Source organism: Mesocricetus auratus, unplaced genomic scaffold, assembly GCF_017639785.1.
Source record: "Mesocricetus auratus isolate SY011 unplaced genomic scaffold, BCM_Maur_2.0 Super-Scaffold_100676, whole genome shotgun sequence".
Classification (NCBI taxonomy): Eukaryota; Metazoa; Chordata; class Mammalia; order Rodentia; family Cricetidae; genus Mesocricetus; species Mesocricetus auratus.
In genome coordinates, this window is record NW_024429266.1 from 99,958,892 (window position 1) to 100,228,810 (window position 269,919).

At 41.8% G+C, this 269,919-nt stretch overlaps 5 protein-coding genes, 1 long non-coding RNA gene, 1 other non-coding gene and 3 pseudogenes across 13 annotated transcripts in view; 2 read left to right on the plus strand and 8 right to left on the minus strand.

Moving 5' to 3' along the window:
- Window positions 1-8,780, minus strand: part of LOC121136716 (zinc finger protein OZF-like) — a 14,049-nt gene extending 5,269 nt beyond the window's left edge. Inside the window, exon 1 of the mRNA XM_040737623.1 lies at window positions 8,676-8,780. Within this exon, the coding sequence (XP_040593557.1) occupies window positions 8,676-8,678 (3 nt within the window). The 5' untranslated portion in view covers window positions 8,679-8,780. The remainder of the gene's footprint in view (window positions 1-8,675) is intronic.
- A 9,967-nt stretch (window positions 8,781-18,747) lies between these two features.
- Window positions 18,748-19,806, minus strand: LOC121136513 (zinc finger protein 664-like). The gene has a single exon (XM_040737063.1). The coding sequence runs from the start codon at window positions 19,804-19,806 to the stop codon at window positions 18,748-18,750; it is 1,059 nt and encodes a 352-aa protein (XP_040592997.1).
- Window positions 19,807-66,684: 46,878 nt separating this feature from the next.
- LOC101827620 (zinc finger protein 664) lies at window positions 66,685-149,581 on the minus strand. 7 transcript variants are annotated; one of them, XR_005874496.1, is made up of 8 exons: window positions 149,267-149,576; window positions 93,190-93,316; window positions 92,931-92,988; window positions 91,367-91,646; window positions 69,965-70,091; window positions 69,711-69,768; window positions 69,026-69,150; window positions 68,210-68,340 (listed from the first exon to the last, which is right to left on the minus strand). XR_005874496.1 is itself a non-coding variant. In XM_040739325.1 (7 exons), the coding sequence occupies exons 1-7, from the start codon at window positions 149,267-149,269 to the stop codon at window positions 68,169-68,171; spliced, it is 825 nt and encodes a 274-aa protein (XP_040595259.1). In that variant the 5' UTR covers window positions 149,270-149,574; the 3' UTR covers window positions 66,685-68,168. The 7 variants fall into 7 exon arrangements, 5 of the variants coding, with proteins under 5 accessions (XP_040595259.1, XP_040595260.1, XP_040595256.1 ...); XM_040739325.1 differs by lacking the exon at window positions 69,026-69,150 and having other exon boundaries at window positions 66,685-68,340; window positions 149,267-149,574; XM_040739326.1 differs by lacking the exons at window positions 69,026-69,150; window positions 69,711-69,768 and having other exon boundaries at window positions 66,685-68,340; window positions 149,267-149,575.
- Window positions 142,481-142,924, minus strand: LOC106022254 (annotated as a pseudogene).
- Window positions 148,764-150,570, plus strand: LOC121137252. Its single transcript, XR_005874497.1, has 2 exons — window positions 148,764-149,183; window positions 150,424-150,570. It is a non-coding gene; the product is annotated as an uncharacterized LOC121137252 (long non-coding RNA).
- LOC121137369 lies at window positions 149,963-150,098 on the minus strand. The gene has a single exon (XR_005874621.1). It is a non-coding gene; the product is annotated as a small nucleolar RNA SNORA84 (small nucleolar RNA).
- Window positions 150,571-157,038: 6,468 nt separating the features above from the next.
- On the minus strand, window positions 157,039-157,456 carry LOC101827361 (annotated as a pseudogene).
- A 5,645-nt stretch (window positions 157,457-163,101) lies between these two features.
- LOC101827088 lies at window positions 163,102-179,944 on the plus strand (annotated as a pseudogene).
- Window positions 179,945-196,505: 16,561 nt separating this feature from the next.
- On the minus strand, window positions 196,506-204,065 carry LOC101826830 (zinc finger protein 14). The gene is made up of 4 exons (XM_040739320.1): window positions 203,928-204,065; window positions 199,885-200,011; window positions 199,622-199,682; window positions 196,506-198,084 (listed from the first exon to the last, which is right to left on the minus strand). Exons 1-4 carry the CDS (start codon window positions 203,946-203,948, stop codon window positions 196,773-196,775), a joined length of 1,521 nt encoding a protein of 506 aa, XP_040595254.1. The 5' UTR covers window positions 203,949-204,065; the 3' UTR covers window positions 196,506-196,772.
- A 25,579-nt stretch (window positions 204,066-229,644) lies between these two features.
- On the minus strand, window positions 229,645-252,508 carry LOC101826564 (zinc finger protein 14-like). Its single transcript, XM_013122994.3, has 4 exons — window positions 252,371-252,508; window positions 232,104-232,230; window positions 231,855-231,912; window positions 229,645-231,461 (listed from the first exon to the last, which is right to left on the minus strand). The coding sequence occupies exons 1-4, from the start codon at window positions 252,371-252,373 to the stop codon at window positions 230,069-230,071; spliced, it is 1,581 nt and encodes a 526-aa protein (XP_012978448.1). The 5' UTR covers window positions 252,374-252,508; the 3' UTR covers window positions 229,645-230,068.
- Between the last annotated feature and the right edge of the window lie 17,411 nt (window positions 252,509-269,919).

Genomic DNA, 269,919 nt, shown 5'->3' on the forward strand with positions numbered 1-269,919 from the left:
ACTATGGACACCCCCATGGAGGGCCTCACCCTCCCTGGGGGAATGAGGGGATAACGGGAGGGGGGGTTGGGGGGAGGGCACGAGAAGAGGGGAGGGAATGGGAGAGGGACCTGGAACTGACTTGTGAAGCAACCTTGTTTCTTATCTAAATTTAAACTGGAAAATAAAATATAAAAAAAAAATCAAAAAAAAAAAGACCCTGCAGTACCACTGTTGGTCATATACCCAAAGGAGGAACAGTCACACTATATGGACATTTGACCAACTATGTTCATAGCAGCATTATTCATAATAGCCATATCATGGAAACAGCTTAGATGTCCCTCATCTGAAGAATGGATAAAGACAATGTGGTCTTTACAAGATGGAGTACTACTCAGTGATAAGAAACAATGACATCTTAAAATTCACAGACAAATGGACAAAACTGGAAAAAAACATTCTAAGTGAGGTAGACCAAAACCAGAAAGACAAATGTAGTATGAACTCACTCATAAATGGATAGCAGACATAAAGCAAAAGACACCTAGCCCAAGCTGGACGGTGGTGGCGCACGCCTTTAATCCCAGCACTCGAGAGGCAGAGTTTGAGACCAGCCTGGTCTACAGAGCGAGTTCTAGGACTGCCTCCAAAACAATACTGAGAAATCCTGCCTCGGAAAAAAAAAAAAAAAAGACACCTAGCCCACAATCCATTACCCCAGAGAAGTTTGAACACTCTTCCAGAAACAGATGGAAGCAGAGGCAGAAGTCCACAATGAATAGCTGACCCGAGCTTGTGAGAGATCACTGAGTCGGGTCTGATCAAGGGGGAACCTGTATAAGGAACTAGACTCCCTTAATATAGGCGATAATTGTGGGCCTGGGACAATATATGAGGTCACTGGCAGTGGGTCCAAGATCTGACACTAATGTACAAACTGACTTAGTGGAGTCCATTCTTTATGGAGAAATACTTTGCCCAGCCTAGACACAGGAGGGTGGGAGTCGGGAAGTGCCTTCATCCTGCCTCCAGGAGATGATGGGACAGACTTAGTAGACTTCCTGGGGAAGGTGTTACCCTCCCCGTGGAGCAGATGGGAAGAAGGAAGGAGTGAGGGAAAGAAGAAGGAGAGGAGGGAGGGTGAACTGGGATTGGTACGTAAAAAATAAAATAATAAAGAGAAAGAAAATTAACAGGTGAATATTAAAAAAACCTTTTGGAAAACATGCATAAAATAAATTCTAAAATTCTCAAAACATGAGATCATGTCAGTCAAAAGTCTGGGCAGAATGAAATTGGTCCTTAAGAAGGCCACCCCAAGTTAAGAAGGTATTGGCAACTGAAGGCTTTGGGAGTATACACACTTATTACCTTCAGGAATGTGGTCACTAACATATTGTCCTTACTCTAAGGATGACCACGCACATTTGTACAGCACTAACTGAACTCAGTGGTTAAGAAACACAAAAAGCACAGGGCTGTAGAAATGGCTCAGCAGGTAAGAGCATGAACTACTCTTCCAGAAGACCGGTGGCAATCCCCAGCACCCACATGGCAACTCAAAACTGCCTGCAACTCCAGATGTGTGGGGCCGAGTAACCTCACACAGACACACTGTAGGTAAAACACAAATGTACATACACAAAAATAAGTAATTTTTAAAAGACACATAAAATTAAGAATGGGTGTGCTGGGGATGTAAGGATTAAATATTAAAATATATCACTTACATATAGAAAATTCCCAAGTAAACATATGTAAAAGGTTTTGTGGCTTTTTATTAATAAAGCAATAAGACAGAAGTCCATAGGGCTAGAGCACAGGTAAGCTGGTGAAAAGCTTGCCATGCAAGCCTGAAGACCTCAAACCCTTACAATGGTGAGTGGAAAAGTAAATGCCGATGGATTAAACTGCTGAAATTAGCAAGCAAACCAGTGTGAGGTTGAGTCAAACGCAAAAACATGATATACATAATAAAAATAGTCCATATACTGCCGCAGTACATGAACACCCATGTACATTGCTGCTCTAGCTCCAATAGCTACAAAGAGAATCAGCAGGGAGGCCCATCAGCTGATGTCCACGTAATGGAAATGTGGCACATAAACCCACTGGAACTGTCTCTAAAAGGAACGATACTGAAGGGAAATTTGCTAGCAACTTGACACACCTGGGAATGCAATTCTGTTGAGCCAGGTGTCTGTAGCACATGGCATCAAAGGCTGCCTGGTTTTCTTCATAAGTATTCCCCCGTTAACCTTTCCCTGTATGATCCACAGCTGGACTGAGTGTCGTGGAGGGCATGAGAAAGGTTCCGTGAGCTCTCTGGGTAGGTGGGGTGCGACAGCCATAGCAGCTGCCTGTGGTGTGCGAGGACAGCGGTGGCCACAGCAGGACTGAGAAGGTGAACACAGTGTGGGGAGGAAGACAGGCGTTTGGAGAATCAAGTTTCAGGACTGTGCTTAGCTGTAAATGACATGCGGACTGCAGGAGCACAATGGACAAGGGTCACTGTGTAAAACACCACCACCACCACCACTACTACCAACAACAACAAAAACAAAAACAGGGTTGGTGATGCAGGCCTTGAATCACAGAATTAACTCTTTAGAACAGTATTCTCTGAGTCTAAAGCTAGGCTGATGAACATGGCGAGTTCTAGGGCAATAAATATATTATGGGTGTGCAGCACACTCAAGCCAGCATGCAAATAAGACACTTTTTCTCCAGCAGGTGGAAAGCACACTTTTCACTCCCGATACCTTGTGTCTCAAACCTCTTCCTACAAGCAAACCAGTAGCAGAAGCAAATGCAATTCCAAGTCTACGAAGCTCAGCACAAGACCCTGGCACTTTTGACATTCAGCAAAAGTCAGAACAACTTTCAAAATTCCAATTTTCAACATAAATCTTATCACTTCAATCAAGAAAATATGAAGCAAACTGAAATTTTCCTATTTCTTCACACTGGTAATTTTGACCATTGAAGTCAGGAACACCAGAAAAACATTCTTGCACATCTTCATTTTTAAAAAGGAAAAAACGCAAAATGTACTAGATGAGGTGATAAAGGGTCATTACTAAGCTTTCTGTGAAAATCTCCAACAGCAGGAGGCACAGGGCTGGATTCTGAGGGACACTAGATGGGCGAAGAAGGGGAAGAAGAAAATCAAAGGTAACTCCCTAAGAGCCTGACTCAGCACACACAGACGCCCAAGAGAAGAGAGGAAACTGCACCGTCCACCCAGATGCTGTCTGGACTCAGCATCACCAACCTGCCAGTGCAGCAGAGTCCACATAGGCACAGGTCATGGCAAGCACTCGCCAACAGTGCCAGGGATTGCAGGGAAGCGGCTCCACCAAGACAGAAGGGTGGGGGGTCTCAGGGCTTAAGGCTGCCTGTGGGATGCAAACTTCAAGTGCATATGGGCATAGGCATTGCTGGCCAGATTCCACCTTTCACCGGACTGCACAGCACCAGGGAAAACTTCACAAGGTGGCCCCACACAGCCCTAAAGCAGCTAGTCTCAGACACAAGTCACAGAGGGTTCCAGGAGGACAAGACACAGTCATCCTTTTTACAACTAATATGTCCAAATGTCCTCTTGCATTTACTCAGCAGAACACACAGTTGTCCACAACAGTTTTCAAATGATCCCTAAGCCAAGCAAAGCTTTAAAAAGGTTTCTGGGTAAGCAAATTCTGACAGTGCATACTGCTTATTAGACAGTTCATTTCTTTTTGCAGTATTTTCCCTGGCTGGTTATCTATATTCACCCACCCTAAGGCTGTAATACCAAAACATTTTAGAAAACTTCAGATGCAAGCCCGTGCCACCACTCTTGAGGAGGTAGGAGAACTGTGAATTTAAAGCAATGTGATCAGTTCTGTAGGGTAAGTCGCTGACTCAAAACCAACCAAACAAGCTGGACATGATGGCAAGCACTTTTAATCCATGCAGTCCTGAGACAGAGAAGGAAGACCTTGATTTGGAGGCTACCATGGTTCAGAAAACTAGTTCATGGACAGACAATTCTAAAGAAATCGTGTCTCAAAACAAAACAAAACAAAACAAGCTGGTAAACAAAGAAATCTCTTTAGTGAAAAAGAAAAAGCAAAACCTTAATACATTATTATGCCATTCTGGAATGAGCCTATTACATTTTGGGATTTCACTGCATTGTAAAAAACAATTTTCTATAGATAATCCCTATCCTATGTGCTTTAAAGAATAGAAGCAACCTTGACAGAATGCTGCCTCAGTTTCTTGTTGGGACACTGAGAGGAATTGCTTGACTTATGTCCTTCAGCAAGAATCTTATCAGCAGTTGGCTTGTTCACAGGATGTGTTGCCTAGAATGTCGTATTCTACGACAACAACAGCAAATAAGTTAAGACAGTGCTCTTCTTTGGGTTGTAAAAGCAAGCATTTTCTTGAATAAGACACATAACAGGAAGCAGTTGTCCACTTTTACTCCCAGCACTTGGAGCCTGAAGCTGGCTGATCCCTGACTAAAAACCACCCAGGAAACAGAGTTAACTATAGGACAGCCATGACCACACAGGGAACACTGTTTCAAAATCCAAAAGGAGAAGAAGGTCAGCCTAGCTAAATAAGTAAAGGCAACTGATGGCTGCCAGGCCATAGAGAGTCATTTTTCTTCAGCAGCATAGCCACTAGTAGGTTTCCCAAGGTGGCAAAGATGGCCACAGGCATGTGAAGGTCACTGAGCTCAGTGGGTTAGGAATAAGTGAAAGACATAGAAACACACACGAGAATGAGTTAGGTTTTGGGTTGTAAGGGGTAGATACAATTTATATATATCATGTAGGAAATCACCAATAACATGTTTAAAGTTTTTTGCTTTTTAAATAAGAAAACATTAAAAATGTATATTTGCAGGTCTAAAATAGTGGAAAGTATGTCTAATGCTGGCCATGAAAAACTGGAGGGTATGTGCAAAAGTAAATACTTATCAGTGGTGGTAGCATAAAAAGCTAAGCTTAAAAGCTAATCAGTGTGAGCCCGCCTGAGAAAGAAATAACTGGAAATACCATCTTATTAAGATACCCACCCCTCTCTGGACTTATACTGATAAAACTCCAAAGACTACAACAAATATATGCACCCATGTTCATTGCGGCTGTAGTTCCAAAAGCTAGAAAAAGACTCAAAGCCTGGATCTACATCAGCTGATGTCCACATGATGGAGATACAGCACATGAAAGCGATTTGCTCTCAGCAACAAAGAAAACTGAAATGGAACTTGCATCATTGGATGTAACTGGGAAATGTAATCATATTGAGTCGTGTAACCTAAGGTCACAAAGTCAAACACTGTTAAATCTCTGATACCGGGATGCCATCTTTCACCTTTTGCCCTTTTGTTTCAAAACCAGAGTGAGCAGATAAACAAAACAGGGAGAAGAAATGACCCAAGGGACCTGTAGGTGTTAAGGAATGGATGTACAGGGACAGTAGAACACATGTGCCATCTAAGTAGAGAGGTGAATGTACTTAGAGGTGGAATGTATACAATAAGAATGGGAAAGAGAATACAGGGGATGGTTGGATTATCATGGTTCAGGGTTTCCTCAACACCACTGTGATTTCCATGTCCCTATATCAAAAACAAAGCATAAACAAAAATCTGGCCATGGTCATGGGAACCTTCAATCTTAGAATTCATGAGGCAAGGAGGGTGATGTCCGAGTCCTAGGCTAGCTAACTAAATACAACAAGTTCTAAGGTTACATGAGAAAACTTGTCATCAAAACAATAAAAATGTAATAGATATGAAATGTATATTAAAATCAAAATAACTATACACACAAGCAATAAATTCATTATGAATGTATTGTATACTCATGTCCATTTTCAAATAAAAACTATTATCACCACATCTTTCCTAGGTTTTTTAAATAGTCAGAAGGCCTGCAGTCAGCAAAAACACACAGTCGCCAAAACACATCCTCAGAAGGATTCCCTCAGGTAAGCCAAAGTTTACCAAGGTTTTCTGGAAAGGGCACTGTGACTCTCTGTACTACTCATTGGAGAGTTCATTCCTTTTAGTAATATTGTCCCTGATTGGTCAGCACTACTCACTCCGCCCTCTTAGTCTAAGGCTTCTAAAACTTTAAAGGAAGTACCAGGTTCAAGCCTTTGATGGAAGGCAGACCTCTGTGAAATTAAAGTCATTCAGGGATGGACGGTGAGACCCTGACTCAAAACCAAACGAACATTCCAGACACGGTGCAAGGAAGTCAGTAATTTTAGGGTCGCCAGAGCACTAGGTCCAGGACAGCCAATAGAGCACAGGCTAAAGGAAAGAGAGGTAATGTTGGCATTTTTCCAATGAAATTATGGCCTACAGAATTGACAGTTCCAATCCCTTCTGCTTAAAGCAGCCTACAACCAACCAAGCAGCAGAAAGAAATATATTACCTTTCCATGAAGCTATGTGACAGTCTCGAAGGCCTTTTCAATTCTATCACTTATATCTAGGAAATTCCCTATATGAAACATATTTAAAAGGATGCCTTGGGCTTTAATGACTAAAGAATAAAAGAGAGGTCTGAAGGTCTAGACAGCTAAGCAGTTGGGAATGTGCCATGGACACCTGAGAATCTCACATCATGATCAGGAAGAGTGAAAAAGGGAACAATGACCGCTGACTGGAGTTTGAATCGCTGCAATTAGGAAACAAATCCATGTGAACTTGTCTCAAAGTGGAAAACAGACACGCTGTTCCTCCAGTTATAAAAAAAGTCCACACGCCGGGCGTTGGTGGCGCACGCCTTTAATCCCAGCACTCGGGAGGCAGAGGCAGGCGGATCTCTGTGAGTTCGAGGCCAGCCTGGTCTACAGAGCGAGTTCCAGGACAGCCTCCAAAGCCACAGAGAAACCCTGTCTCGAAAAACCAAAAAAAAAAAAAAAAGTCCACACACTACACTCATGGTCACTGCTGCTCTAGTCCAATAGTTAAAATAATCAGCCTGGATGCTCCTCGGCTGATGTCCGGATGATATAGATGTGGCAAATATGCACATGAGAATCCACGCAGCAATGAAGAAAACTGAAGGGAAGATTTCAGTCAGATGGATGGACTGGAAATTAATCATACAGAGACAGTAGATTCAAGGCCAGTAAGCAGGGATTGTGTTGCAAGGATTTAACCCAAGAATGCATGAGGCAGGAGAGGGTCATCTCTGAGTCCAGGTCTAGCCTGGTCAAAGGCTTTCCAGGCATGCACAGAGAAAAACTGTCACTAAATATTAAAAAAACCAGCAAACAAACTATCAAAGGAAGAAACAATGCTATATTAACAAATTAAAATGAAAATTTAACTACCAACAAGAGTAGTAAACATAAATATTTCTTCAATCAAGTCAAAAATTACACTGTCTATCAAAATCCATCTATCTGGAGGTAAAAGGAGACAGATGAAATATTAATATTTTCCTCAAATGCTAAAATACTATAAAGTGCTTTTTACAGAATTTGCATTCCCAATCCTTCTGTCTGAAGCAGCCTACAGCCAAACAAGCAGCAACAACAAAAACACTGCCAATTCCATGAAGCTCTTTGCCCGTCGCGCCGGCCTTTCACATTCTGCAACTTTTCAAAATTCTAACTGGGGGCTCAAAAGAAAAAACAAATAACAATGCAAACAAAGGGTGAAGCAAATTTAAATTTCTCTCTTTTCTAGACTTGTAGTTTTGAACAACTGCTGTCAGTAGACCTAGAAAAAAATTCTTCCACAATTATACTAACAAAAAATAATAATAATAAAGGAGGAAAAACAAAGATGTGGTTATAAGGCTTACAGACACAGCTCTGAGTAAACTCCACTAACACCAGGAAGCTTGGGGATCAAATCTGAGGGAGACCAGATTGGGGGGGGGGGGGATGCAGCACAGAGGAAAGAGCTCCAAGGAGACGATGAAAAAGCTGAATCAGCCCAAACTGAGGCACAAAGGGGGAAGGGAAACTAAGGAAAATGCAGGAACACACAGAGGACAGTATGGACTCAGCATCGCCAGCCGCCATTGCTGGGAAATCTGAGTAGGCAAAGATTCAAGGGAAGGACTAAACCAATGTGACTGGGAATTCCCTGGAAGCAGTGTCATCAGGACAGAAAAGTGAGGACAAGGGCTCAAGGCTGCCGCCTGTGGGGTGCTCACTTCAACAGAACGTGGGCTCAGGCAAGCCTGGGCCAGACCCCACCTTCCCCTGGAATGCACAGCTCCAGGGGAAAATGCAGCTGCTGGTGCTGCAAAGGAGCTCATGTCCCAAACCCACTGTTGTTAAAATGTTTAGGTTTATCCAGTAAGGAGACACAGACCGTTACTCAACGATCCCATGTGGAGTTTATTGGTGGACGGGGAGGGAAAAGGGGGGTAAGAGGTAACCAACCCGTGCAGAGCAGAGAGAGAGAGAAATAAGATATGAGAGAGAGAGAGACAGAGAGAGAGAGGGTAAGAGTGTAAGAGGGAAAGAGAGTAAGAGCAAGAGAGCGTAAGGGCAGGGGTCAATCCTTTAAAGGGGTCCTTTGCACCTGCGTGGTTCTCACGGAACTCTGGGCTGGCCAAAGTGTTGCTTGAGTGCATCCTGCCAGGTAACAGGGCAGGCCAGCGCAATGCCTGAACCTTTCACCCACCTCTCAGGATTCCAGCAGCCCAAGGCACACTCACCATTTCCTGCTTCTGATGTGTCTAGGAGTCTCCCAATGAGGCCTGCCGTCAGCAAAAACACAGCTAAACAGGTCTTCACTTTACAAAGCTTTTCTAGGAAGAACACTGAGCCTATCTGTGCGTCTCATTGGACAGTTCACTCCTTTTAGTAATGTTGTCCCTGATTGGCCAGCACTACTCACACCGCCCCCTCAGTCTAGAACTTCTAAAACTTTTAGGAAGTACCAGGTTGAAGCCTTTCATGGAAGGCAGACCTCTGTGAAAGTAGTCATTCAGGTATGGATGGTGAGACCCTGACTCAAAACCCATGGAACTTTCCAGACACGGTGGCAGGATTTTTTTTTTTTTGGTGTTTTTTTTTTTTTTTTTTTTTTGGTTTTTCGAGACAGGGTTTCTCTGTGGCTTTGGAGCTGTCCTGGAACTCGCTCTGTATACCAGGCTGGTCTCAAACTAGCAGAGATCCACCCGCCTCTGCCTCCCGAGTGCTGGGATTAAAGGCATGTGTCACCAACCCAGCAATAGCAGGAATTTTTAACTGCAGAGATCCTGATGCATGAGCAAGGAAGTCAGTAATTTTGAGGGTTACCAAAGCCAGAGTACCAGGTTCAGGACAGCCAATAGAACACAAAGAATCCTTGTCTCGAAATCAAAATGAGGAAGCAATCAAACAAAAATAAGAAAAACAAAAACCGAAAGAAACAAGGAATAAATTAAAAGAAAACCCACCTTAACATATTGTGCTATGGGATGAACTTATGCCATTTTGGAATTTAATTGCTTGGGAAGAACGGGCTCTGGGATTACTCGCTCACTTCCTCCCACAGGCAGTATTATTCCCCACCTGCCTTTTCCTTAAGTTATCCCTGAAATTTGTTCCATGCATTTCAATATCTTTCCCAGAGAGAGACCCAGGCCTCTGCATAACTGCCAGGATAGCACGAAGACCAGACTGAATGCAGCCCACCACCCCACCACCCTTAGTGGCATGGGACAGCCCCTGACCTTAGCACTAGTTACAGGAAAAACTGAACACTTCACCTACAGAGATTAGTCAATCACAAATGGGCAAACAACTCCAGGTGTCCTTCATTTGAGACTAAAATGTCACAACTTCCCTGGTTTCAAAACAAAGAATCAGATCAGTCTAGATACCCATAATCTGTGTTTGAGCCAATCCCAATCTGTATCTTTGAGTTGTGGAATTCTCCAAGCTCCTCCTTGTCTACCTCCTATAAAAGCCCCCACCTGAAGCTGCTCAGTGTCTTTTTTTTTTTTTTTTTTTTTTTTTTTTTTGGTTTTTTTCGAGACAGGGTTTCTCTGTGGCTTTGGAGGCTGTCCTGGAACTCGCTTGGTAGTCCAGGCTGGTTTCGAACTCACAGAGATCCGCCTGCCTCTGCCTCCCGAGTGCAGCCCGGCCCAGCTGCTCAGTGTCTTACCTGCCCTGCTGCTGCCACTTCAGACTGACAGAGGCCCAAGTTAACTCAAATAAAGACTCTGCTTTTGCATTAGATTTGGTCTATTGGTGTGGACATTGGACACAATATTTGGGGACTTGCCCAGCATCCCCAAGGCCACCTTGACACCATCCACTGTGTCTTGAGATGGCAACTGACAGGTGACTTTCTGAATCCCAACTCTTGGGTGGCAGAGGCAGGTGGATCTCTGTGAGTTCGAGACCAGCCTGGTCTACAGAGTGAGTTCCAGCACAGCCTCCAAAAATATACAAGGAAATCCTGTCTCTAAAAAACCAAAAAAACAAAAACCACAAGTAACATGCTGTAAAGGTGGCTCAGTGGTTAAGAGAAGTCTCTGCTTCTTCCAGAGGTTCTGAATTCAATTCATACATAATGAAATCTGAAGCCTTCTTTTGGCATGCATGCATACATGCAAGCAGAGAAAGGTTATACATAGTAAGTAAATCTGTTTTTAAAAAAAGAAACAATTTTTTTCATAGGTTTGTAATGAAAATTTCTTTGGACTGGCTTTAGTTCCTCTGAAAGCCTTAAGGTGTTTATGAGTTTCTTTTCTGCAGCTGCAACCAAACACAATGAGCAAAGCTACTTTGGAATGGAAGTGTTACATTGGTCTTACGTTCACAGGGTTTCTCCTGAGGAGAACTTTCAAGTACCTGATGTAATTCAGAATGATGGACATCTTTCCAATGCTCCTGATGTGTAAAAGCTTTTGCCACAGCTTTCCTACACACAAATGATATCCCTGTAGTTTGTTCTCTGAGATACCCAAGTGAGGATGAATGACCAATGATGTTTCCTACACGTAATGGGCTTTCACATACTCTTTCTCCAGGATGCATGTCTTTTTTGTTGTTGTTGTTGTTTTGTTTTACCAGACAGGGTTTCTCTGTATTGTTTTGGAGGTTGTCGGTCCAGCCTGGCCTCGAACTCACAGAGATCCTCCTGCTTCTGCCTCCCGAGTGCTGGGATTAAAGGCGTGCGTCACCACCGCCCAGCAAGGATGCATGTCTTTATTGATGATATTCTCTGTAATAGGTTCCTGGTTTGTATACTAATGGTCACATGTATATCCATAGTCTTTCTCAATGGCTTGAGTTCTGCAAAAAATGAGAAAAGAATTACTGTAGCCAAGGGAAATGGTGGAGGCTGGCTTGTATACTATCCCAGAGGGAACAGAAGAACACAGTCACTGTGAAGGACAATGTGGACCACATGTAAAGACCCTGTCAAATGTAGAGAAGTAGACGGTTGACTTTACTACTATTAGAAATATTTAGGAGCCGGGCGTTGGTGGTGCACGCCTTTAATCCCAGCACTCGGGAGGCAGAGGCTGGCGGATCTCTGTGAGTTCGAGGCCAGCCTGGTCTACAGAGTGAGTTCCAGGACAGCCTCCAAAACAATACAGAGAAACCCTGTCTCGAAAAACCAAAAAAAAAAAAAAAAAAAAAAGAAATATTTAGGAGTTGTGTCACAGATTTTGGGATTAAAAAAATTTTGTTCTTTGGTGGTGCAGATTTTGATGACCAGCACTCATGTGGAAGGCACGCCAGTTCCCGTTACTCATGGTCTGAAGGATATTTTCCCTTCTTCTGCCTTTTAGAAAAGTTTTTAGCCTAAGAGTTGTATGCAAACACAGATACATATGTATAGGTACAAAACAATATTAAAAAGGATAGAACATGAAGACAAAATTTCTGGGGTTAGCAGACAATCATTAAAATCAAATAAAGTAGTAAACACTGTAGCAAGAGTTTTGACATTCAGAATTCTAAGGCAATGTTGATTCCTAAGTTACCAACTCCATATATCTAGGGCCATCAGAGGATGGGCTCCCTCAAAGGAGAAAATGACTCAGATTGGCTTGTCAATAAATCCAGGGAGCATTCTTTTACGTTCCTGATTGATGAAGGATGCTCAAAATATGATGTGCATTGTGGCCATGGGCAAGAGGACACAAGCTGTGTAGGAAAGGTACCTGCGAATTACTTTATTCAAAGTAACACAAACAGGGACACACATCTGAGAAAAGGGACCCAGAAAGGAGTGAATGGCGTTGTCAGATGGACTTTTAGGTTTGCCTGCGAGGGCATTTTCTTGATCAGCCCACTCTGGGTGGCATTCCCATAGACAGGTGGAAAAGGGTTGTATAAGGCAGGGAGCTGAGTAACGGATGAGGAACACTCTGATAAACAGCATTTCCCCAACACCTCTGCTTCCTGGTTCTGCCTACAGGTTCTTACCTGCCCTGACTTCCCTTTATGATGGGAATGAAACTAGAATGTTAAAGGAAAAATTAGCTCTACCCCAAAGTTGTTTTGTTTTATTGTCATAGCAAATGAAAGAAAAAAGTCTCAAAATGATGTATAGAAAGACGGCAAATACTTTTGAAGTTTGTGTGTAATAAACCACTGGTAAAGCTTTCAGAGGTTAATGCTACATGACACATGTGTGATCTTCATATGTTACAAACTTGAGATACTCAAATACTAAGTGGCAGAATTCAGTGCTCTATTAGAGAACTTTGGGTAGAGATCATTATTCTATTAGTTGTGTTTAGATAGTTTGGTAGGCTCTCAGTTGTACAAATATTTGCAAATATGTGAGATCACTTCATTTCTTTTGAATCTGAACTACCGTATGTATCTGCTGAGGTCTTTGTAGTCCTCTCCTATATTTTATTCTACTGTTTTTTCAAGAAGAAAATCCAGAGCCGGGCGTTGGTGGCGCATGCCTTTAATCCCAGCACTCGGGAGGCAGAGGCAGGCGGATCTCTGTGAGTTCGAGACCAGCCTGGACTACCAAGCGAGTTCCAGGACAGCCTCCAAAGCCACAGAGAAACCCTGTCTCGAAAAACCAAAAAAAAAAAAAAAAAAAAAAGAAAAAAAGAAAAGAAAAGAAAATCCAGAGAATATAGTATGACATATTCATATTCAACATAAAGAGTATTATAACATAGTACTTTTGACAAGGGTTTGCACACTATATTTACTACATATTCCCTTCAAGAATTCAAATACCAACAGTACACACATATGTAAGACATGGATGTTCTCTAACTAAATGAACAATGGGAACATGCTGGGATTTTACCTATGGAGAGCAGGTTCAAATACGTCTCCTTCATCACATCTCTGTAGAGCTTCTTGTGACTGCAATTCAACAAAGCTCACTCTCCTGAGGTGAGGTTCACAGCCACATCCTCAGGAGTACATATTTTAGGATAGTTACATTTAACTGAAGACTGACAGGACACAGAATCATCTAGCTTATAATTTCCTGAAAACACCACTAAATTATCATGTAAATAGAAGTGACTGAAGAGTATCTGTGGGGTGCTATCTTGATTACTTGATGGAATAAAGGAGACACTTTTTCACAATTACTACTCAACTATCCTTAGGAACCATCATGACCAAGAAACTATTATAAAGTAAAAATCTTAGGGGACATTGCTTACTCTTTTAGAGGATTAGTCAATGATTTTCATGGTGGGAAGCAGACAGGCATAGACTTGGAACATATTCAAAGCAATACATACTCCAACTTCAGAGGCAACATTTTGTGAACCCTGTAGGAGTTACTCTAGTTGAAGATAAGACCTAAGACAGACACAACTACTCATTACTCTCTTCCCAATTGTGTGTACTGTGACAAGCAGCTTCACAATTCTGCATTGTGAATGGTACACACCCTTCAGTTGTGATATGAAATAAACTCCTTCTGCCTACAGTCACTTTTCCGGGTCATTCATGACAGTCAGAATGAAGGGACAATGACAAGGACCTAAATGTAAAAATGAACTCCACTGCAGGATTTTATAACATAAAAGAAAGCAAACAAAGCACAGCATTTATGTTCAAAGCCTCAAAAGGATGGACAGAAAGACAGGAAATATGTTTTTGGCTATGAAGAGAACTTTTGGTGTAATATCCTCTAGAAAATCTCTATCAGAGATAAATGTGGCATTGGTGATAGTCACAGAGTGTACAGATAAGACTCAAAAGGATCCATATGCAGACAGACATATTCGGATCAGTTGGCAAGTTCTCAGTCATTCTACCACTCCCATTTGCTTGAAGAAAATTGCTTTCCATTTCCTTAAGTTACCCAGATTTTTCTGAGATATTTATAGTACTCTTCAAAATTTTCTTTTGTTTCTCTACAAACAATCCCAAAGAATTCTTTTGCCATGTTTAACATCTCAAAAAATATTGTAACCCAGCTATGACATGGGTATGTATACTAAATTCACATTTTCATTCCAGATTCTAAATCACTCTGGTACACACAGAAGCAGGAAAGACTTGATATTTATGACTTGATAATTATCTCTGGAAGGGCAAGAGCCACTAAGAAAGTCATGCTCATGTTTGTTCCATAAATATAGCTTTCTAATTGTACTCAGGTGTCAGTAAGAATGGTGGGGGATGATGTGTTGGATTATGAAAAACAAAAAGAATCATCTGGAGACAATAGAAAAGAACGTGTTGAACACTGAAGAATATGGAGAAAGTATCTAATGCTGGACCGGATGAAAAGGGAATCTTAGGTCTTAACCATTGAGAATCAGCAGCACCAAAAGAAAACTCAGTAAACCAGAGCATGAGAAGTGATGTAACTCCTGACAGATTTAGGAGAATCCATCTAAAAAGATCAATATAGAGCATATCTTGGCTTTATACTTGGAGTGACTGATTATCCTACATGCTCTGTTAATACAATGTACAGTGTTACATTGATTGGAAAGATTGGTTGAGGCCTCAATTATACCTCATTCAAAGTCTAGATAGCCTTGTTGTCTGATACGTATAATTTCCATTTTTGGTTATACTTTCCTGCTGTGGATGGTCAAACTATCACCATCACTGTGTGTTTTGTTTTTGTTAAACTTACTGTGGAAAATGTTATTTGTTGTATTTAGCAAATGACATTCAGGCCAATTTTGACTCCAAGTCCTTGAGTTTGGGTATTCGGGAGGAGTCCATAGCTCCTTTAACCTTAACAGTGGTTGGCCGGGCATTGGTGGCCCACACCTTTAATCCCAGCAATCAGGAGGCAGAAGCAGGTGGACCTCTGTGAACTCGAGGCAAGCCTGGTCTACAGAGCGAGTTCCAGGACAGCCTCCAAAGAATACAGAGAAGCCCTGTCTCGAAAAAGGAAAAAACCCTTAACAGTGGTTTTGCCTACTGAGAAGAGTCAGCGTACTTGAGGATCACATAACTTCTCTAGAGGAACACGGATGACATTTTCTGTTTATAGTACAGTGTGTACTCTGCTTAGAACCAATCTCTGGTCCTTCCTTCTCACAGGCTGACTGAACCAAGGGTCAGAGTTGGAGGAAAATTGAAGATGTCCTAAAATCCCATCAGACTTAGGAGAACAGAAGATAGGGTCCAGAACATTAACCATCTGACGCTTGTCCGTAGTAGTGGTTTCCAAGAAATGGGTACTGAACACCAACAAGGAGTGTTGACCAAATAGAAAAGAAGCCCTGTTTGAAAGTTGAGGTGTTGCTGCTACAGTCATGGTGCAGGATTAAGAGAATTTACTGGAGCCGGGCGTTGGTGGCGCACGCCTTTAATCCCAGCACTTGGGAGGCAGAGGCAGGCGGATCTCTGTGAGTTCAAGGCCAGCCTGGACTACCAAGCGAGTTCCAGGACAGCCTCCAAAGACACAGAGAAACCCTGTCTCGAAAAACCAAAAAAAAAAAAAAAAAGAGAATTTACTGTTCTTACCAAGGAAAGTTTCAATTTCCAGCAACCACTTGGTGGCTCACAAGCATCCTTAAGTTCAGTTTAAAGGGGTCTGGCACCTTCTGAATTCCACAGGAATAAAGCACAGTGAGCATGTATACAGTAGGAAAACATTTTATATAGAAAATAAAATATATACATCTGAAGTTTATATTAAGCAAAATGCTATTTGCCTGACATAAAAAACTTGGATCAAACTTGACAGGGAAATTCTTTACATAAACTCGACATAAGACTCAATTTTTTTATTAGCGTCCAAACCATTTAGTTGAAATAAGCAATTATTTGGAAGAAAACATTTGGGGGTATATTATAACCATATTAATGACTTTTTTTTCAGTCATTACATTTTGAAAGAGGCAGAGTCTAAATTATCATCTGCAAGATGAGGGCATTGTTCAAGAAAATGAATTTGTACCCTGGTATAAATAATTCATCTGTGAGGAAAAAGTGATTTTAGACTTCTTATACAACCAGAGCTGACAAAGTAAACATTGACCTATGGCTTAAACAATTTGTATGAAAAGGACCTCTAGTTACAATATGTAATAAAAGAAATTTAGGCCAAATTGGAAGGTTTTAAATAAAACACAAATATAGGTCAAATTTTACAAAGGGTAAAATAACACAACAAGTAAATAATGTACATATGCATAGGTATCATGAATATCATTTTAAATAAAGATTTATTTCTTTTTTTAGTTTTATTGAGACAGGGTTTCTCTGTGGGTTAGCAGTCTATCCTGGAACAATTTTCATTTTTGGAATAGTCTCTGGACTACATTGCAGATCTTACTTTACTAGAATTAGGAAAGCATGATAGAAACCTTTTTTAAATTAAGGAAATGACTACAATCTAAGAGGAAAACCTTGGATGTCAAAGACATAGATTCTAAGGTGAATATTGGTAAGACTTAAAGCAGGCTGAAGAGACCACCAGCTTGGTTCTTAAATTTTTCCCTTAGTTTAATTGGACAAGAGCAAAGCCTCAAAAAATGTCTTTAAGGAGGAGAGAACAGGTAGACAGGACACCAGTCCTAAATTTTAATGGGATCAGTAAAATTAATCTGAGAAATTAGAGGCATTAACTCCTCTTTTTCAATAGCTAGCAGTATAGACAATATTTGCATAGGATAAGCATACTTTTTTTTTTTTTTTTTTTGGTTTTTCGAGACAAGGTTTCTCTGTGGCTTTGGAGGCTGTCCTGGAACTCGCTCTGTAGACCAGGCTGGCCTCGAACTCAGAGATCCGCCTGCCTCTGCCTCCTGAGTGCTGGGATTAAAGGCGTGCGCCACCAATGCCCGGCTGCATACTTAGATTTTGAATGTGACTCTTGTAGCTCATACCATAATCTACAATCAGGAAAAATATACTATGATTAGTATTTTGCAAATCTCAAATTTATATAGAACGACAGATAATCACCAAAATCCCAAACCTCTGACGAATCCTCAGTCTGTCACCAATGGGACCAAGTTTCAAAAAGTCTATTGGACCATTTTCAAATGACACACTACAATTGTTTTCCAATCTAATACCTTAGACAAAGTAAAAACCAAAGAAAAAAACTATATAAACAAAAAACAAAACAAAACAGGCATTATTGCACATATTGTAATGATTTCATCCTTAATACAGTAAAATACTGGGACTTATAATTAAACTTCTGCAGTATAACAACGTGTCTTGCCTCATTAAAATACTGCATTTATTAGTTAAGTCTCCCCTATGGCAAACATAATATCATTTACTCATTTGTATTTCTGTGTGTGTATTCGTTTGGAAGTGTGGATGTGACTATCAGGAGACCTCTTTCAGAAAATGGTTCTTTGCTGCCACCATGTAAGATCCAGGAAGGTAACTGAAATAATCACATTTCTGGCAATAAAATATCACTAGCTGATGCATCTCATGCTCCACTCACATTCACCTCTCATACCTCACAATTGAAGCAATTTGACCAATCAGTGTCACACAGTTAACGGTGGGGCAAGTTCTACACGCCACGCTTTTCACTGTGAGATCATTATCCATAGTGGGGCACACAAAATCGGAAAGACTCTACTGAAAATGACAATCACTTAAAACTTCATTTATTAGAAACACTTTTAACAATTTCCCACTTTCATTTCAAACATAAAGACTTGCACCAGTGAAATAAATGTTTGGGCATAAGAGGAACTATTGCTGCTAAAACATTTTCCCCTGTAAGGCCGGTCTGTAGGATGGATTCTTGAGAACATGCTGGCAGCAGGAACTGGTGAAGGCTTTGGCACATTACTTAGATGCACTCTTGCATTAAACTTCTTTCCAAGGTCAATTCTTGCATGTGGGTCACAGAAACATTGATTGGTCAAGACTTTTCCACAATGCTGACATTGAAAAGGTTCCTCACACGTGTGAAATCTTTTATCCTTGAGGAATCACAAGAACAAAGAAATACTTTTCCAGATACTTACAAAGAAAGGCTTTCTCTCCAGTGTGTATGTTTTACTGATCTTGTGCCATTTGGAACTATGGAAGGCTTGTCCACAATGCTAACAAGCATTAGGCTGTTGACTAGAGTGAAGCATTTCATGTCTGCTATTATCACCAGAGTGCCTGAAAGCTTTTCTACACTGCTGAAAAGTTTAAGGTTTCTCTCAGGGAGACACCTTCCATGTCCATGGGGACTACTGGAGTCACTGAAGGCTTTTCAAAATGCTTACATGAATAATGCATGTCTTTTGAATGAACTTTCCCAAATGTTTTACACAAAAATTATTTCTTTCCAGTGATTTTTCACTCACGTTTAGATGTAAAAGGGGTAAAAGATTTTTCATAGTATTTACATACATAATGTTCCTATCTAGTATGATTCCTTTCATGTTTCTTATGATAATAGGACATGCTGAAGGCTTTCCCACAATGCCTGCATGAATAAGGCTTCTCTCCAGTGTGAACCCTTTCATGTAGCTTAAGACTATTGGGCAGGATGAAGGCTTTTCCACAATGCTTACAAACATGAGGCTTCTCTACAGTGTGCCTTCTTTCATGACCCTTATGACTACTGAGGTCACCGAAGGCTTTTCCACAATGCCTACAAGTATAAGGCTTCTCTCCAGTGTGAGTCCTTTCATGAGTCTTATGATTATTGGACTGGCTGAAGGCTTTTCCGCAATGTTTACAAGCATAAGGCTTCACTCCAGTGTGAATCCTTTCATGAACAGTCATATTACTGGAGGTGGTAAATGCTTTTCCACAATGCTTACAAACATAAGGCTTCTCTCCAGTGTGAATCCTTATATGTTTCTTCAGAACAGTGGAGGATGTAAAAGTTTTTTGACAATTCTTACAAGTATAAATCCTCCCTTTTGTACGTTTTGCATTTTTAAATGTTTTGCCACACTGCCTACCACTGTACCTTTCCTGTCCAATATGACTTTTTTCATGGTTGTTTAGGTCACTGGAATCAATGAAGGATTCATCACAGAGCTTACATACAAACTGTTTCACTTCTTTATGGATTCCTTCATCGTTCTGAACATGTGTGTGTCCCCTTAAGTCATTGTCATTGAGTGTAACTCCAGTGTGAGTTCCCTCCTGAGGCTGATCCAAACTGAGACTCCCACAGGGTTCATTATATTCTTGACTCTCACAGGGTTTCTCCTGAGAAGTTTCAAGTACTCCAGAATGATGGGTATTTTTCCAATGTTCCTGACGTATAAAAGCTTTTGCCATAGCTTTCTTCCATACAGACGGTGTCCCTGTGGTTTGGTCTCTGAGATAGCCATGTGAGGATGAATGACCAATGATGTTTCTTACATGCAGTGGGCTTTCACATCCTCTTTCTCCAGGATCCATGTCTTTATTGATGATATTCTCTGTAATCGGTTCCTGGTTTATATCACACTCATGATGCATGTCCACAATTTTTCTCAATGGCTTGAGTTCTGCAAAAAATGAGAAGACAATGGTGTAGTCAAGGGAAATGGTGGAGGCTGGCTTGTATACTATCCCAGGGGGAGCAGAAGAACAAAGTCACCGTGAATGACAATGTGGACCACATGTATTGACCCTGTTAAGTAGATTGTTAATGTCACTTCTATTAGCATTCTGAAGGAGTTGTGTCACAGATTTGGAGGTTAAAGAAACTTTTCCTTTTCAGTAGTGCAGATTTTGATAACCAGCACGCTTGTGGAGGGCACACCAATTCCTGTTACTTATGGTCTGAAGGTATCTTGCCTCTTTCTGCCTTCTAGAGCTGTTTTTAGCACAAGAGTTGTATACATGGATACACATATACAGGTACAAAATGATTTATATGCATGAAAGGATCACACATGAAGGCGAAAGTTGGGGTGTTAGTAGACAATCATTACAGTCACATAAAGTGGGGAAACACTGTGACATTTTGACATTCAGAATTCTATGCCAGTGTCAGTTGTCAGTTATCAACTGCATGCATCTAGGACCATCAGAGAATGGGTTCCCTCAAAGGAGAAAATGACTCAGACTGGCTTGTAAATGAGACTGAGGGAGCATTTTTACATTCCTCATTGGTGAAGGATGCTCACACTATGATGTACATTCTGGCCATGGGCAAGAGGGCATGAGCTGTATAGGTAATGTACCTGCAGTTACTTAGGCCAAGGTGACACAAACAGGGACATACATCTGAGAAGAGGGAACCCGAAAGGAGTCAGTGGGTTTGACAGGTTGACATTTAGGCTCAACTGTGAGGGCATCTTCTTGGTCAGTGACTGAGAAGACATAGTTCAGGCCCCTGTGTGTGGTATCCCCATAGACAGGCAGGCAAGAGTTATATGAGGCAGGGAGCACCCTGGTAAACAGCATTTCACCTCTGCATCAGTTCCTGCCTACAGGTTCCTGCCTGCCTTGAGTCCCTGTCCCGACTTCCCTTCATGAAGGGACTATGACAAGGATGTGTAAGTAAACATGAGCTCCACCCCAGAGTTTTTTTTTATAGTCATAGCAAATGAAAGCAAAACACAGCCCTTATTTCAGAGCCTCAAAATAATGTATAGAAAGACAGCAAATACTTTTGAAATTTGTGTGTAGTAAACCACTGATAAAGCTCTTTCAGGTTAATGTTACATGACACATTTGTAATCTTAATGTTACAGGAGATACTGAGCAGCAGAATTCAATGTTCTATTACAGAAATTTATGTAGAGATTATTATATTATGCAATAAAATATACAATAAAAATGTATTTTTGCAGGTCTAAGATAGTGGAAAGCAGGTCAAATGCTTGTCATGAAAAACTGGACAGTGTGTGCAAAAGTGAATACCTAATAATGGTGGGAGCATAAAAAGCTAAGATTGCCAGTTGTGGTGGCGCACACCGGTAGGATTTGCTGAAAAGCTAAGATTACCAGGCTAATCAGGTGAGCTTGCCACAGAAAAAGAAAACTGGAAATACCACCTCGTCAAGATACACCTCTCTGGACTTATACTAAAAACACTCCAAAGACTACAACAGATACATGCACTCATGGTCATTGGGCTGTAGTCCCAATAGCTGGAAAAAGACTCATCAGGTGATGTTCCACATGATGGAGATACAGAACATAAAAGCAGTGATTTGCACTAAGCAATGAAGAAAATTAAAATGAAATTTGCAGCAATGGATATAACTGGAAATGTAATGATACTGAATAGAGTAACTAAGCCCACAAAGTCAAACACTGTCTTTTTCTCTTATACCTGGATTCTATCCTTCTTGCCCATTTGTTTCAAAAGCACAGTGAGTACGTAAACAGACCGCAGTGAAGAAAGGACCCATGAGAGCTATATGTATTGAGGAGTGGATGTGCAGGGACAGTAGAATACATGTGGCATCCAAGCAGACAGGTAAGTGTACTTAGAGGTGGAATGTATAAAATGGGAGTGGGAAAGAGAATACAGGGGGTGGTTGGATTATCAAGGTTCGGGGTTTCCTCAACTCTACCATGATTTCCGGGTCAGCCTGAAACAAAAGCGTCCCTATATCAAAAACAAAAAACAAAAATCTGGGCAAGGTCATGGGAACCTTCAATCCTAGAATTCATGAGGGAAGGAGGATGACATCTGAGTCCAGGGCTGGCCTACTAAATACTGCAAGCTCCAAGGCTACATGAGAAAACTTGTCACCAAACAATAGAAGATGTAATAATAATTTAAATATTAAATGTGTATTAAAATCAAAATTATACACACAATTAATAAATCCATGACTCTATTGTATACACATGTCCATTTTCAAATTAAAAGAAAAATTTTACCCACAAGTAGAAGCCATACTTTACTTCCAAATTTTTTGGAATAATCAGAAATTACACTACAAACAAGCTACCAGGGGAGAGGGACCTGGACTGAAAAATCAGAAGGCTAAGGGAAAGAGGTAATGTTGGCATTTTTTCAAAGAAATTATGGTTGACAGAATTGACAGTCCCAATCCTTTATGGTTAAAGCAGCCCACAACCAACCAAGCAGCAGAAAGAAATATTACAATTCTATGAAGCTATTTGATAGTCTCGAAAGCCTTAAGATACAGTTTCCATTTTCAATTTCTCCACCTCCCTCTACACAAGAAATCACTGCAAAAAAATGTGAAGAACATTAAGTCTCTCTTTCTCCAGACTGGTAATTTTTAGCTACTGCAGTCAGGAGAAGCAGAAGAAGAAAGGTTGCACATATCCCTTCAACAAAATGAAAAGAATGGGAGGGAAGGAGGAAAGAAGGGAGAGAGGGAGCAAGGGACGGAAGGATGATGGACACCTTGATACATACAAAGCAGGAAGATGGGCTGGAGAGGTGGCTCAGAGGTTAAGAGCACTGACTGCTCTTCCAGAGGTCCGGAGTTCAATTCCCAGCAACCACAGGATGGCTCACAACCATCTATAGTGAGATCTGGTGCCCTCTGCTGGCCTGCAGGCATACATTCAAACACAACAGTGTACACATAATAAATTGCGTAACAAATAAACCTTTAAAAAAAAAGCAGGAGCCGGGCGTTGGTGGTGCACGCCTTTAATCCCAGCACTCGGGAGGCAGAGGCAGGCGGATCTTTGTGAGTTCGAGATCAGCCTGGTCTATAAGAGCTAGTTCCAGGACAGCCTCCAAAGCCACAGAGAAACCCTGTCTCGAAAAACCAAAAAAAAAAGAAAAAAAAAAAAGGAAAAAAAAAAAAGCAGGAAAGACCAGTGTTCCTTGACTCCTGTGCCCATGGGTTGTGTGTCAGTGACAATGGTGACACTACATCAGTGTGGTCTTGATGTCATATGCAGTGTGCCCTGGTGTCCTGCACTGGCATCATTCTTCCCAGAGCACCGGAAGGAATGGTGGGCAAGGCAGTCAGCTGTGCACAAGGCCTCGGGCTCTGTTCTGTGCCAGGGAAACTACTTTGTCTTGGGGGGAAAAGGCACCAGGAACTGGCACCTGTGCTGAACTTGGCAGTACTGCCGGGTGGGCAACACTGAGTCCAGACTGTGGTGTGAAGGCACCTGGGTGGTGTGCTGTCTCGATGGTCACCTTACAGGTAGGTCTGTGCTGCTTTAGATTTTTTCCTCCCATTACCTTACTTTTCTAACTATAATAAACGTACCCTAAGCCAGGCCTGGCAAAAGTAAACAAAGGCTTTTTCATTAAGATACACCCCAATTCCCGACTCCTCATCATGTATGCATGTGTATGTATGTGTGTATACTGGGTTTTCCCCCTTTTTTATATCATGATGGGAGAGGACCTGATTGGTGCTTCTGTAAGAGGGGATTAAAATTCTCAGTCAAAGAAACCACTTGGATGTTTTTTGCACAGACCATTTCTGATGTAAAAGTTGGGGTTTTTGAAAAGTTGTACCAGACTCGTCCTTGGTGATCCCTGTGAAGGGCATCATGTTCCTGGGATTAGATTGTTGCTTGTTCTGTTGATTTATTCTAGGCTGCTTCTTTAAGGAGAAGAAATTGCATAAGGGAGTGCTCATGCAGCACTTAATGTTTTCTTCTAATGAACTATGGATGAAAAAAGTCAGTATTTTCAGTAGTGTTAGAAGCCATGGATTCACTGTACCTAAGAGTACCAGTTTAGTCAGGGTTTATGTGGAAAATGGGAGGCAAATAGTCCATAAGATGGTGATTACTCCACCATTAGAGAGAACAGGCTATGGAGGCATATTTGACATAAAGGACAGGGTCCCTGAGCCATCAACTGTAAATACCTTATTAGTCTAGAAAGCTGAGATATCAGAAATTGTCACAAGAAAGTCGCTCATATCAGACAGACATTAACTTGAAAGTTTGTCTTACTCCAGGAATGGTCTGATTTCTAAGGGCAGTGATGCAGTTATCCTAACATGGACTGACACCTACTGACTCTTAACGGTTTGATGATTTGAGACAGATGAAATCTTAAAGAGAAAAGAAATCATCATTTCCTGAGGTGTAAACGTCTGCAATCGGGGGCTTACATTGTGGACTTGGAGTGGAGCTGGTAGACAGTAGTTGAGACTGGGAAGGGTGGCTTGGTGTCCTTCAGGCTGCAGGTCCAGGAACTGCAAATCAAAAACAACTCTGAGATACCATCTTGCTCCTGTCAGAATGGCTAAAATCAAAAACACCAATGACAATATATACTGGAGAGGATGTGGAGAAAGTGGAACACTCCTCCAGTGCTGGTAGGAGTGAACTTGTACAGCCACTTTGGAAATCAGTATGGCAGATCCTCAGGAAAATGGGAATTAATCTTCCAAGATTCAGCAATTCCTCTCTTAGGCAAATATCCAAAAGCTGCACATTCATACAGCAAGAACACCTATTCAACTATGTTCATAGCAGCATTATTTGCAATCGCCAGATCCTGAAAACATCCTAGATGCCCCTCAACTGGAGAATGCATAAAGAACATGTGTACACTTATGTAATGGATTACTATTCACCAGAAAACAATTGAGTCTTGAAATTCGCAGGTAAATGGATGAAGCAAGAAGAAACCACCCTGAGTGAGGTAACCCAGTCACAAAAAGACAAACATGGTATGTACTCACTCATATATGGATATTAGCCAGAGAGCAAAGGACTACCAGCCTACAATACACACCAAAGAAGCTATGAAACAAGGAGGATCCTAAGAGAGACATACATGATCCCTTAGAGAAAAAGAAAGGGACAAGATAACCTAGGCAAATGGGCAGCATGAGGATCAGGGAGGGGAAGTTAGAAGTAAGAAGGAGAGGAGGGGACAGGAAGAATGAGGGACCAAGAAGATTGAGTCAGGAGAAGAATAGGCGAGAGCAAGACAAGAGATACCATAATAGACTGAGCCATTATAGGTTTAAGGAGAAATCTGGCACTAGAGAAATGTCCAGAGATCCACAAGGATGATCCCAATTAAGAATCTAAGCAATAGTGGAGAGACTACCTTAAATGCGCTCCCCCTACAATCAGATTGATGACTACCGTACATGCCATCCTAGAACCTTCATCCAGTAGCTGATGGAAGCAGAAGCGACACCCACAACAAAACACTGAGCTGAACTGGAATCCAGTTGCAGAGGAGTGATGAGCACAGGGGTCAAGATCAGATTGGAGAAACCCACAGAAATAGCTGACCTGATCAAGGGGCAGCTCATGGACCCCAGAAAGATAGCTGGGAAAACAGCATAGGACTCACCCAGATCCCCTGAGCATGGGAGTCAGTAAGGAGGCCTGGGCAGTCTATGGGGGCTCTGGTAGTGGGTCAGTATTTATCCCCAGTGTACAAATAGACTTTGGGGAGTCCATTCCACATAGAGGGATGTTCTTTCAGCGTAAGACACATGGGGGTTGGTCTAGGCCCTGCTCCAAAGGATGCTACAAACTTTAAAGATGACTCACCCTCCCTGGGGAGTAGAAAGGGGATGGGACAGAGTCAAATGGGGGCAGGGGTGGAGGGGAGTGAGAGGGAACTGGGATTGGCATGTAAAGCAATTGTTTCTCTTTTTAAAAAAGTTAAAAATAAGGAATGAAGAATTGAAGAATGGACAGAAGGAAAACAAAGGAAAGACCCCTGAAATTAAGATTGGGGTTTTCTGAGTGGCCAATTTCCTGGATAGATAATCACTTGCCAAAACTAAATCAAGAACAGATAAACAATCTAAGCAGACCTATAACCCTTAATGAAATAGAAGCAGTCATCAAAAGTCTCCCAACCAAAAAAAGCCCAGGCCCAGATGGCTTTAGTGTAGAATTCTACCAGAAATTCAAAGAAGAGCTAATTCCAATACTCCTCAAAGTATTCCACACAATAGAAGCAGGAGGCTCACTGCCAGACTCTTTTTACGAGGCTACAATTACCTTGATACCCAAGCCACACAAAGACACAACTAAGAAAGAGAACTATAGCCGGGCGCTGGTGGCGCAGGCCTTTAATCCCAGCACTCAGGAGGCAGAGGGAGGTGGATCTCTGTGAGTTCGAGACCAAGCCTGGTCTACCAAGGGAGTTCCAGGACAGGCTCCAGAACAGTACAAAGAAAAAAAAAAAAAGAACTATAGACCAATTTCCCTTATGAACATCAATGCAAATAATAAAATACTAGCAAACCAGATTCAAGAACACATCAGAAAAATCATCCACCATGATCAAGTAGGCTTCATCTTAGGAATGCAGGGATGGTTCAACATTAGAAAATCTATCAATGTAATCCACCATGTAAACAAACTGCGAAAGAAAAACCACATGATCATCTCACTAGATGCTGAAAAAGCCTTTGACAAAATCCAGCACCCCTTCATGATAAAGGTCCTAGAGAGATCAGGGATAACAGGAACATACCTGAACATAATAAAAGCAATATACAGTAAACCAACAGCTAACATCAAAATAAATGGAGAGAAACTTAAGGCAATTCCTCTAAAATCAGGACAAGACAAGGCTGTCCACTCTCTCCATATCTCTTCAATATTGTACTTGAAGTTCTAGCTACAGCAATATCAACTTGAGTCTGTAAAGAAAGAAATCAAAAAGGATACCAGAAAATGGAAAGATCTCCCATGATCTTGGATTGGTAGGATCAACATAATAAAAATGGCAATCTTGCTAAAAGCAGTCTACAGATTCAATGCTATCCCTATCAAAATGTTGGCACAATTCTTCACAGACCTTGAAAGAACAATAATCAACTTTATATGGAAAAACAAAAGGCCCAGGATAGCCAAAACAACCCTATACAATAAAGGAACTTCAGGAAGCATCACCATACCCGACTTCAAGCTCTATTATAGAGCTATAGTCCTGAAAACAGCTTGGTATTGGCACAAAAATAGACAGGTAGACCTATGGAACTGAATTAAAAACCCTGATTTTAACCCACACACCTATGAAACTAAAAAGCTTCTGTATGGCAAAGGCCACAGAGTCAAAGACAAAAAGGCAGCCCACAGAATGGGAAAAGATATTCACTAACCCCACATCTGACAGAGGGCTGATCTCCAAAATTTACAAAGAACTCAAGAAGTCTCCAAAACACCAAAGGATCCAATTAAAACTTAGGGTACAGAACTAAATAGAGAATTCTCAATAGAGGAGGCTAAAATGGCTGGGAGACACTTAAGAAAGTGCTCAACATCCTTAGCCATCAGGGAAATGCAAATCAAAACAACTTTGAGATACCATCTTACTCCTGTCAGAATGGCTAAAATCAAAAACACTGAAGACAATTTATGCTGGAGAGGACGTGAAGTTGGTGGGAGTGCCAACTCATACAGCCACTTTGGAAAGCAGTGGATTCCTCAGGAAAATGGGAATCAATCTACCACAAGACCCAGCAATTCCACTCTTAGGCATATATCCAAAAGAGGCAAATTCATACAACAAGGGCATCTGCTCCTCTATGTTCATAGCAGCATTATTTGTAATAGCCAGAACCTGGAAGCAACCTAGATGCCCCTCAACTGTGGATAGAGAAAATGTGGTACATTTACACGATGGAGCTTTACTCAGCAGATAAAAGCAATGAAATCATGAAATTGGCAGGTAAATGGATGGCACTAGAAGAAACCATCCTGAGTGAGGTAACCCAGACACAAAAAGACAAACATGATATGTACTCACTCATATATGGATTTTAGACATGGATCAGGATAGTGCCAGTCTGCACTTCCACTGACAGAGAGTCTGGGAAACATTAAAGAACCTAAGAGATATGCATGGTACCTCAGAGAAGAGGAATGAGGCATGATCCTCTGAACAGATGGGGACATGGGGAGGGGTTGGGGGAGTGGGAGCTGGGAAGAAGAGAGGGGGAGAAGAGGAAGAAAGAGTAGTTCATGGGGGAACAGGAAGGTTGAGTGGGGGGGGGTAGAATAGGGGGAAGAGGGAATCATAGGTTAGAAGACAAATCAGGCACCATTGTGACTTCTAGTGATCTAAAGGGATGACACCAACTGGCAAGCTAAGCAATAGTGGAGAGACCACCTCGAATGCCCATTCCTGATAATGAACTTGATGTCTATAAGTATCCTGGAGCCTTCATCCAGTGACTGATGGAAGGAGAGGCATACACACACAATTAAGCACTGAACTGAACCCAAGGAACCCAGTGACAGAGAGAAAGAGAGAGCAGCGATGAGCAAATTGGCAAAGAATGGGCTGGCAAAACCAGCAGAGACAGCTGATCTGAACAGGGGAGAGCTCTTGGACACCAGACCGACAGCTGGGACGCCAGCATGGGCATGATCCAGACCCCCTGAATGTGAGAGTCAGTGAAGAGGCCTGGGCAACCTATGGGGCCCTGGGCAGTGGATCAGTGTTTATCCCTGGAATACAAACAGACATCGTGTGTCCATAACACAAAGAGGGATGCTCTCTCTGCCTGGACTCTTAGGGGAGTGTCTGGACCCTGCCCTGAGAGAAATGGCAGACTCTAGATATCCCTTATGTGGAAGGAAAAGGCGATAAGGTGGGAGGCTGGGGGGGGATGGTGGGGGAGTGCGGGAGGAGAGGGAGAGGGAACTGGGATTGACATGTAAAACAAGCTATTTAAAATTAAAATTAAAAAAAAGAATCAGCCTGGAAGCTGGAGACAGTTGAAGTATTAATATTTTCCCCAAATGCTGCAATATCATGAAGTGCTTTTTACAGAATTTGCATTCCCAATCCCTTCTGTCTAAAGCCGCCTACAGCCAAACTAGCAGCAACAACAAAAAACACACAGCCGGGCTGGAGAGATGGCTCAGCGGTTAAGAGCACTGACTGTTCTTCCAGAGGTCCTGAGTTCAATTCCCAGCAACCACATGGTGGCTCACAACCACCTTGAACGAGATCTGGTGCCCTCTACTGGCATGCTGAAGATTGTATACATAATAAATAAATAAAATATTTTTTAAAAAAACACACAGCCAATTCCATGAAGCTCTTCACATTCTGCAATTTTTCAAAAATAATCGGGGCCTCAAAAACAAAACTCACTGCAAACAAAGGATGAGGCAAATTTAAACTTCTCTCTTTTTTAAACTTGTGGTTTTGAACAACTGCTATCAGCAAAACTAGAAAAATTCTTCCGCGATAATACTAACAAAAGCCGGGCATTGGTGGTGCACACCTTTAATACCAGCACTCGGGAGGCAGAGTTCGAGGCCAGCCTGGTCTACAAAGCGAGTTCCAGGGCAGGCTCCAAAACAATACAGAGAAACCCCGTCTCGAAAAACCAAAAGAAAAAAGAGCTCAAGGGCTCACGCTTGCTTCCTGGGCCAGACCCCACCTTCCCCTGGAATGCACAGCTCCAGGGGAAAATGCAGCTGCTGGTGCTGCAAAGGAGCTCATGTCCCAAACCCACCTCTCAGGATTCCAGCAGCCAAAGGCACACTCACCATTTCCTGCTTCTGATGTGTCTAGGAGTCTCCCGAAGAGGCCTGCGGTCAGCAGAAGCACACAGTCGCCAAGACAGGTCCTCAGAAGGATTCCCTCAGATAAGCCAAGCTTCACCAAGGTTTTCTGGAAAGCGCACTGTGACTCTCTGTGCTACTCATTGGACAGTTCATTCCTTTTATTGGCCAGCACTACTCACTCCGCCCCCTTAGTCTAAGGCTTCTAAAACGTTTAGGAAGTACCAGGTTCAAGCCTTTGATGGAATGCAGATCTCTGTGAAAGTAAAGTCATTCAGGGATGGACGGTGAGACCCTGACTCAAAACCAAACAAACATTCCAGACACGGTGGCAGGAATTTTTAATCGCAGAGATCCTGATGCATACGCAAGGAATTCAGTAATTTTGAGTCGCCAGAGCCAGAGCACTAGGTCCAGGACAGCCAATAGAGCACAGAGAAACCTTGTCTCAAAACCAAAACGAGGAAGCATTCAAACAAAAATCAGAAAACAAAAAAACAAGGAATAAATGTAAAAGAAAAACTCAACTGTGGGATAGACCTAAGCCGTTTTGGAATTTAATTGCTTGGGAAGAACGTGCTCTGGGATTACTCGCTCACTTCCTCCCACAGGAAGTATTATTCCCCACATGCCTTTTCCTTAAGTTATCCCTGAAATTTGTTCCGTGCATTTCAATATCTTTCCCAGAGAGAGACCTTTGCATAACCGCAGGGATAGCACGGAAGACCAGCCCGGGATGCAGACCCCCTTCCCCCCTTAGTCAGTGTATGGGACTGCCCCTGACCCTTGCACTAGTTACAGGAAAACACCTCACCCACAGGATGAGAAGCCAGTCAGAAATGGGCAAACACCTCCAGGGGTCCTTCTGCTGAGACTAAAATAACCTATCAGGTCAGTCCAAAGGCCTTAATCTGTGCTTGAGCCAATCCCAATCTGTAAGTATGTGTTGTGGGATCCCCCACCCGCTACCCCCCACCTCATGCTGCTCAGTGTCTCTCCTGCTCTGCTGCTTCAGACTGATAGAGAGGCCCGAATTAACTCAAATAAAGACTTTGCCTTTGCATCAGATTTGCTCTCTTGGTGGTAAATTGGTGTGGACTTTGGGCACATTTGGGGACTTCCCCAGGATCCCTAAGCCCACCATGACCATACCATCTTCCACTGAGTCTTGAGATGCCAACTGACAGGTGACTTTCTGAATCCCCCAGGGAAACTCTCTGCTCCTTTTTCTGTTTCTGACTGTTGGAGCTCCCTCATATGAAGCCTGTTTAGATCTAGGCAGATGTGCTCAAGGATCACAGGCTGGCAGACCAGGGGATGCCCCAGATTCCTGCTGGTGGGGGGTCAGGGGGCATTTCAGAGGGAGATTAGATCCCCTAGTTCTGACAAGGGTCTTGCTTCAGACTCTGGAAACTTTGGAGTATCAGGTTTCAGTGAAAAGGCACATAACTAGTTTACCACAACCAAAATAAATGAAGACCAGATAACCAATTTAATTAGAGGCAAATTAGCTTTAAAAATTAGTCAGCATGCTGGGTGTTGGTGGTTTAGGCATTTAATCCCAGCACTCAGGAGGCAGAGGCGGGTGGGTGTCTGTGAGTTCCAGGACAGCCAGGGCTACACAGAGAAACCCTGTCTTGGAAAAAAAAAAATAAGCACATTGTGTTCCGTAAGCATAGAGGAAGCATTGAGTGCCTTCAGCCTGCAAACAACCATGTGCCACCCTGAATGTGCCTGTAACATAATCTGAATTCTCAGCGAAAACAGTAAGCACCTTAGAAGACCTTTTTAAATCTAATTAAATAACAGCCACACTTCTGCGGCCATTTCCTCCCTGTAATTCTTTCTGTTTCCTTCCTTATAATACCTCCTAAAAATGATAGCACGGTTTTACTTTTGTTACACATATGACCCCATATGTAAGATAAAAACCATGTGACACCATTTTGTTGTTTGGGTGTATGATTTTCGATTTGACCATTCTGTATTAGATAACCAATTAAAGGACTCATACCCTATGGATAGTTCTTTCTCTCCTAATAGAAGTTCACATTTCTTTTTCCGGGGTGGTACCCCATGAGATCTAATAATTACCAATGTTAGTACTGCCACTGTACTCATCTCTGCAGACATATTGTTCACATGTTACATTCATTCCTTCTTTATTATACCAGACATCCTGGTATTCTGGTTCTTATAATCATGGCACTCTTTGAGGCTGTCCCCTCAGACTCAGGTGCAGGTGTTGTCTTGTGGCTGTAGTAAGTGGGCCTGGGATCCACCATGAGTTAATCTCTACATCATAAACAAATGTGGCTTACTGGAGTTGTGTGTTTGCTCCAAGGAGATTATTAAAATAAAGGTGTGGGCTATATTTCTGGGAGTATAAATTGCTTAAAAACTCAGGAATTAAGCTGGGCATTGGTAGCACACGTCTTTAATCCCCAAACTGGAAGAGGCAGAGACAGGCGGTTCTCTGAGAGTTTGAGACCAGCCTGGTCTATGGAGTTATTTCAGGACAGCCTCCAAAGCAATACAGAGAAACCCTGTCTTGAAAAACAAAAACAAACAAGACAACAACAAAAAACCTCAGGAATTATGCTGGCCTAGTGAAGTGGCAGTGGTGACTTTTCTAAAATCAGTGTCACAATCCAGATTCATTGGTTATATTTTTAGTACCAGGCATGATTTCCCTCCTGTTGGGCAGGCCATAAATCCGATTATACAGTTGCTGGCTAAGCAGGACTTAGATGACATTAAAGAACCTATACTGGTGTCTGGTCAGGTTGATCATTATTTAGGTTCATGGTGTTATTTACTTTCCATTGGGTGTAATGAGACTTCCTAAGCAACTCAACCTTTTAGGGGGCAATGGTTCTGGGGTCCGGCCGGTATCAGTCCTAACCACAGGGGTCATCTATCCTGGACTGATGTCTTTGGGGTTGTGTTCAGAACAAGCGGAACTGCCCTGAGTGGGGGAGTGTGGATCAGGAAATCCTAGCTACCCAACAGCGTTAAGGACAAGACAGGGACAGCTTGTCATTTCAAGAGGGCTCTCAGTCCATACTGGATACACCGGTTTATTCAAGTATCCACATAAACAGCTTTTTTAAACTGGGGGTACTGGCAGAAGACATCTATTGTCATGTGTATAGGGCTGATTAGGAAACACTTCCTTTACCCCTGGAGATGGGTCCTAGAATGCACGTACACAAGTCCACAGACTTTCTGTAATGGCATATCTCACCCGCATTCAGGCTCACCTTACTGATCCCCAGGCATATCCGACTAGCTTTCAGGATGGGTGTGAGACCTAGGTCTATTGTTATACAAACTAGAAGGCATTCTCAACTTTGGCCAGGCCATCCAGAGGTAACCAGCAGACATCTAAAAGACAATAGGAGATTTGGAGCTCCTGGAAGTGAGCGCCAACCTATTCATATCATGTTTGGGTCCCAATGGGGGAAGGGGTGAAGAGATGGGGGGGTTCAGTGTTAGGGTTAGGGTTTCTCTGTGGCTTTGGAGGCTTTTCTGGAACTAGCTCTTTTAGACCTGGCTAGTGCCCAACGCACTGACATGCCCCTGCCTCTGCCTCCCAAGTGCTGGGATTAGAGGTGTGTGCCACCATCGCCCACTGCAGCACCACTTTTGAAAGATACATTTCTAGATACCCAGGACTCCAGAGGTTATAGCCCATGATTATCATGACATGTAATATGGCCACAGGCTGGAAAGCAAGCACAGTCATGGGAAAGAGGAAAGTCCTTACATAATGATCTGAAAGTTGGAGATGAGGAGACAGAGATAACTGGTAACACTGTCAACACTCAAACTTCAAAGCCACCCCAGTGAGTAACGCTTTCCAACTCAGCCATCCTATTCCTCCCCAACTTTTCCACCAACCGGTAACCAAGCACTCAAATACAGAAGCATATGGGGCCGCTCTCATGCAAACCACTACAGACGTCACAGCTTGGGAAGTCTATGGACTGATTCTCGCTCGCATTTGACAACTTGCACTGAATCCATTATTACAGCAGTTAGACTTAGTGAAGGTGGTTCCCATGTTAGATCCAGCTCAACTTTTCCAAGTGTTGCTTCCAAACCGTGCAAGGCTTGCAGCAAATACAACTTACCTTCAACCTCTCAGAGATGACCAAAGGAAAGAATAGGACCTAAATTATTTGGAGAATCACATAGACTATCACAACTCATCAGACTTCTCATGCCTTACACTGCTATTTCTATTGATGTATGGTTCTTGATGGTAGGGGCTACCAAGCTAAGAAATATACATACATCTATTTACACACTCATACATATATTGAATTTATGTATCTGTGAGTGTGTACATAATCCTGCATTCACACCTACAATAGATATTATATAAGTATATATATATAATTTAAATGAATTATATATTATAAAATGTATTATATATAATACACTGTGCATGATTTAAGTTTTGGTATTTGTACAATCAACATTTTTTATTTTTATTTTTTTTTGGTTTTTCAAGACAGGGTTTCTCTGTGGCTTTGGAGGCTGTCCTGGAACTAGCTCTTGTAGACCAGGCTGGCCTCGAACTCACAGAGATCCGCCTGCCTCTGCCTCCCAAGTGCTGGGATTAAAGGTGGGAGCCACCATTGCCCGGCTATACCTATCTCTTTTGACAAGGGTTCTCACAGTATATTTACCACATATTCCCTTCAAGAAGCCAAATCCAATCATATACACATATGTAAGACATGGATGTTCTCTGACTAAATGAGCAATTGGAACATGTTGGGATTTTACCTATGGAGATCAGATTCAAATATATCTCCTTCATCACATCTCTGTAGTTTCTTGTGACTGGAATCCAACAAAGCCCACTCTCCTGAGGTGAGGTTGACAGCCACATCCTCAAAGGTCACTTTCTCCTAAGGGTGCACATATCCAGGATGGTTACTTTTAACTGATAGGCTGACAGGATAGAGAATCATCTATCATATAATTTCCTGAACACCTCTAAATTATCATGTAAATATCAGTAGCTGAAGAGTATCTGTGAGGTGCTATCTTGATTACCTGATGTAATAAAGAAGACCCATTGTCTCAACTGCCCTTAGGAACCATCACGACCAAGCCACTATTATATAAGAAAGCATCTTGGGGACATTGCTTATACTTCTAGAGGATTAATCAATGATTTTCATGGTGGGAAGCAGACAGGCATAGATCTGGAACATATTCTAAGCAAAACACACTCCAACTTGAGAGGCAACATTTTGTGAACCCTATAGGAGTTATGCTAGTGGAAGAGGAGGCCTAAGACACACATAACTAGCACCTTCACAGTACTACAGTACTGCATTTGTGAACGGTACATACCCTTCAAATGTGTTATGAAATAAACTCGTTCTGCCTGCAGTCAGTTTTCTGGTTTATTTATGACAGTTACATGAAAAGCCTAATAGAAGCAATACATATAAAGGTTCAAGAGACAGCTCAGTGTTTAATAGCATTCATCTTTCAAAAGTCCTCAGTTCAATTCCCAACAACCACATGGAGGCTGAAAACCATAGAGGCACACATTTACTTCCATGCAGGCATAGATGTAAAGAGAGTCCTTGTGGTGATAGCTTATTCATCTTCCTTTTAAAATAATTTATTTTATTTCAGCCAGGCATTGGTGGCGCACGCCTTTAATCCCAGCACTCGGGAGGCAGAGGCAGGCGGATCTCTGTGAGTTCGAGGCTGGGCTGGACCGACAGCCTCCAAAACAATACAGAGAAACCCTGTCTCGTAAAACCAAAAATAAATAATAATAACTTATCTTATTTCATGTGCATGTATGTCTGTGTGACCATGTCAGGTCCCTTGGAACTAGAATTACAGACAACTGTGAGCTGCCATCTGGGTGTTGGGAATTGAACGCAAGTCCTGTGCAGGAGCAGTCAGTGCTCTTAACTGCTGAGTCCTCTCTCCAGCACCAACTCTGGTTTCTCTTCTGATGGTATAAATCTTTCGCCTTTTACTTATTCATATTCTAACACGTAAAGATTTCCTTAGATCAGAGAGTGGAGCTAGCTACTAGTTAAACACAGAGCCTCTGATGGACTAATAGACTGAACCTCAAGCAGCTCTACAAAGGCGAATTGTTTGAGTGTTACACAAAGTTGGATTTTGGGTAAACTAGCGCCTCATACTGAAGAGCCTGATCTAATCTATGTTTCTCAAGGAAGGCATCAGCTCTGCTATCTTCATCTTTTGTTGGGTGTGGTGTGCAGTACTGAAGAGCTTCAGGTGTGCCAGAAGTGTCCTGTGACCAAATCATGCAAAGGCTGTCAAGATGCTGCAAACAAACAGCTCTGTAAATCACAGAAAGCAATCACTGCGCTCCACCAAGACTTCCTCAAAGTTAAATTCGTTCTAGAGAATTAAGTGTTAAGTACTCACTAAGTACTCCCTCGTACAATTTCTTCTACTTGGACAAGCAGCCTAGAGTAAACCAACCAAACAACAATCCAGTCTCAAGCCCTGGATCCCCTTCACAGGGATTAAAAACGCATGTGACACAGCTTTCCTAAATTCCCAACTTTTACAATGGATATGGTCAGTACAAAAGAAACTCTAACTGAAAGTTCTCTTCCTCCGAGACTGAAAATTTTTTTTTGTTTTTTTGTTTTTTTGGTTTTTCAAGACAGGGTTTCTCTGTATTGTTTTGGAGGCTGGCCTCGAACTCACAGCGATCCGCCTGCCTCTGCCTCCCGAGTGCTGGGATTAAAGGCGTGCGCCACCAACGCCCGGCGAGACTGAAAATTTTGACACACTCTTATGGAAGACAATCCAGTGCTCTCCCATCCTAATGTAAATAAACCAACCAACCAAACAAACAAAAAGCAGAACACACACACACACACACACATTGGAAAATGGGGCATGTGGCCTAAGGACAAAGGCTTGGTCTTTTGCCAGGAATGCCTTGGGGTTTATTTGCAGTAGTAAGAGAAGTATAAAATCACAAGGATGACGACAGAAGAAAAACTAACGTGCCACAGGCACACCTGTAAGAGCCACCAAGACAAAACTCCACTCAAGTCCCTTCACACCACGAAGTGGCATCAATGCCACCAAACTGGCAGTCCTGCACTTCTGGGGACATGCAGGTCCCAGGTGTCTTTTCACCCAAGAATGAAGCCCAAGAAAACCTGCTTCCCTGGTATAGAACAGGGTCTAAGGCCTTGGGCACAGCCCCTGCTTTTCACGCCATCCCAGTGGTACGTGAAGGCCAGAGGCAGTGCAGGGCACGGGCACACTCTGCGGCTCAGCTGGGGAAGGAACATCAAGGTCGCAACACTGTTATAACCTACAATTATGGGACTCCAGGGCACCATCACCCTTCCTGATGGATCTAGTGGTCTGTCTTCCTTACTGGGGTAGAATCAGCAGAAGGGAGCATTATATAGGAAAACACCACAATGGACATTTGGAGAAGGGAAGTAACAGCATCCCTGATTGATGAAAGACACATAAGGCCTAGCCATTCCTGATTCAAGATCCCAAAGCCAAAACCGATATCGTGGATAGAAGGAATCCATGAAGTCCAGACATGGGAATGGTGTGGAGAGTCTGCTATGCAAACTAACGCTAGAGGCTTTTTTCACACCTTATGCTTCAACCTATCCATCTTCTAAAGCTTCTTAACTAAAATACCATCTAGCAGTTATATGACACTTGGCTAACGCTTAACATTGAAGGTGTTTTGAATAAGTTGACTAGAATTCACTTTGTCAATTAGTAATCTGGCATATTTTGTGGTAACTAGGAACAATTATTTTGATGAAACACTGTTTTTGTGTGTATTCTAAGTATATTAATTAGTTAAGAAAGTCTGAAATGACAGGACTAAGTTATTTTCTCAGTCTCTACATTTTAAGAGTTGTAGAGACAAAAACATCTTCTCCAAGATGAGGGCCTTGTTGACAATAATGAATTTTACTCTTGTGTAGAAGTTACTAACCAGCAGGATGGTGTGCCTTTAATCCCAATACTCAGGAGGCAGAGGCAGGCAGATCTCTATGAATTCAAGACTAGCTTGGTCTACAAGACCTAGTTCCAGGACAGGCTCCAAAGCCACAGAGAAACCCTGTCTCAAAAAACAAAAACAAAAACAAACAAACACAAAAAGAAGTTATTAACCCTTAGAGAAGCAAGCACAGTTCAGCCTTCTAGTAGAATCAGAGCTGAGATGGTGATTAACCACATGGCATACTGACTAACCCTTTATCTAACACTTATAAAAAGAAGTCTTAACTATACCATGTGAAAAAGAAATTTAGGTCAACCTGGATGTTTATATTAATACAACCATGTAATTATAAGCCAAAAAGTACAATGGAGTCACTAAGAGAGCAGGAACACATGTAAACAATACTAATTGCATAGGTAAAATGCAGATCCTTTGATTAGCTTTTAGATCATATTTACTCCCATTAGGAATCATGAATCTAATGCCTGTCCTTTTGACCATATGAGAGTAATCTAAGTAGAAAACCACGGATGGAGAAGACACAGAACTTAACCTGATCTTTGGGAAGTCTTTCAGCAGGCTGAACAGACACCACAAGCTTGGATATGATCGAAACTTGGAAAAAACCTGCCACTAAAGAGGAGAGTGCGGACAGACAGGCAATCAGTCTTACTTGTTTAATGTGATAAGGTGGAAAGCTATCTTAGGAATGTTAATTCTTGTTATTTTAATAGAAATCATCACAGCTAATTATAGTGAGTTGGAAAGAGCAAATTTCTTGACTAAGCACATCAGTTACACAAATCATAATTTTGTATGCAAAATATGAGCTTTGACGTTTTGTAGAAGCCGGACAAAGATACAAAGGAAAGCAGAGCACTCTCATAAAAGAGGAGACGGATTTCACAAAACATTCAACAATCTATACATCAAATTTGAAACGCCATCAAATTATTTAGATTGAGTCAGTCAAAAATTTGGGCAAAATGGGATTGGACCTCAAAAGGCAACCCCTTGCTGAGAAGGTATTTGCAACTGGTGACCTTGTGGGGGAGGGGTAAGGAACACACAGGAGGTAAGGAAATTCCATTTCCCTGAAGAATGTGGCCACTAGTACTTTGCCCATCCTGTGAATGGTCCCGCATATTTGGACAGGAGCAGGAGGAGGAGGAGGAGGAGGAGGAGGAGGAGGAGGAGGAGGAGAAGGAAGAGGAAGAAGAAGAAGAAGAAGAAGAAGAAGAAGAAGAAGAAGAAGAAGAAGAAGAAGAAGAAGAAGAAGAAGAAGAAGAGAGATAAAGGGAGGGAGGGAAATAACCAAAGAAAAGGACACCAGAAATGAAGAGTCAGGTGTGCTGGGAGTGTAAGGACTAGACATTAGTATCTAGAAAATTCCCTATAATAAACATTTTAAAGCTTCCTTGAGGTTTTTAGTAGCAAAACAATAAAGCAGCAGTTTACAAGGCTAGGTACACAGCTACAAATTCGCCATGCCACCCTGAAGACCTCACACTCCATGGAGAAGAGTGGAAAGTGAATACTGACTCAGCATTGGTGGGGGCTTAGATTGCTGCATTTAGGAAGTAAATCCGTGTGAACCTGCCTCACAAGTAGGAAACAGACATCCCGTTTATGCAAGGGACACATCTCTCCACAAACAATGAAAAGAGTCCACACACGACACCTTAAACACGCACGCATGGTCACTGCTGCTCTAGCCCGATAGTTAAAAGAATCAGCCTGATGCTCCTCGGCTGATGTCCGGATGATGGAGATGCGGCAAATGTGCGCATGAGAGTCCACGCAGCAATGAGGAAAACTGGAGTGAAATTGTTGGGTAAATGGAAGTAAGTGGAAATGTAATTATACAGAGCTGGTTATTTCAAGGGCATGATGTCAGGCATGTTGGTGCAAGGACTTAGTCCCAGAATGCATGAGGCACAGGAGGGTGCTCTCTGAATTCAAGACTAGACTGGTCACCACAAGATTTCCAGGGCTACAGACAAAACCCTGTCACAAGACAAAAAACAAACAAACAAAACCAAGGAAAACAATAATACTATCGTAGATATAAATGAAAACATATAATAAATATACTCCACAACTTCCAAATAAAAAACAGCTTTCTATCAGATAGGAAGCACACTTGTCTTTCTCCCAGATAAACGTTCTGAAGTTTGAGAATGGTCAGAATTTACAGTCTCTACAAAACCCAACTCTCTGAGGCTAAAGAAGGAGATGGAATGTTAATGTTTTCCCAGATATGCAACACTGTAAATTACTTGGTATAACCCCGTCTGTCTGCGGCAGCCTATTGTCAAACAAGCAGCACAACAAAACTACACAGGCAATCCCCTGAAGCTCTCTGCCAGTCTCCCGTCTTTCCACAGGTCTGCAACTTAACAAAATTCCAATTTGGGCCTCAAAATGGATCACTGCAAACAACTGTGAAGCAATTTAAATTTCTGTCTTTCCTCAGACAGCTAATTGTGAACTAGAGTCAGCAGAAAAAGAAAAATTCTCCCACCATATCATTATCTTAAAGAAAAATTAAGCCGGGCGCTGGTGGCACACGCCTTTAATCCCAGCACTCAGGAGGCAGAGGCAGGCGGATCTCTGTGAGTTCGAGGCCAGCCTGGTCTACAAGAGCTAGTTCCAGGACAGCCTCTGAAGCCACAGAAAAACCCTGTCTCAAAAAACCAAAAAGAAAAAAAAAAAAAAAGAAAAAAAGAAAAAAATTAAACTAAGCCAAGCCAGGCCAAAAAAAAAGAAAGTGCACCATGACTATCCGTGATACTTATTGGAAAGTTCATTCCTCTTGCTAATGTTGTCACTGATTGGCCAACTGGACTCACTCTGCCCCCTCATCCTAAAGTATCTAAAACTTTCAGGAAAGATCAGGTTCATGGTTTTTGTTTGTTTGGGTTTTTTTTGGTTTTTCGAGACAGGGTTCCTCTGTATTGTTTTGGAGGCTCTCCTGGAACTCCCTCGGTAGACCAGGCTGGCCTCGAACTCACAGAAATCTGTCCGCCTCTGCCTCCCAAGTGCTGGGACAGGTTCATGGGTTTTTTTTGTTTTGTTTTGTTTTGTTTTTGTTTTTCGAGACAGGGTTTCTCTGTGGCTTTGGAGGCTGTCCTGGAACTCACTCTGTAGACCAGGCTGGCCTCGAACTCACAGAGATCCGCCTGCCTCTGCCTCCCGAGTGCTGGGATTAAAGGCGTGCGCCACCAACGCCCGGCTCCAGGTTCATGGTTTTAATGGCAGCACTGATGGCAGACTTCTGTGAACTCAAAGCCATTCAGAGATACATGGTGAGACCTGAGACAAAACCAAACCTTCCACAAATGGTGGCAGGCATTTTATGAGGCATATTACTGAGCAAGAATGTCAGTAAATTGGAGGCTTAGGCAACGCTACACAATAAATAAATAAATACAACAACAAACCTGTCACAAAATTGAAGCAAACATTCAAGCAAAAGAAGAAAAAGCAAGGAATGAATTAAGGAAAAAAAAAAAGGCTGGGCAGCAGTGGCGCATACCTTTAACCCCAGCACTCGTGAGGCAGAGGCAGGCAGATCTCTGTGAGTTCAACACCAGCCTGGTCTACAAAAGCTAGTTCTGGGGACAGACTCCAAAACTACACAGGGAAACCCTGTCCCGATTGATCAAAGAAAAAGACAAAAGAAAGAAAGGAAAGAATGTAAGAAAGAGAGAGAGGGAGGGAGGGAGGGGAGGAGAGAGAGAGAAAGAGAAAGAATGAAAGAAGGAAAGGAAGGAAGGAAGGAAATAAGGAAAAGGAAAGAAATACCTTTACACTCAGTGCTCTGGGGTCCATTTTGGGATTTTATTGCATTGTAAGAGCATGCTTGGGAATTTGTGACTCATACTGCTGTCCCCACCTTAAAGTTAGAGCTGATAATTAGTTCTCTATATTCCAATCTCTTGCACTAGCATTCAAGTCAGAGCCGTACAGAGAACAATTGTACGACAATTCCAAGTCAAACCCCTTTGCCCTGGCTGGCAGTGAAATCCTGGGGTGAGGGTGGGGGTGCCTACCAAAGGGTGTCCTCTCCCTGTTGCGGTGCAACCTGCTTTCGGACAATACATCCTAAATTCCACTCCTGTCCCAGCGCCTCAGAGAAAGGAGGTGGGGGAGAGCACCAAGGAGCAGGAAGATGCTCCCAGTTCAGTCCTGGGCAGAGTGAAAATATTTGAGACGATGGACCACAAGGCAGAATTACAGAGGATGCAGGAGATCCAAGAAGCACAGAGTTCGAGGATTGAAATTGCTCCCCGACATCTAGGCGATGCCTATCAAAGTCCCCAAGCCAGATGCTGGCCTGCTCCCGAACGTGAGTTCTAGATCTCCAGACGAGCCCCAGAAAGCTCCGTCCAGACACTAGCAGGACACCAGCTACGGCAGTGACCCAGAGGTGGAGGAATATCGCCAACAGTTGGAGGTGCACTCCAACTACACTCCACTCCACTACAGCCAGCCTCCCTGGAACAGAGAACACGGAATTGTAGGCTGTGTGTGGACTCCTGGGAGGCCAGCCTGGAGATCTTCTCCACTTAAAGGGCACTGCAGAGATGTGGCGGTGACCCAGGGGAGAGAAAGCATGAATTACCAACTGACATCTCTGAGCATGGGGTGTAACCCACATATGACTTTTGTTTTTGCTCAGAATGAAGCGAAACACTGCAGTCTGACACTGCTAGTTGCTTTGGTGTGGACCAAACTCTGTATTGATCTCTCAGTATTCTTAATATATATATATATATATATATATATATATACATATATATATTAAGAGCAATAACTGCCGGGCGGTGGTGGCGCACGCCTTTAATCCCAGCACTCGGGAGGCAGAGGCAGGCGGATCTCTGTGAGTTCGAGGCCAGCCTGGTCTACAGAGTGAGTTCCAGGACAGCCTCCAAAGCTACAGAGAAACCCTGTCTCAAAAAACCAAAAAAAAAAAAAAAAAAAAAAAAAAAGAAATTGTTAAAATAAAGGTATGAGCATTATTTCTGTGAGTATGAATATGTTTAAGAACTCAGCAGTTGTGCTGGCCTAGTATCGTGGCATGGTAGTTTCACTAAAATCAATGATCTGACCATCCTGATTCATTGGTCATATTTTTAGAACCAGAAATGATTTCCCTCCTGTTGAGCAGGCCTTACATCCAGTTACACACTTGCTGGCTACCAAAAGACATGGATGGCATTGAAGAACTCTACTGGTATCTTTCCAGGTTGATCACTATTTAGGTTCATAATGTTATTTACTTTCCTTTGGGTGTAATGAGACTTCCTAAGCAAGTCAACTCTTGAAAGATGCATTTCTAGACACCCATGGCTCCAGAGGTTACAGCCCATGATTATTGTTACATGCAATATGGCCACAAGGGTGAAAGCAAGCACAGTCATGGGAAAGAGGAAAGTCCTTACATAATGATCTGAAAGTTGGAGATGAGGAGACAGAGAGAACTGGTAACACTGTCAACACTCAAACCTCAGAGCAGGCCCAGTAACGTAACCCTCTCCAACCAGGCCACATCTAATCCTCCCCAATTTGTCCACCAATTATGGGGTCACTCTCATTTAAACCACTACATATGTCACAGCTAGGGAAGTCTATGGACTGATTCTCTCACTCAGCAATTAGACTAAATGATGTTGATTTCAGTGTTAGTTACAGCTCAGCTTTTCCAAGTGTTGCATCCAAATTGTTCATGGGCTCCAGAAAACATAACTTAACTCAACCTTTCAGAGATGGACAAAGGAAAGAATAAGACTCTAAATTATTTTGAGAATTACATAGACTATCACAACTTGAATATACACGTCTCATGCCTTATACTGGTATTTTTATTAATGTACGGTTTTGGGGATAGGGGTTGCCAAGCTAAATGATATAGATATACAAATGTACACTTATACATATATAAAGAGTGTATATATCTGTATGCACATATTCCTGTATTCAGACTTACATTAGATATTATGTGAGTATATATATCATTAAAATGAATTACATATTATAATATTGAATGTAATACACTTTACATGTTTTAAAATTTTTGTTTTTTACACAATAAACACTTCTTTTTTTTTTTTTTTTTTTTTGGTTTTTCGAGACAGGGTTTCTCTGTGGCTTTAGAGGCTATCCTGGAACTAGCTCTTGTAGACCAGGCTGGACTCGAACTCACAAAGATCCACCTGCTTCTGCCTCCCGAGTGCTGGGATTAAAGGCGTGCGCCACCGACGCCCGGCTAATAAACACTTCTTAACCATTACCAAACATACATATTTCTTCTTTCTCTCTCTCCTGTATTGACTATCATCATTTCAGTCTAAATTAGAAATCTTCTCCACAATATTCATATATTTCCCTCTCTCAAGGCACTTACAGCTAGTCCTCTCTCTAGCCTATTCCCCAATTACCAATGGAATACTATTCTGAAACACAGGAATCTTATATTGGAAATGGTAGATGGATCAACCAATAAACAAGTACATTAACCAGACTCAAAAAGATAAATCTCTCCCTCTCATTTGCAGTCCTGCCCTCCAAAGCTTCAGAAGTGAGAAGATAACCTGAAGTAACCACAGAAACCATATCTTGCCTTTCTAACAAATACATAGTGCAAAGTAGATCTCCTATGTAAGATGGGTCTATAACAAATATATTGAAAGGTTGAATGACTTCTTTCAATCTGTTTCTGTATTTTTGGAATTCATTCCAGAAAGTATTTAATTTATTGCTGACATAGATTCAAGTAAATGAAAAAGTTTCACAAACTTTATCTCATTAAAAATGGCAACCAGCTGGGAGCCGGAGAGATGGCTAAGAGGTTAAGAGCACTGACTGTTCTTCCAGAGGTCCTGAGTTCAATTCCTGGCAACCACATGGTGGCTCACAACCACCTTGAATGAGATCTGGTGCCCTCTGCTGGCATGCAGAAGCTTGTATACATAATAAAATAAAATATTAAAAAAAAATGACAACCAGCCTGCTGGAGAGATGCCTCAGAGGTTAAGAGCACTGGCTGTTTCTTTCAGAGATTCTGAGTTAAAATCCCAGCAATCACATGGTGGTTTACAACCACCTATAAAGAGATCTGGTGCCCTCTTATGGCATGAAGGCATACATGCAGCAGAACATGTAAATAAACCTTTTTTAATGACATGGCCACCAGCTTTTTTCAGTTTTGTAATGAAAATTTCTTTGGACTGGCTTTGGTTCCTCTGAAAGTCCCAAGGTGTTTATGAGTTTCTTTTCTATAGCTGCAACCAAATACAATGAGCAAAGCAACTTTGGAATGGAAGTGTTATATTGATCTTGTAGTGACAGAGGGTTGGAGCCTGTAATGGTAGAGCAAAGGCAGGCTGCCTGAAACAACTAGAAGCTCATATGTAATCTACAGTCAGGAAGCGGGGATAATATGCTATGAATATTGGTATTTTTCCAAATCTCAAACTTGTCTAGAGGAAGACATATTGACCCAAAGGCCATACTAGTTATTAATCCTTAACCTATCCACCAATGGGACCAGTTTCAAAAATCATTTTGGGCCATTCTCAAGTGGAACAGTACTACAATTGTTTTCAAAGCAACTCCCCAAACAAAATAAGAACCAAAAAATAAACAAAACCAGCCAAGCAAACATATACACAAATAGGAAATTATAGCATATATTATAATGATATCACCTTATAGAGTATATAAGTAAAATATTGGGTCTAACAATGTTTCCACATTAAAATGTTGTAATTGTTAATTAGGTATCTACTCTCACAAACATATTATTATTTACTCATTTTTATATCTGCGTGTGTATTCATTTGTAAGTTTGTATGTGACTGGAAGAACACCACTTTCAGAATTGGCTCTCCATTGCCAACATGTAAGATCCAGGGAGGTAACTGAAATAAACACATTTTCTGGCAATAAACCATTACTGGCTGATGCAACACCATTCATCTCTCATACCTCACAATAGATGCAATTCGCCCAATGCAGTGTCACACAGTTAATGGTGGTAAAAGTTCTACACTCTATACTTTTCACTATGAGATCATCATCAGGGATGGGGGACACACAAAATCAGGAAGTCTCTGCTGAAAATGTCAAAAACTTGAAAATTAATTTATTCTAAAACGTTGAATATTTTCCCACATTTACTCCAAACACATGGGCTATGACCAGTGAAATAAATTTTTGAGTATAATAGGAACTGTTGCTGCTAAAGCATTTTCCAATGGATACCCATGTGAGGCCCGTCTGTAGGATGGATTCTCGAGAACATCCTGACAACAGGGACTGGTGAAGACTTTGGCACAATACTTAGAAGTACACTTGCATTAAACTTCTTTCCAATATAAATTCTTGCGTGAAGGTTATAGAAACTCGAAGTGGCCAAGGGTTTTCCACAGTGCTGACATTGAAAAGGTTCCTCACAAGTTTAAGGTCTTTTATCCTTCATAAAATCACAAGATCAAAGAAATGGCTTCCCAAATATTTATAAAGAAAGGCTTTCTCTCCAGTGTGTATGTTTTACTGATCTTGTGCCAATTGGAACTATGGAAGGCTTTCCCACAATGCTACCAAGCATTAGGCTACTGACTAGAGTGAAGCACTTCGTGTCTGCTGTTATCACCAGAGTGCATGAAAGCTTTTCTACAATGCTTAAAAGCATAAGACTTCTCTCCAGTCTAGTAACTTGCATGTCTGTGGTAACTACTGGTAACTTTGGATACTTGCTCAAGTGTGTTCATAGAAGCATTATTTGTAATAATCAGAGTCTCGAAACAACCTAGATGCCCTTCAACCTAAGAATGGATAAAGAGAATGCAGTACATTTACATAATGGAGTATTGTTCAGCTATGAAAAAATAATGCCATGAAATTTTCAGGAAAATGCATGGCACTTGAAAAAAAAATCATTGTGAGTAAGGTAACACAGTCCCAGAAAGACAATCATGTTATGTACTTACTCATAAGTAGACATTACATGTAAAGCAAAGGATAACCAGCCTACAATCTACAGTATCAAAGAGGCTAGGTAACATGGAAGTCCTGAAGGGGGATGCATGGATTGCCATGGGAAGGGGAAAGAGATGACACCCTCGGGGTAAACTGAGGGTGGAAGGTGTAGAAGGGAGGGGATGGGGAGTGGGAGGTGTCCAGACAGCTGAGTCGGGGGAGGGATGGAGAGGGAGAGAAATAAGAGAGAGCATGATAGAGGGGCCATTGTGGGGTTAGAGAGAAAACTGGTGTCAGAGAAACTCTTAGGAATCCAGAAAAATGAGCCCAGGTAAGATGGAGAGGGTGCCTAAACTTGCCTCCTTCAGTGTCAGATTGGTAACTGCTTTAACTGTCATCACAGAACCTTCATCCAGGAATTTAAGGAAGCAGATGCAGAGATCCACAGCCAAGAATTAGTGTTGTATCATGACTTTGTAGGGCTTCATTATAATCCAGCCGACTGGCCAGGTTCACAGCCAAGGAAGGGATGTTGACTGAGAAATGGCAGACTGGTGGACCAATGGAATCAAACGAAGACCCTGACATTAACCCACACAGCTAGGATAACCTGATTTCTGACAAAGAAGCTACAATCGCACAATGGATGAAGGAAAGCATCTTCGACAAATGGTGCTGGCATGTAGAAGACTGCAGATAAGTCCATGTCTATTGCCATGCACAAAACTTCAGTCCAAATGGATCAAACACCTCAACATAAATTCAGCCACACTGAGCCTGTTAGAAGACAAAGTGGGAAGTGCCCTTGAGTGCATTGGCATATGAGATCACTTCCTGAACATAAGACCAGTAGCACAGACACTCAGATCGACAATTAATAAATGGGACCTCCTGAAACTGAGAAGCTTCTATAAGGGAAAGGACATAGTCAACAAGATAAAATGGCAGCCCATAGAATGGAAAAAGATCTTCACCATCCCCACATCTGACAGAGGGCTGATCTCCAAAATACACAAAGAACTCAAGAAGCTAGTCACCAAAACACCAAATAATCCAATTGAAAAATGGGGTATGGATGTAAATAGAGAATTCTCAATGGAGAAATCTCAAATGGCCAAATGGCACTTAAGAAAGTGCTCAGCATCCTTATCCATTAAGGAAATGCAAATCAAAACAATTCTGTGATACCATCCTATACCTGTCAGAATGGCTAAAACAAACAAACAAAAACCACCAATGGCAGTTTATGCTGGAGAGGATGAAAAGAAAGGGGAACACTCCCCCATTGCTGGTGGAAGGGCAAACTTGTACAGCAGCTTTGGAAATCAGTATGCCAGTTTATCAGGAAAATGGGAATCAGTCTACTTTATGATCCAGCAATTCCACTCTTAGCCATATACCCAAAGGATGCACATTCATACTACAATGCCTCCCAACTGAAGAATGGTTAAAGAAAATGTGGTACATTTTCACAATCGAGTACTACTCAGTAGTAAAAACAATGACATCTTGAATTTGTGAGGAAATAGACGGAACTAGAAGAAACCACCCTGAGTGACGTAACCCAGACAAGGAAAGACAAAAATGGTATGTACTCATTCATAAACGGATATTAGACATAGAACAAAGGATAACCAGACTACAATTCACAGCCCCAGAGAAGGTAGGAAATCAGGAAGTTCCTAAGAAAGACATACATGGACCCTCAGAGAAGGGGAAATGAACCAAATCTCCTGAGTCAATTGGGAGCACAGGAGGAGGGTTGGTAGGAGGGAGGTAGGAGAAAGAGGAAGGAAGAAGGGGAGGGAAAGGAGAACATGAGGGACCAGGAAGATTGAGTCGGGGTAAGAATAGAGGAGAGCTAGAAAAGAGCTACCTTAATAGAAGAAGCCATTATAGGTTTAAAGAGAAATCTGGCACTAGGGAAATGTCCAGAGATCTACAAGAATGACCCCCACTAAAAATCTAAGCAATAGTGGAGAGGCTACAGTAAAAGCCCTTCTCTGATGAGATTGATGGCTACTTTAAATGCCATCATAGAGCCTTCATCCAGTAGACATTGGAAGCAGAAGTACAGATTCACAGCTAAGCACTGAGCTGAACTCCTGGAATCCACTTGGAGAGAGGGAGGAGTGATGAACAAGTGGGAGCTCATATACCCAAGATGGACAGCTGGGAAACCAGAAAAGACCATGTCAAAGTCCCCTGAATGTGGGTGTCAGTTAGAAGGTCTGGGTAGTCTGTGGCCTCTGGTAGTGGAACCAGTATTAATCCCTAGTGCATGAATGGTCTTTGGGAGCCCATTCCCTATGAAGGGATACTATCTCAGCCTAGATACATGGAGGAGGGCCTAGGTCCTGCCCCAAATGATATGACAGACTTTGATGATTCCCCATGGAAGGCTACCCTCCCTGTGGAGTGGATGGGGATAAAATTGGGGATTGGCGGGAGAGTGGGAAGGTGGGAGGGAACTGGGGATTGGAATGTAAAATAAGATTGTTTGGAAGTTAAATAAATTAATTTTAAAAATTTATTTAATTAGGGGCTGGAGAGATGGCTCAGAGGTTAAGAGTACTGATGGTCTTCCAGAGATCTTCAGTTCAATTCCCAGCAACCACATGGTGGCTCACAACCATCTGTGATGAGATCAGGCGCCCCCTTCTGGCCTGCAGGGATACATGCAACCAGAATACTGTATATATAATGAATAAATAAATCTTTAAAATTTTTTATTTAATTAATTTCAGGAGAATGGGTAATTTTCTTGTACATACATAAATGTTTCCCATGCATGCTTGTTATGGTGGGAGGCCAGAAGAAGATTTTGTGTCCCCTGCAATTGGACTCACAGACTGTTTGTAGCTCACACCAATGCTGGGAATCAACCTTGGTCCTCTGAAACAGAATTCTGTTTTATTATCTGGTGAGCCATCTCTCCACTACTTATTCACATTAAGATTTTAACAGAAATATAAGGGAAAATTCACCAGTATTTTATTCAGGAGACTACCATTTTCTGTCTCTGAGAATGACCATCACAGATGTTCTTCAGATTACAGTGATTGTTTTGTCTATTCTTACTCATGATGTGAGTGACTATCCTTTCAGCTAAGTAACCTCTACCTTGGGGACTTCAAAAATGCACCCTTGAAAAAGATTATCACACATGGGTTCATTGACCATCCATACCCCTCATGGAAAGATAAAGGAAGGCAAATTGTTGTCAACTATCATGTGTCATCAAATAGAGGAATATCTGCTGAGAAAGCCTGTTTCCCTGGAAAGCCTGCCTCTCTTGGGAAAATAATTTCAAAACAGACAATTGCTTACCAGGGCTTGTATAAAGACATGAGAAGGAGAAATGGAGGAGATATGGCTTGAATCTTTGCCAGATCTCAAATCTGGCTTGATAGGTAGGTGGTAAAATCAGGGTGTGTGGAGCGAGACAAGGGTAGAGTGTTATGGGTCATTGCTATAGTATTCATCTTTATTATAGGATTTCCTAAGAGGTCTCACTCGGATGAAAGAAGTACAGGTGAATTAAAAGCCCAAGTCTCTCAGCTGCCACTTCCTTCTATGTGTTCATTCCTAGAAACTCCTGAAGGTTCTCATTTTTTTCCTTCAATTTCTCTGAGAGTGCTGTGGTCCTCACAAGTGTATGGGGCTGAAAATAGTATGATCAATCATCTTTTAGAACAATTTTCTTAGTGAGGATGGGCAAAGTCACCACCTAAGAGGGAGCACAAGATTCTTTCTTTTACCACTTTCAACAGGCAAATTTGATTTTGGATTTTCAGTCTTAGCAGTTGGCTTGAATCCCTGCATTATGGGGAAATTAATTGCATGTTTCCTTGCCTCCATGATTGGTATTACTTTCATGTAATCCCTTCCCTCAATAAAAGACTAGGTATTTTAAGGTCATGTCAACCAAAAAGAGAAAATACAGAGTGAGAAGTAATGAGAGAGCATTGAGACCGAGGGAGAAGACACAACCTTTATTCATTGATTGTATCTCTGTAAAGATAGAAAGTGTCCATCACTGCATCCTCCTCTCCTCAAAATGCAGGAGGAAAGGAGAACAAAAGAAGGCTGTGCAAATTTGTCTTCTTACACCAAAGCCGCCATAAAGGTTTGCATGAGCTTCAAATAATTGGAATTTGATCACTTATAAAATAGTCCCATGATATCTTCGAAGATTCTGCCCTGTGGTAGAGTTTTCTGAATTTACTATGTAACTGAGTTTACTTCTGATTGCTGTGATAAATGCCATGCCCAACAGCACTCGGGAGGCAGAGGCAGGCAGATCTCTGTGAGTTCGAGACCAGCCTGGTCTACAGAGTGAGTTCCAGGACAGCCTCCAAAGCCACAGAGAAACCCTGTCTCGAAAAACCAAAAAAAAAAAAAAAAAAAAAAAAAAAAAACCCAAAAAAATGCCATGCCCAAAAGCAAATTAGTCTAACAAAGAGTTAATTTGACTGACAACCCCACTTCACCGTCCAACAATGAGAAAAGCCATGACAGGGAGATAAGCAGAAACTATGGAAGAACTTGATTAGTGATCCCCTGTTGACTGGGTCATAATCAAATAACTGTTTTGTTTTGTTTTTCAAGAAAGGGTTTCTCTGTGTAGCTTTGAAGCTTGTCCTGGAACTAGCTCTTGTAGGCAAAGCTGGTCTCAAACTCACAGAGATCCCCCTGCCTCTGCCTTCCAAGTGTTGTGATTAAAGGCATGCTCCTCCACTGCCCGGCTTCAAATATCTTTTTTATACAGTCCAGGGCAACCTGTAAACAGATGATGTTGCTCATTCTGTAGTACCACTTCACATTCCCATCAATTAGAAGGACCCTCACAGATGAATCTAGCCGCCATCCGATCAATACAATTCCTAAGCTGAAGTTCCTCCTTCCAGGGTAATACTAGATGGTGGCAAGTTGCAATAAAAATTCATCAGTACACTATGACACCAGAACCATTCATTTCCTGAAGTCCTTCCCGATACAAACTGCACTTACAACAATTTTCTTTTGACCCCATAAAGACAGCATTGCTAAATAGTTCACTGCTCGTTTCCACCACACTTTCATTATCAGAGACTGAACTAAAGTCCATGTCTCTTCTGTGTGACAGCTAGGTTGTCCTGCGACCTCCATGTTTATGCTATGAGACAAATGCACCTAAATTTATGTTTACGCTCATTCTCTTCCTCACCCTCTCGTTCTCCCATTCTCTTTACCTCCCACAATGTTAAAGCAAAGGAACGAATTGTCCCTACAGTTGTCTCAGCGAGAGAGCCAGCGTCCCTCAATGTTTCCTCTCACACACGTTCACATGCCTTTCCACCAGGGTCACACAGCACCAAGGATAGTGATAGAATTAGAACAACTAGACTTTCTAACACAAAGAAGCCATAGGAATTAGACTGTCATTGTTTTAAATATTTACTATCACTAATATTATTACTATTATTGCTATTATTATTATTATCAAGTTGTGATTCTCTGGAGTTTACAGTGTTGAGTTACACAGACTGTAAGATACCATGAGTTTGTGTGTGTGTCATATGTTTTTGAATAGCTCCAATAACTAGAAAAGAGTTATGAGTGTCCTGGAAAAGTCATTAGATTACAGTGTCAGTCACCAAGTAAGGGTGGTTGGAAATCACCGTAGGTATTTTGGAAGACATACAAGTGCTCTCAGCTGCATAGTCATCTCTTTAGTCCTTATTCCAGTTCTTTTTAACCTGGTCCAGAGGATGTGGCTGGCAAGGTCATTGCCCATAAGGCAAAACATCATACCAGTGCCTTAGAGAATGTTTGTGTCAAGCTGCCTTGTAAATGTACCTGTCCACATCCATAGATTGATGTTGCACACAGCTTCTTACTGTAGGCCTATGTAGAAGACAGAGAAACCTGTAGCATCCAAGTGCCATAGAGATGGAGTGTTTGGTTTGAAATGGGTCAGTCATGTTATCCACTCCTGCTTTCAGGGAACATGTAAGAAGAAAGGTAGAGAATATAAGGACAAGAGAATGAGGAAAACAGCACCCCAGGTCTATTCAGCATGATCTAACTATTGCTCAGAAGAACTCACTGCACTTGTGCTATATGGGATTGAGCTTGTGAAATTTTCACCGTGGGTGAAGAAGCGACAATCAAAGTGGCCTCCATCCCTCAGGGAGTGTTTGCCGTGCATGGCTTCTGAGGAGAGTGGAGTCATTTTCTTCAGTGATGTAGCTACAGATTCTAGCCATTCTTCCTGTTACTAAATTTCTAGGCAACCACCAGAAGAAAATGCAAATTGTACTAGCGATGTCACAAACAAATAAACACAAATGGAGGGGACAAATATGCAGAGACACAGATGTGGAAAAGTAGAAGAAAGGGACCCAAACAGATGAATGAAAATTTTGAAGACTAAAATTTATTTTACAAATACATGAAATTGTTTGAAGACTCAAAAATCAATAAAAATAGAAACATTACTGCAAATGTTTACTTGAACAACACTGAGAATTACAAAACACAGAATTTACATTAATGCAGGGGTAGAGCTGGTACAAAGATTAAAAACTCTTACTGCTCTACCAGAGTACTGGAGCTTGGATCCTAGTATCATGCACACAAGTTCACATCTGCTTCTAGCTAGGGCATCTTACACTGTAGGAGAAAATGCAGGGATGACCCTGCAGCCAGCCTACCTGGCATACTGCCCTTCTAAATGAACATCACAGGACACCATGCTCCTGAGTACTCTCAGAAACCAGAACACTGAATTCTAAAGTAGCATGAGTGGTTGGTCGCTGGCGTGCACATGATTCTTCATTCCCATGTCCTTTTAATGTGCCTCTTCTGCATGGAAACCCTGGTGTTACGGGTGCTTACAGTCCAATCTGAGGTAATATGGTAACCAATCACAGATGAGGAGCTTCCACGATATAAGCAGTTTTTATGTCTATAGTAAAGCAGATGCCCTTTTCTGAAACCATCTCCTGAGTGGTTGCTGTGCTCTCTAAAGACCCGTAGTCATTGCGGTATTTTCCAGGGGTGACCACTTGATACTACACCCTCTTCTGACCTCAGCTAGTTGCATGCATGAGCAAACACACACACACACACACACACACACACACACACTATATCACTGAAACAAATAGTCTATGTAAATGTTACTCAGCAAATCCTTATTTTTGTGAATGTAACTATCAAGAAGCTAATAGTAGCAAGCAAAAAATAAGGTGGTATGTTATGACAGTCTAAAGATACTTCTATAAGAAACACTACACATTACATTTCAAGTAAACCACAAATATTAATAAACTCACCTTCTTTGACAGGAGTCAGTCTTCTTATGCTGTGAAGCACCACCCTGAACTATAGGTCTTTTTCAAAATTAAAGGGTATATGTATGTACACAATTGTGTGCCTGCCCATAGAGGACTGTGTGGTCAGAGTCTCTGGAACAGAGTGACAGGTGGTTGTACGTCTCCTGACTTGCAGGATGGGAAACGAAGTGAAGCCCTTTGGAAGTGTAGCCAATGCTTTTCATGGTTAACCCATTTCCCCAGACTGCAAACCACTTCCTTCTTCGCTGTGGAGAGTTTGTTTGACTCGGGTTCATAAGCAATGGAATGTCAGAGAAGCAAATCAAGTCACTGTCAATCCATTTTTTTTGTAATTTTAATTATGTATGTATTTCATCTGTGTTTTCCTGTCTATGTATGTACACCATGCGCTTGTAAGAACCTCTGCAGGAGAGGTGGCATTGAATGCCTTGGATGTGGAATGACACACATTTATGTACCACCATGTGTGTGCTGTAAGTGAACCTGAGTCCTCGGCACCAATAATAGTGAGCACTCCCAGCTGTTGAGCAAGCCTTCCGACCCCTTTTTGAAACTCTAACTAAATAATGACCACACATCCCCTTCCCCTTTCTCCCTCCAGCCTTCCCATGTGCCTACGTTACCTTCTGGAATTGAAGGAGTGTTTGTCTTTATTAATGTTACATATATTTAAAAACTGTATATATGATTAAAATCTGCTGACACCATTGTGGTTGTATATGAATTATTTTAGGGAGGGCAAACTGTGCTGAATGACCAATGAGAGCGTTCTTAACTGGGAGATATGACTTCACTCTCTGTCATTAGATGCCTCTAGTTCTATGGCTAGGAGTGGTACCCAATGAGTTCTCCCCGTTCCCTGTTTGTTAGTATCGTCATTGTTCTTGTTTTGGTAGCCACATTTTTGAGGTCTTATAGGTGAATCTTCTGGGCTTTTCCCCACCTGCATTCTTGTCATACACATTATATCCTGACTGCAGTTTTCCATCCCTCCTCTTCTGACAGTCCCTCCCTCACCTCCCAGTCCCCTAGATCAATCCGTTCTCTGTTTCCCTTCAAACAAAAGGAAAAGGAAAAGCAGCAACAATAGCAGGACTCCAAGGAGCATCCACAGAGTGTGGCCTAATAAGAGTAGTCTGGGCACAAAACCCCATAGCAAAGCTTGATGTGGCAACCTAGTGTGAGGGAAAGGGTCACAGGACAAGAGTCAAAGACACACCCCACTGCCATTGTTGGAAGTCTACGGAAAATAGCAAGCTAAACAACGATAGTATATATACAGACAACCTGGATCAGACCCATGCAGGGTGTTCCTGTCTGTCACTTCAATATCCCTGAGCCCCTATGTTCCCTGTTTGTTGATTTTGTGGGCTGTATTCTTGTGGTGTCACAACTCTGCTCCTACAATCCCTTCTCTCTCTCTCTCTCTCTCTCTCTCTCTCTCTCTCTCTCCCTTCCTCCCTCCCTCCCTCCCTCCCTCCCCCCCCTCTCTCTCCCTCGCCTGCAGAGTTCCATTGGAGCTGCTAGGGTTTGACTGTGGGTCTCTGCATTTTGTTCCTTTGGTTGTTGGATGCTAGATGACAATTGGGGTAGGCACCTTTTTTTGTTTGTTTGCCGTGGTATTTTGTTTTAGCCTGGGTCTCTGGTCTGTCCTTCCTTGTATCAGGCTTTCCTTTTGGGCCACAAGCCAGCTCCCAAATCATGACATGGTGTGGGGACACCAGACCTTGAGCAGAGACCCACTTCCCCTTCGGCCTGGGAGTAGGCAGCTGTAAGACAATGTTTTACTAAAAACATGTTTACTAAAAACAATACAATGCCCGGGGGCAATAAGTTCCTGGAAAAGGCCTGCCCACGGAAACCGCCCTGACCTCGACCTTGTCCAAAGACTAACCGCCTCTTCTGACACACCCAGATCAGTTTTTGGTGTCAGAGCAGAACCAGCCAGGGTAGAGGAGAGAGCAGAAGCTTCTCTGGAGGGAGCCTTTCTTAGGAAGTTTTCTTTTTGGGGCCTGCTTAAAGTTATCTTTACATCGTTGAACGAGTCTCTGTGTTGTCAATCCCCAACACCCTCTGCACATTCTGGGACACAGGCCGCAAAGCTGACGCGACAACATGGAGACTTATGATTAGTTATCAGAACTGAAACTTATCCTTGGCTCATTTCTTGTTATAACTTAATGTAACCCGTTTCTCTTTATCTATGCTTTTCCTCAGGGCCGGTTAACTTTCTTTCATTCTGTATATCCTGCTCCATATCTTGCTGGCTGCCTGGCTGGCTACAGGAGTCTCCCTCTCTTTCTCTGTCTTTTTTCTTGTTCTCTCAAGTCTCAATTCCTCCTCATCTTTGTTCTCTCTGCCTGACATCAATGCCTATCTCTCTACTGCCTAGCTATTAGATGCTCAGCTTTGGATTTGACCAAATAAGTGTCTTAGGCAGGCAAAAAAATACACCTTTATACCGTTAAAATAATGCAGCAGGGGCTGGAGAGATGGCTCAGCCGTTAAAGGCTAGGGTCACAACCAAAATAATGCAGCAGATACAAATGTGATGCTTCCTTACATAGTTAAACAAATGCAGCATAAATGAACGTAACACATCTTTACATGACTAATAACTGCAACACAAACATAACACATCTTTGCCTAGTTATATTGCACAATACATCTTCTCATTTCTGTTCATCCAGGCAGTATCAGGTGTGGGGTCCCTCTGGTGGTGTGGGCCACCATTTGGACCACTCATGGGTTTGCCACTCTCAAAAGTTCTGTGCCCCATTGCCCCAGCATGTCTTGCAGATAAGCCACATTGTAGGTAGAAGATTTGGTGACTGAGTTGATGTTCCAGTCCCACTGCTATAAGCTTTCCTGGTGATAGAAGACTGGAGTTTGGGCTCCATATTCCCAATTACTAGGAGAATTCACTATACTCACTCTCACAGAATCCATATAATTTCCACTTTACTAGGCTTCTTCATTGGCACCCAAATGCCCCCCAATTTTAGTCACTTCCCCCACACCTGACACCTTTTGTTCCCTTCCCCAGCCTACCACAATTTATCCCAATCAACAAAATCTATCCCATTTCCCCTTCCCAGGAGGATCCATGTATCCTACCTAGAGCTCTCCCTGTTGCTTAGTCTATCTAGGTGTTTGGATTGAGGCATGATTTTTTTTTTTACTGAACAGCTAATATCAACTTATAAGAGAGTATATATCTTCTTAGTCTTCCTTGACCTGTGTTTCCTCACCCAGGATTACTTATCTAGTTCCCTCTATTTGCCTGAAATCTCATGATGTCATTTTTTGTTTGTTTTTGTTTTTTGAGACAGGGTTTCTCTGTGGTTTTGAAGGCTGTTCTGGAACTAGCTCCTATAGTCCAGGCTGGTTTGGAACTCAAAGAGATCCTCCTGCCTTGGCCTCCTGAGTGCTGGGATTAAAGGTGTGCCCCACTACTGTCTGGCCGTGATGTCATTTTTAAACTGCTGAGCAATACTCTACTGGATAAATGTTTCACATTTTCTTTATCCATTCTATATTTGAGGAATGTCTAGGTTGTTTCTGGTTTCTGGCTATTATGCACAAAGGGGCTGGCTATTCATATAGTTGAACAAGTGTCCCAGATGTAGGACAGAAACAGGCTTAGAATGTATGTTCAACAGTGGTATAGATGGATCTTGAGTTAGATCATTTCCCTATTCTCTGAGGAGTTACCATGCTGATTTGTATGGTTACGTACTAGTTTACACTCCCACCAGCAGTGGACGAATGTTTCCCTCGCTCCATATCCTCACCAGCATAAGCTGTCCCTTGTGCTTTTTTCTTAACCATTCCCACAGGTGTTAGATGAAATCTCACAGTTACTCTGTTTGCATTTCCTTGATGACGAAGGATGTTGAACATTTCCTTAACTGTTTCTCAGTCATTTGAGATCCCTCTTGAGGGTTTCTGTTTAGATGTGGAGGTGCGCTTCATGTTAAATTGTATTATTTGGTTCATTCATGTCTTGCTTCTTGAGATCTTTATACAGTTTGGACATTAGGGCTCTGTCATATGTGGAATTGGTGAAAATATTTTCCCATTCTGTATGGTGTCATTTTGTCCAGTTGATGTCCTTTGCCTTACAGAAGGTTTTGAGTTTCATGAGATCACATTTATTTATTGTCCTAAGCCGGGCGTTGGTGGCGCACGCCTTTAATCCCAGCACTCGGGAGGCAGAGGCAGGCGGATCTCTGTGAGTTCGAGGCCAGCCTGGTCTACAGAGTGAGTTCTAGGATAGCCTCCAAAACAATACAGAGAAACCCTGTCTCGAAAAACAAAAAATAAACAAACAAACATTTATTTATTGTCCTTAGTGACTGTGTTATTAGTGTTCTGTTCAGTACATTGTCTCATGTTCCAAGGAGATCAAGGCCATTCCCCACTTTCTCTTCCATCAGTTTCACTATCTGGTTTTATGTTGAGATTCTTGATCCACATGGACATGCGCTGTACAGGGTGATAGATATGGATCAATTTGCCCTCTTTTTTTTTTTTTTTTTTGGTTTTTCGAGACAGGGTTTCTCTGTGGCTTTGGAGGCTGTCCTGGAACTCACTCGGTAGACCAGGCTGGTCTCGAACTCACAGTGATCCGCCTGTCTCTGCCTCCCGAGTGCTGGGATTAAAGGTGTGCGCCACCACCACCCGGCTCAATTTGCCCTCTTCTGTATGCACACATACAGTTAGACAAAAGACTATTTGTTGAAGTAGATTTTTTCCCACTGTGTATTTCTGGCATCTTTTTTTTTTGTTGTTTTGTTTTTTTGTTTTTTACGAGACAGGGTTTCTCTGTATTGTTTTGGAGGCTGTCGGTGCAGCCTGGCCTCGAACTCACAGAGATCCGCCTGCCTCTGCCTCCCGAGTGCTGGGATTAAAGGCGTGCGCCACCACCGCCCGGCTATTTCTGGCATCTTTAAAAGTATTAGATGTCCATTGGTGTTTCCATAAAGTTTGATATATTGTGCATTTATTTCCTGTCAATTCTAGGAAGTTTTTAATTTCTTTCTTTCTACCTTGACCCAGCAGTTATTCAACAGAGTTGTTCAGTTTCCAAGAGTTAGTAGTATTACTCTTGTTCCTGATGTTGAAATCCAGTTTTAAAATATGACCATGTGCAAGGATGCATGGGATTATTTCAATTTTACTGTATCCATTGAGACTTGCTTTATGATTGAGTGTGGTTTTGGAGAATGTTCCACGAGGTGCTAAGAAGAGGTGTATTTTTTTTTTTATGTGTGTTAGTGAAATATTCTTTAGATATCTGTTAGGCCCATTTGGTTAATAAAATCTGGCAGCTCCAGAATTTCTCTGTTTGTATTTTGTCTTGATGACCTGTTCACTGCTGAGATTGGGGAGTTGGGGCCTCCCACTATCATTGTGTAAAGATCAATGTGAGATATAAGGTTTAGTAGTCTTTCCTTTGCAAATATAGGTGTCCTTGCATTTTAGGGATAGATGACAAGAATTGAAGATCATGCTATGGATCTATCCTTTGATGAGTATGAAGTGTCTCTCCCTGTCTCTTTTGATTAATTTTGCTTCTAAGTCTATTTTGTTAGATATTTGAGAGACTATGCCAGATTGTTTCTTAGGTTCTTTTGCTTGCAAAGTCTTTATCCAATCCTTTATTTTGAGTTAATATATAATTTATATTGATGTGTGTTTCTCATGTGTACTAGAAGGCTAGATCCTGTGTTTGAATTCACTCTTAGTCTGTGTGTTTTTATTGGGAAATTGAGTCCATTGATACTGAGATATACCAATGTCCAATGATTGATAATACCTTTTATTTTCTTGTTGGTGGTGTTAGTAGTGTGTGTGTATCCCCATCCGTCCCGTTTTCTGTTTGTTTTGCTGGTGTGAGATTTCTGATTATATGTGTTTTTTTAGGCATAGTTAACCCTCCTGGGTTGGAATTTTCCTTCTTTTACCTTCTTTCTGTAGACTGTATTTGTGGATATATATATAGTTTAAATTTGACTTTATCATGGTGTTCTTATTTTCTTTATCTATGATGATTCAAAGTTTTGCTAAGTATAGTTGTCTAGCCTGACATTTATGATTCCTAGATTGTGCAGGACATCTGTCTGGGCTATTGTGGCTTTTAGATTATCTTTTGAGATGTCAGGTGTAACTCTAATCGGCCCGACTTTATATGTTATTTGCTGCTTTTTCCTGTGAAGCTTTTGATATTCTTTCTTTGTTCTGTATGTTTTGTGTTTTAGTTTCCATGTGGTGAGAGGACTTTGTTTTCTTGATTAATCTTTTTGGTGTTCTATAAGCTTCTTGTAACTTTATAGATACCTCCTTCTTTGGCTTCAAGAAGTTTTAGTCTATGATTTTCTTAAAAATATTTTTCTTTGGCCTTTGATATGGAATTCTACTCCTATTATTCTATTATTTCATAGTTTCCAGATTTCCTAGAATTTTTGTGTCAGGAATTTAAATTTAACATTTTCTTTGATCAATGTATCCATATCTTCTATTTTACTGAAATGTCTGACATTCTCTTCTATTTCTTATATTCTTTTGCTGATGCTGTGTCTGTAGTTTTTGTTCACTTACTAGATTTTACATCTCCAGGATCCCCTGAGTTCATGTTTTCATTATTGCTTCTATTTCCATTTTTGGGACTTGAACACTTTTATTCATTTACTTAACTTGTTTGTTTTTTTTCTCTGTTTGCTGTCAAGGATTTATTCATATACTTCAATTGTTTATTTGTTTTTTTCTGGCCTTACTGGAGGAATTTATTTGTTTCCTTTTTAAGAAACTATCATCTTCAGAAATTTAGTCTTAAATTTTGTATATGTTAGTATAATCAGGGCTTTTTGTAGTGGGAGAGCTGGACACTGCTGGTGATATTTTTCCCTGGCTGTTGTTTAGTGTGTTTTTATTCAAACCTTAGGCAGCTGTGATTGGACTAATCATAGGTTTAGGTGCTGATCCCTGAGTTTGACTTTTTTTGGATGTGTGGGGTGTTTTTCTTTCTTTCTTTCTTTTCCTGTTTTCTCTTTGGTCATCTGGCCTGAGTGGCCTTTGGTTCTGGTGGCTTGATGCTGCAACAATAAACAGCACACTTGCTGAGGGTATAGGTAACTGTTTATTGTAGAAATTACTCACAAGAGATAAACGAGCAACCCAGATGAGTCGAATAGTTTTCCACCACCAAACTGGAAGACAAAAGAGAGCAAGCGCTCTGCCGTTCAGTCTTTTATTCCTTCCTCCGTACACGCCCTAGCCACACCCAAAAGTGGGCCTGACTAGTGGCGTAGTTCCACCACCCTGTCTCTAGTCTTGCCCAAAGTGGGTGTGGTTAGCGCAGTTCTGCCCTTTTGCTACCACATCCGTGATGCTGCAACAATAAACGGCACACTTGCTAAAAGTAAAACTAAGTATTTATTGTAGAAATTACTCACAAGAGACCAAACAAGTAACCCAGATGAGCCGAGTAGTTTGCCGCAGCCGAACTGGAAGCCAAAAGCCGGAAAAAGAGACTAAGACTTCCGTTGTTCAGTCTTTTATACCTTTCCCCATAACGCCCCTAGCCATGCCCAAAAGTGGGCCTGGCTAGTGATGCAGTTCACCGCCTACATCCGTATAGGTCTTTACGTCCGTCCGTATACATCTTTAGTCATGCCTAAAGTGGGTGTGGTTAGCGGTGTGGTAAACTGCTCTTTTATTACTTCATCTGTATGCGCCTCTAGTAAGTCACATGGTTAATGGCGGCATTGTTTTCCTACTACACATCCGTATGGGTCTTTAGAGAGCCGCGTGACTAATAGCGGAGTCCTAAGTTTGCCCCTACAGTGGCTGACCAGTTTTCAGTTATGGTAGGGTATTTCTATAGGAGTTCTGTCTGCTTGTCTGATGTCTGGAGTTCTGTGAGCCAGCATGGCCCCTGGGCTCCTGGGTCCTGGTGTTGCATCCCAGGTAGTGGGGACTGGTAAGGCATCTCTAGAGCAGGGGGCACCTGAAGGATATGTGGTCCAGGATATTGTGATCAGAAGGGGAGGTTTATGGGGGAAGGCTGGGCAAGCTCTGAGGAAGTGCTGGCAGTCAGTGGGCAGGACTCACGTGACATTCTGGGAAGTCACCTGACCTCTGGTGAGGCAGGGCCCTTTGAGGCATTTGTGTCAAGGGCTATGATAAAAAGGTGAGGGGAAGTTTGGGCAGACTCTGAGGAAATGTAGACAGAGTGCCTGTGTGACCTCTGGGAAACCAGAGACTTCTGCCAGCACTGTGACACAGGATGTGGTGACAAGGGGGGAGGGGCTGTTGGGGGGGAGGCTGGGAGGGTCTGAGAACGTGTTGGCCATAAGCACATAGGAGAATGACCTGGGGTTCTTGGTAATATCGTGGCCTGTGGTAAAGCAGGGTTATTCTACCAGAGTTGTCATCTCTGCTATTTTCAAGAGGGATAATCTCACCAAATACATCCTGGTACTCTGGTTCTTATAATCCTCCCATGCTTTTCCACACATTCCCTGCTCCTCAGTTCAGGAGTTGTATTGTAGATGCATTAAGTGGGCCTGGGATCTTGGCAGTCAACTGATATCTACAATATGGGCAGTTGCACTTGTCTGGAATTGTCTGTTAGATAAAGAAAGGTGTGAGCTATACTTCTCTGTGTCTATAAGGCTAACTCAGTTAGAAATATTGCTACCGGGCATCCCGTGCGGAGATGGCCAGGCAGCGCAGCTCCATGACCAGGAGTCGGCATCCCACGCCCCTCCCACCCAGAGCCGCCAGGATGCCCAAGAGGAAGGTTAGCATGGACCGAGCGGCGAAGGCAGAGCCCAAGCGCTGCTCCGCGAGGCTGTCAGCCAAGCCAAGGTGGACTTGGGAAAGGATAAACCATCAGACAAGAAGGTGCAGACAAAAGGGAAGAGGGGAGCCACGGCAAACACCTGAAGCGGCTGACCAGCAAACTGCAGATCTGCCTGCGGATAACGGAGGGGCGGAAAGAAACCAAGTCCAACTAACCATCCATTGCGTCTGTCAGTGGTCCCTGCCTCCCTTCTTGTACAATCCAGAGGAATATTTTTTCCGGCTATTTTGTAAATGCGAGTTTTTTAGTAGCTGTAGAAAGGTGGGAGGAAATCTCACCTCATCCCATTTTTTTTAAAGTGTAAATGATTTTTTTAAGAGGTTAAATCATTTGCTGGTTGTTTATTTTTTGGTACAGCCAGAAAATAGAATGCTGACTCAGGAGAGGCTGTGACTGTCCGGGGTCACCGTAACATTCCGTAGAGGGGGCTGGTTTTATATCCTACAGCACAAAGCATACTAGGCGCATTTGTGTCTGTAATATTTTAAGTTGTAGATGGTCTCGTGTTTCTAGTAGAACTGTTTCCTTAAAAAACCACTCCTCAGTCCTTGCCTTGCCAGAACTGTCTCTGATGGCCTTGGCCATTCATTTTCCTAATAATTGTGATAACACGATGTGAAGGATGGACATTTTGAGTGTGTGGCAGAAGACTGTGTGTCAGTGGGATGGAGGAGTGTGCGCAGTTGAGTGTCCTGTGAGGTCTTAGGGAGGCTGGGACATCACTGAGTTCAAAGAGAAGCAGCGGGTGGCTCTTTGGGGCGCGTGAGCACAGTGTATGACTTCGGGGACTGGGTGCATGTGCTAAGAGTTGAAATGTCTGTGCGCTCTGCTCCTCACGCAACCAACAAATGGCAGTTTTGAAAGTTTGAAGAAAAAAAAAAAAGAAATGTTGCTACCCTAGTAATATGGTGGCTGTATGTTGTCTAAAACCTGTGACCTTGATCTACTGGTAGGTGTATTAGGTTGTGTGGTGCCAAAATAAGGCTGAGCCCCATAACAGGTCAAGCCAGGCCAAGAGAGAGCCTGTCACCACAGAGAGGAAGTTGGTTGGATACACAATCTGAGGCCTTCACCCGGTTTCTGGGGTGACCTTACCTGGCATTGCACCAGGCCACCCTCATTGATGTGGCAGCACCATTGTCTCCCTAGAAACACGCAGGTGACTACTGTAAAACAGCTGGAACAGATTTACACCTCTATGTTGTAGCAAAGGCTATGGCTTTTGGTTAAAAAGCATGAACATTTTGAGGAAAAATACAGCCCAGAAGACAAAACAAAGAAAAAACGAGGAAGACGAAAGACCAGATATGCTTGATGATACTGACAACTCATGGGCACTCTCTGGAAAACAAGAGGGTAGAGGGTTCCGGTTGTTGCGCATAATATTCATTCTGGATGGGTTCCCTCTTGTGCCTGGAGAAGGGGTACCAGTGCTAATGCCCCAGGATCTTAGCAGATGAACTGGTGATGAGGATTTAAGTGTAGGGTCCTTTCCACTGGGGCTGAAGAGACTTATTAGATAACTGCTTGAAAAGTACATGGTCCCCCAGGAAGATTGGGGTGGGCTTGGGAGCAGTTGGCTCTGGTGTCCTGTGTCCAGGGAGACAGCTGTGGGCAAATGAAAGAAGAGTGGGCCACAGTTGCAAGAGGCAGGACAGCTATTCAGCCAGTGGAGGGGTACTGACTGGGATGTGTTGGTTGGGAAGCTCTTCAGTGTAGGAGACTGAAAATGTATATGCCTCAATCAAAACAACTCTGAGATACCATCTTATTCATGTCAGAATGGCTAAAATCAAAGATACCAATGACAGTTTATGCTGGAGAGGATGTGGAGAAAGGGGAACACTCCTCCACTGCTGGTGGGAGTGCCAACTTATACAGCCACTTTGGAAATCAGTATGGAGATTCCTCAGGGAAACGGAAATCAGTCTACAAGACCCAGCAATCCCACTCTTAGGCATATACCCAAAAGATGCCCATTCATACAACAAGGACATCTGTTCAACTATGTTCATAGCAGCATTATTTGTAATAGCCAGAACCATGAAGCAACCTAGATGCCCCACAACTGAAGAATGGATAGAGAAAATGTGGTACATTTACACAATGGAGTACTACTCAGTGGAAAACAGCAACAACAATGGAATCTCGAAATTTGCAGGCAAATGGGTGGCACTAGAAGAAACCACCCTGAGTAAGGTAACCTAATACAAAAACCCAGAAATGGTATGTACTCACTCATATATGGATTGTAGACCTAGAGTAAAGGAGTAGCAGTCTACAACTCACATTGCCAGAGAAGCTATGAAACAAGGGGACCCTAAGAGAGACATACATGGTCCCCCGGAGAAGGAGAAAGGGACAAGATCTCCTGAGTTAATTGGGGGGATTTAGAAGAAATGGAAGGGGAGACGAGCAGGGGAGAGGAGGACAGGAGAGAACAGGAAGGTTAAGTCAGGAAAAGAATAGAGGAGAGCAAGAAAAGAGATACAATATTAGAGGTAGCTATTTATAGGTTTAAAGAGAAATCTGGCAGTAGGGAAATGTCCAGAGATCTACCTGGTTGACCCCAACTAACAATCTAAGCAATAGTCTGAAAGGCTACCTTAAAAGCCCTTCTCTGATAATGAGATTGATGACTACCTTATATGCCATCCTAGAGACTTCATCCAGTACCTGGTGGAAGCAGAAGCAGACACCCACAGCTAAACACTGAGCTGAACTCCTGGAATCCAGTTTCAGAGAGGGAGGAGTGATGAGCAAAGGGGTCAAGACCATGCTGGAGAAACCCATAGAAACAGCTGACCTGAACAAGGGGGAGCTCATGGACCTGACTTATACCTGGGAAACCAGCAAAGGATTGTTCCAGACCCTCTGAATGAGGATGTCAGTTTGGAGGTCTGGATAATTTATGGGGCCTCTAATAGTGGATCAGTATTTATCCCTAGTACACAAATGGACTTTGGGAGTCCAATCTACAAAGAGGGATACTCTCTTAGTCTAGACACACAGGGGAGGGTCTAGGTCCCGCTCCAAATGGTATGACAGACTTTGAGGATCCCCCATGGTAGGTCTCACCATCCCTGGGGAGCAGAAAAGGAATGGGATAGGGGGTTGGTGGGGAACAGGCAAGGAGGGGAGGGAGAGGGAACCGGAACTGGGATTGGCATGTAAAAGTTTGTTTCAAATTTAAATAAAAAAATGGAAAAAAAGTTGTTTTGCCTACTGAGATGAGTCAGGGTACTCGTGGATCCTAAAACTTCTGTAGGGGAACATGGATGACATTTTCTTTTCATAGTTCAGTGTGTACTCTACTTAGAACCAATATCTGGTTCTTCCTTCTCACAGGCTGAACCAAGGGTCAGAAAATTTAACAGAGTTGGAGGAAAATTTAAGGTGTCCTGAAATCCCATCAGACTTAGCAGACCTGGAGATGGGGTAGAGAACATTAATCTTCTGATGCTTATCCATATTGGTGGTACAGGTTTCCATGAATGGGTATTGAACACCAAGAAGGAGTGTTGATCAAGTATTGAAGAAGCCCAGTTGGAAAGTTGAACTGTTGCTGTTACAGTGATAGTGCAGGATTAAGAGAACTTACTGTTCTTACCAAGGAAAAAGGGCCAATTTCCAGCAACCACTTGGTGGCTCATAACAGTCCATAAGCTCAGCTTCAAGGGATCTGGCACCTTCTGAATTCCACAGGAATAAAGCACAGTGAGCATGCATACATGTAGGAAAACATTTTATATAGAAAATAAAATATATACATCTGAACTTTATATTAAGCAAAATGCTGTTTGTCAATCATAAAACACTTGGATCAAACTTGACAGGGAAATTCTTTACATAAACTCGACATAAGCCTTATTTTGTTACTTAGCATCCTAACCATTTAGTTGAAAGAATAAGCAATTATTTTGTGGAAAGAAAACACCTGGGGGTATATTATAACCATATTAATAACTTGAGGAATCAGATGTCTCAGGACTGTTACTGTTTCATTCATTACATTTTGAAAGAGGCAGAGCCTAAATTATTATATGCAAGATGAGGGCATTGTTCAAGAAAGTGAATTTGTACCCTGGTATAGAAGCTACTGTGTTTTGTGAGTAAAAAGTGATTTCAGACATTTAAAATTGTTTCTTTCCAGTGATTTTTTTCATTCAAGTTTGGATGTAAACCGGGTAAAGGTTTTTTAATAACATTTACATAACAAAATGCTACTCTCCGGTGTGAGTCCTCTCATGTCTCTTATAACTACCGCACTGGCTGAAGGCTTTTCCACAATGCTTACATGCATAAGGCTTCTCTCCAGTGTGCCTTCTTTCATGACTCTTTTTTTTTTTTTTTTTTTGGTTTTTCGAGACAGGGTTTCTCTGTATTGTTTTGGAGGCTGTCCTGGAACTCGCTTTGTAGACCAGGCTGGCCTTGAACTCACAGAGAGTCCTTTCATGACTCTTATAATTATTGGAGTGACTGAAGGCTTTTCCACAATGCTTACATGCATAATGCTTCATTCCAGTGTGAATCCTTTCATGAACATTCAGATTACTGAGGTAAATGCTTTCCCACAATGCCTACAAGCATAAGGCTTCTCTCCAGTGTGAAGTCGTACATGACTCTTACGATTACTGCAGTGGCTGAAGACTTTTCCACAATGCCTACAAGGATAAGGCTTCTCTCCAGTGTGAATTCTTACATGTTCCTTCAGATGACTGGAGGTTGTAAAAGTTTTTTGACAATTCTTACAAGCATAAGGCGTCTCTTTTGTATGAGTTTCTTTATCATTCTCAAAATGTTTTGCATTTTTAAATGTTTTGCCACACTGCCTACCATTGTACCTTTTCTGTTCAACATGACTTTTATCATGGTTGTAAAGGTCACTGGAATCAATGAAGGACTCTTCACAGAGCTTACATACAAACTGTTTCACTTCTTTATGGATTCCTTCATCGTTCTGAACATATGTGTGTCCCGTTAAGTGATTGTCATTGAGTGTAACTCCAGTGTGAGTTCCCTCCTGAGGCTGATCCAAACTGAGACTTCTACAGGCTTCATTATATTCTTGACTCTCACAGGGTTTCTCCTTGGGAGAAGTTTCAAGTACTTGAAGTGATTCAGAATGATGGACACCTGTCCAATGTTCCTGATGTGTAAAAGCTTGTGCCGTAGCTTTCTTACGTACAGATGGTGTCCATGTACTTTGTTCTCACCCATGTGAGGATGAATGACCAATGATGTTTCTTACATGCAGTGGGCTTTCACATACTCTTTCTCCAGGATGCAAGTCTTTATTGATTATATTCTTAGTAATAGGTTCCTGGTTTTTATCACACTCATGGTCACATGCATATCCACAGTCTTTATCAATCGCTTGAGTCCTGCAAAAATGAGGAGAGAATTACTGTAGCCAAGGGAAATGGTGGAGGCTGGCTTATGCACTGCCAAAATAATATTATCCTAGAGACACCACAAGAACACAGTCACTGTGAAGGACAATGGGGACCACATGTAAAGACCCTATCATATGTAAAGAAGTAGACGGTTGACTTCACTTCTATTAGACTTATGAAAGAGTTGTGTCATAGAGTTGAGGGCTAAAAATTTTTTTGTTTTTCAGGAGTGCAGATTTTGATAAACAGCACCCATGTGGAGGGCACACCAGTTCCTGTTACTCATGGTCTAGAGGATCTTTTGCCTTCCTCTGCCTTTTAAAAAGGTTTTTAGCAAAAGAGTTGTATACATAGATATACACATACAGGTACAAAACAATTTATATGCTTAAAAGGATGGAACATGAAGGCAAAAGTTGTGTTAGTAGACAATCATTACAGTCACATAAAGTGGGGAAACGCTGTGACATTTTGACATTCAGAATTCTAAACCAATGTTGGTTCGTTAGTTATCAACTGCATGGATCTGAATGTTTTCCCTCAATGGAGAAAATGACTCATTGTAAATGAGACTGAGGGAGCATTTTTACATTCCTGATTGGTGGAGGATGCTCACACTATGATATGCATTGTGGCCATGGGCAAGAGGACATGAGCTGTGTAGGAAATGTACCTGCGGGTTACTTTGGTTCAAGGTGACACAAACAGGGACATACATCTGAGAAGAGGGAACCAGAAAGGAGTCAATGGCTTTATTAGGCTGACATTTAGGCTCATCTGTGAGGGCATCTTCTTGATCTGTGATTGAGAAGACAAAGTTCAGGTCCCTGTGTGTGGTATCTCCATAGACAGGCAGGCAAGGGTTGTATGAGGCAGGGATGAGGAGCACCCTGGTAAACAACATTTCTCCATCGCCTCTGCGTCAGTTCCTGCCTATAGGTTCTTGCCTGTCCTGAGTTCCTGCCCTGACTTCCCTTCATGATGGGACTCTGACAAGGATGTGTAAGTAAAAATGAGGTCCATCCCAGAGCTGCTTTTTTGTAGTCATAGCAATTGAAAGCAAAAAAAAAAAAAAATCAGAGCATTTTTATAATAATATATTGAAAGATGGCAAACACTTTTGTAGTAAACCACTGATAAAGATCTTGCAGAGGTTAATGTTACATGACACATGGTGATCTTAATATGTTACAGAGAGGAGATACTCAAACACTGAATGGCAGAATTCAATGCTCTATTACAGAAATTTGTGTAGAGATCATTATTCATTTAACTTTATTTAGATATTTTGGTAGGCTCTCGGTTGTCCCATGATTTGCAAATATGTGAGCAATTGCTTTCTTTTGAATATGAATTACCCTATGTCTCTGCTGAGGTCTTTGCAGTCCTCTCCAATATTTTCTTCTACTGCTTTTTCTAGAAGAAAATCCAGAGAATACAGTATATTTATATTCAACATAAAAGGCATTATACCCTCACTGTTTTGACATGGGTTATCACACTATATTTACCACATATTCCCTTCAAGAATTCAAATACCAACAGTACACACATATGCAAGACATGGATGTTCCCTGACTAAATGAACAATGGGAACATGCTGGGGTTTTACCTATGGAGATCAGGTTCAAAAATATTCCCTTCATCACATCTCTGTAGAGCTTCTTTTCTCTTGAATGCAACAAAGCCCACTCTTCTGAGGTGACGCTCACAGTCACATCCTCAAAGGCCACTTTCTCCTAAGGGTGCACATATCAGGATGGTTACATTTAACTGACAGACTGACAGGATACAGAATCAACGAGCATATAATCCTGAAAATACCTATAAATTATCATGTGAATAGCAGTAACTTTAGAATATCTGTGGGATGCTATCTTGATTACTTGATGGAATAAAGGAGACACACTGTCTCAATTACTACTCCACTGCCCTTAGAAACCATCATGACCAAGCAACTAGTATACAAGAAAGCATCTTGGGGACATTGCTTACACTTCTAGAGGATCAGTCAATGATTCTCACGGTGGGAAGCAGACAGGCATAGATTTGGAACATATTCAAAGCAAAACACAACATTTTGTGAACTCTGTAGGAGTTACTCTAGTGGAAGAGGAGACCTAAGACACACATAACTACACCACATAACTACACACTACTCTCTTCCTGATTGTGTGCACGGTCACTAGCATCTTCATAGTTCTGCATTTATGAATGGTACACACCCTTCAGTTGCAATATGAAATAAACTCCTTCTGCCTACAGTCAGTTTTCCAGGTCATTTATGACAGCCAGATGAAAAGCCTAATTGAGGCATTACATAGAAGGGGTGAAGAGACAGCCCATGGATAACAGCACTTTCTCTGCTTCCAACTGTACTCAGCTTAACTCCCAACAGCCCATTGGATGCTGGAACCTTCTACAGTAGAGGCATACCTTTTTTTTTTCACGCAGGCATACATACAAAGAGAGTCCTTGGGTGATATCTGATTCCTACTCTAACAAAGATTTCCTCAAGATCAGAGGGTGGAGCTAGCTACTAGTTAACCATAGTTGTTGGGAGGTCTCTACAGTCAGACAGGAAGTGATATGACTGGGCAGAGAGAGGAATAAAAGCTGGGAGGAGAGAGGAGCTCACTCTCTTTTCAGCCTGAGAATTTCATTCAGGAAAGAGCTCTAGTGGCTGTCTGATTCTCTGATTTTTTTTTTCAGCTTTCATGTTCTAATATCTGACTCTGGGCTTTTATGATTAAGACCGATTAGAATTCAGGTTGCACACTGATGACCAACATAAAAGGCACAAATTCATGAGTGCATGAGGCTGCACTCGGGGCTCCCACCCGAGTGACACCCTGCCTGGCTAGGTGTTATTTTCTGTTTTCCCAAAGCCTCTGAGTAAGTTTGGGGTTTTCATGCTGTAGCTTCTTTGAAACAGTCTCCAGCTGCCACCCAACTCTGGAAGCACCTGGACCCCGAATGCCACAGGACACACATGCCTTAGACCAGCTAGTTCTGCCTGAGGCAACTCCTGCCACACAAGCTTGTTCTACACAATCCCATGTGCAGTTTTCAGACAGCCAGTTCCCCTTCCCCTGTGGGTTGCGGGCTCCTCCTGAGCCCCCTCCTCGAGCTGCTGCCATACTGTGCAGCTGCCCTGACAACTGCTCAGGCTCCTCCTGCGTTTGCAGCTGCCACACACTCGCAGCTCATGGCTACATGCCAGCAGCTGCAGCTGCCTTCCGCCAGGCTGTGCCCTGCCTGTGTTCTCCACTCAGATGTGCTGCACAGTGGCAGCCGCGTGCTCCATCACCAGCAGATATGGAGAGACAAATAGAAGTAAAAATAAAGATTTTCCCTCATTTAAAAATGGGAAACACCGCCGGGTGGTGGTGGCGCACGCCTTTAATCCCAGCACTTGGGAGGCAGAGGCAGGCGGATCTCTGTGAGTTCGAGGCTGGACTGGACCGACAGCCTCCAAAATAATACAGAGAAACCCTGTCTTGTAAACACCAAACAAACAAACAAACAAACAAAAAAACAAAAATGGGAAACACCATTGCAATGTAGAGATTTAGGTCTCTGTATGATAATATGTTGGACAGTTTGAAAATGGAATAATTTCGAAAAACCAAAAAAAAAAAAGAAAATGGAATAATTAAATGGGAAAATAACTAGTTTAGATGAGACTTATGAAAAGTGAACTGTAAACATTAACAGGTTTATTATTGTTTACATAAAAATTGTTAACATGCGTGCTAAGATACAAGTTTTAGAAAAATTTAATAAAACAGGTCATAGAGATATTCAGACCCAGAAAGAGGACTTTAACAGAGAACCAATTTCAGCATAGCATTATAAGATTAGAGAGGAACAGCCTATGGTTTTCAAACAACAAATTTTCATTTATCCAGTCACCTTACAGGAACTCTCTAATGACAGATATCCTCACAGCCGTGTAAGAATTAAATCTACATTACCTGTGGAAAAGTTAGATTTAAGGAGATTAAAGGAAACAATAGTCTCATGTGGCATGCATTCGCCCTTTGTGAAACAGACGTTATACTCATGGTCAAGGTGTAACGGAGTTATCCCTAGAGACTAGAGAGACTTGGTTAAAGCAGTCTTGAAGCTAAGACCATTGGACAACAAAGTAGGGCTAAACTAACTTCTTGGAGAGGGAGATTATGCTGATGTAAAAAGGCAATCTGTACATGATGACCATGCATGTCGTGGATTTATGCCACACAGAAGCTTTGAATGTCTGCGTTAGAATTTGAGAAGTAGGAAAGGAAACTGAGTCATTTACTAAAGTTATATAGGGACCAATGGAAGATTTTAAGATCTCTTAAAAAAAACTGACTTTAGCAGCAAATAGAATGGTTCAAGATCCTGAAGGTAAACACATAATAATTGAATGTCTGACTTTTGAAAATACTAATGCACAATGAAAAAGGGTAATTAGGAAAAAAAGGGTAATTAGGCCATTAAAGGCAAGATTAGCACCCTTGAAGGAATTGGTCTGAGATGCAATAAATATTCAATCTCACGACCTTAATGCTTCATGGATAGGAGAGGTGACTACCAGTTTGAAGAAAAATCACAATGTCAAGTGTTTCAATTGTGGCGATCAGGGTCACTTAAAAAGGGATTGTAACCAGGTCATTCTAGAAACAATGTTGTTTTCTACTCATAGTTCAAAATCTCCTTTTGGATTATGCAGGTGTGGCAAAGGCAGGCATTCGACAAATAAATGTAGGTCAAGAAATGACAGTCAAGCCAAATTATGCCATTTGTTTATGGCTTCAGGGGCCTCTTGCAAGCCCTCATGCAAATTTGGTTCAGTAATTTCCCTTATGAGTGGAGGAAACTCCTTCCCAAAGAAATTATAGAACCTAAAGCCTATTACGAGAAACCACAGTGCTCTGGATGACAGAAGAGCTACAGAAGAGAGAGCAACAACAAAGAAAAAAAAAAGACTCAGGAGAAACCATAAAACAAATATTTGTAAAACTTCTATAAATTAAAAATTCAAATAAATGGCATTGTCATAGAAGGCCTTGTAGACATAGAAGAAGATGTCACTATAATTTCACAAGAGTCTTGGCATCAAAATTCTTCTTTTCAGAAGATGATCATCGTTTAGTGACTGGAACTTCATCTCAAGTAAAACAGAGTGCGAGACAGATTGTTTACAGCCAGAAGGACAGAGAAAAATCAAAGCCATTCATATATGTCTAATGAACTAAGGGGGACATGATCTGTTACATCAATGAAGTACTCAAATTAACTTTCCTCCAATCTCAGATATAAACATATGTTAATATATGTTTCTGGGGAAAATATTAGAAGGTGTTATAAAGAACAGTCATTGAACATTCAGGTTGTACAAGAACAGGGCACAACAGCTGCTGACCCTTCAACGGCACCAACAGCTCTACCATTATTTGATGACACTTACTTTGGGTCCTAGTACATGGTCAGTTTTCAGGAAAGATGAACTGCCCTTCTCAGATGAATGGGTATTCCTTATTGTTCCTGTAAACTCTCTGTAGATTCCCAGAAGGCCCATTTATGATATTATTAACTCCAATGTTAGTTATGTTTATGTCCAAGTGACACATCATTTAGTGACACTTGGGGTATTGGATGCTCCTACAGTTTTGAGCTGTATCCGTAAATGCTGACACTTTGGTCATGTCAGTCAAAAATCTGGGAAGAAAGTGTTTGGTCCTTATGGACACCCGTAGCAGGGAGCAGCTGCCCACTTTTACTCCCAGCACTTGGAGCCAGAAGCTAGCTGATCCCTGACTGAAAACCACCCAGGAAACAGAGTTAACTATAGGACAGCCATGACCACAGGGAACACTGTTTCAAAATCCAAAAGGAGAAGGTCAGCCTAGCTAATTAGGTAAAGGCAACTGATGGCTGCCAGACCATGGAGAGTCATTTTTCTTCAACAGTGCACCCACTAGTAGGTTTCCTCAGGAGGCGAAGATGGCCACAGGATCAATGGGTCAGTAAAAAGAGAAATACATAGAAAAACACACATGAGATTATGAGTCAGGTGTTGGGTTGAAAGGGGTAGATACGATTAATATATTTTATTTATATGTAGGAAATCCCCAATAACAAAGATATATTTAAAGTTTTCTGTAAATAACAAAACAATAAAAATATATACTTGCCGGTCTAAGATAGAGGAAAGCAGGTCAAATGCTTGTCATGAAAAACTGGAGGGTGTGTGCAAAGGCGAACACTTATCAATGGTGGGAGAACCTTACCAAGCTAACCAGTGTGAGCCTGCCTCAAAAAGAGAAAACTAGAAATACCATCTCATCAAGATACCCATCCCTGGACTTATACTGAAAACACTCCAAAGAGTATAACAGATACATGCTCATGGCCATTGCTGCTGTAGTCCCAATATCTAGAAAAAGATTCAGCCTGGATCTCCATCAGTTGATGTCTATGTGAATAGAGACACATCACATAAACTCAGTGATTTCCACCCAGCAATGAAGAAAACTGAAATGAAATTTGCTGCAATGGATGTAACTGGGAATGTAATTATATTGAGTTGGGTAACCTAAGCCCACAAAGTCAAACACTGTCTTTTTCTCTTATATGGGGATTCCATCTTTCACCTCATATCCATTTGTTTCAAAACCAGAGTGAGCAGATAAGCAGACTAAGGAGAAGAAAGGAGCCATGAGAGCAGTGGGTATTGAGGAGAGGATGGCAGGGACAGTAGAACACATGTCTATGCGGGTAGAGAGGTGAATGTACTTAGGGACGCACGTATAAACTAGGAATGAGAAAGAGAACACAGGGGGTGGTGGGATTAGCAAGGTTCAGGGTTTCCTCAACTCTACTGTGATTTCAGGGTCAGCCTGAAACACAAGTGTCCCTATAACAAATACAAAACCAAAACAAAAATATGGTCATGGGAACCTTGAATCCTAGAATTCATGAGGCAAGGTGGGTTATGTCTGAGTCCAAGGATAGCCTACTAAATACAGTTAATTCTAAGGTTACACAAGAAAATTTATTACCAAAACAATAAAAATGTAATAATTTAAATATTAAATGTGTACCAAGATCAAAATAACTATATAGACAAGTAATAAACTCATTATGAATGTATTGTATACTCATATCCATTTTCAAAGAAAAAAAACATTTTTTCCTCAAGCAGAAGCCACACTGAACTTTCCCAAGTTCTTGAAATAGTCAGAAATTACACTACACACAAACAAGCTATCAGAAGGCTCAAGGAAAGAGAGGTAATGTTAGCATTTTTCCAAAGAAATTATGGTCTACAGAATTGATAGTCCCAATCTCTTCTGCTTAAAGCAGCCGACAACCAACCAAGCAGCAGAAAGAAATATTACAATTCCATGAAGCTATTTGACAATCTCGAAGGCTTTTTCGCTTTCAGCAAAGTTACAAATAGTTTCCAAATTTTCAACTTCTGCTCCCACCCCCCACATACACAAGAAATCACTGAAAACAAAATGTCAAAAAAATTAAATTTCTCTCTTTCTCCAGACTGGCAACTTTTAGCAGTTACATATCCCTTAAACAAAACCAAAAGGGAGGGAGGGAAGGATGAAGGACACCTTCATATATAAGAAGGAGAAAAAGGGGCTGAGGAGATGGCTCAGAGGTTAAGAGCACTGACTGCTCTTCCAGAGGTCCTGAGTTCAATTCCCAGCAACCACATGGTGGCTCCCAACCATCTGTAATGAGATCCGGTGCCCTCTTCTGGTGTGCAGGGACACATTTAAACACAACAGTGTATACATAATAAATTACATAATAAATAAACCTTTAAAAAAAAGACTCAGGAAAAGATGAGTGTTCCTTGACTCCTGGAACTGTGGTTGTGTTTCTGTGACAATGGTGACACTACATCATTGTGTCCTTGATGTTGCCATGGTGATATGCAGTGTGCCCTGGTGTCCTGCACTGGCATCACTTTCCAAAGCACTGGAATAGTGTAGAAGGCTGGCAGCTGAGCATAACGATTCTGGCCCTGTTCTGTCCCCAAGGAAACTGTGTCCTGGGTGAAGAGGCGCCAGGAACCGGCACCTGTGCTGAACTTGCAGTACTGTCGGGTGGGCGACACTGAGTCCAGACTGTGGTGTGAAGGGACCTGGGTGGTGTGCTATCTCGATGGTCACCTTACAGGTAGGTCTGTGCTGCTTTAGATTTTTTCCTCTCATTACCTTACTTTTCTAACTATAGTAAACGTACCCTAAGCCAGGCCTGGCAAAAGTAAACAAAGGCTTTTTCATTAGGCTACATACCAATTCCCAACTCCTCATCGTGTGTGTGTGTGTGTGTGTGTGTGTGTGTGTAGAGAGAGAGAGAGAGAGAGAGAGAGAGAGAGAGAGAGAGAGAGAGAGAGAGAGAGAGAGAGAGAGAGGAGGACTGGATTGGTCCTTCTGTAAGAGGGGGTTAAAATTCTCAGTCACAGACAAAGAGACCAGTTGGATGCTTTTTGCACTGACAAGTTCTGATGTAAAAGTTGGAGTTTTTGAAAAGTTGTACCAGACTTGCCCTTGAAGATCCCTGTGAAGGGGATCATGACCCTGGGATTGGTAGTTGCTTGTTCTGTTGATTTACTCTAGGCCGCTTCTTTAAGGAGAAGCAGTTGCATAAGGGAGTGCTCATGCAGCACTTAATACGTTTTCTTTTTTCTGATGAACTGCGTTGGAGGAAAAGAGCCAGTATTTTCAGTAGTGTTAGAAGCCATGGATTCGCTGTACCTGAGAGTGCCTATTTCGCAGGGGTTTCTGTGGGAAATGGGAGGTAAATAGTCTATAAGATGGTGATTGCTCCACCATTAGAGAGAACAAGGGAGGGTAGCGTATGTGACAAAAAGGATAGGGTCCCTGATCCATCAACTATACACATAGTATTTGCCTTGAAAACTGAGATATCAGAAATAGTCACAAGATGTAAAGACACAGAAAGGAGAATGAAAGTTGCCCATATCAGACAGACAGACATTGACTTGATGGTTTGTCTTACTCCAGGAATGGTTTGATTTTCCAGGGCACTGACCCAATTATCCTAACATGGGCTGACACCTACTGACTCTTAAGTTTTCAGTGTTTTGGGAGACAGAAGAATCTTAACGGGAAAAGGAATCATCATTCAAAAGCTGAGGTGTGAACGTCTGCAACCAGGGGTTCACACAGTGGAGCAGGGAGTGGAGCTGACAGAGAGCAGTTGAGATGGGAAGGGTGGCATGGTGTACTGCAGGCTGCAGGTCCAGGAACGGAGCCGTTTTCCACCTCACTTCCCACAGACTTCATGTGGCAATGGACAGTGCATCTTTCAAATGTTACTTGTAATTTTTTCCCCGCAAAAAGCAGTTTTTCCTTTTCTCTTTTTACTCATCTGCTTCCATCTATAAACTCATACAGAAAGGTGAGAATACAAGAAGTCACAGAAATGGCAAGAGGGAAAAGAACTGGGATACTATGAAGATATGTATTTTTTAAAAATTTGACTGTTTGTAGCCTAGAGTGCTGTCTCCAATGGAGACCAAAACAAGGTGTCAGATCCCCTACACTTGGAGTTACATGCACTTGGGACTCAGTTGGGTATAAAAACTAAGGAGGCCATTTTTGACAAAGAACCTAAAGTTATACAATGGAAAAAAGAAAGTATCTTCAACAAATAGTGCTGACATAACTGGATGCTGGCTTGTAGAACAGTGTAGATAGATCTATATCTAACACCATGCACAAAACTTAAGTCCAAATGGATCAAAGACTTCAAAATAAATCCAGACACACTGAAATACTGAATCTTTTAGAACAGAAAGTGGGAGCTACCCTTGAATGAATTGGTACAGGAGACCGCTTCTAGAACATAACACCAGTAGCACAGACACTGAGATCAACAATTAATAAATGGGACCTCCTGCTGGTGGGAGTGCCAACTCATACAGTCACTTTGGAAATCAGTATGGAAGTTACTAAGGAAAATGAGGATCAGTCTACCTTAAGATGCAGCAATTCCATTCTTAGGCATATACCCAAAAGATGCACATAGATATAACAAGGACTTCTGTTCAACTGTGGAACCTCCAATTGTGGCGCCTGCACCACAAGCTAGGTCCGAGGTATCAGGAAAAGAAAGACCAGACATCCACTTGTTTGTACTAAGAGAATGCATGTGTTGCCTTTATTGCCAGGAGAGTGTGTGTGTGTGTCTTCATTGCAAGTGCTAAGAGGTCTCCCTCTTGTAAGAGGGAGGAGCTTTATATACAGGTTTACAGCACAGTGGAAAAACCCCAGGTAGAAGACAGCATGTTTTCCTCCTGCTAGATGTTGATGTCAGAGGGTCAAGGCCAGGGCAGTAAGCCAGGACTAGAAAACAGAAAGCACTTGGACTGGAAAACAAGTTGCACTTGCAGGCTGACCAGCAACTCACAGAGACCCCATGGGGCTGGGACCCACCATTCAACTATGTTCGTAGAAGCATTATTTGTAATAGCCAGATCCTGGAAGCAATGTAGAAGCCCCTGAACTGAAGAATGGATATAGAAAATGTGGTACATTTACACAATGGAGTGTTACTCAATGGAAAAAAACAATGGAATCTTGAACCTCCCAGGCAAAAGAATGGAACTAGAAGAAACCATCCTGGGTTAGGTAATCCTGTCACAAAAAGACAAACATGGTATGTACTCATTCATATATGGATATTAGACATGGAGTAAAAGATTACCAGCCTACAATCCACACTTTCAGAGAAGCTGGGAAACAAGGAGGACCCTCAGAGAGACATACATGGTACCCTGGAGAAGGGGAAAGGAACAAGATCTCCTGAGCGAATTTGGAGCATGGGGGAAGGGGGGAGAGAAAGAGAGTTAGGAGTAGGAGAAGAGAAGGAAGATTGTGTCGGGGAAAGAACAGCTGAGAGCAAGAAAAGAGATAGCATAAAAGAGGGAGCCATTATAAATTAAAGAGAGATCTGGCACTAGAGAAATGTCCAGAGATCTACAAGGACGATCCCAACTAAGAATCTAAGCAATAGTGGAGAGACTACCTTAAATGCCCTTTCCCTTATAATGAGATTGATTACTACCGTACATGCCATCCTAGAGCCTTCATCCAATAGCTGATAGAAGCAGACACCCACAGCTAAACACTGAGCTGAGCTCTGGAATCCAGTTGCAGGGAGGAAGGAGTGATGAGCAAAAGGGTCAAGACGAGGCTGGAGAAACCCACAGAAACAGCTGACCTGGACAAGGGAGAGCACATGGACCCCAGACTGATAGCTGGGAAACCAGCATAGGACCGACCTAGATCCCCTGAACATGGGAGTTAGGAGGCCTGCGCAATCTATAGGGCCTCTGGTAGTGGATCAGTATTTATACCCAGTGTACAAATGGACTTTGGGAGCTCATTCCACATAGAGGGATACTCTTTCAGCCTAGACACATGGGGGAGGACCTAGGCCCTGCTCCAATGATGTAACAGCCTTTGAAGATTCCCCACTGAAGGCCTCACACTCCCTGGGGAGCAGAAAGGAGATAGGATAGGGGGTCAGTAAGGGACAGGGGAGGGAAGAGGGAAAGGAAACTGGGATTGACACGTAAACGATATTGTTTCTGATAAAATAAGAGTTAAAAATAATTAAGAACGAAGAATGGAAGGGAGGCAGACAGCAAGGAAAGAAGAAAGAAAAGGAAGAAAGAAGGAAAATAACAAAAGAAAAAGACCCCTGAAATTAAGATTCAGGTTTTCTTTTTTGTTTTGTTTTGTTTTGTTTTTCGAGACAGGGTTTCTCTGCATTGTTTTGGAGGCTGTCCTAGAACTTGCTCTGTAGACCAGGCTGGCCTCGAACTCACAGAGATCCACCTGCCTCTGCCTCCCGAGTGCTGGGATTAAAGGCGTGTGCCACCAACGGCAGGCAAGATTCAGGTTTTCTGAGTGGAAAGACCAGATGCAATTGAATTCCATCACCTACATCTAGGAAATTCCCTGTATTAAACATATATTTACTTGAGGAGAGATCTGGCACCAGTGAGATCTCCAGAGATCTACAAGGATGGCACCAACTGGCAAACTAAGCAATAGTGGAGAGACGACCTTAAATGCCCCTCCCTGATAATGAGTTTGACAGCTATCTTACATACCATCCTAGAGCCTTCATCCAGTGGCAGATGGAAGCAGAGGCAGACACCCACAGCTAAACACTGAAATGATAGATTCTGAATATCCCCTATGGGGAAGGGAATGGAGATAGGGTGGGAGGCTGGGAGGGCTGGTAGTGGGGTGCGGGAGGAGGAGAGGAGGGAGTTGGGATTGACATGTGAAGCAAGCTTGTTTCTAATTTAAAAAAATATAATAAATAATTAAAGAACATATATTTAAAAGGATGCATTGGGCTTTAATAACTAAAGAACAAAAGAGAGGTCTGAAGGTCTAGACAGCTAAGCAGTTGGGAATTTGTCATGGACACCTGAGACTCTCACACCATGAGCAGGAAGAGTGGAAAAGTGAACACTGACCGCTGACTGGAGTTTGAATCGCTGCAATTAGGAAGCAAATCCGTGTGAACTTGTCTCAGAGTGGAAAACAGACACGCTGTTCCTCCAGTTATACATCTCTCTACACATAATGAAGAAAGTCCACACACTACAGCATAAACGTGTACGCATGGTCACTGCTGCTCTAGTCCAATAGTTAAAAGAATCCGCAGCCTGGATGCTCCTCGGCTGATGTCTGGATGATGGAGATGTGGCAAATGTGTGCATGAGGATCCACACACAATGAAGAAAACTGAAGGAGAGATTTCAGGCAGATGGATGGACTGGAAATTGATTATACACAGTCGGTTAATTCAAGGCCACTAAGTAAGGATTGTGTTGCAAGGATTTAATCCCAGAATGTATTCGGCAAGAGAGGGTCATCTGAGTTCAGGGCTAACCTGGTCAAAGGCTTTCCAGGAATACACAGAGAAAATCTGTGACTAAATACGAACAAACAACAAACAAACAAAAATCAAAGAAAGAAATATGCTATATTAACTATGAATTAAAATTAAAATGAAAATTTAACTATACACAAAAGTAATAAATATAAATATTTCTTCACTCAAGTCAGAAATTACACTACCTATCTGGAGGCAAAAAGAGATGAAATATTAATATTTTCCCAAAAGACAGCAATATTATAAATGACTTTTTACAGAATTTGCATTCCCAATCCCTTCCATCTAAAGCAGCCTACAGCCAAACAAGCAGCAACAACAAAAACACACAGCCAATTCCATGAAGCTCCTGGTCGTCTCGACGGCCTCTTCACATTCTACAACTTTTCAAAATTCTAATTGGGGCTTCGAAAAAATATAACAAAATCACTGCAAACAAAGGGTGAGGCAAATTTAAACTCTCTTTTTTAGAATTGCGGTTTTGAACAACTGCTGTCAGCAGAACTAGACAAAACATTCTTCCGCAATAATATTAACACACAAAAAAGGGAAAAAAGTGGAAAAACAAAGATGTGGTGATAAGGGTAAAGACACAACTCTGTGGCAAACTCTCTAACACCAGGAGGCAAGGGGATCAACTCTGAGGCAGTCCAGATGGGGGAGGGGGGTGCAGCCCACAGGAAAGAGGCCTAAGGTGATAATGAAAAAACCTAAATCAGCCCGAACAGAAGCACAAAAGGACAAGGGAAACTAAGGAAAATGCTTGAACACACAGAATCACTAACCTTATGTGCTGGGAAATCTGTGTAGCTGAAGAGTCACAGCAAGGACTAAACAGAGGAGTCTGGGGATTGCCTGGAAACACTTTCATCAGGACAGAAAAGTGAGGGACAGGGGGTTTAAGGCTGCCGCCTGTGGGGGTGCTCACTTCAAGAACACGCGAGCACAGACATGCCTGGGCCAGACCCCACCTTCCCCTGGAATGCACAGCTCCAAGGGAAAATGCAGCTGCTGGTGCTACAAAGGAGCTCATGTCCCAAACCCACCTCTCAGGATTCCAGCAGCCCAAGGCACACTCACCATTTCCTGCTTCTGATGTGTCTCCCGAAGAGGCCTGCGGTCAGCAGAAACACACAGTCGCCAAACAGGTCCTCAGGATTGGTAAACCAAACTTTACCAAGGTTTTCTGGAAAGACCGTTATGACTATCTGTGCTACTCATTGGACAGATCATTCCTTTTAGTAATGCTGTCCCTGATTGGCCAACTCTTCTCACTCCGCCCCTCAGTCTAAACCTTCTAAAACTTTGAGGAAGTACCAGGCTCAAGTCTTTGATGGAAGGCAAACCTCTGTGAAAGTACAGTCATTCAGGTATGGACCGTGATACCCTGACTCAAAACCAAAGGAACATTCCAGACATGGTGGCAGGAATTTTTAATCGCAGAGATCCTGATGCATACGCAAGGAAGTCAGTAATTTGAGGGTCGCCAGAGCACTAGGTCCAGACAGCCAATAGAGCACAAAGAAACCTTGTCTCAAAACCAAAAACGAGGAAGCATTCAAACATAAATAAGAAAACAAAAACAAGGAATAAATGTAAAAGGAAAACACCTTAACATACTGTGCTGTGGGATAAACCTAAACCATTTTGGAATTTAATTGCTTGGGAAGAACGTGCTCTGGGATTTGCAGAGTTCTCGCTCATTTCCTCCCACAGGCAGTATTATTCCCCACCTGCCTTTTCCTTAAGTTATCCCTGAAATTTGTTCCGTGCATTTCAATATCTTTCCCAGAGAGAGACCCAGGCCTTTGCATAACTGCAGGGATAGCACGAAGACCAGACCAGGATGCAGACCCCCTCCCCCCTTAGTTGGATGGCACTGTCCCTGACCTTAGCCCTAGTTACAGGAAAAACTCTGAACATCTCACCCACAGGGAGAAGCCAATCAGAAATGGACAAACAACTCCAGGGCTCCCTTTGCTAAGACTAAAATGTCACAACTTCCACGGACTCTAAATAACCGATCAGATCAGTCTAGATATCCATTATCCGTGCTTGAGCCAATCCCAATCTGTAACTTTGAGTTGTGGAATCCCCCAAGCGCCTCCTTGTCTACCCCTATGAAAGCCCCTACTTCATGCACCTCAGTGTGTCACCTGCTCTGCTGCTGCCGCTTCAGACTGACAGAGAGGCCTGAATTAACGCACAATAAAGACACTGCTTTTGCATCAGATTTGGGGTGGACTTTGGGCACAACATTGGTGGGCTATCCCAGGATCCCTAAGCCCACCATGACCATCTTCCACTGTGTCTTGAGATGGCAACTGACAGGTGACTTTCTGAATCCCCCAGGGAAACTCTCTGCTCCTTTTTCTGTTTCTGACTGTTGGAGCTCCCTCTATGAAGCCTGTTTAGATCTAGGCAGATGTGCTCAAGGATCACAGGCTGGGAGACCAAGGGATGCCCCAGATTCCTGCTGGTGGGGGGTCAGGGGACCTTTCAGAGGGAGATTAGATCCCCTTGCTTCTGACTCTGGAAACTTTGGGGTATCAAGGCACAGATCTTCATGTAAAAAGTCACATGACTAGGTTACCACATACCAAAAATAAAGGAAGACCAGAGATAATCAAATTAAACATACCTACAGCCCCTAAGGAAACAGAAGCAGTCATTAAAAGTCCCCTGCCCCAGAAGTCCAAGAGAGATTGAACATAATCTTAAGGTCTAATACTTAATAATGATTGCTGTTTAGTTGTGAGGGAAAATCTTTTTAAACACTTATATCACTAACCGGTTGCTGTTCAATGAGGATTTTAAAATCAGTGTCCAAAGGAGAGATACTGTGGCCTGTGTTCCACCTAAGAACACCCTCCTAGACCTTACTTCTATCTTCCTAAGAATTTTCCTAAGTCACATGGACACATTTTTGTCACAGTTTATGTAAGAGTGAGCCACTGCCAATCATTGGCGTTACAGCAGAGGGATTGATGTGTACGGTGTCCTTCTCATTGTCTGGTATTACACTCATCCATTTCTTCAATAAAGAAGACTGAAAATTTTAAGAACATATCAACAAATCTAGAGAAAGGATGTGATGACTAGTAACTTGAAGGGAGCTAAGACTGAGGAAAAGCATAAACCACTTGTATTCATTGATTATAGCACTGTAAAAACAGCATCCAACCTAAACACTTCTCACAATTCAAGAGGACAGGACAAGAAAAAAATACTTTTTAATTCAAAAGCTACCAATTTAGTATGTATCAACATCAAACATACCATGCAGTAGATTTCTGTGACTGTCTATGAATTTACGAAGCTTTTTGCTGCAGTGATGAGTACCATGATCAAAAGCAAACGAGGCAAAGAAAGGGTGAATTTGACTTGTACTTCCTGGTCAGTCAGAAAGCATCATTGAAAGAAACCATGTAAGAATTTTAGAAGAATCTGAATACTGGCTCTGGATTAATTATCATTCTTATAAAATCCCCCCCCCCAATATAGTGATGGTGCTACCCATTCTGGATGAGGCCCTCCAAAGTCCATTAAAAAAGTATCCCTCACAGACATGGTCACAGGACCATCTGAACAAGAGATCATAAACTAGAGTTCCCTCTTCCAAAGTGAGGTTAGTCTGAGGCAAGCTGACTTTAAAAATTAGTCAGCACATTATGACAGCAAACAGGTTGTGTTTCCTAGGTATAGAGAAGCACTGAGTGCCTTCAGCCTGCAACAGTCACGTGCCACCCGGAATGTGCCGTAACTTAATCTGAATTCTCAGAAAAAACTGTAAGCACCCACACCTGCTCAATTACCTCCCAAGACGTTTCTAAAACTCTAATTAAATAACAACCACACTTCTGCTTCCAGTTCCTCCCTAGAACTCTGTCCACTTCCTTATACCTTCTAAAAATGATGACAGGTTTTACTTTTGTTACACATATGACCTCATATGTAAGATAAAAACCATGTGACACCATTTTGTTGTTTGGGTGTATGATTTTAGATTTGACCGCTCTGTATTAGATAACCAATTAAAGGACTCATACCCTATGGATAGTACTTTCTCTCTTGACAGTAGTTCACATTTCTTTTTCCGGGGTGATACCCCATGAGATCTAATAATTACCAATGTTAGTACTGCCATTGTACTCATCTCTGCAGACATATTGTTCACATGTTACATTCATTCCTTCTTTATTATACCGGACATCCTGGTATTCTGGTTCTTATAATCATGGCACTCTTTGAGGATGTCCCCTCAGACTCAGGTGCAGGTGTTGTCTTGTGGCTGTAGTAAGTGGGCCTGGGATCCACTATGAGTTAATCTCTACATCATAAACAAATGTGGCTTACTGGAGTTGTGTGTTCGCTCCAAGGAGATTATTAAAATAAAGGTGTGGGCTATATTTCTGGGAGTATAAATTGCTTAAAAACTCAGGAATTAAGCTGGGCATTGGTAGCACACGTCTTTAATCCCCAAACTGGAAGAGGCAGAGACAGGCGGTTCTCTGAGAGTTTGAGACCAGCCTGGTCTATGGAGTTATTTCAGGACAGCCTCCAAAGCAATACAGAGAAACCCTGTGTTGAAAAACAAAAACAAACAAACAAACAAAAACTTCAGGAATTATGCTGGCCTAGTGAAGTGGCAGTGGTATGTTTTCTACAATCAATGTCACAATCCAGATTCACTGGTTATATTTTTAGTACCAGGAATGATTTCCCTCCTGCTGGTCACCCCTTGCTTACATCCAACTACTTACATCCAACTAAACAGTTGGTGGCTACTAGAAGACTTAGATGGCATTAAAGAACCTATACTGGTATCTTGCCAGCTCGATCACTATTTAGGTTCATAGTGTTATTTACTTTCCATTGGGTGCAATGAGACTTCCTAGGCAACTCAACTCTTTGAGGGTGGGGGTGGGGATTCGAGACAGGGTTTTTCTGTGGCTTTGGAGGCTATGCTGGACCTAGCTCTTGTACACCAGGCTGGTCTCGAACTCACAGAGATCTGCCTGCCTAAGCCTCCTGAGAGCTGTGATTAAAGGCATGCACCACCACCGAACAGTACAACACAACTTTTTTTTTTTTTAAGATTTATTTATTTTGTATAGTGTTCTGCCTGTATGCATGCCTTCAGGCCAGAAGAGGGCACCAGATCTCACTACAGATGGTTGTGAGCCATCATGTGGTTGCTGGCAATTGAACTCAGGATCTTTGGAAGAGCAGTCAGTGCTCTTAACCACTGAGCCATCTCTCCAGCCCCAACACAACTTTTGAAAGATACATTTCTAGACACCCATGGTTCCAGAGGTTACAGCCCATGACTATAATTACATGTAATATGGCCACAGGCTGGAAAGCAAGCAGTCATGGGAAAGAGGAAAGTCCTTACATAATGATCTGAAAGTTGGAGATGAGGAGAAAGAGATAACTGGTAACACTGTCAACACTCAAACCTCAGAGCAGCCCCAGTAACGTAACCCTCTCCAACTAGGTCACATCTAATCCTCCCCAACTTTTCCACCAAAAGGTAGCTAAGCACTCAAATATAGAAGCATATGGGGCCGCTCTCATTCAAACCATAACAGACGTCACAGCTTGGGAAGTCTATGGACTGATTCTCGCTCGCATTTGACAACTTGCACTGAATCCATTATTACAGCAGTTAGACTTAGTGAAGGTGGTTCCCATGTTAGATCCAGCTCAACTTTTCCAAGTGTTGCTTCCAAACCGTGCAAGGCTTGCAGCAAATACAACTTACCTTCAACCTCTCAGAGATGACCAAAGGAAAGAATAGGACCTAAATTATTTGGAGAATCACATAGACTATCACAACTCAAACTCAGACTTCTCATGCCTTACACTGCTATTTCTATTGATGTATGGTTCTTGATGGTAGGGGTTGCCAAGCTAATATAGTTATACAATTACACACTCATACCTATATATATCTATGAGTGTGTACATAATCCTCCATTCAAACCTACATTAGATATTATGTAAGTATATATGCATATATATATCATGAAAATGAATTATATATAATATGTATTATACATAATACACTTTGCATGATTTAAAATTTTTGTATTTACACAATCAACACTTCTTAATCATTACCAAACATAGGTGTTTCGTCCTTCTCTCTCTCCTATATGGGCTGTCATCATTTCATCCCTAATTAGAAATCTCCTTCTCCACAATTTTCACTTTCCCCTCTCTCAAGGCACTTACAGCTAGTCCCCTCTCTAGTCTCTTCCCATATTACCAATGGAATACTGTTCTGGAACATAGGAATCTTAAAATTTAAATTGGAAATGGTAGATGGGTCAACCGGAAAACAAGTACATTAACCCAGACTCAGAAAGAAAAAATCTCTTCTCTTTCATTGGTAGTTCACCCTCCAAAATATCAGACATGAGAAGATAACCGGAAGAAACCATTTGTTGCCTTCCTAACAAATATGTAGTGCAAAGTAAATCTCCTGTGTAGGAAGGGGCCTATAAAAAATATGCTCAAAGGTTGAATGTACTTCTTTCAAACTCTAAAACTTTTGGAATATATTGCAGAAAGTATTTAATTTAATGCTGACATAAGATCCAAGTAAATGAAAAAGCTTCACAAATTTTATTTCATTAAAAAGACAACCAGCCTTCTCACAGATTAAGAGCACTGACTGCTTCACTGGGAGATCCTGAGTTCAATTCCACTAAATCAAATGGTGACTCCCAACCATCTATAATGAGACCTGGTGCCCTCTTCTGGCATGCAGTCATACATGCAGGCAGAGTACTGTATACGCAATAAATAAATCTCTTTAACAAATGACCACCAGCTTTTCAGTTTTGTAATGAAAATTTCTTTGGACTGGTTTTGGTTCCTCTGAAAGTCCCAAGGTGTTTATGATTCTTTTCTATAGCTGCAACCAAACGCAATGAGCAAAGCAACTTTGGAATGGAAGTGTTATATTGATCTTGTAGTGACAGAGAATTGGAGCCTGTAATGGTAGAGCAAAGGCAGGCTGCCTGAAACAACTAGAAGCTCATATGTAATCTACAGTCAGGAAGCGGGGAGAATATATTATGAATACTACTGCTCTCCCAAATCTCAAACTTGTCTAGAGGAACATATATTCGCCAGAAAACTATACCTCTTACTAATCCTCAGCCTGTCCACCAATGGGAACAAGTTTCAAAAAGCCTACTGGGCCATTCTCAAGTGGAACAGTTGTTTTCAATGCTACTATCCTAGACAAACTAAAAACCAAATCTAAACTTTTGCAGAGGTTTCTTTCCAGCCTGGTCCCACAGCTGATTAGCCACACCTCTCCCCCCAAAATCACACAGATTTTTACTAAATTATAAAATGTTGGCCGATGTCTAGGGCCTCTCACTGGCTAGCCCTCTATTAGTTATTAACCCACAACTACAAATCTGTGTATTTCTACATAGGCTTATATTATCAGAGAATGCCTGGTACATCCTATCCTCCCCATCTCTACATGACGTCTCTTCCTTGTCTCCTGTCTCTGCCTCTCTCCCCAGCAGTCTCCTTGTCTGCTAGCCCCACCCATGCTCATGACTCCACTAGCCAATCCGTGCTTTATTCATCAACCAATAAGAGAAACAGTGTATACAAAACATCCCCATCACTAAACAAGCCCAGTCTAACAACAAATCAAATGAGGATTTACTGCACAGAGTGTAAGGATTTTCATTCTTCACATCCTAAAATATTGGGTCTAACAATGTTTCTTTCCACATTAAAATATTGTATTTGTTAGTTAAGTCTCCACTCTCACAAACATGCCTCATTCGTATTCCTGTGTGTGTATTCATTTGAAAGTGTGTATGTGACTGCCAGAAGACCTCTTTCAGGGATTGATTCTTTGCTTCCACCATGTAAGATCCAGAAAGATAACTGAGATAATCACATGTTCTTGCAATAAACCATTACTAGCTGATGTATCTCACTGTCCAATCCCATTCATCTTTCATACCTCACAATAGAATTTGATCAGTGCAGTGTGACACAATTAATTGTGATGCAAGTTCTACACACTACACTTTTCACTGTGAGATCATTACCTGCAGATGTGGGACACACATGAACTCTGCTAAAAATGTTAATCACGTTATTAAACTTCTTTTATTCTAAACAATTGGAGTATTTTCCCACATTTATTCTGAACATAAAGGCTTTCACCAGTGAAATAAATGTTTGGGTATAATATGAACTATTGCTGCTAAAACATTTTCCAATGCATACCCATGTAAGGCCTTTCTATAGGATGGATTCTTGAGAATATGCTGGCAGCAGGAACTGGTGAAGGCTTTGGCACATTACTTAGATGCACACTTTCATTAAACTTCTTTCCAAGGTCAATTCTTGCATGTGGGTCACAGAAACTTGAAGAGGCCAAGGCTTTTCCACAATGCTGACATTGAAAAAGTTCCCCACAAGTGTGAGGTCTTTTATCCTTGAGGAAATCACAAGAAGAAATAGTTTCCCAAATACTTACAAAGAAAGGCTTTCTCTCCAGTGTGAATGTCTTTACTGCCCTTGTGCCAATTGGAACTATAGAAGGCTTTTCCACAATGTTAACAAGCATTAGGCTACTGACTAGAGTGAAGCATTTCATGTCTGCTGTTATCACCAGAGTGCTTGAAAGCTTTTCTACACTGCTGAAAAGCATAAGACTTCTCTCCGGTGTGACACCTCCCATGTCTGTGGGGACTACTGGAGTCATGAAGGCTTTTCCAAAATACTTACATGAATAATGCCTATCTTTTGAGTGAAGTTTTTTCACAGTTGTAAAGATCACTAGACTGAATGAATAGTTTCCCACATGCTTTACACAAAAAATGTTTCTCTCCAGTGATGTTTTTCATTCAAGTTAGGATATAAAGGGATAAAGGTTTTTACGTAATATTTACATACATTAATACTTCTACCTAGTGTGTTTCCCTTCATGTCTCTTATGACTATTGGACTGGCCGAAGGTTTTTCCACAATTCTTACATGCATAAGGCTTCTCTCCACTGTGAATGTTTTCATGAACTTTCAGACTACTGGAAGTGGTAAATGCTTTACAACAAATTCTACAAGCATAGGGCTTCTCTCCAGTGTGAATCCTTTCATGTCTGTTCAGATTACTGGAGGAGATAAATGCTTTCCCACAATGCCTACAAGCATAAGGCTTCTCTCCAGTGTGCTTTCTTTCATGTTTCTTATGACTACTAGAGTCAACGAAGGCTTTTCCACAATGCTTACAAGCATAAGGCTTCTCTCCCGTGTGCTTTCTTTCATGATTCTTATGACTACTGAAGTCAGTGAAGGCTTTTCCACAATACTTACACACATAAGGTTTCTCTCCACTGTGAATCCTTTCATGAACATTCAGATTACTGGAGGTAGTAAATGCTTTTCCACAATGCCTACAAGCATAAGGCTTCTCTCCAGTGTGAATGTTTTCATGACTCTGCAGTTGACTGGAGCGGTTAAATGCTTTCCCACAATGCCTACAAGCATAAGGCTTCTCTCCAGTATGAATTTTTTCATGTCTGTTCAGATGACTGGACCTTGCAAAAGTTTTTTGACAATTTTTACAAGCATAAGGCTTCTCTCCAGTGTGAATCCTTACATGTTTCTTCACATGACTGGAGCATGTAAAGGTTTTTTCACAATACTTACAAGCATAAGGATTCTCTTTTGTATGAGTTACTTTATGATTCTCAAGACATTTTGCATATTTAAATGTTTTGCTACATTGCATACAATTGTACCTTTTCTGCCCAATATGACTATTTTCATGGTTGTAAAGGTCACTGGAATCAATGAAGGATTCTTCAAAAAGCTTACATACAAATTTTTTCGCATCTATGTGGATTACTTCATCGTTCTGAACATATGTGTATCCCCTTACATCATTGTCATTGAGTGTAACTCCAGTGTAAGTTCTCTCCTGAGGCTGATGCAAACTGAGACTCCTATGGGCTTCATTATATTCTTGACTCTCACAGGGTTTCTCCTTGGGAGAAGTTTCAAGTACCTGAAGTGATTCAGAATGATGGACATCTTTCCAATGTGCCTGATGTGTAAAAGCTTTTGCCATAGCTTTCTTCCATACATACGGTGTCCCTGTAGTTTGGTCTCTGTGATAGCCATGTGAGGATGAATGACCAATGACGTTTTCTACACGAAATAGATTTTCACATACTCTTTCTCCAGAATGCAAGTCTTTATTGATGATATTCTCTGTAATCGGTTCCTGGTTTTTATCACACTCACGATCACATGTATATCCACAGTCTTTATCAATCACTTGAGTCCTGCAAAAAATGAGAAGAGAATTACTGTAGCCAAGGGAAATGGTGGAGGCTGGCTTGTATACTATCCCAGGGGGAACAGAAGAACACAGTCACTGTGAAGGACAATGGGGACCACATGTAAAGACCCTGTCAAATGTAGAGAAGTAGATGGTTGACTTTACTTCTATTAGAATTATGAAGGAATTGTATCACAGATTTGGGGTTAAAAAAATTTTGCTCTTCAGTAGTGCAGATTTTCAGGACCAGCATACTAGTTCCTGTTACTCATGGTCTGAAGGGTATTTTCCCTTCCTTTGCCTTTTAGAAAAGGTTTTGGCCTAAGAATTGTATGCAAACACATGTACAGGTACAAAACAATAGCAAAAAGGAAAGAACACGAAGGCAAAATGTCTAGTGTTGGTAGACAACCACTACAATCACATAAAGTAGTAAACACTGTAGCGTTTTGACATTCAGAATTCTAAGCCAGTGTTGGTTCAGTTAGTTATCAACTGCACGCATCTAAGGCCATCAGAGGAGAAAATGACTCAGACTGGCTTGTAAATGAGTCTGAGGGAGCTTTTTACATTCCTGATTGGTGGAGGATGCTCACACTATGATGTACATTGTGGCCATGGGCAAGAGGACACGAGCTGTGTAGGAAAGGTACCTGCAGGTTACTTTGGTCAAGGTGACACAAACAGGGACACACATCGGAGAAGAGGGAACCAGAAAGGAGTGAATGACTTTATCAGGTGAACATTTAGGCTTGTCTGTGAGGGCGTTTTGTTAGTCAGCCCGCTGTGGTGGCATCCCCACAGACAGGTGGGCAAGGCTTGTAGGAGGCAGGGAGCGGAGTCAGGGATGAGGAACACAGCAGTAAATGGCATTTCCCCATCACCTCTGCATCAGTCCTGCCCTGAATTCCCTTTATGTTGGGAATGAAACAAGGATGTGTAAGGAAAAGGGAGCTCCACCCCAGAGTTGTTTCTTTCTTTTTAATTGTCATTGCAAAGGAAAGCAAAAAAAAAAAAAAAAAAAAAAAAAAGACCCAAAATAATGTAAAGAAAGATGGCAAATACTTTTGTATGTAATAAACCACTGATAAAGCTCTTTCAGAGGTTTATGTTACATGACACATATTTAATCTTAATATGTTACAAAGATGAGATACTAAAATACCAAACAGCAGATTTCAATGCTCTATTATTAAGTCAATTTTGTTTAGACATCTTGGTAACCTCTCAGTTGTACAAAGATTTGCAAATATGTGAAATCAATTCATTTCTTTTGAATATAACTTACCCCATGTTTCTGCTGAGGTCTTTGCAGTCCTCTCCAATATTTTCTTCTACTGATTTTTCTATAAGAAAATCCAGAGAATACAGTATGGCATATTTATATTCAATATAAAAAGTATTATACCCTCACTGTTTTGACATGGGTTTACACATTATATTTACCACATATTCCCTTCAAGAATTCAAATACCAACAGTACACACATATGCGAGAGATGGATATTCTCTGACTAAATGAACAATGGGAACATGCTGAGGTTTTACCTATGGAGATCAGGTTCAAATATGTCTCCTTCATCACATCTCTGAAGAGCTTCTTCTGACTGGAATCCAACAAAGCCCACTCTCCTGAGGTGAAGTTCACAGCCACATCCTCAAAGGCCACTTTCTCCTAAAGGTACACATATCAGGACGGTTAATTTTAACTGACAGACTGACAGGATACAGAATCATCTAGCATATAATTTCCTGAATTATATGCTAGATTATCATGGAAATAGCAATAACTAAAGAATATCTATGGGATGCTATCTTGATTACCTAATGGAATAAAGAGACACACTGTCTCATTTACTACTCAACTGCCCTTAGAAACCATCATGACCAAGCAACTATTATAAAGAAAGCATCTTGGGGACATTGCTTACACTTCTAGAGGATTAGTCAATGATTTTCACGGTGGGAAGCAGACAGGCATAGACCTGGAACATATTCAAAGCAAAACACAATCCAACTTGAGAGGCAACATTTTGTGAACCCTGTAGGAGTTACTCTAGTTGAAGATAAGACCTAAGACACACATAACTACACACTACTCTTCCTGATCGCGTGCACTGTGACTAGCAGCTTCCCAGTTCTGCATTTGTGAATGATACACACACTTCAATTGTGATATGAAATAAACTCCTGGTTATTTATGACAGCCAGATGAAAAGCCTTATAGAAGCAATATATGTAAAGGTTGAAGAGACAGCTCAGTGTTTAATAGCATTCATATCTTCCAGAATTCCTCAGTTCAATTTCCAACAACCATAAGGAGGCCGAAAACCTTCTACAATAGAGGCATAATTTCCTTTCATGCAGGCATACATGCAAAGAGAGTCCTTGCAGTGATACATTATTCATCTTCCTTTTTAATAACCTATCTTATTTCATGTGCATGTATTTCTGGGTGACCATGCCAGGTCCCTTGGAAATGGAGTTACAGACAACTGTCAGCTGCCACCTGGGTGTTGGGAATTGAACCCAGGTCCTGTGGAGGAGCAGTCAGTGCTCTTAACTGCTGAGTCATCTCTCCAGCACCAACTCTTGCTTTTCTTCCAATGGTATAAATCTTTTGCCTTTTACGTATTCATATTCTAACTCATGAAGATTTCCTCAAGATCAGAGGGTGGAGCTAGCTACTAGTTAACCATAGAGGTTTGGAGGTCTCTGCAGCAGTCAGATGTGATGTGGCTGGGCAGAGAGAGGAATATAAGGCGGGAGGAGAGAGGCACTCACTGTCTTTTCAGTCTGAGAATTATTCAGGAAAGAGCTCTAGTGTCTGTCTGCTTCTCTGATCTTTCAGCTTCCACCTCCTAATATCTGACTCTGGGCTTTTATGACTAAGACCTCTTAGAACTCATGTTCCACACCGGGCGTTGGTGGCGCACACCTTTAATCCCAGCACTCGGGAGGCAGAGGCAGGCGGATCTCTGTGAGTTCCAGGCTGGGCTGGACCGATAGCCTCCAAAACAATACAGAGAAACCCTGTCTCGTAAAACCAAAAACCAAAAACCAAAAAACAAAAAAACAAAACAAAACAAAAAAACGAACAAAAAAAAAAAAAACCCTCATGTTCCATATTGGTGCCGGACTGAAAGGCACAAATTCATGATAAAGCCACTCGCCCTTGGCTTTGCAGCCAACAACACAGCATGAGGCTGCAGGCAATGCTCTCCCACCAGAGTGACACCCTGCCTGGCTAGGTGTTATTTTCTTTTTGCCCAAAGCCTCTGAGTAAGTTTGGGGTTTTCATGCTGTAGCCTCTTTAAAACAGTCTCTAGCTGCCACCCAATTCTAGATGCATCTGGGCTCCAAATGCCACAGGACACACCCACCCTAGACCAGCTAGTTCTGCCTGAGGCAACTCCTGCCACACAAGCTTGTTCTACACAATCCCATGTGCAGTTTTCAGACAGCCAGTTCCCCCTCCCCTGTGGGTTGCGGGCTCCTCCTGAGCCCCCTCCTCGAGCTGCTGCCATACTGTGCAGCTGTCCTGACAACTGCTCAGGCTCCTCCTGCATTTGCAGCTGCCACACACTCGCAGCTCATGGCTACATGCCAGCAGCTGCAGCTGCCTTCTGCCAGGCTGTGCCCTGCCTGTGTTCTCCACTCAGATGTGCTGCACAGTGGCAGCCGCGTGCTCCATCACCAGCAGATATGGAGAGACAAATGAAAGTAAAAATAAAGTTTTTTTTCACACATTAAAAAATGGGAAACACCATTGCAATGCAGAGATTTAGGTCTCTGTATGGTAATATGCTGGATGGTTTGAAAATGGAATAATTAAACGAGAAAATAACTAGTTTAGATGGGAGGTATGTAATGTGAATTATAAGCATTATCAATTTTTTTCATTTTTTATCACTTGAAATTGTTTAAAGTGAGTGCTAAGATACAAGGATTACAAAAACTTAATAAAACAGATCATGGAGATATTCAGACCCAGACAGAGGACTTTAATGGAGAACCAATTTCAGCATCACATTATAAGAGGCAAAGAAAAATTTGCCTTGTTGTAGATTACAAATTGCTCCTGAAAAAATACAAGGAGGAGATTCTATAACTATTAAGGATGTAAAATAGTTCTACAGAAAACTACACCTGCAAAGGTACAAATTCAGAGATCAATTGCTGCCTCTTAATGACTTTCAAAGATTGCTGGGAAATGCTTCCCATCTATGGCACATTATTGGGACAAAACCTGATCAAATGATTAAACAAAACCAGAGATGGTGACAAGGAATTAAACAGTCATGAGAATCATCAGCTGAAGCCAACAGAGAATTACCCGTGGGGGAAAAGAAAATACAATATGGCCATGTGGATCCTTTGGATCCAAATCTTGATTGCATTTTGGTTATTTTACCCTCTAGGCATTCTCCTACAGGAATATTAATGTAGAGGGAGGACATTATCTTAGAATGGATGTTTTATCACATAAACAAAGACTTAAAAACTTATGTGGAAAATATCTCTAAGTTGGTCCTAAAAGACAAATTGAGAGTTCAGCAGTTAGCAGGAAGAAACCCTGCAGAAATTGCAGTGTATTTTACTGATAATAAAATTGACAAATTGTGTGTAGAAAATGAACCTTGGCAAAGAGCTTGCAGTATCTTTTGGGAGAGATTAAGAACCCATATCCCAAAAGCAAGAGAATTCAGTTTATAAAAAGAAGTAACTGGATCCTTTCCCATCATATGTGGGAATGCCAATATCTGGAATCCCTATATTCTCGACTGATGCAAATAAGTCAGAAGGTAGGGTACAAATCAGAAAATTTAGGTCAAGTGCCTCAAAGCCCTAATGATTATGTCTCATAGTCAGAATTATATGCTATTCTCATGGTATTAATGGATCTGACAGAATCCTTCAACATAGCTACTGATTCACATTATGCAGAAAGTTGTTTTGCATAATTGAATCTGCTGACTGTATGTCACATGATAGAAAATTGACTTTATTATTTATTCAGTTACAAGAATTAAACAGGAATAGGAATCATAATATATATATGGCTCTGCCAAGACCTCTAGCACAAAGAAGTCAGGAAATTGATCCAATATTGACAGGAAATGTGCCGGAGGCCTAAGAAAGGTAAAGTGTATACATTTGAGAGACATAAAAAGAAGTCAATTTTGTTAATGCAAGTAAGATTAGAAGTGAATTAGGTACAAACTTTTGGACTCACCAAGACAGGATAGATATGGAGTATTTTCTGTGAATTTCTCAATTGTTAAAGGACTAGACATAGTTGATGTATTCATTGTCTGTATATATTGTATATAATTATTGTGCTTGTTGTATATACTTTTTCTTATATTAGTTATAACCTTTTATTCTTTAGACAAGAAAAGGAAAATGTGGTGCTATCTTGTTTACACTATGAGAAATAAAGCTTGCCTGAAGATCAGAGGGTGGAGCTAGACTAGTTAACCATAGAAGTCTGGAAGTCTGTACAGACAGACAGGAAGTGACATGGCCAGGTAGAGGGAGGAATACAAGGCAGGAGGAGACAGGAGCTTGCTCTCTTTTCAATCTGAGGAATTCATAGATGGAAGAGGTCTATGGTTTACTGCTTCTCTGATCTTTCAGCCTTCACCCCTAATATCTGACTCTGGGCTTTTATAATTAAGACCTATTGGAAGTAGTGCTACATGTCTCCATATACAAAAACAAATACATCTTTAAAAAGTGAAATGCATTTAAACAATGGGACCTGGAGGGACAGAAAACTTCCAACAACATGGAGGCATGTTTAATCCCTTCATCCTGAGACAGAGGAGGAAGATCACCAAATTGGAGACTAGTCTGATTCAGAGAACTTGTTCCAAAACAGCCAATCCTACTCAAAGAAACTCTGTCTCAAAAAAACTGAAACTAGCAAAGCAAGAAACAAACAGAAATGCAACCAAAACCTTAATGGTGTAAACAGCACATAACTTAACGTATGGTACTCTGGAATAAACCTATTTGATTTGGGGGGCTTTGCACTGCATTGTACAAGAGCATGCTCTGGGTTTTGGGAGCACTCACTTCCTGGCACACACAGTATCACTCACATGCCTTTTCCACAAAGTAGTGTCTAAGGTTTGCACTGTACATTATTGTGATGATGTTTTATTCATGCTATAACAAAGCTTGCCTGAAGATCAGATTGCAGTGCTAAGCTACTGGTTAGTCAGAGGCCAGACAGTTGTGGCAAACTCCTTTAATTCCAGCACTTGGGAGACAGAATCCGAGGGAGCTCGGTTAATTCAGGGTCACCATCAAGTATACAGGACTGAATCTGTCTTCAAGAGAAACAAGAGCTCACACAAAGGTGATCCCAGCACTTGGGAGACAGGAGAGATAGGGCTGTGTGAAGAGAGAAACATAGTGAGGGTGGAGACAGGAGCTCAGAGCAGTCTGAGGATTCAGTCTGAGATGCAGTCTGAGGATTCAGTCTGAGATGCTGTCTGAGGATTCAGTCTGAGATGCAGTCTGAGGGCTCATAGGTCAGGATGGCCTCTTTCCTGTCTGAGCATTGGTAGACAGAAGAACTCTAGTGACTGGCTGCTCTGCTTCTCTGATCCTTCAGCTTTCACCCCCATTACCCACTCCCAGTTTTTATTATTAAGACCAATTAGAATTTGTGCTACACTGGGCTGGACCGACAGCCTCCAAAACAATACAGAGAAACCCTGCCTCGTAAAAACCAAAAAAAAAAAAAAAAAAAGAATTTGTGCTACACATCCTAAACTCATACCCTAAAGAACAAATTTAGGACTTTAAAGTAGGAGCAGACTCAGGAAGACTCAAGCACAGGAACCGCACACAAGGCTTGACAGGAAACAGCAATGACAGGGGATGAGGCACAAGTCCATGTCTCCCCCACACTTCATCTTTCAATGTGTCTACACTGCCAGGAGAAATTAGACATAGGCTCTCTCCAGATTGCACCCAACCTCAGGTGAGCTTGGGTCCTCCTGGGGACCCAAACCCGCCCATCACCCCCTCACTCCATCTCCCTGGTCCCCCCCCCCCGCATCTAGTGGACCTGCCCAGCCAGGAAAGACCTGAGTCCTGCAGGAACCCACCCTTGGTTCTCCCCAGACTCGAGCCTGGCCCCAGACCCCCCGTGCCCAACCTCAGACCTGTGTGCACCGCCTAAGACCGGCACCTAGGGCCTCAGCTTCAGGGAGATCAGTGGAAAAAGAGAGCTCACCTGCACCCACTCAAAGAAGAGATGTAAGAGAAGGGATGAGAAGACGACAGTATAAGAACACACTCAACAACAGAAAGACCAATATGACTCCACCACAATCTGAGACTCCACACCAGCAAGACCTGAAAAGCACAACACAGATGAAGCAGAAGAAACACACCTTAAAAATTACCTTATGAAGATGATAAAGATCCTCAAAGAGGAAATGAGAAAATCCCTTAAAGAAATAGAAGAAAAAACAAACCAAAAAATTCAAGAAATAAACAAATCTCTTAAAGAATCTAAAGAGAGCCAAGAAAAGACAAACAAACAAGTGAAGGAAACAACTCAAACAGTCCAAGCCTTGAAAACTAAAATGGAAACAATAAGGAAAACACAAACTGAGAGAATGTTGGAAATAGAAAAGCTGGGTAAACGATCAGGAACTACAGATGTAAGCATAACCAATAGATTACAAGAGATGGAAGAGAGAATCTCAAGTGTTGAAGAATCATTAGAGGGTACATAGTCATCGACCAAAGAAAACCTCAAGTTAAACAAATCCTTAATACAAAATATCCAGGAAATAAGGGACACCATGAAAAGGCCAAACCTGAGAATACTAGGTTTAGAAGAAGGTAAAGAAATATGGCTCAAAGGTACAGAAAACATATTCAACAAAATCGGAGAAAAATTTCCCTAACCTAAAGAAGGATATGCCCATGAAACTGCAATAATCATACAGAACACCAAATAGACTGGATCAGAGAAAGAAGTCCCCTAGCCACATAATAATCAAAACATCAAACATACAGAATAAAGAGAAAATATTAAGAGCAGCTAAGGAAAAAGGCCAAGTAGCATATAAAGGCAGACTTATTTGAATTACACCCGACTACTCAATGGAAACTGTGAAAACCAGAAGGTACTGGATAGATGTCCTACAAACGCTAAGGGAACAAGGATGTCAGGCCAGACTACTGTACCCAGCAAAGGTTTCAATTACCATAGATGAAAAAACAAGATATTCCATGACAAAACCAGATTTAAACAATACATATCCATAAACCCTACAGAAAGTACTAGCAGGAAAACTTCAAACCAACGAAGATAACTACACTCACAAAAACATAGGCAATAGATAAATCCATTTTACCAAACACCAAAAGAAAAAGGGAGAGGAATCCACACACAATAACACCATGACAAATAAATCCAAAACAAACAAGAATCAACAATCAATGGTCATTAATATCCTTCAATGACAATGGTCTCAACTTGTCTATAAAAAGACACAGGCTAACAGAATGGATACGAAGACAGAACTCATCCTACTGCTGCATACAAGAAACACATCTCAAAGTCAAAGACAGATGTTACCTCAGAGTAAAGAGCGGGGAAAAGATTTTCCAATCAAACGGACCCAAGAAACAAGCTGGTGTAGCAATCTAACAAATTAAACTTCAAACTAAAATCAATCAGAAGAGATGAAGAAGAACATTTCATATTCATCACAGGGAAAGCCCACCAAGATGAAGTCTCAATTCTGAACATCTATGCCCCAAATACAAAGGCAGCCAAATTCCTAAAAGAAACATTACTAAAGCTCAAATCACACATAAAATCTCACACACTAGTAGTAGGAGACTTCAACACTCTTCTCTCACCACTAGACAGGACCTCCAGACAGAAACTAAACAAAGAAACAAAAGAACTAACAGATGTTATGACCCAACTGGGATTAACAGACATCTATAGAACATTCCATCCAAACACACAAAAAAATATCCTCTTCTCAGCACCACACAGAACCTTCTCTAAAATCGACCACATAATTAGAAATATAGCAAAGCTCCACAGATATAAAAAAATCGGAATAACCCCTGTATTTTACCAGATTATCATGCTTTAAAGTTAGAATTCAACAATACAAATTGCAGAAACCCTACAATCTCCTGGAAATTGAACAATGCACAATCACACCATCCCTGGGCCAAGGAAGAAATAAAAAAAGAAATGAAAGACTTCCTAGAATTCAATGAGAATGAAGACATAACATACCCAAACTTATGGGACACTTTGAAAGCGGTGCTACGAGGGAAGTTCATAGAACTAAATGCCCACATGAAGAAACTGGAGAATTGCCACACTAGAGAAATAACAGCACAACAGAAAGCTTTAGAACAAAAAGAAGCAAACTCACCCCAGAGGAGCAGAAGACAAGAAATAATTAAATTGAGGGCTGAAATCAACAAAGTAGAAACCAGGAAAACATTGCAAAGAATCAATAAAACAAACAGTTGGTTCTTTGAGAAAATCAACAAGATAGAAAAACCTTTATCTAAAATAACCAAAAGGCAGAGAAAAAGCATGCTAATTAACAAAATCAGAAATGAAAAGAGGAACATTTGTTATGGACACTGAGGAAATCCAGAGAATCATCAGGTCATACTTTGAAAGCCTGTACTCCACAAAATTAGAAAAGTTAAAGGAAATGGACAATGTTCTGGATACATATCACTTGTCAAAACTAAATCAAGAACAGATAAGCAAGCTAAACAGACCTATAACCCCTAATGAAATAGAAGAAGTCATCAAAAGTCTCCCAACCAAAAATGCCTAGGCACAGATGGCTTCAGTGCAGAATCCTACCAGAAATTCAAAGAGCTAATTCCAATACTCCTAAAAGTGTTCCACAGAATAGGAGCAGGAAGTTCGTTGCAAAACTCTTTTTATGAGGCTATTACCTTGGTAACCAAGTCACACAAAGACACAACTAAGAACGAGAACTACAGACCAACTTCTCTCATGAACATTGATGCAAAAATACTCAATAAAATTCTAGCAAATCGAGCCGGGCGTTGGTGGCGCACGCCTTTAATCCCAGCACTCAGGAGGCAGAGGCAGGTGGATCTCTGTGAGTTCGAGGCCAGCCTGGTCTACAGAGCCGATTCCAGGACAGCCTCCAAAACAATACAGAGAAACCCTGTCTCAAAAAACAACAACAACAAAAAACAAAACAAAACAAAATTCTAGCAAATTGAATCCAAGAACACATCAGAAAAATCATACACCATGATCAAGTAGGCTTCATCCCAGGGATGCAGGGATGGTTCAACATTAGAAAATCTATCAATGTAATCCACCATATAAACAAACTGCAAAGGAAAAACCACATGATCATCTCACTCGATGCTGAAAAAGCCTTTGACAAAATTCAACACCCCTTCATGATGAAGGCCTTGGAGAGATCAGGGATAACAGGAACATACCTGAACAAAATAAAAGCAATATACAGTAAACCAACAGCTAACATCAAACTAAATGGAGAGAAACTCAAAGCAATTCCTCTAAAATCAGGAACAAGACAAGGCTGTCCACTTTTTCCATATCTCTTCAACATTGTACTTGAAGTTCTAGCTAGAGCAATAAGACAACAAAAGGAGATCCAGGGGATACAAATTGGAAATGAAGAAGTCAAACTTTCACTATTTGCATATGATATGATAGTTTACATAAGTGACCCGAAAAACTCTACACGGGAACTCCTAGAGCTGATAAACACCTTCAGCAAAGTGGCAGGATACAAGGTTAACTAAAAAAAAAATCAGTAGCCCTATTATATACAGGTAATAAATGGGCTGAGAAAGAAATCAGAGAAACATCACCCTTTACGATAGCCCAAACAACATTAAATATCTGTGGATAACACTAACCAAACAAGTGAAAGACCAGTATAGCAAGAACTTTGAGTCCTTAAAGAAAGAAATTAAAGAAGATACCAGAAAATGGAAAGCTCTCCCATCTTCTTGGATAGGTAGGATCAATATACTAAAAATGGCAATCTTGCCATTCAACGCAATCCCCATGAAAATACCAGCACAATTCTTCACAAACCTTGAAAGAACAATAATAAACTTTATATGGAAAAACAAAAGACCCAGGATAGCCAAAACAACCCTGTACAATAAAGGAAGTTCCAGGGGCATCAACATCCCTGACTTCAAGCTCTATTATAGAGCTATAATCCTGAAAACAACTTCGTATTAGCACAAAAGCAGACAGGTAGAACAATGGAATCAAATTGAAAACCCTGATATTAACCCACACACCTAAAAACACTTGATTTTTGACAAAGAAGCTAAAATTACACAATGGAAAAAGGAAAATATCTTCAACAAATGGTGCTGGCATAAATGGATATTGGCATGTAGAAAACTGCAGATAGATCCATGTCTATTGCCATGCATAAAACTTAAGTCCAAATGGAACAAAGACCTCAACATAAATCCAGACACACTGAACCTCTCAGAAGAGAAAGTGGGAGATACTCTTGAACAAATTGGTACACGAGACCACTTCCTGAACCTAACACCAGTAGCACAGACACTGAGATGACAATTAACAAATGGGACCTCCTGAAACTGAGAAGCTTCTGTAAGGCAAAGGACACAGTCAACAAGACAAAAAGGCAGCCCATGGAATGGGAAAAGATATTTACCAACCCCACATCTGACAGAGGACTGATCTCCAAAATTTACAAGAACTCAAGAAGCAAGTCTCCAAAACACCAAAGGATCCAATTAAAAAGTGGCCTACAGAACTAAATAGAGAATTCTCAATAGAGGAGTCTAAAATGACTGAGAGACACTTAAAGTGCTCAACATCCTTAGCCATCAGGGAAATGAAAATCTATCTTACTCCTGACAGAATAGCTAAAATCAAAAACACCAATGACAATTTATGCTGGAGAGGATGTTGAGAAAGGGGAACACTCCTCCACTGCTGATGGGAGTGCAAACTCACTTGTACAGCCAGTCTGGAGATCGTATGGAGATTCTTCAGGAAAATGGGAATCAGTTTACCACAAGACCCAGCAATCCCACTCTTAGGCATATGCCCATTCATACAAGGATATCTGTTCCACTGTGTTCATAGCAGCATTATTTATAATAGCCAGAACCTGGAAACAACCTAGATGCCTCTCAGCTGAAGAATGGAGAGAGAACATCTGGTATATTTACACAATGGAGTACTACTCTGGGAAAAAAAAAATGGAATCTTGAAATTTGCTGGCAAATGAATGAATGGCACAAGAAACCATCCTGAATGAGGTAACCCAGTCACAAAAAGACAAACATGATATGTACTTACTCATATATGGATTTTAGACATGGCTCAGGGGAGTACCAGCCTTCATTCAGTGACAGATGGAAGCATAGGCAGATACCCACATCTAAACAATAAACTGAATTTCTGGTACCCAGTAACAGAGAGGGAGGAATGATGAGCAAAGAGGTCAAGACCGGGCTGGTGAAATCCACAGAAACAGCTGACCTGAACAAAGGGGAGCTTTTGGACCCCTGCTGCTGGATGGCTGGGAGAACATAATGGGACTGATCCAGACCCCCTGAATGTGGGTTTCAGCGAGGAGACCTAGACAATCTGTGGAGCCTTGAGCACTCGATTGGTGTTTGTCCCAGGCACAAGATAGACTTTGGGTGCCCCTCACACAGTGAGGAATGCTCTCTCAGCCTGATCTCTTGGAGAAGGACTTGGGCCCTGCCATGGACTAAATGGCAGACTCTGGGAATCTGCCATGGAGGGTCTCAGCCTCCCTGGTGAATGCAGTGGGGATTGGTTGGGGGTCCGGGGGAAGCTGGTGGGGGGAGAGCGAAGGAGGAGAAGGAGAGGGAGTTAGGATTGACATCTGAAGCAAGTTTGAAATTAAAAAAAATTATACACACCACCAACGAATACACTTCCTCAATGGATGGATAAAATAGTCATACATGTCAGGGGTACTCCTCTGAGGATTCAGTTATAAAAATCAACCCTTGACTTTGATATGGTTTTCCTTGCCCAAGGTCATGAAGAAAGCCTCTATTTAATCCCAAACCTCAGGTATCACACAGACTGCCAACAAAGAGGTCACTGTGGTCATTCTCTAGGATGAAGCAGAGATATTAAATGATAAAAATTGGGACCCCATCATGCCTGGTATTCCTTTTAGGGTTATGAATTAATTCCTTCAACACCATAATTTCTGGGAAAGTAGTAATGTTGTTTACATGCATATTGAGGTTTATTTATTTCATTTCTTGAATATGCCTTTTCTCTGCATGTAGAGTCATGCCCTGGAAGGTCAGAGCATGGTATTGCCTTCCCTGGAGCTGGGGTCACAGACTATTGTGAGCCACCAGCAGGTGCTACATGTGAGGTCAAAATGGGAAGAAATACTTGACAAGTTAATGGGAGACCAAAACAGGAGAACGTATACTTTGTGGATTAAGAGTTCTGTTTTCAGGGCTGGAGAGATGGCTCAGAGGTTAAGAGCACTGCCTGCTCTTCCAGAAGACCTGAATTCAATTCCCAGCAACCACATGGTGGCTCACAACCCTCTGTAATGAGATCTGGTGCCCTCTTCTGGTGTCCAAGCATAGACGTAAATCCAAGTGAACCTGCCTCACAAGTAGGAAACAGACATCCCGTTTATGCAAGTGACACATCTCTCCACAAGTAATGAAAAGAGTCCACACACTACAGCATAAACACGCATGGTCACTGCTGCTCTAGCCCAATAGTTAAAAGAATCAGCCTGATGCTCCTCGGCTGATGTCCGGATGATGGAGATGCGGCAAATGTGCGCATGAGAGTCCACGCAGCAATGAGGAAAACTGGAGTGAAATTGTTGGGTAAATGGAAGTAAGTGGAAATGTAATTATACAGAGCTGGTTATTTCAAGGGCATGATGTCAGGCATGTTGGTGCAAGGACTTAGTCCCAGAATGCATGAGGCACAGGAGGGTGCTCTCTGAGTTCAAGACTAGACTGGTCACCACAAGATTTCCAGGGCTACAGACAAAACCCTGTCACAAATAAATAAATAAATAAATAAATAAATAAATAAATAAATAAATAAATAAGGAAAGCAATAACACTATTTTAGATATAATGAAAAATAAAATGAAAATTAAAGTAACCACATACAAGAGTAATAAATATATAATAAATATACTCCACACTCAAAGTCAACTTTCAAATAAAACAGTTTTCCATCAGGAAGGAAGCACACTTGTCTTTCTCCCAGATAAACGTTCTGAAGTTTGAGAATGGTCAGAATTTACAGTCTCTACAAAACCCAACTCTCTGAGGCTAAAGAAGGAGATGGAATGTTAATGTTTTCCCAGATATGCAACACTGTAAATTACTTGGTATAACCCGGTCTGTCTGCGGCAGCCTACTGTCAAACAAGCAGCACAACAAAACTACACAGGCAATCCCCTGAAGCTCTCTGCCAGTCTCCCCGTCTTTCCACAGGTCTGCAACTTAACAAAATTCCAATTTGGGCCTCAAAATGGATCACTGCAAACAACTGTGAAGCAATTTAAATTTCTGTCTTTCCTCAGACAGCTAATTGTGAACAACTAGAGTCAGCAGAAAAAGAAAAATTCTCCCACGATACCATTTTTTAAAAGAAAAATTAAAACCTAACACAGGTGTGGTGATAAGGAGTGGGACACAGCTTTGTGGGGAATTTCTCTAACACCAGCAGGCTACAGGGTCGGCTGTGAAGTAGACCAGATGAGGGAGGGCAGTGAAGGAGAGAGAAAAGGACTCTAAAGTCATTCAGCGAACTCTAAGTCGGTCCAAACAGAAGAGCAAGAGTAGAGGGGAAACTGCGAGGACCAGATATTTCCCTCCACAGCACAGCCTGGTTCGGATCACCTACCCGCCAGCGCAGCAAAATGAGTGCAGACACAGATTCAAGAAGGACTAACCCAAGAAGGCTGGGGATTGCAGCGAAGCAGCTTCACCGGGGCAGAAAAGTGGGGGACTCCGGACTCAATGCTGCCTGGGGGTGCGCGCGCGCGCACACACACACACACACACACACACACACACACACACACACACACACACACACACACACACACACACACACACACACACACACACACACACACACACACACGGGAATAAGCATTGCTGGACCAAACTCTGCGTTCCGTTGGCCTGCGCAACGGAAGGAGAAACTCCACGAGTTGGTGCTGCAGAGGAGCTACTGTCGCAAACCCGCCACCCAAGATTCCAGACTCCCAAGGCACACTCACCATTTCCTACTTCTGTGGACGCTAAGTGTCTTCCCAAAGTGGCCAGCAATCCGAAGAACACACATTCTCTAAATCCAGTTCCTCTCAAAGACTCGCTCTGCTAAGTCAACTGAGCCAAGCCAAGCCAAGCCAAGCCAAGCCAAGCCAAGCCAAAAAAAAGAAAAAAGAAAAAAGAAAAAAAAAGTGCACTATGACTATCCGAGATACTCATTGGATAGTTCATTCCTCTTAGTAATGTTGTCCCTGATTGGCCAACTCGACTCGCTCCGCCCCCTCATCCTAAAGTACCCAAAACGTTCAGGAAAGATCAGCTTCAGGGTTTTAATGGCAGCCCTGAAGGCAGACTTTTGTGAACTCAAAGCCACTCAGAGATACATGGTGAGATCTGAGACAAAGCCAAACCTTCCGCAAATGGTGGCAGGCATTTTTATGCCTGAAATCCTGAAACCTGAGCAAGAACATTAGCAAATTGGAGGCTCACCTCATCCAGAGAACTAGTTCAAGGACAGCCAATACTACAAACAAATAAATAAAATAAAATAATAAAAAACAAACCAACAACAACCACAGCAAAACACTGTCACAAAACCGAAACAAACATTCAAGCAAAAGAAGAAAAAAAAACCAATAAATTAAATTAAGAAAAAAAAAAGAAACACCTTAACACTCGGTGCTCTGGGATAAACCTATTCTATTTTGGGATTTTATTGCATGGTAAGAACATGCTCTGGAATTTGCGATGTGCTTTCTTATTTCCTCACATACCCAGCAGTCCCCGCCCACCTTTTCTTTAAAGTTAGAGCTGAAATTAGTTCTTATATTCCAAACTCTTGGCCTAAAGGAAAAAGCAGGACGTCAGAGTAGGAGTAGATTCAAGCACGGAAATAGCATGTGAGGCTGACAGTAACCCCACAGATTAGGAATAGGGCAAAAGCCCGTGACTGCTTCACACCCTGTGTTTCAATGTGTCCACGGAAACCATATAATTAAAACTCACCAACAAGGGAACACACTGCTCAATGGATAGATATAATTGACACGCATGCCATGAGTACCTCTCTAAAGATAGTTACAAAAAGAAACCCTTGAATTTCAGAAGAGATTCTCTTTGTCCATGATTCATGAAGAAAGCCTCCATTCACTAGAGTAAACACTCCCTATTACCAGGATCACCCTGACTGCTAAGATAGAACCCACAATGGTCACTCACAAATGATAGCACAGAGACAGTAATTGATTAACTTTGGGACCTCATCGTGCTTGCTATTGCTTCCGAGATCGTGAAATAATCCTTCAACACCATGGTATTCCTTAGAGCAATAATGTCACTCAAATGAACATTAAGATTTATTTATCTCATTTCATGAGAAGCTGGAAGCTAACACAAAGGGACTTCCCAGATTTTTCTGCCCATCTGTGTTGAAACAAGACACAGATCCAAGGTACCTCTAAGGTACAGCTCTAATCTCAAGGTTAAGTAAATTATCCTTTGTCTGTTGTATAACACTTGGTTAAAAAGTGACAGTGAAAGATTTTTAAATAAACATGATGCAAGAGTCAATTCTTTATTAGAAATCTGTCATATTTAGTGGAAACTACAAGAAGTCATTTTTATGAAACAATATCTTGGGGGTATTTTTCAGCATATTAATTACTTAAGAAGCTCTGAAATCATTGGGTTATTTTCTCAGTATTTACACTTTAGGAATGGCAGAGCCTAAAGGATCATCTCTGAGACAAGGGTCTTGTTCTTGATAATAAAATTGTTCCCTAAAATAGAAAATATTGTGTTCTGAGGGTAGCAAGCACATTGGAGCCTTCTTATACATTGAGGATTAACCCCCCAAAAATGACTAATGGTTTATCCTAACTACAAAAATTTTAATTACACTATGAACTGAAAATTTTAGGTCAACGTGGAAGTTTTAATTAATATGACCTATGTTTGCATGGTTCCTTGTCTTTTTTCCTCCTTTCCCATTTTAAAGAGGTGTTTCTCTGAGTACATGCTCTTTTGACCAGGCAGGCATTCCACTCACACAGATCCACATACCTCTGCCTCCCAACTGCTGTGCTACCACTGCCTAGCTTAAGGAGACTTCCTTTTCTTTTTTTTTTTTTTTGGTTTTTTCGAGACAGGGTTTCTCTATGTGGCTTTGGAGGCTGTCCTGGCACTCGCTCTGTAGACCAGGCTGGCCTCGAACTCACAGAGATCGGCCTGCCTCTGCCTCCCGAGTGCTAGGATTAAAGGCGTGGGCCACCAACGCCCGGCGAGACTTCCTTTTCATCACTCATTTGTTAATTATGTCTACAGTATTCTGCCTGCCTGTGTGCCCATGCTCCAGAAGAGGGCAGCAGATCTCATTAGAGATGGTTGTGAGCCTCCATGTGATTGCTATGAATCGAACTCAGGACCTCTGGAAAAGCATCCAGTGCTATTAACCTGTGTGTCCTCTCCACAGCACCAAGACTTCTTAAGTATAAGTCAAATTGCACCATGTATCAGTATAAAATCATAAAAAACAAGCATATATGAAAAATACATTTACACAAGGGATTTGTAATGATAATTTTAAAGCTAAGGATATTTTATCATTTTTTAGTTTTAACTTAATCCATTGATTATATCATCTTTTACTAGCATTATCAATCTTTAATCTAAATCTTGTTCTTTTAGAAATCTAAGTGTAATCTAGGTAGAAAATTTTGGATGTGAAAGACACAGAGCCTAACCTGACTATTGGTAAAAGGTAAAGCAGGCTGAACTGGCTTAGCACACAAATTAATTACTCATTTCCTTCTTTTAATTTGGTCATGGTGAAAACTTGGAAAAACCTGTCAATTAAAGAACAGAGCATGATAGACAGGGGAGCAGTCTTACATTTTAATGTTTAAGTTAAAATTTATCTTAGAAATATGAGATATTAATTATTATTATTTTGCTACTTACCAGAAGAGCCAATTTTATATATGGAATAAGTATTCTTGGAATTTGACTGTGTCTCTTGGTTGGTATTGTGTAACTTGTCATCCTCACTATCAATATGAAATTATACAAAGAAATTGCCAAGTTGGCTTCCAGGGGCACTATCCAAGCATATGACACACACAGAAATGTAGACCAAATGCCAAGACTTATGAAAAATAAAAATTTAAAATTTTAGAAAATTATTTCTGAAAGTATTCCATAGTTATCTTTCCAAGAAAAACTTACAATGATATTATCCAGAGGAATCCAAAAATCTCATATAACAAATTCAAGACATTATTTTTGTTACTCCTTAGAATGACCACAAATGAAATCAAATTAAAATTTCTGGAAATTAATTATTATTGGAATCTATGTACAAGTGTTAATTCTTACTCCTGATTGAAAATTATTTTCTAGGGTCAAAATGGATATTGTTTTATTGAAGTAAACAACAATTTAAGATATTATCAAACTTTTAATACAGACCTAAATATCTTATTTAGAGGTTTTAAGAGCTATTGGGGAAAGGACCTAATATGTACTATTTGTTTGAGATCAAGTAAACCAAAGCTTATCTGAGGCAGCCTGAATATTTGAAATGTACTTTTCTAATACCGTATTTATTAGACTGCTTGATTCCAGCTAATTTGGCTACAATCTATGCCTAACATGATTTCTTCTGAAATACATATTTATGTTTGTCACCGAGTCCTAAAGTTGCCAAACTCTCTTTACAAGGTTACAGTTACCATGTTACCCAAACCACGCATAGGTGCAACTACAAAAGAGAATTACACAACAATCTTCCTCATGAACATCGGTGCAAAATACTAAATAAAATACTGGCAAACAGAATGCAAGAACATGCCAGAAAAGTTAACTACCATGACCAAGTAGGCTTCATCCCAGAGATGCAGGAATGGTTTAACATACAAAAATCCATCCATATTGTTGTGCCCAAGTTTTGAGCATCCCCCAAAGACCACCAGGGAGACAGACCCACTAAACTGTACAAGCAAGTTTTAATTGCAGATTGTTCATTCAACTATAACAGGAATCCTGTCTAGCAAGCTTTCACAGCAGCATCCAGAGGGAGTGAACTTCCCTGTCTACTGTTAGGTTTTAAAGACAAAAGTTACAGGATTACATCAGTAGGTACAGGTTGGTTTCTGATTGGTTGACATTTGGAAACAATTAGGGGAATTTCTCAAAGTCATATTTTGGCATGAACTATCTGTCTATCAATTATTCTCATTGGTCAGTGCTGAGAGGCAACATTCTATGACTTTTATGGCTTTGTCTTGTTACTTGCAGGTGGCCTGTTGTTCATAGATACCAATAGTTTTCAGAACTGCATCCTGGAGACTACAGGGTTTTTTTGGTTTCCCCTGGAGTTTCTTTTGTGACCAAACAGTTCCCAGGAACCAAGCATCTAGGAGGCTGGGGGGTGGTCCTGGAGTTTCTTTGTGTTTAGTTTTGGCTCTAGACTCCAGGAGGCCAGGGGGATCTGGAGTTTCTTTGTGTAATGTGCTGAGTCAGAGGCCTATGTGTCCTTTCTGTAGCCTGTCATGGCTACTAAAGCAGGGGCTGAGTGAGGGTCTGGTCCCTTCACATATAAGCAAACTGAAAGAAAAAAACCCACATGATTATATCTTTAGATGCTGAAAAACCCTCCAATAATATCCATCACTCCTTCCTGATAAAAGTCTTAGAGAAAGCAGGGATAAAAAGAACATACTTAAACATAATAAAGGCAATTCACAGCAAGCCAACTGACTGTCCATGATCTCTGCTGGACAGTTATTCCTTTTCATAATAAGGTCTCTGAATGGTGAACTGTTTCTTCTCCTTCTGCCTCCTCTGCCTTAATGAAACACTTTAGGGAAGTGCTGGTGTAAACCGGTACAGCCAGCACACTTGTGGAAGCTGCTTTTCTAAGAATCCAAAGCCATTCGGGGCTACTCAGTATTCCCTACCTACCTTATCCACAAAGGTAGTCTTCGGTTTGCTCTGTACATTCTAATCCCATGGCCAATGCAGCCAAGGAAGCAGGTTGACTAATTGCTGAGCAACACCTCTCCATCCACCCTTCCATGCCAAACCCCCAATTCTCAGGCCCAGACTAGCAGCAGACCACCTGCTGGGGCCTCGCTTTCCTCTTCTCCGGTGGACCACTCGGGTATACCTCATCAAACTTCCTTTGGCCCACTCATTATTTTATCCCAGGCCCCACACAAAGAGACATTCCCTGCAGACTATTTTGTCCAGCAAAGCAGGTAGGCTAAGTGCAGATCTTCACCTCTGCCCTCACCCCCCCCCCCAAGTCCAAACCCCAGTTCTCATCTCCAGCTCTGTAGCAGAATTTCTGCTGTGCCCTGTCATCATGTGCACAATTTCTGAAGACACTGAGCAGATCCTAGAGGAACATGCTGCTTTCCTCCCTCCTGTGGACCCCTTCCTTCTTTCATAATGAAGCATGTCTCCATTCTTAAGTTTCAATTCTCAATACTTAGTGTGATTATAAAGCTACAGGAAAAGGTACCTTTGTTGGGCCGGACAAGATGCGCCATTAAGAAATCATATTCAAAACAGCCCCAAAGCAAGATGTTTGTTGAGGGAGGGGATGGAGAAAAGGGCTGGGGTTTTCTCGGCATTGGAGACATCAGACAGACAGACAGACAGACAGACAGACAGACAGACAGACAGAAGGAGCAAGATGGAGAGAATGATCTGCAGTGGTGAGGGGATTTAAGGGGCGTGCTCCGCAGTGCAACTCTACACAGCCTGAAGCAACACGAGAGTAGAAAGGCGTGACACCTGGCAGCAGAGGATGACTCCTTAAGCTGCGGCCACCTCAGCTGCTGCAGCCAGCACGGGTTGACAGGAGTGCCAAATTCACAACACGTAGAAACAGTTTTTACCTGGAAACCCCAAACGGTTATACTTATCAAGATTCCAGAAGCATTTTATACCAGGGAAAACATAGCCACCACACTCTACTAAGAATCAGAGAAGGCAACAGAAACCAAGGAACAACACACCCACACAACAAATACACTATCAGCCACCAGCTAGAATTATAATCTTCCCAAGCCATGGTGCCTAGACTCCAGAGTAAAAACATTGCCAGTAACAGCCAGGGAAATATATCCAAACCACAGCAGAGCTATCCCCCCCGACAGCAGGCCCTGAGTAGGGCAACATAGTTGAAAGACAAAAAAAACAAAAACAAAAACAAAAACAAAAAAAAAAAAACTTAAAATACCCTTATGATGGCCGGGAGTTGGTGGCGCACACCTTTAATCCCAGCACTCGGGAGGCAGAGGCAGGTGGATCTCTGTGAGTTCGAGGCCAGCCTGGTTTACAGAGTGAGTTCCAGGACAGCCTCCAAAACAATACAGAGAAACCCTGTCTCGAAAAACCAAAAAAAAAAAAAAAACCCTTATTAATATGATAACGGTTCTTAAATGGGAAACGAATAAAGGCCTTAAAGAAATCTACAAAATCAAGAATAAGCAATGAAAGAAAATGAATAAAACAATTCAAGACAGGAAAGAGGGAATAGGATGAGTTTTTAAAAAAAACAAAACTGGAACAAGCCAGGCAGTGGTGGCGCACGCCTTTAATCCCAGCACTGGGAGGCAGAGGCAGGTGGATCTCTGAGAGTTCAAGGCTAGCCTGGTCTACAAAGAAATTCCAGCAGAGTCAGGGTTACACAGAGAAACCCTGTCTAGAAACAACAACAACAAAACTGGAACAAAATAAAACCTGGGAATGAAAACTTTAGGAGAAGCAAACCTCACCAGGAGAATACAAGATCCGAAAGAGAGTCTCAGGCATTGAACACATAGAAGACATGGATGCCTAGGTCAAAGAAATGTTGAATCTAAAGCACTCTTGGTACAAAATATCATCGAAATCTTGAACAGTTTGAAAAGACCAATCGAAAGCTATCAGGAATAGAGGAGAAAATGAAAACCAGGTCAAAAGAACAGAAACATTTTCAAGAAACTCAATAAAGAAAGTTTCCCTCTCTTAAAGAATGCCAATCAAGCCGGGCGTTGGTGGCGCACGCCTTTAATCCCAGCACTCGGGAGGCAGAGGCAGGCGGATCTCTGTGAGTTCGAGGCCAGCCTGGTCTACAGAGCGAGTGCCAGGACAGCCTCCAAAACTACACAGAGAAACCCTGTCTCGAAAAAAAAAACCCAAAAAAACAAAAAAAAAACAACAAAAAAAAAGAATGCCAATCAAGTTAAAAAATAAATTAAAAAAAAGCACACAGAACACCAAATAGATGGAACCAAAAGAAAATCCCCTCATCATATAACAGTGAAAACATAAAAGTACAGAACAAAGTAAGAATTTTAATAGTTCCAAAGGAAAAATGACCAAATAACATAAATAAGGGCAAACCTATTAAAATAACACGTGACTTCTCAATGGAGACTCCAACAGCCAGAGGAAACTAGACAGAGAGCTTCTACAGATTCCAGGAAACTGAAAATGCCATCCTGGGCTAGTGTGCCCAGCAAAATTTTGAATCACATTAGATACAGAAAATAAGACATTCCATGATAAAATCAAATTTATGTAATATTGATCTAAAAATCCTGCCCCACAATAGTGCTCAAATTAGAACTGTAACCTGAACAAGTTAACCAAACCCAAGAAAAAACAAGTAATAAATAATCCCAAACCACCAAATCAAAGGAGGGGAACAAACACACACACACACACACACACACACACACACACACACACACACACACACACCAAAACAACAAAAACAAATTTAAAAGAGTCAATAAACACTGCTAGCTGATAACACCCAATATGAATGGTTCCAATTCCCCAATGAAAACACAGAGAGTAATAGAATGTTTGTGAAAACAGGGCCTACCTGTCTGAAGCTTCCAAGAAACATCAAAGAGAGATACCATTTCTGGGTAAAATTGTAGAACATCTTATGCCAAGCAAATGGACCCAAGAAATATACTGCTGTAGTCAATTTAATATCTGACAAAATATACATCAAACTAAAACTAATCAAAAGGGATAGGGAAGGACATTATATACTCATCAAAGAATAAATTCACCAAGATGACATTTCAATTCCTAGTATCTACATGCCAATAGAAGAGCAATACTCATCAAAGAATAGATTCACCAAAATGACATTTTGATTCCTAATATCTACATGCCAAAAAAAGGCCATTAAAGTTTGTAAAAGAAACAGTATCACAACTTAAATAACATATTTACCCTCACACAATAATAGTGGGAGACGGCACTACTCCACTCTCATGAATACACAGGTCATCCCAATAAAGCTAAACAGAAATGCTGGGGATAACTAACGGCATAAAATAAATGAACCTTTGATCTGCTTTTCTTCTTGCCACTCTTCCCCCATCTAGTGTCCCTCAGAATCCAGCCCTGTGCCTCCTGCTGTTGGAGATTTTCACAGAAAGCTTAGTAATGACCCTTTAACACCTCATCTAGTACATTTTACAGTTTTTCCTTTTTAAAAAAGAAAATGTACAAGATTTTTTTTCTGCTGTTCCTGTCTTCAATGGTCAAAATTACCAATGTGAAGAAATAGGAAAAGTTCAGTTTGCTTCACATTTTCTTGTTTGCAGTGCTAACATTTGAGATTAAAACTGGAATTTGAACATTTTTCTGAGCTTTGCTGGATGTGAAGAGGCCAGGGAGTCTTGGGCTGAGCTTCATGGATTTGGAATTCTATTTTTTTCTGCTACTGGTTTGCCTGTAGTGTTGGGGAAGTCCTGTGTATTTGTCAATAAAGCACTGTTGGCCAATAGCGAACCAAGATAGGTGGGACTAGGAGTCCAGAAGGACTCTGGGAAGGAGAAACACAGAGAGTCAAGATATAACGCCATGGAGTAGGAAGCCCAGAAAGTTCTCCGGTAAGAGAAATACTTAGATTAACAATTATGGGATAAATACTTAAGTCAGAGTTAGCCAGTAAGAAACAAGCAAGGCCAACAGCTTCATAATTAATATAGCCTCCTATGTGTTTATTTGGGACTGATGCGGCTCTGGAACCAGGCTGGCGGGACAGCTTCCTTTTACACTATAGGATGCTTATGACAGAGGCACTAGACTTGGGAATTCTATAACAATACATTTCTTGGATTTTGATCCATGGAAAAGATATTAATACTTTATCCCTCTACTTTAGAATTCAAATAGTCTTTTTTTTTTTCACTAATGGGGTTCCTGCTCATGGTGGAAGATTCACAAAATTCATATGAGAAAAATAAGTGTGCTTTCCACCTGCTGGAGAAAATTGTGTGATTTGAGTGTGCTGCACACTCATAATATGTTTATTACCCTGGACATGCTTGTTGGCCAGCTGAGCCTTGACCTCAGAGGATACCCTGATCTACACCACTCATCCTAGGATTCAAGGCTTGTATCACCATTGCTGTTTTTTGTTGTTGTTGTTGGTGGTGTTTTACACAGTGACCCTTGTTCATTGTGCTCCTGCAGTCCGCATGTCATTTACGGCTGAGCACAGTCCTGAAACTTGATTCTCCAAACGCCTGTCTTCCTCCCCACACTTGTGTTCACCTTCTCAGTCCTGCTGTGTCCACCGCTGTCCTCGCACACCACAGGCCCCTGCTGTGGCTGTAGCACCCCACCTACCCAGAGAGCTCACGGAACCTTTCTCATGCTCTCCACGACACTCAGTCCAGCTGTGGATCATACAGGGAAAGGTTAACGGGGAAATACTTATGAAGAAAACCAGGCAGCCTTTGATGTCATGTGCTACAGACACCTGCTCAACAGAATTGCATTTCCAGGTGTGTCAAGTTGCTTGCAAATTTCCCTTCAGTATCGTTCATTTTAGGGAAAGTTCCAGTGGGTTTATGTGCCACATTTCCATTATGTGGACATCAGCTGATGGGCCTCCCTGCTGATTCGTTTTATAGCATTGAGATTAGAGCAGCAATATACATGGGTGTTCATGTACTGCGGTAGTATATGGACTATTTTTGTGTTATATGGCATGATGTTTTTGCTTTTGACTCAACTTCACACCAAAAAAAAATATAATGAAGCCTGTAGGAGTCTCAGTTTGGATCAGACTCAGGAGAGAACTCACACTGGAGTTACACTCAATGACAATGACTTAACGGGATACACATGTGTTCAGAACGATGAAGGAATCCATAAAGAAGTGAAACAGTTTGTATGTAAGCTCTGTGATGAGTCCTTCATTGCTTCCAGTGACCTTTACAACCATGAGAAAAGTCATATTGGACAGAAAATTTTGGGGTAATATGGCAAAACATTTAAAACTGCAAAATGTTTTGAGAAGCATAATGTAACTCATACAAAAGAGACACCTTGTAAGAACTGTCAAAAAAAACCTCTACACTCTTCAGTCATCTGAAGAAACATGTAAGGATTCACACTGAAGAGAAGTCCTATGCTTGTAAAAATTGTCAAAACTTTTACATGAACCACTAATCTCAAAGTTCATGAAAGGACTCAGAGTAGAGAGAAGTCTTATGCCTGTAGGCATTGTGGAAAAGCCTACAGGGACAACAGTAGTCATAAGAAACATGAGAGAACTCACACTGGAGTGAAGCCTTATGCTTATAAAAATTGTGGAAAAGCCTTAAGTGACTCCAGCAGTCAAAAGAGACATAAGAGAACTTACACTGGAGTAAAGTCTTATGCTTGTAAGCATTGTGGGAAAAACTTGAGGGACTCCAGGAGTCATAAGAGAGAAGAGAGAACTCACACTGGAGTAAAGTCTTACGCATGTAAACACTGTGGGAAAAACCTTCAGGGACTCCAGTAGTCATAAGAAACATGAAAGTACTCACACTGGAATGAAGCCTTATGCATGTAAGCATTGTGGGAAATCCTTCAGTGACTCCAGTGAGCATAAGAGACATGAAAGGACTCATAGTGAAAGAACCATATTCATGCAAGCATTGTGGGAAAGCCTTTAGCCAGTCCAGCAGTCGTAAGAGACATGAAAGGAATCACACCAGATAGAAGTATTATGTATGTAAACACTATGTAAAAACTTTTACCTCTTTTACATCCTAACTTGAATGAAAAAAATCTCTGGAGAGAAACAATTTTTTGTGTAAAACATGTGACAAACTATTCATTCCATCTAGTGATCTTTACAACTGTGAAAAAGTTCACTCAAAAGGCAGGTGTTATTCATGTAAGTATTTTGGAAAAGCCTTCATGACTCCACTAGTCCCCACAGACATGGAAGGTGTCACACCGGAGAGAAGCCTTATGCTTTTAAGCATTGTAGAAAAGCTTTCAGGCACTCTGGTGATAACAGCAGACACGAAATGCTTCACTCTAGTCAGTAGCCTAATGTTTGGTAGCTTTGTGGAAAAGCCTTCGATAAGTCCAATTGGCATAATGGCAGTAAAAGCATTCACACTGGAGAAAAGGCCTTTCTTTTTAAGAATTTGGAAAACTATTTCTTTGTTATTGAGATTTTATGAAGGATAAAAGACCTTACACTTGTAAGGAACCTTTTCAATGTCAGCATTTTGGAAAATCCTTGGCCACTTCAACTTTCTGTAATTAGCATGCAAGAATTTACATCAGAAAGAAGTTTAACACAAGTGTGCATCTAAGTATTGTGCCAAAGCCTCACCACTTCCTGTTGCCAGGATATTCTTAAGAATCTATCCTACAGATAGGCCTTACATGTGTATCCATTTGGAAAATACTTTAGCAACAATAGTTCCTATCATACTCAAAATTTATTTCACTGGTGAAAGTCTTTATGATTGAAATAAATGTGGAAAATTGTTCAAAGTGTTTCTAGCTAATGAAGTTTAAAGTGATAGTCTTTTTCAGAATAGTCTTCCCGATTTTGTGTGTCCCACATCCCTGGATAATGATCTCACAGTGAAAAGTGTAGTTTATAGAACTTGCACAACAGTTAACTGTGTGACAGTGATTGGGCAAATTGCTTCTATTGTGAGGTATGAAAGGTGAATGTGAGTGGAGCATGATATGCATCCTCTAGTGATACTTTATTGCCAGAAACATAATTTATATTTCAGTTACTTTCCTGGGTCTTATATGGTGACAACAGACAACTGATTCCTGAATGAGGTCTTCTGACAATCACACACAAACACTTTCAAATGAGCACACACAAAAATACAAATGAGTAAATGATTATATGTTTGTCATAGGGGGGACTTAACTAACAAATACAGTATTTTAATGTGGAAAGACACATTGTTAGGCCAGGTGTTAGTGGCTCATGCCTTTAATGCCAGCACTTGAGAGGCAGAGGCAGATAGACTTCTGTGAGTTTGAGGTCAGCCTGGTCTACAGAGTGAGTACAGGACAGCCTCCAAAGCAATACAGAGAAACTGTGTCTCGAAAAACCAAAAAAGAAAAAAGGAAAAAAAAGACCTGCAGAGGTTTAATTTTAACTCCCAATATGTTACTATAGTAAGGATTAAAGTCAATGAAATGTGTGCAACAATGCATGTTTTGGTTTTTTATTTATTTGGCTGGTTTAGTTTAATTTTTGGTTTTTACTTTGTCTAAGGCAATAGCAGGGAAAACAATTGTAGTGGTGTTTCATTTGAGAATGACCCAGTAGACTTTTTGAAACTTTGTCCAATTGGTGGACAGATTAAGGATCTGTAAGAGGTATGGCATTTTGGTGAATATCTGTCCTTCTAGTCAAATCTAGTTTGAAATGTGCAAAACACTAATATCCACAGTATATTCTCCCTGCTTCCTGATTGTAGATTATGGTATGAGCTTCTAGGTTGATACGACATACAATACTAAAGAACAGTAATATTCAAAATCTAACTATGCTTATTCTATACAAATGTTGTCTATGCTGGTAAGTATTGAAAAAACAGGAGTTAATGCCTCTTAGTTCTCAGATAAATTTTACTGATAACATTAAAATTTAAGACTGGTGGCCTGTCTACCTATTCTCTCCTCTTTAAAGACATATTTTTGATGCTTTGTTCTTTTCCAATTAAACTAAAGGAAAAATTTAAAAACAGTCTTGTGGTCTCTGTTCACCCTGCTTTAAGTGTTTTAATGCTCACCTTATGCTTTATGTCTTTGTCATCCAAGGTCTTCCTCTTAGATTCTAGTAATTTGCTTAATTTAAGAAAAGTTTTGAATATGGTTTCTTAACTCTAGTAAAATAAGATCTACAATCTAGTCCAGACCCTATTCCAAAAATGAAAATTTGTCTTTGTCTTTGTCTTTAAGATGATCTTTATAATACCTATGCATGTATGCTTTTTACATGTTATTGTGTTATTATATTTTATCCATTGTAAAATATGATCTATATTTGTCTTTTATTTAAAATTCAAAGTTGGCCTAAATTTCTTTTATTACATATTGTAATTAGGGGTTCTTTTCATTCAAGTTGTTTAAGCCGTAAGTCAATGCTTACTTTGTCATCATCTCAGCTCTGATTGTATGAGACGTCTAAAAAACAAAAATCCCTTTTTGCTCACAGAACACAGTACCTTCTATACCAGGGTACAAATTCTTTTTCTTGAACAATGCCCTCATCTTGCAGATGATAATTTAGGCTCTGCATGTTACCTGCTTAATGTTAACAACAAATAACATTTTTTTCACAGTAAAAATAACAAAAAGAAAACACAGTGACGATGATAGTTGAATTTGGCCATCCACAGCAGGAAAACATAACCAAAAATGTGAATGATATGTATTAGACACAACAATGCTATCTCAACTTTGAAAGGGGTCAAATTATAAACGAGGCCTTGGACAATCTTTCCAATTAATGAAGTCCTGTATAAGGTGTATTAGCATAGGCACCCCAAGTATAATGCCAAGATATGCTCTATATTGATCATTTTTGATTAATCCATCTAAATCTATCAGGAGTTACATCACTTGTCATGCTCTGATTTACTGAGTTTTCTTTCGGTGTTGTTGGTACTCAATGATTAAGACCTAAAACTCCCATTTCATCTAGTCCAGAATTAGATACTTTCTCCATATTTTTCTTCATTGTTCAACACATTCCTTTCACTGTCTCCAGCTGGTTCTTTTTGTTTTCTTTTCATAATCAAACACATCATTCCCCATCCTTCTTATTGACACCTGAATAGAACTACACAGCTATGTCTATGGAACAAATATGAGCATGACTTTCTTATGGCTCTTGCCCTTCCGGAGATCATATGTTGTCATAATTATCAATTCTTTCCTGCTTCTGTGTGTAGCAGAGTGATTTGAATTCTGGAAGGAAAATGTGAATTTAGTGTGCATACCCATGTCGTAGGAACTGGGTTATACTATTTTTTCAAATGTTAACTATGGCAAAAGAATTCTTTGGAATTGTTTCTAGAGAAACATTAGAAGAAAATATTGAAGAGGACTACAAATATCTCAGCAAAATCTGGGTAACTTATGGAATTGGAAAGCAATTTTCTGCAAGCAAATGGGAGTGGTAGAATGACTGAGAACTTGTCAACTGATCCAAGTATATCTAGCTGCACATTGATCCTATTTCCTGGATATTGTGTGTTAGGAATCTGTTGGACTTAAGATTTTATTTGGTGGATGAATCTATTTCTCCTAGTGTATTTTCAATGCCTGAGATTCTCTCTTCCGTCTCTTCTATTCTGTTGGTTATATTTGCATCTGTAGTTCCTGATTATTTACCCAGATTCTCTATTTTCAGTATTACCTCAGTTTGTGATTTCTTTATTATCTCCTTTTCAGTTTTCAGGTCTTGTCCTTCTTCTCATACTGGTCTTAACCTGTGAACATTGTGTCCTTGTCTCTGAGACAGTGTAGTTGTAGTGGGACACATGAGCCATCCTCCAATATTTCCCTTGGCTACAGTAATGCTTTTCACATGTTGGCAGAACCCAGGAGTCTGAGAAAGATTATGCATTTAAATATCATAGTATAATGAAAATCATCAACTGATTAGAGAGAATACTGCCAATAAAGACACACCTTGTGTAGTAAGAGTATATGAAAGCAAATTGTGTGTAAGAAACATCATTAATCATTAATCATTAATCCTCATTGTGGGTCTCAGAGTCCAGACTAGAGGGGAAAGATCTCAGCTTAAGGGAAGCTGTGCTTAATCATCAGAAACACTGGAAATATATCTGTCATTCTAAATCACTTCAGTACTTGAAACTTCTACAGAGAAACAACGTAAAAATCAACAATGTAATGAAACCTGTAAGACTCTCCCCATTGATCAGTTTCAGGAGAAAAATCAAAGTGGGGATAGAGACAATAGGAAAGAAGAAACACACATGACCAGAAAGATGATGGAATTCATACATTAAGTAAAGACATTTGTGTGTAAGGACTGTGTAAAAGCTCTCACTGATTTTAGTGATCCTTTCAAACATGAAAAAAAATCATGCTGGAGTGGAAAGTTACATTTGTAAGTAATGTGGGAAAGCATTATATATATTTCACGTTTGGAGAAACATAAAGTAGAACTCACAGAAGTGAAATGTCTTATGTATGTAAGAATTATTCTGGGAACCTAGCAGAGCCAGTGTATCTAGAGTAAAGAGCAGAATGAAATAGTTTCTTTTTGTGGCATACAGGGTACAGAACAGTGACTAGTTGTTTGCTAGAAGATCTTAGACCTTGAATAAATCATTGTGGAAAACAGTGATTGTTGTTTTGTTATTTATAGAGTTGTTTATCTGAAGATCTTTACAACATTTTCATGACTTTGGCGACAAGACCATCCTGGATATCTTGAATTATTGGGTACCAAAAATACTACAAATAGGGTTAAACTGGCAGGGGCATGTTGCTTTTTTATAGAAAAACATAAAGAATATATCAGGGACTTTGATATGCTGATCATTTTTTACCCCCTCCAAAAATCCCTTTTTTTGAACAATAAATAAGCCTTTACATGGGTGTTCAAGGTTTACTTTATAGAAAGTGATTCTCCATACTGTCTAGGAGAGCCAAAAATTCATCTTGGAGTAGACATCTTTATTTCACCATCCACATACAACACAAAGTAACCTTACAAAGGACTTTGGGAAAATCTTCACAACAATCTTTTGGTGTAACTTCCTTGAAAGAAGTCATGATGGGAGTTGATGGTGGAGGATGTTCTGTATGCTGTGAACATGTTTCTCTTATTGGTTGATGAATTAAGATGTTTTGGGCAATGAACAGGCAGGAAGTATAGGCAGGGCTACCAGACTAGGAGAAAGCTGGGAAGAGGATGACAGAGGGAGTGATTCTTCAGGAAGATGCCATGTAGCTGCTGAGGAAGCAAAGGTCCGGGCGTTCTCGGTAAGGCAAGAGCATGTGGAGATACACAGATGAATAGAAATGGGTTACTTATTAAGAGAGAGCTAACCAGTAAGAAGCCTGAGCCATCACCCTAACAGTATATAATCAATATAAGCCTCTGTGTGTTTATTTTGGACTGAGGGGGCAGTGGAACAGGCTGGAGAGAAGAGCCCATCAACAGGGAGCCTTTATCACTTATTACTGAAGTAGCAATCAATATTATGGGTATCACCTCTAGAATATTTGTTACTGCGTATTTGACTGTATATATGATATACACTGGGTGCTTTGTATACTCAGATAGGCCCCAGAGAAAGAAATTCCTTCACACTGGGCTGTCAGCATTAAGAGCTGCAGCCTCCGGACTAAACACTACATAGTCATAGTTTTTCCCTTGACAGAGTGATGAGAATCCCCTTCAAGTGTTACAAGTCACTTCTCACCCCTGACACTTGAGGCACCCACATGCCTCAAAACCTTATTGGCCCTCATGGCTCTGAGAAATATGCATGTCTTATTGTCAAAGTTGTTAAATGTGCCTGTGGATAAAACAACTAGAAGCTTTGTGGGGTGTGGAGGAACTTTTGGAGATTTTTTTTTAGAAGGAACTTTAGAGAATTTTTAGAAAGAACTCTAGGAGAATATTTAAGAAGAACTTATGAAAGGATCTTTAAGAGAGAGCTTTTAGAGAAAGAACTTTTTAGGTGAGAACTTTTAAGGAGAAATCTTAAAGAGAGCTTTCGAGAGAGCACTTATGGGGAGAACATTTCTTGAAGAATATAGAGCCATGAGAGGAACACATGTGTGAGCCGGTTTATTTCCTTTTAACCCTCAAATCAGAATATTTTAGCAAACCCCTAATCACCTTCTGTAAGCCTCTTGCCTGAACCTATGATAAATTCACACTGGAGAGAAGCCATATTAATGTAAAGCTTGTGGAAAAGCCTATACCCACTGCAGTCATAATAACATTCATGAAAGAATTTACATTGGAGAGAAACTTATGCAGGTATGCGCTGTGGAAAAACCTTTACCATTTCAGGTTCTCTTAACACTCATGCAAGAATTCATACTGGAATGAAATCCCTTGTAAAACAGGTGGAAAGCTGTTCCTTCACTCGCATTATTTTAAAGACCATGAAATAAGACACAGTGGAGAGAAGCTTTAAGCACGTAAACATCGTGCAAAAGCCTTTACCTACTACAGGTGCCAAAATGGACATGAAAGAACTCCCCCTGGAGGGAAGTCTTTCATATGTAACCCTGTAGAAAAGTCTATAACAGTCACTGTCCCTAACATACTCATATAAGAATTTTTTACTGGCACAAAAATTTTTGTTGGGGATAAATGTGAGGAGTAATTCATAGCAGCTAGAGACTTGTCAATTTAAGGAATCTGGGCCCAAATTTCTGTGCTTCACCTCTCTACACAAACCCAGACAGTCAAAGACGTGAAGTGGGTAGAGCCAGTAATAAGGATTAGACACGGGATTTGGTCAACTCGCCTCTATCGAGAGGCTGAAAGGAGAATGCTGTTGGGCCACGAGGCAAATCAGTTAGGAAGGGTCTTTGTTCAAAACTTGATTGTCTCAGTTACCTCCCTGGGTCCTAGATGTTGAAAATAGAGACCCATTTCCTGAAAGTTGTCTTCGGACAGTCACATGCACTCTTCCAAATGAACGCACACACACAGACATACAAACGAGTATGCAAAGGAGTGGAGACCTAAGCTAACAAATACAAAATTTTAATGTAGAAAGAAACAGACTGTCCTACTTACAAAAATGTAATTTACCTCCCAATGTATTACTATATATATGACGAAAAACACCTGCAGTGTGTGCAATAATGTCTGTCTTTCTTTGAAAATTATGGCTAAGCCAGTAGGTTCGAATACAACTTTAGTAATGGTCTGAGTGAGAATAGCCCAATAGGCTCATGAGTTTGAGTACTTTGTTCCCAATAGTGAAACACTGTAAGGCTGATCGCAAGGTATGGTCTATTGGAGGTCTTTCACTTTGGGCAACTTTTGAGATTTCAGTATAGAGTGACAGTCCCAGTCTGTTCTCCATGCCTCCTGTTCAGGATAAAGTGTGAGCTCCCAGCTGCCCCTGCTCCCATGCCTTTGCTACACCATTGAGAACACTAGCCCTCAGTAACTACAAGTCAAATGGAACATTTCTCTTTAAACATTGCATTAGTATTGGTGATTTGTCTCAGCTACAAAGACAATCAACTTGGGACATTAACATAAACCAAGAAAAGTCAAATAAATTTTTATTGCAAAACTATGGAAAACTTGGGTGTCATTTTGAATGAGATAATACTTATAAAACTTTTTAATGTAGTTAAACCTTATATCAGAAATTACTAGAATAGTTTGGGGGAGTTAGTCCAGAATGATACACAATAAACAGCTTGTAAAAACACATCCAATTTTTGAGCACAGTTATCATTGCCTCATTCCAATAAAAGAGGTTTCACTTCGTATTCTATCTTTATTAGGAAGGCAAGATATAATTTCTCTGCTTACTCCAGGTCTCTTCATATCTGAAGATTTGGAACTATAAACCACAAATCAGACAGGGTTTCTCTGTGGCTTTGGAGGCTGTCCTGGAACTCGCTTGGTAGTCCAGGCTGGTCTCGAACTCACAGAGATCCGCCTGCCTCTGCCTCCCGAGTGCTGGGATTAAAGGCGTGCGCCACCAACGCCCAGCTGTTATTCTAATAGGCCTGCCATTATATGTTAGTCATTTTCCTTTGAAGTTGTTAAAATTCTTACTTTGTTCCATCCATTTATTGTTTTGACTATTATGGGTCAAGTGGACTTTCTTTTGTGGTCCAGTGTATTTGGTGTTCTGAATGCTTGTTTTACCTTGATAGACATCTCTTCCTTGGAGGAAGTAAAACTCTCTTCTCTGAGTTTCTTGAAAATATTTCTGGGGGGCTAGAGAGATGTCTCAGTGGTTAAGAGCACCAGGTGATCTTCCAGAGGGCCCGAGTTCAATTCCTAGCAACCACATTGTAGCTCACAACTGTCTATGATCTGACACCCTTGCACAGACATAGATGCAGGCAAAAATGTCAATGCATAAACATAAACAAAGAAAATATTTCTGTGCTTTTAATCTGGGTTTCTTCTCTTCTTCTCTTCTGGTTATTCTTAGATTGGTCTTAGATTGGGTCTTACTGTCCCAGATTTCATGGATCTTTTGTGCCAGGAGTGTTGTAGATTTTGAGATTTCATTTTGTCTGGGTATTATCTATTGATTGTATTTCTACTATGAGTTCTTGAGCTGTTTTATTTATTTCCTTCCACTCTTTTTTTAAAAGATTTATTTATATTATACATCATTCCTCCGCATGCATCCCTGAAGGCCAGAAGAGGGCACCAGATCTCATTACAGATGGTTGTGAGCCACCGTGTCGGTGCTGGGAATTGAGCTCGGGACCTCTGGAAGAGTAGCCAGTGCTCTTAACCACTGAGCCACCTCTCCAGTGTTCCTTCCACTCTTTGTCCTTGTTTGCATACATTTCTTTAAGGGATTTATTCATTTCCTCTTTAAGGAAATGTATCATATTTATAATGACAATCTTAAGGTCATTTTTCTTGTGCTTCAGCTATATTGGAATACTCCAGGCTTGCTATGGCAGGATAATTGTGCTCTGATGGAGACATAGTGTCCTGGTTCTTATTGATTGTGTTTTTTACCCTGGAGTCTAGACATTGTGGCTTGGGAAGATTGTGGTTCTAGGTGCTGATATCCGGTCTTGTGTTTGTTGAGTGTGTGTGTTGTTCCTTTGTTTGTGTTGTCCTCTCTGGTTCTTACAAGAGTGTGATGGCTATGTGTTGCCTGGTAGGAAATTCTTCTGGAATCTTGATAAGTGTATCCACTGGGGGTTCCAGGGAAAATGTGTTTCCAGGCATTGGGAGTTGAAACTTATGAATGGAGTGGGGAGAGAAGGGGTGTGGCTGAAGGAGTCCATGGGAGTGAGGGAACCAGGATACTCCACTTGAATCTGCTTCCTTTCCTCAGAACCTGTGAAGATAGTGAGAAGAGACCACAGCAGAAGGACTGCAAAAGAGCTGGGGCTTAGAACTTGGGACTGCACTCACAGTAATGAAGGTCTGCACTTAGTCCATCTGTTTCACTAGTCAAAATGATTTGCAGGTTCCCAGAGATTTGTTCTAGGATGTGTTTGAATATAAATGGGGTTTTGCAGCTAGGTGATGGTGGTATGAGCCTTTAATCCCAGCACTGGAGAGGCAGAAGCAGGAGGATCCCTGTGAGCTTGAGGCCAGCCTGCTCTACAAAGCAAGTTCCAAAACAGCCAAGACTATAACACAGAGAAACCCTGTCTCAATCAATCAATCAATCAATCAATCAATCAATTAATCAATAAGAGATGGGGCTTTGCTTGCTGTGTTCTTAGGGGAGTTTCATATTTTCATTGTTTTATCAAATATATAAATAGCCTGATGCACGGGTGCTGGTTGGTGTCCTAGAGTGGGACCTTGCTTTTAATAAGTTCCTTGTTTGGAGAGAAGCGTGCACATAGCACAAGCCAAACAAAGTACCATGTTGCTAAGTTCCTTCCTAGGCTTGCTTTCTGTAATAGATGTGGGGGCATCCTCCAGCTGGAGAACAAGATCTCCTACTAAGTCTCTTGCAAAGGTGTGTCATGAGTCCACTCCCTGCTTAATGAGAGCTAATGAGGAAGTTTCTGTGTTAGTAGGTGAGAGTGCAGAAGTAGGGCCTGGCAGGCCATATGTTTAGTCAAGAAAATCAAGGAAATACTGTGATCTGAGAGAGCCTGTTTTCTTCGGAGATACTGTTCCATAATTAGAGAGAACAAATTGTAGCAACATGTGTTTAAAAAAAGAGGGTCCCTGACACCTCAAATATGTCAATGCATTAATCTAGAAATATTACCATTTTTTAAAAAGTCACAAGATGTAAGGCCACTGAAGGAGAATAAATTATTCATATTAGACAAACATTGACTTGACCGTCTTCCTCAAGGAAGTGACTAATTTCTCAATTCAGTGACCTAGTTATCATGAATCTACCTGCCTCCATTTTAGACTTAAAAACCATCTTATACAAAGACAAACTAGATTCATGCCTCATTATGATTAAACCTCTTTCCCAAGGATTGGACTATTCCCTAGTTGCAATCTTAACTACAATTATTTCCTTACTTCATTTTCCAGGAAATGGCAACCCATGTCTTTGTTTTCAAAAGCTACTATAACCATCATGCAACTCTACCTTTACTTCAGAAGGTTATTTTGACCACCTATCATGACCTTTCTATGACTACCTGCTGTTATGACTACCTTGTCACAACCAGCTTACAATCCTCTTTGTAAAGGAGGTCATTTTTATGAACTTGTTGTGCTTGTGTTCTGCTTCTGTAACCCTACCTATTTTGCTCACCAAATCCATCATTTGAAAATCCCTTATTTCTTATCCATAAAGACTCTGTCTCCCTCATGTCTAATGCTGCTTTTGTGAACCCCACTTTTAGGGAAAAACAGCCTGTATATGAGAATTTAAAAGCTTGCTTTAAATTGGGTCACATGATTTGGGTTCATGATCTGTCTCCATGCACCTTTGCAATTAACAGATATCCTAAAATGGGGTGATACCTTACATCACCACGAACGTGTTGGTTCTGCTGGAGGCCCAGAGAAGGGTCAGATTACCCAGACTTATAGTTACAGCCTCTTGAGAGTAAGTTGACTTGGTTGCAAGAAGAGCAAATACTCTTGATTACAAAGCAATCTCTCTAGCCCCTAGACAAATCTTTATTATCATTTGTTATTTTATTCGTGGTGAGTTTGCAAAATAGATCTAAGTAATGGGCTATTTCCTCATCCCTACCTAATCCCTGGGATTTCCTTTCAGGTCCTATAATAAGTTCCTGTGCTTGAATCCTCATGGAGCCTGTCCCTACCCTAAAGACCTGTTTTTAACCATTAGAGCAAGAGTTTAGGATATACACAGCAAATTCAAGGAACTGTCTAGGTTGAAGAGACAGGCATAGGATACTGGGTATAGAAGGGAGTGTGTGCACCCAAAATCCCAGAGCATGTTGTTTTACAGTGCTATGAAATCCCAAATTGTAATGTTTATTCCAGCATCCAGAGACAAGTAAGCAGTTTTGTTTTGTTTTTATTTCCTTTTTCATTGTTTATTTGCTCTGGTTCTAATTTTGTTTGGTTTGGTTTTTCAATATAGGGTTTCATTTGGGAGTCTTGGAACTAACTCTTTAGAACAGCCTACCTTCCACTCAGTAATCTTGTTGCCTCTATCTCAAGACTGCTAGGATTAAAAAACCCATGCCCCCAAACCCGGCTTGTTGAATTTTGATCCAGGGTCTCACCATGTAGCTCTGAATAGCTTTGAGTAATCAGAAGACTCATGCAGGATCCACTTCAGCCTCTTTGAGTCCTTATGAGCCCTGCTTAACTGATCCTTTGAGCCATGTTCTCCTGGTGTCCGTAACCCTCTGGCTCCTACAATCCTTCCTCCCTCTCTTCCATGGGCTCCCTAAGCTCTGCCCCATGTTTAGCTATGGGTCTCTACATCTGCCCCTTCAACTGCTGAAGGAAACCTGTCTGATGGTGATTGGACTAGGCACCAATTTATAAGTAGCAGAATATCATTAGGAATCATTTCATTGCCTTTTTTTTTTTTTTTTTTTTTTTTTTTTGGTCAATCATGCTCGGTTCTACCCTGGGTTTCTGAGCCATGCAGTTTCCTGTTCCTGGCCATCTGGGCATTATAGGACATGAACTCCCTCTTATGGATTGGGTCTCAAGTTACAACAGTCATTAGTTGGCCATTCCCATAAGCTCTGAGCCACTGCCTCAGAACATCTAGCAGGCAGGACAAGTATGGGTTGAAAGTTTTGTGGCTGCATTTGTGTCCCAATCCCACCACTGCAAGCCTTTCCTGGTTACAGAAGATGACTTTTTCACATTCCATATCCCCATTAACTAGGAGTTCTTAATAGAGTCACCTTCATAGGTTCCAGGAAGTTTACACTGCACTAGGTTTCCACATAATTCCCTAAATGTAAATGCCTATTCCAGTCATCTCTTTCTATACTCTATCCTTATACCCAGTCCCCCAACCTGGTCCCTTCTGTCCCCATCCACACCCTCCCCAGTCCACCCAAAAATCTATCCCATTTATTCTTCCCAGGGAAATCCATGCATCACCCCCAAAGCCCTCTTTGTTACTTAGCCTCTCTGGGTCTGCAGATTGTAGCATGGCTACCCTTTACATAACAGCTAATGTCCCCTTATAAGTGAGTACATACCACGCTTGTCTTTCTGAGTCAGGTTTGCCTTAGAATAATTTTTTTCATTCATTTGCCTGAAATTTTAAGGTGTCAATTTCTTCTAACAGCTGAGTAATAATTTATTGTGTAAATATCACATTTTCTTTATCCATTCTTCAGTTCAGGAAAATCTAGGTTATTTCCAGTTTCTAGCTATTGTGAATAAATCCACTATGAACATAATGGCAGGTGTCCTTGTGGTGGGATGGAGCACCCTTTGGGTATGTGCTCAGAAGTGGTTGTACTGGCTAGCTTTGTGTGTCAACTTGACACATGCTAAAGTCATCAAAGAGGAAAGAGCCCCAGTTGAGGAAATGCCTCCATAACATTCAGTTTTAAAGCATTTTCTCAATTAGTGATTGATGGGGGAGTATTCAGCCAATGGTGGATGGTACCATTCCTAGGCTGATAGTCTTCCTATATGTAAGTGACAAATGGATAGAGAAAGAAAGAAGGGAAACAATACCTTTTACAATAGCCTCAAATAATATAAAATATCTTGGGGTAATCCTAACAAAGCATGTGAAAGACTTATATGACAAAAACTTAAAGTCTTTGAAGAAAGCAATTGAAGAAGAGATAAGAAGATGAAAAGATCTCCACTGGTCATGGATTGATATAATTAAAATAGTAAAAATGGTCATCCTTCCAAGAGCAATCTTCAGATTGAACAAAACCCCTATCAAATGTCCGACACAATTCTTTACAGACATTGAAAGGAAAATGTTCATGTTCACATGGAAAAGAAAAAACCAAGGGTAACTAAAGCAGTCCTGAAAATAAAAGAACTTGCAGAGGTATCACCATTTCTACTTTCAAACTGAACTACACAGCTATAGCATTTTTAAAAATCACATGATCATGATATTGGTATAAAACCAGACAACTTGATCAATAGACCCCTGATTTTTGATAAAGAAATCAGAAATGCACAGTGGAAAAATGAACAGCATCTTCAAGAAATGGTGCTGGTCTAACTGGATGTCAGCAGGTAGAATCATGCAAATAGATCCATATCTATCAACCTGCACAAAACTCAAAGCCAAGTGAATCAAATACCTCAACATTAAACCAGAAACACTGAACTTAATATAAGAGAAAGTGGGAAATAGCCTGGAACTCACCAGCCCAGGAGACAACTTCCTAAACAGAATGAATACCTATATTGCAGGCACTAAGATCAATAATTAATAAATGGGACCTCATGAAACTGAAAAGCTTCTGTAACGTGAAGAGCATCATCAATAGGACAAAAGAGAAGCCTAAAGAATGGGAAAGATTTTCACCAACTCTACATTTGATAGAGGGCTAATATCCAAAATAAATAAAGAACTCAAGAAGCTAGGCATCAACAAAACAAAAAATTCAACTTTAAAAAAAGGGTTCCAATCTAACCAGAGAACTCTCAATAGAGGAGTCCCCAAAAGCCCCTGGTGAAAGCATTGGCTCAGGAGTTTACTTATTACTTTGAATGAGAGTCTGCTAAGAGGTCTATTGGTAAGAGAGATGAATCATAATCATTGCAAACATAGAGTCCTGTCAGGTCACATATCCAGTCAAAGAAGCGAAAGAAATGTTATAATCTGAGAAAGCCTGTTTCCCTAAGGGTTTTGGTGGTATATGGAGAGAATTGGTGACAGAATGGATATTACTCCTTAATTATAGTGATCAAATTATGGCTGTTTATGTTACAAAAAGGACAGGGTCCTTGAGTCATCTCACCTACATATATTGTATTAGTTTAGAAGGATGCAATATTTGAAAAAGTCATAGGATACAAACTCACCAAAAGGAGGATAAAAGTCATCCATATTAAACAGATAGACATTGACTTGGAAGTTTGTTTTACTCCAGTTATGATCTGATTTCCCAGTTCAGTGACCTGGTTACCCTGTAATGGGATGACACTCTGAGGACTTTTAATTATGACATGGTGGGCACACAGCAGAAGATTTAAAGAGAAAGACAACGTTCAAGCAAAGGCTGAGAAGTAACTATCCCCATTAGCAGCTTATATTGTGGAGAGGGTGATGTGGGAAGTCCTGTGATTATGTCAATAAAGCACTGTTGGGCCAATAGGAATCTAGATAGGTGGGACTAGGAGTCCAGGAGGACTCTGGGAAGGAGAAACACAGAGAGTCACGATGTAACGCCATGGGGTAGGAAGCCCGGAAAGTTCTCCAGTAAGAGAAATACTTAGATTAACAATTATGGGATAAATACTTAAGTCAGAGCTAGCCAGTAAGAAACAAGCAAGGCCAACAGCTTCATAATTAATATAGCCTCCTGTGTGTTTATTTGGGACTGATGCAGCTCTGGAATCAGGCTGGCAGGAAGGCTTCTCTCAAGGAAAAAGCTTCCCTTTATATAATTGTGTCAGGAGTGGAATGATGAATTTCCACATAGAATGACAAAAGCTTTAAAGGAATTTTAGAAACAGAAGAATGGAGAGAAGCACAGATTTTTGGTAGCAACATTTTCTCAGGTGGTCTCTGTTTTGCTAGCAGCAAGCAGAGACTCGTGGCTGGCTTAAGTGAGGCTTCCTGACTCCACATAAAAAAAAAAAAAGCAAGGTTCTTTTAAGAGGCTCTGCTAACAATTGAAAGGTGTGTACATACAGCTGGAAGTGGCAGTGACCACATCTCCAAGCCAACTGGAGTCATGCTTATGCCCACCATCTTGGAAAAAAACGGCAGTTTAAGACAGCCGCGGTTTTAACAGATAAGACACGTAGCCAGAAAAACATAAAGATTTACAGTAAAGTCAGACTTGGATGAAGAAAAACCTCTAAAGGTTTACAGTGTGTTTAAAAATATACGTAAGATTGAGAGAGAAAAAGAAACGACATAATGCTAAATAAACAGAGAAGCTGGCTTTGGTGGCACACGCCGGTAGGATTTGCTGCAGAGGCAGAGGCAGGCAGATTTCCAAAGAGAAACCCTGTCTCAAAGAAAAATAAATAAAAGTAAAATAAATAAAGTAATAATAGATAAATAAATAAGCCACGTAAAGATGGAAAATACACAGAGAGTCTGGATACTGTACGCTATTGTGTTTTTCAGTTTTTTCATTGCTAAGGAAGGAACAACTGCTAAAGTACACTTGATTATAAATGCTGCTGAATTAATTCAACTTATATCTTTTGAAAATGCCTTGGCTTCAAAATTTAAGTATAAGGATATGTTACTTGGGAAAGGAGATTTTGTTTATGTTTCTACAGAAAATGAAAAGCTGAGGATTCCTTCCAGGCTTCTGTGGTTTGATGAACCAAGACACCCGGAAGCAGTGGGCCAGGTGTTTCAACAACTGAAACAGCTAAGATGATGGAGCTTCACAGACCCTGAAAATAAGGACTTATACAGGTTTCTGAGTTTTGTCATGATCCCCATTGTATGAACAGCGCCCCCTTCCAGCACGAAGCAGTTTGGAATGAGCGACATCCTAATTCCCATCTTGTTTATAAATCTTTGTTTTCATTTAAATGGGATTGTTTATAATTGGTTAATGATCATAACCAATCTCTTTTTAATGGTAAAAAGGGGAATTATGGTATGGGTATTGTTTTTCATTTATTGATACAAATTCAAGGTCAATTTTGTAATGTGTATATTTCTCCTCTTGATTAAGTATTGTGCTTATACTGATCTTTAAAACATAATGCATAATTGAATACAGACGATAGATAGTTACTTATAATAGAATTTATAGTTAGGTAAGTTAGGTTTTCTAGATATACAGAAATATATTTGAGATAGATAAACAGTCTTCAAACCTCTCAAAGACCTTCAGAAAATGGCGTTTTAAATGGTTTAGGGTTTTTCTTGACAATGAGAAATGTCTGCTCCTGGCAGCACCAATTATGTCTGAGAGGAAGATGGGCATCGAAGAAACTCGTTATGGAGTTTGCTTTCAACATGGCAAGATTAGCCATTTGGGCAAGAAACTGCTCTTGCCTAGACTGTTTGACTGTTGCTGCATAAACTGGACATGCAGGACCCACAGGAAAGTGACTGCTGAACTCAGTCTTACAGGGTTCCTGCTTCATGGAAGAGTCTATGAGACTTTCTGCAGGACAAAGAAAAATGACTGACAGACTGCCAACGCAGATGGACAATTTGAAATTTCCTGCTTTGCTGAGAAATCTTCTGGACACATGGGCTGAAGATGGATGCCCCAATGTTACAGAGGAGCTTTGGGTGACTGTCCAGGTAGCAAGATGTCTCTGTCAATCCTAGTGTTTATATATTATCCTTCTGTGGTCTTTGATGGAGTTGAAGACAGATAGTTATAATTATAGTTTTCCTTAGTTATGATAAGAGATAAGCTACATATAGGACTTTGGACTCACAGGAATGAGATGATATTTTCTTTAAATCTTGCTAAATGTTGATAGACAAAATATTGTAACTATGTTCTTACTTGATAACTGTTCTTTTATATAAAATTTGACTATGTTAAAGTTAAGACCTTTCTTTTTATTTAGACAGAAAAGAGGAGATGATGTGGGAAGTCCTGTGATTATGTCAATAAAGCACTGTTGGGCCAATAGGAATCTAGATAGGTGGGACTAGGGGTCCAGGAGGACTCCAGGAAGGAGAAACACGGAGAGTCACGATGTAACGCCATGGGGTAGGAAGCCCGGAAAGTTCTCCAGTAAGAGAAATACTTAGATTAACAATTATGGGATAAATACTTAAGTCAGAGCTAGCCAGTAAGAAACAAGCAAGGCCAACAGCTTCATAATTAATATAGCCTCCTGTGTGTTTATTTGGGACTGATGCGGCTCTGGAAGGCTTCTCTCAAGGAAAAAGCTTCCCTTTACAAGAGGGAATGGGTTGGCGTTTATGGTTCTCTTTCAGTGGCCTGCAGAGTACCTTCCAGTGCCAAAGACACTGGTTCGCCTACGGGAAGCCTCTTTTGGTGACAAGAAATGGTCAGTTGAGGCATCTACATGCAGACATCCAGTTTGACTGCAACATTTGTTAAAGATGCTTTTCTTTTTTTTCCTCCAGTGTTTACTTCTGGCTTCCATATTAAAAAAAAAATCAGGTGTCCAGAGGTATGTTGATTAATGTCTTGGTCTTCATTTCACTTCCATTCATCATCATGCCTGTTTTTATGCCAATACCATGCCATTTTTATTACTATTCCTTTGCAGTACAATTTGAAATCAGGAATGTTGATAACTCCCAGCAGTTCTTTTCTTGGTCAGGACTGTTTCAGCTATCTTGGGTTTCTTGCTTTTCAGTATGAAGTTGTGAATTTGTCCTTTCAATGTCTGAAAAGAATTGTGTTAGAATTTTGAAGGAGATTGCCCTGAATCTGTAGATTGCTTTTGGTAGGATGGCTATTATTACCTACCAATCCATGAGCATGGGAGATCTTTCCATCTTCTGATAGCTTCTTCAATTTCTTTCATCAAAGGCTTCAATTTTTATCATACAAATCTTTCACTTGTTTGGTTAGAGTTACATTAAGTATTTTATATTATTTGAGGCTATTGTGAAAGGTGTTTCCCTGATTTTTTTCAGTCTTTTTGTTACTTGTATATAGGAGAGCTACTGTTTGAGTTAATCTTGTATCCAGCCACTTTCTGAAAGTGTTTATGAGCTGTTTGAGTTCCCCAGTGTAATTTTTAAGGTCACTTATATATACTATCGTACCATCCACAAATAAAGATACTTTGACTTCTTCCTTTCCAGTTCGTAACCCCTTGACCTCCGTCAGGTGTCTTTTTTTTTTTTTTTTTTTTTTTTTTTTTTGGTTTTTCGAGACAGGGTTTCTCTGTGGCTTTGGAGGCTGTCCTGGAACTAGCTCTTGTAGACCAGGCTGGCCTCGAACTCACAGAGATCCACCTGCCTCTGCCTCCCAAGTGCTAGGATTAAAGGCGTGCGCCACCAACACCCGGCTCCTTCAGGTGTCTTATTGGTCTAGCTAGCATTTCAAGTACTATATTGAATAGATATGGAGAGAGTAAACAGCCTTGTCTTCTTCCTGGTTGTAATGGAATTTCTTTATACCAAGCTATTGGCTTGCTATAAAATGCTTTTATGTTTAGGTATGTCCCTTGTATATGTAATCTTCCCTGGGCTTTCACCATGAAGGGGTGTTGAATTTTGTCAAAGGGATATATAATGAGATGACCATGTATTTTGTTTTGTTTTCATTTTGTTTATGTAGTAGATTTGCCTTTATTTTTGTATATTGAATCATCTGTGACTCTCTGGGATGACGCCTACTTGATCATAGTGGATGGTCTTTTTGATGTCTTCTTAGTTTCAGTTTGCAAGTATTTTACTGATTATTTTTGCATTCATGTATAAATGAAATTGGTCTGTCCTTTTTTCTTTGTTGGATCTTTATGTAGTCTGAGTATCAGGGCAACGGTGGCATAATACAATTAATTAGGCATTCTTCAGTTTCTCTTTTGTGGAATAACTTGAGTATTGGCATTAACTCTTAGTTGAAAGTCTGGTAGAATTCTACACTAAAATCCTTTGGTCCTGAATTATTTAGAGAGTAGGTGGGAAACTTTTAATGACTCCTATTTCACAAGGGATTATGGGTCTATTTAAATTGTCTATCTGCTCCTGGTTTAACTTTGGTAAGTGGTATCTTATAGATTTTCCAATTTGGTGGAATATAGGATTTTAATTTCCTTATGAGTCTCTGGATTTCCTTGTTGTCTGTTGTTATTCCCCTTTTTCATTTCTGGTTTTGTTAATTTGGATATTCCATCTCCATCTTTTAGTTTAGATAAGGGTTTGTCTATCTTGTTGGCTTTATTGATTTCAGCCCAAAGTTTGATTATTTATTGCCATTTACTATTCTTTGGGGTGATTACTTCTTTTTGTTGTACAGTTTTCATGTGTACTGTAAAGTTTGTAGTATGAGATTTTTGCAGTTTTGTTTTGTAATGTGGGCACTTAGTGCCGTGAATTTGGCTCTCAGAAGTGTTTTCATTGTGTCCCCTAAGTTTTGGATGCTGTGTATTTATTTGCATTGAATTCTAGAAAGTCTTTAATTTCTTTCTGTCTTGACCCAGTTTTCATTTAATAGAGAGTTGTTTAGTTTCCATTAGTTTGTAAACTTTTTTGTTGTTGATATCCAGCTTTAATCTGTTGTGGTCTGATAGGATGCAGGGAGTTATTTCAGTTTTCTTGTATCTGTTGGGACTTTGTGTACAAGTATTGGTCAATTTTAGAGACTGTTTCCTGAAATGCAGAGAAGATTAATTCTTTTATGTTTGAGTTAAAATTTCTGTAAATATGTGTTAGGTCCATTTAGTTTATAATATCTATTAGCTCCAGTATTTCTCTGTTTAGTTTTTAACCTGGATTCCCTGTCTATTAAAGTGGGGTATTGAAGTCTCCCAATATTGTAGATGGAAGTTTCTTTCCCACCTGATCCTGTAGTCACTTAGTCACAAATAAACACACTGAGGCTCATATTAACTATAAACTCTTTGACTGATGCCTTAGGCTTCTTACTGGCTAGCTCTCTCTTAATTATTAACTGATAGTTATTAATCTATGTATTTCTACATGGCCTTATCTGACCAGAAAATACCCAGACACCCTACCTTCCCAGTAGCTACACAGCGTCTCTCTGGTGGCTCCTCTCTATATTCCTCTTTCCAGCCTTCTCCTAGCCTGGTAGCCCCACCTATATTTCCTGCTTGGCTAGATCCTGCCTATCCACTGGCTGAAACAACTTTATTCATCAACCAATAAGAGAAACACATATTCACAGCATACAGAAGAACATCCCCCATCACACTATCAGTTTATGGGGGTAAATATTTGATTTTAGCTGTACTAGTGTTTGTTTTAAAACTTTGGTACCCTTGTTTCTGGGGCATAGAACCACCTCAGGTTGAATTTAGGACAATTTCTCTGCCCTAAATCTCTAGCCACTTGGAATTCAAGGGAAGAATTATGTCTCCTTCTTCTCTCTTTTTCATTTTTCTTCCTGTGTAATTCAGGACAACATCAATTTAAACAAGTTATTTCTTACTGACTTACGACTACTTCAGTTACAGTAATAATCATTATTTTGTTTTGTTTTGTTTTGTTTTAAGTAAGGTCTTTGGCCAAAGACATAAGAGAAACAAACTTATTGAGAATAAGTTCAATGTCACAAACATGAATGTCTCAAATTCTCGAAGTCACCAAAACACTTGAAATATTGTCAGTCAAAAATTTTGGCTTAATGAGACTGTTCCTCAAGAGGGTCACACCTAGCCAGAAAAAGGTATTTGAAACTTATGTTTTTCTGGGGACAGAGTCATTTTTCTTTATGAATGTGGCCATTGGAATGTTGCCATGCTGCTGTGGATGGCCACATACATCTGCACACACTAAATGAACTCAGTAGGTTACTAAAAACAAAGAAAAACAAGATAACATGAAGTTAAGTGTTGGGTGTGCTGAAGGCGGAAGGGCTAGATATTATTATAATGCATCGTTTACACGTAGGAAATTCCCAATAATAAACATATATTTAAAAGGGTTGTTAGTTTTTTTAATAACAAAACAATAAAACTGATGTCCATAGGGCTAGGATACATGTAAGTAGATGAAAAGCTTGCCATGCAAGCCTGAAGACCTCAAACCCTATGGAGGAGGAGGAGTGCAAAAGTGGGTTCTTACCCACCATTGGTGGGAGTTTAAACTCTACCAGTTAGCAAGCAAGTCAGTATGAGCTTGTCTCAAAAGTGAAAGACAGTAATGCGATTTCATCAAGTACCACATCTTTCCACATATCATGAAAACAATCCACACACTACAGCAGACACATGCACTCACGGTCATTACTGCTCTTGCCCCAATAGCCAGAAAAATACCAGCCTGAATGTCCATCATCTGATAACAGTGTTATCACACTCAAGCACATTGGAATACGACTCTGTAATGACAGCCAGAAATAAAGTTTGCAGGCAAAGGATGTAACTGGAAATGTAATTACACTGTGCAAGGCAACTCAAAGGCACAAAGTCAAATGCTGTCTGTTATCTGATACACAGTTTCTATCTTTAACTTCTTCCCGTATGATCCAAAACTGGGCTGAGTATCATGGAGGGGATGGAGAAGGAAGGCGGCATGAGATCTCTGGGTAGGAGGGATGGGTACAGGCATAGTGGTGGCATGTGATGTGTCAGTAGGGTGGTGACTACACCAGGACTGAAAGAAAAAGCAAGTGTGGGAAGGGAAGAGAAGAGGCGTTTACTGTATCAAGATTCAGGGTCAGCCTTAGTTATAAAGTGATTCCCAGGCCTGCCCGCTGGTATACAAGGGGTGGTACAAGCCTTTAATCCCAGAATGCATGAGGCAGATGACGGTGACTTCCAAGTCCAAAGCTAGTCTGGTCAACACAGCTAGTTTTAGAGCTACATAGAGAAACCCTGTTGCCAAAAATAAAATAAAATATATTACATACTAAATAAAATTAAAAATGAAATGAAAATCAAAGTAGCTATACATACAACTATAATAAATACATTATAAATGGACAGCACACACTCAAGTCAAGTGTTCAAGTAAAACACATTGTCTCCCGCAGGTAAACAGCATGCTTGTCTCTCTCTCAGACGAACATCCTGAAGCTTCGGTCAGAAATTACATTACCTACAAAAACTAGCTATCTGAAGGCTACAGGAAGGAGTTGAAATGTTGGTGCTTTCCCCTAAGGACTGCAATCTTGAACTTACTCCTTTCAGAATGCACGCTCCCGGTCCCTCCTGTTTAAAACAGGGTACAACAAAAGGAGGGCGGCAACAAAATTCTATTCTAATGCTGTGAAACTCTTCACCAGACTCGCTGGCCTTTTTCATATTTGGCAAAGTTTGGAAAACTTTGCAAAATTCCAACTTTAATCTCAAGAATGATCATTGCAGGCTGTTCCTCCCAGGTAAAATGTGTTTCTGAGTGTTGGAGCTGACACTTAGGGATGGGGATGAGCCAGGGTCCTATGGGGTTCCCAGGAGGGAGCAGAGCATCGCAGTCAAGCAGGATTCGCTTATTTCATCCCATTGTAATGGAGGAGACAGTGAAGAGAGGTCAGCCCAGAAACTCTGCTACATACAGTGCTGGGGATGAGACCTGGGGGTTGGATCTCGGGAACTGAAGGAGAGGGAAGATCTACAGACAGCCCACCTGCTTCCCAGACAGGAGAGGTCTGTAGTGATGAGCAGAGAGGGTCTGCTGGAGTAGGGGTTGGGTAAAGCAACAAGTGGGGAGAGGGAAGTTAGGAGGGGAAGGTCTGTGGGGTCCCCAGGAGATGTGGAGAGAGTGGGAAGGAAGGCTGCAGTAAGTGTCCTGTTGCAGAGATGGGGTGAGCCTGGGGGCTTGGATTGGAGGAGAGGAGGGAGCGGTGAAGGCATTATTAGTTTACCTGATCTGGCCTGCTCGGCTGGTGTGTTCCCAGAGAATGCCTGCTGATGGTGGAGGCTGAAAAAAATGGGATGAGTTGATGGAAGGAATGCTGGAGGAGATCCTTGTGATCTGTTGGTGATGGGGTCAGAGAGGGAAGGGAGACCATGGCAGGTTTTCTGTTACAGAGCTGGATATGAGACTCCAAGATTGGCTCTCAGAAGCACATGAAATAAAAATATAAATTATAGAAACACCAGCCTAGAGATGGCACCATCCGCAATGGGCTGAGCCATCTCCCCTTGATCACTAATTAAGAAAGTGCCTTACAGCTGAATCTCATGGAGGAATTTTCTCAATGGAGCCTCCTCTGATAACTCTAGCTTGTGTCAAGTTGACATAAACCAACCTGTACAATTTATCTGTCCGTGATGAATAGCATAGCAGAAATGGTTCAACCTGTATTGTAGGACATGGAGGTCTCAGGTTGATGATTCTTTTTGACAAAACTGATAGCTTTAGTTAGCCATAGCCATTGCAGCAGTAGATATCACAATGAAAAGGCGTAGAAAGTAATAGGGAAATTTTGAGTAATGAGGAGAGTTGGTTTACTTCCTTCTTTTTTTTTTTTTTTTAGTATACCACAGTTTTTATTGCAACGTGGCCACTTTTTCGAGGGTAGGGAATTTGATCTCAAAACAATGTTCCATTTAAGGCTCTTTTATACAGAAACTGCCATCATGATTGATATTCAAAATATCTGTAGTGTTTCAAGACTCATATGGTAAACATAAAACTCCTACATTTATTCAGTAGTGTATACTCAATGGGAAACCAAAGATGTCTACACAGCTATTGAAGAAAATATTCAGGTAAGAGGAATGAACACTGAGGTCCTAGATAAATCAATGACAGGAAATGAAACTTAATTGGCATACTTTTTAAGGGATTAAACCCTTTTTTTTAAAAGTGCTTTTGATGCTCCATAGTGTTAAATCTGTGCTGCCATGTCACAAAAACAGGATTGCCAAGGCAGGTAAGGTGTACAAATGCTCCAGCGACTCAGAACTGTAATCAAGTACAACTATAAATAATACTGAAAACAAGTTTACCATATGGTCAGTGGTTAATACTTTCAAGGCATTCAATTAACTACCCCTTTGTAGTACTCTAAGCTATTCACATTGACAATCTCGTAAACTGTGGTGTTCACTGCAAGGAAGGCATGTAACCAGTTGTTTTGGCTAAAATAAGACGGGGAAGGCATCCTTTGGGTTCTACATAGAAGTTAATCATATTAAACAACCTAATGGCAATCACTGACAGGCTTGTTAAATTCTCTCATTCGTTCATTGTGTTGAAAGGGCCCAGTGGAAAAGGGATAAACAAAAAAACAAAACCCAACATGATTCCAGCGGACTGAGCTGGAGAAATGGAAGCCCCTTCAGACCAGATGGTACTGGGCTGTTATTTTATAGTGGCTTTCCTTCAAAGGAAACGACAACACTGCCTCCCAATTTCTCTCCCAGTGTTGAGCGGTCCTTAATATCGTCCAAGCCATTTACTTGCCACTCATGTTTAATGCCTGTAAATTAATGGCATCTTTAGCATAAATCATCTTGCTTTTTAACGGTGCACTTTCAGGAGCCCAGAATATAAATACTAGGTCTTCTTCTTAGACTCTTCTGTTTCGTATGTGGCATCGTACAAAGCATATCGGCAATCATTCAGAGGTAGCAACTTCACAAAACATGTGTAGGGGTCCTCTACAGTATCACCAATGTCACCCACCAAGATCTGCTTTACTTCCTCTACAATTATTTGTCTCTTGTCGCTTAAACAGAAGAGAACTGCTTTCTTTCTTTTTTTATCTCCTCTTGTGTAGATTTTCTTACTTTCATATCATTAAAAACTTTGCCGACTTCATCATTCACTGTACCTCCAGATGCCTGCTCAATCTCCACACAGCGGTTTTAGGGCCCACCTCTGGGACCCTCACCCAAAGGCTTCTGGACGCCTACCAACCTCACCGCAGGGCAGGGCTGAGCTGTTGACAGCCAGAGGAGGACCCTCTCGTGCCAGGCCAGTGCCAGGCCAGCGCCGGCCCTCCCCCCTCCTCGAGCCACGGGGACCACAACACTGGAGTGGCCACTGCACAGGTCCTGGGTGGGGTAATATCGCAGGGTCCCCGCCACACCCTGCATGCCCCAGAGGCAGGTCCACCTTTCCATAGTGCCCCCGGCTGAGTCCAAATGGCCACATAATGGCACGCTAGATCCTAATATTATCTGGGACCTTTACAACTACTCAGAGAGATTAGGGAAATAGCGGCAGATTCCCCTTTCCCACATTCAAACTTTCTCTTTTCTCCACTCCAAGCCCAGCTTTTTTACTGTGTAAATGTCCTGTCTTTTAAGGAACTATTGAGGGATCTGTGAGCGTGTTGCCGTGTTGCAAATCGGGAGCTGGAAGTGGGATCTAGTCGGGGAGTGGAATACACCCCTCCCTGGCTGGAACATCTCTCAGTTCCTTCCTGCAGTGTCCTCGGTCTCTGTCTCGGCTTCAACATTTCTGTCTGAAGCCTTCTTTGTTAAACTTACTGGATTCAGTTTTACTGGGATTCAGGTTTCCTCTAGGTATGAGTGGTGTTGGACCATTGTTTTATGCTGTCCCACTTCAATTAAAAGCTGGCTCTGGAGTTGGGGTATGGCTCCCCCTCCTCTAGACCCAAGCATGCTTATTTAAAAGGTTTCCTCCAAAAATATCTGGCTCCTATCAGGTGAGCCACCTGCTACGTGACAGAAAGAACAGACAAAATAAAGGGACAGACTATTCCCAATGGGAACCATTGCTGTCCCTCTCATACACTTTGGTTCCCTAAACTTTTTGCTAAGACATCTTAAAAGAACCACGCAGTATGTCATTTTGCATAAACCTACCAAGAAGGAAACAACTCTTAGCTATGAAGCCCGAATCAGACAATTCCTCCACTATTTTCTATCACACTAGTGACCCCCCCCCATCAACCTCAACCAGCAGTCCCTTCTCTTTCTCTCCAGACTCTCTGGTTTCCCTTTCTCCCTCCTCGGCAACAGGCTGCCCACTCAGTCAGAGCTGAGTCTATAACATTAAAGCAGAGTACTCCACTATCACCTGTAAGGCCTTGCTCTATGAATACCAATTAGGTATCCAGTATATTACCTAATCGTATATGATTCTTGCCAACAGTCTCCTCTCAGAGGAGCACAGGGGAGTCTGGGAGCAAGCTAAGGCCCATGCAGATAAATTCCACCAAACTGACAACACCTACCCAGTTGGGGCTATGGCAGTCCATGACCAGGACCGTGAATGGTAGTATAATCGAATCCTACCTAGGAAGCGATTTTTAACTTGCCTCCTGGATGGTCTCAACAAGGCTGCCCTTAAAGTGGAAAATTATGAAAAAGTCCCAGCGGTCATCCAGGAAAAGTACAAAACCCCATCTCAATCCTAGACTGCCCCACAAAGGCCCTCTTACAATAACTCTTTGTGACTTACTTTTTTCCAAAAGTTACCCTGATATTAGAGCCAAACTTAATTGTCTACAAAAGGGCCCCCTGACTCCACGGTCAGAAGCCTTAACTGTGGCCTTCAAGGTGTACCATGGGAGAGATGGAAAGGCCCCAAAACAAAAATGCCTGATGATGGCTAAGGCCTCTCAGTGGCTAAAGCAAAAGCCCAGGCTCCCTGGTCTCCTAAAGCTAAGAACCTCTGTGTCTTTGTTTCAAATGTGGTTGGGAGGATCACTGGGCCCAGGCCTGTCAGAACCCTCATAAACCACCTAGACCGGGTCCAAGATGCCATCAAGAAGGGTGCTGGAGAGTTGATTGCCCCCATGTCCCTAGTGGCATGAGGAAATCAACCCCAGATCACCTTTCATCTGACCTCCTAGGTCTGGCCATGAATGATTGAGGGGGCCTAGTCTTCCTTGGCCTGACCACCACCATCTCTAACAGGGAGCCTGGGGTAGTGATCACAGTATCAGAGCAGTTCATCTCCTTCCTTCCGGACACCGGAGCCACTTTTTCAGTCCTGGTGAAGTTCTGGGGACCCACCATTCCTTGTTCCTCTATTGTCAGAATGGGGGGCAGACTTATCAGACTCACCAAACCCTGCCAAATATATAACCAAGGCTCAATACCCACTTTCACTCCAAAGTCTCAGGGGACTCAAACCTCTCTGCTCTGACTTCCTGAGAAAAAATCTTCTGTGCTCCATTTCTTCCCCCTTTAATATCCCCATACTTGCAGTTAAAACAATCAATGGAGCCTACCGCTTGGATCAGGATCTCCACCATCCCCTCAGAAACCTCTCATTTCTGTCAATGACCTCAAGGATGCCTTCTTTTCTATTCCTCTGAACCCCCAGTCACAGAATATCTTTGCCTTTACTTGGACTGACCAGTCAAAGAAACACACCCTAAGCAGAGCCAAAGAAACACACTTTTGCCCTGCAACCAGAACCAAAGAAATGTACCCTGACCCTGAAACCAGTGCCAAAGGAACACACTTTGTCCCTGGAAGCAGAGTCAGTGAAATAAATGCACCCTGGCCCTAAAATTGGAGCCAAAAGGTTAAAAAGGACCAGAGAAAGAAACACACTTTGGCTCTGAAACCAAAGCCAAATCTGACCCTAATCCTGTGCAGAAAACTAACTAATCCCTGAGCAGAGCTCTAGCCAATCTGAGCTCAGCAGTAAAATCTGACCAATCCCCACCCTGGTAGCCCTATATAGACCCTGTGTTTGTTCAGCTTGTGTCTGTTCGGGCTACCAGGCTGTCCTCTGCCATAGGGCAGCCACTCTCCTGGATCCTTCCCTCCCAATAAACCCCTTGGATGAGCTTTGGGTGAAGATCTTTTGCGGCTGCGACAGAGCAAGGGCGACCATGGGCAGAGCAGAGCAGAGCAAGCAGGGCTGTAACACTTTGGCTGGGGAAACCTTTCCTTGGCAGAGCTCAGCTCCCTGCTCTCTGCTCTCTGCTCTCTGCTCTCTGCAGAGCTGAACTGTAGCAACTTCGCCCGAGAAACCTCCTGATGAGCAAAACTGCTACACTGGGCGAACATCCCCAGCTGGAAGACCCTGTCCTGCCAGAGGGGAGCGGATACACTGGGGAAGCCTTTCCCCGAGGCTGGACTGTAAGCAGCTAAGCTTACTGCAACCTGTGGTGGTCCTTGGCTCCCGAGCTCCAGGATACCTGACCCATCCCCATCCCCATTCAGCCGGAAATGCCTACACTGACCCAGACACACATATTTCTACCCAACTCACTTGGACAGTCCTGTTTCCAAGGCGAATAACTGAACTGATGAGGCAGCTACAGCTGCGACTCTCAGGGGCCTGAGTCCCCATCACATGCCACAAGGCACTCTCATTTTATAACCCATGCCTCCATCTCCATCTCCAGATAATCAATAAATTTTATCCTGTCCCTAATAGTCAGGCTTTGTCCCATTTTATTGAAACCTATTTACAGTCTACCTCTGAGGTTCTATCCTATCTAAAGACTATCACTGTTTCTTGTAAAATTTGTCAAACTAGGCGGGCGTTGGTGGCACATGCCTTTAATCCCAGCACGCGGGAGGCAGAGGCAGGCGGATCTCTGGGAGTTCGAGGCCAGCCTGGTCTACAGAGTTACAGGACAGCCTCCAAAACAATATAGAGAGACCCTGTCTCGAAAAAAAACTTGTCAATCTTCTAAGCCTACCTCCAGGCATCGGAGTCTCCCTTTCCCCACTCACCAAGCCAGGGGATCCCTCCCTGGATCAGACTGGCAGCTCAGCTCGATTTCTCCCACAGCCTACAGTTTAACATTTCAGATACCTTTTTTCCTAGTGGATACCTTCTCAGGATGGGTAGAAACTTTTCTGCCCACTAATAAAAGATCACGAACAATTTCTGGTCTCCCTTTTAAGGAGATCATCCCCCGTTTTGGGGTTCCAATCTCCTTTTAATCAGATAATGACTGACTTTTCCTTTCAAATTCTAAAAACTTTGGCCAAAGCCCTTAACACCCCATATCCCCTATCATCCCCAGTCTTCAGGCAAAGCTGAACAAACTAATCATTTTCTCAAAAATATTCTTATCAAACTTTCCCAAGAGCTACATACAGATTGGATAAAACTCCTGCTTTTGACTCTCCTGTGACTAAGAGCCCTTCCAAAGAAGCCCCTCCTCATCCCCCTTTTTTGACAATACTGATCCCATCTCCTTGTCATACCATCTCTTGTTTCAAACCTTAATCTCTGCATATCGTTTACTGAATAATGCCTTGCCCAACCGCTTTAAAGAATGCTGGTTGTGTGCCCCTCCTGGGTCAAACTCACAACCATTTGTGGTCCCACCCATTGTCTTATCAGACTTTCCTACCTTGCCACTTGTAAACTGCTCTGAGCCAAATATTACTGCCATCCTTTATCTCTCCCACATCTCTCTCTTCAATATCACAAACTACTTTAACTCCTCAGAAACATACCTTTTGGACAATCTGGATTCTGCAGATTGTAACAATACCACAACGCTTAGTAGTACCACACAGTCCCTATTTCCAAACATTCACAGTGCTTTTCAATCCTCTGTGGCACACAAGTATACCACTGCCCACCTGCTAGGTGGCCAGGGACCAATGTCCTGGTGTTCCTTTTCCCTAAATTAGGGGTGGTACCCATTGAAGAGCCCTTGCCAGTTCTCATCACTGAATTTATAGCAGCACAACATGACGTGAGCAATCCAGGTCATACCACTTTTGGCAGCCCTGGGCATAACTGCAGGTATAACCTCTGGAGTAGCAGGACTGACTACTTCCCTAATGTACCATAGGCTTTCGTTGCAATTCATCCAGGATTTCCAACGGGTAGCTCAGACTATCCTCACGCTTCAGTCTATCTAGAATGTTGCTTCTATGTTAATCAATCAGGCACAGTAAAAGATAAGATTCGGCAACCTCAGACAGATCTTCAAAAACATAAAGAACAGCTTGATGCCTCTGGCCAGTGGGTCACTGATAGTCCAATACAGAACTAGATGCTACCTTTCTGAAGCCCTCTTCTCTCTTTTCTTAATCCTACTAGTGGCAGCCTGTCTTATAAACTTCTTGCCTAGATTCCAACAACAAGTTCAAAGGGTTTCTAAAAGACTTTCAACCACTTGCTATTGCCAGTCCCTAGCTAAGAAACCAGATGTCTGCAATACCTGGACACAACCAGACAAAGAAGATGAAGATTGTCCCATGAACCTCGACACCCCAACTCAGCAGGAAGTAGTCTAATGATAACACTGCCCCCTTTCCAAGCCCAGTTGTTTTATTAAACAAAAAAAAATGGGGAATGTAGGGAAAAGTGTCCATCCAAAGAAACACACCCTGAGAAGAGCCAAAGAAACACACTTTGGCCCTGCAACCAGAACCAAAGAAATGCATCCTGACCCTGAAACCAGTGCCAAAGAAACACACTTTGTCCCTGGAATCAGAGTCAGTGAAAGAAATACACCCTGGCCCTAAAACTAGAGCCAAAAGGCTAAAAAGGACCAGAGAAAGAAACACTGAAACCAGAGCCAAATCTGACCTTATCCTGTGCAGAAAACTAACCAATCCCTGAGCAGGAGATCTAGCCATTCTGAGCTCAGGGATTGAAATCTAACCAATCCCCACCCTGGAAAACTCCTGGAGAAACTCCACCCCCTAAGAAGCCGCATATAAACCCTGTGTCTGTGCACCTTGTGGCCCACAGAGGACAGCCACTCTCCTCGATTCTTCCCTCCCAATAAATCTCTTGAAAGAGGTTTGGGTGAAACCTTTCTTTCCCTGGAGCAGAGACGACCCTGGGTGGAACCGCTGGGGTAAGCCTTCCCCTGGCGAACTGAAGTTGTTACACTCTGGGGACCGGAGCTGAAGTGTAACAACTTCCCGGGGAAGCCCTCTCCTGCAGGAGCAGAGCGGATACCCTGAGGCAGGGCTGTGAGCTGCTGTGTAGTCCTTGGCTCCCAGTGCCAGAATCCCTTTCCATCCCAGCTTCCATCCCAGCGGTAACACCCAGTATTCTGTGACTCCGGAATGCCAGCGGTGGAAATGCTGACACTGGCGCATGGCCGCTGGGACCACAACGCGGGAGCGGCCCACCCACCGCACAGGCCCGGGTCGGGTAAGATGGCGGTTAGGCGGTTCCGAGTGCGCGCGCCCTGCGTCCCCCACCCCCACCCCACCCCCGCCGCGCGCCCACCTTACCATTGTGCCCTCAGCTGTGCTGCCGAGGTGGCGGCGGCTCGCGCTCCCGCTCGGTGGCACTCGGACGAGAAGAAGGAGGGGCCCGCGGGCGGGCAGCAGAGAGTGCGGGGCACGCCGGGAGCTGCAGCGGAGCCGGCTCCCGGTTTACTTCCTTCTAATCTGCTCCCCTGCCAGAAACTCAATTGGTTGCTGGGGTCTGGGCAGGGTTCTAGTCTAGAGACCAGTACCTTGATGCAAAGCAAAGGCATACCAGAGGACAGCAATGTGCAGAGAAAGACGTCTGCAGCCTACGTGAGTGAGGTAGTCGAGAGCATCCCGTATCCGGGGGACTTTGAGAGGAAGAGGATTTGGCTGTTAAGGGACACAGCGCACACAGAAGTTCGGTGTTTGGACTGACAGAATTACATTTGGCAAACCTTGCTAACTGTGCACGGCATTTCCCATAGTTACCTGATTTTAAACAATTGCAGGCCCAATTATTTAGAAGAAATACATATAGCCACAGAGAAAGAACAATTATTCTTGAACATTCATTTTGAATCCACAGTTTGCCTTACTGCACATGTACATCAAACTACTTCAATGCAGGGTCAGCTTATTTCCCCTATGTCCCGTATCATTTCCAAAAGGAATCTGGATGCAGTACGGAGTTACTAAGGCATTACTAAAGGAACTGCTTGTTGCTATTTGTTTTAATAATGTACCAATGACCGGGCTATGGCAGCTGGGGAGAAGAAACAGCAACCATGCATAAATCACGGGAGTTCTCTGACCTATTATTGTATTCACTAGGACTCTGTACCTACACAACAGCCTCCAACAACAACAGGGCGAGCTTGTTGCTATTTTTTTGTTGGGGGGGGTTCAAGACATGGTTTCTCTGTGTAGCCCTGGATGACCTGGAATTCACTATGTAGACCAGAGTCCCAATAAAATGCTTTCTTTTATAGTGACTGGCTTGGTCATGATGTCTCCCCACAGCAGTATGTTAGTAACTAAGACTGTGCATCTGCCTTTATGGCAATAAGAACTCAAGATAGCATCCTGTAGATGTTTTGGGGTTAACCATTGTATTCAGTAATTTCTGTCCTAGATGATTCTGTAGGTCGTCAGCCTGGCTGTTAAAACCAGCCATCCTAATAAATGCACTGTTTTAGGAGACAGTGACCTTTGAGGATGTGGCTGTGAACTTCACCCCAGGAGAGTAGACTTTGTTGGATTCCAGTCAAAAGAAGCTCTACAGAGATTTGATGAAGGAAACCTTTATGAACCTGCTCTCCATACATTAAAAATAAATAAATAAACCAGCATGCTTTCATTGTTTATTCAGTCAGAGAACAGCTGTATTCTGATTATGAGTGAAGTGTTTTGATTTGAATTCTTGAAGGAAACATGCTGAATTTAGCGTATGTATTCATGTCACAAGAGCTAGATTCTACTTCTTTTATTGTTGAATTTGTCATAATGAATTCTTTGGGTTTATTTCTAGAGAAAACACTAGAAGAAAATATTGAAGAGGACTACAAAGATCTCAGCCAAAATCTGGGGCAATTTTTATTCCATAAAGCAAATTACAAATGATTGGTGATAGCACATACATTTAATCCCAGCACGAAGGAGGCAAAGGCAAGCAGATCTCTGAGCAGGTGTCCAGCCTGGTCTACTGAGTGAGTTCCAGGATGGCCAGAGTTACACAGAGAAACCCTATCTACAAAAACAAACAAAACAATAAAAGCAATTTACACCAAGCATTTTGGCATGGTAGTACAGCCGAGATCCTACCAAATGATATGGTCCATGTTTTGGAACAAGATGAATGTATCCTTATTTACTGAATTCTGTGTAAATAGAGAAGCACTCTGCTCCAGATTCCTGCCAGGCTTGAGTTCCTGTCTGGCTTCCCTTTATGATGAAACTATGACTACTTCTGTGTTTCTAAGGCAAAACAAGACAAAACCCTAATGATTCAGTCATAGTTTGTCAACTTCTAAAATTTCCCTAAGTTTTTCTTCTTTAATGATTTGTTCCAGATCCTGTATCTCATGCTCATCAGTACCACTTAAGTAATAATTTCTACAACACTCGACTTTTTACACAGCTAATTCTCCCAGGTAGTCACCATAAGCTTTATTCTTAACATCAGCTTTCACAAGAATTGTTACATGGCCCCAGTACTAGCCTTTGGTGAGGAGCCCTCAACAGCAAGGAGTTCAAACATTAAACATGTCAAAGACTTAAGCAAGAATTGTGCCGCAACTTCCAGCAAGGGCATTGAAGGGTCAGTCCAAGTCACGCAAGCACTGTGATCTTTGTCAAGCAGCAGCTCCAGGATGCTTGGCATTGCCACGGTACTTCCTGGAAAAATCTCATAGATTCTCATAACCTCAGCCAGTTTGGGGTTGGACCACATGTCTGTGTACTGACCACCATCCCTGGAGTTTTCTCTTAGATGCTGCTGCTTTCTTCTTAATCCCAGGTCATTTTTCAACCCCAGCTGAAAAGAGAGCATAGACTCTGAAAATAAAATACCACAGGAACTGTAGAGTCTCCATCACCCATGACCATGCAAGCCAGACTTCCATCTTCTACACTGTTCTCAGCATCCCTATCCTCTGAGTTCCTGAAGCAGTTCATTAACCTCTGACCATTCAATGATTCTTTCAGCCCATATTCTATACATTCTCAGTCCTTGTAAAAACTACATGATCACCTCTGTCACAACATTACCTCATGAACCAGATTAGCAACTTTACTTTATGACGCTCTCTGTTCCTGTTATAAAAACCACGACCAAAGTTATCTTTAGGGAAATGAGGCATACTTTGGCTTATATTTCCATGTTACAATCAAGCAAGTGAAGGCAGGGGAGGGGACTTGAAACAGGAACTTGGAGGCTGGAACTGATCTAGAGACCATGGAGAAATACTGCTTACCTGCTTATTCCTCGTGGATTACTGAGGTACTTTCATATGCAACCTCTGTGCTCCTGCCCAGGAGCATACCACCTAACATAGACCTTAATAAAAATGAAAAATGCATCCACAGACTTGCTTACATGCCAATATCATCTAGCCATTGTCTCAATTGAGGGTCCTTGTTCTCAGATGACCCTAGTTTAGGTTGAATTGATAACAAACCAGCCAACACATGTAGAGTATTTCAAATGTCAAAATGTCATAGTGTTACACAACTATGTGATTATCACGGCTGTCTACTAACACAAGGACTTTTGCCTTCATACTTACTCCTTTTATGTCTCTTAGTTGTTTTATATGTGTGTTTATGTACATGACCTATGTGAAAACATTTGTGGAGGGCAGAAGAGAGCATCAGATCCTTCAGATCAAGAGTAGCAGGAACTAGTCAGCCCTCCACATGATTGCTGTCATCCAACTCGGGTCTGCTAGAAGAGTGAGAATTGTTCTTAACATCTAAACCTGTGATACAGCTCTTTCATAATTCTTAAAGAAGCAAAGTCAACACACTACTTTACATATGACAGATCTTCACATGTGGTCCATATTGTCCTTAACATGACAGACATTCTGCCGTTGTCTCGAGGCCAGTATAGTTGTTAGCGGACCACTTGAGCCAGCCTCAAACATTTCTTTTCTACAGTCACACGGTTCTCATTTTTTGCAGAACTCAGGTGGTTGAGAAAGACTGTGGATATCAATGCAATACTGAGTGTGATAAAAACCAGAAACCTACTCCACAGAATGTAGTTAATAAAGACACGTTGCCTACAAAAACAGTAGACGAAAGCAGATCGCATGTAAGAAACATCACTGGTCCTTCACACTCACAAGTGTATCTAAGAGAACAAAGTAGAGGCAATCAATTTCAGTGTAAGGCAGCTGTGGCGAAGTCTTTTAAACTTGAAACACTGGAAAGATATCAATCATTCTGAACCACTTCAGGTACTTGAAACTTCTCCTAGAGAGAAACCCTGTTAAAAAAAAAAACAGCAATGTATTGAAGCATGTAAGAGTCTTCCTTCTGATCAGCATTATGAAAGAACTCACACTGGAGATAAACTCAATAAGAATATCTTAAAGAGATATGCATATGGCCAGAAAGACCATGGAATCCATACAGAATTGAAACCATTTGTGTGGAAGCATTGTAAAGAAGCCTTTATTGATTTCAGTGACCTCATCAACCATGAAAAAAGTCATCTTGGAAAGAAAAGCTACATTTGCAAACAATTGCAGGAAAGCATTTAAGTATGGGAAGTGTTTTGAGAAACATAAAGTGACTCAGAGAGAAGTGAAGCCTTATGCATGTAAGCACTGTGGAAAAGCCTTCAACCTGCTGCAGTAATCGTAGCATTTATGAAAGCAATCACTCTGCAGAGAAGCCTTATGCATGTAAGCATTGTGGAAAAACCTTCACCAGTTCCAATTCTCATAACATTCATGAGAGAATTCACATTAGAAAGAAATGGTTTACATGTAAACATTGTGACAAAACCTTTACCACTTTGAGTTCTCATGACATGCATGAAAGAATTCACACTGGAGAGAAACCTTATGCATGTAAGTATTATGGAAAAATCTTTGCTATTTTGAGTTCTTGTCACACTCGTGAAAGAACACACACTGGAGAGAAACCTTACACATGTAAGCATTGCGGAAAAACCTTCACTCAATCCAGTTGTTGTAATATTCATGAAAGGAATCACACTGGAAAGAATCCTTATGCATGCAAGCATTGCAGAAAAATCTTCACCACTTCCAGTTGGTGTGACAGTTGTGAAAGGTATCACACCAGACAGTAGGCTAATGGATTAAGAATTGCAAGAAAAAAAAAAAAAGAATTGCAAGAAAGCCTTCACAAGTTCCACTTGCCACAGAGCCATAAAAGGATTCACACTGGAGAGAAACTATAAAACATGTGGGAAACTGTTCCTTTGCTCTTATCATTTTGTCAAGAATATAAGATTTCCTATTGGAAAGCAACCTTACCAATGTCAGTATTGTTAAAGAGCCTTCACTACCTCAGGCTCCTGTGACATTCAGAAAACAAGTCGCACTGGAGAGAAGCCTTATGCATGTAAGCACTGTGGAAAGGTCTTCCCCAGTTCCAGTTGCTGTGGTGTTCACAAAAGATGAAGAGATGCCACACATCTGCAACTATGTGGGAAAGCCTTAAGCAGTCATAGTTCCTATCACTAAAGAATTTCACAGTGGTGGAAAATTTTGTTTGGAATAAATGTGGGAAATAATTCAGTGTTTAGAAGCATCTTCGATGCAGCCAGAGTGGGCCTGCATTTCTGTGCTTCACATTCCTACACAAACCCACATGAGCTCCCAGTGAAAGGAGTGCATTGGGTCAACTCGCCTCCGTTGTGGTGTTGAAAGAAGAACATGGTTGGCCATGAGGTGCATCAGCTTGTAGTGGTTCTTCTTCAAGGCCTGTTTGTCTCGGTTACCTCCCTGGAAATAAAGACCCAGTTCCTGAAAGCTGATAATCACATTCACACTTCTCAATGAACACATACCCAGAGACACACAAATGAATAATTCAATAAATAAAATGTTCAAACTAACAAACACATATTTAATGTAGAAAGAAACATGAAAAAGCAAAAGTGCAATTCTTAGCCCACAATATATTACTCTATGTAGAATGAAAACCACTTGCAGGGTATGCAATAATGCCTGTCTCTTGCCCTCTATGGGTAGGACGGCATGAATGCAACTATAATAGTGGTCTAAGTGAGGATGGACCAATAGGCTCATAAGTTGAATACTTGCTTTCCAGTTGGGGGAACTGCTTGAGAATGACTAGGCAGCACGGCCTGTTGGGGAATATCTGTCACGCTAAGCAAGTTTTAAGGTGACACAAAAGACAGTGACACTCTCAGTGTCGTCTCTCTGCCTCCTTGCTCCCAGATGTTGCTGCCACCATGCTTTGCTCTGCCATCACAGTCTCTCCCACTCTGTAACTGCAAGTCAAATATAACTCTTTTTAAGATTGACTTAGTGTTTGTCATTCGTCACAGCTATAGAAAAGACAGCTTGCTTTGGACTTTAAGGAGCTCCAGATCCAGGCAAAAGAAATTTTCATTGCAAAACTGAAATGGCTGGATGTCATTTTAAATGATATAAAAATTGTGAAATGTTTTCAGGCACATGAATCTCATATTGAGAAATAAATGCTTTTTGGAAGTTAATCCAGAATATTTTGGAAATGAACAGTTTGAAAAAAAAGTACAGTCAATTCTGAGTATTTTTAATTGGCCCATCTTTCACAGGAGACTTACCTTGCATACGTTTTTATTAAGACAGCAAGATATAGTTTCTGTCCTTACTCCAGGTTATCTTTTCACATCCAACATTTGGAGTTAGAAACCGCAAATGAGAGAGAAGACAGATTTATCTTTCTGAGTCTGGGTTCACATAATCGTTTTCTAGTTGATTCCATCTACCAAACCATTTTCTGATTTAAGATTTCCTTATACCTGAACAGTATTCCTCCAGTAATTAGGGAGGAGGCTGGAGAGGGGAGTAGCCGGATGTGAGGGCTATGAGAAGGAAAATGTGAAAACTGGAGAAGGAGATTTCTAATTGGTCTTGAGATGAGAAAGGTCAATAAAAGAAAGAAAGGAAGGCCGGGCGTTGGTGGCACACGCCTTTAATCCCAGCACTTGGAGGCAGAGGCAGGCGGATCTCTGTGAGGTCGAGGCCAGCCTGGTCTACAGAGTAAGTTCCAGGACAGCCTCCAAAACAATACAGAGAAACCCTGTCTCGAAAAACCAAAAAAAAAAAAAAAAAAAAAGGAGGAACAAATGCAAATATTGCTTGATAATCCTCAAAGAGTTGTCATTTTGTACATACCCAAAGTTACATACAATACATGAAAGTGTGACTATGAGGTTATGTATCCACAGATGGACACGGAAACACACACACATGCACGCGCACGCATGTATATTAAATGTCATTATGTCACTTGGCTTTACAGTGCCTCCTTCCAAACACTCTGCACTAATAAAAATACCAGTACCAGGCATGAGAAATCTCCATTTGAGTTGTTCAGGATAGTCTATGTAATTCTCAAAGTAATTTGGAGTCTTACTCTTTCCTTTGGTCATCTCTGCGACTTTGAAGGTAAGCAGTATTTGCTGGAACCATTGCACATTTTGGATGCAACACTTGGAAAAGCTGAGCTGGATCTAACACAGAAACCACCTTCATCTAGTCTAACTGCCATAGTAATAGATACAGTGCAGTGTCAAAGTGAGAGAGGCAGCCACTAACCCCAACTGTCTGTGACTTCTGCCATGATTTGCGTGAGAATGCCCCATAGACTCCTTTATGCGTGTAAGTATTGTGCAAAAGTCCTCACCATCCCTGTTTCTGTAGTTTCATGTAAATTCGTGCAGGAGATGAAGGAAGTACAGATACCTATAGGATATCTGTTATACCATCAAGGAATCATTATATGTTATATACATAAAATTACATCTAAAACATGTATGAAGATAAGATATGCAGCACACACACACACACACATCTTAAATGAAGTTATATCACTTGAATTGACAGTGCCTCTCCTTAGAAACTAGGCACCTACCCCAGCAGCTCTTAAAATCTCTACTTTTTTTTTTAAAGACAGGTTTTCTCTGTGTAGCTTTGTAGATCAGGCTGGCCTCAAACTCACAGAGATCCACCTGCCTCTACTTCCTGAGTGCTGGGATTAAAGGTGTGTGCCACCACTGCCCAGCTAAATTTCTATTTTGTTAAATGAGACAAAATTTTATTTATTCACTTTTTGCACTTGAAGTGCTCTTTGATGACATCCGTGGCCTGAGATTCTTTGCCGTTGTCCTTAACCACTACACAAGGGCAATAAACCACTTCCCATGTCTTCCCCTCTCAGTCAGTTTTACAGAGGCTGACCCATTCCCCTAGTTTCTTGTCATCAATCTGGGTTGATTTGGCGCTCAGCACAAAGTGTCCTCACCAGCTCGACATATTGCATAGGCTCAGCACAGTTGGATGTAAGCACATGGGATGGGCTTGGCTTTTGTCTAAGGCTTGGGCAGCTTCACACATGCCATTCGCTAGGCCATCATGGATGAGGGCTGTTTTCAGCACCTCTTGTAGAGCAGTGCTGACATCCATTACCCTCCAGTAGCAGTGCCTTCCTAGCCCTTGGCTGTGGATTACAGCTGACGCTGAATCTTGAACACCCCTGGGCATCGGCCTTCAAGCAACTTGGTGGCTGCCGCAGGGAGCGGGGGCTTAAAACCCTTTAGTATGATATTTTAAGCTCTATTAAATGTTAAATGCCATCACAGAGAGCGTTCATCCAGTAGCCGATGGGAGCAGAAGCAGAGATTCGCAGCTGAGCACTGAGTCGAACTCCTGGAATCCTGTTGTAGAGAGAGAGGAGTGATGAGCAAAGGGGTAAAGACCGTGCTGGGGAAACCCGCAGAAATATCTGACCTGAGAAACTGGGAGCTCATCGACTGACAGCTGGGGAATCTGCAGAAGACTGAAGTAGGCCCTTTGAATGTGGGTGTCAGTTGGGGGACTTGGGCAGTTTATGGGGCCACTGGCAGGGAAATGAACTGGCTTTTTGGAGCCCGTTCCCTATGGAGGGATACCTTGCTCAGCCTAGGTTCAGCAGGGAGGGCCTCAGTCCTGCCCCAAATGATGTGACAGAATGATTCCCCATGGGAGGCCTCACCCTCTCTGAGGAGTGGATGGGGGTGGGATGGGGAGATGGTGGGAAAAATGGGAGGATGGGAGGGAAAGGTAACTGGGACTGGTATGTAAAAGAAGATTGCTTTTAAATAACAATAATAATAACCATAATTAATTAATTAAAATGATAAATTCATACAAAAAGTTTAATACAATCTTAAAATATTAATTAGTTCTATAAAACAATATCCATTTTTTACCATGAAAAATAATTACCATTCTGTTATTATAGTTAACATTGATACAGAGATTTTAATAATGATTTATTTTTAGAAATTTTAAATTTTATTGTATTTGTGCTGATTCTCATGAATAAGAAAAATAATATTTTTAATTTGATTTATAATATGTGCGATGCCTCTGGACAATATATATTGTAAGTTTTTGGAAATTTGCTATGGATTTCTTTTTCACAGTTTTTTTAATTTTTCATTTTTTCATGTGTACAGATTTTTTTTGCCTGGACATATGTCTGGCTACCATGTGCAGATGTAGTGCCATGGAGGATAGACAGACGAGGGCATTGGATCCCCTGGAACTTGAGGTGAAGATGGCTATTGGTTGCCATGTGGGTCCTGGGAATAATTCAAGTCCCCTGGAACAGCAGCAAGACTTCTTAGCCACTGAGTCATCTCACAGTCCTCAGAAATATTCCTAATATACAAATGTTAGGTGTAAAGTTTTATAGAGGCTGTAATATACATAGGATTGTAGGAACATGTTGGTAATTTCTCTGTGAAATTTCATTTACATGATGTGGATGACAGGACATACAATACCAACCAGGAGTCACAGTCAAAATCTGAGTATGCTTATTCCACACATAAGAAAACTGGCTATGCTATTAAGTATTAAAGTAACAATAATATCTCCTATTTCTAGGATTAAATATAACTTATAACAGTAAAATTTAAGACTGATAGACTTGTAGACTTGTAGAGGTTCTCCTCATCAATGGCAAGTTTTTTAAAGTTCTGATTCTGTCCAATTTAAACCAATAAACAATATCTTTAAAAGGACAAGCTTTGGGGCTGAAGATACAGCTCTGTGGTTAAGAGCACTGACTGCTCTTCCAGAGTACCTGGGCTCAATTCCCAGCACCCACATGGAAGCTAACAACTGTCTGTGACTCCAAGATCTGACACAGTCACACAGACATGCATGCAGGTATAACACCAATGTAAATAAAAAATAAATTTAAAAATGGACAAGCTTTACATTAAGGATTGCTAATGATAGTAAAATATGATACAATCAACAGACTAACCTACAATTGAAAAATTATACAGTATCTTTTGATTTAAAATTATCTTTACCCTAAGACCAAACTAGACTCTCTTTCTTTTTTTTTCTTTTTTTTTTTTTTTTTTTTTTTTTTTGGTTTTTCGAGACAGGGTTTCTCTGTATTGTTTTTGAGGCTATCCTGGAACTCACTCTGTAGACCAGGCTGGCCTCAAACTCACAGAGATCCGCCTGATCTGCCTCCCGAGTGCTGGGATTAAAGGCGTGTGCCACCAATGCCCGGCCTAGACTCTCTTAATATAAGTGACAATGGTGTGTCTGGGACAATATATAAAGTCACTGGCAGTGTGTCCAAAATCTAACACTAATGCACAAACTGACTTAGAGGAGCCCATTCTATATGGAAAGATAACATGCCCAACCTAGACACAGAGGTGTGGGGGTAGAGAGGTGCCTTGGTCCTGCATCAATGAGATGATGGCACAGACTTAGTAGACTTCTTAGTAGAAGTCTTACCCTCTGTGGAGCAGATGGGAGTAGGGAAGGAGGGGGCGGGAGTGGGAGTAGTGAGAGGAGAGGAGGGAGGGGGAACTAGGATTGGATTGTAAAAAATAAATTGATAGAAAAGGAAAAAATATCTTTACCCATGTATATGTAATATGCACATGTGCTTGCGTCTTTATATTATTTCCATGATACAGTTTAGCTTATAATTAAGTGGTCATATTAATTAAAACTTCCAGGTTGCCCTATGTTTCTTTTAGTTCACTCTTTTTTAAGTTAAAGATACCTGTTTTAAGTTAAAGCATTAGTCAGCATGGCTTTTGGATAATCATCATTTCAGCTCCAAGTCTATATAAGAAAAACTAAACTGCACTCATTACTCTCAGAGCGCAACAGCTTCTATGCTAGTGCACAATTTCATATCATGAACAAGGCCTTATCTAAGAAATGGTCCTTTAGGCTCTGCCATTCCTAAAATGTAAAGACTGGGAATTTAACTTAGCTCTGTCATTTCAGAGTTCCTTAGATAACAAACAAATGTTATGCTTCATCAAAGTAGTTTGTTCAGTGTCCACTAACTATGTCAAATTTCTCTTTAACATATTAATGTTTATATCAAGTTTATTTTTTTGCTTTTTTGAGAAAGGGCTTCTCTGTGTAGCCCTGGCTGTCCTGAAACTCACTATGTAGACCAGGCTGACCTCAAGTTCCCAGAGATCCTCCTGCCTCTGCCTTCCAACTGCTGGGATTAAAGCTGTGCACACCATCACCTGATCTCATTTATTTTATAATCTTTCAGTGTCAAACTTTAGCCAAGTGTTACAAAACAGCCCAACACTATTTAAACTAAAATGATAGATGTGTTTATGTTTTTGTATGGATGTTTTGCCTGCATGTATGTATGCTCAGTATGTGAAAACTTGGTGTCTGTAGAAGTCAGTAGAGGATTCTAGATCTCCTGAAACTGAGTTATAGATAGCTGTGAGCCACCAACTGATTGCCAGAAATTGGACCCATGTCCTGTGCAAGAAGAATAAGCGCTCTTAACCACTGCAACATTTCTGTAACCCCAACAGCTCAATTTTCAATCAGGGTTTCATCAATACTGGAGCAACTGTCCTTTTGTGTGTCCAATAGCCATACTCGTAAACCTGTACCAGTATGGGCCAGGGCCAGAAAAGCAATGCTGTAGGCCCTATCCCCAGGTCTATTCCTTTTCATGGGACTACAGAACACCTCAAAAATTTCCTACAACTTGGATAAGTCTCCTGTTCTCTAAATCAGAGAGGCTGTAAAAAGCAAGAATCAGAAACTGGGTCTGGGCAGCATGCATTGTGAACAGTGAACCGTCGACACGGAGGGGTGATGCCATCAGTGTTCCCAAGAGAAGCCACATGGTCCACAAGGACCCTGACTCATCTCAGCAGGCAAACCACTGTTAAAAAGCTAAAGGAGCTTGGGATTCCTCCTAAATACCCAGTATCTCATGGATCAGAGTTTAAATTGGCCGTAACAGCAGCAGCTACAATAACAGCTGTGACTAACAATATTGGTGGAATAATAACAATATTAATAATAATAATTACTTTTGGCCACCTCTAATGATGTTATACCCCAGCAGGAAAGTATAACCAAAGATGAAAATGATTGATATAAGACAAAACAAAGCTAACCTAGACTTTGAAAAAGACAAATGCTAATTCGGGCCTTATGTATAAGATGTGCTAACATACTGTGTAGGACAATCACAGCCCCCTCAAGTGTAATGCAGAGATATGCTCTGTATGAAATCCTTTAGATAAGTTTACCTAAATCTGTCAGTCGTTGCATCCTTTCGCCCTGGTTTTCTGCCTCATTTTAGCACTGTTGGTACTCAGTGGTTACTGCCTGACATTTCCTTGTCATCTATCCCAGCAACAGACACTTTCTGCAAAATGTTCTTTGTTTCCCACCACCTTCTTAGTAAATAATAATCAGCTGCTTTCTATTTTCTTTCATAATGCAAGAGGATGTCTGCCCTCCCCACTTGCTGACACTGAAAATAAGCCGAACCCCTACTGCTGGGACTGAAAATCCAAAGCCTTCTTTTGAAATAGGTAACCTAGTGAACCTCGTGCACACTCTCAGGCAGTGACTGTGCCCATCTCCAGTAAGGAAATATCTATTCAGAATGATTGACCGTCATCTTTCTGCAGCCCCAAAAGCTTTTGGGGACCACAGCACTCACAGGGGAGTTGAGGCATAAAATGTAGAAACTACAGGAGGTCTGAGGGTTGCACGGATAAAAGGTAGCTGAGAGTCTGGGAGGCCTAAATACGTGAGCTTCATTCACCCCACACAGCCATCTTGGAAAAGCCCCGTTATGAGACCTTGGAAGAGATGCATAGTTTGCTAATGACCCAAAGAAACCCTTGCTTCTGCCCCTTTCCACCACCCCCGATTTGCCATCTAAGGGCCCGGCCACAGTCCATATGTGACACACATCCAGGCTCCTCCATATCTCCCTCTGTCTCTGTACAAATCACTGCAAAGAGGCATGATAAGCTGCCCTCCAGACTCAGATCACCTAACCTAAAACAACACCTTCAAGACTTTGGACCAAGGAACTTTTCTGTCTGAATTCAAGGGTTGTTCTTTACATGTCTTGAATTCTACGTTGAACATTGCTGCTATGTAATTTCACTTTCGTGTAACTCGGTAATTGCATTCGTTGGTTATTACTTTAGCGTTTTTGGTAGAAAACGTATTTGTTGGGTGGCAGCGCATAGTGGCCCACGCCTTTAAATCACGACACTCTGGAGGCAAGGGCTCTCCGTGAGTTCGTGACAAGCCTGGTCTACATAGTTAGTTCTTGGACAGCCAGAGCTGCGTAACAGACAGATTAAAACAAACAGAGTGCGTAAATCGAAATGTCAGGTGTGAGCGAGCTTTACAACACATTCACCTCCTTCCAGATTCGTGTGTTGGCATAGCAGACCCTCCTTGTTCCGGATAGGCCTGTGGTTTTTCCCATTAAAGACTTGAATCAGGGACGTCCAGGGCAAATTTGGGCACTGCCTGTGATCAGAGCAACACTCACCCTCCCCCCACCCGCCCACCCCCGCCCCAGCCCCGAGGTCACAAAAAAGAGTGTGTGTGCACCAAAAAGTTCGGAGCACGGTGGTCCCCTTAAATGCGAACCCATAAGCCTGATGGGAATAGGCTGAGGCAAACTTCAAACAAACAAACAAGACACTGGAGCAGAGCGCAATCTGCCATCCTAGCAGCGTTTTGGAAGGAGGTGTTATTAACGGAGGCGTTTAAAGTCAAGGCCGCGCGAGTCTTTCTCAGTCGGGGCCGCTGTCACTGCCCGTCACCAACTGTCCAGTGAGGAGCACGGAAACTCGGCAGGGCCCGCCCTTGCCGCCATGTTTGAGTCCCGTGTTGTTGTCGCGCAGGCCTGTGGGGCTGGGTCTGCGCCGCCCGTCTCTGCCGGCTTTGGGCCGGTTAGGAGGAACTCCCGGATGACGGAGGAAATGGTGAGTACGCCCTGGGCTCCTGGAGTCGTGAGTGGCGGAGCCGTGACACTGGAGAGGCTGCGCCCGGGCACCGGAGCCCGCCCGCCCCGCTCTGTCCCCGGAAGCGGCTGCGGCCCCGGCCCCTGCCTTCGTGGGGTCTGCGCCCCCGCACAGCGCTGGCCCGGGCTGATGTGAAGGGACGCGAGTCTCGCCCGCCTTACGGGTGTGCCTGGGCGGCTTTCCATCTTTTCCTGTCATCTCCTTTCTGAATTATCTTCTTCTCAGTTCCATCTTGCCAGAATCTGTCTATGGCAGATTGCTCACGGGCATCCACATTCAGAAAATTTAAAACGGAGAGGGCATGGTTTAGTGCATTATGTGGAGACTGGGGCACAACTTTCCTTATTTCCTGAATTCATGTTTTCAAAGCTCATGGGCACGTCAATGCCATGCTCCATCTGAGTCACCGTCTGTCTAGCAGCTTCCATGAGCTGTCTAGAGGAACTGGGGTCACAACTGTCCTCAAGTGCTGCAGATGAGCAGGACAGGGCTACATCCCCAGATTCCCAACTCATCAGTCAGGCCTCTCTCTCTCTCTCTCTCTCTCTCTCTCTCTCTCTCTCTCTCTCTCTCTCTCTCTCTCTCTCTCTCTCTCTCTCTCTCTCTCTCTCTCTCTCTCTCTCTCTCTCTCTCTCTCTCTCTCTCTCTCGTGTGTGTGTTTCTGCCCTTTTCAAAATGATGATTAGAGAATATTTGATTGTGCCCTCTATGAGAGTGGGCCAAAATTCATAATTTTAAAGGAAGGAGAGACATTTAAATTTGACTATTTCTGAGGCCAAAGTTCGGATTTTTGAAAATTTTACTAGACCTGGCGTTCGTCAGCCCTGTGGAGGGGATCAGGTGCTTCCGACTGTACTGCTGTTTGTTTGTGTGCTCTGAGCTTCTTCTCCAAATAGAAAAGATGGAAAGTGGGAGTATTTAGTCAGTATTCACCAGAAGACATTCTTGGGGGAGAAAAAAAGTATTTTCAGTATTGTTTCTGGCAGTCCATGGACTTGAGTGTTCAGTTTCTTTACCGTTTGAAGTTTTCATTGTTGAAATCTTTTATTTCTAGTTCTTTTCATGTTGCTATGAATCAGATTTTGTTCCTGGTTTCTTGTTTCACCCCAGTCTTTATGGGAAAAGAGAAATGATATTGCTTATTGAATGTTGTTTTTTTATCATGCTAAGTTCAAGAAAGTATTTAATGCTACAAAGAAAATATTTACTTTTTAAAATTCCCTCTGATTTGTATTCATGCTTAAATTGAAGGGAATATTAGCAGTGTACTAGATAATTCTAGCCATTGATGAGTAAAATAGTGAGCATCTGCATAGTAAGATAAGAAAAACCAACTTGGAGAGGATAAAATACTTACATTGTGTATGAAACAGTATGCTATTATTTGAAAATGAATTTAGATCATTTGTACATTGAATTTTTTTAAAACTCTGGGTTAGCAGTATTTAGAAAAGCGCCCTTTTAATTTTCTAGTAGAAGTTGGAAAGAAAATAAATAAATATCAAATTAAAGGAAAGTTTAGGCCTCAAGAGATGACTCAGCTGTCAAAAATACTTTTGCAGAGGACCTGGATTCTGTTCCCGCAGTCAGGTTGGGCAGCTCACTGGCAGCTGAAAGTCTAGCTCCTGTGGACCTGACATTCTCTTCTGGCCTCTAGAGCCTGCATGCAGGTGGTATATACACAGACTTACACAGAGACACATTAAAAAAAAAATCTTAAAGAAAGAAAACCAAGCAAAACATAGTTTATTGCAATGAAAGCACTTATACATAAAAGACATACACATTTTTGTTAAAATTGTTCATTTAAATGCCGATATTGTCTCTGTGTGTGTGTGTGTGTGTGTGTGTACATGTGTGTGCATGCATACCAATAAGGAGAATGACAGAGAACATTAAAATAGGAAATCTAACTGTCTTTCTTCTATGGGTAAAAATAATCACTTGTAAGAGATGGAGTTTAGTGGTTGTTGAAGGGATTTAAAATATTAGCCATTGTTGGTCATGGTGAAATCCTGAAATCCCAGCAATTGCAAGACTGGGGCGGGAGGATTGCTATCAGTTCACTGCCATCCTAAGATATAAATAGTTTCAAATCCTGCCTGGGTTATAGTATGAGTCCTGTCTCAAAAACAAACCTAAACAACTTGACCACACACATCTGTGCCGTAGGACAAATGACTTGAGTTCTATCGTCTAATATGATGGGCATTGTATAGTGCAGTGGAAATGAATGAGAGACTTTATAGCACAGGGAAGGATAGTTATGCAGCAGTAATAGCTTAATTTCCTCAGCTATCATCTTTCAAAACATCATATGCATTCTATCTAGCAAAATCTTTCTGTTACTTACCTCCTAAACAAATGAGTATTTTCAGGGTACCTAGGGTTAAGGTCGTATGAAGACAGATTCAGTTTCTAAAATAATTTACCTAGACTCCATTGAGTTTAATTAATGCAGCCCTTGTTTACATGGCCATGAAGTTATTTGGTGATATGTTATTTATGATTTAATAAAGCTTGCCTGAGCATTCAGGATGCAAAGCTAGAAGCTAGGCAATGGTGGTACACACCTTTAATCCCAGGACTCAGGAGAAAGAGGTAGATGGATCTGTTAGTTCAAGGCCACACTGAGCTACACAAAATTGATCCAGTCCTAAAGAGAAAGAACTCACACAAAGGTGATCTCAACACTTGGGATCACACGCCTTTACTCCCAGGATTTGAGAGGTATAAAAGGAAGAACAAAGTCCGTCTCGGGAATTAGTCTCCAGCCACACTGAGGATAGGGCGGCCCTTCCCGTCTAAGAACTAGTGATTGGCTCCTTTGCGTCTCTGATCTTCAGCTTGCAACTTGAAGCCTGAACCCCATTGTCTGTCTCTGGGTTTTAATTTTGTGTGTGTGTGTGTTTCAGAGTTATATACAGGAATATGGCAAACATTCCAAGGTCACACTCCAAAAGAAAAATGATTCTTCCTCCCCAAGAAGCCAACTAAAAGTAGCTTCTCAGTTAAGGATGGGGCTTTGGAAGGCACTCCCAAGCCCATTGCTGGGAGTTTTCACTGATCTCATGCAGACCTTGTGAGGGTAACCACATTTATTGTTATTCCATGTACACACTAGCCATGTCAGGTGCAGAACGAAGCTTTTGAGAGTACTGCTCCCCATCCATCCAGCAGCTCTTACATTTTCACTTCAGGTTTCCTGCACCTTGGGAAGAGGGGGTTGATATAATGTCCCATCTGTTGTTGAGTATACACAGTTGTTTTCATAATTTCAATAGTAACGCTTCTCTGTACTAACTACCATGGCTACAGTAAGAAACTCCTTTGGCCCAGGTTGGAAGCAGCAGACATCTATGAACGGAAGCACACATATTTAGAAAGCAGTGAGTGTGTCAACATGACCACTGAGAAAAACATCAATAGGTTCTGTAAGCCCTATGGCATCTCTAACCATGGTTTTTAACCACGTTAAATTACCAGACATGACTTCCCTCTTCTGCAGCAGGCCTGAAATTTCGTTGGCAGCCATTGCTTAGCTTCATAAACATTCTTTCCAGTAGGCACATCTTGTCTAGAGTATCAGTATTGTAGCATCCAGGGTCCAGCTCGGGGTAACATCTTTGATGCCTCTTCTCCCCCAGCAGCTTTCACACTAGGAAGGATAGATACCTGGGATTTCCCAGGTCAGCTCATGATTGGTTTCCGGGTATCCTACAACCAAAATGTATGTGTCTTCAACAGTAGGGTTTATCATCTAGGTATGGTTGGTAACAGCAATGGAAATAGCATATATCGTTTGGGGTGCTACTGAAGCCTCTCTGACCAATAACTTAGATGGTGGTCACCTGTGTCTGACATTGACATTTTCCGTCGTTTAGTCCCTTGTGGCTAATGTGTGGTATTTCTGCTTGTTTATTTGATCTTTGTGAGTTTGTGGCCAGCCTGGTCTATATACAGAGCTCCAGACTAACAAGGACTACCTAGTAAGGCTCTGTTCCCCACTCCCTCTAAGAAAAATGTCTTTTAAATTAGATTACAAGCTAGTGCTGCTTCATAATGTTGCTTCGCTTGTCTTTAGTTAACAGTTCCTAACCCTCCTTTTGCAATGCTCCATCCACATGGCTGCCAGTATTTCCTCGCTGTTGATTCATATCACATATGTTCTGCTATCCCCTTTCACTAGTTATAGTATGTGTGTATTGACTATATATATATGTATATATACACATGTACATGTACATAGATAGAGGTATATATCTTGGATTACAAGATCATAGGTGCGCAAACACCTTCTCCGTGTGCTTTTCATCTTGCTTCAGCCTTATTCTGGCTCCTCTTCGCCATGACTCCGCCCACACCTGCTCGATCCCTTCAGTCCCCAGCATTCTCCTCTCTGCTTTCATTTTATCCATATTCTACACCCCATACATCCTCCCCACCAGCAGCCAATTTCTTCTCCTCCCCTTCACTCAGTGATACAAACTGAGGAACCTCATAGGAGAACGACCTTTCTTTCAGTGCTTCTCTTTTTGAACCTAGATGAACTCACTCCATATAATTTTTCTAGTTCTGTCCATTTACATGAAATTTTCATGATTTCAATTTTCTTTACAGCTGAATAATATTTCATTATGTAGATAGATACACCATATTTTCATTATCCATTCATAAGTTGAAGGATATCTAGGTTGATTCTGTTTCCTACCTTTTGTGAATTGATCAGCCATGAACATGGATGCATAGGTGTCTCTATAATAAGATACAAAGTGCTTTGGGCATATGCCCAGGAGTGGAATAGCCAGGCCATATGCTAAATCTAGTCCAAATTTTGTAAATTTTTTATTTATTTTTGTTTGTATGGGTATTGTTCCTGTATGTATTCTGTCTATTGCATGTATGTAAGTGTCCATGTAGGGCAGAAGATGTTGGATCACATGGAGCTGAAGTTACAGTTGTGAGATACCATGTGAGTGCTGAGAATACAACCTAAGAGTTCTGCTAGAGTTGCTGGTGTTCTTAACTGCTGAACAGTTTTTTAAGCCCCATTTCCATTTTTTTAGAAACTTTCAGGCTGATTACCAGAGGGTATACACTAGTTTACATTCTCACTGACCGTACGAGGGCTGCCTTTTTTTTTTTTTTTTTTAGTTTTTGATTTTTGGTTTTTCAAGACATGGTTTCTCTGTGGCTTTGGAGGCTGTTCTGGAACTAGTTTTTGTAGACCAGGCTGTTCTTGAACTCACAGAAATCTACCTGCCTCTGCCTCCCGAGTGCTGGGATTAAAGGCATGTGCCAACACTCACCCAGCCAAGGGCTCCCTTTTACCTACATCCAGGCCAGTATTCCTCATAGCAGCCATTTTGACTGGAGTGAGCTAGCCTCCTAATGTAGTGTGAAATGCAGACAAATGAGGCTAGATCTTTATCTTTCACTTCGCACAAAACTCAGCTGCAAACAGATTAAGGACCTTAACATACAACTTGATACCCAGAAATTTCCAGATGAAAATTTTGTAAGTGTACTTCAGTTTACAAGCACAGGTAAGGACTTTCTAAATAGGATTCCAACTAAAACAAATGGGATTCCATGAAACTGAAAATCTTTTATATACCAAAGTGTCGATTGAGTGAAGAGGCCACCCACAGAATGGGAGACAATCAGCTATTTATCTGGACGGGGATAAGCATAATATAAAATGATTTTTTTTTTTTTTTGGTTTTTCGAGACAGGGTTTCTCTGTGGCTTTGGAGGCTGTCCTGGAACTCGCTTGGTAGTCCAGGCTGGTCTCGAACTCACAGAGATCCGCCTGCCTCTGCCTCCCGAGTGCTGGGATTAAAGGCGTGCACCACCAATGCCCGGCTATAAAATGATTTTTAAAAGCTTAAAAATCAAGACATCAAACACCCTAATTAAAAGTGGACTGTTGTTCGAGAGCAACCTGGTCTACAAAGTGAGTTCCAGGACAGCCTCCAAAGCCACAGAGAAACCCTGTCTCAAAAAACAAACAAACAAAAAAAAGTGGACTGTGGGGGCTGGAGAGATGGCCCAGTAGTTAAGAGCACTGACTATTCCAAAGCACCCCAGTTCAATTCCCAGCACTCACATGACAGCTCACAACTGAGAGTAACTCCAGTTCCAGGGGATGCAACACCCTCACACAGACATACATGCAGGCAAACCACCAAGGCAAATTTTAAAAAAAATTGGACTTTGGAACTGAACAGAGCATCCTCATGAGAAGAAATAGAAATGGCTAGTAAATACTTAAAAGTGTTCAACATCTTCAGCCATTAGGAAATGCAGATGAATGTGGATGGGTGTGGCCTCATCCCCCGGAGCATGATTAGCCTACCAGTAGCCACAAAGAAATACTGACTCTCACTGGGCGTTGGTGGCGCACGCCTTTAATCCCAGCACTCGGGAGGCAGAGGCAGGCGGATCTCTGTGAGTTCGAGGCCAGCCTGGTCTACAAAGCGAGTTCCAGGACAGTCTCCAAAACAATACAGAGAAACCCTGTCTTGAAAAACCAAAAAAAAAAAAAAAAAAAAACTGACTCTCCTTCAACCCTGTGAGCCCTTCCCAAATCCATGCTAGAATTTATAGTAACAAAGTATTGTGAGAATAATTTCATACTTTGATGCATCCATGATAAAGAGATTGTTCTGGTGTGTGACATTGAGGTCCTAAGACTATCTCTTGCTGCTGTAAGGACCAGCCTTCAGCAGGTCAGGGATTGAGACAGATCCACTAATCACTGACTTTTCTATCTGAGGAAGTAAAACTTAATTCTCTAGGGCTGGTGAGGGAAGCCAAACTTAACTTTCTGGGGCCAGTGAAAAAGCAGGGGAAACACACACATATACTTTTAGGGTTTCTCTATCCTCTTTTCTCTCCTTTATTTCTTTTCTGACCTCTATCTAGATGTTCCCTTTCTGTCTCTCTTGATATCTTCATTCTGACTAACATTTTTTCCCTTATAGCTTAAAAACCCCAGCAAAATCTTTCAAGCAAAATAAAAATTACAATGTGGTTGTATTCTATTTTTTAAGTGAATGATTATAATGAATACAAGTAAAAAACAACATGTTTTTCATATCCTTCACATGAGTAAACATTTTATGTATTACAAGTGAAAAACAAGTTGTCTTAAGAACCCACATACATTCATACCCAAGCAACTTGTAACAGACTAACAGAGTATGAGCAAGCAAGTTATTTTTCTCAGCCAGTTCTTTTGCTGGCAGGATGCATTTTGCAGTTACAAAGAAAAGATCAATCACTTTATTATTTATCTCAAAAGATAATCTTATAATAAAAATCTTAAAAGAATCACAAATCTAAACTTTTATATGTGAAAAACAGCTCTACTTTCAGTCCTTAGGGTACACACCCATTTGTCAACATTGTTTTTACATCAGGAAGCTGAGGACAAAAATGGGTACAAGAAATTAATCATCACTTCTGATCACCAAACTGGCCTAGAAAGAAAGGCACGTCAGCCAGCAGTAACCAGGCTGCCACAGTTTCTGTTCCCTGATCTCAATGAGTCCCTTATTCAACTATTAAAAGTGGATGGATAAAACTAGAAAAAAACCATCCTGAGTGAGGTAACCCAGACCCAGAAAGACAAACATGGTATGTACTCACTCATAAGTGGATATCAGATGTAGTGCAAAGGATACCCAGGCTACAATCCACAGCTCCAGAGAAGCTAGGTAAAAAGGGGGGACCCTAAGAGAGACACACATGGAGGACTCCAGGAAAAGAAAATAGTTGAGATCTCCTGGGTAAACTGGGAGGGGATAGAAAGGAGGGGTTAGGGGATGGGAACATGAGGGATCAAGAAGACTAAGTTGGAGGAGGGACGGCGGGGGAGAACAATGAAAGACATCTTGATAGGGGGAGGCATTTGAGGGTTAGGGAGAAGCCTGGTGCTAGAGAGATTCTCAGGAACCCACAAGGATGGCCCAAGCTAAGACTCCCGGCAATAAGGGAGAGGGTGTCTGAACAGGTCTTCCCATCTAATTAGATTAGTGACTGCCCTAATTGTCATCATAGAACCTGCATCCAGTAACTGATGGAGGCAGATGCAGTGACCCACAGCCAAGCCCTGGGCTGAGCTCCTGGAGTTCAGTTGAGGAGAGGGAGAAGGGGTCATATGAACAGGGCAGGGGTCAAGGCTCTGATGGGGAAAACCACACAGACAGCTGACTGAAGCTAGTGGGAGCTCATGGACTGACAGCTGAGGAACTTGCATGGGATGAAACTACACCCTCTGGGTGAGAGTTATGTGACTTGTTCTGTAAGTGGGGGCTGGCAGTGGGACCAGGACTTAACTCAGAGCATGAATGGGTTTACGGAACCCACTCCCTGTGGTGGAATACCTTGCTCAGGTTGATGGGGGGGAGGGGAGCTTGGTCCTGCCTCAACTTGGTATGCCAGACTTTGGACTCCCCAAAGAAGGCCTTACCAGTGTAAGGAGTGGATTGGGATGGGAAGGGGGGAAGTTTGGAGGGAGATGGGGGAAGGAAGGAGGGGGAACTGGAGTTGATATGTAAAATGAAAAATAAATTTTTTAAATTAAAAAAGTGTGCCTTTATAAACTTTAAATTGTTCCCCAAGATTTTCTACCTAAAGCCATTAATAAAAGCATCTTAATCTAACCTTAAGTCATTATTTAAAGCCTTGGTTTGCTATGATGTACACCAAAAACCATGGACACATCTCCCAACATTAAAATGAAAAGAACTTGAGCTATCTTACCTTCTGAGACTCAATTGTTTTTCTTACTCATTATCCTAAGCCACAGTCTATGGCTCCTCAAGAGAAACTTATGAATCCTAGCTGCATGACTTCTCCTTGTTCTTAGTTCCTATTGTCTGCAGCCCCTGCTTTATCAGGGGCGTGGGCAACACCATATCCTGTTTTTGCCTATATTTATTTTTTCACTAATCTAACTTCTGTCACAATCCTTTACTATAATTACTAAAAACTCTCAATCATCAAAATTCTATTTAATTTAACACTATTGGGGGGGTGTTCAAGACAGGATTTCTCTGTGTAGTTTTAGAGCCTGTCCTGAAACTCACTCTGTAGACTAGGCTGGCCTCGAACTCACAGAGATCCACCTGCCTCTGCCTTGTGAGTGCTGGGATTAAAGGTGTGCGCCACTGCTGCCTGGCCCTAACACTATTTTTGTATAAAAAGCTTTGCTTCCATTAAGCAGTACAGCTTAAGAGGAAATCATCTTCATAATAATCCACAGGTAAAAATGCCCAGTAAAACAGGATATTTCCATTAGATAATCACACTATGTTAAAGGCAGTGGGGATCTACACACACACACACAGACACACATACACCCCTATTCATACAGAGAGAAAGGGCAGTGCAAACATGCAAAGATATAGCAAGAGCAAGAGACATTCTGGCCGAAGCCTCAGGGCCTATCCAAGGCTCACTCATCAGTGCCGTGCACTCTGGTGGCCCGAACTCCTGAAGTCAGCTACCACATGCTGCTCCTTTGACATGGCCACCAACAAATATGTGCACTTGCCAGGTGTAGTGGCCCAAACCTTTAATCCTAGCACTTGGGAAGTAGAGGCAGGTGGATCTCTCTGATTCTAGGCCAGCCTGCTCTACAAAGTGGGTTCCAGGATAGCCAGGGCTACACAGAGAAATCCTATCTAAAGTGTATGTGTGTGTGTGTACCCTATTTGCCCTATTTCCATGTGTATTTGTCCCCTTTTATAAAGTCCCATATTCATCATTAACAGGGAATAACCTTGATGAGACTATGTCGTTTTTATTATGCATCTGCATCTGGTTTTAATCATATGTACTCCTAAGTATGCATAGGCATAAGATTGTAAATATTGGATTCTCCTTTAAAAAATGATCCCTTGGAGGACATAATTTTTCTTATTGAGCTTACAGCAAAGACTAGCCAATACTGGGTTGGCCCAATTACCATGTCTTGGATGTGTAGTGGTTTGTATTTGAACAGAAGTGGACTTTGCTGAGGGTTTTCTATTGGCAGTAACCTATTCCCATCATTTGAAACAGGTATATGAGTAGCCTGAGGCAAGGTGTGGGAGGGTGTCCGGTTGTTACCATGCTCTTAGGTGCCTTGTTGGAGTAGCATGTGTATAGCCCAAGCTAAGTAAAGTCCCATGTTGCTAAAGCCTTTCCTATGCGTTCATGCCTTCATATATGTGTGGCAATGTCCAGTTGGAGAACATGATCTCCCAATGAGTCTCTTGTAGAGACATTGACTCATGAGTTGCTGTTTGAATGAGAGTTGAAGAGGTTTATCAGTAGGAGTGATGATATAATCATTACAAGAGAGGAGTGCTGCCAGGCCATATATCCAGTAAAGAAAGTCTAGGAAATGCGGTGATCTGAGAGAGCCTGTTTCCTTTGGGTTTGATTAGGAAATGGGAGAGATTAGTTCATAAGATGGTTATTACTCCATAATTGGAGAGAATAGGTTATTTGCAAAGCTTGTGTTACAAAAAAGACAGGGCTCCTGAGCCCTCAGATGTACACATTGTATTATTGTAAAAAGCTGAGATATCAGAAAAAGTTACAAGCTATAAAGGCTCAGAAAGGAGAATAAAAGTTGCTCCTATCAGACAGATAATGACTTGACTATTTGTCTTACTCCAGGAATGATTTGATTTCCCAGTGCAGTGACCCAGGTGAACTAACGTGGGCTGACACCTACTGCCTCTTAACTGTATAACGTGTGGGCAGAGAGCAGGAGTTTTAAAGGGATAAGGAGCACTCAAGGAAAGGCTGAGAAGTAAATGCTCCCCATTGCTCTATTGAGGTGGCTGTGGAGCTTGTGGCAGAGCGATTATGCCTTAGGAGGAGTGACTTAGTTTGTCCAGGCTCCAGGGCCCAGAACAGAGCTATTGTCCACCATCAATGTGGCCAGCAACACAGTAGCTTGTAATTGTTTTGTGTACTCTGTGCACACAAAGAATTTGTTTTCTTTCTCCTTTTACATTTCTGCTTGTCTCTACAAAAACACACTGACTACTGAAGCAGTGACACTATCTCACACACATGTGGGAACACAAGAAGGAGGATAAAATGGAAGGAGAAAAAAGGCATATTTTCTTTTTAATTGGGTCTATGTGTATGTCAGTGTGTATGAGAGTGTTGGTGCCAATGGGTGCCCAAATAAGTTGTTAGATCCCCTGGGGTTGCAGCTACATGGAGTTGTAAGCCACCTGGATGTGGGTGCTGGGAACAAAGTCCACTTCTGTCTAAGAGCAGTGGTTACTTTCTTTTGTTTTCTTTTTTGAGACAGGGTTTCTCTGGCCCTGGCAGTCCTGGAACTTGCTCTGTACACCAGACTCACGTAGATCTGTCTGTCTGCCTCCCAAGATGTAAGGCATACGCTGCCACCACCTGGCAAAGCAGCTATTACTCTTAACGGCTGAGCTGTCTTTCCAGCTGTAAAACAAGCATTGTCAAGCCAAGTAGCTGCAAAGTTTGCTTTCAGTCCTGAGAAGTGAGGGCACTCACTCCATTATTGTGTCTGGCCTCCTTTTGTTGTGGAGGAAGAGTTCAGTTGCTAAGGAAGGTAGCGTGCATAGGTGATTCAGTTGAGGCTGATTTGGGGTAAGCCTCCATTCACTGCACTTGTCCTTTTCCATAATTCATCAGAATTTGGTCATGCCCATGCCCAGGTTATGCATAAGATGAAAAAAGATTTATTATCCTTATAGGTTCATTTGCAACATTTGCCTTATTGCCCATGTGCCTAACACTAGATTGTGTCACATCAGCCCATAGTCTGAGTGTGTTCTGCTTTGTATTTGAATGGAGTCCACACATTACCAAGGTTGCTAAGTGGAGTAATGTATTTTAATTGTTTAAAGCAGGCATACCTGCATCCCGATGCATAGAGGATGCTAGATTGACAATAAGCTGGTAGGTACATTTTTCAGAAAGCAGTATTTGCACTGTCTAAGCCAAGTAGAGTCACACATTGCTCAATTATTCCTTATGCTTGCTGCCTCTGTTGTCCCGGTGCCCAGTGCTAATCTCTTCAACAGTGCAGCTGCTTTGGCTGTTTTCTGCTATCCAGCACTTTAAGACTGCATACCCTCCTCTCCTCTGTCACATAAAGTTGGTCAATTGTCTTATACTCAGCTTCATGCAGGATCTTAAGCCCTGGCCAGAACAAGTCCAGATTTGTGGCAAAGTAGGAAAAGGATGGCCTCCGGCTCAGTTCCTGGTGGAGTTGTAGTTTTTCCCTAAAATGCCACAAGGTGGCTGTCTGTCTGCATTTCTGTCAGCATCCTTGTCTTCCAGCTTTCACTATGATGGCCTGGTCCTGTCAAGGTGGCAGATCTTGTCAAATTGGCAATTAACACTAACCATTTCCCTATTATTTTAGGAGCCTGTGACCTTTGAGGATGTGACTGTGAACTTCAGCCCAGGAGAGTGGGCTTTCTTGGATCCTAGTCAAAAGAAGCTCTACAGAGATGTGATGACAGAAATTTTTATGAACCTGCTCTCCATAGGTAAAAACAAAACAAAACAAAACAAAACACCACTTGACTTTTTTTAGCTTATTAAGTGAGAGAACAGCTGTTTCTTCCTTATTTATCTGTGTAGTTTCATGAAGTGAAATATTGAAAGGTGACTGTAGCATGCCAAGTCATACTATACCACAGTAAAAGGTAGTCTGTAATAAGTATTTTCTAGTGCTGTCTAAGTCATAATGATTTCTTTTGATTTACTTCCAGGGAAAACAGAAGAAAACATTGAAGAGGAGTATGCAAATGACAGAAATCTCCGGTAATTCATCGCAAAAGGGAATTTGCATCACTTGTTTCTAATTTGTTTTAGGAAATATGAAAGTCAAACCAATGATCCAACTACATCTAAATGTAAAATGATTCTATGACAAATTTCTCTAAAATTTGCATTGAGTTTGTCTATCCAGAATTGTTGAAGAGTCCATCTCTGTTATCTGTTAATATTTTCTGAATGTGTTACAACATTAGGCAATGTAAAACATTTTCCAGTGATTTGAGATAGACAACCTTCTCTTCATGCACAACAGTGTTTTAATATATTTTTATCAGGTTGTCTTTAGGATTTGGATATATGCCCCTGTGTTAAGTACAGTGAATTTCAGTTTTAAATTGGGATCTAGCATCAACAAATCTCATGAATGTTACTCCAAATTTTTCAAATTTCATGCTTGATCAATAAATATACTTTGCATGAGTAATTTTTCCCAGAGTTAGCTAGTATAGACATTTTCAGAACTAATTCTTTGATAATTTCATGCATGTATGCAATGTGTCTGATTACAGAGCTATCCTTCTCCTTTCTCTCCAACTCCTCCGGCATCCTTCCTCACATCCCTCTTCCAGTTACTACGTGTCTTCTTTTTTAAAGTTTTTTTCTTTTGATAATCCATGAATCTTAGTATCACCTATATAGCAGGGTACAGGGTACTGGCAATTCCATTGCAGCATGAGGAACCCACAAGGGTCCATACTCTTGAAGAAAAACGTCCTTATAAAAGTAAAGCCAACGCTTAGTATTGTCCCCTTAGATCAGGATCTTTCTTTGTGAACCTCAAAGTTGGTGTCATTCTACTGCTGCCGCCTAAATACTCTATTAATGGGAGGGGATGGGAGTGAGCCACAGCATCCAGCCACCAATGCTCCTCCTGAATACTCTACTAATGGGAGAAAATGGAAGTGAGCCACAGCATCCAATGCTTCTCTTGGCTAATCTTAAAATATTAGTTATGCTCTTTTCTTTCTTTTTGTTGTTTTGTTTTGTAGAACTCAGATGATTGAGAGAGACTGTAAATATGGAGATGCTTGTCACTGTGGAGAAGCCCACCACCAGATTCCGGAATATGTTGTTAATGAGGACTTACTTTCTGCAACAGCAGTGTATGAAAGCAATGTGTGTGCAAGAGGCACCGTTGGTCATTTACCCTCAGATGTGCATCTCACAGGCAGAACTGGAAAGAAACCATTTGAGAATAAAGAACATGTGGAGGTAGCTTTTCAACATGAGAAACATACAGATTTCACTTCTGAATACTTTCAGGTACTCAAACGTCCTAGACACATAGTTTATAAAAAGAAACAATCTAATGACGCCTGTAGGATTCGCGCTTCTGATCAAAATTGTGAGCAAATTTACAGTGATGGTACATGTCATGAATATAATCAGTTTGAAAATGCCATCAGGAAATACAGTTACTTTCAAATGTATGAAAGAAACCACACTGGAAATGTGAAATCATTTATGTGTAAACAATGTGGAGAATCCTTTATTAATTTCAGTCAACTTGTCTACCATGAAAAAATTCATACCGGAAAGGAATGTTACGTGTGCAATCAGTGTGGAAAAGCATTCAGACATTATTCCTACCTTCAGAAGCATGAAAAGATCCACAGTGGAGATGCCCCCTATGTGTGTAAGCAGTGTGGCAAAGCCTTCGTTCGCTCATCACATCTTCTCGTCCATGAAAGGATCCACACTGGTGAGAAACCCTACACATGTAAGCATTGTGGGAAAGCCTTCAGCCACCACAGTGCCTGTTACAGACATGAGATAATCCACACTGAAGAGAAACCCTATGTTTGCAAGCAATGTAGAAAAGCATTTACTTGCTCTACATCCCTTCGCAACCATGAAAGAATTCACACTGGAGAAAAACCTTATGCATGTAAGCAGTGTGGCAAATCCTTCATCCAGCGTGATGCTTGTTACAACCATGAGAGAACTCACACTGGAGAAAAGCCCTATGTATGTAAGCAGTGTGGGAAGGCATTTACATGGTCCACTTGCCTTCGCAACCATGAAAGAACTCATACTGGAGAGAAACCTTATGCTTGTAAGCATTGTGGGAAAGCCTTCACCCACTCTAGTACCCGGTACAGTCATGAAAGAATTCATACTGGGGAGAAACCATACGTATGTAAAAAGTGTGGGAAGGCCTTCATTCACTCCAGTCATCTTATCAGCCATGAAAAGATCCACACAGGGGAGAAACCTTATCCATGTAAGCATTGTGGGAAAGCTTTCATTCAGCGTAAGGCTTGTTACAATCATGAACGAACTCACACTGGAGAAAAGCCTTATGTATGCAAACACTGTGGAAAAGCATTTAGATGTTCCACATACCTTCGCAACCATGAACGAACTCACACTGGAGAGAAACCTTATATATGTAAGCACTGTGGGAAAGCCTTTACACATCAGAGTGCCCGCTACCGTCATGAACGAATTCACACTGGAGAGAAACCCTATGTATGTAAAAAGTGTGGAAAAGCCTTCAGTGATTGCAGCTATCTTGTGAAGCATGAAAGAATTCATTGGAGAGAAGCCTTACACATGTAAAAACAGAAAAGTTTTTATGTGTTCCACATCCCTTTATGTGCATGAGAGAGCCGACAGAGAACTGAGGTGTTTACGGTAGTATACCTGATGACCTTGTCTGTGGACAACTCACTTATGTTGTGAGGGATGCAAGAAAAGTGTGAATAGCTCACGAGATGGCTCAGTGGGTAAAAGTGCTTATTTCTAAGTCTGATAATCTGAGTTCCATCCCAGGGTCCCATATGGTGGAAATAGAGAATCTTTCCCAAAGTTTACTTCTGTTTTCCATACCCACATGGGCTCATGCATATGATCAATACTTATTCTTTAAAAAGTGGACACTAACAAAGCTGCAAAGGTGTAGTTGTTTCCAATATGCAAATATATACATATATTGTATATATACATATATATATACTTATATTTATGATACATGGTACAATCCTCTTGCACTGAACGTGGTAGGACATGCTTTTATTCTAGCTCTGGATGAAGGAGTGATGGTAGAGATTAGAGAATTATAATGGATATAGTGGGCTTGAACACCACATGGGAAGCTTAAGAAACAGTTACAAGCAAGTAGAATTTTCTTACAAAAAGAAAAGATAACTCGGCTATTTAAAGTACATACTGCTCTGCCTAAGGACCTGAGTTTGTTTCCCAGCATCCACACAGTGTGACTCACAACCACCTGTAATTCCAAATCCAAGAACTGTGATGCCCTGTTCTGGCCTCTGTAGGTACAGAACACATGTGATACACATACATATAAGTAAAAATACATCTTTTTAAATAGTTATGTGCATAAAGCAAACAGGAGAGAGGTGTGTTTGTTTGAATAAGAAAATGTATGGAATATTATGTAGTTTAATCTTTTAAGAATAATGTGGAAAGTGAGTAAATTTATTTGCACAGAATATTTCTGAAAATAAGCTGGAGTACAGCCGGAGCATTTTATCATTGTTCAATTCTTATATGAGACCTTTAATTTGCATATGGTTTTTATAGTTTTGAAATAAGATTTGGTGAATAATGTCATAATTTTGCCTGCCTGTATTGCCTAGTGCTTGGAATGCTGAAGCCACCAAGACATTGTCTCTGACAATAGCAACCATATGAAAAAAACATTTGTGTTGAGGTATTGTAAGTTTAGTTAACTAGTTTCAGTTTAATGGGTATGCTTTAAATGAAGTGAGGAAACACTTTCTCAACTTTACTGTAGATATATTGGATTCATTGAACTGAGATACATTTGTAATAAAACAGTAAACTTAATTTTACCTCTGTTGTGATTGTGATTCGTTTGAAAGTAAAAATGTATGCTTCTTAAAAGTATTTTCTCATATGTCATTTTTTATTTTTTTTATTTTTTTGGTTTTTCGAGACAGGGTTTCTCTGTGTTGTTTTGGAGGCTGTCCTGGAACTCGCTTGGTAGTCCAGCCCGGCCTCGAACTCACAGAGATCCACCTGCCTCTGCCTCCCGAGTGCTGGGATTAAAGGCGTGAGCCACCAACGCCCGGCCATATGTCATTTTTTAAACTATTGTTAATTCCTTTTCAATTTCCTTACATTTGTGTGAAAGAAATAGAATTTTTTGGTGTTTACATAGATTTTATATTTTGTGCTTTTCAGTATATGTGTTGTTTCAATAATAGTGTCTTGTTTCTTTTTTGTTTGTAGACAGGCTCTCACTATGTAGGTGTGGCTGGCCTTGAACTCACAGAACTCCTGCCTTTGCCTTGAAAGAGTTGGAATTAAAGCTCACACCACCGCACCTGGCTCAAATGAGATTTTTTTATATGTGTTTTACAGTTATTTATTTAGTTAGTTAGTTACTTGCTTGGTTGGGTTTTTTTGGTTATTTTGTTTTGTTTTAAGAAGGGCCTTATAGTGTACCTATGGCTGTCCTGGGGCTATGTAGATTAGTCTGGCCTCAAACATACAGTTTCACCAGCTTCTGACTTCCAATGGCCAGGGTTAAAAGCATGAACCAGTACGCTTGGCTGTGTGTTTTAGTTGTTTTTTTTTTTAATAATTGATAAAAAATTATTGCTGGTGAGTGTATAAGTTTAAGCTCACCTGCATATGAGTGTCTGTGGAGACCACAATCATCAGATCCTTGGAGGTATAGTTGTCAAACAGCTGAAATGGCTGGTGGGAACTAAACTCAAGTCCTCTCAAGACCAGCAAGAAATCTTAACTATTTAAATTTAGTCCTTTTCTCTTCCACATTCCCTTTTCATCTCTGTCCCTCTCCTGCTGGGATCCTTCACGAGTCTTCTTGTTTCCATGTTCTATGTGTGCCCCCACTGAGTCTAATTTGAGTTTCTTGCTCAAGCATGGATCAGACATTATCTACTGAAGGGCAAATTGTTTGAGCCTATGCCACTGAAAAGATGACTCTTCCTCTGCAACAACCATGAACTGCCAGTCTCCTACTGGATATGTGGAGATTCATGTTTCCTTGTCCCATCCTTGATGAAATATTCACAGGCCCAATTTTGTACAGACTGGTGCAGATAACCCACAGGCGCAGTGAATTCTTAACCCCCCCCACACACACACATACCACTTTTTTCAGACAGTATCTGTTATGTAGCCCTGACTGTTCTGGAACTGGCTGAGCAGACCAGGCTGGCCTGCAGCTCACAGAGTTCTACCCACCTCTGCCTCCTGTGCTGGGACTAAAGTCATATTACACTGTTCAGCAAGTCTGTACATGTTTTCACTGCACTCTTTCCTTTCTATCCTTTGTCTTTATTCCACCCTGACTTCTGCACTGTTTCCCAGGCCTTAGAGGGAATGATTTTTCTGATCCATTTAAGAATCAACACTCTACCATTACTTATTTATGGTACTTGGTCGTTCATGGGTTCCTAAGCCATTACCTCCTACAGTGAGAAGCATCTCTCATGAAGAATGTGTGCAGCATTAATCTCTGGGCATTAGTGCTTATAAGATGGTTTGACAAAGTGACCATGTATCCATATAATAAGAAGTTCCCCCCTCCCCCGAGACCTAGGGCCTCACCAGCCATAGGTTTTGAAGAACCAGGCATGCATCTCTTGTCACCAAATGAAGCTTACAGTACAGGGACACATCCAATTGAGTTGTTAGCTAAAGGGACCCTGTGGATATCCTCCAAACAACCCGGACTGTTGCAAAGACACAGACTGTCCCCCCATAAACTGACAGCAAGACCCCATCATTGAAAACAACACCCACACAACTCATTAAACATGCAACAATTGAGTGATGCCTACACAGATCCTTCACCCCCATCTTCTAGTATCTTCGGAATGGGAAGGTACTCTCCAGACTACTTGAAGAAAAATATAAACACCAGCCCAGCCCCAAACCCTGTGATCTACAACTGTCCTGCCTACAAAATATGCTAGGGCAATGACGGCACAAAGTAAGAGTAAGCAATGAATGTCTGATTTGACTTAAGTCCCACTCCTCAAAGCAGAACCCATTGACACCCACAGAACTGAAACTGTTGGGGTGACCAAGAACCAGAGATCAGACAGCCCAGAGACCTAGGGTAAAATCAAATACCACTAGTCTAAAAAGAAAAAAAAGGATCAATAGTAATGATACTATGCTATATTCATAGATCAGTTCCTTATTCAGTCATTATCAGAGATGCTTCTTCCTATGGTAGATGGGAATACACATATAGAGACATAGAAAGGAAAGACATAGTTAGAAATAGAGTCTAAACATACATATTATAGCTTTCAGTTTAGTACTTTTATGGATCCTGAGTGTGTGAATGAATGGGTCTTTCATATGTAAAAATTGGGGGGAGGGTGATGTTTATCTTTATGGGTTTGAATATTTTGGATGTGATTATTTTCCTGAGTTCTTTCATAGGATGTTCGTAATTATGACATGGAAAAGCCTCTAATTTTCATGTATTAATTTTTGTATTATGGCACTTTGCTGGATTATTTTCTCTTAAAAACATCGCTTCTGAGGGACTCAGCAGATAAGACACTTACTGCTGAACTATAAAAGCCTGACAACCTGAATTTGATATCTAAAACCCACATAAAAGTAGGACAAAGTAGACTCCAAAAAGTTGGCCTCTCACTTTCACATACACACAGGCATATTCACTCCCATAAACAAATCATAAACACAATAAGTAAAATTACAGTCTTATTTAAAACATAACTGATGAAAAATAAGTATGTAAATAACAAAACAATTTAAAAACAGTGTTGCTTGGGACTGAAGGGGTTTCTCAGTCATTAGGAGCACTTGCTCCTTTTCCAGAGGACCTCTGTTCAATCCCTAGCACCCATAAGACACCCAACAACTGCAGTTCCAGGGGAACAAAATCCCTGTTCTGGGCCCCAAGCATTCCAAAAGAAAACAATTGTCAACACAGAATACTATAGCTAGCAAAGATATCTAGAACAATTAAAAGAAAAATGAATACACAATCTGAAGGCAAATACAAGCACACCCAAGGAGTCAGAAGAAGTAAAGAATTTCAGAACAGTTATCAAAAGAGGTCTAAAAAACACCTCAAAACAAAAATTGATGGAAATTAATATATATACTGCTCACCAACAATGTTTATTTATATATATATACATATATATGGTCAACTATCAACTAATAACTTAATATTAACGGTTTGTTGTTGATGTTGATGATCACAGAGCTGGGGAAATCATTGTGACCTTCACAGGTAGGTTGAACAAGTATGGAGTGATAAGTCCCATGTCTGATGTGCATCTCAAGGCCTAGGAAAATGGCAGATCAATCCGTTCCCTTCATAAATGATTTCAAATTCACCAGTGTAAACACCCTTCATCATCACAGTTAGGAACTGAACAATAACTTTGGAGCATTACCTGATGAGACCTGGCATTTGCTTCTCAGCATTGTTGATGCTCTTGACTGCATCTACCAGGGCATTTGTATGCACCATTGTGATGGCATGGAAAGATGGTGGAAAAGCAATATTAATGGTTTCAGTTCTCAACAAAGAGATACAGGCTAGCATGGCATAAAAAATAAGTTCCATATTTTTTGCTGTCTTCAAGAAACACGCCTCCCCATAGAAGATGCAGCCCTAGCATGAAAATGGAATAAGTTATTCAAAACAAACAAACAAGTGGGGGTTCAGATTAGTTTGGGGTCAACTTAACATTGTCATCATCATTTGGGAAAAGGACCTTGTAACATGAAAAATAAAATATTGGGGTTCAAGCTAAGGGTCAGAAAAGCAAAGTAACCGGTCACTAGCTCTTATGTCTACCTCAGACTAAAAGGGTTGATCCTGTCACCACCAGCCCTCCTCCAAACCTCAGATTGTTGCTTCTCAACAGGGCTTGGGATTGAATCTTTACATGAGACCTTTGTTTCTCCCTTTTATACCTCTCTCTGCCCAGCCATATCACTTCTGTCTCCACCTCCCTGGTGCTGGGATCACCTCTGTGTGAGCTGTTTCTCTTTAGGACTGGATCAATTTCATGTAGCTCAGTGTGGCCTTGAACTAACAAAGATCCATCTGCCTATCTTCTGAGTACTGGGTTTATAGGTGTGTACCACCACTGCCTGGCTCTGTGGCTTGTGGCTAGCTTTGCATTTTGAAGCACCAGGCAAGCTTTATTAAATCACAAATAATATGTCACCACAGGAACTAACCATTGAAAAAAATACCCCTATGAACTATGTCTATAGGCAACTCTATAGTACATTTTCTTGTTTGGTTAATACGTTTTTGGAAGCAAGATATCTTCATGTGTCTTGGCTGGCCTGGAAATTACTAGGTAGACTGTGTTGGTCTTGAACTCCATGAGACCCTTCTGCTTCTGCATCCTGAACACTGGAATTAGTGGCCTGCATTTTCTTGATTGAGGATTGGTGTGGATGTGTCAGTTCACTGGGCATGGTGCTACCCCTGAACATATGGCCCTGGGTGGTATAAAAAAGCAGGATGTGTAAGCCATGAGGAGCAAGCCAATAACACTCCTCCATGGCTCCTACTTCAGTTCCTGTGTCCCGTTTCTGCTGTGAGTTTCTGCCCCGATTAACTAGGTCAGTGGTTCTCAACCACTGAGGGTCCAACGACCTTTATAGGGGTCATGTATCAGATACCCTGCATATCAGATAGTTATATTATGATTCGAAATAGTAGCAAAATTACAGTTATGAAGTAGCAGTGAAATCATTTTATGGTTGGGGGTCAGGACAACATGAACTGTATTAAAGGATCACAGCATTAGGAAGGTTAAGAACCACTGTGACTTATTTTCTGTTAATATGGTAGAATACTTCATGCAGAGTAACAGAAAGACTAGGAGAAAATCAATCAATAGGCCAGGCAATGGTGGCTCACACCTTTAGTTCCAACACTTGAGAAGCAGAGGCAATCAGATCTGAGTGAGTTAGAGGCTAGCCTTGTCTACAAAGTGAGTTCTGGGACAGCCAGCACTACATATAGTGAAACCCTGTCTCAAAAAGAAAATCAAAGAACGGAAATTTCTTCTTCCCTATGTTTGAGGCTTTGTCATCCCAAAGCATGGCATCAATAACTAGTGGAGCTTTTGTGCTCCGTTGTATATAGTTGACGGGCACATGAGTAGTTGAAGACGGACAACAAGTGAAGTCCATACCTGGAGAAGCCCATTGTAGCTCGGCCACCCCTACCTGAATAACGTTATCCCATCCATGAGAGCATCGGTCACAGATCCACTTTCTCTTCAGATTTGAATTAGAACTTGAAAGTGGGTTTCAATCAGCACACTGAAAGTCACAACACACTGCTGCTTTTAAATAAAAGGCCTTAAATAGGACAATGCCTTTAGATGACGGTGGCTTTCACCTACCTGTGACTACCCTTGTCCTCAGAACAACAATCCCTCATCTCCAGATACACCTTTTCTTATTATTTCAGAGTGACATAACATTCTTTTGTTAGACAGCAGTTGACATCTTTATTTAAAACAGGAACTTGGTATAGCAAAGTCAGTGAGAATATATTACTTTAACAAACAATACAACTCCAATTTCAAATGAACCAAAAATAACAACAACAACAACAACAAAGCACTTCTACAATGGGAATCTAGTAGGGTCTTTTTGTCTATGGTAAACATTAGAATGAAAATAGTTGGTTTTCACTGTTTCTAGGGTAACATTAAAAAGTAATGGTTGTTTGCTGGAGGTACTTAGACCTTGGAGAATCACTGTAGTGAACAGTGACTGTTTTCTGTGATCTATAGAGTGGCTTTTCTGAAGGAATCCTCCATCTGTTGCATGACTTTGATCACAAGACTATTCTGCACACTGGCACTGCAAACAGTACACGACAAAGACTAAAGTTGCAGAGATGTGGTTATTTCCTTCAGGGAACACAGAATAGACCAAGAGCCTTTGGTATGAAGACCTTGTTTTAGTCAAAAAACAACCTTTTGACGGCTTCCTTATATGCCACCCTAGAACCTTCATCCAGTGACTGATGGAAGCAGAGGCAGACACCCATAGCTAAACACTGAACTGAACTCCTGAAACCCAGTGTCAGAGATGGAGGAGTGATGAGCAAAGGGGTCAAGACTGGGCTGGTTTAACCCACAGAAACAGCTGACCTGAACAAGGGGGGAGCTCTTGGATCCCAGACTGATGGCTGGGAGGCCAGCATGGGACTGATCCAGACCCCCTGAATGTGGATGTCAGTGAGGAGTAGTAAAGCCTTGGGTGGTAGATCAGTATTTATCCCTGGACTTTGGGTGCCCATCTCACAATGAGGGATGCTCTCTTAGCCTGGACTCTTGGAAGAGAACCTAGGCCCTGCCCTGAACGAAATGACAGACTCTGGAGATCCCCCATGGAGGGCCTCACCCTCCTGGGGAAGGGAATGGGGATTGGCTGGGGGGCTGGGGGGGCGGATAGGGGAGGAGGGGAGGGAAAGGGAGCTGGGACTGACACCTGAAGCAAGCTTGTTTCTAATTTAAATTAAAAAATCTTAAAAAAAAAACCTTTGTATAACAATAAATACACTTCTGAATGACTGTTTGAGGTTAAGACCATCAGAGGCTGGACCTCCCTGCTTCTAGAAAGTGTAAATTACATTCTGGAGTGAACCTCTTGCTTTGACCATCCAGTGCAACACAGAACACTGACACACTTCCTATGAAATAGTAGTCACCAAACCGTCTCTCTGAAGCACGATTATTTTTAAACTCTGTATTTTTATGTATGTGTGTATGAGTGTACACAATTGTGTGCACACCTGTGGAGGCATAGAAAAAGCTGTCAGGTTCTCTGGAGCTAGAGTTACAGGTGATTGTAAATCATCTGATACGAGAAACTGGAGCTCTCCAGAGAGTAGCCAGCATTCTTCATCGTGAAGCCGTTTCTCCAGGATGAATATTGTCTTCTTTGTATACTTGCCATTGCTGGAGAGATTGCTATTTTCTTCGGGTTTCCAAGCAACAGGAATCCAGGCAAGCTAAACCATGCAAACATTAAGCTTATCTTTCTCTTTAAAATGTTTTATTTAAGTTTTGTGTGGGAGGTATGTGCTCACAAGAGCCTGCAGAGGTCAGAGTCGCATTGAAAGCCCTGGAGCTGGAGTCACAGACAGTTGTGAGCCACCATGTGGGTGCCAGAACCTGAGTCTGGCTCTGCAAGGAAAATAAGCACACTCAACTGCTGAGCAATCTTTCTGACCCCACTTTTAAAATTCTAATTAAATAATTCCATAACACCCCCTTTCTTTTAATCCCTCCAACCCACCCTGTGTGCCCCCAAACCCTTCTGAAATTGATAGTCTTAATAACTGTTACATACATGTGTACACACACACACACATGCATAACCTCCTGACACCATTGTGTTTGGAGGTGTATGACGTTGGGTTTGACCACTCTGTATTGAATGACCAATCAGAGGGCTCTTAACTGGAAGATCCTACATCTCCTTTTGTTAGTGGCCCATCGTTCTTTGTCTAGGGATGGCATGCCATGAGCTCTCCCCCTTCTCTGTCTATTGGCATTTTCTTTTTTTTTTTTTTTTTTGGTTTTTTGAGACAGGGTTTCTCTGTGGCTTTGGAGGCTGTCCTGGAACTCTCTCTGTAGACCAGGCTGGTCTCGAACTCACAGAGATCCGCCTGCCTCTGCCTCCCGAGTGCTGGGATTAAAGGCGTGCGCCACCAACGCCCGGCGTCTATTGGCATTTTCAGTGGGCTTGTTTCAGCACTTACGTTGTTGAGGTATCCCAGATATAGCTTCTATGTCATTTCTAAGAGAGACAATCTTATCCTAGGCTTCCAGGTTATCCAGATCTTATAATCTTTCTCCTTTTGAGAGCTTCCCTGGACCTTTGGTGCAGGACTCGTGTCATAGGTGCATTAACTGGCCCTGACTGAATGAAGGCTTTTTTGTTAGATTCAGTTCAAATCTCCCAAGTTCTGTGTCCAAAGTGTGCAATGGATTTTTAGTGTAGGGCTCTTAGGGTAATCACGGTAAACCCAAGAGGCATAACTTCATTATATATAATATATAATACATATTGTATATTACATGATATAGTATTCATTACATTATATATTTGTTATATTTTGTATTATATAATTATGGATATTGTATATAATATTGTTGCATTATATGTAATTATATAGTTTTATATGAACACTTCTCTGCATTGTATATAACTTTAGGTAAACACGAAATAATGATTCCTCGCCGGGTGTTGGTGGCACATGCCTTTAATTCCAGCACTCAGGAGGCAGAGGCAGTCGGATCTCTGTGATTTCAAGACCAGCCTGGTCTACAAGAGCTAGTTCCAGGACAGCCTCCAAAGTCACAGAGAAACCCTGTCTCGAAAAACTAAAAAAAGAAATAATAATGATTCCTTGAGGCTTTATCAAAAATCCTATGTATTAGTTCCTCCTCCCTCTCTTGTACTGTCTTCCCTCATCCTATCCCCAATTAAATTTTTCCTCCTTCCCAGTTATCCCATTTCCCCTTCCATATCACCCATATCCTAAATTAATCCTCTATCCCCTCCCAAATACCCAATGGAATACTATTCAGCTAAAAAGAAAAACAAAATCATAAACTTTCCAAGTAAATGGGTGGAACTAGAAAGTAAGTGTGGTACCCCAGACCCTGAAAGACAAATATTGCTTCCTCTCTCTCCTCTGTGCTTCCTAGCTCTGAATCTACAGATGGGGAAAGATTATCTGGAGTTACCAGAGAAATTGTTTTTTTAAATTTTATTTATTGTGTATACAGTGTTCTGTCTGCATGTATGCTTGCATGACAGAAGAGGGCACCAGATCTCATTATAGATGGTTGTGAGCCACCATGTGGTTGCTGGGAATTGAACTCAGGATCTCTGGAAGAACATTCAGTGCTCTTAACCTCTGAGCCATCTCTCCAGCCCCTACCAGAGAAATTGTATCTTGCCTTCAAAATTAAAAACAATAATGGACTGAAAATAAAAATGCTCAAAATTTTACTTTCTGTCTTCCAGGAAATTTATTTCTAAAATAATTTACTCAAGCTTCCAAAACATACTTATTTCTGTTATAAGATTTAACTACATCAAAATGTTCCCAACTTTTTATCTCTTTTGAAATAGCACATATCTTTCTCATAATTTTACAACGCAAACTTCATTTGACTGGATTTGCTTATTCTTACAAGTCCTAAGTGGTTGTGTTAGTTTCTTTCTGTTGCTGTGACAAATCACCAACATCAATGCAACTATGGAAAGGAACTATTTAATTGGGCAAGCAGTTGGTTACAGAGGGCTAGAGTCCATGATAGTGGAGCAAAGGCGTGGCAGCAGGAATGGTGGAGAGCTCACATGGTAATGACAACAGAAGGCAGAGAAACACACTGGGAGTGTCACTTGTCTTTTGAAACTTCAAAAGTTGCCTCCAGTGATAGATATTCTCCAGAATACCTCTTAGTCATTCTCAAACAGTTCCACCAATAAGGAACAAAATATCCAAACAGGAGTCTGTAGGGCCATTCTCATTCAGACAACTACAGTGGCATTCAATTCCACTGTCCTAGCCATAGGGGGGGAAAGATAGGCATCAGGCATTACTGCACATGGTGCAATTGACTTTCATACTACATACTGTAGCTAAAATAACACTTTTGCGGGTCTCTCACTCTGTTTCTTTACACAGACAAAGGTATTTGTGAGCTGATGTCTCCACTCCTTTGAACATGCCTCTACTTACTCATTTGTATCTCTGTTTGTATTCATTTGGAGGCATGCATGTGATTGTCAGACAACAGCCTTTGAGAATTGAGTCTCTATTTTCACCATGTGAGACCCAGCAATCAAATAGATCTCCAGGTCTTCTGACAAGAACCATTACTATCAGAGCCATGCCATGGTCCAGTCGTATTCTCCTTTCATGCCTCACAATAAAGCCAAGTTGAGCAAATGCTGTGACACACTGTACTTGGAGAAGTCCTACCTGCTGCACTCCTTTTCACTGGGAGATTATACGGGTTTGTGAAGGGAGGTGAAACAGAAACTTGGGCACATACTTGTGGTGATAAATTATTTATGACTTATCAAAGCTTGCCTGAGGATTCGGAAAGCAAGGCCAGCTTCAAGCTATAAAGATCAGGCATTGGTGGTATACACCTTTAATCCCAGCAGTCATAGAGCTAGGTGGTGTGGGTACACACCTTTAATCTCAGGACTCAGGGTTAAGAGGTAGACAGATCTCTATCAGTTCAAGATTTCGCTTTTCTTTCTTTCTTTAATGGTTATTTTAATTAGAGGTGTGCATGTGTGTCTGTGTGTATACACGTATGTACAGGCTCTGGAGATCAGAAAAGAATGTCAGAGCCAAGAGCTGCCCAATTTGCCGCTGGGTTATTCACAGCTGAGTCATTTCTCGGGGGCCTAAACTTCCCTTTCAATTAGGCATTTATGAATTTCCATTTTAAATTATGAGAATATTAAAGGTGCTCTGTTCTAAATATTGTTTACCCAGAGCTTTAAAAAAAAAACTCAGTGTACATCTAAAGGGAAATCCGGCACTAGGGAAATGTCCAGAGAGCTACAAGGATGACCCCAACTAAGAATCTAAGCAATAGTGGAGAGGCTACCTTAAATGACTTTCCCCTATAATAAGAAATGATGACTACTTTAAATGCCATCCTAGAGCCTTCATCCAGTAGCTGATGGAAGCAGAAGCAGAGATCCACAGCTAAGCACTGAGCTGAATTCCTGGAATCCAGTTGTAGAGAGGGAGGAGTGATGAGCCAAAGGGTCAAGACCAGGCTGGAGAAACCCACAGAAACAGCTGACCTGAACAATGAGTTGCTCGTGGACCCCAGACTGACAGCTGGAAAACCAACATAGGGCCCATCTAGACACCCTGAACATGGTGTCAGTTAGGAGGCCTAGGCAATCTATGTGGTCTCTGGCAGGGAAACAGTATTTATCCCTAGAATATGAATGTACTTTGGTAGTTCATTCCCCATAGTGAGATACTCTGTCAGCCTAGACACACAGGAGAGGGCCTAGGCTCTGCCCCAAACGATGAGACAGACTTTGATGATACGCCATGGAAGGCCTCACCCTCCCTGAGGAGCAGAAGAGAAATGGGATGGAGGGTGAGGGGTATGGGAAGACAGGAGGGAGAGGGAACCGGGATTGATGTATAAAATAAGATCGTTTCTAATTTAAATTTTTAAAAAACCTCAGTGTACGATAAACAGGAACCAGAGGCTGAATAGCCTAAAGACCAAGGAAAAAAACCAAACACTACTGACTAAAACAGTGCTGCTCACATTCAGGCCAGGGGTTCTCAAACTCACTTCTGTTTTGTTTAAGCTTTAAAAAAATTTTGTTATGTATACAGTGTTCTGTTTGCATGTATCCCTGCAGGTCAGAAGAGGGCACCAGATCTCATTACAGATGTTGTGAGCCACCATGTGGTTGCTGGGAATTGAACTCAGGACCTCTGGAAGAGCAGCCAGTGCTCTTAAACTCTGAGTCATCTCTCCAGCCCTCTCAATTCCACTTCATGAATCTCCATGTCAATTGCCTCTCAATAGGTATTCAGAGTCACAGTGCAAAATTAGTCTGACAACATTAAAGGAAACTTTTGACACACTCTGGATCACAGTCAGGATGGACCATGACAACATGAGAAGGTGGGAAAGAAATAAAGGGACAGGAGTTAGGGTGGGTCCTGAGCTTTCCATCCAGTCCATGAGGCTGGATATGTCAGCTGGTCTGTAGTATGTGCCAGAATCCCCAAAGAAGTGGGCTCAATGCCATCAAAGGACTGGGCTTGCTGCAAGGGTAAGAGCAAGAGGGTAAAGAGAAGTTTCCTTATCCAAGCCTTTTATATGGGCTTCCAGAAGTTTCCTTATCCAAGTCTTTTATATAGGCTTCCAGAAGTTTCCTTATCCATGTCTTTTATATGGGCTTCCAGAAGTTTCCTTATCCATGTCTTTTATATGGGCTTCCAGGAGAAGTTTCCTTATCTATGTCTTTTATATGGGCTTCCAGTCTTCATGTGCCTATAGCACAAAGAAGGATGCTCTCTCAGCCTGGACTCTTAGGGGAGTGCCTGGACCCTACCCAGAGTAAAATGACAGACTCTAGATATCCCCTATGTGGAAGGATTTGGCAATAGGGTGGGAGGGTGGGGGGAAGGGGAGTGCGGGAGGAGGGGAGGGAGAGGGAACTGGGATTGACATGTAAAACAAGCTATTTAAAATTAAAATAAAAAATGACAAAAAAATTAAAAAAAACAAAAAAACAAAATTCTCTGTGTCTCCTAATACAGATTGTTTGAAATTAAGTTGAAGATGTGATGGCCATTACCTCTAAATATTTTCTAATGCAGCTTATGAGAATAAGGACAATTTTTCCTACTATTGTAACACTATTTTCACAAAAAATTATAATTAGTGCTATCACATTATATTCAACCTGTGTTCAATTTCCTCAATTTTATGCATATTAAAAATGGATTCATTAAAAATAAATAAATAAATAAAAAATAAATCTACCATATGACTCAGCTATACTACCCTTTGGCCAACAGGTGTCACTATTCCACACCACAGATATTGTTTAGCCATCCATATTCCTTGCTACTCCGTTCACAATAGCTAAGAAATGGAAACAACCTAAGTTCCCACCAGCTGATGAATGAATAATGAAAACTAGCACATGTACACAACAGAAGACTAGTCAGATGTGAAGAGAAGCGGCATCATGAAGCTTACAGGTAAATGGGTGGAACTAGAACATACTGCAATAAATGAAGCAACCCAGACTCAGAAATACAAACATCGAATGTTCTCTTTGTGGTTCTAGTTCTAACATTGAGACGTGAATATTAAGTAACCACAGATGCCAGGAAAATAAAAAGTGGCTCAGGGACAGAGGTAAGAGCTCTAGCATGGGGGGTGGCAGGACAAAGGCAGTAAGGAAAGAAGATGAGAAAATGGAGTCTTCTAAGGGGGGGTCACTAGAAGATAGCAGGGAGGAGTAAATAACTAAGAATGCACAAAAAGAACATAGGGGATCATTTTATACTTACCCAAAATTATCTGTATAATACATACCACACACACATACACCTTGACAAGGTTACCTGACTTGGGGCATTACTGTTCCTCCCAAGAGCCACGGAGTATCTAACAAAAGCCTCAGTACTGCACTTGAAAACAAAACCCAAAAAACAAAACAAAAAACCTTTCAAGCTGGTTAGGGAAGTGCAAGAGACTCCCCAAACAATACAGACAATTCTTGCCTTGTTGTTTCCCAGAACTTAAAGGTAAACCCCCTACTGCTGAAGACATAACGTTTTGGACACAGAACTTGGAGTGATAGAGCTGGTGACCCAGGAGCCTCAATCTTGTGGCTCTGAGTATCAGAAGGTGCTATGCAAGTTGCCAAGGAAGAGGAGCATTAGGTAGACCTACCCAACTGCAAAGCTGTGAATACCAACAATGATACACTGGTAGCATATCCTCAATGATGAAATAGTAACACTTGGGTGTTAACAACTGTCCAATTGGATTTAAGGCCCATTCAACAGTAGGGAAGTCCTGCCTAGTACTGTAAATCTAAGGCTCGAGAAGCTCCTGTGGGCACTTTTCTAAACCAGTGTAATTCCAACACTCATCCTTATGTCCACAGGTATGTAGATCTGACCCTTCATCAAAGATGCTTGTTTCTGCAGCACCAGGAATCTATTACAGACAGTATAACTAGTTAGTTACCATGGGATGCCCAGTCAGTTCAACTGGCACATCAACACTACCCCTGCACCTAAGGCTCAGAGAACTTTGCTGAAAGGGGAAGAAAGATGTAAGAGTCAGAGGAGCAGGTAGTCAGCTGTGATACTGAGCCCTCTACATAGAACAGAGAAGCCACAGCCATGAAACAAGGCTGTCTAAAAGACCCAAACAATCCCAACAATTGACTTCCCAATATAGATGGGGGAACTCTCAGGGGACCCCACATCCAGATGAGCTACAATCAACAACTACTGAAACAGGGAGAACTAGTCTCCCCAGAGATCATGCCCCTAATTGTTTATCCAGTACTAAGTGGTTAGCCCTGAACTCAGCAGGTTGTATTCATTTATTTATTCACTTATATGTACCTGCAACAACCGTGAAATAATAGGGAGATAATTTGCGTGGGAGTGAAAGGGGTATATTGAGGGGGTAGTGATGTACTTATATTTGAATAAAAGCAAATTTTGGAGAGCATTAGAAAAATGAAGTTTTCCCCATATTCCTTTTATTTATTGGGATTTTCTACAGATTCATGATTGCCCTGTTCAAATGTGGTGTAAACTCTGAGCTGCATACGTAGGATCAACGAGAATTTCTCCAAACAAATTTTGAGTATCACACTGGTATCATGTGGGTTCTAGGAATCGAACCCAGATCGTCAGACCCCACTAAGCCAATTTCCCCCCAAAACATCTTACTTGAAGTAGAAACTACAAAACCCATGTAAGAAACTCTACTATTAGAAAATCCAAGTGTACACATAAACCTAAGTGTTGATGTCCTGGCATTACGCTGACCCCCACCCTCTGACAACTGGCAAGATATACAACCGGCATTCAGGCAGATACTAAACAGCTCAAAGGGCCCTGTGTGCATGGCAACATCATGTGTGCCTTAAGTGGCTGTGTAAGGATTCTGTACATAGAAACTGGGCAAGCTGGACCATGCAGAGATGGGCCAGCGGCAGCTCTCTAACTCCAGTTTCAACCACCCCAACTGCTGAGCCTCATTCTAAACGGCTCCCTTTCCCAGTAAACTCCACGCGGGTTTGTTGAGTGGTTTGTGTTTCATCGCCCGAGCTGCAGCAAACAACAGTAGGAAACTGCCAATGAAGATTAATAAGAAAAACATAACCTGCCATGTAATGAGGGAAAACTAACAATTAACAAGCAGCCTATTTTTAATTTCAAATGAACCACATTATTCAAAAACTACATATAAATTAAGTCTACTGGACTCTTACAAATGTATTTGAATTTCATGAATCAAACCCAGCTTTACATGAAATGGAAGAAAGTATTACCTCACTTCATATTTGGAAAAAGCCCACTAAAATAAAATTGATCATGACTTGGTGGCACATACCTTTAATATCATCTCTTGGGAGATAGAAGTCAGCCTGGTCTACATAGTCAGACCTTATTTCAATTCAAAACTGATTTATCAAACTAAAAGACATCAATACATGTAGTTTATGCTGCTACTATTATTGTTCTTCAACACAGTATTTTGATAGTCTTAGTTTTTCCAAGCAGACGACAGGCAAAATCATTCCAACGTTTTCCACAAATTCCAAAAAAAAAAAAAAAACCCACACTTTCAAAAGGATACACTTGCTCAGAGTGTTCAAATTTCTTTGAACATACAGAAGAAAATTCCCCTTCACCTTACTTGAGACAACATACAGCTTATATTTTTAATGCTGAATTTTTCACTCAGTTGGAAAGGGTTCCTCACTCTGCAGGTTGTATTCAAATTCACTGTATTCGATGTAATTCTCTAGCCTTGACTTCCCTAGTGAGTAAAAGGCATGCACCAGGGCCAGCAAGACTGCTCACAGGTTAAAGTACTTGTTTCAAATTCAGACAAGCTGAGGTCCTTCTCAGGACCTACATAGGGGAAAGAGCAGGACGGATTCCTGGAAGCCATCCACTTCCACATATGCCCTCTGGCATGTGTACACCCATGCATATATACCTACAGAAATACAATCTTCATCAACTGTAATTTATATAAAATGTAGCTGTCAAAAGAAAATGTGTCTCAGCACATTTGACGGAACTGGTTTTCACCAACATCACATTCCAAATGCATCCACATTTACATTTTCACGTCTCCTACTCCACCTCTTTCCAGCTTTAAAAAATTACACTCATGGGGCTGGAAAGATGGCTCAGCAGCACAGAATATAGATAATGCTCCTCCAGAGGAACCTAGCTGGGTTTCAGCTCAGAATATAGATAATGCTCCTCCAGAGGACCCTAGCTGGGTTTCCAGCACTCACCTTGCGGAGGTCAAAGCCACCAGTAATTCCAGATCCAGGAGAACGACCACCTCTGGCCTCTGCACATACCAACCCTCAAATGCACATACCCACACACCTACACACAATTCAAAATTTTAAAAATACCATGAAAACATATTTTAAAGCCAGGCTGTGGTGGCGCCTTTAATCCCAGTACTCGGGAGGCAAAAGCAGATGGGTCTCTGAGTTAGAGGCCAGGCTAGTCTACACTGCAAATTCCAGGAGACAGGGCTACAGAGAGAAACCTTGTTTCAAAAAACAAACCAAAAAAAAGTTTTAAGATACCTCATTTTTTTATACATGTGTGGGAGATTGTGCATGCAAATGATGGAGCATGTGTGCAAATGTGAGGAAGATTTTGGGGACTCAGTACTCCCTCTCCACATGGACTCTGAGGGTCCAAGTCAATCTATCAAGCTTGGTGGCAAGTGCTCTTAGCCCTGAGCCATCTCACTGGCCCTACACACCATTTTCCTACCCCACAATAACAGCAAGTTGGCCAAAGAGAACCCTACACGACGGACATAGTTTTATGTTCTACCCACTGGGCTTCTTCTCCATGTGAGCTCTTTCGTGTTTGTGAAGGCATGTGGAAACCCTAAAGGCTTTCCCACAATGATTACATATGTAAGGTTTTTCTCCAGTATGAATTCTTTCATGGTCACGAAGGGATGTGGAAATCCTAAATGCTTTCCCACATTCCTTACATACGTATGGTTTCTCTCCAGTGTGAATTCTCTCATGATTATAACAAGCATCACGTTGGATGAAGGCTTTCCCACAATGCTTACAGACATAGGGTTTCTCTCCAGTATGAATTCTTTCATGGTTGTTAAGATGACTGGCACGAAGAAAGGCTTTCCCACAGTGCTTGCAAACATAGGGTTTCTCTCCAGTGTGAATTCTCTCATGAATGTAGCGAGCACTGGAATGGGTGAAGGCTTTCCCACAATGCTTACACATGTAAGGTTTCTCACCAGTGTGAATTCTTTCATGTCTCCGGAATGATGTAGAACATGAAAATGCTTTCCCACACTGTGTGCAAACATATGGTTTCTCTCTAGTGTGAATCCTTTCATGACTGTACCAGCCGCTATAATGGGTGAAAGATTTCCCACAATGCTCACAAGTATAAGGCTTTTCTCCACTGTGAATTCTTTCATGGATGAGAAGGTCGTATGAACGGATGAATGCTTTTCCACATTGCTTACATACATATGGCCGCTCCCCACTATGAATTCTCTCATGGTTCTGGAGAGATGAGGAATATCTGAAGGCTTTCCCACACTGCTTACATGTATAACATTTCTCTTCAGGGTGAATCAGTTCATGTTTAATAAGGTGACTGGAATTAACCAAGGCTTCGTTATACTGCTTACACACAAATGACTTCTCTCCAATGGTTATCCTTTTATAGATTTGATCATAATTGTACCTCCAGAAGGCTTTCTCAACTTGCTTCCATTCGTGGAGTTTATCTCCAGTGGGAATTCTCTCACAACACTGATCAGAACTGAGACTTGTACAGACTACATTAGATTGTTTATTTTGATAGGCTGTCTCTCTAGGACTTTGATTTGTCTGAGAGGACTCAGAGGAAGTCAAATCTTTCCAACATTTCTCCTGTGTAAAAGCTTTCTCCACTTCATATGGCTTCTGTGTAATTTCCCATCTGAGGTACACATGGGAAGGCGAATGAACAAGGGCATCTCTTGTAAGCACACTGTTTTCAGACACTACTGTTGCAGGAGGCGTGTCTCTTTGAGCAGTACGCTCTGGAATCTGGTGCTTCATTCCTCCACACTGACTACCATCTCCATAGACACAGCTTCTCTCAACCACCTGAGTTCTGCAAAAAGAGGAGAAAAGCGTAACTACACTTTTTTTTCTGTAGTTTCTTTTATTATTTCTAATTTTTTTATTTTTAAATTTACATTAGAAACAAGGCTGCTTCACATGTCAATCCCAGGTCCCTCTTCCTTTCCGTCCCCTCCTCCCACCAAACCCCCCAGTGCCCCCTCATTTCCCATGGGGTGTCCATAGTCTGTGATTTCATCCAGGGCAAGACCTAGACCCTCCCACAAGAGTCCAGGGTGAGAGTGCATCTCTCATTGTGGGACAGGCACCCAAAGTCCATTTGTATGCCAGGGATAAATACTGATCTACTGCCCAAGGCCCAATAGATTGCCTAGGCCTCCTCACTGATGCCCACATTCAGGGGGTCTTGATCAGTCCCATGCTGGATTCCCAGCCAACAGCCTGGGATTCGAGAGTTAACCCTTGTCAGGTCAGCTGTTTCTGGGGGCTAAATCAGCCAGGTCTTAACCCCTTTGCTCATCAGTCCTCCCACTCTGCCACTGGGTTCCTTGAATAACTTTTATAACAAAAACATACAGTTTTATAACTTGCCAAGAGGAGTGACGGAGGCTAGGTGTTGTGCCACTGTTACTACAGTACTCTGGAAGCAGTAGAAGAAAGACAGCAAGTGTAAAGTCTATGTGGGTCATATACAAAGACCCTGGTAGAGGGGAATGACACTGCTGCCTTTGCTTCTATAAAAATTTATAATTAAAAACGGACTGAACACTCAGTGGAGGTACTGAGGATAGCATACAAACATATAAAGTCCTTAAATATTACTGTTTTTAGGTATTTCACAAATACTGTGTGTGCCACAATTAACAAAGTTGAATAGTCTTAATGAAAAACGGTGTGCACTAAAATAGCTAAATATTCTTTATGTGATTTATGGTAATAGGTTTCGATCTAAACATGCAACTCATTTTACTTCACAGACCTTATACCCAAAGCTGAAAGGTAACTTGATAAAATATGCTAAATAATTTTCTTTACGAAGAACAATTTGGGGACAATGAAACACAAAAACATGTCTTATACAAGTTAATGTTCCACATTTTGGCAATATTCATAAACTACAGAGTTGCTACCCCCTAATTCTTAATGTTCCAACTCAATGCACTTGTGAAGAAAATTTGAGGGCCAGACAGTGAGTAGCGTACGCCTTTAATCCCAGCACCAGTGAGGCAGAGGCAGGCGGATCTCTGTGAGTTCGAGACCAGCCTGGTCTACAGATCGAGTTCTAGAACAGGCTCCAAAGCTATACAGAAAAACCCTAAAGGGGGGGGGGGGACAGAAAGAAAGAAAGAAAGAAAGAAAGAAAGAAAGAAAGAAAGAAAGAAAGAAAGAGGAAGGAAGGAAGGAAGGAAGGAAGGAAGGAAGGAAGGAAGGAAGGAAGGAAGGAAGGAAGGACAAATTGAGACTAAATAAATTATACCATGATGTACTGGATCATCTGCTTGGTTCTCAGATTTCCTACCACTTGCAAATATTTGATATGAATTCCTCTCTCTTTGAGTGTATATTACCTCACATTTTTCCTGAGATTTTGGTAGTTGTCTTCAATATTTTCTTTTCCCTTTGTTTTACCTAAAAAGCAAACCAAAAGAAATCATTATGACTTAATTCAATCATACAAAAACTAACTAAATTCTCTATTTTATTATTGTGCAATATGACCAGGAATGCTACATTTACCATCAAGCTCCCTTCCGATATTTCAATTCATGTATCCATATAGATAAGCAAGAAACAGATTAAGTAAGTAAAGCAATCACAGTATATTTTTTACCTAAGGAGAGCAGGTTCATAAAGGTTTCTGTCATCACATCTCTGTAGAGCTTCTTTTGACTTGAATCTAACAAAGCCCACTCTCCTAGGGTGAAGTTCACAGCCACATCCTCAAAGGTCACGGTCTCCTGAAATAATCCACATGAAGAAATATCAAAACTTAGCTGACAACTTGACAGGATCTAGAGTCTTAAAAGATGCCAGGAAAACTGAAAGCAGAGATTAACTGGCCATTTTGACAGAAACTAGACATGAGGATGCTGAAAGAAGTGGGGACTGTCAAAGAGAAACAAGGACTCCCAGAAACCAGGAAAGAAGCTATTCTTTTTCTTTTTTTTAAAATTCATTCATTCATTCATTCATTCATTCATTCATTATGTATACAATGTTCTGTGTGCATGTTTGCATGCAGGCCAGAAGAGGGAGTCAGATCTCATCCAGATGGTTGTGAGTCACCATGTGGTTGCTGGAAATTGAACTCAGGACCTCTGGAAGAACAGCCAGTGCTCTTAACCACTGAGCCATCTCTCCAGCCCTGAAGCTATTTGTGTTTTAATCAAAATTTGGTTTCATTCTGCCCAGAGCCTGATGACCTGAAAGAAGTTGAATTTAAAGAAAATGAAATAACTTGACATAGAAAATAACTGTAAACTAGCTTAAAATTTTGGATAAGCAGAGTATAGATGACAAAGCAGTCATGATTGCTAAAGAGCAATGGAACAATAAATAGTGAGGCAATTAGCACAGTGACTGTATTAGCAAAATGGGACTCCAATGACTTGGGTTGTGCAAACACCACTGTGAGAACATGCACCTCTCAACCCCTATATTCTCCAGGAGGGTACTTGTATACCTACTTTGTACAATGAAAACACTCCCCTTATTACCATGTTTCTATTAAATAGATTCTTCGGGCGATTGTAGTTTGTTGTTTTTATTCTTTGCTCTTTACTCTTAGCACTTCAGGGGCCTGCCACCCAACTCCCAAATAAATACACTGAGACTTATTCTTACTATGAATGCCTGGCCTTAGCTTGGCGTATTTCTAGCCAGCTTTTCTTAATTATCCCATCTATCTTTTGCCTCTGGGCTTTTACCTTACTCTGTTTCTGGGTATCTTTTCTTTCCTTCTTATTCCCTGTCTGTTTGTGTGGCTGGGTTGCTGGCCCCTGGCATCCCCCTCCCCTCCTTTTCTTCCCCTCCTCCCACTTCTTCTTTTCTCTTACTTATTCTCCCTGCCTGCCAGCCTTACCTATCCTTTTTCCTGCCTTGCTATTGGCCATCCAGCTCTTTATTAGACCAATCAGGTGTTTGACAGGTAAAGGAACACGGCTTCATAGAGTTAAACAAATGAAACTAAAAGAATGCAACACATCTTTGCATCATTAAACAAATAGCCCACAACATAAATGAATGTAACACATCTTCAACTAATACTCCACAACAGGCAATGGACTGACTGGCCCTGAATTAATTTTGGGTGCATGCACAAAAATGTTCAAAAATGAATCTCTAGGGAGACTTCTCTATATTATTTTATGCATATCATAATTGGGCTTGTATAGGATTAAAATCAGGTACATTAGGGGAAGGAACAATTGCAGTAAACAAAAGCTTACCAAATAGAAGCCTATCAAAACAACTATCTGTATATGATACATACACACACACACACACACACAGACAGATGGAATGAAGCTCCTAAGAATAATCAGGCTCCTTTGGTACTCTCATTCATGTAATTTACTATCACTCTTCATTGTGTTTGTGAATGAGGCGTATGGACTTGCTTCGAATAAAGTTACTTGACTTCTTTTCCAAGTCAATGGGAGCATTTTTCTTTTCAATAATTTAAATAAGAGGCCAGGAACCTGCAAACACCTATCCCCAGATATGACCAACATTAGGAAGGGCACATGGAAGCTGAGGCCACAACTACTAGATCAGTAAGAGGAACAGTTACATGAAGGCAAGAGCCTACCCATCAAAGGTTCCAAAGTGTAAAGATGCAAATTCCTGTGAAAGAAAATCTTGAACTAAGAATACAGTCAAGGGGATTCACTGCTGAAGAGGCTGTTTCTCTAGGGTCACCACACAGAAGTTGATACTATTGTGGTCCAAGTGAGCCAGGCTCCATCCCAGGATGGAAGAAGAAATTGAAACTGATCAAAGTGTCATTTGGTTGGTGCTAGCTTGGGGGCTGGGAGACGTGAAAGATGTAAGACTGAGGAGTCTTGCACCATGAAGAGTCACCACAGACAAATGTGACAAGGTAAAGATGAAGCCCAAGTTGCAATGGAGATTTGAGGATGATGGAGAGAGGGGCCACAGCCATAAGATATACACTAAAGAATTCTGCGCATGCGGAGTAGAGTCAGCCAGTCCAGGAAAGGCTTTTGTGTGCTACAGGCAACGTAATCTGAAGAGAAGGGCTATCTAAGCTCTTTTGGAATTGAGATGATTCCATCCGACGCATCGAGGTGCTAGTTACAGAACTTCAACATTTAGTGAGTTCCCCCACCAGATTTTGTTTTTGCTTTTGTAAAGTCAGTCCTTGGAATATTTCAATTCTTCCCTTCTGGAAAATTTTAAAACCATTCCTATCCCTTCCTCCTTCCCTTCTCCTATCTATCTATCTATCTATCTATCTATCTATCTATCTATCTACCTACCTACCTATCCATCCAGTCATTTTTCATACATACACATACACACTCACTCCTTTCTCCTGTAGACGAAGTGGGTACTGTATGGTAATATTCTCTGTCACTGCCTTTTAATGGGCATACACATGTACACTCCACGTTTAAACACACAGTTGTGTCATTAGGTATATCAGTTTTCCTGATGCACATTTTTAAAAGTAATTCCCCAGAGCTGAGGATGCAGTTCAATTGTTACAGTGCTTGACAACCACTGCTGAAAACCTGAGTCCCATCCCCAGCACTGTATGAAACTCAAGCCTGTAATCACACTTCAGAGGCACAAGCAGGAATATCATAAATTCAAGGTCACCTGCAGCTATATTCTTACTTCTAAGACAAGCTAGATTCATGATAATTTGCCTGGTGGCGCACGCTTTTAATCCCAGCACTCGGGAGGCAGAGGCAGGCGGATCTCTGTGAGTTCGAGGCCGGGCTGGACCGACAGCCTCCAAAACAATACAGAGAAACCCTGTCCCGTAAAAACCAAAAAAATAAAATAAAATAAAATAAATAAAAAGAAAATGAATGGAGATAGCAGGTCTCGAATGCCTTCACTGATTAAAAAAAGAAGCAGAAAACTTGCAAAATAAGTCAAATGACTTGCGTTTGATTCCAAGAAGACACATAAAAGTGAAAAGAGATAACCAAGAGCACAGGGCTGACCTCGGACCTCTGCAAGCACACCAAGGCCCAGGCGGCAACACAAGGCATCTCGTACACTTAATAGTAATAAAGTATTTTGTTCAACAGACTGCACACACCAGAAAAAAATAAAGATGTCTTTGTCTCGGCCTGACTATCCAAGACGGTTAGAAATGACTGTAGAGAGCAAATAGTTGAAGGCAAAAGGAAAGAGATGAAGGTTAATTTTCTCCCAGGAACTGTTTTCCAATTACATTCTGATTGAAGAATTCTCACTCCCAATTCTTTCTGTTTAGAGAAACCCACCAGAGCAAAACAAAATTATGGTTACCCGAACTCCCCTCCCCCCAGGCTTTATTTCCCCACAATCAACAAGGCTAGAAAAGCTTTTCAAAATCTCACTTACTGCCTTGATTATTTATTAATCAAGAAAAAAAAAGACCTGCATTATTATTTAAAAAGAGATGGAGAGACCCAAAGAGAGGTAGAGAAAGAGTTTGGACTCAGCACCGCCTGCCTGCCTGCCAGCGCCACAGTTTCTGCAGGAGCTCGAGTTCGAGGTGCGGACTCCGCCTGGGAGGACGGCGATGAAACCGCTTCCCAGGGAAGGGACGGGACTGGAGGCCGCTGCCCCCGGCCAAAGCCGCCGCGGTGTCACAAACCCGCCACCCTCGGGCCCCGGGCGCGCCACACTCACCACTCCCTGCTTGAGACGCATCCCGGCGTTGTCTCCCCTAAGAGAAGCGACCACGACGGTCGCCAAGGCAAAAAAAAAAAAAAAAAAAAGCGGGCACAACTCTCCCCCGAAGCTACTCCGGCTCCAAAATGGCAGCGAGGGCGGAACCCTTCGACCATCTGCGCTTCTCATTGGACGGCTCGTGCAGGAGACTAACAGCGCCACTCATTGGTGAATAGAATTCTCCCCCGCCTCCGGCGAACCCGACTGAAGGGAAAACGGTTTGCGAGCCGGTGCGGCTGAAGAGGCGGCTGTCCCTCGCGGTCCTCTTAGCCTACCCTTCGCTAGTACAGCCTGAAGCTTCGTGGCATTCAAGGAGCCACCCTGGAGGCTTTTTAGGGCATGCGCTCGCTGCCGTGTGTCTGCAATGGGCCACCCTCTACCCCAGCCCCTCAACCCGCACCGAAGAAGCCGTGCCACAGCTTTGCAATGGGACTTCTGAACTTAGCACCCCAAGGAGGAGACCCAAGACGTCACTTTGTGCCAATTTGTGCGAGTAAACGGAAAGGGGGACCTAGTAAGCAGGCTCGGGATTTGGGGACGAGATAAAGTGAAGGCTTTCTCACACCTCGTGTGTCAATCAACCCATTTTCTGCCAAGAAAGTCAAAATGTATCAACAAGGAAAGCAACTCTACAACGTCTGGAGAAAAACGGAATTAGAGGCTGCTGGACTTGAAACAGAAAGTTTCTTGGCCCAAAGGCACGAGGAAATTCTACATTCAGAAGTGTAACGTATGCCCGGGCTTTCAGATCACACTGATTTCGGCCAGGGAGCCCCCTAGTGATGAGGCAGAAACACTTAACGGTTGAACTCCAGGAGCTCCCCCAAGTCTCCCACTGCTTCCTCTGCCATGAAATTGATCTTCCGATGCCTCAATGTTCACAAGGAGGAAAATGGCACCCACAGGCAAATTATGGTTTTTACAATAACAAAATCAAACCGGGCAGTGATGGCTCACGCCTTTAGTCCCATCACTCAGGAGGCAGAGGCAGTCGGATCTCTGTGAGTTGGAGGCCAGCTTGGTCTGCAAAGCGAGCTCCAGGACAGACTCCAAAGCTACACAGAGAAACGCTGTCTTGAAAAACTAAAAAGAAAAAAATTACACAATATTTGAGGAATATGTATACGTTGCAAATAATGTTTTTAGTAATAACCTCTGTCCTTACTTGTAAGTAGACTGCCAATTAAAAAACAAAACAAAACAAAAACCTAAAAGAACAAATGACTTGAAGTTGGGTCATTTCAAGTAAATTTTTATTTAATGACCATGAAATACAGTAGATAGAAAATGAGGCAGGGCAGGAGGAGTTGAAAATGAAAACCCAATTTGACCTTGCCATTCATTGAAGATGCTGTTCTTTCTCCAGATACTTGTCAAAAATTAAAGTGTCCATAAGTATGTGAAACTATATCTCAGTCATCAATTCTAATCCATTGATCAAAATGTCTGTATTTATGCCAATACCATGTTGTTTTTACTACTGCACCTCTGCAGTACAACTTGAAGTCTCTGATGATGATACCTACAACAACTCTTTTATTATTCATCATTGTTTTATCTGTCCTGGTTTTTTTCTGTTTTCATAAAAAGTTGAAGGTTTTTTTCCCATTTCTGTGAAGAATTTTGTTAGAATTTTCATGGGGCTCACACTGAATATGGAGATTGGTTTTGACAGGATAGCCATTTTCACAATATTAACCCTACTGATCCATGAGCATGGAAAATCTTTTGTTCTTGTTGTCTCTTCTGTAATTTCTTTCTTCAATGTCGTAAGCTTTTTATTACAGAAAATTTTTCATTTGCTTGGTTATAGCAATCCCAAGATATTTTTGAAGTGATTGTGAAAGGTACTGTTTCTCTGATTTCTTTCTCAGTATGTCTGTCATTTATACATAAGAAGGCTACTAAGTTTTGCATGTTAATTTGGTATTCTGTTACTTCACTGAAAGTACTTATTAGCTATAAAAGTTTCCTGCTATAATCAATAGGGTTGTATTTTTTAATATAAAATCATGTTGAGCAGGGCAGTAGGGATACATACCTTTAATCCCAGCACTCATGAAGCAGAGGCAGGTGGATCTTTGTTTCCAAGGCCAGCCTGGTCTACAGAGTGAGTTCCAAGACAGCCAATGCTACACAGAAAAACCCTGTCTCAAAAAACAAAACAAGGGGCTGGAGAGATGGCTCAGCAGTTAAGAGCATTAAATGCTCTTCCAGAAGACCTGGGTTTGGTTCCCAGCTCACAACTCTCTGAAACTCCAGTTCCATGGCTAAACATGAATATACAAAAAAAGTAAGAGATTAAAAAACAAAAAATATAAAATCATGTTGTATTCTCTTGATGTCCTTGAGTTGTTTTATTGCTCTAGACCAGTGGTGGTTCTCAACCTTCCTAACGCTGTGACCCTTCAGACAATTCTTCATGTTGGGGTGACCTCCAACCATAAAATGATTTTTGTTGCTACTCCATAACTGCAAGTTTGCTACTGTTCTGAAATGTAATGTAAATATCTGATATGAAGGCTATTTGACATGTGACTCCTGTGAAAGGGTCACTCAATCCCCAAAGGGCTTATGACCCACAGGTTGAGAACCGTGGTTGTAGATAAAACTTGAAATACTGTACTGAACAAGTATGGAGAATGAACATGTCTTATTCCTGATTTTAGTGGAAATGTTTTGAATTTCTCTGGGATGATGTTGACTGTGGTCTTGCTGTAAATTGCTTTTACTGTGTTTTTAATCATGACGGTGTTATGATAATAACAGACTACACAACCATGGAACCCCAGGCTGACCAGGATACTGTCTGAGGGCATTCTGCCAGGTGTATGTATCTGCCAGCATAATGCCTGAGTTTTAGAGAAGGAGTAGTGGATCCTATCAAAGTCCGTTCCTGGATCTAGTAAAATAATCATGTGGTTTTGTCTTTCGTCTGTGTGGTGGATTTGGTCTGTTGGTTTACATATGTTAAACCAGCTCTGGGAGAAGCCAATTCAATCATGGTAAATAATCTATTTGTTGTGTACTTGAATTCAGCTTGCAAAACCTTATTGAGAGAAAGATTGTGCATCTGGGTTTGTATGGGATATTGATCTACAATTTTTTTAACTGGGTCTTTTGTGGTTTTGGTATCCAGATAACAATGACTTCACACAGAGGAATGGGCAATGTCCCTTCCATTTCTGCTTTGTAGAATTATCTGGGGAGTAGCACTGCTGGCCTCCCTTTGGGGTCACCACTGGCTCCATCTGGCCCTGAGCCATTCACGATCGGGAGATTGTAAATCACTGCTTCTATTTCACTGCCGGTCATAGGTCTGTTCAAATTTCAGCAACCCACAGAGTGGGAGGAGATAGCTCCCCATTATACATCTGACAAGGGTAAGTATATAGAATACATAAAAGAAAAAAAATCCAACCCTGAACATCACGAAAAATGAGACACAGCAGTTGGGGGGGGGCCTAGGCAGTCTATGGGGCCTCTGGCAGTGGAACCAGTATTTATCCCTAGTGCACGAATGGACTTTGGGAGCCCATTGCCTATGGATACATGGAGGAGGGGGTAGGTCCTGCCCCAAATGATGTGACAGACTTTGATGATTCCCGATGGGAGGCCTCACCCTCCCTGAGGAGTAGATGGGGGGGGGTGGGATGGGAAGATGGTAGGGAGAGTGGGAGGACGGGGAGAGGGAACTGGGATTGGAATCTAAAATAAGATTGTTTTTAATTTAAATAAAAACTAATTTAAAAAAAATGAGACAGAACTAAGCAGAGAGGTCTCATAGGATGAAACGTAAGTGGCTGAAAAACACTTAAGAACATTTATTATGAAATGATTCTTAACCATCAGAAAAACACAAATTAAAACTACTTTGGAATTTCATCTTACCCCAGGCAGAATGGCCAAGATCAAAAAAACAAATGACAGCACATGCTGGTGAGGATGTGGCTAAATGGGAACAACTTATTCATTGCTGGTGAGAGTGTATATCCTAATATCCAGCTAACCCATTCTTGGACATACACCTACAGGATTCTATATCTACTACAGAGATACGTGCTAATCCCTGTTCATTGCTGCTCTATTCATAATACACAGAAACTAGAAATAGTTTATATACCCATCAATTTATGGATGGATAATGAAAATGTGATATATTTACACAATTGGTTGCTGGGAGGACCTCTGGGAGAGCAGTCTTAACCTCTGAGTCATCTCTCCAGACCAACCCATGGATTATGAAACATTAAAAAAGAACAACTTTTTGCTACATCACTGACACAATATTGTGTGTGGCACAGTCACCCAAATATTTCCTTTTTTACTCAACTATATAACACCAATGAGCAAGAAATTATTCTCTGGTTGACTAAGAATCATGCCATTTTTTTTTTTTTTTACCTACTGTGGGAACACCAGACCTTGAGTAGAGACCCACTTCCCCTTCTGCCTGGGAGTAGGCAGCTGTAAGACAATGTTTAGTAAAAACATGTTTACTAAAAACGATACAATAAGTTCCTGGGAAAGGCCTTCCCACGGAAACCGCCCTGACCTCGACCTTGTCCAAAGACTAACCGCACCTTCAAAAAACCCACACATATCCACCTCTGGTGTCAGAGCAGAACCAGCCAGGGTAGAGGAGAGAGCAGAAGCTTCTCTGGTGGGAGCTTTTCTTAGGAGGTTTTCTTGAACCTTTTTGGGGCCTGCTTAAAGTTTTCTTTATATCATTGAACGAGTCTCTGTGTTGTCAATCCCCAACACCCTCTGCACGTTCTCGGACACAGGCCGCGCAGCAGACGCGACAATTGGAGGTCCCACTGAGATCGTGAAAGCGAGGTAAGTGGACGGGGTTAAGAAACTATGGGGAATAGTTCCGGGAAGCTAGAATCATTGCAGTATCAACTAAAAAAGTTACTTAAAGAACATGGGACTGCAGTCAAGTCTAAAACCCTAGAAGGCTTTCTAAAGTCCATCGAACGAGCCAGTCCATGGTTCATTACTGGGGGAAGCTTAAATATTCCAGATTGGGAGGAGGTTCGCCGTGATCTTCATAGACTTTTACGAAAAGAGGGATCTGAGTCCTTGCCCCCTACAACATTCTCCTTATGGAGATTAGTGAGGGGAGCACTTTTGACAGATAAGGTTCATCACCGCCAGGTAGTTCAGGACACAAAAGAGGCTTTTTTTAGAGTTACAAGAGACGGAGACTCAAGCCTCCTTGAGTTCAGGGGCAGAGAGTGAGGATGAAGAGACCCTGACTGAAACTAGAGGCTCCATTGTTAGTGAGGATGAGGAGGAGTCTCTTAGTAACAACAAAAAAATGGGTAGAGCTCTCCGGGCACGACCCAAAAAGAAGGACTCCGGTCAGAATCGGTTATATCCTTCTCTATCAGACCTAGAAAATGGAAGTAGCTCAGACTCAGACTCGTCACAGTCTGAAAAGGAACGGTTACTTGCTGAGATCGCGGCCCTTAAAAAAGAACTAAAAAAGATTCTAATTAAGGAAAGACAGGACAGGGAGAGAAACCCTTCCCCATACTCTGAAAAAAGGGACTCCTCCTATGAGATAACCCAGTCCTTCTCGGACCTGGAGGGAAGACCCAGAGGAGGGGTCCAATGCTGCCCAGTGGTGGCCCCAGTAATGGAAGTTCCAGATCCGAACAATTCTGGACAGGTCATTCGGCGTCATAACCCTTTAAATTTTAAGGATATAAAACAACTTAAAGAGGCAACTTTAAATTATGGAGCACAGGCTCCCTTTACACTTTCCTTAATGGAATCTTTTGCGTCTCTTAATTTGACACCTGGCGATTGGCAGCAGCTTTGCAGAGCAGCTCTGTCGGGGGGAGATTATTTGATTTGGAGAGGTGAGTTTCAGGAAAGATGCAGCCAGACAGCCCAAAGAAATGCACAGGCCGGACAGCCCCAGAGAAATGTGGAGATGCTTACCGGGAGTGGTCAATACGCCACCATTCAGCAACAAATGCAATATGACATCGCAGTCTATGCCCAAGTGGCAGCAACAGCCCAAGGGGCTTGGAAAGCATTGCCTTCCAAGGAAGGAGGGGATCATCTGTCCAAAGTCCTTCAAGGACCTTCCGAACCTTTTCAAGACTTCGTAGACCGTCTCAGTCAGGTAGCAGAAAGAATATTTGGGGGCATTGGGCCTGCGATGCCAGTCATAAAGCAGATGGCATTTTTAAATGCAAATAAATATTGTAAGGAAGCCCTTCGCCCCTATCGCAATAAAAGTCTAAATGACTATATCCGGATCTGTAGGGACATTGATGGGAACTTCATCCAGGGCCAAGTGTTAGCTGCTGCTATTCGGCCCCAAGTGGGGAAAGAAAGACCTACTCTGGGAGGGAGAAAAACATGTTTCAGCTGTGGTAGAGAGGGACACTTCCGTAGAGAGTGCCCTCAAAATAGTACTGCGGGTCTCAAGAGACCTGGTTTATGCCCCCGTTGCCGAAGGGGATATCATTGGGCCAAAGACTGCTACTCTAAAACTGACCGGGAGGGAAATTTCCTTCCTGCTAATAATAATCAGGGAAATGGGAGGAGGGCCCCGCCCCAGGGCCCCAAAACCAATGTGTACGGGGCAATGACCCCTGCTCCGGGCAGTGGCAGGACTCATTTTCTCCCCCAGAGCAACCCCTTCATATCTCAGACCTCCTTAGAGCCACCTCAGGGAGTGCAGGATTGGACCTTGCTCCCTCCGCCTGGGCAATCCTAACACCGGAAATGGGGATCCAGGCCCTCCCTACTGGGGTGCATGGGCCATTGCCCCCAGGCACGGTCGGACTACTCTTGGGACGGTCCAGTACTATTCTTCGAGGCATCCAGGTACACCCTGGTGTTATAGACCAGGATAGTGAGGGGGAGATTAAAATAATGACATCAGTGGGCAGTGGGGTTGTTGCCATCCCTGCAGGAAACGGATTGCTCAGTTACTCCTTCTCCCTACAGCTCCTTGTGAGGCTAGAAAAATTAAAGAGAAAAGGGGCAACCAAGGTTTTGGAAGTACCGGCCCGGCAGCATTTTGGGTAGCCACTATGGAGAACCGCCCCCAGCTTACATTAAAGATAGAAGGCAAGTCCTTTAGGGGCGTCTTAGATTCTGGGGCAGATTTTTCTGTCCTCTCAGATAAATTCTGGCCCCCCGCCTGGCTGAAAGAGGAAGGGACAGTGACCCTCCAGGGAATAGGACAGGCTGTGCCCCAAAAAAGCCTCAGAATCTTAAAGTGGCAAGACTCTGAAGGCCACACAGGGCTTTTCCAGCCATATGTTTTGCCTGGCCTCCCTATTAACCTCTGGGGACGGGACCTCATGCAAGAAATGGGAGTGGTCCTCACCACCCAGGCATCCAAGTCCAAAAGCAGGGGGCCCCCAGATGACACAAGGGAGGGGCTGGAGCCGGGGGAGGGAACTAGGTAAACTAGAACAGGGAGAGGTTTGCCCTGTGGCATCCCTCCCTTTGGAGACCAGGGCCGCAGGGGATAGGAAGGGTTTTGGCCATTTTTGATGAGGGTCACTGTTGCGCCGCCAGCCCCCATACCCATCACATGGCTATCAGATGATCCGGTATGGGTGGAACAGTGGCCCTTACCAGCGGAGAAACTAAGGGCGGCTCACCAGCTAGTTCAAGAACAATTGGAGGCAGGTCATTTGGTTCCTTCCACGTCCCCTTGGAATACCCCTATATTTGTAATAAAAAAATCTTCAGGGAAATGGAGGTTACTACAAGACTTGAGGGCCGTGAATGCGACCATGCAGCCTATGGGGGCTCTGCAGCCTGGCTTGCCCGTGCCTGTGGCCATTCCTAGAGACTGGCATTTGATTGTTATTGATTTGAAGGATTGCTTCTTTTCTATTCCCTTGCATTCTCAAGATAGTCCTCGGTTTGCATTTAGCCTTCCTGCGATTAACTTTAGGGAGCCTGCCCTTCGCTTCCAATGGGTGGTGCTCCCCAAGGGATGGCTAATAGTCCAACTATATGCCAGATTTATGTAGCTGCCTGTTTAGATCCCCTCAGACGTAAGTTCCCTGATCTTTACATTATCCACTACATGGATGATATTCTTTTGGCTGCGGCCGAAGAAAGACAATGTTACATAGCCTTTGCAGAGCTACAGGAGCTTCTGGAGGCCCGAGGATTTATTTTGGCTCCTGAAAAGATCCAAAAGAGACCCCTTATACTTATTTGGGTCATCAAATTCAACAAACTGGCCTCCGGCCACAAAGACTCCAGATCGATTGTTCAAATTTAAAAACACTTCATGATTGGCAGAGATTTTTGGGAGAGGTGCAATGGTTTCGCCCTTCTCTTTCTATTAAAACAGGGGCTCTTAAAGCGCTTTATGATATTCTTCCTGGGGATCCTGCTCCAACTTCCCCTAGACAGATTACCCCAGAGGCCAGGGAAGCCCTACAATTGTTGTTAAGAAGTATAGAGCAAGCCCACCTTTGGCGTATAGATTATGGGCAGCCCCTTGTTCTGGTTGTACTTTCATCTAGCTTTTCGCCCACTGCCGTGTTTTGGCAGACTGGTCCTATTTATTGGATACATTTGTCAGCCTCCCCTAAGAAGGTAGTGACCCCTTACTATGATCTCATTTTACAATTGTTGTGGAAGGCGCACAAGTTTAGCATTCAAACCTTTGGAAAGAGTCCTGATAAAATTATCCTTCCTTATGGTAAGGAGGAGGTGGAACATCTACAGATCTTCCATGATGGGTGGACCCTGTTTATTACATCTACAGGCACCCAGTTTGATAACAATTATCCCAATAGCCCCTTGATGTCTTTTTTTAAACATCACCCTGTGATCTTTCCCAAGATTTTAAAGGAGAACCCTCTAGTTGGAGCTCGCTCAGTCTTTACAGACGGCTCCTCCAAGGGTTTCGCGGTGGTGGTTTCTTCTCAGGTACGGAATAGGGTACCCATAGGGCAGATGTCAGCACAAGCTGCCGAGTTGTTTGCATGCTTGATGGCTTTCCAAATGTTTGAGGGAGAGCCCTTTAATTTATATACTGATAGTGTTTATGTTGCCAACATTGTTAGACCTTTAGAAACTTCTTCCATATGTTCTTCCAACCTCCCAGGTTCGTTCCTTATTAGTTCAGCTCCAACATCTTATTTGGCAGCGCATCCACCCTGCTTATGTGGGATTTATTCGTGCACATACTAACCTTCCAGGACCCCTTGCCCAGGGCAATGAAATTGCTGACTCCTTGACCCGTCGTAGGGTCTTATTTACTCAGGAGCAGCTTGCCCACCAGCTCCATGAGCGGTATCATCTAAATGCCCGCTCCATTAAATTTCACACTGGGTGCCCCTTATCCATAGCTACACAGATTACCTCTCAGTGCCCTGATTGTGCCCCTTATCATAATTCTCCCAATGAGGGGGTAAATCCCCGGGGCCTCAGGGCCAACCATCTCTGGCAAATGGATGTCACTCACCTGCCACAGGCAGGGAAATTAAAATACATGCATGTCTCGGTGGATACGTATTCTAAACTGATTTTTGCCTCTCTCCACTCAGGAGAGAAGATTAAAGATGTTATTTCTCATTGCCTGCAGGCCTTTGCCTACATGGGTGTTCCAGATGCCCTAAAAACGGACAATGGCCCTGCCTATGCCAGCAATCGCTTTGCTGCCTTTTGCAGGGAACATCACATTGTCCATTCTTTTGGTATTCCTCACAACCCCACGGGACAGGCTATTGTGGAGCGCACCCATGCCACTCTCAAACAGTATTTTAAGAAAATAAAAAAGGGGGAGTATGTTACCTCCCCCAATATTCAGTTATCCACCATACTTTACATTTTAAATTTTTTGACCATAGACCATAATAATTTGTCTGCTATGGAGAGACATTGGAACAAACCCTCCCAGTCCTTGGGATGGGTCAGATGGAAGGATTTGATTACAGGAAAATGGCAGCCACCCACTCCCCTACTAGCTAGGGTCCGAGGGGCTGTTTGTGTTTTCCCTCCAGGAAGTGAGAAGCCCATTTGGGTCCCCGAACGGTGCATCAGGCATGTCGACCCCAATACTACTCCGGATACTAGGAATGCTCACCATGCTAAAGATGATCCAACCATTGCTGAACACTCAGGTAAGGGAAATATGGGCGTTGGTGAGGATTCCCCCCCCATGTTAATGCCAGTTAGTCATTCCAGCTCCCTGTTCATCAATTTTTATAACACCAATAATACATTGGGAGCGGCTGCTGCCAATGAGATTAAAAAGTCAGAAACTAGACATTCTGAGTTTCCCCCTCCTAAGCCTGATACCAGGGTCAGGAAGTAGGGGAATCCAAGAGATTCCCAGTGGCATACGCCTTTAATCCCAACACACCTTTATGCAAGTCCCAGGACAGCCTCCAAACAATACAGAGAAACCCTGACTCAAAAAAAAAAATTGGTAACAGTAAAGAGGTACTGGAATTAAGTAAAAAAAAAAAAAGAAAAAGACAAAGGTATATGGAATGAAAAATTTTGTTTACATTTAAGTTCTATTTTGTGAGTCATCTCTAAAAACTTTTGGCTAAAAGCCTGGCCTCTCCACCTTGCATCTACAGAATTACAAGGAGTATGTACAGCTGTACCCCATGACTATAGCTCAAATGGAGGAATGATAAAGAACATACAGGACTTTTAACCCTTTTAGTTCAAGGATTGGCTGGAGTTGTTCTTTTACATAGATTTCAATTAAGGGAGCTTCATTGCAACAGACTAATCATGACCTAGGGAAAAAGGATGACTAAAAGATGCATGTATGTTCTGAATGTATGGTGTGGCCACACCGGTATGTATGAAATGTGATTGTGAATGCGTCAGTGTGAACTGCTTATATGATTAAAAGGATACTTAAATCCCTTCAAAAATAGTTAAGTAGCTACCTAGATTGCTTTAAATATAGCCAAAAGGAACATCCAGCCAGTCTGTTAATGTTTTAACAAAAAAATTTAAGATGCAAATGAGGCCTTGTCAGCTAGTGAGAGCTCTGCAGGTTAGATTGGGAAAGACTGCTCACAGACTTCAAATAATTTTCAAAAGTTATTTGGACACAGTATAGTTTACAATCTTTGAGTGATTTTCAGAAGTTTTTGGGAAATATTTAATAGATATGTCCTTTTTAATGGGCATCTACAAATAATCTAAGTAGTAATCCCAATTTACCTAGATAGTTAACCAAGGAGGGTAGACAAATCCTTCTACTGTTATGGTCCAGCTTCAACAGTTCAAAAAAGAAAAAAATTTTTTAGAAAATAAAAAAGGGGGAATAATGCCCCCAGTCCCCACATGACTCATCAAATAATACACTCCTCATTTAAAAATTTTATAATGTGAATGCCAGTGAGCTTCAGACAGATTCTGGCATGATGGAACTTGAGCAACCATTGCTCAGGTCAAATGGAGACATCCATGCACTAGACAGTGGAGAAGACCCTAATTTGGGGTCGAGGGCATGTTTGTGTTTTCTTGCAGGAAAAGAATAAAGCTTCGGCAGCTGTCAGACCATTTAGTGAGATGCATGGAGCAGAGAAAAACTGGACCTGAGACCATGGGAGCCTACCTAAGCCAGTTTGAGTGAGATCTCCTAAATCAATGTTCCTGACCCTTGATGTCATCGAATCTACAGCCCAAGAAAGAAAGAAAACAGTCGGTTCGAGATTTCCAGTTTCTCAACAGACCTGCTGCATCAACCTTCCGGACCGATGAGTTTTCATCGTGAAGCCAACAGAGAAAATAAAAGGACCCATTTAAAACATTTGGACATTGGTATGGACTGTGATTGAGTGGCAAAAGCCTCTTTTCAGTATTTGAACAGGACATGGTCACTTGAAATATCAGACTTGATGGTTCCTGTTTTTGGAATCACCACTAGGCCAGTGTATTTTTCTGGAGAAATGCAACTTGTCCTAATGCGACAACTATTGTTCATATTTTTCATAATGCTACATGTGTAACATTAATGATTGTACCTAATGTATCTGTGCAAGTGCACTTTCTAAATGCTTTCCTGAGCAGATCTTGAAACGATTGGAAACTTTATCAAATTGTAAATGTAAATCACATGCAGGTTACCCTTGTAACAGACGAAGGCTGGTAGAATGTTATGGCCCAGATCTGGTGATGGGTATGGTGATGGAGAGGCGCTATGTCAATGGGGGTCCTGGAAATGGTGGCAGTGGCGGTAGGCATTCTGGCTTTATGCCAAGCTCAAACGTGCCTTGTTCCAGAGACAAGAGATCCGTAACCAAGTATTGCTTAGCTTAGCCCATGGCAATCCCGATAGCCATGAAGGTTGGTTACAGATGATTTAAGGTTGGGGTATCTCCGATGACGGGCAACCTGTGGGGAAGACCCCTCCCACCTAAAACAGGGGTTCAAGGTCCCCCAAAGACGGGAAAGGGAGGGTGACCCTACTTGACCTAAGCCAGGAGTGCCTCATTTGAAAATAAAAAGGGGTGAATTGTGGGAACACCAGACCTTGAGCAGAGACCCACTTCCCCTTCTGCCTGGGAGTAGGCAGCTGTAAGACAATGTTTAGTAAAAACATGTTTACTAAAAACGATACAATAAGTTCCTGGGAAAGGCCTTCCCACGGAAACCGCCCTGACCTCGACCTTGTCCAAAGACTAACCGCACCTTCAAAAACCCACACACATCCACCTCTGGTGTCAGAGCAGAACCAGCCAGGGTAGAGGAGAGAGCAGAAGCTTCTCTGGTGGGAGCTTTTCTTAGGAGGTTTTCTTGAACCTTTTTGGAGCCTGTTTAAAGTTTTCTTTATATCATTGAACGAGTCTCTGTGTTGTCAATCCCCGACACCCTCTGCACGTTCTTGGACACAGGCCGCGCAGCAGACGTGACAACCTACAGAGACCCAGTTCTACAAAATCACATCTTCACAGAGCTCCTTTTGGAGAGGACCCTACAATGCTGCCATGCCAGAGCTGATAAATGTCTTCAAAGGCCAGTGACTCCTAAAATATCTACTATACATATACAAACCAAAGGGCCACACAGCAAAGGAGATAGTTGCTTCTTTGACATGATGCTCCAAATATTGATTTAATTGTATGGTCCTCAATCTCCATTACCAACTGGACCCTTACACAGCCATAATGATGGCACAATTGAACTATGTAGTAAGGCAATGAGAAGACATCAATCAGCATGTGCGGACGCCGCTCGGTCATCACTTCACAAACTGCTAATGTAAAGCCTACAAAGGCAACTATCACTGGTCCTTCAATTACTATTCCTAAAATACATCAGAAGATCATCTGCTCAGTCCTGGTACCCGCTCATTAATATTGGTCCCAATGCCACTAGCTCGGATATAAGGCAGTTTAGCATTCAGAGTTTATGACAATATTCTACCTGCTTCATTCACACTACCCCTCTGCATGTTCTAACATCTGTAGGATTTTTCCAAGAGGAAGCCTACATGATTAGAACCCAAAACACTCTATAGCAAGATTTGGTAGTGAACTCATCTGACAATAACATTTAATTCAGTGTGTACTCAGATAATTGAGCATGTCTTACTGTAAGGAATCTAGATTAATGCCGTTCACATCAAAACTCTAATGTGAGTCTTCACAGACATTGAAAAACAAGGCAGAGGCAGGCGGATCTCTGTGAGTTCGAAGCCAGCCTGGTCTACAGAGCTAGTTCCAGGACAGTCTCCAAAGTTACACAGAGAAACCCTGTCTCGAAAAAAACAAAACAAAACAAAACAAAAACAAAAACAAAAAACAAAAAAAAGAAATTGAAAAACAACAAACCTAAAATTCCCTTGAAAGCACAAAAGACACCTGTTATCAAAAACCACCCTGAAGACAGGATAATGTAGGAAGTATCACCAGGGATGCCTTCAAGGTATGTCAGGAAGCCACGATAGCAAAAACAGCATAAAAACAGATACGGGATCAATGGAACTGAAGACCCAGACATAATTCCACAAAACCATCTGATTTTAGACAAAGATGCAAAAGCTACTCACCAAATGGAAAGCATCTGAGAACACTGGATACTGTCAATGCAAAACTACAACATTAACCTCAAAGGGGATAAGAGCTGGTTTATTCTGAAGTCCAGTGTGAGTGAACATAGCCTGACAGCATAGATTTGGGTCATAATGAAAATCCATGTTCCGATGTGAAAGGAGTTTCATGAAGATTTACAGAAACAGAAAAAGAAAGTCACAAACGGAGACACTGTCAAATGCACTCGTGGGAACACTAGGCAGGCGTGCTAAAGCAAAGTGGAGAAACCGGTACCATTGGTCTCAAACATCAGTGACTTTTTAGCTTTTTAGTTGGTTAGAAATCAGTGTTTGCAGCCGGGCGTTGGTGGCACACGCCTTTAATCCCAGCACTCGGGAGGCAGAGGCAGGCGGATCTCTGTGAGTTCGAGACCAGTCTGGTCTACCGAACGAGTTCCAGGACAGCCTCCAAAGCTACAGAGAAACCCTGTCTCGAAAAAACAAAAACAACAAACAAACAAAAGAAATCAGTGTGTTTGCACATTAAAAGGGATTTCTCTAATGGTCACAAAATGTCAGCTAAAGTAAGAGAACAAATTACCTTTACGAGGGTTAAAGATGACAATTTGGTGCTGGTCTTATAGCTTTCCAAACTCTCTATAATCACTGAAGTTCTACACCGTTGGCCGGCCTCGTAGAAGGCCCAGTGGAAGGCTCAGCTTCTTTCTAGGAACTTTTGTTTATAATAGTCACAAACAGAAATATGGCTCTAGACCCTTACCTCTCACCTTGCACAAAAACAAAACAAAATCTAAATGTGGCAAAGATCTTAACAGTGTCTGAAACTGACACAATGACTTTGAAAACACCCTAAGGAGACGTGCTGCTTTTCAAGATAAAATGAAAACAAAACCCTTTAAGGTTACACCAACATTAGATGGACGTGTAAATGTCAGCCATTGTAAGTAGAATGTTGAGGACTGTGTAGTGAAGCATCCTTAAGTCCCTATACTTTCAATTCCTAGTTATGTATTATGGTCTAATAGTACAATGAGACGTGATGTAAATGAATCACCCTTCCTGAACAGTGCAATCAGCAGCCCACGAGGACAATGTAGGAATAAGCTCACAATCAAGGCCCATTGAGAATGTGACAATGGAGACTCCAGCAAATAAGACAGAGAATCAGAAGCCCCACCATTGCAATTCAGCGAAAGAAAATAATCAGAATAAGCAATAACCTCTATTCCAATGACAGACAAGCTGAAAATACATTAAGTAATTTGGAGGTCTGCAAAGAAGAAACAAGTGAATACACAATACAATTTGGGCTGCTCTGAGCAGAAACCACTCTGAAATTGTTTTCAAAATGGAATGATGGGCTGCTCCTGCATTGTTACACTTTAGTAGGTCTACCAGCCCTTGAGGCCTGAACACACACACTTCGGGCTTGTGTGAGACTCGAGAACAGGGCAAGGCTGTTAGGACGGAGGCTGAAATAGCTACCATTTGCCATTGCAGTTCTGTTTGTGGCTAGTGAGAATTACTGGGACATTGTTTTCCCCACCTTCCTGACCATGACACCTTAGGAACAGGCAGGTGGGAAGTGACGGACTGGCCTAAAGATGAAACCAAGGTTTTCAGGAACACATTTGGGATCAGTGTATGCTCAGGACAAAGACCCTTAAGTATGGCAAATATGCCTGGAGCTCATCAGCTGCAGGGTTCTCCTGAAGCGTCTCAAAATGCCAGCGCACTATGGGAACTGAGAAATACAAAGCTGAACTCTGAACGGCTGGGCTAGACTAATCCTAGAAGCAAATTGTTTCAATTCCACGGGGCCCTGCATAGCCACAGCTGCTTCTAAAGGTTGAGTTGTAGTACTGAACCACACTTCCTTCAGAAGCATGGATTTCTACATGAAATAGCACTGGGAGGGGAGATTTATATACAAAATATACATTTAATTAATTTTACTTTTATTACACTTCAATGTTTGTTTAGATTTTCTGAGACAGTCTCTCTATGTGGTTTTGGCTAGCTTGGAACTATGGTGGACTGAGCTGGCTTTAAATTGGGAGAGCTGCCTGCCTCTTCCTCCCAATGCTGAGATTAAAATTGTATACTATCATGCCCAACCTATAATTAATTTTGTAATCTTTAGTGTTGCACGAATCTCTTAACAGTCTTCCTTTAGCTTTTCTACTTCTCAATGGAGTGTTTTGGTATATTTGTGCAATCATTCAATGACATACTTTCTACCATTCTTCCTACACACAAACCATATACTCTCCCTCATTCCTACGTCATTTTCTCTCCACCCCTCACTCATTTTTACTTTTCAGCTGAACTCTCCACAGCCTTAATAACCCTTATTCTCTAGAACTGAGCCCTCCAGTTTCTCTCTTTACACAATTTGTCAGCCTCTATGCTCAGTTGATCTGCTTCCCTTCCACATCTAAACTGAGTAACTAATACTTGATATAAATCATATCATCCTTGTCCAATATACACAGAGTTTAAAAGGCAGCAGTTTTTGTGGTTGTTTGAAATAGAGTCTCACTACACAGCCCTGGCTGGCATGGAACTCACTACGTAAACAAGGCTGACACTGAACTCACAGAGAGCTGCCTGCTTCTGCATCCTGAGTGGTGGATTAAAGACGGGTGCCACAGCTGGAGAGGTGGCTCAGAGGTTAAGAGGGCTCACTGCTCTTCCAGAGGTCCTGAGTTCAATTCCCAGCAACCAAATGGTGGCTCACAAGCATCTATAATGAAATCTGGTGCTCTCTTCTGTCCTGCAGGCTGACATGCAGGCAGAACACTGTGCACATAATAAATAAATATACAAACAAACCTTAAAAAAAAAAAAGACGTGTGCTGCCACATCTGGCCTCACCGGTTTTCTAATGCGACTCGAATAGTGATCCTTTCCAGCAATTGTGGTTGCTTCTGCAGTGGGAGTGGTACAGAGAATCAAAACTCAAGGCCTCAGCACATGGACTCTGTAGCTACTGACCTACAACCCAGTGCACTACTGAAGACATGAACAAATCCCAGCTCTACTATAAACCAGCTCCCTTTGCAAACTGTGAATATTTCAACTAAAAGAAGGCAGCAGGTTTTTTTTGGGTGGGTGGGTGGGGCGTCCAATCAACAAGATAATGTGAGATGTGGAAATCCCAAAGCAAAACCATGAGGAATCATGGTAGAATGACCCTCTTGGAAAATGCAAAATCCAAGGCACTGGATTCCAATGTGTGAAAGAGATGAAATCAAACTCCAAAAGACAATCATAAGAATACTTAACCAAAAACAGATACAAACAAATAAAATCCTGAATACAAGTAAATGTACCCCAATAAAACTGGGAGTTTATTTCAAGATATGAGAAAGGGATGCAATAACTGTAGAAAAACCAAGAACAACAGCTTGAAATCTTACAAATGAAGAGGTCACTAAGTGAAAAACTCAGAAAAAAAGTCACAAGGGCTAGCAAGAGGCTCAGTGGGTAAGGGCACTTACCACCAAGCCTGGTGACCTGAGTTTGAACCCTAAGACCCACAGGGTAGAAGGAAAGAACTGACTCCTCTGACTTCCACAAATCTATAGTGCACATGCACACCCACATATAAGCACAAATAAAGAAACGAACCTAGAGGCTGGAGAGATGGCTCAGCCGTTAAGAGCACTGGCTGCTTTTCCAGGGGGTCTTGAGTTCAACTCCCAGCAACCACATGGTGGCTCACAACCTTCTATACTGGGTTTTGATGCCGTCTTCAGGCATGCAGGCTCTATTTTCAGATAGAGCTCTCACATTCATAAAATAAACAAATAAATAAATCTTACAGAAAAAAAGAAAGAAGCAACCCTATGGTGGGATAACTTGCTCAGCCTTGATGGAGGCACGCACGCACGCACGTGCACACAAGTAGCTACTGGAGACGGTTCAGCAGGTAAAGGCACTTGCTATGCAAGTCTGATGACCTGACTTTAATACCTAGAACCCACATAAAGGCAGGAGAAAACCAACTCTGGCCACCTGTCATGCATGTCCACACAGAAACACATAATATAAATGAACACATATAAACAAACACTAATGCTGAGACTTTTTTCAAAAAGACAACTGCAGGCAAAACTTCATAAAGAACACACATAAAAATTGTAAGATACTTGAAAACATAATTCAACAACACATAAAAACCATCAGGAATTTATATCCAGTATACACAAATAAAATGTAATATAGCACATAAATTATGTAAATATAGAAACCATGAGCTCACATCAATGGAAGCAGAGGTTTTTACTTTTCCCATTGACAAATGTTTATTAAATCCATCATCCATGATGAAGTTCTGAAGAAAGCAGAAATAGAAAGAACAACCCTCATATAACACAAGCAACATAAAACAATTAGCAAACATTATAGTAAATAAGGAAACACTCAAAGAATTTTCACTGAAGTCAAGAAAAAGACAAGGGTGTCCATTTTCTTCACTGTTAATTCAATGTAGTGCAAGAAATCTTGTGTAGATCAACAATAAAAGGGAGGAAAATAAAAATACAATAAGGAAAAGCCAATATATCCTAAATTACACACAATCAGCTAAAAAAAACCCTAAAGACTACACTAGAAAAGTTAAAAGTGATTTAGAAAAAAAAAAAAACCAGCAACATCCTAAAATACAAAAACAAAAAATACAAAATCAAAAGCACAGTGGGTAAAAGCACTTGCTGGGCTGTGCAAGTCAGGTGACCTGAGTTCAGACTCCCAGAACTCACAACCCCACACAAAAGCACAATGTAGTAATTCAAGAACCTATAATCCTTTCACAACTATGGAAAATGACACAGAGCAGGAAGAACCTAGGAAAGCTCAAAGGCTAGCTGGTCTGCTTAAGAGACCGTGGAGGGGGGAAGAAGGAGGCAAGGAAAGCAAGGAACACCTAAAATTTGTCCACTGACCTCCACATGCAAACCCACCCTTTCATGACATACACACACACACACACACACACACACACACACGGAGGCTTTCTGATGGCAACAAAAGCAATCATACTATAAAAGAAAAGAGGAAAACAATTGCACTCAAACCAGATATGTGCAGAAAGGCAATGAAAATCCCCTAGAATAAGAATGAACAAGGAAGCGAAAGGCAGCTTCTCTGAAAAGTGTAAAAGCAAAGAAAAACAAACTAAAGACAACATCTCAAAATGGAAAGACCTGTGCTATGAGCTACAAAAATTAATGTGAAGACAGCTCTAATTCCAAAAGCAAACTTTCAGGTTCCATGCAACACACACGAAATTTCAGTAACATTCTTTATATGGAAAACCAAAAATTCAGCCAGGTGGTGGTAGTGTATAACTTTAATCCCAGCACTCAGGGGGCAGAGGCAGGTGGATCTTTGTCAGTTCAAGGTCAGCCTGGTCTACAAATCCAGTTCCAGGACAGCCAGGGCTGTAACACAGAGAAACCCTGTCTTGAAAAACAAAACAAAAAATTAAATAAAAAAATTAGAAAACAAAAAATTCTAAAGTGTATATGGAAGCATTAAGGAACTCAATTAACCAAAGCAATTCTGAGCAAGAAAGAAGTTCATGTTACTTCCATACCCGACTTCCTGTTTTTCCACTGACCCAGTGACAAAACATCACAAACAGAAACATGTGAATCCCTGGAAGAGGACCCGGATGTAAGTCTATGCAGCTAGCGCCACCCATCTTTGGCAAGGATGCTGCAAACATACAATAGAGAAAAGACAGTCTACTCCAAAAGCTGATGCTACTGAATTGGATATCCACATTTAGAATGAATAAAACTAGATCTCTCTCTGCATAAAATAATTAATTCTAAATGGGTCGAACGTCCTAATATAAAATCCGAAATTCCAAAAGCTTTAGAGGGCAAACAACAACAAAAAGAAAACATTTCAAAATAAATTTATAAACAAGGACATTTGGGGTGAGGGAGTACTCAGGAAATAATGCCAAGTGCTGACAGGCAGGGTTGAGTGAAATAAAAAAGCTGAAGCATAGCAAAATGTTGGGGAAGTCTTATATCAATAAAGCACTGTTGAGCCAATAGGAATCTAGATAGGAGGGACTAGGAGTCGAGAAGGATTCTGGGAAGGAGAAACACAGGAGAGTCAACATGTGACGCCATGGGGTAGGAAGCCCGGAACTATTCTCCGGTAAGAAACATACTTAGATTAACAATTATGGGGTAATTACTTAAGTCAGAGCTAGCCAGTAAGAAACAAGCAAGGCTAACAGCTTCATAATTAATACAGCGTCTTGTGTGTTATTTGGGGACTACAACGTGGCAGAGCCCAGGTGACTGGCGGGTGATAAACCAAAGCGGCTAGCAAAGAAAAAGCTTCTCTTAACATAATGGTGTCAGGAGTGGGATTGAATTTCCACGCGAAACAACAAAAGCTTTAAAGGAATTTTAGAAACAGAGAGAAGCACAGAATTTTGGTAGCAGCATTTTTCTCAGGTGTTTTGCTAGGGACAAGCCGAGATTCACGTGGCTCGCTTACCGGAGTCTTCCTGACTTGGCATAAAAAGAAAAAAAAACAGCAAGGTTGTTTTAAGAGACTCTGCTAACGATTGAAAGGTGTGTACGTACAGCTGGAAGTGGCAGCTTTTGCTGGATGTCAGCATGGACTGAGGCGGTAAGCTGAAATCACGCTTACACCTGCCATCTTGAAAATACGGCAGTTTAAACGGCCGCAGTTTTACAGATAAGACACATGGCCAGAAAAACGTAAAGATTTACAGTAAAGTCAGACTTGGATGAACAAAACCTGTAAAGGTTTACAGTGTGTTTAAAAATATACATGAGATTGAGAGAGAAAATGAAACGACAAAGTGGTAAATAAATAGAAAAGCCGGCATTGTGGTGGCGCACGCCGGTAGGATTTGCTGCAGAGGCAGAGGCAGGTGGATTTCCAAAGAAAAACCCTGTCTCAGAGAAAAAGAAATAAAAGTAAAAGAAATAAAGTAATAATAGATAAATAAATAAGCCACGTAAAGATGGAAAATACACAGAGAGTCTGGATACTGTACGCTATTGTGTTTTTCAGTTTTATAATTGCTCAGGAAGGAACAGCTGCTAAAGTACACTTGATTATAAATGCTGCTGAATTAATTCAACTTATATCTTTTGAAAATACCTTGACTTCAAAATTTAATTATGTTATGTAATATGTTACTTGGAAAAGGAGTTTTTATTTATGTTTCTACAGAAAATGAAAAGCTGAGGATTGCTTCCAGGCTTCTGTGGTTTGACAAACCAAGACCCCCGGAAGCAGTGGACCAGGTGTTCCAACAATTGAGACAGCTAAGATGATGCAGCTTTACAGACCCTGAAAATATGGACTTATACAGGTTTCTGAGTTTTGTCATGATCCCCATGGTATGAACAGCGTCCCCTTCCAGCATGAAGCAGTTTGGAATGAGCAACGTCCTAATTCCCATCTTGTTTATAAATCTTTGTTTTCATTTAAATGGGTTGTTTATAATTGGTTAATGATCACAGCCAGTCTCTTTTTAGTGGTAAAAAGGGGAATTATGGTATGGGTATTGTTTTTCATTTATTGATACAAATTCAAGGTCAATTTTGTGATGTATATATTTCTCCTCTTGATTAAGTATTGTGCTTATACTGATCTTTTAAAACGTAATGCATAATTGAATACAGACTATAGATAGTTACTTATAATAGTCAGAATTTATAGTTAGGTAAGTTAGGTTTTCTAGATATACAGAAATATATTTGAGACAGATAGTCTTCAAACCTCTCAAAGACCTTCAGAAAAGTGGCATTTAAAATGTTTTAGCGTTTTTCTTGACAATGAGAAATGTCTGCTCCTGGCAGCACCAATTACGTCTGAGAGGAAGATGGGCATCGAAGAAACTCATTATGGAGTTTGCTTTCAACATGGCAAGATTAGCCATTTGGGCAAGAAACTGCTCTTGCCTAGACTGTTTGACTGTTGTATAAACTGGACATGCAGGACCCACAGAAAAGTGACTGCTGAACTCAGTCTTACAGGGTTCCTGCTTCATGGAAGAGTCTACCAGGCTTTCTGCAGGACACAGAAAAATGACTAACAGACTGCCAATGCAGATGGATAGTTTTGAAATTTCTTGCTTGGCTGAGAAATCTTCTGGATACATTGTGGCCTATGGGCTGAAGATGGATGCCCCAACTTTACAGAAGAACTTTGGGTGACTGTCCAGACAGTAAGACATCTCTGTCAATCCTAGTGTTTATATATTATCCTTCTTTGGTCTTTGATAGAGTTGAAGACAGATAGCTATAATTATAGTTTTCCTTAGTTATGATAAAAGATAAGCTACATATGGAACTTTGGACTCACAAGGATGGGATGGATGATATTTTCTTTAAATCTTGCTAAAATATTGTAACTATGTTCTTATTTGATAACTGTTCTGTTATATACAATTTGACTGTGTTAAAGTTAAGACCTTTCTTTTTGTTTAAACAGAAAAGAGATGTTGGGGAAGTCTTATATCAATAAAACACTGTTGAGCCAATAGGAATCTAGATAGGAGGGACTAGGAGTCGAGAAGGATTCTGGGAAGGAGAAACACAGGAGAGTCAACATGTGACGCCATGGGGTAGGAAGCCTGGAACTATTCTCCGGTAAGAGACATACTTAGATTAACAATTATGGGGTAATTACTTAAGTCAGAGCTAGCCAGTAAGAAACAAGCAAGGCCAACAGCTTCATAATTAATACAGCGTCTTGTGTGTTATTTGGGGACTACAACGTGGCAGAGCCCAGGCGACTGGCGGGTGATAAACCAAAGCGGCTAGCAAAGAAAAAGCTTCTCTTAACAGCAAAAGATACTGACAGCCTACAGAACAGGAAAATGTCTTTACTAGCCAACCATGCAATGGCAGGATTAGGATGTAAAATGCATAGACAATAAATAAATAAATCATGCAACCTGATACCCAAATGGGCCATTAAGTGACCAGAATTCTCAAAGGGTGGACTACAAATGGCCACTGCAGCTCCTTCCTCCTCAGACCCACCTGAAAGAATGATTTCTATGGTGGTGTTCAAACCTTTATTGGATCTAATTGTTTTGTTGGTTTTTGTTTTAAGATTATTTATTTTATGTATGAGTGCTCTATCTGCATGTATGACCTTATGCCAGAAGAGGGCATCAGATTCCCACTATGGATGGTTGTGAGCCACCACGTAGTTGCTGGGAATGGAACTCAGAACCTCTGGAAGAACAGCCAGTACTCTTAACTGCTAAGCCATCTCTCTAGCTCCCTTTTGACTCCAGTTTTTTTTTTTAATTACTCTACCAAATGTATTATGCATAGTATAAAAAAGCTTCAAAAGGCCTCCAGAATTCAGAGCAACCTCCAGAAACGAGACATTTTATGCTACCACTTGCCACTATTTGGAATCTTTTTAGCCTTTAAATGAAGCTTGTTTGCCGAGTAAATCATCTGTACACTATCTCATTAACCTTTATTTTGATTTTTTCTTGTTTGACAGTAGTGGGTATCAAAGCCAAGCATAACCACATTGGAGAAATGTTCTGAAGCTGACTTTCAATAGTAGCTTCATTTCCACCTCACAAATATTTGACCAGTGTTTATTCACCAACCCTCAATTTTCTCACCAAATTGTTACAATTACTCTTCTTATAACAATATAGACAGAGCAGAGAGTCCCTCAACTTTGTATGCTTAATTCTGAATGCTGGCATATGAAGGATGCTTGAAAACTACCATGTAACACATGCATGCATCTAATATCTGTAATACATGTATATCTACACACAGGATGGGTTAAGTCCTTCTGTGTATATGCTTTGTCCTATTGGTTGATACACAAAGCACTGTTGGCCAATAGGAAAGCAAGATAGATGGGACTAGGAGAGGTGGAGGATTCTGGGAAACAGGCAGTCAGTTATCATGTAGGACACAAGAGAAGAGGTCCAAACCTTTTCTCCGGTAAGAGAAGACCACGTGGAAATACTCAGATTAGCAGTTATGGGTTAATAATTAAGTCAGAGCTAGCCGATAAGAAACCATAGCAAATGGCCAACCGCTTCATAATTAATATAGCATCCTGCTGTTCACTTGGGATTGATACAACTCTGGGACCAGACTAGCATGAAGAGTATACGTTACACAAACACTAACATTTTATTCTTAATTGTGTGTATCTGGGCATATACAATTAACTGTAGATGCCCAAAGAGGTAAGATGGTACTGTATGCTGGAGTTACATGCAGTTGTGAGTAGACTGATACAGTTGGGAACTCAACTCTGGCCCTCTGCTAAGTCATCTTGCTAGCCCACATAATGCATGTTTTCTGAGAAACATAAGCTTCATTGAAAACTGGTGCTGTTTTTGTCCATTACTAGCCTTGTACTAAGAAAACTTAAACATACTTGTCATTAATAGCTATTTAAGAGACAAGAGATTATAAGCAATTGACATGAAATGGCTTATGTATTTCTATTGACATGAAACATAATGGACTAGCCCATTTCTGCTTATGTATAGTTAGTTTGCTTACATATGTCTGTGTGACTACATTACCAACCTTAGATTTACATCACCTCAGTGCAAATAGTTTCTTTAAACATTTCCTGTTGATGCTCTTTGAGACAGTGTCTTACTGGTCTTCAATCGTGCGCTCAAACTACTCTGCTTTGGCCTTCTATAGAGAATAGGGACCACAGGCAAGCAAAATCAGGCTAAAGTTAATTGCCAACCATATTTTAAAAAGCAAAATAATAACAAAGGTGAAAAGTCAAGATGTATTGAGAAGACTGATGATGAAAAATAATAAAGTTGCAATGCTATTAGATTGACACATTTAATAGCTGCAACTTCTGTCACTTCTTCCTTAAAGGCAGCAACATTACATTTAAAAATACTTTGCTTGGTGCTGGAGAGATGGTTCCGCAGTTATAAGTGCTGGCTGCTCTTCCGGAGGACGGGGGTTGGGATTCCCTGCACCCATGACAACTCATAGCCATCTGCACTTTCAGTCCCAGCATACTTTTTTGGAGGCTGTTGGTTCAGCCTGGCCTCGAACTCCCAGAGATCCGCCTGCCTCTGCCTCCCGAGTGCTGGGATTAAAGGCGTGCGCCACCACCGCCCGGCCCAGCATGCTCCTCTGAACTCCACGGCCACTGCACAAACATAGTGCAGGCAAAACACCCATACACAAAAATACTTTGCTCAGTCAGGTATAGAATATTTGCCCAATTGATAATTAAAGTGGGATCCCAGGATAGAGCATTGAGTAGTTTTGTCCCAATGGCACTAAACTGTGTACTAGGCCTGGCTTAAGGAGGTCTAAGCACAACAGACACATGGGTGGGCTATGACAGCCAACTTTCACATGAGGAATTTATTGTGGGTTACCTTTTCCAAATAGTATTACTACTTTCGTGTAATAAGAAAGGAAAATTATGCAAAGGCATAGGCAGTATCATGAATTAGAAGAACATTTTAGTAGGTATTTTGGTGAGTTACTTTGGTATACATATGTTTTTATGAGACACACTGATGTCATAAGCTCAGCAAAATAGAGCATACTCATGTAAATAATCAAGTTTTTAAAAAGAAAACACTCAGAACTTACTGTATCTCTTTCATGTGGTTTATTTTAACCCATTCAACCCAAATTTATCTTCAATATCTTCAATTTCTTTAGAACTCAACCACAAGAGAAATTTTCGTAAATTTTATCTTATCGGTAAACTCACAACTTTCTTCTATTTACAGATAATTCCATTTAGTTGCAGTTGGTTCTTAAACCTCTCAAGTGTTTAAGCCCGGTAAATAGCGTAAGCTTCATTTACTACTGTAATTGTCTAGCCCCGCTTTCTCACTGCTGGGATGAAAACAGGCAGCAGCACATCTGGCATACAGGTTCTCTTCTTACAGAAACCTGCACGCGAGGACCAAAGTTACTCTTCTGCAGCTCTCATACTCCAGTATCTCTCCGCTTTCTTCTTCCATACCTCAAGTTGACATCAGACATTCCCACGATTCACACCGGTAGAAATATTACTCACTGAGTTTTTCACTGTGAGTTCTTTCATGTCTGAGAAGGTACGTGGAACAGGTAAAGGCTTTCCCACACTGCTTACATATATAGGGTTTTTCTCCAGTGTGATTTTTTTCATGTATTTGAAGGGATTTGGAAAAGGTGAAAGTTTTCCCACACTGAACACACATGTATGGTTTCTCTCCAGTGTGAGTTCGCTCGTGACTGTAACAATCATCACGTTGGATGAAGGCTTTCCCACATTGCCTACATACATACGGTTTTTCTCCAGTGTGAATTCGTTCGTGTCTTCTCAAAGAAGTTCCCTGACTGAAAGACTTCCCACACTGCTTACACACATAGGGCTTTTCTCCACTGTGAGATCTCTCATGTATGTGAAGGGATCTGGGGAAACTGAATAGTTTCCCACACTGCACACACATATATGGTTTCTCTCCAGAGTGGGTCCTTTCATGCTTGTGACATCCAGTGGCATAAGCAAAGGCTTTTCCACAATGCTTACATACGTAGGGCTTTTCTCCACTGTGAGATCTTTCGTGTATGTGAAGGTAGGCAGAACATTTAAATGCTTTCCCACACTGCTTACAAACACAGGGCTTTTCTCCAGTGTGAATTCTTTCATGGTAATAACAAGCACTGGAGTAGGTGAAGGCTTTCCCACAATGTTTACACACAAAAGGTCTCTCTCCAGTATGAATTCTTTCATGGATGAGGAGTTGGCAGGACCGAAGAAAGGCTTTCCCACACTGTTTACAAGCATACGGTTTCACGCCAGTGTGAGTCCTCTCGTGGTTGTAACAGGTTCTGCGATCAATGAACCCTTTTCCACAATGTGTGCAGACATAGGGTTTCTCACCAGTGTGGATTCGTTCATGTTTGTGAAGCTGTGAGGGACGACTAAATGCTTTTCCACACTGCTTACATGTGTGACGTTTCTCTTGAATGTGACTTTTTTCATGCCAGAGAAGGCTACAGGAATCACTCCACACTTTCCCACATTGTTTACAAACATATGATTTCTTTTCAGTGTAAGTTCCCTCATAATCGTGATCAGAAGTGAAACTATAAGCTTCATTAGACTGTTTGTTTTCATAGGGTTTCTGTCTCATAGGAGGGCTTTTATGTATCCGAAGCAACTCAGAATAGCTGAAATCATTCCAACATTTCTGATATTTAAAAGCCTTTTCCATATGTTCCTGGAACTGGTATGGTTTCTCTCCAGTCTGACCTTTGAAATGTGTATCTGAGGGTAAATGAGCAATCATGTCTCTTTCGCACTCATGTACTGCAGGAGGCATGTTTTCATTCACAACATGCTCTGGACTCTGTCGGCAGCTTTCTCCACTCGGACCCCCATCATCATATTTACAGAGCCTCTCAACCACCAGAGTTCTGCACAAAGGGAAAAAGGAAATACTAAGAGATAGCAGCATTAATCATACATGGCACTAAGCTATAAACAGCAGTTGAACATTCATAATGCAAAATGGCTTTCATTATGGCATTTGAAATAAACGAGTAATTGTTCTCATGGTTTAATAAAGATGGGTCTCAATCTAAATCCAAAATTCACTTTACCTCACACACACACACCTTTTAGTCAAGTCTAAGAATACTTGATTAATAATCTGAAGGTTTGTGCATAAAGGAAAGTTGTATAATGAATCATAGGAAAATGTCATATAATGTTATGGGTCTTTCAATATCCTAAGTACTCAAGAGGTTCTCAGATATTCCCATCATCACCGATACTCGATGCATATCTTTTTTGTGACAGTAAATTACCTCAGGGTTCCCTTGGGCTTCTGGTACTCCTCTTCAATATCTTCTTCTTCTGTTTTCCCTACAAGTATACCCAAAGAAACTACGTAAAGACTTACTCAAAATTACATTTTTCTGTTATAATATGACCAAGCATGTGAGTGACACTGGACAACATTGTGCTTTAACTTTTTAGAATCATGCAACTACACAGATGAACAAGAAACAACTGTTATGATTCATGTAAAGGAATCCAAGTGGTTTTGTTTTTACCTATGGAGATCAGGTTCAAAAATGTCTCCTTCATCACATCTCTGTAGAGCTTCTTCTGACTGGAATCCAACATAGTCCACTCTCCTAAGGTGAAGTTCACAGCCACATCCTCAAAGGTCACGGGCTCCTGAAATAATCCACATGCATTTACGGGAAGAATAGTGGGAAACACAGGCGATACATAGCCACATGATTATTAGTTTACTTCATGCTTTATTCTTCAAATAGTCACTGTACATCAGCTGCCCCCTGTATTTCCACCTTCTAACTTTTTACTTTTCCCATGCTTTCAAGTGTTTGCAGTACATAACATACAGTACTTATCCTTCCTCACTCAGCCTAGTTATAATGATGGTGTTGGAGTTCAAAACATTTTCTGAAAATGACATGATCTATTTAAGATGTGTGTGTGTTCATGGGTTAGAATGCTGTGTGTGTGTGTGTGTGTGTGTGTGTGCGCACGTGTATGCACAAAGAGGCCAGAAGATGGCATCAGTACACTACCATCTGCCTCCCACCCCCAAGCTAGAACTTATGAGTTACAGAGCATATATGCTGGGAACCAAACTTGGTCCTATAGAAGTTCTCTTAGCCATTGGGCCTTTTCCCCAGCCCGTTACCTTTCTTCTTTATAGCCATACAATTCACCATAGTGTTTATATGCATTATACACAGAGACATATACATAGATCACACATTTACATACACTATTTATTATTTGTTTGTTTGTTTATTTTCGGAACAGGGTTTCTCTTGGCTTTGGAGGCTGTCCTGGAACTAGCTCTTGTAGACCAAGCTGGTCTCGAACTCACAGAGATCCGCCTGTCTCTGCCTCCCAAGTGCTGGGATTAAAGGCATGCACCACCATCGTCCAGGCTACATACACAATTTAATAAACATATAGATCATAATTTACCAATTTATTCACTGATACAGAGCTAGGCTTATTACATGGCTATCTTAGAAGTAGTGGAGCAGCAGTGTAAGAGATAAAAGTCAAAAATCAAGACATGGAAAAAAAATCAACCTAAAATAGATGGAAGTTTACTCAATACTGAGGGAGAAAAACCATCAATGATATTATCAGCTAAAACCCAGTGAGCTATAATACCAACCTTCCAGGCAAGTGCAATAGTAGCATGAACGTTATTGAGATGTGCCGGCCAGTTTTATATCAATTTGACAGAAGCTGGAGTCATTTGGGAAGGGGAAAATTCAACTGGAAAATAAAAAATGCCTCTACTATATTGACCAGTGGGCAACCTGCACTGCATTTTCTTGATTGATGATTTGATGTGTGAGGGCCCAGCTCATTAGGTAGGGCTATCCCTAGGCAGGTGGTCCTGAATAGCATAAGAAAGGGAGTCACGGAGCACAAACCAGGAAGAAGCACTCCTCCATGGCTTCTGCGTCAGTTCCTGCCTCCAAGTTCTGCACTGACTTCCCCCAGTGACGGAATGGAAATGTAAGAAAAGTAAACCATTGCCCCCCCCACCATGTTGCTTTTGGTAATGATGTTTTATCACACAGCAACAGGAATCCTAAACAAGACACTGGGTAAACAACTGCTTTCTGATTGGATTTGAGGTGTTCTTCACAGGAAAAAGACACACTTGGTGCTCTAAACCTGGTCAGATGTCCATAGCTAGGAAGTTACAGGCCCTACGGGGGAACCAGCTACTGCTGCCTTTCTAAATCAACATGCTATGTAACACTGTTCTCTAAGTATTTACAAACATACCCACGGACATGCACTGCTCTCTTGGGGAGGAAGCATTTATTTGCAGTAGCTAACAGTGAATGCAGAGACTATTCAGCTGGTCAAAGCACTAAGAGTAGGCGACTGTTGAGTGCTCAGAACTAAATGGGACATAAAGGAGAGGTGTGAAATGCTGTCTTTTGGACATTGCATAGCCAATGTACTCCTGAATCCATAAAGGCTGTGCTTACAAGATGGTGCCCACCAACGTTCCATCATGAACAAATGAGGGGTTCTTGAGGGCTCACCCCTTTCAAAGGGACACTGGTTGTGATGGTTGCTGGGGAAGGAATCAGTTTTGTACAGTGCTATAGTTGTCCACACTCCAGTAAAAGCAAGCCAGTAACTGGCTGTGGTGGCACTTGTATTTAAACCCCAAAAGATGGAGGTAAAGGCAGACAGAACTCTCAAGTTCCAGGCCAACTAGAGCTAGAAAGTGAGGCCCTGTCTCAAAAAAAAATGTATTTAAAAATCCCCACATGTTCATTCAAGCAATCCTAATTAAATTCATTAGGTCACAAACAGGACTTGTTAGGAAGAAAGGTTTCAGCAGAAAAAGTAATGAGAGTAGTTAAGGGTATGTGAAATAAATGTATACATTTTTCAAAGAATTAAAATTATTTTCTGACTAGCACTCAGCTATTCTAAACTATGAGATCATACATTTGGATAGGAAGGTATTTTTAGTGTATGCCAATATGAGCACTTCCTTTACATTCCCCAACCATATAGACAGATTATGAGGTAATTTAATTTTAGATCTTTGAGGACATCCCATCCTGCTGGACAAATCTGCATGACTGTGTTACCAGTTTCTTCATCTATGTTCCTTTTCTCTCAGTGACATCTGTCATGAAAAGCTGAGGCTGATTCTCAATTCTCTTAAATAGATTGTCATGCCTTTGCTGGTCACTTGAACTTCAGAAGTATGTTTATAGTTAGATGGTAGTGGCACACGCCTTCCATCACAGCACTCCTTTGAGTTCAAGGCCAGCCTGGTCTACAGAGCGAGTTCAGGGCCAGCCTCCAATGCTACACAGAGAAACCCGTGTCGAAGAACCAATAATAATGATAATGATAGATAGAAGAGTATGTTTACTCCATTTGCCTGTTTATGTAGATTTCAGTTTCCCACTTCCTGTTACGTTCTTTATATATATAATACTCTAGATATTAACCCCTGTCAGATGTCACCTAGCAGATTTGTCCCCATTCTACAAACTGTCTCCATTCATCTCCATTGCTAGGCCAAAGATTCTTTCATTTGATGAAATGCAATTAGTGAGTTCACGTTTTTGAGTCGTAGTCTGGAAATCATCTTTTGTCTGCTCTATTTGTTCACATACTTTCGAAGACTCCAGTTGACACAGACTGTGTTGATTAATAATGACTGAAGGTAAGGGTAAAGTTCACTATTCTTTTAAATAACCAGCTTTTATAGCATGAATAATTGAAAATCTTATCCCCTCTTCAATACTTGCTTTTTGCATTCTTTTAAATGTCATTTTTAGGCCGGGCGTTGGTGGCGCATGCCTTTAATCCCAGCACTCGGGAGGCAGAGGCAGGCGGATCTCTGTGAGTTCGAGGCCAGCCTGGTCTACAAGAGCTAGTTCCAGGACAGCCTCCAAAGCCAGAGAAACCCTGTCTCGAAAAAACCAAAAAAAAAAAAAAATGTCATTTTTAGGGTGATGGTATAGCTATGGCCATCTGCTCTGTGGTTCTATTTACTGGGAATTTCATCCTTTCACTTTACTCCTTGCAAGTTTCAGGAAATGAGCATTTTGGTAAAAAAGAATATGGAATTTAAAACTCGATGAATTACACAGAACACAATAAAATACACTTGGATAAGCAGAGTAACACAATAAAATACACTTGGATAAGCAGAGTAAAGATGATACGGAGCTTGCAATCATCAAAATATAATCAAATATCAACAGACAAACCAAAAAATTGACATCACCACAACAATCAACAGCCCTGAGATAGGATAATTAATCAGACCTAAGCTTTTTCATAATATTTTTATTATCTGGGAATTTCACATCATGAACCCCAAGTACCCTCGCTTCCTACTGCTCCCAGGGCTGCATCCCAACCCTTGAAACCTATCCCCCTCCAAAAAAAAAGAAGAAAAAAATTTTATTATTACTATTGGTTTTTTGAGACATGGTTTCTCTGTATTGTTTTGGAGGCTGTCCTGGAAGTTGCTCTGTAGACCAGGCTGACCTTGAACTCATAAAGATCCTCTGCCCCACCCCATCTCCACCCCTTAGTGCCGCACCATATGGCTAAGAAAAGTTTTTAAAAAGAAAAAGAAACCAGTCCTATTTGTATTGCCCATAATTTCACTGGAGTATGGTCAAACTCCCTGTGGCCAACCCTTTAAAGAAAACTGAGTCCTCCACCTGTACCCTCACCAGAAGCACTAAATTCTGGAGAGCTACCCTTCAGTATCCTTATCACGATTTTATTGTTTTGTTTTTGTTGTTGTTACTTTGTTTTTTGAGACAGGGTTTCTCTATGTAACCATTCTGGCTGTCCTGGAACTCACTCTGTAGACCAGCCTGGCCTCAAACTCACAGAGATGTGCCTGTCTCTTCCTCCTGAGTGCTGGGATTAAAGGTGTGGCCGACCACAGCAAGCCCCTAATCACAAATAAGAATTCTCTTTGATGGCTTCCTGTCTAGGCTATTGTATCCAGGCTGGTTTTTTTTTGGGGGGGGGACAGGGGTTATCACAAAAGACTTTGTCCTTCTTTCTCAACTTCAAGCCTAATGGGAAAGGGGGAGGGGCTGAAGAGATGGCTTAACACTTAGCCTAAAAATCCATAAGACAGGGGGAAGAGATTAAAGCTTAAAGGCAAAGGGAATCTATTCAATGAAATGGTAACAGAAAAATTCTCAAATCAAGACAGGCATCGAAACACAAAGAGCACTTAAAACTCCAAACAGATACGAGAAAAGAACTTCAGAACACACAGGAAGATGTCAAAAAATAAAAAAGCAATGAAGTAATATTACAAGCTGTAAGAGGAAAATGCTGACTCACCTTATTGCAAACCCTCAAAACCAGGAAAGTACACACTAGTAGGATATGCTGAAGAAGCCAATAATATACCCATATGTGTAAACAAATGTTCATATGGGTACAGTATAACACATAGAAAACAGAAGGAAAGATAAACGGAGATGAGGAAGGACCGAATACAGGTAATAAGACAGGAATGAGCATACAAAGCTAAGTTTTTCTAATTCTGTCATGGACTTTTGGGGGTCGGTGGCAGATAAGTACATAAAATATGTTCAATACTAAAGGCATAAAATTGAATGTAAAGTTTCACAGCTTGGCGTTCCATCCAAATGCCAATCCTAACTGTGTAAGCTCACTGAGCTGTATGACTTTGGGTATAGTTAATTTTAGTTTGGGATGGTTTTATTTATTTGCAAGGTTGTTTTTACAATAAAGTTTTTTTTTATTTTAAGCCAGGCACAGTGCCCCCCCCCCATACCTTTACTCCCAGCAGTTGGGAAGCAGAGGCAGGCAGATCTTTGAGTTTGAGGCTAGCCTCTTCCACATGGTGAGTTCCAGGACAGCCAGAGCTACAACATACACTGTCTGGTGGGGGATGAGGGTGGGGGAGAAGATTATGAGGCAAACCCATAAGGCTAATAAAGAAAGAACAATCACTAATCCAACTAAACAGACAATCAACCAATAAAAATCACAGGAATTAGTAAACATCTCAGTGATGACCTTAAATATAAACAGATTCAATTCCCCCATGAATACATGCAGATTTGGATTAAAAAACAAAAAACTAAATCTAGCTGGTCAGTGGTGGCACACATCTTTAATCCCAGCACTCAGGAGACAGAGACATGAAGATCTCTGTGAGTTCGAGGCCAGCCTGGTCTACAGAGTGAGTTCCACGACAGCCTCCAAAACAATACAGAGAAGCCATGTCTCCAAAAAAACCAAACCAAACCAAACCAAACAACAAAACGTATATCCAAGGCTTAGAGAGGTGGCTCATCAGTTAATAGCACTGGCTTGCAAAGGATCAGTCTTCAGCTCTCACTACCAACAACCATCTGTTATGTCCAGTTTCTGGAGATCCAATGCCAATTTCTGACTTCTCAGGGCACCAGACACACAAGTGATATACATACATACAGGCAAAACACTTGCACACGTGAAAAATAAACTTTTTTACACATTAAAAATAAACTTTTTTTTCCAGATTCCTGTTTTTTTTTTCCACCAATGGGACCAGCAACAGGACCAGGGGACCAGGGAAACTGGGCCCTGTATCTGGGCTTGCCTTCCAGTGCCTGGGAACTGCCACAGAGCCTCTCCCCCCGGTGGGAGCCAAGCACCCCAGATTCCTGGTCATCTCTTCCACCAACGGGACCAGGGGACCAGGACCAGAGCCTGCAGACAGCCAGTGGGAGCCTGCAAACAGCCAGTGGGAGCCTACGCACCCACACCCCAGATTCCTGGTCTTCACCCACGGGACCAGGACTAGGGACCAGGAAGAGGAGAACTACCAGAGTATTAGACTTGTTTGCACCTACCAAAAGGGAACTCTGTTCCTCTAACCACCAGACCAGTAAGGGGCTCTTTCTACACCCACTAGAAGAAGGGATGGGAAAGAGACAATACAAAAACACACTCAGCAACAGAAGAACAAATATGACACCTCCAGATTCTAGAGCCTCCACACCAGCAAGACTCCAACATTCCAATGCAAATGAAGCAGAAGAGAATGACCTTAAAAACAACTTCAGGAAAATGACAGAGGTCCTAAAAGAGGATATAGGAAAATCCCTCAAAGAAATGGAAGAAAAAAAACCAAAAAATTAAAAAAACGCAACAAATGGAAGAAAAAAAACAAAGCAAAATTACAAGAAACAATTCAAACAGTTGAATTGAAAACTGAAATAGAGACAAAAAAAAAAAAGAAGAAAAAAAGAAAAAAAAAAAGAAACCACAATCTAAAGGAAGGCTGGAAATAGAAAAGCTGGGAAAATGGTCAGGTACTACAGATGCAAGCATATCCAACAGAATACAAGAGATGGAAGAGAGAATCTCAGGTGTTGAAGATACACTAGGAGAAATTGATTCATCAACCAAAGAAAATCTTAAGTCCAACAAATCCCTAACACAAAACATCCAGGAAATATGGGACACCATGAAAAGAACAAACCTAAGAAAATAGGTATAGAAGAAGATGAAAACCACCTCGAAGGGGCAGAAAATATATTCAACAAAATCATAGAAGACAATTTCCCCAACCTAAAGAGAGACATGCCAATGAAGGTACAAGAAGCTTACAGAACACCAAATAGAGTGGACCACAAAAAAAGTCCCTTTGCTACATAATAATCAAGAACCCAAATATACAGAATAAAGAAAGAATATTAAGAGCAGCTAAGGAAAAAGGTCAAGTAACATATAAAGGCAGACCTATCAGAATTACACCTGATTTCTCCATGGAAACTCTGAAAGCCAGAAGGTCCTGGATAGATATTCTACGAACACTAAGAGACCATGGATGCCAGCCCAGATTACTATACCCAGCAAAGCTTCCAATCACTATAGAAGGAGAAAACAAGATATTCCATGACAAAACTATATTCAAGCAATACATATTCACTAACCCAGCCCTACAGAAAGCTCTGGAACAAAAACTCCATCCCAAGGAAGTTAACAACAACCAGAAATACATAGGCATTAGAGAATCCCACTCTACCAACAGCCAAAAGAACAAAGGGGTGGAATTCCACACATAATTCCAACAACAACAACCATTGCAAATCGAAGAAGGATGAGCAATCAATGGTCATTAATATCCCTCAATATTAATGGTCTTAACTTGCCCATAAAAAGACACAGGCTAACAGAATGGATTCAAAGACAGAACACATCCTTCTGCTGCATACAAGAAACACCTCAGCCTCAATGAAAGACATTTTCTCAGAGTTAAAGGTTGGGAAAAGGTTTTCCAATCAAATGAACCCAAGAAACAAGCAGGGGTAGCAATCCTGATATCTAAAAAATTAGACTTTAAACTAAAATCAATCAAAAGAGATGAAGGAGGTCATTACATACTCATCACAGGAGAAATCCACCAAGATGAAGTTTCAATTCTGAACATCTATGCCCCAAATACAAAGGCACCCATGTTTGTAAAAGAAACATTACTAAAACTTAAATCACATATAAAGCCCCACACACTTATAGTGTGAGACTTCAACACCCCACTCTCACCACTAGACAGGAATACCAGACAGAAACTTAACAAAGAAGCAAAGGGGCTAATAGAAGCTATGACCCAATTGGGATTAACAGACATGTTTGGAACATTCCATCTAAAGAAAAAGAATATACCTTCTTTTCAGCACCACATGGAACCTCAAAAATTGACCACATACATGGCAACATATCAAACAACATGTACAAAAAAATTGGAATAATCCCATGTAGCTTATCAGAACACCATGCTCTAAAATTAGAATTCAACAACAACACAAATTGCAGAAACCTTACAAACTCATGGAAATTGAATAATGCACAATTGCACCATTCCTGACTCAAAGAAGAAATAAAAAAAGAAATTAAGATTTCCTAGAATTCAATGAGAATGAAGACACAACATACCCAAATCTATGGGACACTTTGAAAGCATTGCTATGAGGGAAGTTCATAACACCAGGTGTCCACATGAAGAAAATGGAGAATAGTCACACTAGAGAATTAACAGCACAACTGAAAGCTCTAGAACACAAAGAAGCAAACTCACCCAGGAAGAATAGACGCCAGGAAATAATAAAACTGAGGGCTGAAATCAATAAAGTAGAAACTAGGAAAACAATACAAAGAATCAATGCAATGAAGGTATATTTCTTTGAGAAAATCAACAAGATAGACAAACCTTTGTCCAAACTTAGCAAACGGCAGAGTGTGAACATGCAAATTAACAAAATCAGAAACGAAAAGGGGGACATAAGAACGGACTCTGAGGAAATTCAGAGAATCATCAGGTCATACTTTAAAAACCTGTACTCTACAAAATTTAAAGGAAATGGACAATTTTCTGGATAGCTATCACTTGCCAAAATTAAAACAAGAACAGATAAGCGATTTAAATAGACCTATCACCCCTATGGAAATAGAAGCAGTCATCAAAAGTCTCCCAACCAAAAAACGTCCAGGTCTAGATGACCTCAGTACAGAATTCTACCAGAAATTCAAAGAACAGCTTCTACCAATTCTTCACAAAGTATTCCACGCAGTAGAAGCAGAAGGGTCTTTGCCAAACTCTTTCTATGAGGCTTCAATAACCTTGATACTCAAGCCACACAAAGACACATCCAAGAAAGAGAACTTCAGACCAATATCCCTCATGAACATTGATGCAAAAATACTCAATAAAATACTGGCAAATTGGATCCAAGAACACATCAAAACAATCATTCACCACGATCAAGTAGGTTTCATGCCAGGGATGCAGGGATGGTTCAACATACGAAAATCCATCAATGTAATCCACCATATAAACAAGCTGAGAAACAAAAATCACAATGATCATCTCACTAGATGCAGAAAAAGCCTTTGACAAAATCCAACAACCCTTCATGATAAAGGTCTTGGAGAGATCAGGGATAACAGGAACATAACTAAGCATAATAAAGCTACATACTGCAAACCAACAGCCAACATCAAACTAAATGGACAGAAACTCAACACGATTCCGCTAAAATCAGGGACAAGACAAGGAGGTCCACTCTCTCCATACCTTTTCAATATTGTACTTGAAGTTCTAGCTAGAGCAATACAACAAAAGGAGATCAAGGGAATACAAATTGGAAAGGAAGAGGTCAAACTTTCACTATTTGCAGATACAATAGTTTACATAAATGATCCAAAAAACTCTACCAGGGAACTCCTACAGCTGATAAACACTTTGAGCAAAGTGGCAAGATACAAGATCAACTTAAGAAAATCAGTAACCCTACTATATACAGACGATAAAAGGGCTGAGAAAGAAATCAGAGAAACATTGCCACAAACAACATAAAATACCTTGGGGTAACGCTAACCAAACAAGTGAAAGACCTGTATCACAAGAACTTTGAGTCTTTAAAGAAAGAAATTAAAGAAGACATCAGAAAATGGAAAGATCTCCCATGCTCTTGGATAGGTAGGATCAATGTAGTAAAGATGGCAATTCTGCCAAAAGCAATCTACAGATTCAATGCAATCACCATTAAAATACCAGCACAATTATTCACAGACCTTGAAAGAACAATAATCAATGTTGTATGGAAAAACAAAAAGACCAAGTATAGCCAAAACAACCTTATTCAACAAAGCAACATCTGGAGGCATCACCAGCCCTGACTTCAAGCTCTATTATAGAGCTGTAGTCCTGAAAACAGCTTGGTATTGGCACAAAAATAGACAGGTAGACCAATGGAATAGAATTGAACACCCTGATATCAACCCATACATGAACAAGCATCTGCTTTTCGACAAAGAAGCTAAAAATATACAATGGAAAAAAGAAAGAACCTTCAACAATGGTGCTGGCATAACTGGATGCTGGCATGTAGAAGAATGAGGATAGATCCATGTCTATTGCCATGCACAAAACTTAAGTCCAAATGGATCAAAGACCTCAACATAAATCCAGCCACACTGAACCTCTTAGAAGAGAAAGTGGGTGGTACCCTTGAACAAATTGGTACAGGAGACCACTTCCTGAACATAACACCAGTAGCACAGTGAGGACAACAATTAATACATGGGACCTCCGGAAATTGAGAAGCTTCTGTAAGGCAAAGGACAGTCAACAAGATAAAAAGGCAGCCCACAGAATGGGAAAAGATATTCACTAACCCCCACATCTGACAAGAGTGCTGATCTCCAAAACTTACAAAGAACTCAAGAAAGAAGTCTCCAAAATACCAAAGGATCCAATTAAAAAGTGGGCTACAGAACTAAATAGAGAATTCTCAATAAAGAAGTCTAAAGAAAGTGCTCAACATCCCTAGCCATCTGGGAAATGCAAATCAAAACAACACTGAGATACCATCTCACTCCTGTCAGAATTGCTAAAATGAAAAACACCAACAGTTTATGCTGGAGAGGTTGTGGAGAAAGGGGAACACTCCTCCACTGCTGGTGGGAGTGCCAACTCATACAGTCACTTTGGAAATCAGTATGGAGTTTCCTCAGAAAAATGGGAATGAGCCTACTACAAGACCCAACAATTCCACTCTTAAGGCATATACCCAAAAGATGCATATTCATACAACAAGGACATCTGTTCCACTATTTGTAATAGCCAGAACTTGGAAGCAACCTAGATGCCCCTCAACTGAAGAGTGGATAGAGAAAATGTGGTACATTTACACAATGGAGTACTATTCAGCAGAAAAAAACAATGGAATCCTGAAATTTTCAGGCAAATGGATGGCACTAGAAGAAACCATTCTGAGTGAGGTAACCCAGTCACAAAAAGAGAAACATGGCATGTACTCTCTCATATATGGATTTTAGACATAGATCTGGGGAGTGCCAGCCCACAATCCCATGGCCAGAGTCTGGGGAACAGAACCTTCATCCAATGGATGATGGAAGCAGAGGCAGACTCCCACGGCTAAGCACTGAGCTGAACTCATGAAATCCAGTGACAGAGAGGGAGGACTGATGACCAAAGGGGTTAAGACTGGATTGGTTTAACCCCCAGAAACAGCTGACCTGACAAGGGTTAGCTCTTGAATCCCAGACTGATGGCTGGGAATACAGCATGGGACTGACCCAGACCCCCTCAATGTGGGTGTCAGTGAGGAGGCCTACGTAATCTATTGAGCCTTGGGTAGTAGATCAGTATTTATCCTGGGCATACAAATGGACTTTGGGCACCCATCCAACAGTGAGTGATGCACTCTTGGCCTGGACTCCTGGGGGAGGGTCTAGGCCCTGCCCTGGATGAAATGACAGAATATGGAAACCCCCATGGAGGGCTTCACCCTCCCTGGGGAAATGAGGGGGCATTGGGGGGGTTGGTGGGAGGGTGTGGCAGGAGGAGAGGGAAAGGGAGGGGGACCTGGGATTGACATGTGAAGCAACCTTGTTTCTAATTTAAATTTAAAAATAAAAATTAAAAAAAAATGAGAAAAATAATAAACTTTTTAAAATTAGGGACTGAAGAGATAGATTAACACCTAAGAGTGTGTAGTGCTATTACAGTCCTAGTTCAGTTCCCAGCACCTTCACAGTCAGGCACCTCATAGCCAACTGTCACACCAGTTCCAGGAGTTCTGACTCCTCAGGCACCCACCCACCCACGAAGACACACACACAAAGACATACTGAAAATAAAACACATATGAAAAATAATAAATGAAAAGATCTGTGTTAACAGCACTTGCCACTCTTTCAGAGGACCCAGGCTCAAATCCCAGAACCCACATGTAAGGGTTAACGACCTAAAAGCCCAAGGTAATCCCCCCCAGCCCCGGTTGGTTATCTGCCACTGTGAGACTGTGAGGAACTGACCTGGCAGATGGAATCTTCATCTCAACCCTTTTCCTCCTATACCACCCACAGTCCCTTGTGGGCACTGTCAGTATTTAGGCATTTGCACTGGCTGCCTTTGGAGTTCTGACAAGAGCCACCCTCAGCTACAGCCACTAAGAGCCACCTCCCTTTTAAAGGGGCCCAATCCACCCTCCCTCCCTCCCTCCCTCTCCCTCTCTCTCTCTCTCTCTCTCTCTGCTCTTCCAGAGGACCTGGGTTCAGTTCCCAGCCAGCATCCACATGGTGGTTAAGAATGCCCCATTAACTGCAATTCCAGGGTATCTGAATCCTATTCTGACCTATGTGGGCACCATGGAGTGCACATACATATGGGCATACAAAATATTCATGTCCATAAATCTTTTAAAATTTTTAACGAAAACAATGTAGATCCAACTGTTTCATCTCTAAGAAACACCATTGATAAAGACCTCCACAGCAGGGAAGTAAAAAGTCAGTCTATCCAGTGAAGGGAATGTAAGTCAAGTTGGCATAGTGCTATCTGATAAAGCAGATATCAAAAACAAAAGCAGAAGATATAAAAATGTCATTACTGATGGGGGAAGTCCTGTGTATATGTCAATAAAACACTGTTGGCCAATAGGGAAGCAAGATAGGTGGGGCTAGGGAGAAACACAGAAAGTCAAGATGTAACGGCCATAGGGATAAGAAGCCCAGAAACTTCTCCGGTAAGAGAAATACTTAGATTAGCAATTATGGGATAAATACTTAAGTCAGAGCTAGCCAGTAAGAAACAAGCAAGGCCAACAACTTCATAATTAATATTGCGTCTTGTGTGTTATTTGGGGACTACAACGCGACCAAGCCGCTGGCAAGGAAAAGGCTTGTCTTTACACATTACATATTCATAAAGAATATAATTAGTAAAACATAAAAACGTAAACGTACAGGCAGGAGAGATGACCCAGCACTGACTTTGCTTCTTGAAGATCTAGGTTAAATTCCTAGCACCCACATGGCAGCTCACAACTGTCTGTAACTACAGTTCCAGGGGACCCAATTCCCTTACACAGGCAAAGCAACAATGTGCAATAAATGGATGAATGAATGAATAAATAAATAAATTTTAGGGATGTAAACATACATACCAATTGTTCAAACTCCCAATTTCTAAAACAAATACTAACTGATATAGGTCAGCTATGTCTTTGTACAGTAATAGGACGAAAAGTCAGTAGCCTACTCTCATCCTTAGAACATTCCAAACTAAAAATTTACAAATATACATAGCAGTTAAACTACACCACAGATTATATGAATGTAACTGCTATAACAACATCTCATCTAAGAGATACAGAATGTATTCTTTCCAACAGTCCATGGAACCTGCTCTAGAGACCATATGCAAGGATGCAAAAAAATTGAAATGTATTATATTTAATAATATAAAATATATTTTATTATTAACAAATAATAGTGCTTATATCATATTTATATAATATAAATTTTATAATTATTTATAATAATAAATACTATAGAAAATAAATCATAAAGAAGTAAAACTGAAAATTAATATCAGAGAGTAAAATTTTAAATTGTTAGAATAAAATTAATGTAAAAGCAAAACTTGCCATGATCTTAGGGATATACCCAATGCAATATAAGAGGAAAGGTTACAGTTATGAGTGCTTATATTAAAAACAACAACAAAAACGGGCAGTGGTGGTGCACACCTTGAAGCCCAGCACTTGGGAAGCAGAAGCAAGTGGATCTCTGAGTTGAGAACAGCCTGGTCTACAGAATGAGTTCCAGGACAACTAGACAGAGAAACCCTGTCTCAAAAAGAGAGAAAGGAAGAGAGAGATTTTAAATAGCCTAATGATGTAAACACATGACCTCAGAAAAACGAGAATAAGCCAAATCCAAAGGTATACAACAAGAAATAATAAATACAAGTGAGAAAGTATGAAATGGAAACCAAAAGAATACTACAAATCAAACAGCTGTTTTGCAGAAAGAAAAAAAAGATTTGCAAGCACTTAGCAAAACAAACATAGAAGAAGGGCACCAATTAATAAAAAGGGAGATGAAATAGGGGAGGTTATAAAAATTCCAGTAAAATTCACAGGAACATCAGATAATACTCTGAAAACTATATTCAAAACCCTGAAAAATACAGAAGAGATGAGCAACTTCTTAGGCACAGATGACATACCAAGTAGAATCATAAACACGTCCACAAGCAATAAGACTGGAGAAGTTACACTAGTGTGTCTGAGGCAAAGTCCAGTACCATATAGAGTAGCTGTCAAATTCTATAAAAGCCTTAAAGATCTGATGGTAATGCCCTTCAACTGTTGCATAAAATAGAAAGGAACCAAAATCACCCTTACAAAGCCATCCTTACAAAGCCACCATTACCTAGACTCCTATTATATAAGAAGCAGCAACCAGGACAATCTGAACACTACTATCCTGTCTCCAAATTTCCTCTATCACATAAACTGGTTTATTACTTTTCAAGTCAGCCCCCAATCAATTTATCAGAACACAGCAATATAGCTACTTTTTTATTTTTAAGCACAGCCACATGAATGGCCTCTGGACTACTTCCTAAGAGTCGTTGTTCCCTCTGAGCTCTGTCCCTTAGTGTCCTCATTTTTCCTGGCATTTTAGCATTCTATACTCCCACCAGATGGCCCCACTAAGCTCTTCTTGCAGCATTTTAGGGCCTCTCTAGCCATCACCATCAAATTCTCCCAACATTTCTTGGGCAACCATTTCCTATTTTTAAAAGTCCCTCCTGCAGAGAGGAGGGATTCTTGTAAGTTTCAGGAAGCTTCTAAAAGACCCATACATAATACTCCTCCCCAAGGTCATCCAATAAGCAGAAACATTTATTGGGGAGTTGAGACACTCCAACAATATAACCCAAGTTCAGTTCTCAGTATCCAGAAGAGCTACTTTAACACCAGTTCCAGGAGATCCACACCCTGTTCAGACCTCAGCAGGTACTACCCCAGGCAGCAAACATTTACACAGACAGCATACACTCACACAGACAGACATACGTACTTAAATGCATACATTAAAATGTTTTCAATTTATTATGTATACAGTGCTCTGTCTGTATGCTTGCCTACAGGTCAGAAGAGGGCATCAGATCTCATTATAGATGGTTGTGAGCCACTATTTGGTTGCTGGGAATTGAACTCAGAACCTTTGGAAGAGTAGTCAGTGCTCTTAACCAGTGAACCATTGCTGGGCCTTGATGGTGCACACCTTTAATCCCAGCACTCAGGAGGTAGAGGCAGTCGGATCTCTGTGAGCTCAAGGCCAGCCTGGCTTACAGAGTGAGTTCCAGGACAGGCTTCAAAGCTACAGAGAAACACTGTCTGGAAAAAACAAAACAAAACAAAGAACCATCTCTCCAACCAAATATTTTCTACTTTTTTTAAAAGATTTATTTATTATGTATACAGTGTTCTGTTTGCATCTATGCCTGCAGGCCAGAAGAGGGCACCAAATCTCATTAAAGATGGTTGTGAGCCACCATGTGGTTGCTGGGAATTGAACTCAGGAAGACCAGCTAGCTAGTGTTCTTAACCACTGAATCATCTCTCCAGACCTAAAAATGCTTTTAATGTAAAAAATAACAAAGAAATTACACTGTCTACCAAAACCATCTGAAGACAATAGGAAGGAACTGAGATATTAATATTTTCCCCAAGGACTACAGTGGAGACATTTTAACAACATTGGTTCCCTGACCCTCCCGGACAGGCTCTCCCTGTGGTTCCGGCCTCCTGCGGACCCAGCAGGTGACCAAGCAGGTAACCTGCTACATCGGACCAACGGCCCACTTTCCATCGACCGGAACTCTACATTTTACATCCAACACCGGCTGCGATTTGGCAAGGACCCCCTTTAAGTAGGCGTAAGCGTTTCCCTAAACCCTAACGACGTCCGGCACCCTAATAGTGTTTTTGGAAACGTGAGGAACTCCCACAACCACAGCCTTCAAGGTCATGGTTGACCCCCATGGTCTGACAATCATTTTTGGTTTGTTTTCCTCGGGCACAGCCTATTGGTAATTTTTTTTCGGCTCCTTTCTGAGCCTTTGGTGGCTTTTCGCCTTTCAGACTCTGGTTCCTTTTTTCGGGTGGTCTTCTCTGCCCTTGCTAGACTCTCGGGCTGATGAGTTCTGAAGAGTTATCTGGCCATTTTCTTTCCTTTAGGCCGGCCTCATGGGTAACAAACTGACAAAGTAAATTCCTCTATGCCTTAAGTCATCCAGACTCACTTATCTCAGTATATTTTACAGGACCTCTTTAGTCACTGCCAGCGATCTGGTCAATGGAAGGAGTTACCCTATGTTCAAGCTTTTCTCTACCTCTCTCCTAAACATTCTCTTCAACATTCTTTCTTCCTCTAAATCTCATTCTCCTAGCTTTAAAAGCTACCTAAAAAAACTCCCGCAGGTCACAGAGGCTTCCCGCCACTTCCCATCTGCCTAAACCTGCCTCGGGGCAGGAACCGCCTTCCACCTGGGAGTGTCCTGTTTTGCCTCTCTCCTGTTCATCCCGGTTTAGCATCTGCTCAGGACACTCTGAGAGTTTTCCATTTTTTCCCCACAAATGAGGTTTGAGGTTTTCAGATTTTTTACTGCTCGGACCCACGAGGGGTCTCTCGGGTTTTATACCCTGGCACTGGCCGTTCATTCATTTCTTAGACCTACGGTGGTCACACATATTTCTGCCTCACTCGTGGAGGAAAAAGGCCACTTCTGCTGGCAGATGGAAATGTGCCTATGGAGGCCGCCATCTTGGCGATCTTAACCATGCGGCCTAGCTTGAAAACCTGTTTACTGGGTCCGCCATGTTTACCGAGTGACCTAGCTGTAGGCACGACCACTCAGTCCAGCCAGCTTCTGCCAGCCAAGCCTGCTGACAGATACAATTCATTTACTTTTTGTCTCTTTTGCGCTTTTAATTTTACCTCTAATTTCTTCTTTCACTGACTCGGTTTTCCATGGCTTGTTTATGGAATACTGTGACTTTCCAGGATCCCCTGTTCTATCTACAACAAATCTTCCTTCTCATCACTGTCTCTTTAAATCTGTCTGCTTCCTACAAGTGTGGGTCCAACACTTTTACCCAATCCTGTTTAATGTATCTATATGTATGTGTAAAAAGTACGGTAACTTTAATTCAACTCTACTAATAGCAATTTCTAAATTGTTATATCTTTTAAGTGATGATAAACATTTAAAGTTATAAGGGTCTATTTCAAATTAACAAAGTATAACACCCAGTCCTTCCTGTAAGCTGGTTACAAAGGTAAAGCTTCTATTCTATTCTCTAGCCATCTATACGCTTAAGGCAAGTCACTAAAGATAAATTCTGTCTACTAAAGTATACTAAACAGACAAACAGTCCTCAAATGCTCAGAGATCTAGAGGACATGGCATTTAAATGTTTTATTAAAAAGCTTTTTATAACAGAGACAGGCCAGCTACTGGCACCATCCCATTTCCTCCAAGAAGACTGGTGGACAGTCAAAAAACTCCACCCACAAAAGTGGCAATGCTGGCCACTGAGCAACCCTGCCCTTCACCTCAACTGCTTCAAAGGACCCTTCACTGGACAAGAGGACACTGGAATCAACTTTCTCCACGTTGCTCGGGTCAATGGTAGGAAAGCCTTCCTAAGAAGTCCCAATCCACGGGTCTCACTATCAGCAAAAGGCAGGTGTCTTTGGAGCCTCTGACTTCAACAACTGTGGAGGCCCTTGGGGGTGGCTGTTCATGCAGTCAGCTACTAAGTGTCTCATTCTCCAATCTCAGGTAAAATCTTATTCTTCTCAAGAACTCTGATGCTTTGACGGCTGGTAGCTTTGCCACCTTAAAGTATCAAACAAGGCAAAGCTCTGTCATAAAACAGATTTCAGGAACGAGTACTCTTAAGGTTTATCTATATAAGATGGTAATGTAATTAAGTTGAGACATTAAAAAATATGTTCCAGGTTTCTTTCATTATACTACTTTTCGTAGTCTTAACATTAATCAATAAAGTTCTGATAAGCTACTAATCTAATTCCAACAGAGTGTTAGACAACTATACCACTACATGATCATAACTACAAGCTCAAAATTAAGGTGCTTTTCATTGTGCTAAAAATGTTTTTAAAATGTTAATGTTTTCAGCCACGTCATTTCTAACACAAATATGCTGCTGATATGTCTTGTACTTATGTTTTCACAAACTCAAAGGATTCTTGTAAGTTCCAGAAAGCCAAATTGGATCCATCCAAACAGGTCAGATTCACTCCAGATATTATTCAACCTCTCCCTGGTCCTAGGACTCCCCTCCATTATCTTGGGACCCCTGGGGAACCCCTCCCTCATCTTACAATCTTCCCCTCAAATACCAGGACCTAAGAAAGAAAAATTTAAGCCTAACTTTGTTCTCTACTCTGCTAACATCTTGCCAGATCTACAGAGGCCCCAGAGAGTCCCATACAGCCTGGACTACAATAGAACAACCAGCGTGACAACACCCCAACTTTCTCAGGTTCCCCCAAAGATGATCGACACCCCCAGGTCAGCAGGAAGCAGTCTTAAGAACTCAACGTCCTTGATCCTGAACCTGCCACATCTAACACCCCCACCTCTTTTTAATCATAAATAAAGATGAGAATGAAAGGTTCAGGCATTACTTTGGCCTGACCTGTTACCTGGCAGGATGCACTCAGGCAGCACTCTGGCCAGCCCAGAGTTCTGTGAGAACCATGCAGGTGCAAAAGGACCCCTTTAAAGGACTGAGCCCTGCCCGTTTATGCTCTCTTTTACTCTCTTACCTCGTCTTACTCTCCATCTCATCTCCTCTCTTACTCTCATGTCTCTCTCTCATATCTCATCTTATCTCTCTCAGCTCTGTACAGGCCGGTTACCTCTCACCCCCCTTTCCCGCCCTGTCTACCAATAAACTCCACATAGGATCATTGAGTCACAGTTTGTGTCTCCTTACTGGATAAATCTAAACATTTTAACAACACTACAACCCTGGTGGAGCTTTGTTTGGTTTTTGCTGTTTGTTCGTTTTGGGTATATTAAACAGGGTCTCACTATGTAGCCCTGGCTAGCCACGCGCTCTGGGATAGGCCTGTCTCCACCTCCGTCGGGATCAAAGAAACCCCTCCACTCACACTACATTTGAAGAAATGGCCTAGAGCTAGCTTGGTCGACATAGCTAGTTGCAGACCAGCCAGCACCACACAGAAAAACTCTGTACAGAAAAGAATTACATAATCCCTCCCCTCCCTGCCTTTTTTTTCCCCAGAGCTATCAAGGCTGGAAAGACTTCCCAAACCTCACATTCTGCCTCAGAAATGGTCAGCTTAACTGATCAGTACAAATAAATCTTAAAGCAAATTTAAATATCTCTCCTTTCTCCAAGTTAGGGACGAGGGATGGCGGTGCAAGTCTACGGTAAAGCGTTCGCCTAGCCTGAGACCCGAGGTTCGATCCCTGGTACTTAAAAAGAAGAAAAGGACGAAGTTTAAAGGAAAAAGGAAACAACTCTCCGGGGTGTTCACAGCGTACGGCTACGGCAGGGAACAAGGTTAGTGCCAAGCAGCGCACACCACCCATGCGCCTTCGCAGCAGGCTCTGCGCTCGGCGTCACCAGCCACCCCGGGGCTGCAACGCCTGCGGAGGCGCAGGTTCGCGGCGTAGACTCTCCACGGGGGACCCGGGCTTCGCGGGAAAGGGACAAGACGGGACCGACTCCCGGCCGCCTGCTTTGCACACCGTCCAAGAGCGCTGGGGATGAGGGCTCCAGCGGCAGACACGGCTGCAGAGCGCCTGGGGACACCGGCGAGCCGGCGCCGCATCGCAGCGGAGCCGCAGCAGGGTCACATCCCCGCCACCAGCTCCGGGGGCCCGGGGCGCACTCACCATTTCCCGCGGCTGATGCACCCAGGTGTCCCCGCACTAAGGCGCCGGCAGTCAGGAAGCACGGAGGCAACTCGCCTCCCTTCCGCCACCCGGAACTCGAATATGGCGGCAAGGGCGCCACCTCCCACTGTCCGTGCTCCTCGTTGGTTAGCTCGGGGGAGCAACAGCGCCCCTGATTGGCGAGCAACACCGAGCCCAACTCCTGAAGAACTGAGTTTGCGGGTCCAGCGGTATTCACCCTCCGAAGGGATCTGTGAGTGCGAACTGCGACGAGCCATCCAGCCTTGGCTCAGGCTCCTTCTCTGGAGCAAACCGGTTCACCCTGGAGGGTTATCACGTTTAAGCGCTCGCCCCAGGCCGGTTGCGGCGGTACAGCATCCTTTAGATGCCCGCATTCGGGAGGCGGGGGAAGTCTGTAAGTCCTAGCTGTGTCTACACAGCGAGGTCCAAGCCAGCCAGAGCTACGTAGGGAGGCTGCCCACCCCGCCCCTGCCCCATCCGGGACTTCTGTTTGTTTTGGTTTGGTTTTTCGAGACAGGATTTCTGGAAGATTTATTAATTTTTATTTTTACTTTTGTTAATGGAGGTCTACGTGCGCGCGCGCGAGCGGTTGTTCACGGAGGCCAGAAGAGGGCGTCAGGTGTCCTGCTTTTCCTTTGAGGCAGGGTTTGTTTTCATTCTTTACTTCGCCTCGGTTTCCTTGGCTAAACTGGAAGGCCCCTAGCCTCAGCGATCCTCTTGCGTGAGGCGTCCTCATCGATAGGGTTTCAGGCGTGTACAGGGGGCCTCTAGCTTGAGTGCTGGGATCGAACTCCAGTCCTCATTATCTTAACCACCAACAGCACTGCAGCCCCTTTCGCTGCCTCTTGTGCTCAGTGGGGTCTTACTGTTTGTTCCGCATAGAAACAGTGTCACAACACCCTCTTAAATCCTTTGCCCCTCAATCGGAGTAAGCCAGAAAGAGTCACGATATAGCAGACCTACACTGATTCTTTTAAAATCCCTCTACGAAATAACTCTGATCATGCTCACTCTGATAGGCGTTTTAAAATTCCCTCTTCCTGGCGTCTTTCTCTTCCTTAATAAACTTCCTCCTACTTTCATGTTGTCTCCTATTTAGACTCATCATAGGAGAGCAGACATGTACTATCTGTTGATTTCCCCCAGTTCCCAAACATTTTTCTGCAAATGGCATTCTTTGTGGATGAATACTTCACATAATTACCACTTTTTTTGCCCATTTATTCATCCACTGACCGTACTGCAGGAATCTCGATTATGTGGTGACTTTAATTTGTGTGTATATGTAGGAGGGTATCGCTGGTGATGAAATAATTTGATTTTTAGTTTGGAGTTGGATGTTAAATGCCCCCCCCCCAAAGTCATGTATTGAAGGCATTGTCCATAGATGATGGTGCTGTTTGGAGGTGATGGAAACTTGGGAGGTGGGGTGTGCCCTCGAAGCCAGTACTGGAACTCTAGTCCTTTCCTAAGGACCCGAGCATCTGCCTCCCAGCTACCATGAGCTGAGCAGCTTGGCTCTCTCTTTGGGCTTCCCGCCAAGATCCACTCCATTACCACAGACCAAAACCGATGGGACCAGCCGACTGTGACCTAAAACCATGAGCCAACTGAAGTCCTCCTCCTTATAAACAGTTTATCCTGTGCGTTTTGTGTAAGCAACCGATTTCTGACTAAAATACATTCTATCTATCTGAAGATCTGTATCACATTTATCTTGAGATCTATAGCCCAGGTTCACTTTAAATTTATTCTCCTTATGCCTCAGCCTCGCAGATGGGGGTATCACACACATGTGCTATGCCTAGCTTCTTTCTATCTTAGCAGGTTTATTTTAAGGACTTGGTGCATGTGGTTTTTTGACAGACAAAGTCCAAAATCTGTAGAGCCTCTGGCTGCAAGCACAAACTCAGACAGACACTGAGTCTGCAGGCACAGAGCAGAATTTAGTCTTTGCTGAGAGAGTCGGTTTTGGCTCTTATGGCCTTTTGTTCACAGTAACCAAGGCCATCATCTCTTTTTGTAGTACCCGGAAGAGAATCCAGGGCCTCTTACATTCCAGGCATGGCCTCTCCCACAGAGGGCCACAAAGCACTTGACAGCCACATATTGATGCAACTGATTAAATCGTTGGGTGCTTTAGTCCATCTAATTTGACAAAATAATCTGCCACTATCACCTCAGTGGGAGAGGTAACAGGTTGACACTACCAGGAAAGGGAGGACAAACGGTCACTTCTTATAGCACTACACATCTCAAGGGACTTCCATTATCTCCATGGCCTAGAATGGCTGGTTGTGTTCTAATTAAGTTTTATCATCAGTGGGTGGGGGCAGCTAAGAGAAGAAGAGAGAGAAAGGAGGAAAAGAAGACAAAAAAAAAAAAAAGAGGAAGGATAAAAAGAGCCGGTGAGTCACATGCATTCTTGGTCCTCAATGTTGTTTGTCCTCTCATTAAAAAAAATCTCTTGTTCTTCTACCTTCCCAAACAGTTCACTAGGTCTTTTGCAACCCAGATTAGGAACATAGCACACCCCTAAGCTGGTCAGCTGCAGCTGCAGAAAGGTTACTATGCTTGGAGGCCATCCCAGGGCCTAGGCATTGCTACCTACTGCATTCCACTGTTATCAGTAAAGCACATCCAAAGCCTGCCAGCTAACTTCTGATTGGTTCCCTACCACATAGAGGGCATCAGGAGATTGCTTCCTAGTGATTAGGGCAAGGTCAGGTAAAGTTGGGGACTCAGCACATGTGACTGAGTCAGGGGCCTACATCTTGCTGGGTCTTTTCTGTAGTCTGTCATGACTGCCAATGCAGGTGACTGGGTGAAGGTCTGGGTCCTTCATATATGAGTGTGTACAAACTGTGGAAGCCCAGATTTGATGTCGGGTATCCTCCACTGCCCTCCATCTTCTGTGGTAGAGTAGGGTTTCAAGTGGACCCAGAGCTCACACACTGGGCTAGACTTGCTAGCTATCTTGCTGTGGAAATCCTCTGTCTCAGTCTTACACTGGGACGTGTAAGAAGGAGGACGTGGAGGAGGAGGCTGCCATTACAGATTGCATTTATGTAGGTGTTGGGAGTCCAGACTTCATTCCTAAATTTGTACAGCAGGGTTTTATGTACTGAGCCAATCCCCAGCCCCATATAGAAAGGGATGTGGCTTTGGACAAACATGGGTCTGGTGCTTGCCTTTGAGGCTCAGAGTTTCCCTATCATGCTCCAGTTTCCTCACCTATGAAATGGGAATAATACTTTGCATTTAAAAGGTCATCAGTATGATGCCTTGGAGTCATGCTCCTAGCACACCACGAAGCTCAGCCAAGAACATTTTCTACTCTGACACACAGTAGTCTTGGAAAGTCACCATGTTTGTTTAGTGCATTGTTTTATTGTTGTAACTAAAAAAAATCAAGACCAAGGCAGCTTAAGAAAGGAAGGGTTTTTGGGGGCTGGAGAGATGGCTCAGCGGTTAAGAGCACTGACTGTTCTTCCAGAGGTCCTGAGTTCAATTCCCAGCAACCACATGGTGGCTCACAACCACCTTGAATGAGATCTGGTGCCCTCTGCTGGCATACAGAAGCTTGTATACATAATAAAATAAAATATTAAAAAAAAGGGAGGGTTTATTTGGCTTACAGTTGCAGAGGGATATGAGTCCATCATGGCAGGTAAACATGACAGCAGGCACCAGACACAGAGGCAGGAGCAAAAGCAGAGTTAACATCTGGAACCACACACAGGAAGCCAAGAGAGCACACACAAAATGGCTTTTAGACTCTCAAAGCCCACCTCCTGTGACGTACCTCCTCCAACAAGGCCACAGCTAAGCCTCCCGAAATACACCATTGGGGATTGAGCATTCAAGTGCCTGAGATGTGCTGGACATCTCATTCAAATCACTACATTCATGTCAACTGTCAAGTAACATCTCTTTCTAGCTATCACACCATTTAAAATCACTGGCTTTAAATTGGGCAGGGTGACAACACACACCTATAATCTCAGAATTTAGGTGACTGCTCCAGATTTGTGAGTTTCAGGCCACACTGAGCTGCATAACAATACCTTCTGTTGGTATCCTGGCTTTGTGCTGACCCCGACCCCTGACGAATGTCAGGGTATGCATCCCAGCATTCAGGCAGATACTTAGTTCAAAGGGCCCTGCGTTGTGTGTCGACGCCATGAGTTGCATGGTGGCGTAAGGACTATGTACGCATGTGCAAGCTTTCCCTTTCTTAAAAGTGCCTCCCACTGTTTGCCCCTCCCCCTTCCCCTTCCATCTCTGTTATGGGTTGGCCAACACCCACCCCTCCCTTCACCCCTTTCCCCAGTAAACTCCACGTGGGTTTTGTTGAGTTTTGTGGGTCTTGCTTCATTGTCCGTATCTGCAGCAAATGACACGGCCTTCTCTCCAATAAAGGCCTTGGGTGTAGTCAGTGCTAGAGGGCTCGCTTAGCATGCACAAACTCTTGAGCTTTGTATCCAACACCAGAAAAGTAAAGAAGAGGAAGAACAAACAAAAAACAACTTTCTGTCATAGCTGGACCCCTCGTTTGTCCCCTTCCTTCCTTGATGGGAGTCTGGAGTTTCTAGCATAGTAATGTAGGGCTCCAAGAGAGAAGAGGCAGAGCATTTAGGGTCTCTCCAAGCTTGGCTTCAGAATTAGCATTTTTACAGTGCTCCTCCAGGCCAGAGGAAGTGAACCTCCATTCAGTTCAGGTTTACCACATGGAGAGATGGCCCCACCTCCCAATGAAAACAGCTGCACAACCTCATCGCAAAGCCAGCCTGGGCAACATAGTGAAACACTGCCTCAAAATTACAATTTTTTTTTTTAATAAGGATACCTTGATGTAGCCTAGGCCTCAAGCCTCTTTTCTCTACCTCTCCTGACCTCTGGGATTATAGGCATGGCATCATACCCACCCTTATTTCCAGCTATAGGTTGATTAGTTTCTGATGGAGTCCTGTTTTATTGTCCAGGCTGGTAGCAAACTGATGGGTTCAAGCGATCATCCGCCAGTACTCAGGCAGAGAGACTGAGGAGGCCAGGCTGGTTGGTGGCATGGTGTGTGAGGGTGTCAGTTCTTCAGGTCAAAGGAACAGCTCTGCTGTGACAGGAGGGAAACATACAAGAGGAAGCCTGGCCTTCCTAACAGCCACGGGGAGTCCCAGTGCCAAGTACTTTCAGAAAGTTCAAAGGAGTGACCAGGGAGCCTTCCAGAGAGGCTGCAGCTGGGGGCGGAAGCCCTGTTTTCAATGTTTTGAAACTGTTAAAGAGTTTGAGCTTTGGTGAGTGGTGGTGGCACATGGCTTTGACCCCAGCACTTGGGAGGCAGAGGCAGGAAGATCGTTGAATACAACGCCAGCCTGATCTACAAAGAGAGTTCCAGGACAAACAGGGCTACACAGAAAAATATTGTCTCAAAAAACCAAACAACAAAGTTTGAAGTTGTAGTGACCAGTCCTCCATTTTAGCAGCCATTACAGGCTAACATGTGCTTGCATGACCTTGCTGCTCCTGTCCTGGTCACTAAGGTCAGATGCCCTCCCCGTGGCCTATGGGCCATAACAACCATTTGACCAATCAACACAGGGCACCAATCCTGACACTGTTTCATACTCCTAGACACTCCCCTTACGCTGCCCTTTAAGAGCCCTTTCTCGAGGTTGCTTGGAGTCTTTCTCCAGCCATACGCCATGGTGGTGGGGTGAAGGGCCCGAGCTAATGGGGTTAGCTTGTTAAACATATACAATAAAGGACTCTCTGCTTTTGCATTGAAATGGGCCTCTTGGTGATTTGGGGGTTCAGAATTTGGGCATAACAAAGTTTCACCAAGTGTGAGTCCAAAGCCTTTGGGAGCCTGATGTTCTGTGGAGGAAGAGGGGGAGGAGGAGAGAATAGATTGCTGCCAATAATATACCATGGACCAAGTGAGAATTCAGATGACAGACTGAGAGATGTCTACACTCAACTCATCTGGATTATATAAATAATTTATGTCAATCAACAAGCAAAGGACATATGAGCCCAAGAGAAGAGTAAGCAAAAGATATAATATAGACCAGCATTTCTCAACCTTTCAGAAAACACAGATATTTACATTACAGTTTGTAGCAGTAGCAAAATTACAGTTATGAAGTAGCAGTAAAAATAATTTATTTTTTATGTTTGTGGGGTCACCACAACATAAGGAACTATTTTAAAGAGTCATAGCACCGGGCGTTGGTGGCACACGCCTTTAATCCCAGCACTCGGGAGGCAGAGGCAGGCGGATCTCTGTGAGTTCGAGGCCAGCCTGGTCTACAAGAGCGAGTTCCAGGACAGCCTCCAAAGCCACAGAGAAACCCTATCTCGAAAAAACAAACAAACAAACAAACAAAGAGTCACAGTATAGGAAGGTTGAGGACCACTGATCTAGGAAGCCACAAGATTCAAGCACAAGAGTTTTGTGTTTTGTTTTGTTAAGACAAGATCTTATCTACTTGCTATGTAACCAGGTTGACCTCAAACTCACAAATCACTTGCATCTGTCTCCTGAGGGCTGCGACTAAAGGCATGTGCCACCACATCCAGAAAGCACAAAAGATTTGAGAAAGGATTGCCAGAATGAGAATATAATCCTGGGAGGCAGAGACAGAGGATAGCGAGTTCCAGGATGGACCGGGCCACATAGCTACCGGTCGGTAAAAGTAAGAGGCTGGAGACACCATTACAGTGGCTCAGTGGGCAAAGGTGCTTACTGTCAAGCCAGGCAACCTGAATTTAATTTCCTGCAAGTCATCCTCTGACCTCTGCACATGTGAGTGAGATGGTACCCAGAAACACAATCTAGCGATGTAAAAAGGCACGGGGACTGGAGACATAGCTCCATCGGTAGAATGCTTGACTGGCATGCATGAAACCATAAGCCCCAAACCCAGCACCCCGTAAACTATAAGAGGTCAAACTACCTGCAGTTTGCAAAGTGAAAACACAAGAATTATAAACTGATGTTCGATGCCAGCCTGGACCTATATGAGACCATGTCTTAAATGTGAGAAAGTCGGGCCTGGAGAGTTGGGATTAAGAGTTCTTCGTGCTTTTCTAGGGAACCTGAGAGTTTGGGTCCCAGAACCCAGGTTTTCACAATTGTCTGGAACTCCAGCACTGGGGGGATCCAACACCATATTCTGGCCTCAGTGGGCATGTTCACAGCCCCTTCACATAAACACATGAATAAAAATGAATTTTCAAAAGGAAACAACAGTGGCTGGCGAAAGGGCTCTGTAGGTAAGAATAATACTCACTGTTCTTGCAGAGGACTGGAGTTTGGGTTCCAGAACCCTAATGGTACCTCACAACTGCCTGTATCTCCAGTTCCTGGGAATCCAATGTCCTCCTCTGGCTTCTGCGAGCTCCCATATGTACATGCAGGTAAACACACATGCACATTAAATAAATAAATCTTTAAAAACATTTAATGAGACAAGCTTAACTCAGTGGTACAGTTCTTGCTTGAGGAAATGAGTTCAGTCTCTAGTACTTAAAAATATATCAACAACATTATTAAAACAAATCTGAAAGAGGTAAACTAATCTCAAAGGCTTCACTCCTAATAAATCACACTGGGGAGAAATTGTATAAATGTGGCAAGGCCTTAAGCTCCCATTCACCTCTTATTAGTCATACTGGAGAGAAACCATGTAAAAGTAAAGGTTATGGAAAAGCCTTCAAAACAGATCCATCCCCTAGCCTCAAGTTCTCGTGTTATGAACAAAACCTTCCTCTTAGGCTTAGAAAGTACCTGGATACTGTGTTTGACAACAAACCACAGAATGCTCCCTCCTGTCACGAACCAATGAGGACAGATTACCTGCAAGTAACAGACAAAGCCATAGAAACCACTAATGCTCCCTCTGTGGCCAACCAATCAAAATAGTAATAAACCAGCTGCCCCGATTCTGGGAAATTCCCCAAAATGTTCCCCAAATGTTGACCAATCAGGATCCGACCCATACCTACTGCTGTAATTTTTTAAAAAAGATTTTATTTATTTATTATGAATAGAACATCTTGCCTCTATGTATGTCTGCAAGCCAGGAGAGGGCACCAAATCTCATTACGGATGGTTGTGAGCTACCATGTGGTTGTTGGGAATTGAACTCAGGACCTCTGGAAGAGCAGTCAGTGCTCATAACTTCTGAGCCATCTCTCCAGCCCCCCTACTGCTGTAATTCTGTGATTTTATTTTCTTTAAATTCTGGCAATAGACAAGGGACTTCACTCCCTCTGGAGGCTGCTGCATCAACCTGCTAGACAGAATCCCTACCAGTAGGATTAAACAATAAAGCTTTGCGTTTGCAGTTTGGTGAGTCTGTATTCTTGGTAGTCTCTTGGGGTCTTCGAGACTTGGGTACAACAAAATCAAATTGGTTCCAAAAGAGTAAGAACCCAACCAAAAATTTTAAAAAGAAAAAAGAAGTACATGGGACCGACTATGGAGCATGACTTTTTTTTTTCCTTTTTAAGTGCTGGGAGCCACATTGGACAAGTCCTCTACTACTCAGCAAAATCTCCAGAGCAAATACTTTTTCAAGCATGACAAGGAAGACTCCTTTGTAATTACATTTAATTACATTTATTTTATTGACTTTGGTGGGATCAGAGCTGTGGAGTGGTGTGTGGATATCAGGGCATGCATGTGAAAGTCAGAACATTTTTAAAAGATATTTTATGTATTTATTTAGGACATTTAAAAAATGTGTTATATACAGTGTTCTGCCTGCATATGTACTTACACACCAGAAGAGGGCACCAGATCTCCTTAGAGATGGTTGTGAGCCGCTGAGTGGTTGGGGGGGGGCATTGAGCTCAGGCAGAGGTTCTTAAACTCTCCCGTCCCAGGGAACACATTATAGCAGTCGGGGCATGGAAGTCAAATTCATTTCCACACTTTCACAGGATGTGAGCTAACATGTTTCCTCTTCTTATCCTCTCTTCCTCAGTTTTACAGTTCACATTTTTGGAATTTCAAGAATTCTCAGCTGGGCAGTGGTGGTGATGCACCCTTTTAGTCTCTGTACTCTGGGAGGCAGAGGCAGGCGGATCTATGAGTTTGAGGCTAACCTGGACTACAGAGTGAGTTCCAGGACAGCCAGGGCTGTTATACACAGAAGCCATGTCTTTAAAAACCAATAATAATAATAATGGTTCTTACTGCCTCTAAGGATTCAGGCACTATGCTGGCCTGCCCTGTCACCTGGCAGAATGCACTCAGACAGTACCCTGCTCAGCCCAGGGCTCCATGGTTGCATAGTCTGCACGTAGGTGCAAAGGACCCTTTAAAAGACAGACCCCCACCATTTACTCTCTCTTTCCCACTCCTTTCTTTCTAGCTCTCTTTCCTGCTGCTCCCCTGGGGCAGACAGAACTTTCCCTGTCTCCTGTTTTTCTTCTGTCCTCTCTGTGTCTCTGTGTCTGTTTACCTCCTCCCCTCCCCCCTTCCCTTTCTAATAAAACTTCTCACTTAAGCTCTGTCTGCCTGGCGTGTTTGTCCCCACTCCTGCTGCGGAATCTGCCAAGGTTCCCCACGAGCTTTGTCATAACACTGCCAGCACACGAAAATGTCCCTTACATCATTTTCTTTGAATGTTATATTTTCATTTTTTTTCTTGGTCAGTCTGGGAAGGAGTCGAGGAGAAGAGTGGGTTCTGAAATACAGTTGGTTAGGAGGAATGGTTCCCGCGTTCTGCACACCGGCATCACTCTAATGGACAGTAGTGTTGGGGCCCGCAGACACGGTTCAGTGATTAAGAGCGGCTCTTGCAGAGTCCCTGGGTTCAGTTCCCAGCACTCAAACAATGCCTAACAACTGGCTGCAAGCCCAGCTTCAGGGGATCGGATGCCCTCCTCCACCCCTAAAGGCATAGCTCTCACATGCTGTGTAGACATGCATGCGGACAAAACACATATACACAGAAAAAATAAATATATCTTTTTTAAAAAGAATAATATTTTGTATGTTTCAAAATGACTAGAAGAGTTCAGGTATTGTTACGACAAAGAAATGGCAAATTTTGGGTCTGCAAGACGACTTAGATGGCTGGTGCTGGAGAGATGGCTCAGAGCACTGGCTCTTCCTTCAGAGGTCCTGAGTTCAATTCCCAGCAACCACATGGTGGCTCAGAACCATCTATAGTGAGATCTGGGGCCCTCTTCTGGCATGCAGGCAGAACACTGTATACATAATAAATAAATAAATCTTAAAAAAATAAAAATAAAAGCCAGACCATGGTGCCTCTGGCCTGTAATCCCAGCACTTGGGAAGCAGGGACAGGGCAGATCTCTGAGTTTCAGGCCAGTCTGTCTACAAAGTGAGTTCCAGGACACCCAGGGCTGTTATACAGAGAGACCCTGTCTGGAAGTACTCCCGCCCCCCAACAAAAGATGGCTCGGGTGGAAGAAGAGAACTGTCGTGGCAAAATTGTCCCATGGCACCCACATGCATACCTGTGCTAAGCAGGCAGGTACGCGCACAAAATCTTACAGCAATAATGAAACTCAGTTTTAAACAGGGAATCTGTGGAGAGATAGCTGTGTCCCCAGTTAACCTTGTAGCCTTCGTTGCTTGAGATGCAAAGGGAGATTCTGCCCTGTATTTGTAACAGACAAAAATCAGTTTTTATTTTTTATTTCTTGTGTTTGTTTGCTCATTTGTTTCTTTGTTTGTTTGTTTGGTTTGTTGGTTGGTTTTTGAGACAGGGTTTCTCTATAGCCTTGGCTGTAGACCAAGCTGGCCTCAAACTCACAGAGATCCACCTGCCTCTGGCTTCTGAGTGCAGGAATTAAAGGCTTGTGCCACCACTGCCTGGCTAGTTTTTATTTTATTTTATTTATGTATTCTGGGCCGACTTCTCATAAAGATCACGGTGGCCTCCAACTTGCTGTGTAGCTGAGGCTGGCCTCAATCTCACTTGCCTGCCCTTGGTTCTGGGATCCCACACCTGACTTCACTTTGTTCTCTTTGTTTGTACACTGCCAGTTTCCCGACCTTCCTCCACACCATTTATCCGTTCCTAAGAACACGTGGACTGTCTGCACAGAGCGCTAAGTTTTCAGGCTCTGTGTCCTCCTTGATCTGGGTTCCACAGGTTTCCTTTCCTTTGTTGTGTGATAACGAAGTTTTTTCAAATTATTTTTATTTATTTATTTATTTATTTGAAATAGATTTTAGCTGCTGGCAGATTGGGTTTCCTTCATTTTACATATCTCTGTATGTATGTGTGTGTGTGTGTGTGTGTTTTGGTGTGTGCATGTGCATGCGTGTGCCCCTTAGTTTGCATGTGGAGGTGAGAGGAGACTTTCGAGGGCAGGTTATCTCTGTTGCAGGATACTTGATCACACTGTGTGGAAGATGCCTTCTGATTGGCTTAATAAAGAGCTGAATGGTCAATAGCTTGGCAGAAGATAATAGGCAGGACTTGTAGAGAGTGGGGGTGCTGGAGATGAATTTAGGTGTGTGAGAGACCCCGATGAGATGGGGAGCAAGTCACGTGTACAGAATGGGAGGGAGGTAAAAGCCATGTGACAGAATGGAGATTAATAGAACCAGGTTAAGTTATAAGAGCTAGTCTCGAACACGCTTAAGCTAAAGGGCAAGCTTTCATAATTAATAGTAAGCCTCCATGTCATTATTTGGAGCTGGTGGTCCCACAAAAGAAAGTTTAACTACATATCTCCTTCCACAATATGATCTCTGGGGATTGAATTCAGAACATAAAGTACAACACGTAAAATAAAAGACCCAGAGACTGATATTGGGGTTCAAGTTTCAAGCTGAATATCAGAAAAGCAAAGCAGCCGGCCACTAGTTCTCACCTCTAGCTCAGGCAGAAAGGGCTGATCCTTGCACGAGCTCTTCACCAAGTCTCAAACTGCTACCTCTCCTCAGTGTGGTTGGAGAACAAAAAGCCTCTTTAAGACCTTGCTTCTGGCCGGGCGTTGGTGGCGCACACCTTTAATCCCAGCACTCGGGAGGCAGAGGCAGGCAGATCTCTGTGAGTTCGAGGCCAGCCTGGTCTACCAATCGAGTTCCAGGACAGCCTCCAAAGCCACAGAGAAACCCTGTCTCAAAAAACCAAAAAAAAAAAAAAAAGACCTTGCTTTTGTCTTATATACTTCCCTAATGTTGGGATTAAAGGTGTGAACTATAATTCTCTTTTAGACTGATTTATTCTTGTGTAGATCTTAGTGGCCTTGGACTCACAGAGATCCACCTATCTCTTGATCCTGAGTCCTAGGATTAAAGGTGTATACCACACTTCCTAGCTTCTGGATGCTGGGGTTAAAGGTATGTACCTGGCTTCTACAGCTTGTGGCTGACTTTGCTTTCTGAATCCTCAGGCAAGCTTTAATAAATCATAAACAATATCTCACCACTATGAAGCTTAGTGTAAGCATCCCTACCTGCTGAACCATCTCATCATACCTTTCCTATCTTAAATTTAATGTATCTCTTAATTGACCTCTACTGTAGAGAGGTGAGTGCCAGGGGCTTTTCTAGCCCACCTCTCCCTCTTCGAGTCCCCTGACCTGTGGCCGCCAGACCCTTCCTGTCACCGAATCCCTCAAAGGCACCTAGAGGCCGAACAAAGGAGCCAGCATCATCGGTCGTCATTCCTGTCTTGCCCCTGCACCATCCGGGAAACAGTGGAGGATAGAGTCTTGAACCCATACCCACCAGGAGAGGGAGAGAACCCCCCCATACCCATTGGAAGAAGAGATGGGAAAATGACAGTATCCAACAACAGAAAGACTTATATGATACCACCAGAGTCTAGGGACTCTACACCAGCAAGACCTGAACATCCCAACACAGATGAAACACAAGAGAATGACCTTAAAAACAACTTCATGAAAATGATAGAGGCCCTCAAAGAGGATATAAGACAATCCCTTAAAGAAATGGAAGAAAAAACAAACTAAAAAAATGCAAGCAATCAACAAATCTCTTGAAGAGAACTTTAATTCTTCTTAACAGATTACGTTTTGTAGGCTTGGGACACAGCTCAGCAGTGAAATGGCTTACCTGGATGCACAAGGCTGTCTCTATACTGGTGCTGGAAAGGAACAACTATACTCAGATTCTAAAACACGCCCCAGGGAGAATTTGTTTTTATTGAACTATACATTTTCCCCACTTCTCTTCCCTCCTCCCCTCCCCCCTTTCATCCTCCCCACTGCACCCTTGCTCCCAATGTACTCAGGAGATCTTGTCTTTTCTCCCTTTCCTAGGCAGTCCATGTGTGTCTCTTAGGGTCCTCTTAGTTACTTAGATTCTCCGGGGTTGTATCCTGTAGGCTGGTTGTCCTTTGCTTTATGTCTAATATCCACTTATGAATGAATACATATTGCGTTTGTCTTTCTGGGTCTGGGTTACCTCCTCAAGATGGCTTTTCTAGTTCCATCCATTTGCCTGCAAATTTCAAGATGTCATTGTTTCTTAATTCTGAGTAGTACTCCATTGTGTAAATGTACCACATTTTCTTATCCATTCTTCAGTTGAGGGGCATCTAGGTTGATTCCAGATTCTGGCTATTATGAATGACGTTGCTATGAGCATAGTGTAATGCCAAGTTTGTGAGACCCCAAAAGAGACCACCAAGGAGCCGACTCGCTGATGCAAACCATAAGGTGTAATGTTACAAGCCTCAGCAGGGACCCTATCCAGCAAACTGGCACAGCAGCTGTGGGAAAAGGGTGCCTGGCCTCAACCATAAGGGGTTTTGAAAGAAAAAAACTGCAAGCAGGGTGGTACATGCCTTGGCTGTTCAGGATTGGGTAAGAGTAGGTGACCTTTGGGTTCATTGATGTGGGGGGCTAAGGGAATCAAGGTTGTTACTAACAGTTGTCCACAAGGACATTGTGGCAAGAAGATGTTTTTTTTTTTTTTTTAACCAAAATTAATCATTGCCTGACTACCTGGATAGAGTCACTCTGTCCGGGGTGGGTACAGTTTGGGTGCTCCTTGGAACTGTTTATGGTTCCTTGGCTGGAGTCAAATCAGACTTGTGCCATGCAAGGAATTTCTCAAGGTGGCTTTTTCTGCAATCTACCTTGCTCTTACACATAGTTGAGCAAATGTTCTTGTGATGTGAGTGTGCATCCTTCGGGTATATGCCCAAAAGTGGTGTTGCAGCGTGTTGAGGTAGATTGATTCCCCGTTGTCTGAGAAACTGCCATACTGATTTCCAAAGTTGCTGCACAAGTTTGCACTCCCACTATCAATAGAGGAGTGTTCCCCTTACTCCACATCCTCTCCAGCATAAGCTGTCATCAGTTTCTGATCTTGGCCATGCTGACAGGAGTAAGATGGTATCTCAGAATTGTTTTTATTTGCATTTCCCTGATGACTAAAGTTGTTGAACATTTCCTTAAGTGTCAGTCAGTCATCTGAGATTCTTCTGTTGAGAGTTCTCTTTTAATATCTATACCCCATTTTTATTGGATTATTTGGTCTTTTGATACCCAGTTTCTTGAGTTCTTTTTTATTTTGGAGATTAGTCCTCTGTCAGATGTGGGGTTGGTAAAGACCTGTTCCCATTCTGTAGGCTGCCATTTTGTCTTGTTGACAAGCTCTATAGAAGGAAGCTTCTCAGTTTCAGGAGGTCCCATTTATTCATTGTTGCTCTCAGTGTTTGTGCTACCAGTGCTATATTTAGGAACTGTTCTCCTGTGTCAAAGTGTTCAAGGCTACTTCCCACTTTCTCTTCTATGAGGTTCGGTGTGGTTGGTTTTAGGTTGAGGTCTTTGATCCACTTGGACTTGAGTTTTGTGCATGACAATAGATATGGATCTATTTTCATTCTTCTACATGTCGACATCCAGTTACGCTAGCAACATTTGTTAAAGATGCTTCCCAGGTAGAATTTTATTAGGTTGCATTGAATATATTTATTAGCATAGGAAGAATTTACTTCTTTGTTTTCTTGTTGTTAGTGGAGGGTTTTTGTTGTTGTTGTTTTTGCTTTCCCTTTTATTCCAGGCAAGGTGTCTCTGTGTAGCTCTTGCCCTCCTGGAAATCAATACCAGGCAGGCTTCAAACTCAGAGATCTGCTTCCCAAGTGCTAGGATTAAGGGCATGGGACACCACATCTAGCAAATTTACATCTTCATAAAAATAGCTCATTCCACCCTTTACAAATATCTGTTCTGCTTTTGTTGTTTTCTTGTGTAATCTTCTTTTCTGATTCAAGGATTCGTGTGGCCAAGGCTGACTTTAAACTCTGTGTGTATCTAAATTGACCTTAAACTTCTATTCCTCTTACCTCTACTTCCCGAGTGATAAATACCACTGCACCTGGCTCATACCACTGTCCCACTATGGGCTTGGCCCTCCCACATCAGTCCACAAGTGAGAAGGTGCCACACAGACATTGCCTACGGTGCTGGAGGCATCTTCTTGGTTCAGCTTCTCTCCTACCAGGTAACTCTATTGTATCAAGTTGACAAACGCTAGCCAGCACATTCCTCAAAGGTTCCTGTGTGGGATTCAAGCCTGGTCCTGAGTCAGAAGTGTTATGTAGAGGGTGGAAGCTGCCAGACGTGGGGCCCAATAGGTGGAGCTTAGATTTTAGTGATCCGCCCTTGAGGGGAGCGTTGAGTCCTTAGCTCTTGTTCTCCTTTCTCTCAACCACCATGAGAAGTTTGCCATACCATGGTCCCCTACCATTATGCTCTGCTTTACCAATAAAAGTAGCTCATTACAGCCTAAAACCTCTGAAAGAGTGAGCCAAAATAAACATTTATCCCTATAAATTGTTCATTTCATATACTTTATCACAGTAACAGAAGGCTGACTGTATTAGTTACTTTTTTCATAGTAACAACAACAAAAAGATGTTGAAAAGAACTTAAGGAAAGAATGCCTTGGAGGTGGGGCAGCAGGGAGCCAATGCAACCCTGACTGCCTGTGGTTGTTGATAGAGCACAGACTCATCAAGGACCCTGAGACCTCAGACCCATGGAAATGGTAAGACTCAGAGGGATGGCAAAGCCTTCCCTTGCTCCAAATATGAGTACTGACTAACTATTAAACTTTAGATAAAGCCATTGTTATGCCCAAACTTTGAACCTCAAAAGCACTCAGAGACCCTATCCGATACAAAAGCAAAAAGTCTTTAATTTTGCGAGTTTACTTGGGTTCCCCCATCCATCCAACACAGCAGGAGAAGCAGCAGGACCTTGAGCGGCAGTGGGAAAGGGCATATATTGGGGTAGAGCAAGGGGAGTGTCTGGGGGTCCGCTAGTTGCACAGCAACAGTCTCAGGATTGGTGCACCTCTGGGCGTGGGAAACCTATCCTGTGTTGATTGGTCAGCTGCAGAAAGGTTGCTATGCCTAGAGGCCCTCCCAGGGTGGTTGCTACGCTCTCCATTCCACTGTTATGGGAGAAGCACGTCCAGAGCCCACCAGCTAACTTCCGATTGGTTACTTGCCGCATGGAGGGAGGGTATTCTGACTTCCTGATGACTAGGGCAAGGTCGGGCAAGGTTGGGGGTTCAGCACGTGCTGCTGAGTCAGGGGCTTGCATCTTGCTGGGTCTTTTCTGCAGCCTGTCATGGCTGCCAAAGCAGGGGCTGGGTGAGGACCGGGTCCTTCACTGTGTGTGCAGAAACTGCCAATAACAGCTTCCTCCTCCCTCTCTGATTTGGATGGTGGATGTTTACCATCCCAAACTGCTCCCCAATAGAAAAATCCAGGCCTTGGCCAGCTAACCCTTCCCCCTTGTGTTGTACAAAATAAATGCTCTGCACCCATGTAATGGAAAGAGAGAACTGACTCCTACATTGTCCTCTGATTTGTGTGTCATGGCACATATGTATGCACACACACACACACACACACACACACACAAGAAAAAATATAATAAAGGAAACCAAATACAAACTACACCCCCCCACACACACATAGTCATACCTAGATGTCTTTTTCATTAAATAGCTGGGTGATGTCATTCAACCAAGTAGACACAGAAAACACACAATCACCTTTCAATGGGAGAGGAAGCGAGGTTTGCCACCATGGTAGGAAGGGGGCTGATATTTACAAGGCTACATTTCCCAAGAGACCCTTGTTTTTAATATAAATTTTTTATTGATTCTTTGATATTTGACACCATGCATCCCAATCCCACTCATCTCCTGGTCATTCCATATCTACCCTCTCCCTTGGCACTTCCTCTCCAAAAGAAAGTAAGAAAATAAAAACATAAATGAAACATCTCGACGACCCCTCTGGGCACAACCTGCTCCCCTATCAGCCAGTCTTCTCTGCTCCCGTCACAGCTGCACTTGGCTCATTCCTCTCCTCCGTCTTCCCTGCCTCTCTGTCATGGCCAAAGGGGTTCCATGACTCAGCACAACGGCAGGATATCTGCAAGGAGTCTCCGTGAGGGTCCAGTATTGATGGTGGAGCGGTAGGCAGAGGCCTTGAAAGAGACCAATGACCCATTGCAATGAGCATTTGCAAGTACAGCTGTTTGGG

Coding starts and splice junctions, on each gene's coding strand:
- LOC101826830 (XM_040739320.1), bottom strand. CDS start 203,948: ATGCGTCTCAAGCAGGGAGTG. Junction 200,012..203,927: donor TGCGTCTCAAGCAGGGAGTG/GTGAGTGTGGCG, acceptor GGATTATTTCAG/GAGACCGTGACCTTTGAGGA. Junction 199,683..199,884: donor TATGAACCTGCTCTCCTTAG/GTAAAAAATATA, acceptor TTTGCTTTTTAG/GTAAAACAAAGGGAAAAGAA.
- LOC101827620 (XM_040739322.1), bottom strand. Junction 92,989..93,189: donor TTTGAACCTGATCTCCATAG/GTAAAACCTCAG, acceptor ATTTTCTTATAG/AAAAATCAGTAGAAGAAAAT. Junction 91,647..92,930: donor GACCTCAGCAGAAACATGGG/GTAAGTTATATT, acceptor CATTTTTTGCAG/GACTCAAGTGATTGATAAAG.
- LOC121136513 (XM_040737063.1), bottom strand. CDS start 19,806: ATGCATCATGAGTGTGATATAAACCAGGAACCGATTACAGAGAATATC.
- LOC101826564 (XM_013122994.3), bottom strand. Junction 231,913..232,103: donor TTTGAACCTGATCTCCATAG/GTAAAAACAAAA, acceptor GTATACTTGTAG/GGAAAACAGAAGAAGAAGAT. Junction 231,462..231,854: donor AAGCCCAAGGGAACCCTGAG/GTAATTTACTGT, acceptor CCCTTTGTGCAG/AACTCTGGTGGTTGAGAGGC.